This window comes from Aquarana catesbeiana, linkage group LG03 (genome assembly GCF_042186555.1).
Source record: "Aquarana catesbeiana isolate 2022-GZ linkage group LG03, ASM4218655v1, whole genome shotgun sequence".
In the NCBI taxonomy this organism is placed as follows: domain Eukaryota; kingdom Metazoa; phylum Chordata; class Amphibia; order Anura; family Ranidae; genus Aquarana; species Aquarana catesbeiana.
Window position 1 is genome coordinate 521,966,727 of NC_133326.1, and position 260,267 is coordinate 522,226,993.

At 44.4% G+C, this 260,267-nt stretch overlaps 1 protein-coding gene across 1 annotated transcript; it reads right to left on the minus strand.

The window, feature by feature from the left end:
• Window positions 1-55,801: 55,801 nt before the first annotated feature.
• On the minus strand, window positions 55,802-188,130 carry LOC141132620 (dihydrofolate reductase-like). The gene is made up of 8 exons (XM_073621219.1): window positions 188,112-188,130; window positions 150,525-150,651; window positions 102,078-102,192; window positions 100,620-100,669; window positions 100,383-100,488; window positions 92,470-92,596; window positions 88,849-88,964; window positions 55,802-58,560 (listed from the first exon to the last, which is right to left on the minus strand). Exons 3-8 carry the CDS (start codon window positions 102,182-102,184, stop codon window positions 58,467-58,469), a joined length of 600 nt encoding a protein of 199 aa, XP_073477320.1. The 5' UTR covers window positions 102,185-102,192; window positions 150,525-150,651; window positions 188,112-188,130; the 3' UTR covers window positions 55,802-58,466.
• Window positions 188,131-260,267: the final 72,137 nt, after the last annotated feature.

Below are 260,267 nucleotides of genomic sequence, written 5' to 3' on the forward strand. Positions count from 1 at the left end.
CAGGGGTGATAATGGGCATCCCTGTCGGGTGCCGTTTGTTATCGAGAAAGCTGGAGAAATGGCAAAGGGAGTTCTGACCTGTGAAGAGGGATTTGTATAGAGATGTTTAATGGCTCTCAAGAATGGTCCCCGAAATCCCACGTGTTGTAGTGTGGCGAACAGGAAGGGCCACCCAAGTCGGTCAAAGGCCTTTTCGGCATCTAGGCTAAGTAGCAGAGCTGCCGTTTTCTCCCTATTCGCCACATCCACCAGATCAATCACCTTCCTGGTGTTGTCTCCTGCCTGCCTGAGGGGGACAAAGCCCACTTGGTCCTTGTGAATTAGGGATGGGAGGATCATGTTCAACCGGATTGATAGTAGTTTAGTGAAAATTTTTAGGTCTGAGTTCAGCAGGGCAATAGGTCTATAGTTGGCACATAGGGTAGGGTCTTTTTCTGGCTTAGGGATCAGAGTGATAAACGAGCGTTGCATGTCTGACGGGATGGGGGAGTCTCGGAAGAAGGCGTTGAAGAGTTTGCACATATGTGGTAAGAGGATGGGGAGGACTGCTTTGTAGTATTCGTAGGGTAGTCCGTCTGGTCCGGGGGCCTTGCGTGATGGGAGTGTCTTTATAGTCTGTTCTATTTCCTCTTCAGTGATTGGCATGTTTAAGGTTGTCAGGTCAGAATTTTGGAGCTGAGGGACTCCGCTCTCTGCCAAATAGCGCTGCATTCGGTGGAGAAGGTCTGGAGGAGCGGGGTTACTAGGGATATTAGGATTGTTGTAGAGGTCCCGATAGTATTTCGCAAAAGTATCAGCAATGTCCTTGGGGTGGGATAGTAGGGAACCTGATTTAGTCTTAATTTGGTGTGGAGTGGATATGTGGGAGGTATCGCGTAGTTTTTTCGCTAGTAAGGAGTGTGCTTTGTTGCCTTTATCATAGTATAACTGTCTTAGTCTGAGGATGGCTTTTTCTACCCGCCCCATTGCCAAATCGCTCAATGTTGTTCGCAGTTTTACGACTTTTTTAAGGAGGGTTAGAGTTGGTGACTGTTGTAGTTGGTTTTCTAAAGCCCTAAGTTCTTTTTCGGTTTGAAGTTTTGTGGCCAGGGCATCTTTTTTCATAGCAGAGGACAGTGCCATGCATCTGCCTCGGACCACGGCCTTATGGGCCTCCCATAGTGTAGATGTAGATATGTCAGGGGTATTGTTCTCTGCAAAATAGTGAGTGAGAGTGGATAATAATTCTGTTTTCGATGGTATGTGCTGGAGGAGGAATGTGTTTAGTTTCCAATTGTATGGTCTATAGGCGGTGGAACCTAGTTCTAATTTAAGTGATATAGGTGCGTGATCGGACCATGAGATCGGTAGTATTTTTGCTTCTTTTGTGTGTCTAAGCGCAGTATTATTTAGGAAGAAGTAGTCGATGCGTGAGTGTGTTTTGTGGGGAGCTGAATAGAACGTGTATTGCCGGTCACCAGGGTGGAGAGCCCTCCAGGCATCGAAGAGAGCATAGCGTCTGGAGAGTCTGCGGAAGAGCTTCGAGTCTCGTAAGGCACGAGCCGGTATTGCCCTGGGGCCCACCACCTGACGATCCGCAGTTGTTGAGTGAGTTAGATTAAAATCGCCCCCCACTACTAGTATCTCATGGTCAGATTTAAAGAGTCGGGTAAATACTTTAGTCAGAAAGTTATATTGTTTAATATTGGGGGTATAGAGGGTGCAGAGAGTAAGTGCCTGTTTTTGCCACTGTCCTTGAAGGATGACAAAGTGGCCATGTGGATCGGTATATTGCGCCGTACATTTAAAGGGGGATCCATTTTTAATGAGGATGGCGACCCCTGCCCGTTTATGTGGACCTGAAGAATGGTATATTTGGGAGAAATGCTTGGATGCGAATGAGAATGAGCCCCCTTTATCAAAGTGTGTTTCTTGGACAAAGACAATATCTGCTCCAGATTGTTTAAATTCCCTCATCGCCAGATGTCTCTTTTTATCAGAATTTAGGCCGTGAACATTTAAGGATAGGATCTTAGCCATAGTGTTGGTCGGGGAAGGGTGGTTGTCTTACCTGATGTGGAGAGGATGTTCGGAAGGCGGTGGGTTGGCTGTGCACATGCCCCGAGGGAGGAGCCAGGTGGATTCCACGGTTTGTCCGTTGAGTCACATAATGGTGGATAGGTGGGGGGGGGGGAGAAGGGTAGAGAGGGGGAGGGAAAGGGAGAGAGAAGAAGAAAGAAAAACATGTGATTAGTACAAATCATACGGGTATAAATTCGGTCAATTATCAAACGACCTCGAGAGGCAAAAAGGCCTAGGTCAATACGGGATTCCAAGGATCCCCCCAACTGCGGCCCAGAAGGACCCGTCGGGTGGATGCAAGGGAACCCCGACTTGGTCATAGAAAACACAAACTGTGAAATAACTATAACTGCTATCAGCTAACCAAGAGGGGGGTGGTCAGGAGTGATATCTCCTACTCTCTCGAATCTCCGTGGAGATGTGCCCGTAATGTAAACTAAAGTATAAACTGAGGGCGCAACAAGAGGGGGACTAAGTAAACTATAACGTCCAGGGCAAAATCACCAGTATTATCTGGTGGTCTATAAAGGCCATTGGAAGGCATCCTAAAGATGCTGTCGGTACATCTGGAGTCAGCCGTTTCCGTGCTTGGTATTCTTGCGTGATGCATCTTTGTTTCGGGATCTGTTGGATGAGGAAACTTTCTGCCAAGTTGCGGGTGGTGCAGGAGGATTGGTGATCAGGTCCCATTCTGGGAGACGGGGGACAGATATTCCCACTGTATTGCAGAAGGCTTGTATGTCTTCCGGATAACGTAGAACCGCAGATCTGCATTGGTTTTTGGCTGTAAGGCTGAAGGGGAAACCCCAGCGGTAGGGGATATTTTCTTCTTGTAAGATGCGTAGTAGTGGTTGAAGGAGTCTTCGCTTCTGTAACGTGATCCATGAGAGATCAGGGTATAGCTGCACCTGAGCATTTTTGTAAGTCACTCTGCGTGCTAAGCGAGCTTGTCGCATAATGTCCTCTTTCAAGGGGTAGGAGTTAATCCTGCAGATAATGTCTCTTGGTTGCGTAGTGGCATTCTTGGGTCGCAAGGCTCGATGGGCTCTGTCCATTTCTATGAACTTGGTGACTGGTTCTCCCAGGAGATTGTTGAACACGTCTTGTAGAATGTGTTGAATGTCTTCTGGGCCATCAACTTCTGGGATTCCTCTCACCCGTATGTTGTTCCTGCGTCCTCTGTTGTCCAAGTCTTCCACATGGCGCTGCATGTCTCTTAGCATGGTGTGGTGGTCTGCTCCCTGGAGTTGGGTTCTGTGGACTGCAAGCTTGGTCTCTTGGATTTCTTCTTCGGCCATTTCAACTCTGTCGGCTAGGTGTTTGAGGCCTGACTGGAGCACTTGTATTTCCGAGCGACACGTGGACTTTACGTCTTCTATTAACTGTCGGAAGTCCTCTTTAGTGGGGATTGCTTGCAGATAGGTTTGCCATTGTGGGGGTGCTGGTTGGGGGTGCTCTGGTAGCGCGGACCACTGCGCCGAGGGTGTGCGGGGTGGTAAAGGTGGTGGGTCTGACGCGGTGAGGCCCAAAGCCTGGTGTGCAGTTCCCAGTGGGGAGTCCCAGGGTTCACTCCAGGTTGGAGTCTGGGCAGAGGGGTTGGCCCTTGTGGCATCCATTCTCTGGAAGCGTGGGTCTGGTAGACTCACTTTTTGGGCATAGGTGGCCTGTGGTATTGTCCAGTCTCTGGGCAAGTCAAGTGCCTGTGGGAGCGCCATTTTTTGGGCCTTTGGTGGTGGTGAAGCAGGCTCTATGCGGTTATGGGATGCTGTGTTCGCTGCAGGTTCCGGAATGGTGCAGTTAGCTGGGTGCATGGGGGCTGGCAGGGCTGGAAAGTCCATGGAGAGGACTGAGGAGGATGGGGAGTCTGGTTCAGTGCCGTGCAGACATGGGTCTGATGCTGTTCTCAGCAAGCGGGGGAACGCTTCTGAGCACTGAGTGTATTGCTGGGGGAGGGAGGGCGGCATGGTGTCCTGAGGGCCTTGCTGCGATGCCTCATGAGGTGGTGATCTGGATGGGGGACTCACCGCTCCCGGATTACGGAGTCCGGTTGTGCTGTCCAGTGGAGCAGGTCCGGGATCTATAGGTGTCCGCTGTGGTGAGTGAGGCGTTGGGGAGTTCCGGGCGGATCTCTGAAGGTAGGCCGCAGAGGGATCCGGCGCCATCTTGGCTGTTCCGGTCTGTGGCATGTCCGTCGGCGGAAAGAAGGACCGGAGGTCTGAGGAGGATCCCGGAGGGGGTAAGGATGATCCCCTGGCTGCCGCGGATCTGGTGGTCCTGGATTTGCCCATATGAGTGCTGTGTGGAGTCCCCTATGCGCCGTTTTTTCCCGGGCTGAGAGAGAGCAGAGGAATCAGGCTGCCATTCAGTGCGGCTTCCGGTCACGCCCCCACTTTTTTTATTTTAATGCACTAAAACACACTATATTGCCCAAATGTTTGATGAAATAAAAAAGATGATCTTAGGCCGAGTAAATGGATACCAAACATGACATACTTTAAAATTGCGCACAAACGTGCAGTGGCGACAAACTACATACATTTTTAAAAGCCTTTAAAAGCCTTTACAGGTTACCACTTTAGATTTACAGAGGAGGTCTACTGCTAAAATTACTGCCCTTGATCTGACCTTTGCGGTGATACCTCACATGCATGATGCAATTGCTGTTTACATTTGACACCAGACCGACGCTTGCGTTCTCCTTTGCGCGAGAGCAGGGGGGGACAGGGGTGCTTTTTTTTTTCTTTTTCTTTATTTTTTTTTGCTTTTTTATCTTATTTTTAAACTGTTCCCTTAATTTTTTTTTTTTTTATCATTTTTATTGTTATGTCAGGGAATGTAAATATCCCCTATGATAGCAATAGGTAGTGACAGGTACTCTTTTTTGAAAAAAATGGGCACCAAGATCAGTGTGATAAAATGCTTTCCCAATTTCCCAATGGCGCTGTTTACATCCGGCAAAATCTAAGTCATGAAATGCTCGTAGCTTCCGGTTTCTTAGGCCATAGAGATGATTGAAGCCATTCTGGTCTCTGAGCAGCTCTATGGTCAGCTGGCGGAATCACCGGCTGCATTCTCAGGTTCCCTGTTGGGACAGGAGAGCCAGAGAAAAACATGGAAGACGGTGGGAGGGGGGACATTCCCTCCCACTGCTTGTAAAAGTAGTCTAGAGGCTAATTAGCCACTAGGATTGCTTTTACATGAAAGCCGACCGCTGGCTGAAAAGAATGATACCAAGATGATACCTAAACCTGCAGGCATCATTCTGGTATAACCACTCAAAGTCCAGCAACATACCAGTACGTTGCTGGTCCTTGTTGGGCATATATTGTAATCTTTTTTTTTTCATGCAGCCTGTGGGCTGAACGAAAAAAAGAGATTGATTGGTGGGTATGCCCACCATTATAATACCTCCCTTCATCCACCCACTTCTAATGATGGGCATACATGCACCATTTATATATGCCGAAGCATGGGGGCATCCGCCCCAAAAGTTATGAGCAAATCGCTCCTCCGCCCCTGCTGCCCCCATGCTTCGGCATATATCACCTCCGCTGGAGTCACAGCTTTATATATATCGTGGGAGCAAACGCTGTTGCTGTCAAGATAAATAAATCCGTGCTGCAGCTGAATAGCGTACCTGAAAAAAAAAAATGGTTAACAATAAAACACAGTAAACAGTAAAGTATAAAAAATTGCATACCTAAAAAGTAGGGTTGTCCCGATACCGATACTAGTATCGGTATCGGCACCGATACCGAGCATTTGCCCAAGTACTTGTACTCGGGCAAATGCTCCCGATGCTTCCCCTGATACCTGGACTGTCAGCGGTGATCGGCGCATGGGGGAGTTACAAGCTTCTCCCCAGCGGCTTTCACCAGCTTTAGTGACATACAGCGGTGATCGCTCACAGCTGACTGTCACTGCATCCTCCTCCGTGCCCCCTCCGTTCCTCTGTGCCTCTCCACTGTCCCCTGCATTCCTCTCTCCTTATCTGTCCCCCTCCGTACTCCCCCTTCGTTCCTCTCTCCTTATCTGTCCCCCTCCGTTCTCCCCCTCCGTTCCTCTCTCCTTATCTGTCCCCCTCCGTTCTCCCCCTCCGTTCCTCTCTCCTTATCTGTCCCCTCCGTTCTCCCCCTCAGTTCCTCCGTCCTCCTCCTCCTTCCTTTGTGTATGGATAGAGTCAGCTGACTCTGTCCATTCACATAACTGAAACATTGTAATCACCTGTGATTACGATGTGTCAGTTTATGAATGGAGAGGAGCCGCTATCTTCTCTCCATTCATTCTCAGTGCAGCTGACACTGCAGAGAAAGGGACTGGGGAATCTCTATCCTCTGTTTCTTTCTCTGTCTCAAGGGGGAGATATCAGAGGTCTGTTAAGACCCCTGATATCTCACCAAAGCCCCCCAAAAGGGCTGATTTAAAAAAAAAACAAAAAAAAAAAACAATAAAGAATAAAAAAATATTATTGTAAAAAATAAAAATTGTAAAAAAAAAAAAAACACACACACATACAACGTTCACCCCCCCCCCCCTCCCAAATAGCATAAAAAAAAAACTGTCACGTGACATTTAAAAAAAAGTATCGGTAATCGGTATCGGCGAGTACTTGAAAAAAAGTATCGGTACTTGTACTCGGTCCTAAAAAAGTGGTATCGGGACAACCCTACTAAAAAGCAAACATGATAAAACATAACTATAAAGCAAACACAGTAACAATCTCTCCTGCGCTCAGGTGTCCATGAACCAAACATGTGGTGCGACCGCCTAAAAAGGTAATGCCTACTGTCTTGCAGCCCTCCTTTGAACAATGGGTATTCAAGCTAGAAAAAAACAGAAAAGAAGGAGGGCGCACCAACCTAGTGCATTACCACTAATAAACTTTAATGCAGCATAAAAACAGCAAAAATAATACTCACAAACGAGCTTGTATAACCAGCTTTAAAAAGGGCGCAACAGCGCTGTTTCTGTAAATCGACACACCAGGACCTATTGCCAAGAGGGTCAAACCGGTGCAAACGGCTAACGCGTTTCGGGGGAGCACCCCTTTCTTCAGAGCCTAAGCGGGCAATGGTTCGAACCATTGCCCGCTTAGGCTCTGAAGAAAGGGGTGCTCCCCCGAAACGCGTTAGCCGTTTGCACCGGTTTGACCCTCTTGGCAATAGGTCCTGGTGTGTCGATTTACAGAAACAGCGCTGTTGCGCCCTTTTTAAAGCTGGTTATACAAGCTCGTTTGTGAGTATTATTTTTGCTGTTTTTATGCTGCATTAAAGTTTATTAGTGGTAATGCACTAGGTTGGTGCGCCCTCCTTCTTTTCTGTTCTTTTCTGTTTTTTTCTAGCTTGAAAACTTAACTATAAAACATTGCAGAATAGAATACAGTAAAAAAAGAGCAGAACAATAGAGAGAGAACAATAAAACGACAACTATTTTTGTTTTTTTTTATTTTATATATTTTTTTGTGTTTTGTTTTTTTTTTTTTTACACTTTTTTGTAACTGTAACTTTTATAACTGTAACCAGTTCCAGGTTCGGGTCTCTCAAAATGCGATGGCATCTTGGGAGACCCTGTGAAAGTGTGCCTAGTCTGTGCAATGCTGTACCCTACGCTAATACTCAACTAGTGTATGGTAGCATCCAAAACATTCACCAATGCAAAGACCAGGATTGTCAGGAAGGAGGGACAATAATAGCGGGTGTCACACCTATATCCTCGCTTGCTACAGACACCACATCTTTTTTGGGGGGGTTCGTTGGGTAGGGGTACTCGGGAGGACATAAAGAAAATGCCTCTCATGCAGCCGATAGCATTTGGTTGGGGATGTGAATGGGGGAAGTACGGGTGCTGCAGAAGTGGTGGGTTCCCAATTAGGATTGGCGAATGCAGCAGGAAGGGCATTATGGGCACGACGGGCCTGTTTTTGTCTTCTTGGTGGCAGCAGGACACTACTTGTGCTTGCCACCTCACCAGCTTGAACTGCACTTATGGGACTCGCCAAGTCACCAAGTGCTACTGCAGAGCTGGTTTGGCTACGACCGGGGTGTACTAGGCCGCTGGTGCTTGCCAGTTCACCAAAACGCTACCAAAAAAACTGTTAGCGATCGCAGGGACCAGGCCTGACTCTGCGAACGCTGCAGTTATGTGTTTAGTGTTTTGTGAGTGACAGTGATCGATCGATACTGCACTTGGGTGGGCTGGGCTGGGCGGAGGGGCAAAACGCAGGTGCTAGCAGGTATCTGGGCTGATCCCGCTAACACTGCATTTTTGGGAACCCTAAACTGCTAGGGACGCTAGTATAAATCTGATCGGATCAGATATTGATCCGTTCAGATACTATACCACTAAAGGAGGTGTATGGTGCGTGCGTGGGTGTTATCGCTACTGGCACTAACCTGACGCTGCCTGGGGCTGGTGCTTGCCAGTTCACCAAAACGCTACCAAAAAAACTGTTAGCGATCGCAGGAATCACGCCTGACTCTGCGAACGCTGCAGAGGTGTATGTTGCGTGCGTGGGTGTTAGCGGTACTGGCGCTAACCTGACGCTGCCTGGGGCGACGCAGACCCTATCTGACCCTAAAACCTAAGTTATATCACCGTCGGGCGATCAGGAGGCTAAACCTTTATTAGGTAATTAACGGCGGGTGCCCTGACACTATAAAAAATAAACTAACTAATCAGCGTCACCTGTAACAGTTATACGGTGATCACTGGTGAAAGGGTTAACTAGGGGGCAATCAAGGGGTTAAAACCTTTATTAGGTAGTATGTGGGTGTCCCTGACGCTATAAAAAGCTGATGGCGAACCTATATATTTACCAGTGACACTAGTACAGCAATCAGAAAAATGATCGCTTAGTGACACTGGCGACAGGGGGGGGTGATCAGGGGGTTAAAACTTTATTAGGGGGGGTTAGGGGGATACCCTAGACCTAAAGGGGGCTAACCCTAACTGCCCTACCACACTAACTGTCACAAACTGACACCAATGCAGTAATCAGAAAAAAAATAAAATAAAACTGCTTGGTGTCACTGTGATGGGGGGGGGGGTGATCGGGGGGTGATGGGGCATGTAAAGTATGACTGGTGTGTTTTACTGTGTGTGTTATGTTTGTGCACTTACTCAGTCTTCTCTCCTCTGCGCCGGAACGGAAAATACCGAGCCGGGTAGCGATGACATCACTTCCTCTGCCGCTGTTTACTATACAGCAGCAGAGGAAGAATCTCATTTGTTGGGAGCGATCGCGAGGGGGTGGCCACAAATGAGTGGTCTCCCCCTCGGCCTGGATCACTCCCCTAACGAAGCTGACCGCCTCAGGCACGTGGTTTTGCCTGCCCGTGTCATTCTGCCGCAGTATATCTGCGTTAGGCGGTTGGCAAGTGGTTAAATCCACCTCATTGAGACAGAGATAATGGGTATATAGTTCATAACTCTCATCTTCCTCTCTTTTATCCACAAGAGCGGCAGATTGCAAGGTTTCATTTGCTTGTAGCACCTCCTGCAGTCTATGGGTGCTCACAGTGATAGGTACATACGAAATAGCAAATGTCCTTTTAGGTGGCAGTCCCTCTTCCAGGGCCCACTGCCTCACAGAGAGAAAACAAACAGGAAGCAGGCGCCTCTTAGTTAAGACTGTATAGTTTTAATAGACAAAGTGCATTAAAAACACTCACATTTAGGTCTCATTACTCAGGCACAGGTTAGTCCAGTTACACCAATCTCCATCACAGCTTCCAGCAGTGGGGGTCACGTCCAGTTAATCCCCTTCTCATGACCGGCGTCCTGACCAGCAGGAATTTTCCAGCATGTGTGCAGAGTCCAAAGTGAGGCTTGGAGAGCAGCTGGTGGATTACAGGGAAGTCCAAAGCGAGGATTGGAGAGCAGCTGGTGGATTACAGAGAAGCACTGGAACACAGCATGTGGCGTGATGGCATCACAGACAAAGACAATGCGTTTCCGACCATGCCCACTAGGGGGATGTCTGTAGTGCATGCTCCTTTCTCAAGCTGAATTGTATAGGCTGTAAACAGCCTTTTTATGTGCCTTGGTGGTGCTGCCACCCAGTGAGGAAAATGGAAATAGCGCTCCATACATACACATAGAGGCTTACATATTCTTAAAGCGGGGTTCCACCCAAATTTTGAACAATATCTGTATGTATTCTCTTCCTTGCCTAGATGCTGACATGCCGTTTAAAAAAATTTAAATTGCCTTAATTACCTTTTATTTTTCTATTCTTCTTTGCACTTCCTGGTTCTCCTCCCGTGGGAGTAGGCGTGTTTCTAGCCTCTCCCAGACTCCTGGGAGCTAGTCTCAGGCTTCCCAGGATGCCACTGAGCATGTGCGGGAACGAGCGGTGAATGCTGGGAGCACAGCATTCACCACATCCAGGAAATAAATGCTTGTGGGCTTCAAATGCCCACAATGAAAATGGAAACCGCCTGCAGTGAATAATATAAGTTATTCTTTCCGACGAAATCTGACACAGGCGGACATATTACACACAATATGTGAGTATGTAATGCTGAGAAGAAAAGTTTGTGAATGAACTAAAAAAAAAAAAACGATAGATAGGTGGACCCCCGCTTTAAATAAAAAAGAAACACACTATGAGGGTATGTATATACATATCCCTCAGCATGTTCACAGTATAGCATGAAACAATAGACATGGATCTTCAATGCAAACATTAATGGGATATTATATAAAAAAATGTAAACACTTTAAAAACAGAAAACCATATTATATAATATTAAATTAATTAAATTAAATCAAATCAATGGTGTATGTTCTATGGATTAAAGAATAGAGGGGACAATTTTAGATTACCAAACCTATAAACTATAAACTATAACCATGCTTGTATTACTACAAGCGTGGTTATTCAGGCAAAAAACAAGATGCTAAAACATATTCGTGATCTATATTAAAATTAGGAAGGATTAATCTCATTGTGGGTATGATAATATTATTTTATAAAATTATATATATATTCTTAATCTACATAGGATATAAATGTATATGCGTATGCACAGAAGATTATTTTTAAAAATGTACATCCATATGGAGAAACAAGTAAAAATGAAAATAAAAATAAAAAGGTGAAAATGGAAATAGGACAAGTGAGGTAGTAAAAAATACAAGGCCCTCTGCTGGTCATAGGCAGTAAATGAGCTGGAGTGATGTGATGTTACATTGGATATAAAGTGAAGAGATAAAGATAGATGTTGTGGGACAAATTGCTAAGTGAAAATCAGTGGTATAATATTAAATATTAGAAAGTGACATATTCTATAGTGTTAGATGGATAAGTTAAGTGAATAAGGTGACCCATATGAACATTTAATTAAATATTAAACATTGGGTATTACCAGAATATTTAAAAATTGAATTAAATAGTTTGCTGGGAGTGGACTAGAAATAGAATAACTGACTAGTCATATATTAAAAACTATACATTCGAATAATGATGGTTTGAGGTAAAAAAATTGCTAAAACAGATTAAAAATTACACTGAGGGAAATTAATACTAATAAAATAAATGGAAGTGACCTCCACCATTAATAATCTGTAATGAAACAATTTAAGTCTAATTCTATATTGAACCCTAATGGTGTCAAAGTTTGTAATTCGAAAATCAATTTAGTTTCATTCTGGGATATCTTCTGGGTCATATTGGCACCCCTCCAGGGTCTATTGATGGTGTCAATTGCATAAAATGATAGACCAGCTGGGTCTTTATTATGTACCATCCTGAAGTGGTTGGACACACTATGTTTAGGAAATCCACTACGGATATTCGTTATATGTTCATAAACTCTTTTAGTTAATGTCCTGGTGGTCCTGCCTACGTACTGGTAGCCGCATGTAGATTCCAGGACATAGGTAACATGTCTAGTACCACATGTTATGAATAGTTTAATGGGGTACTATGAGTTTGATGAGAGGTGAAAGATGTCCTTTTCCTAGGAGCCCTCTGTGTGCTTCTACAGCGTCCACATCTTCCAGACCTATAAAAGCTCCAAGTGTTGCAAACATTTTCATTTTCTCATTAAATTGGAAGAATAGGTAATTTAAGGCAATCTTTGGCCAGAGATGCAGATGTGCCGCAGGTATATAGACAATATTTTGCTGGTGTGGAAAGCAACAGAGTCCACCCTAGGAGCATTCATTGACCACATCAACAAAAACGTCTATGGTATGAAATTCACGGTAAAAGTCCACCAACAAAGCATTGACTTTTTGGACTTTTTGATTAAACGGTTTACAGACAAAGGTTATCCTCGCGATATATTATTAAAAATAAGAGAACAGGTAGGAGATATGGACAGACAGGCACTGCTAACAACAAAACAAAGAATAGAAAAAGAATATGATATCACCTTCATCGCAGGTTTTAATAAACAATTTACATTTTTGGAACAAAGTATTAAAAAATACTGGCCCATTTTACAGAAGGATCCTATTTTAAACAAACTACTACCAAGTAAACCTAGATTTATTTATCAAAGAGCACCAGGGCTAAGAACAAGAATAGTAAAAAACATACCTGATCCCCCCCAAGAAAATAGCTACCACTATGTTCAATCTAGAAGGGTGTGGAAGATGTGGACCCTGTAGAAGCACACAGAGGGCTCCTAGGAAAAGGACATATTTCACCTCTCATCAAACTCATAAAGAAGAGTACCCCATTAAACCATTCATAACATGTGGTACTAGACATGTTACCTACATCCTGGAATGTACATGCGGCTACCAGTACGTAGGCAGGACCACCAGGACATTAACTAAAAGAGTTAGGCTTCATGTACACAGGACGTTGTTCAACCTCTCCTGAAAGATTTAACTTCACAGCTAGAAACCAGCATCTAAAAACGGCCGTTTAACTGCGTTTACATGTCGCGTTTAGTCACGTTTAGCCACGGTTGCGTCTAGAAGCATTTGAAAAAAAAAATTTTTTTTTTTCAAAATAGTCAAAAATGAAAAACGCCTGTAAATGAAACGCGGCTAAGCGAGAGTTGCCGCGTTTACCCGCATTTGCCATTTGAAATGCCTCTAAACACAGCTTCTGAACGCATTTTTTTGGGTTCCAAAAAAAGCCTCTAAACACAACTGCCTAGAAACGTCTATAAATGAACCAGTGTACATGTACTGATAAGATAACATAGAGGAGGGTTCAGGAGTAGTTGAAAAAAATGCCCAACTGCTCCTAAACGTCTGTTTACCAGCAGCAGTGTACATGAGGCCTTAGCCCCTGTTCACACAGGGGCGGCACAACTTGCAGGTCGCCTCACTGAGGCGACCTGCACACGACTGCCACGGCGACTTGCAAAACGACTTCTGTATAGAAGTCTATGCAAGTCGCCCCAAGTCGCCCCCAAAGTATTACAGGAACCTTTTTCTAAGTCGGAGCGACTTGCGTCGCTCCTATTAGAACGGTTCCATTGTACAGAATGGGAGGCGACTTGTCAGGCGGCTAGGTCGCCTGACAAGTCGCCCCTGTGTGAACTGGCACTTAGTGAACATATAACGAATATCCGTAGTGGATTTCCTAAGGTCCTTTCACACTGGGGCAGTTTGCAGGCGCTATTGCGCTAATAATAGCGCCTGCAAACCGCCCCGAAAGTGCCGCTGCTTTGATTCCAGTGTGAAAGCCCCGAGGGCTTTCACACTGGAGCGGTGTGCTAGCAGGACGGTAAAAAAAGTCCTTTTAGCAGCATCTTCGGAGCGGTGAAGGAGAGGAGTGTATACTGCTCCTTTACCGCTCCTGCCCATTGAAATCAATGGGACGGCGCGGCTATACCGCCGGCAAAGCGCCTCTGGTGGTATTTGGTGGTTTTTGACCCGTTCTCGGCCGCTAGCGGGGGGTAAAACCGCCCCGCTAGCGGCTGAATACCGACGGTAAAGCACCGCTTACAATAGCGGCGCTTTACCGCCGACGCCGCCCCCGCCTCAGTGTGAAAGGGCCCTAAACATGGTACATAATAAAGACCCAGCTGGTCTATCATTTTATGCAATTGACACCATCAATAGACCTTGGAGGGGTGCCAATATGACCCAGAAGATATCTCAGAATGAAACTAAATGGATTTTCGAATTAAAAACTTTGACACCATTAGGGTTAAATGTAGAATTAGAATTAAATTGTTTCATTACAGATTATTAATGGTGGAGGTCACTTCCATATATTTTATCAGTATTAATTTGCCTCAGCGTAATTTTTTATCTGTTTTAGTAATTTTCTACCTCCAAACCATCATTATTCGAATGTATAGTTTTTAATATATGACTAGTCAGTTATTTTATTTCTAGTCCACTCCCAGCAAACTATTTAATTCAATTTTTAAATATTCTGGTAATACCCAATTTTTAATATTTAATTGTGCGAGTGTTCATATGGGTCACCTTATTCACTTAACTTATCCATCTAACACTATATAATATGCCACTTTCTAATATTTAATATTATACAAATTGATTTTCACTTAGCAATTTGTCCCACAACATCTACCTTTATCTCTTCACTTTATGTCCAATGTAATATCACATCACTCCACTAGATGGCCTCTTTAATGTGGTTGAGCGAGAGCTCATTTACTGCCTATGACCAGCAGAGGGCCTTGTATTTTTACCACCTCACTTGTCCTATTTCCATTTTCACCTTTTTATTTTTATTTTCATTTTTACTTGTTTCTCCATATGGATGTACATTTTTAAAAATAATCTTCACTCGGTAGATATCAACGTCAGCCCAGTCCTTATAGACATTGTTTAAACCAAGATTGCACGTTCCCCGAGTATGCAGCAGGTGTTTATATTGATTCAACCAATCAGACCTGTAGTAAGGGTATAAATGCCCACAATAAATATGGAGGGTTGACCACTTCCTGATGATGGCTTTGTGACTGGCTGAAACGTTGATGGTTTCATAGCGTTACTTCCGCCCGTACAAAGCTACCCAGGAATCGAGCTGAACGCGGCAAATGGCGGCTTCTCCTATCAGGGCCGATTACCCTTAATACTCACCTGCTGCACATGCCGGGTGCCAGGACTATAAGGCACTTTTAAATGTGAGTGAATTATTTTAATTTGTGTATTTAACCGCTTCAGCCCTACCCCCTTCCTGACCAGAGCACTTTTTGCGATTTGGCGCTGCATCACTTTAACTGGCAATTCTGCGGTTGTGTGACGTTGCACCCAAACAAAATTGACATCCTTTTTTTCCCACAAATAGAGCTTTCTTTTGGTGGTATTTGATCACCTCTGCGGTCTTTATTTTTTACGCTATAAGCAAAAAAATAGTGCCAATTTTGAAAAAAACGCATTATTTTTTACTTTTTGCTCTAATAAATATCCCCCAAAAATATAATAAAAAAAATTTTTTTCCTCAGTTTAGGCCGATATGTATTCTTCTTTTTTGGTAAAAAAAAATCTCAATAAGCGTATATTGATTGGTTTGTGCAAAAGTTATAGCCTCTACAAAATAGGGGATAGATTTATAGCATTTTTATTGTTATGTTTTTCTTTTTTTACTAGTAAAAACTTTTTTTTTCTTTTTTTTATCGTGACTGCGACATTATGGCAGACACGTCGGCCAATTTTGACACATTTCTGGGACCATTGGCATTAATACAGCGATCAGTGCGAATAAAAATGCATTGATTACTGTAAAAATGTCACTGGCAGTGAAGGGGTTAACACTAGGGGGCAGTGAAGGGGTTAAGAGTGTCCTAGTTTGTGTTCTAACTGAAGGGGGATGGGGACTGTGCAGGGAAGCTGACAGATCGCTGTTTATACTCTGTATGAACAGGCGATCTGTCAGTTCCCCCCTCAGAGAACCGGAAACTGTGTTTACACACACAGTTCCGGGTTCTCCGTGTCTCAGCGGCGATCGCAGGAGCCCGACGGTAAACGAGACCGCCGGGCAGTCGCATCGGCTTGGGGGACGAGGGGGGGGGCGCGCACGTGCCCCCTAGTGGCCACAGGGTGAAGCGACCTTACATAACGTTGTTTCGCCCAGCCGTGCCATTCTGCCGCAGTACTGCGGCTGGTCGGCATGTGGTTAATAAACCTGGTTTTACGGCATTGAGCAATAAAGGTTCTCCTTTGTCATTTCCATCCATACTTATGAGGTGCATTCATGCATGAGACGTCATTTCAACAGGCTCCCTAGGGGTATCCCCACATGCCTAAACGACCATACTAGTGATAGTCAACATCCAGGGTGAGTGTACATCTATGTGGGGCACCCAGTCTGAACACCATTGCACAGGAGATGTCAATTTAAGCACAAGCACTCTATTTCATCACCTAATGGGACTTTATTAATTTTTTGTGTGTTCTGCATGTTTACATGAATGTGATCAACTCTAAGCGCAGCAATCTGTTTTTATATTCTCACTTTGCTTCTTTGCCATTTGCTTATTAGCGAGTTTTTTTTACTGCAGCTGGAGTTTGATGATCAGTTCTTTTATCCAAAGGCGCTAAGGTTTATATTTCTCTGTTCCACCACATTAATGATGGGGCGTCCTGGGGGTTTGTGAATGTCCTTATGTATTTTAGGGACCTGAAATATGATAGGGGTCTTCGGTGCTATTGGAACAAGGTATTTGGCTTCCTTTTTGTCCAATATGCCTTTCTCTTGTGCTTTTTTTACTTTTTTGGTGAGTATGGCTTTTAATCTGTTAACTGGATCTCCTTTTAATTCATTATATGTTTCTTTATCCTCTATCCGGTGGTTTAATTCTTTTTTGTAATCTTTTTTTATCCAATATCACTATCCCTCCCCCCTTATCCACCGGTCTTATAATGATGTCTTTTTTTTTTCTAATTCCTTAAGGCCCTGTTTTATTTGTTTATTGTCTCTAATGGGATGTACTGTATATACTCGAGTATAAGTCGAATTTTTCAGCCCTTTTTTTGGGGCTGAAAGTGCCCTCCTCGACTTATACTCGAGTCACCGCCGTCTGCCTACATGATCAGCGTGTCATGCAGGCAGACGGCGGCCAGCGTGTGCTATTACTATTCGGCGGCCAATTACTGTTCAAAAGCTGCGCCTCCTCCTCGTCTGTGATAGGCAGTCAGTGTACAGCCTATCACGGACATTCTCTCATCCTCGTCTGTAGTATGAGGATGAGAGAATGTCTGTGATAGGCTGACCGCTGACTGCTGGGAAATGGAGTTTTCTGCCTATCGTGGACAAGGAGGAGGCGCGGCTTTTGAACAGTGAATGGCCACCGAATAGTAATAGCACACGCTGATCGGTGCAGAGCGGCACAGGGAGGCATGCACAGGACACAGGTAGGATGCACACAGACACATGCACACAGACACATGCACACAGACACATACACACAGACACAGCACACATACACATGCACACAGACACAGGACACATACACATGCACACAGACAAAGGACACATACACATGCACACAGACACAGGACACATACACATGCACACAGACAAAGGACACATACACATGCACACAGACACAGGACACATACACATATACACATGACATATGCACATATACACAGGACACATGACACATGCACATATACACAGGACACAGGTACATGACACATGCACATATGCACAGGACACATGACACATGCACATATGCACAGGACACATGCACATATGCACAGGACACATGCACATATACACAGGTACATGACACATGCACATATACACAGGACACATGACACATGCACATATGCACAGGACACATGCACATATACACAGGACACAGGTACATGACACATGCACATATACACAGGACACATGACACATGCACATATGCACAGGACACATGCACAGGACACAAGGAGGTATACAGCTGCACATGGGCATTGTTGACCCTCTTTTTCCACTTACAGTAGCTGCTGCATTTCTCACCTTCGTCTTATACTCGGGTCAATAAGTTTTTCCCATTTTTTTGTGGTAAATTAGGGACTCGACTTATACTCGGATCGACTTATACTCGAGTATATACGGCATATGGATATCTTCAACGTCTTGTTCAACCTTCATTTTAAACACGTCAAGGCAATGTCTAGGGTTAAAAGTGGACTTATTCCTTAAACCACTATGTTCCTATGGTGAATCTATGCTGGTGGCTTCTTGGGTTTTAATCGCAAAGTGTTTATTGATATTTAATCTTCTGATAAATTCATGTAGATCAATTAAAGTTCTAAATTTGTTGACATTCTTTGGTGGGGCATATTTGAGTCCTAGCTCTAAAACTTTAAGTTCCTCAGTACTAAATTTTATGTTACTTATATTAAAAATACCTCCATCTAGACTTCCCTTTTTCTTTTTCTGGCCTCCTCTGCTACCTCTACCCTTCCTTCTCCTGTGTGTTGTGGTGGAGGGTATCCTCCCCTCAGTCTCCAGTAATTTGTGGGGCCCCTGGGTGGTCCCCAATAGCCCTCCCTCCCCCTCTTACCTCTCCATGGGGGTCTGACATGTCACCTGTCCCGAAAATCCCCTCCATAGTATGGTGGGTACCCATTGTGTTCATACGGTCTCTGCTTAGGGGGGCTCCCCTATTTGGGGGGGGGTATGAGGTCTGATCTGTTCATACCTGTTATGTGTGGGAAGATTGTAGGGTGGTGTATCTGACTCACACTGCAATCTATTTTGTTGTTGGGTGTATCTCCTAATTCATACCTATTCCATCCCATGTTAGTCCTTCCTCCCCTTACTGGTAAACTGGGTGTGAGCGTTTGTGTGTAAGGGACTATTTCTCTTTTTGGGGAAGATTCTCTCGATTGGTGGTCCCCAATGGTCTCCCCTCCCCCTCTGACCTCTCCATGGGGGTCTGCCATGTCCTCTGTCCCAATCCTTCTAAACTAATTTTTTGTGGTATTGATAGAGTAGAAAGACACTGGAGGGGCACCAATTTAAAACAGGCTATCTCACAAAATGAAACCTAATGAATATACCAATTACAGACATTAACACCTAAAGGGTTAAACATGGACTTAGACGTGAACTGTTATAAGCAATTTTTACACTTTAATTTTAATTTCAGTTAATTTTTTATATTTTTTAATTTTATTTCATTTTAATTTTATTTTTTCGAATGCAAAATTTCAATGCAAAATGGTACCGCTTTCAGCACCTAAAATCTGAAATAATCATACTGCCGGGGAGGATAATGAAACACCAAATCTATACTGACTTAGCAAGCCAGGCACAATAAATGCCCTGAATTGCCTAGTTAGAGATAGAGTAAGTTTTACCTTTCACTGGAGATGGAACATATGCGGTGCAAACAGCCAAGCAGCAGTGCTCAAACTGAGAGAACACTAATTATAAGTGAGCACCTTAAATAGTAGGAAGCTGTGTGAAGGGCCAATCAAGGCAACCTGTTTGCATATTGCTGGTAGTTCCACTTGATCAGCTGCAATTGAAAACAGCTGAAATGGGAACTTGGGGCGTCTCCCTGAGGCGAGGGGCGTGATGACGTCACGCGTCACCGGCGGAAGAGGAAATCCCCATCTGCGCAATGCATTGCGGTCGTTTGGGACATACAAAGGCTCTCCCCTGCACAAGGTATAGGCGGGGATCCCAAGGTCCTTCACAGCTCATTAGCCATGTGCAAGAGGAGCCACCCAACCGCCAGGCATGCGCGATGCATGGCACGGCCCCCGGACACGCATCGTGCACCATCTAGTGGCCAAGTAGAGCAGTGTCAGCCAACATGTTTACAAGAACAAGAAAATTGAACACAAAAACACTCACAGATGGAAAAAGGGAAAAATGAATTAATAATAAACATAAATATATACATGGCAGCAGGTGATCGCATATACATAATTAGCCAATAGCTCGATCATTCATATTGCACTGAAATTTATAGTCATAACCACATATGTCAATAAAGGTACATTTTCTCATAAACAAGTAATACAGCTGTATATGATATATAATCACCACACAAGGGAAAGAGAGAGGGACTATATCAGCAAAGAAATTAATTATAAAGTGCCTTGTTGAAATGTAATCATGTTACCTGAAAAGTCTAATCAGTAGAATTTATAAAATGCCTTATTGAGATTTAATCATCTGGCATCACATAGGATTGGACCGACATGAAATAAATGATAAAGACATGGCTCAAGATGGTACATAGAAAAAAATGTTGGTCCAAGAAAGGTCACAGAAACAACAGGAGAAAAGCTAAGGGATTATAGGTTCAGCTCACAACCCCCTAAAACAAAGCCAGGAAGGAAGGACTTGAAATTAAATGCCTCATTAAGGCTAGGGGGTAGAGTGGCCTGTAGATTACATATAAATCTCAATTCACACTGGAGGAGGCATTTGTTAAAATCGCATCCCCTAGACTGAAAATGTACTCGATCAAGTGGCAAAAAATGTATTTGAATAGATTTTGGATGAACTAGTGCCATATGGCGACCAATAAATCAGGATCTCATTTGCGTATGGTGGATAAATGTTGGTATATTAGTTTCCAAAATTCATTTATAGTCTTCCCGACGTAGTAACACCCACATTTGCATGTGAGTAAATACACTATGCCCGGAGTTTTAAAGTTCACATAGTGTATAGGACGAAATATACGTCCATTGGGCAAGTCAATATGGATACATTTATCCATAGACTGGAACTATGAACACCCACCGCACGCAAAGGTTCCCAAAGTTTTAAATATATCACCCTTATGTGATTTGTATTCACTTGCTACCAATTTGTCACCCACCGAAGCAGCCCTCCTGTAGGCAAGAGCTGGTAGGTTAGGAACAAAGGGGGCAAGTAGTGAATCCATCGTCAATAAATGCCAGTACTTTTTGAGGATACGTCTGACCTGTTTATGTTGTGTCGAGTAGGTAGTGATAATCCTGGTTGTATCATCATTTGAGGACTGTTTTTCAACATTCAGTAAGTCACGACGGAATAAACCAATAGTCCTTCGATATGCTTTCTTAAGGAGTGTATTGGAATATCCCCTTTCCAAACTCTGAGTGTCAGCCTCACTTTCGAAGCTGGCATTATCTGAGCAATTGCGGCGTGCCCTCAAGTACTGGCTATACGGAATTGATGCAAGTAGGGGTTTGGGATGAAAACTTTATGCATGAAGTGGTGAGTTCCCTGCTGTAGGTTTCTGATACAATTCACTAGAGAGGCCACCATTTTGTTGTTTTTTAACAAGTACATCCAGATATGTAATTTCAGTTGTACTGTGTGACATGGTAAAGCTCAAATTGAAGTCATTTCTATTATTACAAGCCATGAATGTATGCAACAGATCATCAGGTCCGTCCCAGGTGACAAACATGTCATCAATTTAATGGTACCACGCAAGTACATGGCCCATATATACGGATAGCGAGTCATTAGTAAGCAGTAATTGTTCCCACTCCCCCAGGTACACGTTGGCATATGATGGGGCACAGCAAGTCCTCATCGCCACCCCCTGTACCTGGAGGTAGTGGGAACCATTAAAGCAAAAGGCATTATTATGAAGTATAAATTCCAAGGAAGTCAGAATAAAGTCAGTGTACCTGGATTCGCATTCACTGGAATGTGACAGCACATGGCGTATTGCTGCGAGGCTCTTCTCATGAGGGATGGTACAGTACAAGGATGCAATGTCTATGGCAACTAATTGAGTATCATCCTCAATATGCATGTCTTGAATAATCTGCAGAAAGTGGATGGTATCATGTATATAGGATGATGGGTTTTTTTTGAGTATTCATGCAGTTTGGGAAGGGCATAAAAGGTGGCTTCACGTGGGAATTATGGACATTATGGTAAAATGCCGCATCCACCATCAGGTAAAAATCTTGAGCAAATTTATCTAGTAACGATCTATGTATGGGTCGATACCATTCGAAATGACTAAGAATCTTCATACACATTGCGATGTAATGAATGTTATTCATAACCACAACATTGCCACCCTTGTCGGAGGGTTTTATGACAATGCTGTGGTTATTGGCCAATAGATCAAGTGCCTTCTTTTCACGTTTATTGAGATTGGCATGAGGTCCAGAGAAATGTTTTAATTTTCCGAATGTCAGCTGATACCAACTTAAGAAAAACTACTGCATTATGATTGGTGCTAGGTGGAAGATACATAGTGGACTTCTTTTTTAGTGAAGGGTCAATGGCATGTGTGTTTGCCTGTGCAGTGGATTTCTTGTCCACAGCTGCAAGGAGGGCTTTTATATCAATTGAGTTGATTAAATTTTCAGACCCGTTTTCTTCCAACAATGATATAAGATTATCCAAAGCTTGTGTATCCTGATTAGGTAACCCAGGTTCCAAGACCTGCTTTTTAGTAAAACGTTATGTATAAAGAGATAGATGTCCTTGATGGCCCCAAATTTGTCCAGACCAGAGTCAGGGCAAAAAGTGAGGCCACGTGCAAGGAAATTCCCTTTTTGGTGTGCTTTTAAAACACTGCACCCAAGATGCAGCATGCAGGACTTTTCAAAGCGCAGTGACCCTGCAGTGTGAACAGTTACTGTACAGAGGATTTAATGGGGAATAATTTTCATGTGCTTTTGTTGCCCACTAGAAAAGCGCAGCAAAAAGTACACCAGTGCTAGAGGTCTTAAAGCGGAGTTCCACCCAAAAGTGGAACTTCTGCTCATCTTACATAACCGGGTGACCCCGCTCCTTCTGACGTCACGGGGCAACCCATAGGGAAGTCCCCGTCAAGTCCCCGTGCGTCCGAGGGGGACCCCGCCTTCCGTTATTTAAGAAGAATTTAAGACGAAAAGCGTCACACAGAGGGAGCCTCCCATCATGGATGTGGAGCGGCCCGAGAACGAAGAAGTGAAGAAGACGCCGCGGAGGAAGATGCCGGACGAGAACACCGGAGCAAGAAGTAGAGGACCGGAGGAAGAACCAGAGGAAGAAGAAGATGGAGGAAGAAACTGAAGGAAGATAGAAGAAAGAAGATAGAAGATGGAAAGAAGAAGACTTTAAATAAAGGAATTGTCAAAAACGGTCTCTTGTCTTTTTTAACATTTTTGACACTTTTTTTTGTGAAATGGTAGGGGTACAAAATTCCCCCCTTACCATTTCACAAAGGTGGGGGCCGGGATCTGGGGGTCCCCTTGTTAAAGGGGGCTTCCAGATTCCGATAAGCCCCCCACCCACAGACCCCCACAACCACCGGGCAAGGGTTGTGGGGATGAGGCCCTTGTCCCCATCAACATGGGGACAAGGTGCTTTGGGGGGACCCCAAAGCACCCTCCCAATGTTGAGGGCATGTGGCCTGGTACAGTTCAGGAGGGGGGAGGCCGCTCTCTCATCCCCCCCTCTTTTCCTGCGGCCTGCCGGGTTGCATGCTCAGATAAGGGTCTGGTATGGATTTTTGGGGGGACCCAACGCCGATTTTTTTTTATTCTGGCGCGGGGTTCCCCTTAAAATCCAGACCTGAAGGGTCTGGTATGGATTTTGAGGGGGACCCCCACGCCATTTTTAAAAAAAATTTTGGTTCAGGGTTCCACTGTGGGGAAATCCCATGCTGTTTTTATCAATGAACTTTGATGTGTATTGTCAGCCCGACAATTCATTAATAGCCGCGAGTAGTTTTAAATGACTTTTTTTCCTTTGAAATGTCATTTTGCTGTCAGACTGTTCTAAACACGGGAAACATGCGGCCCTTTACAGGCATACTATAGAAACCCCCCAGGTACGAAATTTAAAGGAATATTACACTTTTATTGTTTCACTTTAAGCATTATTAAAATCACTGCTCCCGAAAAAACTTGTTTTTGCATTGATCCATGTCCCCTGTGGCACGACCCAGGTCCCCAAACACTTTTTATGACACTACCATGCATATAAGCCTTTAAAATTAGCACTTTTGATTTCTCCCATAGACTTTTAAAGGGTGTTCCGCGGCTTTCGAATTTGCCGCGAACACCCCAAATTGTTCGCTGTTCGGCGAACAGCCGATGTTCGAGTCGAACATGAGTTCGACTCAAACTCGAAGCTCATCCCTAATCTATTTTATATATGAATAAAACTGCATTTTCTTGATCCAAGCTTCAGATTGTGTGTCTTCCACCTCTCCTTTTCCAGTAGGGACCCAGCTGTGAAGCCGCATTGCTTCACTGCTGGGTTCTCTTACCGTAAATACTGGCGGGAGCATCCGACAGCTGATGCAAACATGCTGATGCACTCTGTGTCTTCACTAGATAGATTTAACAATTTTATTTGTGCTGCTGACCATTGTTGCCAGAACAAAAATAGACTCAAAATCCAAAATTTTACAGTTGTCATCAGTATTGATCACTTTGGCTAAATACAGTGATCACACGATTGGGAGCTGGTCCGCTTGCTCCTGAATGTCAGTATGAGACAGGAGCTGTCAGTGATAGTTCAGTCTCAGTGTTGAGCGCACGCAATCAAGTGCGCTTCCAGTACAAACTCAGTTACGCACTTCCTGGATTCCCTGCATGTTTTGCAGCTACTCCTCTGCTGTTTACTTTTGATCTCTAAGGACTACATATCCCATGGTACCTTGCTGCCAGCAAGCAGTGATTCCTGAACTGACTCCACCTCTTGGAACTCCTCCTCTCGACACCTCTGTAGTTTAAAAGGCAGCCTCTGCAAAATTTGTGACACAGCATTACCTACTTACAGGGCAATTTGTATATATGCATAGCTCCCAACTGTCCCTGATTTGGAGGGACTGTCCCTGATTTGGAGCAATGTTCCTCTGTCCCTCATTCTTCCTCATTTTGTCCCTCATTTTGGTCTGATCTGTATAGATGTATATAAAATGCACTTTTTATCTATCAAAAAGTGTTTTCCAGCACTAAACCCTTCATCTGATTTCTAAATGTCTGCATTTGTAAATTCCAAAAGCCAGTATAAAGGAATAGTAGTGGTAAAAAAGCACTTGTGGGTTTAACCAATCTTGTTTTATTTTTGTACAATTATCCTTTAAGGGGGCGTGGCCAAGGGTGTGTCCTATGCCTGTATACTTTTGCTGATAGGTGTCCCTCATTCCCATCTCAAAAAGTTGGGAGGTATGTACATGTCACGGAATTTCAAAACGTAAAGTGTGGGAGTCTTTACAAAGTTTACAAATTTGAAGTTTGTGCAGATTAATAGGAATAGACTGGAAATAATTGAAATACAATGTGGAAATGAATATAAGATTCTACATTTTGACCATAGGTATGCTTTAACCACTTGCCGACCGTATAACTTAAATATACAGTGGAGGCTGGCACTGCTACATCCGTGATCCGACACTTCCGGGTTGGGGGCCCGTCAGCAGCTCCCGCTGTGATTATACACAGAAGGAGCTGATCTGCGGGTACCACAGACTCGATGGCTGCCGACACCCACCGATCAGCCAGCACAGAAGCAGAATGGCAGTCTGACAGGAGGGAAGGTGTGGATCCATGTCTTCCCCTAGTAAAAGCAACCCCCACAGTACAGGCTAGGCACATAATTAACCTTTTGATCGCCCTGATGTTTAACCCCTTCCCAGCCAGTGTCATTAGTACAGTATTTTTAGCACTGATCACTGTATTAGTGTCGCTGGTCCCCAAAAAATGTCAAAAGTGTCAGTTAGTGTCTGACTGTCTGCCACAATATCACAGTCCCAATATAAGTCGCTGATCGCCACCATTACTAGTAAAAATAAATAAATAAAACCAACCCATAGTTTGTAAACGCTATAACTTTTGTGCAAACCAATTAATACACGCTTGTTCGGATTTTTTTTTAATGAAAAATATGTAGCAGAATACATATTGGCCAAAATTAATGAAGAAATTCTTTTTTTTTTTTTTTTTTTTTAAATGTCGGTCTTATTTTTATATGCAAAAAATAAAAACAGCAGAGGTGATCAAATACCACAAAAAGAAAGCTCTAATGGGAAAAGGGATACACATTTAATTTGGGTACAGCGTTGCATGACCGCGCAATTGTCAGTTAAAGTTATGCAGTGCTGTATCGCAAAAAATGGCCTGGCCAGGCAGGGGGGTGAATCTTCCAGAGGTCAAGTGGTTAAAGAAAACCCATTGTTAGACTTGGCACGGATTGTGCTTTAACTACCTCAATACAGGGCACTTTCACCCCCTTCCTGCCCAGGCCATTTTTCATCTTTCAGCGCTGTCACACTTTCAATGACAATTGCGCAGTCATGCAACACTGTACCCAAATTAAATTGTTATACATTTTTCCCAACAAATAGAGCTTTCTTTTGGTGGTATTTGATCACCTCTGCGGTTTTTATTTTTTGCGCTATAAACAAAAGAAGAGTGACAAGTTTGAAAAAAACGCATTATTTTTTACTTTTTGCTATAATAAATATCCAATTTTTTTTTTTTAAACAAATTTTTTCCTCAGTTTAGGCCGATATGTATTCTTCTACATATTTTTCGTTAAAAAATAGCAATAAGGGGGCGTGGTCTGGACATGGCCGGGTAAAGACGTGCTTCACTAGAGCTCCCGTCCTTCCCTAACCCTTCTTGGCTATCTCAGCTCTATTTTTACAGAATGCTCGCATCTAAGAAGCGGACTTGCAAAAAGAATAAAAAGAAGAACAGCCCAGGCATCTCCACCCCTGCTTTAGGAGACTTCCAGAGACTATTCGGGAGATCAAACTCTGGGTCCCCGGAACTTAAGATGGCGGAGCCACGCTTCTCTCGCTCGCAGTCCCCAGACCTCGCGTCAGGCCCTGACCCTTCTGAGGGATCCCGCAGCCCGATTCTCTACCCCAACTCATTGGTACCTGCAGAGTCCGAGGCATCCGGTACCCTTCACGGGCCACTTATGTTGGGTGCTGACGCTGAGCTTAAAGCCATCCTGCAGGCCCTGCCGACGAAAGCGGACATAGAGGCCTTAGTCGGGAGAGTGGAGGCAGCTCACAAAAAAGAGATACAGGCGGTGAAGCAGGAGGTACAAGCTCTCAACACACGCCTGACGGCGGGCGAATCCTCCCTAACGACGCTGGAACAGAGAGTGACAGCAATGGAATCCAGACAGCACAATCAGTCCACATCAGCGGTGGAACTACAGCTACGTGTGGAGGAGATGAAGGACCGGAGCCGGAGGAACAACGTTCGGCTCCGGGGCCTCCCAGAGGCCACGGGCTCAGAAGACCTGCTAGCCACAGTTACGGACATATTCCGCAGAGTGGCCGGAGACCACCTCCCAGAGCAGATAGAGGTAGATCGTGTCCACCGAGCTTTGGGACCCCGCTCGTCGGACCCCGCTAGACCCCGAGACGTGATCTGCTGCGTACACCACTATATACACAAGGAGGCAATAGCGAGAGGGGAATGGGAGTCGGGCGATATCGAGTTTGATGGTGCAATGGTTAAGCTTCTACCGGACATATCCAGGTCAACGCTACTTAGGAGGGCTACCTTAAAGCCCCTGCTAGATCTCGCCAGACGCTGCAACGCCACTTACCGCTTTCGGTCACCTTCCACAAAGATCAACGGTCTTTTCTGCTGCGCTCCCCAGAATCTTTGCCAGCCCTCTTTGCCTTTCTAGGAACAGACCCGATTGAGATCCCTAATTGGCTAGAATACCTCCCGAGAACAACAGGGAGGATGAACGCAGCAAGGAACCACACAGCAAGGAGCACAGCACCGAGGCCGCAGAGACCACAGAGAAGTGGACGGCGTCCCAGATCTGTGTCCAGTGATGAACACCGGGAAGCGTGAGTACTCACACCTGCCCCTGCATCCCACCTCGTGGCGAGACCTTCTAACCTGAGGAACCCGCTAACTCACATATACGACTGAAACTCGATGAGAATTACCCTTACAATGCCCACCACATGTGCCCTCACTGATTGCCATCTACTACCAGGGACTACCTTTCTACCCCTCTCTGTAGCTGTTGTAGTTTTTTTTTTTTTTTTTTTTTTTTTTAATTTTACTCTCTGGTCTCTGAAGCGGTACTCCCCTGCAATGGAGGGTATCTTACCAGTTTGAGATGTGATCCATCACAGGAGGCGCCCAGAGTACTTCCCTGCCCAAGCACCTTACTTATGCAGATTACAAAATACATCTGCTTACTATACATACACACAGGACCCAAATTTTTCTATACATGAGGGATCTTCCTGCTTACACCCAGAGTTCCCGGAAGGAAATTGTTACTATTTTTCATCTAGGTGGACTGTCCACATTTAATATACCTATTAATATGGTTTACATGGACATTTACCATAGATGATACACTAGAGCATAAGGGACTACATCTCCTCCGAATACATAGGTGACCCTGATAGTCGTGCATATTCACCAAGATTGTTCCTGTAGTGTCATGGAAGACAGAATACCTGTGTTTCAGGCACGTTCAATAGAGACCGGAGTACTCATTTCCTTGATGGACATCATGCCTAGGCCATGTGATATTTAGTTATTAAAGGGATATGCAGGGAGATGAATGTTAAAAAGATGGGAAATACCATACCTAGCTTTAATACTCATATCTGCCCTAACTACGTTTCAGAGGGAGGAAAGTTACACGGTTTATGGTTAGAGGCGATTTCCCATGAGCCTTCGCTGCTACCACCTTCACAGACAGCCCCTCAGCCCCGGTCTGGGTTGTGCTGAGATACAGAGAGTGAACGATTGGTAACGCTCTAAGGGGTTTTCCTCTTGTGTGATCTGGTGGAACCTTATGTGAGCCCGGAGGCTATGGGACGACGCACCTGTTATATGTTAACGGCATCCCTAGAGGACCGTGAGTTCAAAGAAATTCTTTTAAAGGTTACTATATGTTAAAATAGAAGTCCTTGCTTTTTACTATATACGAGAGGGGCGGGAGGGACGGGACCTCACCTAATGGTAAGGTCCGCCCACACCCCACATAGGCCCTTGTATACAACCGAGGTTTTAGGGTTGTATACACCTTAAGTCAATTAGACTTTATTCCTTTCTCTTTTTATTTGTCCTAACCCATAGTGTAATTTTAGAGGCCCTTACCTCTAGTGTTTTATTTCAATTTTTCCTTCTTCTTACTACCTTTCTTTTCCTCTCTTCCTCCCCCCATTTCTAGTGTGTCACCCCCTCCTTCGCCCCCCCTTTCTTTCTCCCCCCCCCTTCTCTTACTTTCTGGAGGACATGGCGGTAGACTCACTTAAGATATTTTCCCTCAATGTTAAGGGATTAAATGTACCAGAGAAAAGACGAATCTTACTTCATGACCTTAAGAAATCACACACTGACATAGCCTTCATTCAAGAAACACATTTTAAGACGAACAAATCACCGGTGCTGCAGAATAGATTCTACCCACGAGTGAATCATTCTACAAACTGTAACTCTAAAACTAGAGGAGTATCCATCCTGATTTCCAGCAAAATCCCATGGCAGTGTCAGGAAACATTAACGGATCCTGAAGGTCGTTTTTTATTTCTCAAAAGCCTGGTGGTTGGATTGCGGTTTACATTGGCGACACTATACGCCCCTAATGAAAATCAGGATGGTTTCCTTAAACGAACTCTCGCTAAGCTGAGGGCATTCCAAGAAGGCCAGTTAATTCTGGGAGGAGATTTTAATGTGCCTCTGGTCCCTATGGTAGATACCTCCTCAGGTAACTCCTCCTATCCACAATCACATCGCAATCGAATAATGCAAACCCTACACAAAGCTCACCTTGTTGATATCTGGAGACTCCAACATTCAGGAGAGAGGGACTATTCCTTTTACTCAGCCCCCCACAAGGTATACTCCAGGATTGATTTTTTCCTGATCCCTCACGACCAGTTACACCTAGTAAGCCACACAGAAATAGGGATGATCACATGGTCGGACCATGCCCCTATTCACCTCACATATACACTCACGGAGAGAACCTCACCCAGATCATTATTCTGGCGCTTGAATGAAAGTCTATTACAAATACCTGAGGTCCTAACGGACGTGACCAAAGAATTGGACTTTTATTTCAAAGAGAACGACATCCAGGGTTGTGACCCTGGAATCCTATGGGAGGCTCATAAATGTGTCCTCCGTGGGGTTCTCATTAAACATGGGACAAAGATAAAAATAGACAGAAATACACAACTCACCAAACTGCTTGCTGACTTGGCCGAGTTTGAAACGCAACATAAACAATCTCCTACTCAGGATATAGAAGTGAAATTGAGGACTATTCGCTCTCAAATAACAGACCTTCTACATTATAAGGCAAAGGCTGCTCTTCAGTTTTGCCGTAAGCTATCTTACGAGTTAGGGGATAAGTGCGGGAAGCTCTTGGCCAGGTCAGTTCAAGAAATCAAAACCTCCTCGTACATACCCCAGATTACCACTGCAGACGGTCAGAAGGTCACTCTTCCGACAGACATATCAAAAGGATTTGAGGCCTTCTACCTAGACTTATATAACCTTCCCAATTCTGTTTCCTCCCAGACAGATATCGACCAATACATCCTAGACTCCCAAATGCCATCGCTTCCGACAGAAACCCAACTATTGTTAGACGAACCAATCACATTAGAAGAGCTGCAAGTTGCAGTGAATTCCATGAAGTTAGGTAAAGCACCAGGCCCGGACGGCTATACGGTGCAATACTATAAGACCTTCTTACCGATCTTAGGACCGCGTTTAGTGACTTTCTTTAATGCACTCGGAACCACCACCAACTTCCCCAAAGAGATGCTCAAAGCCCATATATCTTTAATTCACAAGGAGGGGAAGGACCCGGGTTTGTGTGGTAGCTATAGACCCATTTCCCTTTTAAATGTAGACCTCAAATTGTTTTCGAAAATTATCGCATCCAGATTAGCTCAACACCTCCATTCCCTAATCCATCTTGACCAAGTCGGTTTTATTCCCGCCAGAGAAGCCAGGGATAATATTATCAAAGTCCTCAACCTTATACAAGTAGCTAAAGTTAATAAGATCCCTAGCGTATTTCTTAGTACAGACTCAGAAAAGGCCTTTGACAGGGTCAATTGGGCATATATGTTTTCAGTCCTACAACATATTGGCCTAGGAGACAGGATGATGCAATGGATTGGCAGCATATATTCACACCCATCTGCCCAGGTGAAAGTCAATGGAGTACTTTCCAACCCCTTCACCATCAGAAACGGTACCAGACAGGGCTGCCCTTTATCTCCCCTTCTTTTTGCCCTCTCCCAAGAACCCTTCCTATGTAAGGTCAGAGCAAATCCAGATATTACCGGCCTTCGTATAGGCAACACCCACTGTAAAATATCTGCCTATGCGGACGACCTTTTATTCTCATTGACAAACCCAAGAATCTCCCTCCCAAACCTTATGCGGGAATTTAAAATCTTTGGGGCGATTTCACACCTAAAGATCAATTTTACTAAATTCGAGGCGATGGGTATAGAGATCTCTCCCCATACCCTACTGGACTTCCAATCCAATTTCCACTTTAGGTGGACTGAGACTGCACTGAATTACTTGGGTACCAAAATTCCTCCTGATATCTCACGGACGTTTGAACTAAATTTCCCTCCATTATAGACAAAGGCTCGAGCCCTATTAGACAAATGGCATACTGGCTACCACTCCTGGTTTGGGAGATCTAACCTCGTAAAAATGAGTATACTACCGAAATTTATTTACCTGCTCCAAGCCCTACCTATACACATCCCACCCCTTTTCTTCAAACAGGTACACGCGTTGTTCACCAGATTTGTGTGGGCACATAAAAAGCCCCGACTACGTCGGACACAGATGACCCTCCCCAAACAATACGGAGGTCTAGCATTACCCGACATACGATCATACTATTTGGCATCACACCTAGGACGTGTTCTAGATTGGAGAAGAAATAAACAAAACAAACTCTGGGTACAACTTGAACAATCACAATCTCATATCCCATTAGGAGGAGCATTGTGGTGTTATAGTGACCTTCCACATGAGCTGAAATCTCACCCACTTATTGGGACCACTCTGAAAAATAGCTCCCAAGTTGCTTTCCACAAGTCCCTAACATCCAAAAACTCTCCTCTCTTCCCCATACTGGGTAACCCTAAATTTATCCCAGGCCTATGCCCGACAGAATTTATCTCTCTCAGAGAATCAGGCAGCGAACACGCAGCTCGGTTTGTTCTGGCAGGAAAGTGGCCATCTATCTCAGATCTATGCAATCCATCAGGGAATTACCGCCTTCCTTTCTGGAAGGCTGTTCAATTACATCATTTTCTACACTCTCTCCCTGACCCGCAGGACTTCGCCAAGGAACAAACTTCATTTGAGTCTCTATGTGCGGAGGATACTCCGCTGGCACACATACTGTCTCAAACGTATTCAATGCTTGTCTCACCTACGACATACCCACAATTGCACTGCTTGTCCAGATGGGAGAAGGACCTACACTGTACATTTTCTTCTACACAAAGACAACAAATCATTTCCCTCTCCCTTAAATCCTCGCTGTGCACTAAATTGCAAGAGACCAATTTCAAAATTCTCACCCGATGGTATCTGACTCCCTCTAGACTTAAGAAATGTTTCCCGTCTACCTCTGGGCGGTGCTGGCGTTGTATGGGGGGAGAGGGAACTCTGATTCATATCTTTTGGTCCTGTCCCAAGTTGAGGGAATTCTGGGATGAGGTTAGACGGATCACCCAAAAGTTTACTGACTATGCTCTCCAAGATGACCCAGCATTCTGGTTACTGCACCTCTCCCCGATTCCCATTAAGTCATACAAAAAATCCTTAATACCCCATCTAATTAATGCAGCAAAGGGATGTATCCCCATATTGTGGAAGAAAGGCGCCCCACCGACCATATCATTATGGCTAAAGAGAGTCGAAGAAATTAAGAGAATGGAGGATCTGATCTTTACAGCACAGCACAAACAAGAGGCATATAAGAAGACATGGGATATTTGGAACCTATATATTTATTCAGATGAGGGGCAGTGACTACTGGGAGCCTAATTTAATCTCAGATAATCATTAGAGTGGCACACTTGCTGTATTGCATCAGACTTGCAGGCTTAGCTACCGCCATGTCTTTCCTCCCTCCCCATATCTGTTTCTATAGCCTTCCCCCTCGCTGCTTCTCATCCCTTCTTCCACCCCCCCCTCTCTCTTTTTCTTATTCCTAACCCCCCCCTTCCTTTTCTAGGACTGTTTTTATAATATCTTGTTTTTTGTCTTGTGTCTTATGCTTTTATTTTTAAGAATAGTGGAAAATGTTAAGGGGAGGATCACCCCAACAACAGGATTCTGAATTGGAACCATTACTTACCTCTACAGTAGACCTCATCAGATATTAATGATAATTCTGTAATCTAAACATACCTATTCAGAAAATCAATGTAGAGTTAACTCATTGTATCTGTACATGTTAATGTAACTTGATTTGAATTCTTGCCAAATGTCTGTATCTTGGGGTCCTCACCCTTGTTTGGAGTGGAATAAACTTTATATTTGAAAAAATAGCAATAAGCGTATATTGATTGGTTTGCGCAAAAGTTATAGTGTCTACAAAATAGGGGCTAGATTTATAGCATTTTTAATATATATTTTTTTTTTTTACTAGTAATGGCGGTAATCTGCGATTTTTATTGTGACTGCGATATTGCGGCAGACATATCGGACATTTTTGACACATTTTTGGGACCATTCACATTTATACAGCGATCCGTGCTATAAAAATGCATTGATTACTGTATAAATGTGACTGGCAGGGAAGGGGTTAATATACCTGGAATGCATTTAGCTAATTTAACCTGAAAGTTAAATTTTTTTTTTTTTTTTTAGATAGATTTCCCCCTGAAAAGTAGATGTTTTGTAGAATTTTGGAATGCAGTCTGGCTAGGAGTAACTTCTCAATTGTAACTGCTATAGTATCCTGTGTAATAAAGTGAAGCAGAAAGGTGAATGAAACTTTCATAGCAACAACATTCCGAGTTAGTGTGGTTCCAGTGGCCCAAGAAGGGGCAGACTAACTGAGACCCTACTTAGTCGCTTTATACATCCAGGCATCAGTTCAGATCTCCAGCAGAATTAATAGGATAATTAGGGTTTGCTAAAAGGCTCAGAAGAAGAGATTGAGCCATTCTTCCATGTCATGGACTGCAGAAATTAAAAGCGCCGGCTAGCTAAATGAAGGCTAAATAAATTTTATGAAACGCGTTGGTTCATACACGGTATTTGATGGAGGATTTCACGTGAAATGTAAATGTAATTTGGTGTAATCTATTTCAATTAGACATCGCTGCTAAATATAACCATTACAGGGTGTGAGGGCAATTGAGAATGATGTTTCATTAGCAATTGAAATAGGATGATTAAAAGGAAAAAAACGGCAAGTTCAAGGTGAATTCTTTTTTTTTTTTTTGAGAATTAGCATAGGAACAGAAAACTCTGCATTGTTTTTTGATTGTATTTCAGTCATTAGGAGAAAGTGCAGAGAACTCTCACAAAGTGTATTGTATAAGGGCAATGGCAATGAAAAGTACAGGTGATATGCATAACAGCCAATCGGATTTTAGATATTATTCTAGCAAGTGTTTGAAAAATATAGAATGCATCTAATGGGGCGTACACACGGTCAGACTTTTCGACCGGACTGGTCTGATGGACGCCGACGGACCAAATCCGGCGGACAATCCGATCGTGTGTGGGCTTCACCGGACCTTCAGCGGATTTCCATTCGCAAATCTGACGGACTTTAGATTTGGAACAGGCTTCAAATCTTTATGTCGTGACTCCGCCGGACCCAGAAATCCGCTCGTCTGTATGGTAGTCCGACGGACAAAAACCGACGCTAGGGCAGCTATTGGCTACTGGCTATCAACTTCCTTATTTTAGTCCGGTGTACGTCATCACGTAAGAATCCATTGGACTTTGGTGTGATAGTGTGTAGTCAAGCCCGTTCGTTAGAAAGTCCGTTGAAAGTTCACTGGAAAGTTTGTCGGACCAGTCCGGTCGAAAAGTCTGCCCGTGTGTACGCGGCATTATGGTGAGAGTGACATTTCTTTAGTTTAAGCAATCCTTTAACCACTACGCGCCCGCGATATAGCCGAAAGACGGCTACAGCGCGGCGCTCAATTGCCGGGAGGGCATCCCTGGATGTCCTCCTGTTTACTTCCTCCCTGCATGCCGTTGCGCGTTCGGGGGAAATCTACGGCCAATCACAGATCGTGCTAAATGGCCAATCACGGCAATTTAGCACTCGATCGTAGTGTCCAATGAGAGATGATCTCATATGTAAACATATGAGATCATCTCTCATTGCCGGCTCTCCCTCCTCAGACAGAGACCGCGTGTGAGGAGGGACAGCTTCCGTGCTGCAGCGTGAGTGAAAAAATCATAAATTACAATGCCACACTAATACAACACAGTGCCCACAGTACCTATCAGTGCCATCTGTCCCCAGTGCCACCTGTCCCCGTCATGTGCCATATGTTATCAGTGTCACGTGTCATTAGTGCCATCTGTCATCAGTGCCACGTATTAGTGCCATCTGTCATCAGTGCCACAGTGTCACGTGCTATCTGTCATCAGTGCCACATTAGTGTCACGTGTCATTGTCCTGGTGCTCCAGGGCCTTCAAAAGTGTAATAGGTAGTCAACAAGTTAGATGTGTAATTTATGCTCCTAGAACACCTGATGGCTCTCCCTGCATGTTGGGCCTCTCTATGTGGCTAGGCTGTGAAAAAGTCCCACACATGTGGTATCGTAATACTCAGGAGGAGTAGCAGAATGTATCTTGGGGCGTCATTTGTGGTATACGCATGCCATGTGAGAGAAATAACCTATTACAATGACAATTTTGTGGAGAAAAAAAAAATCTTCATTTTGCAAAGAATTGTGGGAAAAAATGATGACATCAAAAACCTCACCATGCATCTTACTAAATACCTTTTGGAATGTCTACTTTCAAAAAAGGGGTCATTTGGGGGGTATTTGTACTTTCCTGGCTTGTAAGGCTCGGTTCACACAGGGGCAACACGACTTGCAGGCCGACTCTGTGAGGCGACCTGCACACGACTTCAGCTGCGACTTGCAAAATGACTTCTGTACAGAAGTCAATGCAGGTCGCCTGAAGTCGCCCCAAAAGTGGTACAGGAAACTTTTTCTAAGTCAGAGCGACTTGAGTCGCTCCTATTAGACTGGTTCCATAATACAGAACGGGGTGCGACTTGTCAGGTGGCTAAGTCGCCTGACAAGTCACCCCTGTGTGAACCGAGTGTTAGGGTCGCAAGAAATGAGATAGGCCACCAGTACATCAGGTGTGATCAATTTTTTAGGATTTGCACCACAGCTTGTAGACTCTCTAACTTTCACAAAGACCAAATAATATAAATAAATTGGGTTATTTTTACGAAAGATATGTAGCAGTATAAATTGTGGCCAAAATTTATGAAGAAAAATGTATAATTTGCTAAATTTTATCACAGAAACAAAGAAAAATGCGTTTTTTTTTTTCAAAATTTTCTGTCTTTTTTTCATTTATAGCGCAAAAAATAAAAAACCCAGAGGTGATCAAATGCCACCAAAAGAAAGCTCTATTTGTATGAAAAAAGGACAAAAAAATCATTTGGGTACAGTATTACATGACTGAGTAATTGTTATTCAAATTGTGAGAGCACTGAAAGCTGAAAATTGGTCTGGGCAGGAGGGGGGTTTAAGTGCCCAGTAGGCAAGTGGTTAAACTGTATTTCTACCCAATCTTTTTCTGCTTTAGTTTTGGATAGAATAGAGAATGCTCATAAAACCTGTTGTATTGCTGTCCCTGCACGGGCTATTATGTTCTGGTGATGATCGCCTCTGACAAAAAGGGTGGAGAAATCCAAAATAAAAACAAATATTAATGTCTTACCATTACCTATTTTTCAAAACTAAAATACACAGTAAAGATACACTTTAATCAGATGGGCAGATTTGCCATCTGCCCATTATAGGCCTCATGCACAGTGCACCTTTAGCCCCTGTGTATGAGATTCCAGCGTTTTCGTACAGGCTGAAGGCACAGGTGAACTGTCCAACCCTGCTACCGGCAGCATGTAAAACTCTTTGAGTGGCTTTAATAGACACAAAAAAACAGCGCACCTGAATCCGCTTTTCTCCCTTCTAGAAAAGATAACAGGTCTCACGTTTATCCCCTGATGAAGAAGGTATTTGGAGCTTTGAAATGTGTTCTGTTACAATGGGAGCCAAGTTTCTGTGGACGGAAGGGACCATAACCTGTTAGATTCCGTGTTCGATTGCTGGCCTTGGATATTGCCAGTAGGGATGAGCCGAACACCCCCCTGTTCGGTTCGCACCAGAACATGCGAACAGGAAAAAAGTTCGTTCGAACACGCGAACACCGTTAAAGTCTATGGGACACGAACATGAATAATCAAAAGTGCTAATTTTAAAGGCTAATATGCAAGTTATTGTCATAAAAAGTGTTTGGGGACCTGGGTCCTGCCCCAGGGGACATGGATCAATGCAAAAAAAAGTTTTAAAAACGGCCGTTTTTTCAGGAGCAGTGATTTTAATAATGCTTAAAGTCAAACAATAAAAGTGTAATATCCCTTTAAATTTCGTACCTGGGGGGTGTCTATAGTATGCCTGTAAAGGGGCGCATGTTTCCTGTGTTTAGAACAGTCTGACAGCAAAATGACATTTTGAAGGAAAAAACTCATTTAAAACTACCCGCGGCTATTGCATTGCCGACAATACACATAGAAGTTCATTGATAAAAACGGCATGGGAATTCCCCAAAGGGGAACCCCGAACCAAAATTAAAAAAAAAAAATGACGTGGGAGTCCCCCTAAATTCCATACCAGGCCCTTCAGGTCTGGTATGGATATTAAGGGGAACCCCGGCCAAAATTAAAAAAAAAAATGACGTGGGGTTCCCCCTAAATTCCATACCAGACCCTTCAGGTCTGGTATGGATTTTAAGGGGAACCCCGCGCCAAAAAAAAAAAAACGGCGTGGGGTCCCCCCAAAAATCCATACCAGACCCTTATCCGAGCACGCAACCTGGCAGGCCGCAGGAAAAGAGGGGGGGACGAGAGTGCGGCCCCCCCCCTCCTGAACCGTACCAGGCCACATGCCCTCAACATTGGGAGGGTGCTTTGGGGTAGCCCCCCAAAACACCTTGTCCCCATGTTGATGAGGACAAGGGCCTCATCCCCACAACCCTGGCCGGTGGTTGTGGGGGTCTGCGGGTGGGGGGCTTATCGGAATTTGGAAGCCCCCTTTAACAAGGGGACCCCCAGATCCCGGCCCCCCCCTGTGTGAAATGGTAAGGGGGTACAAAAGTACCCCTACCATTTCACTAAAAAAACTGTCAAAAATGTTAAAAATGACAAGAGACAGTTTTTGACAATTCCTTTATTTAAATACTTCTTTCTTCTATCTTCCTTCATCTTCTGGTTCTTCTGGCTCTTCTGGTTCTTCCTCCGGCGTTCTCGTCCAGCATCTCCTCCGCGGCGTCTTCTATCTTCTTCTCCTCGGGCCGCTCCGCACCCATGGCATGGGGGGAGGCTCCCGCTCTTCTCTTCTTCTTCATCTTCTTCTCTTCTTCTCTTCTTCATTTTCTTCTCCAGGCCGCTCCGCATCCATGCTGGCATGAAGGGAGGCTCCCGCTGTGTGACGGCGCTCCTCGTCTGACAGTTCTTAAATAACGGGGGGCGGGGCCACCCGGTGACCCCGCCCCCCTCTGACGCACGGGACATGACGGGACTTCCCTGTGGCATTCCCCGTGACGTCACAGGGAAGTCCCGTCAAGTCACCGTGCGTCAGAGGGGGGCGGGGTCACCAGGTGGCCCCGCCCCACGTTATTTAAGAACTGTCAGACGAGGAGCGCCTTCACACAGCGGGAGCCTCCCGCCATGCTAGCATGTGTGAGGAGCGGCCCGGAGAAGAAAATGAAGAAGAGAAGAAAAGAAGAAGAGAAGAAGATGAAGAGAAGAGCGGGAGCCTCCCCCCATGCCATGGGTGCGGAGCGGCCCGAGGAGAAGAAGATAGAAGACGCCGCGGAGGAGATGCTGGACGAGAACGCCGGAGGAAGAACCAGAAGAGCCAGAAGAACCAGAAGATGAAGGAAGATAGAAGAAAGAAGAAGTATTTAAATAAAGGAATTGTCAAAAACTGTCTCTTGTCATTTTTAACATTTTTGACAGTTTTTTAGTGAAATGGTAGGGGTACTTTTGTACCCCCTTACCATTTCACACAGGGGGGGGGCCGGGATCTGGGGGTCCCCTTGTTAAAGGGGGCTTCCAGATTCCGATAAGCCCCCCGCCCGCAGACCCCCACAACCACCGGCCAGGGTTGTGGGGATGAGGCCCTTGTCCTCATCAACATGGGGACAAGGTGTTTTGGGGGGCTACCCCAAAGCACCCTCCCAATGTTGAGGGCATGTGGCCTGGTACGGTTCAGGAGGGGGGGGCCGCACTCTCGTCCCCCCCTCTTTTCCTGCGGCCTGCCAGGTTGCGTGCTCGGATAAGGGTCTGGTATGGATTTTTGGGGGGACTCCACGCCGTTTTTTTTTTTTTTTTGGCGCGGGGTTCCCCTTAAAATCCATACCAGACCTGAAGGGTCTGGTATGGAATTTAGGGGGAACCCCACGTCATTTTTTTTTTTAAATTTTGGCCGGGGTTCCCCTTAATATCCATACCAGACCTGAAGGGCCTGGTATGGAATTTAGGGGGACTCCCACGTCATTTTTTTTTTTAATTTTGGTTCGGGGTTCCCCTTTGGGGAATTCCCATGCCGTTTTTATCAATGAACTTCTATGTGTATTGTCGGCAATGCAATAGCCGCGGGTAGTTTTAAATTAGTTTTTTCCTTCAAAATGTCATTTTGCTGTCAGACTGTTCTAAACACAGGAAACATGCGCCCCTTTACAGGCATACTATAGACACCCCCCAGGTACGAAATTTAAAGGGATATTACACTTTTATTGTTTGACTTTAAGCATTATTAAAATCACTGCTCCTGAAAAAACGGCCGTTTTTAAAACTTTTTTTTGCATTGATCCATGTCCCCTGGGGCAGGACCTGGGTCCCCAAACACTTTTTATGACAATAACTTGCATATTAGCCTTTAAAATTAGCACTTTTGATTTCTCCCATAGACTTTTAAAGGGTGTTCCGCGGCATTCGAATTTGCCGCGAACACCCCAAATTGTTCGCTGTTCGGCGAACTTGCGAACAGCCAATGTTCGAGTCGAACATGAGTTCGACTCGAACTCGAAGCTCATCCCTAATTGCCAGTGGGGAGTTGGCCCTCTTCTGAATGCATGGATAGACTGTGCATTTGTGAGAGAGTGTGTAAGATGGGCTTTGTGGTTGGCTAGTTTTGGCTCCCAGGCAGAAGGCCCAACCTCTGCTCCAGCCCTGCTAAAACACAATCCCAACTGCTGAGGCTGACCCCTCCACCATCTTGTGCCCTGCTCCTCGCCATAGGCCTCCTCATGACATTTACGGCCATAGACCCTTATATTGGAAGAAGGAATGTCCGCACAGTAGTTAGCTTCACTACACTTTAATGGTGTTGCATAGTTGCCAAGAGTCCCGATTTTCCTGGGACAATCCCGATTTTGGGACCCTCGTCCCAGATGGAGGGTGTCCCGAATCGGGATTTTCCATAAGGAAAATCGGGAATGTTTTTTTTTTTGTTTTGGAGCAGCTGGCTCCAGCAAAATGGCGGCCGGCGCCGCCGCTCTATCTTCCCCCTAGTAACTGTCTTGTGTAGTGGAGAGAGGAAGGGGGCTCGATCCGTGCAGCCAATGAAGCGGCTGCACGGCCCCTCCCCTCTCCACTGAAGGAGAAGACAATGCGACGGCGCGGCGTGTCTTGCCGAAACTAAGTTCCCCTGCCCCGTACTGCGCAAGCGCTGCGCCTGCGCAGTACAGGGGGGTCCATATTTGCCGAGGGGAACTTTCTCGGCAGGCAGAACATCGGCCGGCCGCACCTGCACTGAAGGGGGGTGAGCGGGGGGTGAGGGGGTCTGCACTTATTGAGGGGGGGGCTGCATTGAGGGGGGGTGGCTGCACTAATTGAGGGGGGCTGCATTGATTGGGGGGGGTCTGCACTTATAGAGGGGGGCTGCATTGAGGGGCGGGTGGCTACACTAATTGAGGGGGGGCTGCATTGAGGGGGGGGTCTGCACTTATAGAGGGGGGGTCTGCACTTATAGAGGGGGGCTGCATTGAGGGGGGGTCTGCACTTATAGAGGGGGGCTGCACTAATAGAGGGGGGGCTGCATTGAGGGGGGGTCTGCACTAATAGAGGGGGGCTGCACTAATAGAGGGGGGCTGCACTAATAGAGGGGGGGGGTCTGCACTAATAGAGGTGGGGTCTGCACTGATGGAGGGGGTCTGCACTGATGGAGGGGGTCTGCACTGATGGAGGGGGTCTGTACTGATGGAGGGGGTCTGTACTGATGGAGGGGGTCTGTACTGATGGAGGGGGTCTGCACTGATAGAGGGGGTCTGCACTGATGGAGGGGGTCTGCACTGAGGGGGTCTATACAGACTCTGCCGGGGGCACCTGATGCAAGGACAGACTCTGCTGATCGCAGGCGACGTGGCTAGTGACACGCTCAGGGATCCCACTGATTCGGCATTATGGTGAGTTGAATGATTTAATTTTATATTACAATGTAATAATAGAAATAATGCGCTTCAATCATCCTGACACCATAACAACCATGGTGCCGGGATGATTGAAGCGTTAACACCTGGCGTTTGGAGTATCTTTGTCTGCTGATTGTTAAACTTTCTAGAATACACATATTTCTATTGTGTAGGATCTGGGGTTGCTGTCCCGTCATTCCCCCTCTCCCCCTCTCCTTCTCCCCCTTTCCCTCTCCATCCCTCATTCATCTCAGACTCTAACCACACCCTCTTGAGCCATGCCCATTTACGCCACGCCCACTTTTACGCGTAAGCCACGCCCATTTTTTGACGTGACGTGCTTCGCGCGACGCACTTACCATTTTTGCTAAGTCACGCCTACAAACAAATGCCCCCCCCTAATTATTGCACGGCTCCGCCTACAGCCAAAAAAGTGTCCCACATATTTTTTTTGCAATGTTGGCAACTATGGTGTTGTTCAGGGAATGGCATCACTTGGATATTTAATTCGGAATCACTTGACATACACAGTCAATCACATAAATCAGATGATCAACAGTATTCACAAGTAAAAGCTCGTACAGCACATCACAGTCATCTCCCTCTAGTCTCTCCTCCACCCAGGGTCATCAGTACTCACAGGACTGTGTTCTCGTAGACACCTCCTAGTGTACCCACACCTCTTCTGAGAACCCTCCAGGGAAGCAGCTATATACAAGGATATCCAGCCTGGCCTGAATGCCTTCTGTAATCCACCCCAGCCCCCACCTCCTTAAGGGGCAGAATGTCTATAGCTAGCTCCTACTGCATACAGGTCCACTCTTGGCCTGTCCAGGGCTTACATGTGTTGGCTACATCCTCACAGATGTGTGGTATTTAGGCTCCCATGCCCCAAGAGACTCGTTCCCCCCCTCCCCCTTCTAGCTTCTATATGGGTGCTGACTCACTCCTGACATCACTTGTGGAAGGGCTCTACCTAAAAGGGCCTAGCAGCTAATGTCATTACCTGCTGTACCAGACACTATTCTGACACTATTACAGAGCCACCTAGTGGCAAAGCAGCTAGCTGCACCTGACTACAAGCGTAAGCTCTGAAGTGCTAATGAAAAATGGGAGATGGGGCAAAAAACTGTCCCCCCCCCCCCGACCAACTATGGGACCGTGGCAGGCAAAAAAGAACATTTTTAATAGGTTAAAGTAAATGAAATATATGAAATATACAATACCTTTTGATTGGTTAATTTTAAAGTTAATATTTAAATATTAATGATACTTAGCTTGTGCTGAAGGGTATACATACAAGAAGACTGCGTCATAGAATTGACAGACGGCGCTGGCTGAAGAAAGAAGGTCGTCACACCCTCCCTCCCTGTCGCAGTTCAGTTTATGAGGCATTGGGGGTTATTTACTAAAGGCAAATCCACTTTGCACTTGTAGTGAAAAGTGGATTTACCTTTCGTAAATAACCCCCACTGTGTCTCTCTTTTAGAGGAGATGAAATTATATCATTTTTGTTATTTAACCTGAGCTTTGATAGCTGGATTATTATTATTATTATTATTAGTATTAATTTTATATTTTTTGGTATGTAAAGTTTTTAGTTGAATTTTAAAGTGATATTGTTTATATATGAAATAACTTAAAGTTTTACATTTTTTTTTTATTTTTTTATTATTAATAAGCCTATAATAAAGAACTGCGGCCTTTTTGATCCAAGTCTGGCGTTACTAGTGATTTATTTATATAAGCATAAGTTATAGATAGTCCTGACTATGGTACCATCTAAACAAACACTTGGCCAGCAGCTCTAAAAAGGATCTAGCGCATTACACGTTGTATACTATTGGTTTCTATAAGAGGCTGTAAGCTGGTGCAGCTGGAGAAGTCTGGATGGTGCACCGAGCGGTACTAATGTTCAGGGCAGTCTGCTTTCTTAGGATTCTTCTCTGGGTGCATACTACCCTATACACCAGTACCCCTCAGTTCACTGCCCATCCCCATCTAGCCACAGCAGCCTTCTGCCTCTCATAGTGATTGCGCAGTGAGTGGAAACAGAGAAGAGATTGGTTACTTACGTTTGTTAGCGTTGATCATACCTTATTGATTGAAATCCACTTTCACTTCCAGTAGTATAGCAACCAAATTGACTGTCAAACTATAGATTCATAATTCCTATCAGGAATTAATAATTTGTTGAAGCGTGCATGGCAATTATAGCAGCTTCAGTCATCTAATATGTATTACTGATGATAGTTTGTGTCAGAAAAAAACAAAAAAATCACTGCGCTATCGCAAAAAAAAAACTCTCCTAAAAAGCAGCAGTTCAACTGTGAGATATACACAACAATACAGAAAACAAGGAAAAAACTGCGCTATACCATAAATTATGTAAGTGCATAAATTCAATTAATGCAGAGTAAAAAATAAAAAACTGAAATATAAGGAAAGTGGTCAAAATACATAAAATCGTGAGTGCACAAAATAATTAAATCATGTATAGCAAAGTCCATGAACTCAGAAATCCAGAGAATCTTCTATGGAGATGGGAGGAATCCCCTAATAGTTCTCATAGAAGCCAGTGTGAAAAGGTAGGAAATGAAACATCCCTCACAGTGATCCCCCACCACTTAAAATTCGAGATTACCAGATAGCAAGAAAAGCAGGCACGTATGCAGACCCAAATCCGGGTGTCCAGCTAGCAATGAAGCATCCCTCTATGACGTGCAGCAGATAGCAAGCAAAGCAGGCACGTATGTAGACCCAAATCCAGGTGTCCAGCTAGCAATGAAGCATCCCTCTGTGCAGCATAGGGGTAAAGGCTGACATCTGTGTGCCTGGTTTGCTTTCTATCTGCTGCGCTTCATAGAGGGATGCTTCATTGCTAGCTGGACACCCGGATTTGGGTCTGCATACGTGCCTGCTTTGCTTGCTATCTGGTAAGCGTGAATTTTAAGTGGTGGAGGATCACTGTGAGGGGTGTTTCATTTCCTACCTTTTCACACTGGCTTCTATGAGAACTATTAGGGGATTCCTCCCATCTCCATAGAAGATTCTCTGGATTTCTGAGTTCATGGACTTTGCTATACATGATTTAATTATTTTGTGCATTCACAATTTTATGTATTTTGATAGTTTGTGTCAGCCCTATTCCAATAAAGTAGTAAAATTCACTGCAGCTTCTTAGTATTTTAAAGCAGAACTCCCTATGAAATTTTTTTTATGATGTCTTCTTGCTGGTCAGGCGCCAGTCCTGAAGTTCTCGGTGCCTAGGCTGCCTAATGATGTGCTCTCTTTGGGGAAGGAGTGCATGTAAATGACAGGCTGGGCTCACAGGAAATGGGAACAATTGTTCAGGAAATGGACCGAATGTTTTACAGTTTTATCCTGAAGAGGACCATTGGGGCTGGACCAAGGGAGAAGTCTGGCACAGAGCTGGAACATGGAGAGAGTTAGTGAGGACTTGCAATGCTTTTTTTTCACAAGGGAGAGGGTCTTAAAATGAAGAAAAAAATCCTTGAGTTCTATTTTAATTAATACAAAGCTTCCTCTGATGGGCTGGGGTGGCAATCGTGATGATATCCACCCACCTCTCCACCTCAGTCAATCAAAGGAAGCCTTTTATTCATTCAGAAAATACAAAGCTTTCTGTGAATGGCTGAGCAGTTCTCAGCTTGACCTGATTTTATTCTGGGAGCAAGTACAAAGTCCCCAGGGTTGCACTGGCGAAACACAGCACTGTATACTGTATGTAGTTGATTATACAGTTGTAGGATATCAGGGTGATTCAGCTCAAGTGGTGTATGTGATATGAAGACACACATGTCACTCAAAACTGCATTTTCAAGGGCATGGCAGCCCACTTTTATTTAAAGGAACCAAAAAGTTCAAAGCAAACAAATTTCCCCCGTAGGGGGTTCCACCATTATTGCATCATGGTTATTCAGCCTCCTGGCTTACCTACTGAAGACACAGCTGCTTTAGGCCTCATGCCTAGGCCATAGGTCTGTTCCTCAGACCTGTATGCTTGCCTCAAGCTCTCTCTTAGCTTACTCAGGGTTCAAACTGCCACCTGCAGAACATCTAAACATCTAAACATTCTAAAGAACATGGGTGTCTTCCCAAAACTCACACACAGACTTGTGTCCATAGGTGTGCCTGGGCACACTCTAATCACTAAGTGCACATTAACATTATCGCTTTAATTGCCAGCAGGGAAATGGGAAAGATCTCCCCCTGACCGGCTCTGCCACAAGAGAAATGCTTCTGCACTTCTTTTTTACTGTGCCAGCAGGGAGATGGGAAAGATCTCCCTATATGCGCACACCTATGCTTGTGTCTGTAGGGTGGAGTTCTCCTGACTCCTTGGGTGGAACTGTCTCCAAGTGGGAGCCCTGAACTCTATCCCTGGGATGCATATGAACCCAGCCCACAGGTGTGTAACTAGCATGCCTGCTTCTGCCACAATCAGGCGTATAGTGCTAATCCACAGCTTGAAACGGAGTCGCCTCGCCACAAGTTCATAAAGCACTGACAGTTGCTGCATGTGTTAGTGAAGGAAATAGTTTGTTTGGACCAGCATGGTCCCAACAAATGAACCATTTAAAGTTCACTGAAACCTGGAGTCTTAATCACTAAAATCTATGCGTTAACATGGTAATGGAATTTTAAATTTAGCAAAATTTTTAAATGTGCATTAAAATGATACCTGATGATGCTGAAATAAAGGTCTTTCCGCAAGCACTTCCTGTTATGGGGTGAGAACTGTCTATCACTTGTGACTTTACATACACCGTAGGTAGAGACTACAAGCAGATGAGTGGACACACATTGCACAGACATGGTCTGCCATTGTCACTATCTGGAAACTGCTTCACAGCATAAATATACAGCTGACACTGAAGCACATACATGTAGCTAGGAATTATTTCAAATAAGCTGAAGAATAATGAGAAAGGTGAAAGCAATGAGTTATGGGTAAAACATGGGATAAAGCACAGTGGAGTAATTTTGGGGAAGTGTAAATACAAAAAAATCTGGACATACTATTTCTAAGACTGGGAATGTCTATTATATAAAGGACCGCTGGGCTTCTTACCTTTGCTGTTTCAGATATCAGCTCTCCACTCCTAGGAGACATACAAGTGTCAAGTGACATACAAAAAAAGTCCTTTATCCCCTTCCCTGTTCCCTTTTCTCCTCCCCTCACCTTTCCTAGGTGAGGGGGTGAATGTTGATTGTTGCCTGTCGATTGCAGTACCAGCCATGTGCTTGACATGTTTTATGGAAAATACCTCTTGGTTCCCGAAGAAGCTTAACTCTGAAACGCGTTGAACTGAACTACTTCTCAACCCAAGTGCCCTATGTTAATGGGGGAAACATGTCAATTGCTTATGATACAGAGTGCTTTAGCAAACCAAATGTCATGCAATTACGGTTTAGTTCTAATTTTAAATGGGCTAAACCAGAGTGCTAGCACAAGGAGCCAACCAGAATCTATTCCATTTGTCCTAACATGTTTAAGAACTGGGTGCTAAATTGGGAGGTGTTTAGGCAAATTAGGAGAGCATAGAGAGAGTCTCATTTATAGACCAACGAACAAAATTGAGTGAGGAAGCTGCAGAAAAGTCTGAATTATGGTGTCACCCTCTGCTGGTTAATGTGGCAATAATGTGTGGTGTCACCCTCAGGTTGCAAAGACATAAAAGTTTATATTTTCTCAAAAATGATGTTTTTATAGTACTGGATTCAGATTTACAGCAGAGGTGATATAAACATAACATTAAAAATGATACACATTGTACATTGATCCAAATGTTTGTGTCGAAAACTGTTTGTGTGACCCATAGTAGTTAATCAGATTCCCATTTTGATGTTTTTAGGGGTTAAATGATAGTAAACACACATAATCTTTTAGTTGTTGCTAAAATGAGCAAAGCAGCACAGTCACATAACTAAAACATCAAATAAAGTCCTTTCCTGCCAAGAAGAAAATATATGCTTACCTCTCCCACTGCCTAAGCCATCAAACGCTGCTTTGATGAAGAGAAATTGCTGCACAAAGTTTGTTCAGAACCCCCTATATCGCTAAAGGACACAATAGTGTAACAGTCTGGTTAGCACTTCTGCCTTGAAGCACTGGGATCCTCGGTTTGAATCCCAGTCAGGATGCTATCTGCATGGAATATGTATTTTCTTCCTGGGCATGCGTGGGTTTCCTCTGGGCACTCTGGTTAATTGGCTACTGTCTAAAATTGCCTGTGTATGCATGTGAGATAGAGACCTTAGATTGTAAGCTCCTTAGGGACAAGAACTGATGTGAATATACAAATATTTAAAGTACTGTGTAAAATGTCTGGTGCTGTATTTTAAATATTGATGGTATAATTGCTTGAAAGCTTTTTTATATTAAATTCACATATTCCTGGGGCGTGGCCAGCGCAGCATGTAAGCAGACATCTTGTCACAGAGCTCCCGCAGTTATCCTGTACTGATCCGGTTCCCGGCATTGCATACGGCCCGATTATCGCTGGCCTGCCCTGGGAGAATCTCCTCTACACTCTGCTCCTATCCCGGTTTCTACAGAGGGTATGATGACCCGAGGACAGAGAGAAGAAGGCTCACGGATGGATCCTCAAAATGGCGCCGTTCCACCGTCCACACAGAAGCGCGGTGCGGATAAGGCAAAGGAGGGGCCGAATAAACAGCCGAAATGCCCTAGGGATGGCTCCGCTGATCACCCTAAGGATATGAGGTACTATGCCCATAAACTGACCGAGAAGTCGGGCCTGACCGTAGCCCAGCCTCTGGGTGATTCCACTGTACATAATGATACTGAGGAGGAGGAGGGAGAAAGGGAACAGGGAGCAGGTGCCATGATGGCTCAGGAGGATGAAAGCGGTGCTTTCGCTGAGGAGCCTGAGGAACCTGAGGAGGAGGGGGGTGAACAGCCCACACTGGCTGCTATCTTAAAAGCAGTAAATAAATGTACAGCCTCTGTAATCTGCAAGCACGTTTTGGTGGCTTAAAGGAAGAGTTCAGTCTGCTCATGCAAGATATTCAAAAAATCCGAGAACGGACTGCTGCAGCAGAAAGTAGAATAAGCGAAATTGAAGATAAACTCCCTATGATGATCAGAGAATCCCAATCCACCTCACGTCTAGCGAGAGCCACTGATACACGCACTGAGGAATTCGAAAATCGTCTCAGGCGTAACAATGTGCGCATAGTGGGGTTGTCTGAGAAGGTGGAGGGTCGTGACCCCACGCAGTTCAAAGAACAATGGATGGCTGACGTTTTTGGCAAGGAGGCTTTTACCCATTTATGTGCTGTAGAACGGGCCCACAGAATACCCACAAGGCCTCTCCCACCAGGAAGCCCCCCTCGCCCGATGCTGGCCCGCCTCCTAAATTATCGGGACAGAGAGAGTGTCTTGAGGTTGGCTAGAGAGAAAAGGAACATCCAGTACAATGGCACGCGGATCTCATTTTACCCCGATTTCTCGGCTGCAGTCCAGAAGAATCGTTCGCGATTCTCTGAGATTAAAAAACGCTTACAGAAGTTAAGAGTTACCCTGAGGGGTCAAGTGCATTTTTTTGAACACCCTGCGGAGGCCTCAGACTGGCTAGATGCCAACGAGAATGAGTTCCGCCAAGCTCGGAGACCTGAAGCGGAGATAGACTGACACCTTTAACACTAGTCCAGGGATCTTCCTTATTTTTCCCTCGGCTGAGGGCAGTGCCTGAAACTTACACCAATTTTTTTTTCATACAATGCGAGTTCGGAAATGTGTTGGATCCTGGTAATGTACTTATTAATATTTACCAAGAAATATGCTATTGCTGTTCAGGACCCTATCGGGGGTCGGAGGGACCTGTTGTCCCACAAAGTTTTGTTGTTCCTTCTGACACATCAGTGTCCTGGATTACAAAGAATGTTTGCCCTTCTGTGTACTGAGTTCATACAGGCAGATAGCCTACATCAGAAGAGGCATCTATGTTTGGTTAACGCACCGTTGTGCGTCCTAAGGTACTCCTTTATGCAAGCTTGTTCCAGGGCGGTCAGAGTATGTCACCATGCAAGTAGAGCTGCAGTTTCTTTTCTCTCTTTTCGGTTGATTCACCAATTGACAATACCATTCAGATATGACATGGAAGTCCTCTCCTCCCCCCCTTTGTGGGAGTAAGAGGGGCAAGAAATGTTTTTCCCCTGTAAGTCATTTACTGGACACTCAAAGATGACGACAGTGACTGTGCTGTCATGGAACATTAGAGGGTTGCAAGATCCTCTAAAACGGACTATGGTATCGTCTCTGCTAAGGAAACGCCTTCCAGCTATCTGTGCCTTGCAAAAGACTCACCTCACAGCGGACTCTGTGTCTTGTCTCAATTTTAGATGAGTGAGCAAGGTGTATCACTCCACTCATACCTCGTATTCCAGGGGCGTGAGTGTGCTGATACATAGCTCCATAGATTACGAGGAACTAAGTTCCGAAATTGATGAGGATGGGAGATATGTCTTTCTTCTATGCAAATTGTTTACTTTTAAATGTATACTAGCCTTTGTCTATGTACCTCCCCCCGTATAAAAATCAGATATTGAGAGCTCTGGTAGCATACCAAATGAAGCATCCGGAGATACCGTTGTATGCCTTCGGAGACTTCAATAACTATACGGATCAGCTATTGGACAAACATCCACCTGTAGTGGGCGGGAGGGGGGTGAACCGTACAGCCCTTCGGAAATTTATTGAGGAAGTGGGGTGGAAAGACCCGTGGAGGGCAAAAAATCCGGGAGTGAGACAGTTCTCTTGTTTTTCCAAGAGCTACTCATCACTGTTAAGGATAGATCTGTGTTTATGTTCATGTGTGGCTGAACGATACATCTCGGAGGTGGCTTATGCTCTCAGGAGTGTGTTGGATCATTCCCCATTGATTGTAGTCCTGGAGGTGCGCCCTCCTTCCACAGTAGCAAAGGCTCCATCCTTTTGGCGCATTCATGCCACCGATGAATCGATGGCCATGAACTGGGAGGCCTTTAAGGCAGTCCTGCGGAGCCTCTTCATTACTGAAATTCAAGCTATTAAAAGAAAGACACATGCTCAGAGGGAGGGAATAGAATGCATGGCAGAGGACCTGGAGAGTAAATTCATTGCAGATCCAACTCAAACTAACAAGGAGGCGTCCGCAGCAGAGAGAAAGAGATTCTTTCATAAAGCAGTGTTCTATGAGGAGGGTGAGCACACTGGACGCCTGTTAGCAACTATTGCCCACTCCCATCAAACTTCCCCCTCTATTGGGGCATTACATACACACCTAGGTGGGCTAACCAACTCCCCAGACCAAATTTTGTCAGAGCTGGTGGGATTTTACTCTTCCCTATACGAATCCAAGCAAACATACTCGTCAGATTCTTTATCTGAATATTTAGACACTGTCCAATTGCCCAGCTTAACGGCGGAATCTAAGGCAGCGCTTGATGCCCCCTTAACTATTGAAGAATTGCAGATGGTGACCAGTTTGTTCCCCAGTTCTAAAGCCCGGGAGACGATGGACTTCCCATTGAGGTATATAAACAATATGCTGAGTATATACTTCCACGGCTGCTGAAGGTGTTTAATACAGCGAGACAGACTGGTAACCTCCCTCAATGACCAATGACCAGAGCAAACATAGTTTTGATATTAAAGCCAAATAAAGATCCACTTGACCCGGGATCGTACCGACCTATCTCTCTTTTACAAAATGATGTAAAGATCCTAGCCAAGGTACTGGCGATTCGAATGAATAAAGTAATCTCTACCATAATACACTCGGATCAATCCAGGTTTATGCCCCAAAAGTCGACTGCGATAAACAGACATTTTCTCAATATCCAATCCCAAGCAGACAATAGGGGAGATAGAGCACTGCTGTCACTGGATGCCCACAAGGCGTTTGATAGCGTAGAGTGGGAATATCTATGGGCGGTAATGAGGAAATTTGGAATCGGTGATGGATTCATTGCATGGGTACAACTACTTTATTCGTCCCCGGTAGCGGCTATTAGGGAAGGGCGGAGGATCTCGCAACCCTTTAAATTACACAGAGGCACGAGGCAGGGCTGCCCCTTGTCTCCCCTCCTATTCGCTATGGCTATTAAGCCCCTGGCGGCCATGATACGTGCTACTCCCTCAATACAGGGATTTCGATACGGGGATCTTCAGGAGAAGGTTATTATGTACGCCGACGACACCATGTTGCTACTTGGCGATACATCCACTTCACTGTCAGAAGCAATGAAGGTCATTAGTCAGTTCGGGAAGCACTCTGGTCTAGTTATTAACTGGACCAAGTCCTCCCTCCTATTATTAGACCGCGAACCGCCCCCATCCCAACAGACTTTGCAGGATATCCCGATCTCAACATCCCTTAGATATCTAGGCATACAGGTTACAGCCCGTCCGTTGGATTACGTTAATCTAAACCTAACCCCTTTGATCAATCGCTGTTGCAATCGAGTCAAAGTGTGGAGTAAGCTGAAACTATCCCAAGTGGGGAGGATAAATCTAATAAAGATGATCCTTATGCCACAGATACTTTACGTGCTTCACAACTCCCCAATAGTCATTACTTTGAAAAGGTTCATAACCATTAATTCCCTTTTCCGGTCATTCATATGGCTCTCTAAACCTCCTAGAATTAAACTTGAGCAGTTACAGCGCTCCAAAGACGATGGTGGTTTGGCGCTACCTAATCCCTGGGTGTACTACTTAGCCTCCCAATTGCAACACATTGCAAGGGTCATACGGCCTAGACAGGAATTGGAGCTGAACCTGTTGGACTCTTCAGCCCAACTACTCCGGTTCACGACCAAGAGAGAGATCACGGATGGTTTAGAGGCCCTACAGTATAATAAATCCAATAAACTTTTTCCAACTTATGCCCTTATGCAGAAGATTTGGAATAAGGTCAGGATGCTCCAGGGGATGAATGGGTTTACTAAATATAGCCCCATTTGGGAGAATAATCATTATCTGGAGATAGCGAAAATACCATATGGACTGAAATGGAAACAATACGGGGTGTCACACATGATACATATATTTAGAGATGGCAAATTGAGATCCTTTTCGGAGCTCAAAGAGGCCTTTCAATTACCGGTTTTGATGTATTTTTATTACAGGCAACTCAAACATGCGGTAGATGCCCAGAGGGGTGCAGACATTTGGACCCTGGAGTCTACATCCATTTTTAATTACCTGGTTGAAGTAACTACTTATAAAGGGTTTATATCAGATTGCTATACCATGCTGTTGAATCTCTTCCTAGGAGACACACCTTTGAAGGTTATGTCCAAATGGGAACAAGATGTTGGCACATTTGAAGAAGAGCAATGGGAGGAAGCCTTGCAGGCGGTCTCCCTGTGCTTGTTAAACGTTGTCCAAAGACTATCCCAGCTCTATATACTCTCTAGAGTACACTACACGCCTGCTAGATTAGCCCGTATGGGAGTATGCACAGACTCTACCTGCACCAGATATTGCAGAGATCATGGAGATCTTATCCATCTCCTATGGAGATGTCCCAAACTGCACTTATATTGGAACAATGTCATTGACACTATTAATAGGGTTTTCTAGGTACTGTTACCTCTAGACCCTAAACCTTGCTTGCTGGGGATAATAGATGGCCTCTTGATTGGGGATATCCTTAAGCAAGCTATTGGGAGAGCTTTGTTTCAGGCTCGTATGTTAATCCTCAGGCATTGGAAATCCAAGGACCCGCCCACAGTACAGGAATGGATTACACAAATGGGGATCATTCTCTGCATGGAAAAAATTATATATAAGCATAGGGGGATCTCCAAAAAACATGAGAAACTCTGGGCCCAATGGCTGGATGTACCTGGTCTAGGGCCAGTAGATTTGGTGTATGACCGCTTATTTTAAAGCTCATAGACGTCAACTTGATTTAAATGGATATAAAGGGAGAGTTACCTGAATGTTTGTAGATGAATAGTGGAACTGGAGGAAGGTAATTGTGGCTAATCAAGTCTTCCAATATACTTGGAATCGGATAAGAGTGAGAGATGTAATGTACTAATCGTTTCTTATATAGTACTTTATGTGTACTGTTTATGCTCTGGAACTGTATGATATATTTTCTTTTCAGTAAAACCCTTTTTGTTTGAGAAAAAAAAAAAATCACATATTCCTCTGCACACCAGGGTGAAAGTAAGAGTCAGCATGATAATACACTATTCCACTGCACAGAGCTGTCATCCAAACACATTTCAAGCACTGGGAGCTGAAGAGGGAGGTTATCCAAGTGCTGAAACTGATTCATAGTCCAATGAGCAGGATGGATGTGGGGAGGTGAGGCGGGAAACTGCAGAGAAGACTTTGAACGCTGGTGTTACCCTCTGGCTATATAAGGCACCAGTGTTTGGTCTCACCCTACAGGGTGGAAGTGGCTAAAATGACTTGTCTTTAGCTGATTGAGTGGACATTTATTTGCCAGGACAGAAATATTGAAAGCTGCAATTGCAAGCTTGGTTTGCAGTTTCCAGGGCTGTCATCCTCATCCTTGATTCAAAAAAGTGAGTTAGTGACTTCTTAACAGGTATGCAGGTCTGAATTCTAGACAGAATTCTGGACAAGGCCATCCAGGACAAAGATGCCAAACTGCGCCATCCCCCCCCCCCCCATTCCCTTAGGGTTAGGGCACCCACATCCCTGCAATAAGCCATTGCGTCCAGGGCAGCCGTCCCTCCTGCCCACCCCTTCTCCTGGACCTGATTCTGGACTTAACTGATTGCATACTTTTCTTGTGAAAAAAAAAAACTGATTGCATACTTGTTCCAGGTCAGTGACTGCTGAAGTAGTCAAACCCAGGAACGTCCAAGTCTACAGTGGTATCCCTTATAATTCTGTCCTGATTCTTAAATGCTAAATGTGATGAGTTCCACAGAACAACAAAGTTGATTTAAAAAAAAAAAAAAATAGAAGGAAGCAAAGTGGATGTTTTCCATAGAAACTGAACACATTTTGTCTTTATTTTTGTACTAGATAAGAGGTAGAATCTGGCTGCTAAATCAACATATATACGTGTTCTAAACACAGAGACACAACTGTAATCAATTTCAGCTAACCAATTCTTAGGTATGGTGGCTGCAATAGTTTCCTTTTTCCAAAATGTTGTCCTATATTTCCACCCAGAAAATGTACTAATGCAGTTATCACCTTAAGGGGGAACACTGAAGCTGCTAACTGTTAATAAAATGACATTGATTGTCCAGGGATCCAGCGCTGTCCTCACCTGATCCTGTTTTTTGCCAGTCTTCGGATCCCCAGCACCACCATGTTTACTGTGGGAAGCCGGCTGTGACTCCTTGTGGTTTCACAGCCGCCTCCCCAATGTGCATGCATGAGCCGTTCTGTGCTTTGTGAATTCTCCTGCAGCTTTCTAGGACCTGGGATGTGTCCCAGAAAGCAAAGAGAGGAGGGGCAGAGTGGAAGTGGGTACCTATCAAAACTATGTATCTTCCAGAAAAAATTTGATTGTGCCAAATATGCTAAAGAAGGGAGAGGAGGACATAAAGTGGAAATTCCTCTTTAGGGTGAACTTCTGCTTTAAGGACGGATAAGATGCAATATATTACATTTTTGTTCTCTAGGTTAGATATTTAAGGCACTTTTGGATTACAGATACATTTCGGTATAACATATCACATATCTATTTCAGTCTATTCTATACAGGATTATTGGTCTTGCTTTGGTTGATCTTTTTCATAAACTTGAAAGATGTATTTGACTCCTTTTTCTTCCTGAATTTCAGATGGAACTCCCGGGTAACTGAAGATTAAAAAGAGAGAGGTTTACACAATAATAACATGTATTATGAGTGAGGAGAATATGAACTATCAATCAGATTTTTTTGTAAAGGTTATGTCCTCCTAAAAGCGTAGGTGGACCATGTCCGTGGAAGTCACCTGATATCTTACAGCTCATGACAAGCTACAAGATCTTCCCACTATTATTCTAGTTCTGTTCTCACCCATCTTTTAATCTTGACTTTTCTCAGCCAGTTGTGTATCTAGCATATTTGACAGTCAAGGCAGTTCATTTTTTAACATCCCCTCGTCTATGCGTCAAAATTATTTTCAATAATCAATAACAATCATGACATTTATACCAATAATTGTCAGAAAAGAAACCAAGACAGTAAGGATTTCCTTTATTTATATTATTATATTTATAAGTGTTGTGTGTGTGTGTGTATATATATAATATACAGTATCTCACAAAAGTGAGCACACACCTCACATTTTTTGTGAATATTTTATTATATCTTTTCATGTGACAACAGTGAAGAAATGACACTTTGCAACAATGTAAAGTAGTGAGTGTACATCTTGTATAACAGTGTCAATTTGCTGTCCCCTCAAAATAACTCAACACACAGCCATTAATGTCTTAACTGCTGGCAACAAAAGTGAAAATGTCCAAATTGGGCCCAATTAACCATTTTCCCTCCCCGATGTCAAGTGATTAGTTAGTGTTACAAGGTCTCAGGTGTGAATGGGAAATAGGTGTGTTAAATTTGGTGTTATTGCTCTCACTCTTTTATACTGGTCACTGGAAGTTCAACATGGCACCTCATGGCAAAGAACTCTCTGAGGATCTGAAAAAAAGAATTGTTGCTCTACATATGGCCGAGACTATAAGAAGATTGCCAAGACCCTGAAGCTAAGCTGCAGCACGGAGGCCAAGACCACACAGAGGTTTAACAGGACAGGTTCCACTCAGAACAGGCCTCACCATGGTCGACCAAATAAGTTGCAGGTGCTCAGCGTCATATCCAGAGGCTGTCTTTGGGAAATAGATGAGTGCTGCCAGCATTGCTGCAGAGGTTGAAGGGGTGGGGGGGTCAGCTTATCAGTGCTCAGCCCATACGCCGCACACTGCATCAAATTGGTCTGCATTGCTGTCATCCCAGAAGGAAGCCTCTTCTAAAGATGATGCACAAGAAAGCCCGGAACCATGTCCTGTGGTCTGATGAGACCAAAATAAACTTAATTGGTTCAGATGGTGTCAAGTGTGTGTGGCGGCAACCAGGTGGGGGGTACAAAGACAAGTGTGTCTTGCCTACAGTCAAGCATGGTGGTGGGAGTGGCATGGTCTGGGGCTGCATGAGTGCTGCCGACAACTGGGGAGCTACAGTTCATTGAGGGAACCATGAAAGCCAACATGTACTGTGACATACTGAAGCAGAGCATGATCCCCTTTCTTTGGAGACTGGGCCACAGAGCAGTATTTCAACATGATAACGACCCCAAACACACGTTGAAGATGACCATTACCTTGCTAAAGAAGCTGAGGGTAAGAGCCTTTCACACTGAGGCGCTTTACAGGCACTACAGCGCTAAAAATAGCGCCTACATAGCGCCTGCAAAGAGCCTCTCCTGTCTCCTGCCCCGCTACCGGCCGAATAGCGCCGCTAAAACAACGGTAAAGCGGCGCTAAAAATAGCACTGCTTTACCGCCGACACCCGCCCCAGTGTGAAGGTTCCATTCGTCCCTACAGGGTGGAAGTGGCTAAAATGACTTGTCTTTAGCTGATTGAGTGGACATTTATTTGCCAGGACAGAAATATTGAAAGCTGCAATTGCAAGCTTGGTTTGCAGTTTCCAGGGCTGTCATCCTCATCCTTGATTCAAAAAAGTGAGTTAGTGACTTCTTAACAGGTATGCAGGTCTGAATTCTAGACAGAATTCTGGACAAGGCCATCCAGGACAAAGATGCCAAACTGCGCCATCCCCCCCCCCCCCATTCCCTTAGGGTTAGGGCACCCACATCCCTGCAATAAGCCATTGCGTCCAGGGCAGCCGTCCCTCCTGCCCACCCCTTCTCCTGGACCTGATTCTGGACTTAACTGATTGCATACTTTTCTTGTGAAAAAAAAAAACTGATTGCATACTTGTTCCAGGTCAGTGACTGCTGAAGTAGTCAAACCCAGGAACGTCCAAGTCTACAGTGGTATCCCTTATAATTCTGTCCTGATTCTTAAATGCTAAATGTGATGAGTTCCACAGAACAACAAAGTTGATTTAAAAAAAAAAAAAAATAGAAGGAAGCAAAGTGGATGTTTTCCATAGAAACTGAACACATTTTGTCTTTATTTTTGTACTAGATAAGAGGTAGAATCTGGCTGCTAAATCAACATATATACGTGTTCTAAACACAGAGACACAACTGTAATCAATTTCAGCTAACCAATTCTTAGGTATGGTGGCTGCAATAGTTTCCTTTTTCCAAAATGTTGTCCTATATTTCCACCCAGAAAATGTACTAATGCAGTTATCACCTTAAGGGGGAACACTGAAGCTGCTAACTGTTAATAAAATGACATTGATTGTCCAGGGATCCAGCGCTGTCCTCACCTGATCCTGTTTTTTGCCAGTCTTCGGATCCCCAGCACCACCATGTTTACTGTGGGAAGCCGGCTGTGACTCCTTGTGGTTTCACAGCCGCCTCCCCAATGTGCATGCATGAGCCGTTCTGTGCTTTGTGAATTCTCCTGCAGCTTTCTAGGACCTGGGATGTGTCCCAGAAAGCAAAGAGAGGAGGGGCAGAGTGGAAGTGGGTACCTATCAAAACTATGTATCTTCCAGAAAAAATTTGATTGTGCCAAATATGCTAAAGAAGGGAGAGGAGGACATAAAGTGGAAATTCCTCTTTAGGGTGAACTTCTGCTTTAAGGACGGATAAGATGCAATATATTACATTTTTGTTCTCTAGGTTAGATATTTAAGGCACTTTTGGATTACAGATACATTTCGGTATAACATATCACATATCTATTTCAGTCTATTCTATACAGGATTATTGGTCTTGCTTTGGTTGATCTTTTTCATAAACTTGAAAGATGTATTTGACTCCTTTTTCTTCCTGAATTTCAGATGGAACTCCCGGGTAACTGAAGATTAAAAAGAGAGAGGTTTACACAATAATAACATGTATTATGAGTGAGGAGAATATGAACTATCAATCAGATTTTTTTGTAAAGGTTATGTCCTCCTAAAAGCGTAGGTGGACCATGTCCGTGGAAGTCACCTGATATCTTACAGCTCATGACAAGCTACAAGATCTTCCCACTATTATTCTAGTTCTGTTCTCACCCATCTTTTAATCTTGACTTTTCTCAGCCAGTTGTGTATCTAGCATATTTGACAGTCAAGGCAGTTCATTTTTTAACATCCCCTCGTCTATGCGTCAAAATTATTTTCAATAATCAATAACAATCATGACATTTATACCAATAATTGTCAGAAAAGAAACCAAGACAGTAAGGATTTCCTTTATTTATATTATTATATTTATAAGTGTTGTGTGTGTGTGTGTATATATATAATATACAGTATCTCACAAAAGTGAGCACACACCTCACATTTTTTGTGAATATTTTATTATATCTTTTCATGTGACAACAGTGAAGAAATGACACTTTGCAACAATGTAAAGTAGTGAGTGTACATCTTGTATAACAGTGTCAATTTGCTGTCCCCTCAAAATAACTCAACACACAGCCATTAATGTCTTAACTGCTGGCAACAAAAGTGAAAATGTCCAAATTGGGCCCAATTAACCATTTTCCCTCCCCGATGTCAAGTGATTAGTTAGTGTTACAAGGTCTCAGGTGTGAATGGGAAATAGGTGTGTTAAATTTGGTGTTATTGCTCTCACTCTTTTATACTGGTCACTGGAAGTTCAACATGGCACCTCATGGCAAAGAACTCTCTGAGGATCTGAAAAAAAGAATTGTTGCTCTACATATGGCCGAGACTATAAGAAGATTGCCAAGACCCTGAAGCTAAGCTGCAGCACGGAGGCCAAGACCACACAGAGGTTTAACAGGACAGGTTCCACTCAGAACAGGCCTCACCATGGTCGACCAAATAAGTTGCAGGTGCTCAGCGTCATATCCAGAGGCTGTCTTTGGGAAATAGATGAGTGCTGCCAGCATTGCTGCAGAGGTTGAAGGGGTGGGGGGGTCAGCTTATCAGTGCTCAGCCCATACGCCGCACACTGCATCAAATTGGTCTGCATTGCTGTCATCCCAGAAGGAAGCCTCTTCTAAAGATGATGCACAAGAAAGCCCGGAACCATGTCCTGTGGTCTGATGAGACCAAAATAAACTTAATTGGTTCAGATGGTGTCAAGTGTGTGTGGCGGCAACCAGGTGGGGGGTACAAAGACAAGTGTGTCTTGCCTACAGTCAAGCATGGTGGTGGGAGTGGCATGGTCTGGGGCTGCATGAGTGCTGCCGACAACTGGGGAGCTACAGTTCATTGAGGGAACCATGAAAGCCAACATGTACTGTGACATACTGAAGCAGAGCATGATCCCCTTTCTTTGGAGACTGGGCCACAGAGCAGTATTTCAACATGATAACGACCCCAAACACACGTTGAAGATGACCATTACCTTGCTAAAGAAGCTGAGGGTAAGAGCCTTTCACACTGAGGCGCTTTACAGGCACTACAGCGCTAAAAATAGCGCCTACATAGCGCCTGCAAAGAGCCTCTCCTGTCTCCTGCCCCGCTACCGGCCGAATAGCGCCGCTAAAACAACGGTAAAGCGGCGCTAAAAATAGCACTGCTTTACCGCCGACACCCGCCCCAGTGTGAAAGTAGTCTAAAGGTAATGGACTGGCTAAGCATGTCTCCAGACCTAAACCCTATTGAGGATCTGTGGGGCATCCTGAAACGGAAGGTGGATGTCAGGGCACTGACAGCAGGAGAAGGTCTTTAGGACCCAGCATCTGTCAGGGCACCAATAACAGGAGAAGGGCTCTAGGACCCAGCGTCTCCAGCAGCACATCACACGGGCCTTTATAAGGAAGTGCATCAGTGCTTGAAGTTGCTGACTGATCTCAGCTTGTTACCTGTGTTCCTGTGATTCCTTACTCCTGTGATCCCTAGTTTCTGACCCGGCTTGTTCCTGACCTGTTTGCCTATCTCCAGTCCCTGACCCCGGCTCGTCTCATGGATAACCTCTGCCTGCTTCTCTTGTTTGACCCAGCTTCCACCTGACTTTGTCTGCTCTGCTTTAAACCTGGTTCTAATCTCGGCTTGTGTTGACTACTCTATTATCTCAGTGACTTTACAGACCTTTCACACCTCACAGGTGCCACTTGCCTGCAGACTCTGTTCATCACAAAAGCAGTATTCCTGAGCTTTCTGCAAGCAACTCCACAGGCGACCTGCGCTACTTTGTGCCCAACTCCTCCTGTCTCACCTTCAGGGGAGTCTGGAACTTGGCTGCAAAGGAAGCCCACTCTCCATTGGCCTCCAGCACCTGGTACATGATCAGTCAGCCATTATGTCTGAGGCCGAGAGAGGTGCTTCTGCGCTGGAAGCGCTGTGTCAACAAATCACAGCCCTGACACAAGCCGTCAAAAACCTGCAAGATGGATACTTCCAGCTTGAGGGACGTCTCCATACCCTCACTACTTCAATGGCTCCTGCTGAACCCGACCCAGCCACAAGCTCCGCCTCTGCAAAGGAACCCTCCAGTTTAGCTGCTGCTGCTCCACCTGCTGTGTTACTGCCTCTCCCAGAACCCAGAGTCCCCACTTCAGAATGCTTCACCGGGGACCGACGAAAGTTCAGGGCCTTCAAAAATGCCTGCGAACTTTACTTCGCCCTGCAACCCAGGACTTTCGCACTTGAAACCGTCCGAGTGGGGTTCATCATTTCCCTATCTGATGAACCACAATCCTGGACTCATAGCTTGCTTGAAAAGAGGGATGAGGTTGTAAACTCAGTCACCACATTCTTTGAAGCCATGGCGGTGCTATATGACGACCCGCAGAAAACCGCCACTGCCGAATCAGCTCTTCCCTTGTGCAAGGCAGACGACCAGTGGAAGACTACGTTGGAGAGTTCCGTAGGTGGGCAGCTGATACAGGTTGTAACGATGCGGCCCTAAGACTCCAATTCTGCATAGGCCTGTCTGAAACCCTCAAGGATGAGCTAGCCTGGTCTTAGGCTCCCGCTACACTTGAGGCTTTTATTCAAGTTTCCATGTAATTGGACAGGAGCCTGTGGGAGTGGTGCTCTGAGCGATCCTAGAACTTTAGGCCAACTTGGGTACTACCCAAAGTCCCGGCCCCAGCAGTCTCCGCCTCTGTTCCTCCAACCTCCAATACATTCAATGTAGAGCCTATGCAGATAGGTCTACTCTGACCCGCTTTGACCCCGGAAGAAAGGGAACGTAGGCACCTAAACAATCTATGCATCTACTGTGGAGCAGCAGGCCACTTCCTACGTAACTGTTCCATTCGTCCAAGTAGGTCCAGGCACCTATATCCCTCTTACCTCCAGCTATCTGGGACTGTGTCTACTTACATCATTTTTCCTATCTCTGTGCAGTTGGCTGGAAAAGAGTTCAAATTACTGCCAATCGTTGACTCGGAGCGTGCAGTTGCTTCTTAGATATTAACCTTGCAAAAGACTTACATATTCCCCTCCTTTTTCAAGAAGCAAAGACTGGACATACAGTATCTCACAAAAGTGAGTATTCCCCTCACATTTTTGTAAATATTTTATTATATCTTTTCATGTTACAACACTGAAGAAATGACACTTTGCTACAATGTAAAGTAGTGAGTGTACAGCTTGTATAACAGTGTAAATTTTCTGTCCCCTCAAAATAACTCAACACACAGCCAGGGGTGGACTGACAACTCATGGGGCCCCTGGGCAATAGGAGAAGATTATAGGGCCCCCAGGCAATAGGAGATTATGGGGCCCCCAGGCAATAGGAGATTATGTGGCCCCCAGGGAATAGGAGATTATGGGGCCTCCAGGCAATAGATTATGGGGCCACACAGTATACACGCACAGACACACAATATACACACACACACAATATACACACACATACACACACTGAAAAGGTACTGGAGAGGCGGGGCAGCTATAATCTCGGGTTTATTTAAAAAAAACTGATTTTTACATACTGTCCCTGGTTTTATTGAGGCTGGGAACCCTGATGGGGCCCCTTAGTGGCATGGGGCCCTTGGGCAGTGCCCGAGTGCCCGAATGGTCAGTCCGCCCCTTCACACAGCCATTAATGTCTAAACAGCTGGCAAAAAAAGTGAGTACACCCCTAAGTGAAAATGTCCAAATTGGGCCCAAAGTGTCAATATTTTGTGTGGCCACCCTTATTTTCCAGCACTGCCTTAACCCTCTTGGGCATGGAGATCACCATTGCTTCACATATTGCCACTGGAGTTCTCTTCCACTCCTCCATGAAGACATCACGGAGCTGATGGATGTTAGAGACCTTGCGCTCCTCCACCTTCCATTTGAGTATGCCCCACACCTTCCATTTGAGTATGCTCAATAGGGTTTAGGTCTGGAGACATGCTTGGCCAGTCCATTACCTTTGCCCTCAGCTTCTTTAGCAAGGCAGTGGTCGTCTTAGAGGTGTGTTTGGGGTCGTTATCATGGTGAAATACTGCCCTTCGGCCCAGTCTCTGAAGGGAACGGATCATGCTCTGCTTCAGTATGTCACAGTTCATGATGGCATTCATGGTTCCCTCAGTGAACTGTAGCTCCCCAGTGCCAGCAGCACCCATGCAGCCCCAGACCATGAAACTCTCACGACCATGCTTGACTGTAGGCAAGACACACTTGTCTTTGTACTCCTCACCTGGTTGCTGCCCCACACGCTTGACACCATCTGATCCAAATAAGTTTATCTTGGTCTCATCAGACCACAGGACATGGTTCCAGTAATCCATGTCCTTAGTCTGTCCAAGTCCAAACTGTGGGCTTTCTTGTGCATTATCTTTAGAAGAGGCTTCCTTCTGGGTTGACAGCCATGCAGACCAATTTGATGCAGTGTGCGGCGTATGGTCTGAGCACTGACAGGCTGACCCCCCACCCTTTCAACCTCTGCAGCAATGCTGGCAGCACTCATACGTCTATTTCCCAAAGACAACCTCTGGATATGACGCTGAGCACGTGCACTCAACTTCTTTGGTTGACCATGGCGAGGCCTGTTCCCAGTGGAACCTGTCCTTTTAAATCGCTGTATGGTCTTGGCCACTGTGCAGCAGCTCAGTTTCAGGGTCTTGGCAATCTTCTTTTAGCCTATGCCATCTTTATGTAGAGCAACAATTCTTTTTTTCAGATTCTTAGAGAATTTTTTGCCATGAGGGGGCATGTTGAACTTCCAGTGACCAGTATGAGAGAGTGAGAGTGATAACATTAAATTTAACACACCTTCTCCCCATTCACACCTGAGACCTTGTAACACTAACGAGTCACATGACACTGGGGAGGGAAAATGGCTAATTGGGCCCAATTTGGACATTTTCACTTAGAGGTGTACTCACTTTTGTTGCCAGGAGTTTAGACATTAATGGCTGTGTGTTGTTATTTTGAGGGGACAGCAAATTTACACAGTTATACAAGCTGTACACTGACTACTTTACATTGTAGCAAAGTGTCATTTCTTCAGTTTTGTCACATGAAAAGATATAACAAAATATTTACAAAAATGTGAGGGGTGTACTCACTTTTGTGAGATACTGTACACCTTCATGATTTCACTTCACCTAGCTCAGGGCCTGTTACGCAAGAGATGGTCCCCATTCTTGCAACTTCAGACACTGGTCATCAGGAACTCCTCCGCTTTGATATTATCAGATCAACCATTTTCCTGGTCATCCTGGGGATACCTTAACTGCAGGCCCACAACCCATCAATCAACTGGTCCAAAGGCGAGGTCACCTTTTCCTCCAGCTACTGTCACCAACACTGTGGTATTCCCACACAAGTCGACCCCCCCTCCCCTCGTGTCTAACCATCCAACCTTCAACAGATACCAGTCAGCTCGTTCCCTCAGCCTACCACAACGACTTCCTTGATATCTTTGATAAGAAGAAAGCAGATACCCTGGCTCCACATCGGCCCTACGACTGCCCCATCAAGTTGCATCCTGGAGCAGAGATTCCTTTTGGGCGCATCTTCTATCCGAGGTTGAGTTGGAAGCTCTCAGGCAATATATTGATGAGAACCTGGCCAAGGGTTTCATTCGTCCCTCCTCCTCACCTGCAGGAGCAGGCATTTTCTTTGTTGAGAAGAAGGACCGCTCCCACCGGCCGTGTATTGACTACAGGGAGCTCAACAGTGTTCACTAAGATGGACTTGAGAGGGGCCTACAACCTGGTCTGCATTAGAGAGGGGGACGAATAAAAGACAGCTTTCTAAATGCACTTCGGTCATTTTGAGTACTTCGTGATGCCCTTTTGGCTATGTAACGACCCTGCAACGTTCCAACATCTCGTGAATGATATCTTCAGAGAGTTCCGTGACCTGTTTCTGATCGTTTACCTCGATGACTCTCAGCCTCACTTGAACTCCACCGGGACCATGTTAAGTGTAGAAGTTCGAGCTATTACTGTATTAATAACTAGATTTCAATAATTCATATTGAGGAGGAAAGTTCCAAGAAAATCCATTCAGTTCTCATGTAAAAACTCAAAAATTGATTTAATAATAAAAATACCAAAATATTACAAAAACAATGTCAAAATGTAGAATATAAAAATAACATCATACTCTTAAGATGAAGATTAAATCAGATATGTGTGTGTAGATGTAGCAGCAGTTCTCATGCTGTATGTGTGTCTCGTGTCTGCTGGAGTGAATGTCTCCCTTCCAGAAACAGCCTGTCTGTACTTTTTACTAGCTTTCTACTCCTAAAATTAGCCCCCACCTTTTCCCATAAAGGCTGGCTTAAAAATTTGTTTTTGTCTTATAGTTCCACAGACACCGTGGGCTTTTAATGAACCTCCCGCCTCACTCGCAAGGGTGGGGGTTGCTCAGTCTAACACATTCCCGAGGTGTGGGCTAAGAGGAGTTTATATGTAAAACCATTTTAACTTATACAATATACAAGTTTCCTTTTTAACATCTAAATTAAATACTACATATATCTCAGTATATAGATTATTCATTTAAAACGCAACATTCTTAATAATATCCTAATAAAGAAATATTGTAATATAAAGAAATTATGATCTTTAACTAAAACTTTGAAACCCCTAGCATCTAAAGAAATACGAGACCTTTCTTTTTCATGTGATGGGGGAGCTGTAAGGTTAGTTCACTCTTAATTACTGCCATATGTGGGCTCTTCCCAGAAATGCATTTGAAGCTTCAAACAAAATATATACTTTCATAAATATATGTCTATATATTTCACTTTTCCAAATCCAAACACAAATATAAATATTTAAATGTATCCAAGTCCATTATTCTCAGAGACCCAGTCCATTCATAAATTCTGATATTTTAAAACAAGAAAGTACAAAACCCCCTGCAAAGTCATAACTTGTATGCTAAAGCAGAAAAGTGTGATTTCAAGAAGCAGTCCATCCAGTTTTTAGGGCCAATAATCTCCACTGAGGGGATTTCAATGGACCCCCAAAATGTCTCAGCAATCCTTGAATGGCCTGCACCCTTTGATAGAGAGGGAGTCCAAAGATTTGTTGGTTTCGCCAACTTCTACTGGAGGTTTATCAAAAGCTTCTCGACCATTATCTCCCCAATAACTGAGCTTACTCTCCTGCATACCCGTTTCCTCTGGAATCGGGAAGCTCAGGCATCCTTTGAACGTCTAAGGATCTTGCTTATCTACGCTCCAGTATTGCAACACCCGGACCCAGCACTTCCTTTCGTTCTTGAAGTTGATGCTTCTGAAATAGCTACAGGAGCTGTCCTCTCCCAGCGTCTGGGCCCAAAGGCCTTGTTTCACCCAGTAGCCTTCTACTCCAAAAAACTAAGCCAAGCCAAAAAGAATTATGACGTAGGCGACAGAGAACTCCTGGGAATTAAAGTAGCATTTGAAGAGTGGAGGTATCTGTTGGAGGGCACTACTCACCCAGTCATGATCTTTACTGACCATAAGAACTTAGAATATTTGAGGTCCACTAAGCGCCTAAGACCCCGGAAGGCCAGATGGGCCTTATTTTTTTCAAGATTTAACTTCCACTTGACATATAGACCCAGATCTAAGAATGGAAAGGCAGACGCCCTATCCTTGATGTTCCCTGAATCTGCTGAACCTGCTCCCCCAAGCACCATTCTCCCTGCCCAGAATTTTTTGTTTATTCTGCCTAGCTTGAGATCGACTATTGAACAGGTCTCTGCATCTTGCTCTGAAACAGAGCATGCTTCTCTAAGAAGATAGGACGGATTATTCTGGCATCAAGATAAGGTTTTCATACCCCAGGAGGCAAGGCTTCCAGTTCTCAAAATGTTCCATGGCACCAATTAGCTGGCCAGTTTGGAGCCCGTAAAATGAGTGAGCTCATCTAACGGTCCTTCTGGTGGCCCAACCTTGGTCAAGACTGCAGAGCCAGCATGTTAAAACCTGCACGGTGTGCCTGCACAGCAAAGGCAACAAGACTAAGCTCTGGTGATTATTGAGATCCTTAAATGTCCCTAACCGTCCATGGACTTTATCGTGGATCTTCCGCCCTCTGAAGGATTCACTACCATCTTGGTGGTGGTGGATCTCCGGTCAAAGATGGCCCATTTCTTGCCCATGGTAGATTCACCTTCCGCTACAGAGACAGCTCACATGTTCATCAAAGAGATTGTGAGACTCCATGGTCTTCCCAACAGCATTGTCTCGGATAGAGGGGTACAGTTTACCTCCAGATTCTGGAGAGCTCTTTGTAAAGCCCTGAGTGTGGAACTCTGCCTTTCTTCGGCCTACCACCCCCAGAGTAACGGGCAAACCGAGTGAACAAATCAAACCTTGGAGCAGTACCTACGTTGCTTCTCAGCCTTTTCCCAAGACAATTGGGCTTCCCTGCTTCCACTGGCGGAGTTCGCCAATAACAACTCGCTACACTCTGCTACCAACCAGTCCCCATTCTGGGCCAACTATAGATTCCACCCTTCCACTATACCAGAGACTATACTCGAATCAGCAGTGCCTGCTGTACAGGACAGACTTGCCTTCATACAACGGAATTACCAATCCCTCCAAGAATGCATACAAAAGGCTCAGTCCAACTAGAAGAGGTTCTTTGACAGGAAGCGAAGAGGGAATCTCTCCCTTAAAATCGGGGATGAAGTATGGCTATCGACCGCCAACCTGAAGTTATTGTGCCCTTCAAAGAAGTTGGGGCCAGGATATATTGACCCTTTTCCAATTAGAGAGTGAAATAAACCCAGTGGACTTCGAATTATCTCTGCGCCATTCATACAAAATTCCCTCAGTCATTCATGTCTCTCCACAAGCCGGCCATTCCGGATCCTTTTCCAGGTAGAGTGGAACCACCTCCACCACCGGTAACTGTTGAAGTAGAAACAGAATACGAGGTGGAATCTGTTCTAGATTGCAGAAAAGGAGGTAGGCAGATCCAATACTTAATCAAGTGGAAAGGATATCCACCCGAAGAAAGCTCCTGGGAATCCGAGGCCAAGGTCCATGGCCCCAGATTCCACTGAGAGTTTCAGGCCAAATACCCAGAGAAAATTGCCCAAATGGGCATCCCGAGGCTGCCTGTCGGGGTGGGGGGCACCGTCAGGGTGCTGACAGCAGGAGAAGGTCTTTAGAACCAAGAATCTGTCAGGGCACCAACAACAGGAGAAGGGCTTTAGGACCCAGCTTTTCCAGCAGCACATCACATGGGCCTTTATAAGGAAGTGCATAAGTGCTTGAAGTTGCTGACTGATCTTAGCTTACTTGTGTTCCTGTGATTCCTTGCTCCTGTGATCCCTAGATTCTGAACTGGCTTGTTCCCAACCTGTCTGCCTATCTCCAGTCCCTGACCCCAGCTCGTCTCCCGGATACCCTCTGCCTGCTTCTCGTGTTTGACCCGGCTTCCACCTGACTTTGTCTGCTCTGCTTTAAACCTGGTTCTGATCTCGGCTTGTGTTGACTATTCTGTTATCTCAGTGACTTTACAGACCTGTCACACCTCACAAGTGCTACCTGCTTGCAGACTGTTCATTACAACAGCAGTATTCCTGAGCTTTCTGCAAGCAATTCCACAGGCGACCTATGCTACTTTGTGCCCAACTCCTCCTGCCTCACCTTCAGGAGAGTCTGGAACTTAGCTGCAAAGGAAGCCCTCTCTCCATTGGCCTCTAGCACCTGGTACATGATAGCAGAGGAGTGCAAGGTCTCTAACATCCACCAGCTTTGTGATGTCGTCATGGAGGAATAGAAGAGGACTCCAGTGGCAACCTGTGAAGCTCTGGTGAACTCCATGCCCAAGAGGGTTAAGGCAGTGCTGGAAAATAATGGTGGCCACACAAAATAGTGACACTTTGGGCCCAGTTGGGACATTTTCACTTAGGGGTGTACTCACTTTTGTTGCCAGCGGTTCAGACATTAATGGCTGTGTGTTGAGTTATTTTGACGGGACAGCAAATTTACACTGTTATACAAGCTGTACACTCAATACTTTACATTGTAGCAAAGTGTCATTTCTTCAGTGTTGTCACATGAAAAGATATAATAAAATATTTACAAAAATGTGAGGGGTGTACTCCACTTTTGTGAGATACTGTATATCTATATATTGTAGCAGAGCGTCCCAAAGAGAGCCGGGAAAAGTCCTGTTCAGGGTTTATACTTCTCCCAGGCTCCTCTCATACACGTGCAGGGATCTCTGATCCATGGTCCAGTTCAGATCTTGGTCCTCTTCCCTCAGGCTAATTTAAGCTCACCCGAGTCAGACAGCCTTTGCTCTCGGCCTGGGAAACACAGACAACACTGGTCTGTGAGAGCAAAAGGTTGGTAAAAAGCTGTGGAAGCTGACAAGCTGTAGGCTTGCTCAGACTGGTAGTTAGGACCTGTATATATTGTATAGTTAGAGCCGAGACACGGCTAGGTTTTTGTTTTGATATTTTTGTTCCTATTTTGTTTTCTAGAACACTTTACAGCACCTGTATATAGACTTGTATATAACACAAATAAACACCGCACTGTTTGTCACTACCTCACTGGATTTAGTATCTGGGCCTGAAAGACTGCTCATCCCAGGGAGCTTTGTACCTGCTACCTGTCCCCCAGGTTACATATAGTGGAGGCTGCGACCAGTTGTAGTAAGTTACTACTTAAAAGGCCAGTACCTAGAGTGACTAAACATGGAGGAAATCCTCAAACAATTGGTGTTATCCAGCGCTGCACAGCAGCAAGCCAACGCTGTACAACAGCAAACCAATGCTATCGCACAGGAGCAAACCTAGGCGCTGTGCCAACAGATTGGTGCTGTACAGGAGAAATCACAGAGGTTGTTTGAACAGCTAGCCACTGACGCAAAAGCGGATAGAAAAACCCTGACTGAGGTTGTGGAGACGCTAGCACAGTGGTCACCTGCTAAAATTGATGATGTTGGATACAAGCCCTCAGCCATCCATGTGGGTCGCATTTCTTTCTAAGATGACTGCAGATGATGATCCAGAGGCCTTTGTGCTAATGTTTGAACGGACCGCTGAGAGGGAAGGTTGGCCTAAAACCCAATGGGCAGGACTGGTCGCCCCCTTGCTTTCTGGAGAATCACAAAAGGCCTACTATGATCTGGAGTCTGCAGAAGTGGGAGACTATGAAAAGGTCAAGCGGTAAATCCTGGCGCGATTCTGTGTCACCTTGGCAGTTCGAGCACAGCGGGTCCACAGCAGGTTCTTCCACAATGAGAGGCCCCCAAGATCGCAGTTGTTCGACCAAATTCACCTGGTGCGGAAATGTCTACAGCCGGAGTCCCTGTCTGGGCCACAAATAGTGCAGCGTGTGGTCATACCAATTCCCCTGCAGAAGTGGGTGAGTCACGGAGACCCCAAGTCAGCAAACAACCTGGTGGAACTCGTTGAAAGGTACTTTGCTGCAGAGAGCCTGGTCACCACCTCTACAGCCGCACAGACTTTCCATCCAAAGCCATGGTCTCCCCAGGCAACCCGTAAGACTGTTCCAGGGGAAGTGGGTGGTAAGCATGGCAAGGAGATAGGGGGGAGGATTTTTGGTGCCAGGACTGAAGTTTGGTGTCCCAAACAAGGGAAGCCACTGCCTGTCAGCAAACAAAACTGGGACAACATCACGTGTTTTCATTGCCAGGAACTGGGACATGTTGCAGCAAACTGTCCATTGACAGATGAACCCATGCAGTGTAACATATCTATTAGAAGGCAGTCTGTTTGCTGCTGTTTCATGCGCTGCAGCATCAAATGTAGCAAAAACACATGTGCCAAATGACTGTTAATAATAAGCCTTTTAGGGCCTTGCTGGACTCTCGAAGTCTAGTGACTTTGGTTAAAGCTGAGATGGTTGAAACTGAATTTTCATGCTAAAAAATTTGCTGTTATCTGTGTACATGGGGATACCCAGGAGTATCCTATAGCCACTGTTAACTTTAAAACTCACTTAGGTACAGTGACCTATCCGGTCGGACTTGTGCCCCACTTGCTGCACAAGGCCATCATTGGTAGGGACTTCCCTAAGTTTTGGGAACTGTGGGATCGTCCGAACTCGGTCACAGTAACTGACTCAGTGGCAGAGCCAGAATTCTTGGCCAGCACCAACAATGTGGGTTCAGGAGACTCCTCTCTGGGTTCCCCAGGTTTTCTTTTCTCAGTTATGGCAAGAGAAGTGGAGGAGCCTGAGTAAGTCCCCACAACCAGTGAAGGTGGACGGCCGTCTGCTGACTCTGAGCCTAAGTTAGAGTTTGCTGACCTTAATGTGAACAAGGAAAACTTTGGTACAGAGCAGAAAAAAGACCCTACCCTTGCCAGGGCCTGGGAAAATGTAGTAGTGATTAATGATGTACCTGTTGAATCAGGGGACAGGCCATTTTCCTTATTTCAGCAGCAACGAGGATTTACTGTATTATGTATATAAAAAGAATGAAGTTGTTGAACAGTTGGTGGTCCCTAAGCCATACAGATAGGTGGTGTTGGAACTTGCCCATGGGCACTTGCTAGGAGGTCATTTAGGGGTTGAGAAAACCACTGAAAGGGTGTTGTGCAGGTTTTACTGGCCTGGGATACAGAAAAATATTGAGAATTATTGTCAATCCTGTCCTATGTGTCAAATGTCAGCCCCACTTCCGAAGTCCTTTAGTGCCCTTATCCATTATTGAGATGCCCTTTGAGAGGATCGCCATGGACCTTGTGGGTCCACTCCCTAAGTCTGCCCAGGGTCATTAGCATATTCTTGTAATCATGGGTTATGCTACCAGTTACCCCAAAGCAGTTCCCTTACGCACTGCATCTCCTAAGAACATTGCCAAAGAGCTGTTCATGGTGTTCAGTCGTGTTGGGATCCCTAAGGAAGTCCTTACAGACCAGGGCATCCCATTTATGTCATGAATAACTAGGGAATTGTGCAAGTTATTTAAGGTGACGCAGTTGCGTACCTCTGTGTACCACCCTCAAACTGATGGCTTGGTGGAACGCTTCAATAAAACATTAAAGAGTATGTTAACCGCTTGCCGACCAGCCGCCTTCATTATACTGCGTCAGGTCGGCACATTCCCGTGAGCCGTCGTAGCTGTACATCGGCCCTTTAAGCAGGGACAGCAGGCGCACCTGCCTGCTGCACTGCGGGGGGACCAATGTGCGTGGCCAGCGGTCGCGATGACCGCTGGCCACACGAGATCGTGTGCACGAGAGCCAGAACAGGGACGTATGTGTAAACACACAAATCCCTGTTCTGTGAGGAGAGACAAATTGTGTGTTCCTATTAGCTAGGAACAACGATCTATCTTCTCCTCTAGTCAGTTCCTTCCCCTACAGTTAGAACACACACTGAGGGAACACAGTTAACTCCTTAATCGCCCCCTAGTGTTAACCCCTTCCCTGCCAGTGACATTTACACAGTAATCAGTGCATTTTTATAGAACTGATTGCTGTATAGATGTCAGTGGTCCCAAACATGTTTCAAAAGTGTCCAATCTGTCTGCCGCAAGGTCGCAATCCCGCTAAAAAATGGCAGATCACCGCCATTACTAGTAAAAAAAAAAAAAAATAATAATAGTAATAAAAATGCCATAAATCTTTCCCATAGTTTGTAGACGCTATAACTTTTGCGCAACCTATGAATATACGCTTATTGCGATTTTTATTACCAAAAATACGTAGAAGAATATACATTGACCAAAACTGATGAAGAAATTTTATTTTTAAAAAAAATTTTGGGGATATTTATTATAGCAAAAAGTAAAAGATAATGTTTTTTTTTCAAAATTGTTGCTCTTTTTTTGTTTATAGCGCAAAAAATAAAAACCGCAGAGGTGATCAAATACTACCAAAAGAAAGCTCTATTTGTGGGAAAAAAGGACGTCAATTTTGTTTGGGTGCAACGTCGCATGACCGCGCAATTGTCAGTTAAAGCGACGCAGCGCCGTATCGCAAAAAATGGCCCGGTCAGGTGAATTCTTACGGGGCTGAAGTGGTTAAAGAAGGTTGTTTACCAGGATGTGAAAGTCCTGATTCTGTACTTGATGTTTGTCATCAGGAAGGTACCCCAGTCCTCTACGGGGTACTCTCCATTTGAGTTGCTTTATGGGAGACACCCTACGGGGCTCTTAGACATGGCCAAGGAAACCTGGGAGGGGGAGCCCACAAAAGTGTCATTGAGCATATCGCCCGAATGCAGGACAGGATTGCAGCAATCATGCCTATGGTAAAAGAACACCTACTGCAGGCCCAAGTAGCTCAACAGAGACTATACAACAGGGGGGCCCATCTCTGTGTTTTATCACCTGGTGACAGGGTCCTGGTGTTAGTTCCCACTGTGGAAAGCAAGTTCCTGACTAAGTGGCAGGTTTCCTTCGAAGTAATTGAAAGAGTTGGGAAGTTCAATTACAAAGCGTATCAACCAAGTAAAAGGAAGCCCAAGCAAATATACCATATAAACCTGTTAAAGCCCTGGAAACATAGACTGGCATTGACTGCGAGGTCAACCCCGTAACGCCTGAGTCCCCTCTGGTCCCAAAGTTTGACATGTACCCAATGCCCAGGGTATGTGAACTTATAGACCGACTTGGCAAGGCCCGCTATCTGACCACTTTGGACTTGACCAAAGGATATTGGCAATACCCCTGACTGGTAGCGCTAAAGAAAAGACTGGAGGGGTCATTTCAGTATAAGAAAATGCCTTTTGGGTTGCAAAATTCCCCTGCAACATTTCAGAGGGCCATGGACAGGACCCTAAGACCTCACCGATAGTATGCAGCAGCCTATGTGGACGACATAGTGGTGCATAGCACTTACTGGGAGTCTTACTTTCCCCTGTCAGAAACCATGAAATCAGACCGAGACAGAAGTACAGTTAAATCACACTTGTTGACTAATAAAAGTATAAAGAACAAACATAGTCAAAACATAGCCAGAGTTCCAGAATGCATAGTCAGCCAAGCCAGAAGTCAGGGATCAATGTAGTGGAACAGCAAACATTATCTGGAGCCAGAAGGGATGTCAGCGAAGCAAGTCTTAAACAGTATCGCAGGAGAACGTTTCTGTGATGTTGACCAAGGCGAAGGCAGAGCTCCTCTGGATTGGACAGATTAAGTAGGAAGGACTGACGAGCAGGATAACACCAACAGTTGAGTAACTGTGGTAAGAGATTGGAGCTGGCAATTAGCCGACAGCTGAGCGGCCAGCTCAGAGAAGGAAGGGCTGAGCCCAGCCCTGGGCGAATCCAAAAAAAATGTGCCATTGGTTTAGAGGAAGCCAGGTCTTTGAGCTACACTATTGGCTGTGGAGTCATTAACTCACATTATCTCCTGGTGAAGGAGTTCAACGTACCCACATTTTATATTATCCCAAAGGTCCACAAAAATCCAAAAAATCCCCCCAGGCAGACCAATTGTATCGGCCTGCCAGGGTCCCTTGGAAAGAGTGGGACGATATTTGGACTCCCTTTTACAGGATATGGTGAAAAACTTGAAATCTTTTGTTCAGGATACAAGACACGTACTTGTACACGCCAAAATCACGGAAATCAATAAGACTATGCACCTAGAAGGGATAGTTCTGGTTAGTGTAGACGTTGAGTCACTCTATACCTCAATACCTCACAACAAGGGACTTCAAGCAGTTGAGTGGTTCCTGAGGGAAACTTACCCAGAGTCCGAACCACAAAATGAGTTTTTGGTCGAGCTCTTGGACTTTACTTTGTCAAATAACTTTTTTCAGTTCCTTTTTTCAGTACCAAATACGAGGTACTTCCATGGGTGCTGCATGGGCACCAGCCTATGCGTGCCTACATTTGGGCCTTTGGGAGGAAGTGGACGTTTACCCTTCGCCGCTGTACCACAGCCACATAAAAACGTGGTTGCAGTACATTGACGATGTTCTGATGATCTGGAGGGGCAGTCTCGATGATCTACATCTGTTCATGAATGAACTAAACAACAATGATCGAAACATACGATTAACATACAACTTCGATCGGAAGAGACTGTCCTTCCTTGATCTACAGATCACACTAGATGAGGGCCAACTTGGCACCAGCACGTTCCGTAAGGAAACGGCCGCTAATACACTATTGGAAGCAACAAGTCACCACCCCCATTGGCTTAAAAATGGAATACCAGTAGGAGAGTTCCTTCGAATAAAAAGGAACTGTAGTAATGCAGCTGACTACAGACGGGAGAGTAGTGAACTTTACACGCGATTTCGTGAACATGGGTACTCTCATGGGCAACTCAGGAGGGCTAGAAAGAAGGCAGCCATTAGGGATAGGGAAAGCTTGCTGCATGGGACAAAAACCACAAAGGAGTCACTGATACAAACAAATGAACCAGTACGGGTTATAACAGCGTTCGGCTCCCAGTGGAATAATGTATTTTCCATTCTGAAAAAACACTGGGGAATTTTGACCAACACTCCGGAACTGGCTAAGATAGTCAGCACCTCGCCCAAGATGGTCGCTCGCCGAGCCCCAAGCTTGGGTGATATGCTGATCCAGTCCGAATTTGTAAAAGAACCAGACCCCACCTGACTATCGGAGTACCCACGAACAAAGGGTATGTTCTCTTGTAATAAATGCCAAATGTGCCCCTATGTTCATCGAACCTCTACTTTCACCGATGCCCTTAATGAGAGGACATACGAGATAGGTGATCTTATCAACTGTTCAACATCAAGAGTGATCTACCTAATCACGTGCCCGTGTCCCAAGATATACATAGGCAAAACTAAAAGACCCCTGAGAATACGCTTTGGTGAGCATTTACAAGAAATTAACACCAAAAGGAAAGATACCAGAGAAACCCCTGGCCAAACACTTTGCTCTGTGTCATGGGGGATCCTCTGAGGGTTTAACAGTCAAGGGTATATATGCCTTAAAGTTACCCACCAGACGAGGAGACTTTGACTGTGTACTCCTCCAAAAAGAGAAGTGGTGGGTATACAGGCTGAAGTCCCTTGTGCTGGTGGGGTTAAACACCGAACTGAACCTACAAGTGTTTCTGGAACCCTGAAACCAATCTAAGTCCCACCACCAGTGAGTGCCTCCCCAAATACACCCCAGGGTGGGGAGTATGGTTCTTATATTGTGTTGTTGCTCATCCTTAATTACTCACTACTTTTAACCAGTCTGACTAAACATGGAGGTGACAGTAATGGTGACATATTTAAGTTAGATTAAAATGATTAATGGCCAATGTATAAGCCACCCTATATTTTATGATAGTCAGGTGTCACCCATCTGCCCTCATACTGCTATCTGAACTTAATTCTCTTCATGAATAATTATAATCCTCCTTTTGAAATGTTGCCATTTAGCTTGCCTAAATCGGCGTGTATATGTATACATGTAACCATTCAGCATGCCACTTTGGTGTTGTCTCCTCTCCCTGTCTCCTCTAAGGTGTCAAGCACTAACTACGGCGTATGCTCTAACCCCCTCTTAATGTCTATCCTCTAATCACCTACATTAGACCATATTTTCCCCATCACCTCCACTAAATGTAAGGAGGTTTTTAATATGCGATAGGATACTTTTCCAAAAGGAATGACCAAATTGTTTTTGCATTTAAAACAACCACAATGTTTATATAAGCCGATAGGCCGCTCCGAACAATCAGCCACCTATGATTGGCTATTATCCCTTCGAATCCTTTCAAAATTTCCCATTGGCGGTGACCCCCAGCGAAAGACACTATAAGAAGGGTGTGCGGTAACCGACCAATGAATGTCCGAAGATGAAGCTACGTCATTGAATCACGGCGAAACGCGTTGACGTCACTGCGCTACCCAGTCCATGCGCTCAGGACACTGAGGGAGATTTACAGCAACCAGCTGACATGGTGAACACATGGCCGCAGCTCCAAAAGGGGAAACAAAAGGCCTGCCAGACGTCTCATAGCTACGGAAATCCCCCTCTCTGAGGTTGGTAATACAGTGCCAAGCCAATTAGGAGTGACTCAACAAGCGGGACACCGTAACCCACTGTAGGACTCTGAGGATACCCCGTGTTTGATACGGAACGCTACGGACGCCATGGCTTTAAGGACCAGCGGACTACAGCACCCCTGAGCGGAGCAGCGCGGAAGATGTCGGTAATGTACAGCTAAAACAATACAGCCAAGTATAACTGCAACTGCATCTAAAATTACATTACTAGATCACTCGCCTTGCTTGCATTGCCACCTGAACACCTTATTGATTGCTGACTGATTATTTATGGTTTCACCACATACCAGATACCAGCCTGAATCAGGATTTCTAACATCTCTGCGGGATGATTAAGGACTTCCAGCTAAATGTATAGGGGTTAACACTGTTACAGGACGACTTGTCCATACTGCCCCCTACTCAACTTTGAGGAACATTTAAACCTCCACTATATAGATGCTAATAGGAATCCTAATCCTGCTCTACCACAGCATAGGTGTCTTTCTTCCACTGCACTTACCACTCTCCCATTGCATACTACCACAGGGGCCCATACTACAGTTTAAATTCTAAATTGATATTTAATACTTCTGGTTGATAATAATCTACCACCATTTGATCAATTGACCTAACCATCAGGCCAATGTGGCATAATGCAATATGCCCTGACTGGGTAGCAACATATGTTTTTTAATGTACTGTTTGTCAAGTCTGTCTTGTCTGGTTTGTTCGAGGCCTAATTGTACTATATTTTTGATATTCATAGTTTCAATTAAAGTTTTGCTTTTTATGTATAAGACGAATAAATAAAATTGATTTTATCACTATACCAACTTAAGACTATATTGTTGCCCAAAGTAACCCCTTTCTCCGAACCCATCCCTTTGGGTTCTCCCCTCCCCCAACCTTCCTTTTAATACTGTATAAGCTATGGTTACAGCAACAATACCCTAACGGGAAAAGCACCAAGTACTGGCATACGCAATTTCATGATCCAGTACAGCCCCCCTTCCCTTATCCCTCAACCTCCCCCAAACCCCCCCCCCCCCCCTATATTTTTTTGATGCGGAGTCATTAAACCTCAAGTGAATAAAATAGAAGCCATCCAGGAGTGGCCACATCCTGCAAACAAGAAGCAGGTCAGGGCCTTTGTTGGGCTTGGGGGGTATTATAGAAGGTTTATCCAGAATTTTGCAACTATAGCTGCCCCACTGACAGACCTTACGAAAGGGAATACTGTACTCCCCCGGTTTTTCCAAAGACTTTTTGGTTCAGACGGATGTGTCTGATGTAGGTATCGGGGCAGTATTTTCACAGGTACATAATGGGGAAGAACACCCTGTGGTGTACCTAAAGCAGAAAGCTCAATGACCATGAGAAAAAAGTATGCAGTCGTTGAAAAGGAATGTTTAGCCATAAAGTGGGCCGTGGACGCGCTAAAGTACTATTTGTTAGGGTGCCAGTTTGAGTTAATAACTGACCATGCTCCCCTGAAATGGATGGCCCAAAAGAAGGAGACCAATAGACGGGTGAGCTGGTGGTTTTTGGCTCTACGGCAGTGGTCACCAACCTTTTTGGCACCGGGGACCGGCGTTGTGGAAGAAAATTGTGCCAAGACACAGAGGGGTGTATGCGGCTTTTCGTGGGCAATAGCTGGTGTTAGCGCTTCACCATTCTGGCACCATGATTGATATGGTGTCAGGAGAATTAAAGCGCATTATTTCTAATATTACATTGTAACTCATCACAATGCAGAATGTGCCACCAGATGCAGAGAGTTACTTGCCTGCCACCAGATGCGTTTTGTTCCATGCCACGTCACCTGCCACCATATGCAGATTGTCACTTGCCACATCGCCTGCCACCAGATGCGGATTGTCACTTGCCACGTTGCCTGCCACCAGATGCAGCTTGTCATTTGCCACGTCGTCTGCCACCACATGAAAATTGTCACTGCAGGGATGGCAGCACAGACGTGCGCATTAGTTCAGAGGCAAGCCTAGAGTAGTGGATAGTGAGGGAGAACAGCAGTGATGGGTGGGGTGGGCGGTAAGAGGTGATCTCATCTCTCTGCTCCCCTGCCTCACCTCCAGCAGTGTAGCGGTGTTCTGCCACGCTGTGTGGGCGGAAGAGCAGTGATGTGGACAGGCAATGAGAGATGATCTCATCTCTCTGTTTCCCTGCCTCACCTCCAGCATTGTAGCAGCCCTGCTGTGAGCGTGGAAGGGCGGCGATGCGGGCGATGAGAGATGATATCATCTGCTCGCTCGCCTCAGTGTGGCGGCCCCACTGTGAGCACGAAACAGCAGTGCGGGCGTTAAGAGATGATGTCATCGCTCTGCTTCATTCGCCGCCGCACTTCAGACAGTGCAGCCTTTGTGGCCTGGCTGCAAACATTCCGCGGCTCGGGGGTTGATGACCCCTGCTTTACAAGATTACTCCTTCACTGTAAAACACAGGCCAGGTGTTGAGATGGGGAATGTAGATGCCCTGTCCCATGTTCACGCCTGTTGGGCCACAAGTGTTCCAACCCTGGGGTTGAAACAAGGAGGGAGGATATGTAGCAGAGAGTTCCAAGAAAGCTGGGAAAAATCCTGTTCGGGGTTTATACGTCTCCTAGGCTCCTCTCATACATGTTCAGGGATCTCTGATCCATGGTCCAGTTAGGATCTTGGTCCTCTTCCCCCAGGCTAATTTAAGCTCACCTGAGACAGACAGCCTTTGCGCTTGGCCTGGGAAACACAGACAACACTGGTCTGTGAGAGCAAAAGGTTGGTAAAAAGCTGTTAACCACTTGGCGACCAGCCGCCACAGTTTTACTGCGGTTGAATGGCACGGCTGGGCGAAACGACGTTATGTACCGTCGCTCCGCCCTGTGGCCACTAGGGGCGCGCGCGCCCCCTGCTCGCCCACGGAGCCGATGTGGGCTCCCCCGATCGCTCGTGGCACATCGAGAATCGGGATCTGTGAGTGTAAACACACAGTTTCCGGTTCTCTGAGGGGAGAAGAGACTAATCGTTTGGTCATACAGAGTATGAATAGCGATCTGTCATCTTCCCTACACAGTCCAATCCCCCCTTCAGCTAGAACACACACTAGGGAACACATTTAACCCCTTGATCGCCCCCTAGTGTTAACCCCTTCCCTGTCAGTAACATTTTTACAGTAATCAGTGCATTTTTATAGCACTGATCACCTTATAAATGCCAATGGTCCCAAAAGTGTGTCCGATGTGTCCGCCATAATGTCGCAGTCCCGATAAAAATCGCAGATCACCACCATTACTAGTAAAAAAAAAATTTACAATAAAAATGCCATAAAACTATCCCCTATTTTGTAGACGCTATAACTTTTGCGCAAACCAATCAATATGCGCTTATTGCGATTTTTTTTTTTTTTTTTTTACCAAAAATATGTAGAAGAATACATATCGGCTCAAACTGAGGGGGGATATTTATTATAGCAAAAATTTAAAAATATTGCGTGTTTTTTTCAAAATATATATATATGTAGGAAGGCCAGTATGGTGGCCTGAATTTATGGGAGGAGCCCGGGGGGTATTTAAGCAGCCCGCTCACCTGTGGTGCTTGTCGGTTTCCTGTGCGCGATATACGTCACTAGGCCGACTATTCCGATCTCAGCGTTCGCAAATACTTGGCTCACAAGTTCCCGCATTCGTGCCCAAGAGTTTTTGAAGTCCGCGTTTACCGATTCATTCGCACCACGCGTCTGGCTGGGCTGTCGCAGGTAGGGTCCCCTCGGATTTTTGTTTTTACGCACGTTATGTCATGTCACTAAACCGTGATATCAGAATTACGAATCACTCGCAAATTTCACGAACGTAACCGCATGTGTATTACTCGCACTGTCGTCATGTTAGCATTTCGCGTTATCTGAGGAAACCACAGCGACGCAAGCGTCGCTTCATTTCAGACAGGTCTTAATTGTTAAACATGTGTCAGTAGACAGCCATAGCGATTCGTAAATGCATAAATCTTTTCGAACCACGTCAGTTCGATACCAATCATTTCTCATTTCTGAAACATTTCTAAATACATTTCTAACATTTCAAACCATTTCAAATCATTTCTCATTTCAGTCACGTACCGCGGCTGCGATCCGAATCCAGTCGCACCTAAAAGATGCACCGATTCGCTCCGGTGTGCCCCAGTAGTTACGGCCTCATTTCAGTACATGCTCCAGAGTCACGTCATTATCAGTCGTTATGACTCATCGATTCGTACCTCTGTCATGGTTATCATTTCATTTCCATGTATCACGCTCCGATGCGAATTCAGTCGCATGAAAATGCACCGATTCGTCTCGGCGTGCCCCAGGTATTAGCCACATTTCAGTACATGCTCCAGAGTCCGATTCGTAGTCAGTTGCTACAGCAGCACGACCGATTCGCGCCTCTGTCATGGCAAACAATATGTTACACCTGCACTTACCGCGCTCCGATTCGAATCCAGTCGCATCCTCCATGCACCGATTCGTTACGGCGTGCCCCAGGGCTCGGCCTTATTTCTGAAACATGCTCCAGAGTCTGGATCATAGCTAGTCGCAGATATCGGGCGACCGATCCGCATCTCTGTCATGGAATTGCTACCATTTCACTCCCACAGCGCATCACCGTTTCGAAACCAGTCGCATCCGAGATGCACCGATTCGTCACGGAATGCCTCAGCTGTTTCGGCCGTATCCATACCTATACCAGAGCTCGGTGCGTTGCCAGTCGCAAAATGCGGCACAACCAATTCGAGCCTCGGTCAAGGTAAACATTTCTCTCATTTTGTTTCTTACTGCGCTCCGATTCGAATCCAGATGCATCAAACATGCACCGATTCGTCCCGGTGTGCACCAATGTTTTTCAGTTGCCTCATTTCAGTACATGCTCCAGAGCCCGGTTCACGGTCGGATCAGTCACGACACGACCGAGCCGGACCTCTGTCATGGAGTTCACTCATTTCATAATCAAGGCAAACATTTCAAATCATTTCATTGTCACAAGATTGTAAGCACCATACAAGTCATTGCTTCAAGTTAGTCAGCAAACCCTTCACGAACTGTCACCTTTCATTTTCCTCCAGGTCAGTCAAAGTTCAGTAGGTCCACCCTGCACCAGGTTGGCCAATATCCCCCCAGGTAAAAAAAAAAAAAAGTGGGAGAAAATAAGTCGGGTAAGTATGACTCAGGGAATCAAAGAAAAAACTTGAAATTTATGTCACCCCCAATAGGTTACAGTCAACCAAAAATAAGAGCTCAAAGACAGGATATTCTCACCAGATCAACCATGTCGCAGGCCGGCAGCGAAGACTTCACGGCCCCTCTGTCACCTTCCCCGGTCTCAGAGAGCGGCAGCGTGCAGTCCCTCAGGGGATGGACTATCCCCAAACTGACGGCAGAGCTAAGACGCAGAGGTGTGCCCTTCCCCGCCACAGCGAGGAAAGGCGAGCTGTTCAAACTCCTCTTTCCCCCACCAGCAGCAGGACCCAGTACCCAGCAGGCATCCCTACAGTCAATATCTTCAGCCATCTCACAACTTCACATGATGGTGTCGTCCCTGTCTACCTCGGTCACAGACGTACAAACCAGGGTGGCACTCCTGGAGGCACGACCGGCTGCGGCTATCCCCGACCCAACCGCAACCCAAACCTTAACACCCCTTCCTGCAGGTACCTCAGGCTGGAGCCCCATTGTCTACCCCTCCCATTTGGTTCCAACCAGCATCAGGAAGGACATTTTGGATGGCAGGGACGTCAACCTGGCCTCTCTCCTTATTTCTGTGCACGATCTGGCAGAAAATAAGGCCTACTCCTGGGGTGACATATCGGTGGTCCTTAAAGCCAAAGACCCCAGACTGAACCGCAAGTTATCCGTCCCAGAATTCACCCTGGCCTTTGGCATGCTGAGAGACGTCCTATGCTCAGCCGCCCCCAGCAGAAGGGAAGAGCTGGACTTATACCTCCATACGGTAGTAGACTTGGGCTACAAGTATGGAGGATTTTCCTTTTACGACTACCACCGTTCCTTTTCCGCAAAGGCTGCTGCCAGACTCACACAGTTCCAAACAACAACAAATTGGAGTCTCATGGACACAGAGCTGTTCTGCCGCAATTTTGCCGGCTTACGCTCACCCCTGTGTGCGATTTGCCAGTCCTCCACCCACACTGCCACCTGGTGCGCCAATGCGACAACCAGACGTCCCTTCGAATTTCCCTCTACCTCCGGTGCACTTCAGGGTCAGTCGGCCCCTGAACAAACGCCTCAGGTGGACAAATTCGGACGCCCAGTCCGAACCGTGGGAGGGGCAGCCATCTGCAATAATTACAATTACGGGTCCTGCAACTTCAGTCAGTGCCGCCTACTCCACATCTGCACCTTATGCCAAAGAGCGCACCCAAGAAACCTGTGCGAAGTCAAACAACAGAAGAGGGCATGACTAAGCCGGATCAACGTCTTATGGCTAGGACTCTACCTCACCTCACATCCCACCCCCTCCCTGGCCACCTACCTTATCCAGGGCTTCACAGTAGGCTTTCACACCGGCCTCATTTCACTACCCCACAGTACTTACGAATGTGGGAATCTTCGTTCAGCAGCCATTGACGAACAAGCCATAGATCGGCTCTTACAAGCAGAAGTAGACCGAGAGTACGTTATAGGCCCTTTCACTCAGCCCCCTTTCAGCACTTGGAGAGTCAGCCCTATTGGGCTTGTCAAGGGCAAATACACAAATAAATTACGTTTGGTGTACGACCTGTCTGCGCCTCATTCTTCCCACATCCCCAGTCTCAATTCCCTGATCCCCTCCGAAGAATTCTCCCTAAAATATTCCTCCGTGGACATGGCGATACAAGCAATCATAAAAGCAGGTACAGGTGCCTGGCTTTCCAAAGCCGACATCTCGGATGCCTTCAAGCTCCTGCCTATCCACCCATCCCTTTGGTGCTGGCATGGCATCAAGTGGAAGGAGGCATATTATTTTGCCACAAAACTGACGTTCGGTTCGAAGAGTAGTCCTTGGCTCTTCGACACATTCGCTCAGGCCCTTGCTTGGATACTGTTACACAAGGCTCAGTGCCAAGAAGTCATCCATTACCTGGACGACTTCCTACTAATAGAACCTCCCAGCAAGCCCCCAGAAGACCTCGACAAACTCAGAGTGATATTCGGAAATCTCAATGTTCCCATCGCCGAGCACAAAGTCGACGGCCCAGCACACAACATCACCTTTCTCGGGGTCAACTTAGACACCTGCGCTATGCAAGCCAGTCTCCTCCTCGACAAACTAACCCGCATCAGGGCGGTCCTTCACAAATTCACCCACACCAAGGGGTGCACCAAAAAGCAGTTGCAATCTCTCCTGGGAATGCTTAATTTCGCCATGCGAATTATTCCACAAGGCCGAACCTCAGTCTTTGCATCAGGAGGATAACAGCAGCACAGTCACCCAGGCTCTGCTCCCAGGTCTGTACTGACAAGTCCTTAAGTAGCTGGATGCCTTCCTCTTGCCTTAGGAAGACATTTGCAGAGTGGATTTGCAGACATTTGCAGAGTGGACTTTCCAGACTGATCCCTGGGTGAGATTCCCTCCTCTTCTTTAGCCTCAGAGATGTCTTTGAATAGATAGGGCCCCAGCTTTATGTCTGCTGGGACTTTGTTGAGTTTCTTGGCAGGGGTCAGTTAAGTAACCTGGCAGGGTAATAATCCTCCAGGCTGGGTGTCTCTACTCCTGGAAAAGAGCACCGACTGATCCAGCCACAGACTATTTATGTTCTTTTCAACAACCTTCAGAGCAAGCCTCCTCAGGGATTGGCTTGGACCTCAGAAATATTCAGACTGCTTGTCTAGCCTGTTCCACTCCTATGTTCTGGAGCTTTCCAGAAAGCAAGGAGAAACAAGTGTGCAGTCAGTGGGACCCTGATCAGCCCAAAACAATCAGCAGCTGCTCTGCTGACTACTGAGGAGAACAAAAAGAGCTAAATTTACCTCTCAGCCCAGCATCTAACTAGGAGGGTGCTACATCGGAATACCCTTACTGACCCTTCCTAATGACTGCTAAACTGATTATAACGGAGCCAGATTTGGAGTTTACTGGTAAAGGGAATCTGTGGATGTTTTCCAAGCCTTTTCTTCCTCAACCTAAAGTGAACCTGAGTTTTGCTTTTACAGGCCAAGGCAACAGTTGTACTTTAAGAAGAGATGCTTGAGAGGAGATATGATAGCGATATAGAAATACCTCAATGATGATCCCAGCGTAGGAAGAAAACTTTTCAGTCTCAGGGTGTGTAAGAGGACACGGGCCACACATTGAGACTGGAGGAGAAGCGGTTTAACCTTAAGCTGCATATGGGGTTTTTCAATGTCAGGGCAATAAGGATGTGGAACACTCTTCCACAATCAGTGGTGTCAGCAGGAAGTATTGATAGTTTTAAAAGACTCTTGGAAGTGCATCTTAGTTAACACAACATACAGGGATATGGGAAATGATTATCGACATTGACACATGTATATCTACACGGGTTAAACTGGATGGACTTGTGTCAACCTTACCAACTATGAAACTATTCAAATAACAAACATGGTAAACTTACCTGCTCTGTGCAATGGTTTTTCACAGAGCAGCCCCGAACCTCTTCTTCTGGGGTCCCCCACCGGGGCTCCAGGCTGCTCCTCTTTGGCAAGTGCCCCTGTGGAAAGCTGCTTTCCATGGTGTCATCCATGCGTACTCACTCCCGAGCCATCCTGTCTGCGTCTATTGACACAGAGCAGGTGGCTTGGCCCCCTGCTCGCTCGATACAGCATTTGATTGACAGCAGTCAGAGCCAATGGCTCCTGCTCTTCTCAATCTGCCCAAGGAGGAGGGACAATAGCGAGAGCCACTGCTCTTTTGCACATCGCTGGATTGGATGTGGCTCAGGTAAGTGTAAGGGGGGCTGAGCAGGATTTTGCAGCACAGAAGATTTTTCACCTTAATGCATAGAACGCATTACGATGGAAAACGTTAAGGCTTTAGAACTACTTTAGTTTTATTTTCACTTCCCCACCAGGCCACTTAGCTGCCAAGAGCAAAGGAAAGTTGCCGGAGTTTTGACTGTCAGGAATTTAAAAAAAAGAGTGATGCAAGCATGCCGCTTGTGTCACTCTTCTTCTATACTCAGGAAATGAAGCAGATGCTCCTAAATAACAAATGGGCACAAGAGGGATGTGAGCTGTACACCAGGTCTGACCTGGCAAGGATATGCAGCAGTTTTCCACACTAAAAACTGACACATTCCCTTTGTTAAATTGGAGTAAACCTTGCACCAGTTTCTATTTTACTCTGAAACACTAAGTGACATTGGTGGCTCAGATAGACCTACAACAGGTCTAGTTAGTTAACTTAGTTAATATGGCACATGCCACACAATGCAAGTTTATTGTGCTATATAATGGCACAGGAACATTTCTTAATTCCTGTTCTTGTTTTAAAGCATTGACTGGCCCAGCGATGTCCCATTAATTAGGTACATGGACCTCCATACTTGGAAATTAAACAAAGCAATTGAAAAGGGGGGTATATGCTAGGGGTAAATGGAGGCTTAAAGCAAACCTGTTGCTTTGCTCTTAATAGACAGTAAATACTGGAGAAGTAGAGTGTGTAGAGTAATGAGTTTATCTTTCTGCTCTCTCCTCTCATCATGTTCCCTGTAAGACCCAGAGTACTATGCACAACTGCTTGGCCCCTCAGATTTGGCCCCTCCAAATCTGAGGACTGCTGTAGAGGCTATTGCAAGAGTCTGATTCCAAGCCAGATTTAGACACTTAAACCACTTGCATTTTATGCATTAATGCATAAAGAGCTTGTGGACGGGGCCTCCTTGCCCCTGAACATGCTGGTTACCTCTCCTCCTGCGCACACGCTCATCAATGCCTGGGGGGCCGCTGTCATGTGAAAGTCAAAATTATGTCGGTACCACGGATTCGAGATGAGCCATACACTGTATGGAGCTGTGTAACATACTGAGTTCCTCTGTGAGCTTACCGTCCCATGTCATTACACAACCTACTTGTTGCATGTTGCTTTTAGGAGGGACACTGGCTGAGCCCATGGCTTCTCCACCAGTCCTACGTATATCTCACCTCACTCCCAATGACAGAATTGGGGCACCTAGCGCCTCATGCACAATAATTTAGCTCCTTCCACTTTCTTGTACTATGTGGCCAGGTACATGAGGTCTCCATATAGCCTGTTCAGTTCCAGATACTTTGGAGGAAACAACTGCTGGGGAGGGAGGCAGAACACAGATTCCCTCGGTGCCAGATGACTTGTCACCAATGACAGGTACCACGCCCTATTGACCAAGCTGCCATACACTCCCACCAGTCTATGGTTACCCGTGGCAACTTCTCTCCTGCTCCAACTCTACTGCCAAATTAAATCTTCACAGTGGCTTTCCTCCTATGCCCCGTCAGTGTTTTACAGGCCCTGTTCTTCTGATACACCATGTTACACCATGCACCTTTTTCAAAGACTTCAGACCAGGCGTTTGACCACTTTAAGAAACTTTACTGTAGGCTTCTGAAATATTACAGGTCATAATGCAGACTCAGTCCTACTCACTAATTAAACTGTGTCTGCCCAGGCGTATCCGTTCAGGTGTAAGTCCATGACTGGCAGAGTCTATTGTTGGAGAATCCCCTTAGGGTGGAAGACGGACATGGCTCCGGGCTACATCTAATAACAACAATCACATGCCTGACAAAGGGGTCCAGCAGGGCTTCCAAAGAATTGGTGTGTAGTCTGTTTGTGATGTGATCTCTCTTCAATGAAATAACTTTTGGAGTTAATGGAAGATCCATGGTGTGCTGGCGAATATTTACATTGGGTCCGGGCTACATCTTTCCCTGTGATCCAGACTTTCTTGCTTTCTATGTAGACCAGGGTGGAGGGCAGAACCCAAAAAGCCCAGTAAACCGGCAGACCCAAAGTTCAACCCTTCCCTAGCCTGGGCAGCTTAGTCTTGCTCACTAGTAGTGTAGTGGGATGCCCTTCTGTCCAGATTCTGGTGCAGATCCCTTTAACTCAACTCCCCACAATCCTCTGAGCTCCTGGACATGCCCGGGGGATATAAAAGTCAGCTCCACCCAGCTTCCTGTGCTCAGAGTGATCCTGCCTGATGGGCCAGCAGTGACTGGGCAAGTGAGCTGTTCCCAGGTGCTGGGTCCTCCCCTGTTAAGTCTGGTGTGCGGGCCACCAGCAGTGAGCACAAGAGCATGCAGTATCTTTCCAAGCCCCAGTCACTGGAGAGGACTCTGTTACAGTCCATTGGTGGAAGCTGTCCATGAAGTGAGTTGGTCCTATCTCCAGCCACCAGAACCCCCTGACCAAAGCAAGTAGAAATCAGTGCCAGCGTGAAGTTTGTGTCAGCAGGAGGTCCACTCAGCTCACAGTCTGTGGAACGAACGATTACTATTTTGGAACACGTGAGAGATTCTTAAGTTTTCATTTCTATCTGTAGATTGGACTCAGAACACGCTGCTGCCACCTTGTGGACATTAATTGAACGGCAGTGAAATTGTTATATCCTCTTCCTTTACGGTTCATATTAATGTTCTGTACTGTATACCCAGTTTTGCACAATTTCCGGTACAACTTATGTTGAAGTTGACTGTTGCTGTAAGTAAAGTAGAGATTGCACATCACCACTGGTCTGATTATTTGGCTGTGACCATTACACTACAGTAGCATACTTCCTTAGTAGGCATCTGCCCACAAGCTGCTTCCATTTGTGTCTTTTAAATATACCCTTTAACAAAATGTATGCCATTTTTAAAATATAACTTACTTTTCCTTTAACTTAAAGATGTCTTTGTCAAACTCTGGGAAGAAGGTGTCACATTCAAAGTCTGCCATAATGTCGGTAAAGTAGATGTGGCTACACCCAGGGTGCTTCATCATATTCTGCAAAGAGAAAAAACTGATAGGTGGGGGGCCACAGCATGAGTCTTTATCTAATTCTGCCTGTTTCACATTTTTAGAATAGAATTTTAGAATATTTAGAATACACTACAGTCATATTCCTAAATTGATCAATGAGATTAGTACACGCATACAATTTCATAGTAATTAACAAAGCTTCCCCTGCTGGTCTTTTATTGGGTAGTTTAACCATTTCAATACTGGGCACTTTTACCCCATTCCTGCCCAGGCCAATTTTCAGCTTTCAGAGCTGTCGCACTTTTGATGACAATTGCGCGGTCATACAAAGCTATAACCAAACAAAATGTTTATCATTTTTTTGAGACAGATACAGCTTCCATTTTGTGGCATTCAAAAAATAATGAAAAAAGACTGAAAATTAAAAAAAAAAAAAAGAGAGAGGTTTTGAAAATAAAATGTTTTTCTCCTTCACTGATGTGTGCTGATGAGGAGGCACTAATGGGCACTGATGAGACAGCACCGAGGGGCACAGATGAGTAGATGAGTTGGCAATGATGAGGTAAAGCACTAATATGCAGCACAAATGGACACTGATGGGCGGCACTGATGGGTGGGACTGATGGGTACTGATGATATGGAACTGATGAGCAGGCACTGAAATGCAGCACTGATTGGCATCACTACTGGGCACTGACTGGCATCACTGATGGGCACTGTTGGGGCTGCCCTGATTATCTGTGCAGGTCTTACCTGTGAGGAAATGCCGCTGATCGGCTTTTCTTAACTCACACAGTGTGAGGAGAGGAAAGCCGAAACACGGCATTTCCTTGTTTACATGTGATTCGGTGTGATTGGACATAGCTGATCAAATGGGTAAAGAGCTGCATCAATGGCTCTTTACCGAGATCGGGAATGCGCCGTGTCACGGGGACACCCAAGCGCGGCGAGAGTGGGACGACGTCACATGATGTCGTCCCAGAACAACAGAATCACCACACAGCCGTCATTTTCCTATACGACGGCGGGAGGTGGTTAATTACAGTTGCAAATGTAAGATGAACCTGTCACTTTGCCTATTCAATACAAACTGACAAATTATCTTCATAGCTACCAGCCCACTTATACTCACCTTTCTTGTGTGTTTGCCTGTAGGAGCTAATCAGGAGTGTAATTTTTCACCGTGTTGGAGCTTACATAGGGTTAAACTCTATGAAAACCATAAGAACCCATTCTCAATATACATGTGTTCTGTTGTGCTGGGCAGAAATGGCCACGCAGTCCCGACACACTGTAGTCAAGGCAATTTGCTTATGTCCTAAAAATTTAGTTCAGTTCACACCACTGCACTCTGGTGGGATTCGCTGAAAAGTAGGACATGCTGCATTTTTACACAATGCAGGGTGTTACAATGTGACATTGTAATAAAGTTATAAAATTAAATTGAAAAAAGTAAACACACTGTATAATGTTTTGCTTGAATGAGCTCTAAAAGTGAAATTTTATCAGTGCATTTCTCTGTTCACATGAATAATCAGTAATAAATACCTGGTGATTTTGGCAGTTCCCTTGTCTTCCTGCAGCAATCTGACCTTGCCAGACATGAAAGCAGATCCTTCGTGGCATGGTCAGCATGTGTCCGTCAGCTTTCTGATTGGAGTTACAAGATGCTTTTCCAACAAATGATGAACCTATAGGCCCATAGTCAGATTTGCTGTCATTCCCTTTGCCTAACCCTGCTCTGCTTTGGTAAAATAGATGGGGAACATAGAAAGCCGCTTCCCATGGGGGCACCTATGGGCGCTCGCTCACATGCCACCCTGTCTGCATCTATTAACACAGAGCGGGCGGCTGGCCCACCCCCCCCCCCGCTCGCTCGGCACAGCATTTGATTGACAGAAGTGGGAGCCAAGGGCTCTCACTTGCTATCAATCTGCCCAATCAGATCTGCACATCACTGGATAAAATCTGGCTCAGGTAAGTAGGTAAAAGAAGGTTTTTTCAGCTTAATGCGCATTTTTGTTGGCAGGTTCTCTTTAATGAGCAATTAAGGGTCTAAAATACCCCTGAGGTCGCACCTGTCAAAACAGTGAAGCTAATAGAATGCAGATTGCATTCATTATATTCTAGCTGGGGAAAGTGACACCAGGAACTGGAAGTGATTCTTTACATGTCACCTCTGGGTCATTAACAAGAAGGGGAGATCTGTGAGCAGATGTTCTCTGATCTCCATTCCCTCTGCCCGGCTGCACCCACCATGCCAATCCCAGGTTTGATGAGGGGCATGCAGAGTCCAGGGAATATGTTGGGGGAGCATGGGAGGGGATCAACACAGGTGTTGGATTATTCAGTTGGCTTGTCAGATTTACAAACAGGTCTACTTTTAGGTCTACACTTTTACGTTTACACTTGTGCTTGGGGGGGCAGTAAAAAAGCAAATTTTTTACCAACCCCCAACCACTCCCCCTTGTGCTGCAAAGGCTCTACCACTGTAGTACCTAGTATGGAGGTGGCGAAGGGGGGGTTATACACACCCAGCGACTGCAGACCTAAAAAGGAAGCTTTTCACTGTGCTTATGGTCATTATCATCATCATGATGATCACAGTACAGCAGGTGCTGTATGGCTGTCTGTATATGCCTGTATCTCTGTCTGTACCTTCCCGAATGCTGTGCAAGCTTTGCTTCCTTTTAGTGCACCAGGATCCCTGCGCTGTGCCCTCAGCCACATCTCTGAGGGAGGAAGGCAGTATCACTCCACTAGGAAAAGGCTGTGAGTGACTGTGGCTGGCTGGAACTTTAATATCAACATCGGGAAGTGTGGCGCTTGCATGCCAAAATTAAAAAAACAGGACCCAGGGAAAATGTACTTAATTTCCTGGCAAGCCTAGGAACCTGGTCATCTGTTTAAAACGTTAAACCGGTGGGGCTCGGCCCAGTACAGGAGAGCTGACTCTACTGGCTCATCGGCAATCCTGCACGTGGGAATCACTTCACCGTGCCAACTGGGCACTATGTCCTGAAAAAAAGGATAAATGTCACATGATCCCCTATACCTGAAAGTGCCCTATAGTTCCAAGGGCTCCAGCATGCAGAGTGGGCAGCAATGAGACTATGCCATGCAGGTCTACCAGCACTACTCTTCACACAAGAAGAAAAGGGATGCTTGGAAGTCAAGTAGGAAAAAGCCAGTTACATCTTTTTTTAAAACAGTTTTACATTTTTAGGCCTCATTCACACAGGTGTACTTAAGCGCACACCCATGTAAGGGCTGTGTTTTGCCTGCATGGAATGTACAGGTGTTCCATGCATCCACATGCTGACAGTCTAATTGATATCAACTGGGATTGTTATGCACTGAAGTATGTCGTAGCCCTGACAACGCGCTACAGTGAACGAAAATCTTCTTATTTTTAGAGATGGCCTGAACTATTGCAGAGGTAGAGTAACCTAATCTAGAGTGTTGTTTTATGTTTTTGTATCAGAATACAGCTCCTCCTTGTGTTCATCATCCTGTGTACAGCACTTACCTTGTAACACTCTACACCTCCTAACACCCATACTGTCTCAATCTCTTCAGACAGAGGAGGCTTTAATAAGAGCTCCACCACTTCTTCTTCATTATGGCAGATATAATGAACATACTTTGGTAAGTCACTAGATGTAAAAAATAATAGATGTTATTGCAAGAAGATAAACACATTAGTATCACATCCATTCTGTTAAAAGATCAGTAATACGATGTAAAGTACTGGGCAAAAGTTTTAGGCAGGTGTGATAAATGCTGTAACATAAGAATTCTTTCAAAAATATATGTGTTAGTTGTTTATTTTTATCAATTTCCAAAATGCAAAGAGGGCAAACAAAAGAAAAATTTAAATCAAATCAATATTTGGTGTGACTACCTTTTGGCTTCAAACCAGCATAAGTTCTTACACTTGCACACTTTGCACACTTGAACAAAGTGAGGGATATTATAGGATTAGTTTCAGGTGAAACCAATTATACCAAGCAGGTGACAGAGAAAATTGAGTACTGTCCGTGATACTTTTTTTATTTGCACTAACATACAATTTTTCAGGACAAGCTTTCGGGGTATGTCCCCTTCTTCAAGGTCCAAGCAGTACTGATTCACACATTTTTAAGCAGAATGTTAAAGAAAAAAAGGAAAAAAAAAAAAAAAAAAAAAGAAAACAAAACACATACAAATCAATGGTAATAAAGATAGCAGCAGAGTTAGTGAGATAAGACAGAGGGAGAGCTAGGAGGGAATGCAAGGGGGGGGAATACTAATCACAGAGCGGTCGTAAAACTTTAGCATAATGTGTAAGGAAACCAATGTCTAAATTCAGGCCATTATTCTTTGTGTCAAAAAGAAGTATCATTCTTAGTTCAAACGTTTTCCTTTCCTGGATAGTTCTGAAATTCCCTTTAAGAACTAAGACATTGAGGTCTTCTATAGTGTGGTCCGATTGTGAGAAATGATGTCCCACAGGTGTGCATAAACTGTCTTCTTTATGTTCTTTGATGGTATGTCTGTGCAAATTCATCCTCACTTGCAACTTCTGTCCTGTTTCACCAACATAAGATCCTTTGCTGCACCTTTTGCATTGGATGAGGTACACAACATTACTTGAGGTACAGCTGTAAGATCCCATGATATAGAAGGTCCCATTTGTGTGTGTAACACTTTTGGATAGATTTATCTGGTTGCATAGTTTGCAGCGTTTTTTATTGCAGGGTTTGCAACCATTATTTTTGACTTCATAATCAGAGTGAAGTTTCCTGCTGATTAGTTTGTGTTTGAGGTTGGGTGGTTGTCTGAAAGCCAATAATGGGGGTTGTTGGAATATTCCTTTCAGAGTTTCATCCTCTGTTATAATGGGTTGTAAATCTTTAATTATCTTTTTGATCCCTTCAAGTGCTGGGTTGTATGTGGTCACTAGAGGTACTCGGTTATTTGTTTTTTCTCTGTGTATTGGAGGAGATTTTCTCTACGGGTTTTCAAGGCTGTGTTTATGCTGTTGTTTATGGTTTTGTCTTTGTAACCTTTCTTATGGAAGGAGTCTGCCAGTGTTCTGAGATGTTTATCTCTGTCTTCTGGGTCTGAACAAATTCGGTGGTATCTGATGGCCTGGCTGTGTATGATGGCCCGTTTGGTGTGTTGGGGGTGAAAACTGGAACTATGAAGATAGCTACATCGGTCAGTCGGTTTTCTGTATATTGACGTGTGTAGCTTGTCATCCCTGATGTATACTGTAGTGTCCAGGAAGTTGACATGTGTGTTCGAATAGTCCATTTTTAGTTTGATAGATGGGTGAAAAGTGTTGATCAATGAAAAGAATTGGTTTAGATTTTCTTCACCTTCAGTCCATATCATGAATATATCATCAATATAGCGATAATATCTGTATGGCTTTTGTTGTATGCTGTTCAGAAATTTGTCCTCCAGGTCAGCCATAAATAAATTTGCATATTGGGGTGCCATTTTGCTTCCCATGGCAGTACCCATACACTGGAGATAGATGTCATTATTGAAAGTGAAGTAGTTGTGTGTAAGAATGAATTCAATGAGCCGTGTCACATCCTCAGCAGTGTATTTGTGGTCTGGTGAGGATGATAAGAATCTGTGACATGCCGCCAACCCATCCTTGTGAGGGATGTTACTGTACAGAGATTCTACATCCATAGTGACTAGAAGAGTATTAGGTGGTAATTGTTGTATATTGTTAAGCTTGTTCAGAAAATCAGTGGTGTCTTGCAGGAAACTTGCAGTGTTCATGACTAAAGGTTTTAACATGTTTTCTACAAGGCCTGAGATATGTTCAGTAAGTGTATTCATACCTGTTATAATGGGTCTGCCTGGATTTCCTGGCTTGTGGATCTTGGGCAGCATGTAGAAGTCTCCCATTTCTGGATTATCCGGAATTGCATTGATGAGTTCTGAATGTAGGTGGCTTGGCATTGTCGCAATGAGACCTTTTAATTGCTTAGTAAAATCCTGGGTCGGATCATAATCCAGTTTTTTGTAGTAAGTAGTATTTGCCAGCTGCCTCTGGCCCTCTTGTATATATTTGTCTGTATCCATCACAACGACTGCTCCCCCTTTATCTGCTGGTTTGATGGTTATGGCCTGATTATTGCGCAGATCATGTACAGCTCTTCGCTCCAGTGGCGAAAGGTTGTATAATGTTTTCTTTTGCTGGGTGGATATCAGGGATGTAACTCGCAGCCTGAAGCTGTCAATATAGGTATCCAGTTTGGGGTTGCGTCCTTGTGGAGGTGTGAAGTTGCTGTTCTTTTTCCTTTTGTAACCATCTATTGTCCTAGGATTCCTTTCCTTACTGTCAAAATATTCTTTGAGCCTTAGTCTCCTAAAGAATTCCTCCATATCTGACCATACCTGTAATTTATCCAATTTGGTGGTTGGGCAGAATGTGAGGCCTTTGGAGAGGACTGTTGTTTCTGGTGTAGTAAGTTGATGATTTGACAAATTTATTATTCCGAGTTCCTCTGGTATATCCACATTTTCTGTAAAGTCAGCATTTACACAAGGGATACCTTGGGATTCTGGATTGGCTTCCAAGTTGCTGATAGCAGGAGTTATAGAAGTTGTGTTTGTTTTGTGTTGTTTAGGTTGTATCCAAAAGGTCTGCTCTTGATGTAGCTTTTGGAGTTTTTTTTGCTTCCTGTTCATGGCAAGTTTTTGCAGTTGTCTTTGTAAGGTTTCAATTTCATTCTTAATTTGGTTGATGCTTGTGGGATCCAATGGTGTTGAGGTTTCAAACACCAACTGCTTTTGTTTCCGGATTGTTTCCCTTTTACCATAGAGTTTATGAATGAGGTTGTTCCTTAACCTCTCGCTGGTACGTCTGCAGAGTCCTTCTGCATAAGGAGAGTTCAGTGTATTTGCACAAGGATTTTTAATCTGGAGACCCTGTGGTATGAGATTCCTCTTTTTGCATCTTGAGAGAAAGAAGATGTCGCTGTTGACCTGTGTTTCCTTTGTGATCAGGTTGGTTAACTGCTTCTTTATGCGGCTATATGCAGTATCTTCCATCATACAAATCAATCAAGTACCAAGCAGGTGCTAACGGCCATCAATTTCATTAGTAGGTTGAAACAGTCATTAACTGAAACAGAAATGGCTGTGTAGGAGGCTAAAACTGGGTGAGGAACAGCCAAACTCTGCTACTAAGGTGAGGTTGTGGAAGATGGTTTTATGTCACAGGTCATACACCATGGCATTGGCAAGACTGAGCACAGCAACAAGACACGAGGTCTGATTTCTATCATATATACTGCATCAGCAAGGTCTATCCCAGGCAAAGATTTCAAAGCAGACTGAGGTTTCAAGATGTGCTGTTCAGGCATAAATGCATGTTCAAACTCTTTTAAAGAAGCCCAAAGAAATTGGAAAAGTTGAGGATCATAAAAGAAGAACAAAGAAATGGGCAATGTTGAGGACCGTAGATGCAGTGGTGGGCCCAGGAAATGAATGCAACAGATGAAAGACACATCATGCTTACTTCCCTTCAACCTGGGAAGATGTCCAGCAGAGCCATCAGCACAGAACTAGCAAAATCCAGTGGGACCCAGGTACACCCATCTACTGTCCGGAGATGTCTGGGCAGAAGTGGTGTTCCTGGAAGAATTGCAGTCAAAAAGCCATAACTCTGATATGGAAACAAGGTTAAATGACTCAATTATGCACAAAAACATAGGAACTAGGGTGCAGAAAAATGGCTGCAGCAGCTCTGGGCTAAGCAGTCAAAATTAGACATATTTGGCTGTAGCCGGAGGCAGTTTTTTACTGCAGGGCTGGAGAGCGGTACAATAATGAGTGTCTGCAGGCAACAGTGAAGCATGGTTGAGGTTCCTTGCAAGTTTGGGGCTGCGTTTCTGCAAATAGAGTTGGAGATTTGATCAGGATCAATGGTGTCCTCAATGCTGAGAAATAGAGGCAGATACTTATCCATTATGCCATACAGAGGTCTAACTAGAACCTTCAGGGCCCCAGTGTAAAAAAAACATGAAAGGCCCCCCTGACCCACTGGTCCTGAGGCGATTCCCTCCAAGCCCGAGCCCCTTTACTCCCACCATGGGACCCTTTATTACGACCCACAGTGGGACCCTTTCACATGTTCTGCAGCAGGCCACCCTCCCGCCATCTTGGAGCCCCCCCTGGTTGCGAAACGCCAGGGCCTGGTCACAATTGCAACCTTTTTCTCCCTGGTAGTTCTGCCACTGGGTGAAATATTCTGCAGTTGTAATGCTCTGCAGTGCATTATGGGATGGGTGGAATGCTCTGCAGTGTCAGAGGATAAGTGGAATGCTCTGTAGTAAATCATGGGATAGTTGTAATGCTCTGCAGTATAACATGAGATGGGTGGAAGTCATAGAGGTTCAGCATCTCATGCGGACGTGACTTAGAACAATGTGCATGCAAATGCAGTCTGTCTTAAGAATGTCCACTCCTCAAGACTGACTCCAGTCCTTAAAGCGGAGTTCCGCTGAAAAAAAAAAAAATTAAAAGTTAGCAGCTACAAAAAGTGTAGCTGCTGACTTTTAATAATCAGACACTCACCTGTCCCACGGTCCAGCAATGCGGGCATACGAAGCACCGCTCCTGTCCCCTTCTCTCCACGGTGCCGGCATTCTTACTGTGGGCGCCTAGCTGTGGCTTCACAGCCGGGCACGCACTGCGCATGCGCTAGCCGTGCTGTGAATGGCCGGGCAATCTTCTGGGACCTGTGACGTGTCCCAGAAGATTGCAGGGAGGGAGGGGGGAGAGGTGATCTTCCTTCCAGTGCCGCAGAGCCTCGGGAGGAAGTGGGAGCTGGATGCATCTAAAAAGAGGGTATTCGCTCCCCCCCCCCCCAAAAAAAATGACATGCCAAATTTGGCATGTCAGGGGTCACCAGTACTTAAAGCGGAAGTTCCATTTTTGGGTGGAACTCCACTTTAAAGGCATTTTGATCTTTGCATAGCTACTCTCAGTAGTCAGCCCACTGCTTGCACCAGGGATCCTGAGAGGAATACTGAAGTAGGGTGCTGTGATCTTTTCAGGAAGCTAAGTACATGAGTCTGCTAACTCCTCCCATCAGCCATGATCTGTCTGCATTGCTTAGTGAAGCACAGAGACCAGTAATGACATCACCAGATCTAAAACAAGGTACACTATATTACCAAAAGTATTGGGACACCTGCCTTTACTGGCAGGTGAACTTTAATGACATCTCAGTCTTACTCTGTAGGGTTCAATATTGAGTTGGCCCACCTTTTTCAGCTATAACAGCTTCAACTCTTCTGGGAAGGCTGTCCACAAGGTTTAGGAGTGTGTCTATGGGAATGTTTGACCATTCTTCCAGAAGCGCATTTGTGAGGTCAGGCACTAATGTTGGACGAGAAGGCAATCTCCGCTCTAATTCATCCCAAAGGTGTTCTATCGGGTTGAGGTCAGGACTCTGTGCAGGCCAGTCAAGTTCCTCCACCCCAAACTCACTCATCCATGTCTTTATAGACCTTGCTTTGTGCACTGTCATGTTGGAACAGGAAGAGGCAATCCCCAAACTGTTCCCACAAAGTTGGGAGCATGAAATGGGCAAAAATAAACAGATTAAACTTCACCTTTAGTTAAAATGTATCTAAAGAAAACAGTTTGTTAGTTCTGGATAGAGTCGTGAGAGGTTAGAATTCCTGTCAGATTTTCATTGCTATCTGTGTCCTCGTTGAGATTTAGTTTGGCGATATTTCTGCTCACTTCCTTGCCCTGTGAACAGGAAATGATCGGAAATCCGTAATTTTACATTTATCCTTGCAACAGGAACAGCGTGGAACCTACATTATGGGAACACCTGTTCTGGTAGTGACTATCTAAGAACAGTTTGTGCCTCATTGTGGCTGATTTCATACCACTTCCTGTTTTATCTCGACAGCAGGAAGTGAAGAGTAATCTCTCCAAGGGGACGCATACAGCAAGAAAATTGTGACAGGGGGGTTGAACCCTTCTCCACTGTATCCGAAAACAAACTGTTACTTTATTTGGCTTCTAATGAAATGTTGTAGGGACAACTGCAGGACAATAAACAACAGCAAATAGTAGACTCACAGGTTTTATCCCTGCCCGATCCTTTTATAAACAAAAAGAGTTTCCTAGACTTAAAAAAGAGTATAGTAAAAAAAATAAAAGAGACATTACCATCAATGCAAAGTGTCCTTTGTGCTGCTGGCTCTTGCTATAATTGATGCTCTGATGCCCCTGTGCTCCTACTGCCATAATCTTCTGGCATGGTAGAGGTTAATAGAGCCGAGGACCTGTCATATGCACTCATCAAGAGCGGCGATTACGCCCTTTTCACCCACATCCTCTATTCATAGAAACTGTACTATGAGTAGAGATGCGCATGACGGAAAAATGTGTTTCATTTCAAACTCGTTCGTTAAGCTAATAATTTAGTTGCGTCATAATTATTATGTTAGAATGATTCATTTTCAGAATGTACTTTATAGTTTCAATTTCCTTTTACTACATTTTCTAGTCCTAGAATAGAATAAAATATAGAATAGAAAATAAAGGAATAGAATAGAAAAGAATAGAATGGAACAGAAATGAAAGAATAGAATAGAAAAATAAAATAGAATTGAATAAAATTTTGAAATGCAAATTTTGGAAGATGACTATTGTCATTTTATTCTATTCTAGTCTATTCTATTTTTATTTTGTTTTATTCAGTTTTTTATATTCTATTCAATTCTGTTTTATTCTATTCTTTTCTACTCTATAAAGCAGCCCAAGTAGGAATCAGCATCGTATTTTACTTTTATTTCGTATTCAAATTCATTTTCGACTTCAAATAATTTGTTTTATTATAATTTATTTTGGATTTGTTGAAGTTTGTTACTACTGTGGTTCAGAAATTCGGAGAAATTTTTGTCTGAATTTCCATTCGTAACTAAACGAAATGCACATGCCTAACTACGAATGAGAAATGATCAATGAATACTAGGACAGGTAGATGAATGAAAGTTCTGCCTCCTCCATTCATAGCTCATTTTTCATTCATACACGCTATAGTACAGCTTCAGTGTGCTGCTTCTCATTTCACTGCCCAGTCACAGTGAAATGGTACAAGACCTGTAAAGGTTACTGAATCAGGGCAGAAGAAAATCAGGCATGCTAGACAGAACTGTGCTGCTTGGCAGAGCTGTATAAATCTTAGGACTGGTTGAACAAAAATACAAATCTTTTGGTGGGTAAAGCAGCTTCTGTAGTAGTTTATTGGAAAATGTAGCCGTTTGTCTGGAGTTTAGCTTTACAGATAAAAGTTTTGTGACCTCGCTCATCCTTTTCTGTATTTTTCTCTCTTTTTCATTTATTGTAATATTTCCTTTATTCTTTGTACTACAATGTCTCTTCCTGTGGTCCCAGAAGTCCCATTACCTCAGTTTCCTAGTCAAGAGGGCTATAACAGTGTTTGCCAGAGGTAATAAGTTCTCATCAAAGGACTCAAAAGACGTTCGGCCCCAGACAAGCAGATTTTTCGTTCCTATAGACAAGTACACAGTCAGAGGATTATTAACCAACACCAGTTCTACACTACCAGCATGATACGTTGACAGGGGGGTATGTACACTAATATACATAATTCACAGATAAGTGGAACTATTTAATACTTACCTGGCTGTTCTACTGTCGTTAATTTGTTTAACAGATACTGAAATTCATTCCTGGGAAAAAAAACACATCTTCGATTAGGAAATGTTCAGCATTTTAAAGGGTCAATACAGTTTAAGACAACAAACACTAAAGCTGGCCACACACGAACAAAATTTGGCTGGTTTAGCAGGGACCAGCTGAATTTTGATCAGTGTGTGGCTGTCTCTGCTCAACAGAAGTCGATCCTTTGATTAAATAAAGTGCAACTTTAAGTTAACCACTTAAGGACCGAGCCTCTTTCTAAGATTTGTTGTTTACAAGTTAAAAACCGTTTTTTTTTGCTAGAAAATTACTTTGGTCGTTGCAATACTTTGTCACACCATATTTGCGCAGCGGTCTTACATGCGCACTCATTTTGAAATAATAAACTTTTTTGAATAAAAAAATAAGACGACAGTAATGTTAGCCCAATTTTTTTTTATATTGTGAAAGATAATGTTATGCCGAGTAAATTGATACCAAACATGTCACGCCTCAAAATTGCACCCGCTCGTGGAATGGCGACAAACTTTAACCCTTAAAAATCTCCATAGGCGACGTTTAAAAAATTCTACAGGTTGCATGTTTTGAGTTACAGAGGAGGTCTAGGGCTAGAATTATTTCTCTCGCTCTACCGATCGTGGCGATACTTCACATGTGTGGTTTGAACATTGTTTTCATATGGGGGCACTACTCGCGTATACGTTCGCTTCTGCACGCGAGCTCGTCGGGACGGGGCGCGTTTAAAAATGTTATTTATTATTTATCTTATTTATTTTACCTTTTATTTATTTTTACACTGTTCTTTTAAAAAAAAAATGGTGTCACTTTTATTCCTATTACAAGGAAAGTAAACATCCCTTGTAATAGAAAAAAAGCATGATAGGACCTCTTAAATATGAGATCTGGGGTCAAAAAGACTTCAGATCTCATATTTACACTACAATGCAATAAAAAAAAAAAATGTCATAAAAAAAATATATAAATGGCCCTTTAAGAGCTATGGGCGGAAGTGACGTTTTGACGTCGCTTCCGCCCTGCAATGATATGGAGACGGGTGGGGGTCATCGTCCCCTCACTCGTCTCCATGTCACACAGGGGAGAACATCCGATCGCCTCCACTGCTGCCGATGGCTCCTCTCCCGCCGCCGATAAAAGTGATCTCGCTGCGAATTCGCAGCAGAGACCACTTTTATCTTGAAGCAGACTGCCCGCTGAAGAAGAGGATACCGGGGTTATGGCAGCTAGCTGCTGCCATACCAACGATACACCTCTTCAAAGTACCGACGTATAACGAAGGTGGGCGGACCGGAAGTGGTTAAAATGTGGTTTTACCTTTACTTCTGCATGACTTGATGATACCAGGAATTCTTAAATCTTTAGCGCTGCTTTTTGTTATTGGGACTTGCATGGGTAAAATATTGTCGAAAAAATACTTACGGTAAATTCCATGGTAACCTCCCATTGAGACCAATTCCCATATTATTGCAAGCAGCGGCAATCAATTTTATTGGTTTGTATGTGATGGGCGCATCAGATTTGGACATGGTAGATCCTGAAAAGAAGAAGAATTTATTAAATATCTGCTCCATGCAGATGTGAAAACACTAATGAATGAAATTGTGGATTCATAAAAAATCTAAATTTTTAAATACAACTAGTGTGAGTACCTGAATTTGGCTTGATATCAGCCTCTTATAATCTGTTGCCCAGTAGAAGGCCAGGGGAGGGGGATAGCGCTCTAAGCCAACTGCGTGCTTCATTTACATGTGTCTGACAGGACAGTTCTGGGACGAGGTCATCTAGAGCCCAGGGTGAACCTACCGAACTGCACCCCCACAAGATGTATGCGCAATATGTGTCAGCAAAAATCCCCCCACAAAAACACAGAGCACTAATCTGCATGCTTACCCCCTAAGCATAAATTCTGCCTTCTCCCAGTACTAAACTCTGCTGAAATACCCCTTCTCAGCAGAAATCATTGCCTCCCCCATACCCCAATTCCCCCCAGCTCAAATGCCCCCCCACCCAAAAAAATCACCCCCCCCCATTACAAATCTTCTACCCCTAAAGTTTCCCTTCCTAGTACACATCCGCCCACCTCACAGCACAAATCCCCCAAAAATCCCCCCTCCTAGCACAAATCTTTTCCCCCCTCCTCCAACACAAATCCCCTCTAAATCACAACCCCCCCCCCCCCAATATCCCCTCCTAGAACAATACTTACCCCCTGCTACCCCCCAAATTTGCCCTTCCAACACAAATCCCCCCCTCCTCAATCTCCTTATGGTGCCCCCCCCCCGGCAGCCGCCCCTCCTGCCCACCCCTTGTCCCAGCCCTGGACAAGGAACATTCTGACAGGAGGAGAGAGCAGAGGGATGAGCTCATCAGCCCGTTCCAGCTCCTTCACTGTCCAGTGAAAAGTTGGGGGCAGAAAGGTGACCTAGCCATATTGCTTAAAGAAAAGTGAGTTCACCAACCTGGCTCTGCTTTCCCTCTGGCAGGGAAAACTACTCACACACTTAGATTTCAACAGTGCATTTAGCTGTCTTCTTCTTTAAGATGTATGTAAACCCTAAAAACAAAGTTCTTTTTTTTTTTTTTGCTTCATTTTGTTCTGTTAACTAAACCATTGAAAATATTGTATTATATCTGTTCTATAAGTGCAAAAATGATTTATCATGTCAGAATTTCAGAGCTGTCCTGTGCACACTTCCTGTGTTATCTTGAGGAGTGAAATTAGCCTGCATAGTTCTTCTCTTGGACTACAGAAAAATGTGTCACTATATTGTGGTGAATAGGATAGGGGAGAATTTGAGCAAAAGAAAACTGGGACGGGCAGACATCACATAGTCCACAATAGTTGCTGTGTTGTCAGACTACAGCAGGATTTAGGTGCTGAGTGCATGTCCTGCAGAACAGGTATTCTTCTGTACTTGCAGGGTCTTTAAAGGGATAGAACATTGTGAAACATACATGTATTGCAGAGATATATTGAACAGTGGCGGCCGGTCCATAAGGGGCGCAGGGGCACCTGCCCCCCACAGTTAGTTTGCATAATCATAGAACAATTTATTTTTAAATAACTGATAATATGACTAACATTTTTAACATCTAAAGTTAAAAAATGTTAGTTATATTATCATTTATTTAAAAATCAATTGTTCTATGTGTGTGCACTTACTGCACTGTGCGGGGCGCCGAACTAGTGGGTTTCTATTAGGTCCGTCATTTTTACAAGCATGTGATTAGAGCCTGAGGCTCTAATTGGCTTGTTTTAGGTTGTCCTGGTCTGCGCCCCAAATCCTCCCATTTGTGATTTTAGCAAATCAATATTCGCCATTGCGTCACTTCCAGTTTCTGGCTTCTGGCCAATCAGGACAGGAGGCTGAAGATTTGGAACCCGGAAAAAAAAACGGGTTAACACGGAAGCCGCCGGGTATCAGGGGAGCCGTGACCACTGCAGGGCTCCATTTGTAGGCAGGTCTCACGGCATCCTCTGGTGTGTGTGGACCTGGAGGGGTTTGTGTTCACCCCCCCAAAACTTTTAGCACCAGCCGCTACTGTTATTGAATATGTTTGTTTTTTTTTCATTTTGCCATGACATACATTATAATACTTATTATTATATTCTAAAGGGATATCAGTCTTAATATGCAAGTCTATTTTTTTATAGAGAGGTATACAATTACTTCTGAAATGTAAAATTGGAAGGCTGCCCCGTGTTACTACTACAAACTATGGCACTTTGCTTTTTTTTCTGTGTTGTACCCAAATGGTGTATGTTTGCCCCCAATGGAGACGCACATTACCTTTTTTTTTTTTTCTTTTTTTCTCTCTTTCTTTATTCTCCATCACTGTTTTCCACAAGTTCTATTGCATGTCCCTTCCAAAATGTTGTTGGCCTACTTTAAGGAACGAGCATAATAAACAACAGGCGTGTCTCAAATCTATATTTTCAGTAAAAAAAATACACTAAATTGAAAGTAGAACTATAGGCAAAGCTTTTTTTTTTCATTTTGGATAGAGTAACCCCTGTTTGAATAGAATAACCCGTCAGCTTTTTTTGTCATGTATAATTGGGGAGCTTTACCTTCACTTCCTGTCCCATAGGCAAAACAGGAAGTTAGAGGAAATCTCTCCAAATTAACCACCCCTTACCCCCTTTCTGCCCAGGCCAATTTTCAGCTGTCAGTGGACTCACACCTTCAATGACAATTACTGTCATGCAACACTGTATTAGAGTTGCCACATCATCCACCTTTGAATTACACAGGTTCTGAGGCTAATTAAATGCACCAAGGCACCAAGTGAGTTTAATTACCACCTTAATCAGCCACAGAACCTGTGTAATTAATATGTGTTCGAGTTTAAAGGGATGAGGTGGCAACCATAGGCTGTATCCAAATAAATTTTTTATCATTTTTTAGCAACAGATAGAGCTTTCTATGTATCTGTGTACATACACCCCGCACATTTTGTAAATATTTTATTATATTTTTCATGTGATAACACTACGTCCCATGAATATACTTGCATCATTACCACTTACTCTAATGAACACTGTAAAGTTAAACAAATTTTCCAGAAATACTGGCACGTTTTGGCCTCTGATCCTAAGATAGGACCCTATGTTCCTCCAACCCCACTGGTCACATATAGGCTGGTGTGTTCTGTTGGGGACCTATTAGTTAAAAGTTAATTTAAGGGTTCTATGCGCGGCGATCCGTGCAAGCTTCTGGGAACCTTCCCTTGTGGTGCTTGTAATCATTGCTGCTTCATGGACACTTGAAAAAACATACGTCTGCCTAATGGTTGGACGTTCACCCCGAGACATTTCGATAACTGACCACATTAGTAGTATACATGCTATATTGTGATTGTGGTTGCTATTCTATAGGAAAGACCATCCAAAACGTATGGAAAAGAATTTACCGTCATGTCCTAGCTATGAAAAACAGCAATCGAGACCTCCCTCTAGGCAGGCATGTGGCCCTAGTACATCACGGCCGCTTCCCTGACATTAAAGTCCTGGTGCTGGACCGAATACATCCAAGCCCCCGTGGTGGTGATCTTAACAAGATTCTCCTCCAACGGAGCTCAGATGGATCTCAGATTTAAACGCCACCGTACTTCCTGGCTTGAATGAAGCCTTTAAGTTTAAGCCCTTTCTAGAGGGCTTCCGCTCTGCAGGTTTTGAAAAAGATCTGTGACTCCACACATGCTTATAGAAATTGCAACAACCATGGATTTTTTTCAACTTGGGATTGCCACTGTGGATTTTCTCCCCCTCTTTCTGCCCTTCTTTGCCTCCTATGTACTGTAATTTGCTTGTTTCAATTTTTATGTCTATAATATATGCATACTTATAGAAATGGGTATATATATAGGTATATAATATTCGTGCTTTGATATCCTTTCTTCTCTCCGATACATCTTGTGATTTACTCTGTACCAATATCTTTGATCACCTGACCAACATTGTTTATTTGTTGTACATATTCCACAATGTCTTAATATGTTACAATGTATCCATATCACTCATGGTCTCACATTTACAATGATCACTAATCAAAGTCAGCTATTTTTTGATTGTAACATTTATTGTTATCTTTTGCAGGTTCTGCGTCTCATACTTTTGGTTCCATCCCATGCATGTGTTTCAGTATACACACTGATTAAATGCCTAATTACATTATGCAATGTCTCTGCCACTCTGAATCTGATGTTCTGTGTGCTTGCAGCTTTGTCCCCCGGCACAGGTACGCCCCGTGGTGATTTTAGACCACATTTATTTTTCATGTTTAGGTGCTCTTGCTGTGGCTATCCTCGTGGGCCTATCTGCTATATAGGCACATGCTTGTGGCAGAGAGGCGTTTCTTTGATTAGAACCCCACCTATTACCACCCCTTGAAATTGAGAGTTTTTTCTTACACTCTTCAATTTACAATATGGTGCCATGTTCCGTGTGTCCATACCCATGCGAGGGCTGAAACCCTAGATGCAGACCTCATCACCTGTGGAACCGGATGTATAATGTACACTGCTTTTGATGGTATTGGTTGTAAGTATTTTTTGGATTCATAATTGTTTGTCTGTTAGTTCCAACTTGTCCCCCATGCCATGTATTGAATTGCTGCCCTCTACAATTTCTTATTGTTTAACAATTCAACTTTTAAACATTTTTACCACTATGATGTACCATACATATGTAATTATATATTCATACATAAATTCGTAGCTCTAACACATTCTTACTATCTTTTGCTGCTAGGAAGTACAGTCTGCACTAAATGAGCCCTTGAAGAAGGAATTATTTTCCGAAACATGTCGGGATTTCTGAATTTTTATGTGAATGTTGGGTCTATCACCCCAAGACCAATCTTTTGATTCAGTATTTAGATATATACTGTAAACCAGGGTCGGTAACCTTTTTGGCTGAGAGAGCCATGAACGCCACATATTTTAAAATGTAATTCAGTGAGAGCCATACAATATGTTTAAAACTAAATACAAGTAAATGTGTGCATTTTATGTAAGACCAACACTTTTAAAGTACAATAAGTCTCTGAATTCTTTTTTTTAACAATCAGGTGTTCTTTATTAAGGGATAAATCACAGAACAAAGCAATACGGCAAAGTTGCCGAACATGACATGACCTCTGAATTCTTCTTAATAACGTTGTTATGCTGTTGCTAACGGTAGTATGCCTGTAAAGGGGCGCATGTTTCCCGTTTTTGGAATAGTCTGACAGCAAAATGACATTTCTAAAGGAAAAAAAGTCATGTAAAACTACTATCGCTAGCGCCGGCTATAGGCTATAATGAATTGTCGGTCCGGCAATACACATAAAAGTTAATTGATAAAAACGGCATGGAATTTCCCCACAGGGGAACCCCGGACCAAAAAAAAAAAATGCGTGGGGCTCCCCCTAAATTCCATACCAGGCCCTTCAGGTCTCGTATGGATATTAAGGGGAACCCCGCGCCAAAATTTAAAATAAAATGGCGTGGGGTCCCCCCAAAAATCCATACCAGACCCTTATCCGAGCACGCAACCTAGAAGGCCGCAGGAAAAGAGGGGGGGACGAGAGAGCACCCCCCTCCTGAACCGTACCAGGCCACATGCCCTCAACATTGGGAGGGTGCTTTGGGGTAGCCCCCCAAAGCACCTTGTCCCCATGTTGATGGGGAGAAGGACCTCATCCCCACAACCCTTTCCCGGTGGTTGTGGGGGTCTGCGGGCGAGCGACTTATCGGAATCTGGAAGCCCCCTTTAACAGGGGGACCCCGCCCCCCCTGTGTGAATTGGTAATGGGGTAAAAATGTAACCCTACCATTTCACAAAAAAAGTGTCAAAAAGTTAAAAAACACAAGAGACGGTTTTTGACAAGTCCTTTATTAATTCCTTCTTCTTCCACCTTCTTTCTTCTGGTCTTCCTTCGGTGTTCTTCTTCTTCCTTCATCTTCTTCTTCATTTTCTTCTTCTCCATCTTCTTCCTCTGCTCTTCTCGTCCCGCATCTTCCTCCGGCTTCTTCTCCAGTCCATCCGCGCTATCCGCCTCAGTGGGGTCTTCCGTCGTGTGACGCTTCGGTTCTTCTGACACTTCTTATATAATGGAGGGCGGGGCCACTCAGTGACCCCGTCCTCCTCTGACGCACGGGGACTTCACGGGGACTTCCCTGTGGCTTTCCCCGTGTTGTCAGAGGGGGCGGGGTCACCCGGTTACGTCGCACACTGTATCAAATCGGTCTGCATGGCTGTCGTCCCAGTAGATGGCCTCTTCTAAAGATGATGCACAAAAAAGCCCGCTGAAGACAAGCAGACTAAGGACATGGATTACTGGAACCATGTCCTGTGGTCTGATGAGACCAAGATAAACTTATTTGGTTTAGATGTGTCAAGCTTGTGTGGTGGCAACCAGGTGAGGAGTACAAAGACAAGTGTGTCTTGCCTACAGTCAAGCATGGTGGTGGGAGTGTCATGTTCTGGGGCTGCATGAGTGCTGCCGGCACTGGGGAGCTACAGTTCATTGAGGGAACCATGAATGCCAACATGTACTGTGACATACTGAAGCAGAGCATGATCCCCTCCCTTTGGGGACTGGGCCACAGGGCAGTATTCCAACATGACAACGACTCCAAACAAACACACCTCCAAGATGACCACTGCCTTGCTAAAAAAGCTGAGGGTAGGGGTAATGAACTGGTCAAGCACGTCTCCAGATCTAAACCCTACTGAGCGTCTGTGGAGCATCCTCAAACGGAAGGGGGAGGAGTGCAAGGTCTCTAACGTCCACCAGCTCTGTGATGTCATTATGGGGGAGTGGAAGAGGACTCCAGTGGCAACCTGTGAAGCTCTGGTGAACTCCATGCCCAAGAGGGTTAAGGCAGTGCTGGAAAATAAAGGTGGCCACACAAAATATTGACACTTTTGGCCCAATTTGGACATTCTCACTTAGGGATGTACTCACTTTTGTTGCCAGCCGTTTAGACATCTGGATATGATGCTGAGCATGTGCACTCAACTTCTTTGGTCGACCATGGTGAGTTCTGTTCTGAATGGAACCTGTCCTGTTAAACCGCTTTATGGTCTTGGCCACCGTGCTGCAGCTCAGTTTCAAGGTCTTGGCAACCTTCTCATAGCCTAGGCCATCTATATGTAGAGCAACAATTCTTTTTTTCAGATCCTCAGAGAGTTCTTTGCCATGAGGTGCCACGTTGAACTTGCAGTGACCAGTATGAGAGAGTGAGAGCGATAACACCAAATTTAACACACCTGCTCCCCATTCTCACCTGAGACCTTGTAACACTAACGAGTCATATGACACCGGGGAGGGAAAATGGCTAATTGGGCCCAATTTGGACATTTTCACTTACTCACTTTTGTTGCCAACGGTTTAGACATTAATGGCTGATGGCTGGAGTTATTTTGAGAGGACAGCAAATTTACACTGTTATACAAGCTGTACACTCACTACTTTACATTGTAGCAAAGTGTAATTTCTTCAGTGTTGTCACATGAAAAGATATAATAAAATATTTACGAAAACGTGAGGGTTGTACTCACTTTTGTGAGATACTGTATATAATCACCTTTTTTGCAAAATAAACTAAAACAACTGATTTTTTTTTAAAAAAAAAACAAGTTTTTCTTAGTTTGTTATAAAATAAAAAATGTGCAAATACGAAGTGTGTCCAGAAAGTTATGAGAGTGATATTTTAAAATCTATTTTATTGAAAAAAATTTACAATTGGACATGGTCTCCTTCAAAGTATGCACCTTGTGAGTGTAAACAACGCTCCCAGCAATTTTTCCATTCTTCATAGCATCCTGGAAGTCTTCAAGTGGGATGGCGATCAGAGCCTGCAATCTTTCTGATAGTGAGCCATCGGTCATGGTTCAGAACAGACCTCACTGCATCCACATTCTGTTCCATTTTTGACCGACGCCTCACTATCAGGAGGAGCATAAATTGCACATAAATGATGCATGTCATTTCCTGACTACCTATTACACCCCAAAATACAATCTGTACGGAGTATGGCGATACCAATTTTTTTTCTTAGCCTAGCCGCATAGAGGCCCAACATGAAGAAGCACCGTTCTAGGGGCATAAATTACACATCTAATTTCTTGACTACCCATCACATTAATTGAAGCCCCGGAGCACCACAACAATGGAAACACCCACAAAATTACCACATTGTGGAAAGCAAACCTGTGGTTTTAGTAGTGCAGTTGTCGAAGGGAGGATAAGTAAGACTGGTGTCTCACAGGAATGTAGCTACTGGGATGTGTAGATGGGTCAGTACTGGTGGCAGGCAGAGAAGTGGTCTAAAAACAGGTAAAACATTGGTCCAGGCAGCAGGCAGAGATGTGTTCAGCAACAGCGAAAAGAATCATCCAGGCAGCAGGCAGAGGCATGGTCATTACAGCCAAACTATTGGTCTAGGCAGCAGGCAGGAACATGGTCCATAAACAGGACATGGTCAGTACAGGAAGCAGGCTGACATCTAGGCAGCAGGCAGCAACATGGTCCATAAACAGGCCAGGGTCAGTACAGGCAGCAGGCTGACATCCAGGCAGCAGGCAGCAACATGGTCCATAAACAGTCCAGGGTCAGTACAGGCAGCAGGCAGAGACATGGTCAGCACAGCCAAGGTACTGGTGCAGGAAGCAGGCAAGAACATGGCTCATAAACAGGCCAGGGTCAATTCAGGTGGCAGGCAGAGGCATGATCAGTTCAGACAGCAAGCAGAGGCAAGGTCAATTAACAGACCAGGGTAAGTTCAGGTAGCTGGCAGGGTCATGATCAGTTCAGACGGCAGGCAGAGTCATGGTCGACTAACAGACCAGGGTCAGCTCAGGCAGCAGGCAGGGTCATGATCAGTTCAGACAGCAGACAGGCAGAGTCATGGTCGACTAACAGGCCAGGGTCAGTACAGGTGGCAGGCAGAGGCATGGTTGATTAGCAGGCCGGGGTAAGTTCAGATGGCAGGCAGAGGCATGGCTGATTAGCAGGCCAGAGTCAGTTCAGATGACAGGCAGAGGCGTGGTCAATTAATAGGCCAGAGTCAGATGTCAGCAGACAGAAACATCAGGCTTAGGGCCTCAGTCAGGTAAGACCTGGGGTAGAAGCTTCTTCACACCCATAGCTTTTCGAAGCCTCCGGACTTCAGACCCTGAAACCCGGGAATTACAAAACATGGAAAACAAAAACGTAGATTTTTCCATTCAGAAGAACGTCTCTAGAACCTCTCACATACGTAAGACCCCCGTGTTATCTTGAATCCCACTACTACAGTGGCAGGGTAAAAGATCAGTTTGGGCGGCAGGTAAAAAACATGGTCAGTTCAGGTGGAAGGCAGACATGTGGTCGATAAACAAGCTAGGGTCAGTTCAGGCGGCAAGCAGAGGCATCATCAATAAACACGCCAGGGTCAGTTAGGGCAGCAGGCAGAGGCATGGTCAATTAACAGGCCAGAGTCAGTTAAGACAGTAGGCAGAGGCACAGTCATACAAGGGAAATGGCAGGTAGCGGACACTGGAGAAATATCTTCACTATATTTAACCAATAATGATGTATGGTAGATACAGAAGTACTCTCCTATACAGATACCAGGCTAAGAGGGACATTGGGGACAATAGTATCGAGTGTCACATCAAATTCTGTTATTGGTGTGAACACAACATTTTTTGGGGGGGTTGCAGCCTGTTTTGGGTAGGAGGGATGATATTGGGGAAGTGTCTTTCATTTAGCCTGCTCACTGAATCAGAGCAAATTTGTTCAGGGGTATGGACTTCCAGATAGATAAAGGCTGTAACAATGTCCCCTTGGTACTTCAGGTAGGATAGGGGTCTTTGTGTGCACTTACAAAAGATGACATAAGGATTGTACAGGGCTAACTGAAAAAAGTATATAGATACTTTTTTTGAACCAATGAATTGATCTCCTGGTGGTTAAGTAGGGCTGTAACATTTGGTCGCTAAAATCCACACCCCCCTATAAACTGGCTATAGTTAAATATTAACTTGGGTTTTTGGACGGGACCATGTCTTTTTTTGAAATTCCACCACAGTGTCATCATGGATGGAGGAAAGGACATACACATCTCTTATCTCTCTACTTAAAATCTAGCTGACTCTTCCCTTTTGAGTTTTGGGGCGACCAATCTTTGTGAGAAGCCCTTGCGGTATGGACGATTTGTGATTGCCAGTGCTGGTCTCTGACAAAAGGGAGCACTCTGGAGACCCGTGCTGTTATGCACAAAATTTCATAGCCTACAGGCTGTGCGTTTATCTGGAGATGCTCGTAAATACACAGCCTTGGCCAATGGATCACACAGAGCCACAGCGCTGAGAGATCTTTGATTTGATGAAAAACAACGGGGTCAGGCTGCTACCATGTATAACACAGTCCTGCAGTGTCAAGTGGTCTTTCATTCCATGTCACACACACAACACCAACCTGACCCTGCTGATTTTTCATTTATAATAGTTACACGACTGCTGAGAAGCATGGGCTCATTTATGACCAACTAATAAACTAATACCTTGCCCCCACCCAAAAAGGTACAGAAGCTGATTAAGTTGGAAATAGGGCAGCTTTATTGAACGTTTTAAAAGTACAACTTTCCAAATCTACCAAACAATGCCAGTTACAGTATACCATGCGCACCCATAAATATAAACTCACATAGTCTAAGAGGCCTGTCCTTACCATCAGTGCCAGATAGGCATTAGACTGAACCCAGAATTTAACTTGAGGGCATAGCCCATAAAGCAACATCAATTGCTGGCAAGGTCAAAACCGCCACACGCAAGTCAGTGGTACACTGACGAGCACCCCACCGCAGCCAGCACCTGCTCAACACCAAATTGTAGGCCAAGGTGAACATATTTAGGCCACTCATTTAAATTAACCCCATCAGGTCTTAAAAAAAACTGTTATTTCCCTCAAGACCCCAGCGGCAGACAACAATGCCACCAATCCTGTGGACAAATTTGAAAACCTAGGCATTCACCTTGCGGCGAAACAGCTCCAAACAAGAACTAGAAACAAGAACAAAATATGTGACTGGCCAAAACCAGAAAAGGGGAACAATGTTGGACCAAACAATAGGTAAAACTGGCACAACACGGAGCAATACAACGCCTAATAGAGGTGGTTGAATCTACAGGTCGGTAATGCCCTACATTGTTACCCCATACATGAATGATAAGAATGAAGAGGCCTAAAACAAGTTGTCTCAGATAATACCAGCAGCCAGTGTAGGCCACGGAAACTGTGACAACGAATTCTGCCAACTGCAAAGGAAAATTCTCCCCATAATATCAAAATTCGGCATGGCAAGAGGCCTAATAAACAAAGGAGTCAACAAGATCCAAAGTAATTCTGGGGAGAGACATGAAATCAGAACAAAAGGTGAGGACGAACATATAGCAAAAATTCTAATGATTCCCATCTACTTAAAAGCAATCTCCGTCATCTGAAAAAAAACATCCCATGGTTAGCAATGGCTGCGCCAATGGGAAAAGAGTACGTGGGAAAAATCATATCCAAGCGCCAGAAAAAACACAACAGGGAGAACAAAGGTGGAGAGCGTGCAGAAAGGCAGTTAACCACTTGACCATATTAGGTAAAGGCTCTAACAGCATAATGTTACACAACAAATAGTTGGGCCAATGAGGCCGGCCAAGGTTCAGCAGACCAGTCATCCTGGAATAAAATGACAAAGCTACAGAAGCTGAATGCAGACCTGTAAAAAACTCCAGCTGTGTGTTCGACAATTCCTCCATTCATCAAAGAAGGACCATTAGGGGAGTGCAAGAAGGACAACCGTGCTTCCAAGTCATCGCGCTGATAATTGGTACATAATGATGTGTATCTGATATACATTTTCATAGATGCCCACAGAAGGCACTGCCCATCAGAAGTATGTGGAATGTGAAAACAAGATGGCCCAAAAAGGTTGAAGCTGCTACAGCCATAGCTTCCTAGAGTCCCTTGGGAATTTAACCAAGGAAAGAAGCTAACCCCAGGAAGTCAGCAGACCATCCCCACAATGTCAATCTCAATGCCCAAAAGAACAGAAGATGGGCAGGACCTTCCATGTTGTTGGGATGGAACAGTCACAGTGTACAGGTAGGAAGCGAAAGGCAGATTCGTTGTCAGCCTTCACCAGAAGGGTAGAAGCACCAGAGAACTCAGCAAAGAAGGTGCTGTATCAAAAGTGGAGTATTGGTCCCAGGTATTCTCCTGATCAAAATCACCATTAACTGACAAGCCTGCAGGGAAAGAAAGTGTTGTACAAGTGTGTGAAATTGTAATATATATATATATATATATATATATATATATATATATATATACACACACACCTATTTTTTATTTATTTTTTTATTTTTTTTGGTTACCACACCAAGAGAGGAAACCCAAAGGAGCGTTAGGGGTGGATGAAAGGGATCCAAAACCCCCGTTTAAATCCCGACTGTAAGATCCAAGCCTCCCTACTGAAAGGGTACTGGTCTAGCCAGTGCAACATCCTTGAGACTTTGACTGGCATCCTTCGTCTTAGGAGGGTTGAACTTGGAACCTGGTTTGATAAGTGGTGTATTCCCCATTCAGAAAGTCGACAGCTGGGCAGGCACCACCGCCAAGGGAGAAGTTGTGCGCACAAAGTGGCTCTCATTAAACAGTCAGCAGTTGCCTATGTGTATACCACTGACGATCTGTGCATGTGACTGAAAAGAAGTTGGCCTGTGCTGGCACATAAGTAATAACCATATGCAGAGTAAAAGTCAGCGCTAGATTGAATAAAGTCAAAACGTAGTTATTTCCAGGCAGCCATTTTTAGGCAAAACTGGGTATCAGAATTAAACAGCACAGCCCTCCATATATTTTGTAGACCTCCCAACTGAGATCCACAGAACTAAATAGGGAAGAAGGGACTAATTCTGTAATTTTTTTTTTTTTTTTTTTAGAGCAATGCATAGGCACAGAAACCCTGCAGCCAGTTCCCAACAATACAAGAAAGCTGATTTTCACCCACAGTATGAACATTAATATCTTTCTATATGTCAAATATCTGTGTATGAAAAAGCACCAGCGTCAGCACATCAGTGAACTCACAGTGCCATTTTTAAAATGTATTTATTTAACCCCCTGTACTAAGTGCAAATTGAAGGGGGGGAGAACCAGACTCTGGGGATGCGGTAGGAGCCACAGCTGGCATGACAGCCAATAAAGTAGACATAAGATTTGATTGGACTGCTGCACAAATGCATCAGTGGCCCTAAAAAAGCTACACTTGACTTATCTCAGACCACCCCATAATTATACTTACCCAAAGGAGTAAGAGTAGGAGGACTCATGATGGCTTGCAGAAAGAACTGAAAGAAGAGTCTGGAGTCCAGGAGTTGACCCTGTGTGTCAGAGGTTGTGCCGGGACATGCAGAGTTAATAAGAAGGAGCCTCCTGCCTCAAGTGACACAGAAGCCCTGTCAGAGAATCTGAGGCATGTCACTTGGGGAGGCTGTAACACTGAAATCATATGTCAATGAAGAGGAGAGTTGGCTGGCATGCAGGCTGAGGCAGGGATGCAAAGAGTTACTAGGTGCCTCCTGCAGTATGAAACCTGATCTTTCACACAGGCAGTGAGAGGAGCTGAGTGAAATGCTGGAGGGGATGAGAGCTGACAGGATACATCAGTTCCTGCCCTGTAGGGCACAGGGAACTCAGCCTCTCTGACAGAATCCAGGGAGTGAGATGCTGCACGTGTCCAAGGTCTGAGGTCCATTCACATGTGATGGCAGTGCTCTGGGAATCCTAGGATAGGGAAGGCGGTGTCCAATAATAGAGGCAGATGCTCTATTCAAAGTCTTCACAGGTTGTGGGCAGAGGAGTGAGTGGTGAAAGTAGGAGAGGAGCCAGTAGCTGTGGTGAAGGGCCCCATCCCATGCAGGAATGAGCATAGGGGAAGGCCGCTGGGTGCAGAGGAGAGAAACTTTCTGGTCAGAGCAGCAGTTTTCAGGGGATGTGATGGCTTAGAGACACACTCTGGTGTGGGTAGCAACAGGGGTTCATGAATTATAGGAGAGGTCAGGGCCATGTAAATGAACCTGTAGCGCTGAGGGCAGAGTGGGGATTGTAAGAGTGGAGCCAGCAAATTCATTGCCAGTGGCTCCAGTACTAATCCAATGTCTGACTGAAGTACTGAGGACCCTGCAGGGGCTGGGGATCAGTCAGTATGGTGCATTAGAGCATCTGTCAGATTTTTGTAGTGAGGGGCCTGGGAACAGAGGAGAGATACTCACCTAGCAACTCTTGTGATAGCTGAATCTCCTCAGAGCAGTTGGATGTTCCTCAGCATAGCCTTTTCCTAGAGTTCAGGCTCCACCCGGTCACCTCAGGTCTTGTAGCCAATCCTAAGGGAGCTACTTAACTTCCCTTTTAGGTTTACACCCACAGTGATGCCATGCTTCCAGCAGTCAAGGCTCCCTAAAGGTGGTTCAAGGAGCCTTAAATATCACTTAGTGCTACAGCATTGTGTGATCCATCTACTGGGGCAATGTATTTACAAACCGCCACAGATAGATCACACAACCCTGCACTGCTGGGGGAAATTTTACTTAGTATTATTAATGAACAAGCAGTGCTGTCAGGGCTATGTAAAAAAAACTTTTACTCAAATATATTCCTAAGAATTCTATTCCATAGAATAGAAAAAAAAACAATAGAATAGAATGCAATAGAAAATATCCTTCTTCCAAAAATCGAATTTGGAATAGAATAAATTTGAATAGAATAGAAAATAGAATAGAATAGAAAATAAAATAATAAATTAGAAAAGAACAGAAAAAAACAATAGAATAGTATGAATATATCCATGTCCCAAAATTCAAATAGAATAGAAAAAATGAGAATAGAATAGAAAATAAAAGAATAGAATAGAATGAAACAATAGAATAAAATAAATATGACCATCCTCTGAAATTTGAACTTTGAATAGAATAGAATAGAATAGAAAAATAATAGAATAGAAAAAACAATAGAATAGAATGGAATAGAAAGAATATAACCATCTTCCAAAATTCAAATTTCAAATGGAAAAAAAATCCAAATTCGAATAGAAAAAAACAATAGAACAGAATGGAATAGAAAGAATATAACCGTCTTCCAAAATTTGAATTTCAAATAGAATAAATTTGAATTCGAATTTGTTGATTTGAATTTTCCGAATTTGGTCGAATTGAGATCAATTCGTCCATATTCGGAAAATTCTAATCGATTTGAATTTGAATAAATGAAATGAATTCCGAAAACAAATGTAGCGGTGTGTTGCCACTAGTTACTAACATCCACCATATCACCCTGCTGCCCGACCTTTATATAACACTTCTGAGACAATGAACAGTCATTTACTTTGTTTTGGTTTTTTTTTGTTTATTGGGGGGCCATAGATCAAATTACCTTGCCATCATATTTATAAATTAGAACTTTGATTCAGCCTTGAAGAAATGATGCACGTATCTAACATCTACAGTCTCTTCCCTGCATCACCATGCAGATTATTGCTCCCTGGAATCCTTCCCTCCTGCACAAACTTATACTGTAGCACATTATGTTTCTTGTTACATCCTCTTCTATATACAAAAGATCCCACTCTGAATAGTCTCTAATGCTGACTCTGATTGGTTGCTGCTACTAGGCCAGAGGCCTGCAGTACCCCTCCCCGGAGGCCTAGTAGTTTAATAGCATGTGCTGAACGGTGGACTACTGTTCCCAGCTAGCCCAGCTTGCAAATCCTGCGGCCTTGGGCCTCATCGATTTGTCACTATTCCCTACAGTCTCTCATCTGCTCCAGGACTCCTCATCAATGACCGTGTAAAGATGAGGACTTCATCCATGACCGTGTAAGGATGAAGTTCCCTCACAGACTCCCTGGCATGTCTCCACATCCAGCACTCCACTGTGGTGCAATCACCGACCTTCTTCTGAGTCCATGGTGAAGAACTTAACCGGACTGTACATTCCGAGAGCTTCTCCTGCCCCTCTGCTCCAGGAACTCCTCATCAATAACTGTGTAATGATGAGGACTTCACCCATGACCGTGTAAGGGTGAAGTTCCCTCACAGCTCTCCTGGGCCTCCTCCCGCGATCAGCGCACCCCCCCCCCCCAGATGGAGGTGCCCTACTGCTGCTGTCTAGTACTCCATTCTCCACTTCTCCCAGCCGACAACTCCTCCCAGTGGCCTGTTACCTCAGCTTATATGGGAGGCCTGCTCCCTGCCATTTCCAGTTGGGGATTGGTCAGGGCCCCTCACGTGAGCTGCCTGCCACTCCAGTTCTAGGCCCTGCCCCTTTTCCAGAACATTCTCACTGGAAGCAGGGGAGGTGCCTCAAAACTAAAGTACAGGTGGTCACACCCACTGCTACACTAACCACTCCCTGCCCCCAGGTCAAAAACAAACAGGCCTACCTGGCAGCATAGGCCTGCCTAACTTTACCTGTACTGACAGAACCTACCAAAAATCCTCACTCTAGCACCTACCTATGGTAGAGGGTGCTACATTCACCCCCCACCAGTTTACAGCTGGTCCCCAGCTGTGGAAAAAAATACATTTCCAAAAATTACCTCTTGGGCCCAGGGGTAAAGGCATCCCATACTAATTGGCTGGATGGGGGAAAGGGTGAAATTTGGAGGGTGCTATGCACAAATAAATTAAGTACAAAAATATAATACGTACAATCTGTTCACATATTCACACTGTACAATTTGAGCATAGACATCCTAACTACAGGTCCCTGTAGCTAGGTACATACAAGTGAAGCCAGAGCACTGCTCACTTGGGAAGAATACTCTGCGTATCACAGGTCTTCATCTGTTTCCGTGGTGGAGATGGATAGCCGTCGCATCCCTGGCGTTCCTAAAAGAAGACACAAACAAACATACAACCTTTCTATACAAGCTAACTTTACAAGTAATTCACCACTGAGAGGGGATTATAATTGACCCCGTTGGTGAAACATCAATTTACATTTCCTACATGTATTTACCCGCCTGCTGTCACTCCACCAGGAGGGATCTAGGGGAAACTTCTGCAGAGCAACAGACTGACATACATGTGAAACCACATAACCCCTTCTTGCTCCTGAGTGAAATAGCAGGTAGCAAAAAGGTTAGCAGGGACAGTACACCCAATACTCTCCTCTGACGGAGACCGAGTGTCTCCTGGTAGGCCAACCGGTCTTTACAACCAGGACTCGTTCTCGGTATATAGCACGGTCCAACTTCCATTCCTGTTGAATGTCTTGAAACCGGGCCCAAACCTCACTTTCTGGCACCTGAAGTGGCTTGGGCACATGCAAATAATCCCAAACCAGGTCATCCTCCCACTGTCCCCGTGAGTCTTTAATGACGTCCAAGGTTTGGGCTGGGACATATAGGTAATCTAAGCCCCACTCCAAGGCAACCTTCCACTGTACCTCCCACTGGAAACGGGAGAGCCGGGGCAACTCTTTAGGTTTTCCCTTTCCAGGCAGGACACAGGCATCTGGGGCCTTGATGACCCACTGTCTGTATGTGGGTGTCCTGGTCTGGGGAGTAGTAGGCTGATTAACAAAATGTCTGCTGGTCTGTACTGGGGTTCATGCTGGGGCTTGTGGTTCCTCCGTTATTTCAGATGGGGTACCTGTAGATGGGGAATCTCCTGTCTCCCACTCCTCCTCACTGGAGTCCTCTTCTGGGGAAGACCAAGAGAATAGTTTCTCCACTGATCCAAACCGTTCCAGCACTCTGGGCGAACCCCAGTCAATGACCCGGCCCTTGCTCACCTCATCCAGCTCACCTGAGGGTTCTCCCTCCTCCCACAGCATGGGCTCCTTCTGGATGGGCACAGCAAGGGTCTTACTTGGAGCCGGCTCTTCAGGGAGATCAACCGGAGGCTGCACACTGACTCCTGCAACCTCCGGGCCCCTGGCCAGGCCTCGGGTCTCCGCAGCAGTCTTCTTTCTCAATATGTCCCGGACCTCTGAGGTGGACATACCTGACGGCAGCTCTCCTCCATTACTGGCAGGTGATCCTCAGCCCTCTCCGGCCCTCCAAACTTCCTGCGGTTGCGGCATGCACAGTCCTGTGAGCAGGTGTATGGAGTAATATCTCGATTACCACTACACCGGCCTTAAGCGGGTTAATGGCTCCCCACAATGACCGCACCGGGCCCAGGCGTTGACCCCAATTGTGGGTATATGGCACCTGGGGCATAGCACACACAGCCGCTCCACTCCTCCGATCACCCCCAAGAAAGTCCACCACAGAGTTCCAGTCGGATGCCGGTGTCGACCAGCACCCGATCCTGCATTTCAGGTGACCGCCGCACAGCGGGTATCATCCGACCACCCTCCACCATCTTCATCTGCCTTGTGTCTGGCGCTCAGCACGCTGATCTCTCCCACTGTCCTTCGCTGGGGCGTAACTCCGCCCACATGCTCGTTGGTTCAGTGTGTGAGGAACTGTAAGCAGGCTTCAGGCAGCATGCGTTGTGGTGACACCTGGTGGCAGGCGCTCATGAACTGCAAGCACTGTCCAGGCTGAAGTTTTGTAAACTGCGTCACTGAGGCTGGAAACTGAAGGCAGACAAACTATACAGCGATCACCAGTAACATAGTAAAGTCTATCCTGTAACATCCTACTGTGTGGGACTGACTGTGCAGCATCCTGTCATAGACACCCCCTCGTTGCATTCCGTTACTAGGGGCAACAGCAGACATTCACAAACTCCTTTTACTGTGTTAAGCAGGATTAATAAACTTACTTGAATTTTCTGCAATGCAGTGGGTAATGCTCACACCGTACAGAGCGCTGGACAAATTTGTAATCCAGAGCGCGATCGCTCACCGTAGCTGCCACGGGTGAAGTGTAGTGAGTGTCCATTGAGGCAACTGGGTGCAGGGGCGTGACGGCAGCACTGATCCTGGATGGTTGCTATGGGCAACAACACTTGGCAACAAGCTTAGATTTGATTGCTATTGGCAACAGCTTGTGGCAAAAGTCAATTTTGAAGGCAAACATAGTCCTTTCCTTGTTATACCCCAAACTTGGCAAAACAGGCAAAGTCTCCCTGGGCTTTTGACGGTTGCTAGGGGCGATGGCCAGCAGGTTAACCGTGAAGGCGGATCTTGGTGAGACCTCCAAATGTAGCGGTGTGTTGCCACTAGTTACTAACATCCACCATATCACCCTGCTGCCCGACCTTCATATATTACTTCTGAGACAATGAACAGTCATTTGTTTTGTTTATTGGGGAATATAACTTGGTTGGGGAAAGGATATGGGATGCCCATACATCAAATTACCTTGTGTTGGAGGGCAACATGGTCTAATGTTATATTTCTAAAGTTTCTACACATCTGTTATTACAACCAAGATCAGCCATGCTGACACTTGCAGTCTCACAGTTTTAAAAGGTACAAAGGAATGTGGCCCAAAACAGAATCTACATAGCAAAAGGGCTTGTCTCCAGCCCACCTGGTGTGCTAGAAGCTTCAAATAGATTGATGACAAAGAAGGCCCAGGGTGCATGGACTGTAATACTGCCCCCAGAGGCTAAGTATGGCAGGACAATCAGTAATATAAGGAGGATTGTCATGTGAACACTGATTGGTCCAAAGCAAATGAGACTGGCACTGGGGGGAGTTTGAATGAGTGATGAGTGAGTTTTGTAAAAAGGATTGTTACAGAGAGCTCTTTCTCTTTTCGCTGCAAAGCCTTGCCATGAGGCTGTCTCTCTGCCATCTTGGGACTTTGCTCTGACCGATGGCTTGGGCCTAAACTCCATGCGGCCCAAACCCCTTTTATCATCCAGAACCAGCCGATGAAACCATGTGTGATAAGTATCTTTGATGTTCTTTTCTATATATACTCTGCTGTTTAATATGTGAAGTATTCCTGTTTTCAAGGGAAATAAATGTAACATTGTTTACTAAGCAGATGTGTTTGTTATATCATTGTGCTTATAAGACTCTTATAGACTAGCTAATTTATTGGGATAGGCAATTTAATACATGTATGCAATAAATGCAATAGTTATATAGGATATATATTAGATTGTATAATATTGCATAAAATACTTCATTGGCACCCCAGAAAGCATGTGAATTTTATTTTTACACAGAAACCACAAAACCTAATATATTTTTGTCCTAAGTCCCGATAACTAGAACTGAAGGCAGTCTTTAACATGGATAAAGATTTGAGCTGGTCGCAAACCCTGCTTGAATGGTCCTGGAAGTTCTATGAAATATTTTTTTAAGTGAGCGGACGTGCAAACCTGGTGAGATTTTTGGCTGCTATGTATATATGTTAAATGTTTATTGTATTGTTAGTGCAAATAGTTAGGGCTGTGTAGCCGATCAATAGTACTGAGAGTGAGGGTTTGATCAACCCTGGTTAATTGATATAGCCTGCAGATTGACAAGATAAACCACACATCTTTGAGGAAAAAGTGGGAGAAATATAGATTTTAATTTGTATTTTTTTTTTTATTAATTTTTTACATTTTTTGTTATTTTTATTTTATTATTAGTTTATTTTTTATTTTTCCCCATGTGAGTGTGAAATAGCTCTCTGTTCCAATAGAAGTTCAATGTGGCCTGCGATTTAAGGGGTCTAAAAATCAGTGGTAACATAGTAAGGCATTGATTAAGAGTGTGTTTGTGTTGTGGGACTACAGGTTAAAAGTTAGCTTTTAAACAGCTTTATCTGTGTCTGTGTGTTTTGTATCTGTCTGTCTGTCTCTGTGTGTATTGTGTAAGCTGTTGGTTATACTGGTTGAGCAGCTTCAGTGTAGATAGGCTAGTTAGCAAATCTATGTAAGTCATTGAAGATTTTGTTAACAAATATGGCTGTGTTAGATTTGAGTCTATACAAGAGAATGATTTAACACACCAATTCAGTGACCTTTTGAGACAATGTAATACTCATAACGGTCTGATAAATAAAAAGTCTTCGAATAAAGGCAGGAAATCCAAGATGGCCAATGTTGTAAGCATGTTGTTGAGAATATATTAGCAATGGTTTCAAAGGCAGATGCAAATGTTGCTGATCACATTCAACAATTAGTGACTGAGAAAGGTGTATTGGAACAGAGATTAGATGAGTTAGAGAAAACATGTATGTTGAAGGAACAATGTATCACATCTTTAGGACAGAGAGAGGCTGGGAATCAAAATGCGATAGAAATACTTAAGAGAGAGTTACAGGAATGTAAAACTCAACTAGCCCAAAAAGATCATGCTATTCTATATTTGAAAGCACAAGCAATGGAGAAAGTACACAGCCATTGTTGTGCTAACAAGGATGCACATCCCTTTGTGACACAGGAGCAGAGAGATAGGATGCTGATTGAACAAAAGCCAATATATTCGGCTGACAATCCTGAAGAACCCCTAAATCAAAGTTCTTCTCTCTTTACTCCTACGTCAGACAGGACTGGGCAAGGATTAGGAATTATAAAAAGGGAGGAATTACAGGGTGCACAGGTGGCCATAATGGAGACATCCTCCAAACATACAAAAGCTGAACAGTCGCAGTGCTCAGCAAAGATAGAGGCTCTAGAACAACAATTTGGTAAACCAGACGCTCTTATTGCTGCAAATGATGTTACTATGATAGAAATCAATGTTGGAGATTTAAACAAAAGTGCGATAACTGCACTTGAAATTGATTCAGGAGTTGAAACAATGGAAACTCCTTGATGACTCCTCAAACGATGAAAGTGTAAAGTCTGTTCATAGTAATGTTATCCAACAATATGAGTTTCCAGCGCCATATGCTCAGAGAAGGTCCTATGCAAGGAGACCAGAGCTAAAATGTTTGTTGTGTAAAACGGGGGTCACATAGCTAAGTATTGTTTGACGAATAAGAATGATATGCAAAGGAAATACCCTATAACGACCCCAAGGCCTTATGAAGTTTATTCTGCCAGATGGGGTAGCAATCCAAAGCATGGAGGCCATAGTAATCAAACCCATTTCCCTTTTAAGACCCAAATGCGGAGACTACATACTGAAAATCATCAATATGTAGAACAGTTGCGTAAAGTCAAAATGGAGGTAGTTGCATGGTTATTCAAATGTAGCACTGGGAGAAACAATGTTAGCAGCACTTAGAGCCGGTTCACATTGAGACGACTTGTCAGGCGACTTGACAAGTCACGTTCCGTTCTGTACAATGGAACCGTTCTAATAGGAGCGACTCAAGTCGCTCCGACTTAGAAAAAGGTTCCTGTACTACTTTGGGGGCGACTTGCATTGACTTCTATATAGAAGTCGTTTTGCAAGTCACCGCTGCTGTCGTGTGCAGGTCGCCTGAGGCAGTCGCGCTGCAAGTTGTGCTGCCTCAGTGTGAACCGGCTCTTAGTGAGCTGCATGGATGCTAAGAATTTTCTGGTCGATGTTTCCTTGCTATGAATAAGGTTTAGATGTGAGCTTCATGTTTAAATATGATAGAGGACCTTGATAGATTTTTAGTATTTTCAAGGATAAGCCTCTGAATTATTATTATTTTTTTGAATTTTTTTTTTTTTAATTTAAAAAAAAAAATTTTTGTTTTTTGTGTATTCATTTATTTTATTTTTGTTTTGTTCAGGTGGAAAAATTATTATGTTTAATCCACCTGAAAGGGGGGTAATTGGATATACCCTCAATTAGCAGCTGAATAGATGGTCATGGGATATGTCCTCCAGCTGGATACATTTTGTTTGTTTAAGACAACAGCTGGTAGGAAGCTAGCTGCGGGAGTTCGTTTTTGCCTAAACACAGCCAGCAACAAGACTGGATGAACATTCCAATATTTGCCCCCTGGGCTAATCTACCATTCTGGCTTGTATGTAGTTGGACTCAAATTGCATTGCCATTTTTCCTGAGTAATATGGCAGAGTTTACCAATACTGCTTGCTTAGTATAGGAAAAATATGGCAATTGTTCCCCTAGCATTACAATTAATGGAAAAAGGCTTGGGGGCCTTAAAAAGTCAATTGTCGTGATAATTTCGTGTAATCACTGTCTTTGTGTTCCTTTTCCAGGGAAGAAGTTAAACTGGTTTGGATACTAATGTTTGTGTTTTGTTTGCAGGTCCTTCAAAGTGAGAACAACAGTGGGCAAATTTAGCAGAACAGGGGTTAGGTTATTGTAAATGCATAATCGATTATCACATGGTACCATGAGCTCATTAATTAGTAATTGTTTGCAAACAATGGAAAAAAAAAACAATAGTCAGGCATTAAAGGATTAAAGAGCTACAAATGTTGCGATGAGGTACAGATGTTTTGTTTTTTGTTTTTCCCATTAACTAATTGTCTTTCAGATCGAAAGGAGCACTTACTCTTCTCATGAGAAAAGTCCATGGATGTCTTGAATTAAAAGTTAAGTGTTTGTCATTGTTTTATGGTGGTTGTCTTGACATGTTGTTTTTGTGTGATAATGGCCAGATTTTTAATTTGTTTGTTATTCTTTTTTTTTTTTTGTAATTCTTTTTTTTTCTTTTTTTTATTATTCTTTTTTTTTTAATATATTTTTGGTATTTGTTTAGTCATCTATTTTATTTTTGTTTTGTTCAGGTGGAAAAATTATTAGGTTTAGTCCACCTGAAGGCCATTGGCTATGCCCCCAATTAGCAGCTGAATACATTTTGTTTAAGACAATAGTTGGTAGGAAGCCATTTTAGCTGCTGGAGTTGTTGTTTCTTTTGGGGTTTTTTTCCCTTTATATTCAGGTGGAAAAAGTTCCAAAAGGTGTAGGCGTTGTCCACCTGAAAGGGGAGTTAGTGCATAGGGTCTTAAGATACAGATAGAGTGGGTTCATCCTAGAAGTCATGGTTGTTTTAATAGTTTGGTCAGAGTTGCAGAAGCCAGTTGCAGAAGCCAGGAATACTAAGTTCCTGGGTTCCAAGGAAGGAACTATAAGTAAACTTAGCAAGCGAGCAGATATTATGGATAAGAGAAAAGAGAATTAAGGTCTGGACTGACCACTCTGCCACCTCCATCCCTAATAAAGCACAAGAAAAGAAAAATAGCTCTGGGACTTTGAATGAGGTGGGATAGATTAGGCACACGTTCACAAAAAGATGCAATAAAAATCAATTTATTAATTACAAAATGCTGTATAACCAAATGGGAACAGCAATAATTGTGTGTTACCTGGCATAGTGGCCATGTTTACAGCATAGGTAAAAACAGATGTCAATTCATTACAATATTTTATAAATCCATAAAAAAAAAACAAAATACATTGTAGGTTACTGAACCAGTGGATACTCATACAACATGGGGAGTAAAAACGAATACATACATAAATGGGAACGGTATGTGAACATGATACAAAACACCAATGAGCCCAACAATATGAGCATACAGAGAGCATCTATAGTGCCCTACACATTTCGCGAGGCTTTGCTCGCTCTTCAGGGGCGGATGCATAGTTGTTGTATCTGTAACAGAAATAATGGAAATAATGGCTGTATGTTGATAAATAAATGAATGGGGGCAGAAGGAATGGATGGTAAGAGAGGTCAGGGAAAAAAAGAGAGAGACCTCATACTCACCAATCCACTGGGCTGGGTCACCAAACGCTGGGTATCAGGACGGCGGCCTTCGGTATATCCAGCTCAGGGGCTGAGGGGACGGAGCAACCAAAAAAACCACAAGAGGAAAGAATCAGGGTGAACAGCACAGACTGCAGGGAGGCATTTGGTCAATGGTCTCGGATGTATCCATGAACAAGTCTAAAAAATGTATAGAGATGCACAAGTCTCAAGAGGCATAAAGAAACCAAACTAAGCGCCAGATGGTGAATTCTAAAATTTAAAATTACCATAAAAGTGTATAAATTGATTGCACTTGTTGTGTTTCACATATATAGTTAACTGATGATATAAAATATATAATATGTGATTATATATGGACCATCATGGCAGCAAGTTGGTATACGCAGGGAAGCTGGGGGGGGATGCAATAACCCAAATAAAAATAAAAACGAATATAAAAAATATATGGGTAGGTAATATGGACAATTGATAAACTCCATTGTGTATGGTGGGAAAATCCCACCAGCACAGCGAGTGTAAAATGGATGAGGCAAAGAAAAAAGGTAATGTGTTACCTAAATACTTGAGACCAGCCCAGATATGGATAATGCACTCCCGGACCTGTAACCACTGTGCCAGACCAACAGACCGCAAATGCGGATTGCAGCCGTACCGAGCAACCGGATATACCCCCGTCGGGTCTGGAAGCTCCGCCCCCAGCTTCATCGTCGGTATAGCACCAGCCGTCACAGGGGGTGTGCGGTTGCAACCACCGACCATCCCATCCGGGATGTTCCACACAGCCCACACCATTGTGAAGTCAAGGGATGTCACAGTGTGGGCGTGGTGAACATGACACCGAAATGCAGGTAGCCACGCCCATCCAAAGGAAGGGGAGTTAGTGCATAGGTCTTAGGATACAGATAAATGCATAGTTTTTTTAGTGTTTAAATTGAACATTTTTGAGTAACAACATTGACGTTCGTTTTGTTTTTAAATTTTTGATTATACCATGGGGATCTATTTTAGAGTGGGTTCATCCTAGAAGTCATGGTTGTTTTGATAGTTTGGTCAGAGTTGCAGAAGCCAGGAATACTAAGTTCCTGGGTTCCAAGGAAGGAACTATAAGTAAACTTAGCAAGCGAGCAGATATTATGGATAAGAATTCACTTCCAGAGTCCTGGTGGAGCGAGATTGGAGAGGTCTCTGGAACATGGATGACAGGTGATCATCTGGTTGGCAGTTTGTCTATGCCATACCACACCGCAAATTTGTTCGGATAAACATCAGGAGAGAAGGGACAAATGAAAAGATTCAGATTAATACTTGTTTTTTTCTTATGGACAATATAGTGCTAATACTGAATCTGAAAGACCGTGCCTATCAACAAGACTTGTGAAACATTTTTGCCGGAGTCTCTCCTGATGAATGCAAACTAGGGATGAGCCGAACACCCCCCTGTTCGGTTCACACCAGAACTTGCGAACAGGCAAAAAATTTGTTCGAACATGCGAACACCGTTAAAGTCGATGGGACACGAACATGAAAGTGCTAATTTTAAAGGCTTATATGCAAGTTATTGTCATAAAAAGTGTTTGGGGACCCGGGTCCTGCCCCAGGGGACATGGATCAATACAAAAAAAAGTTTTAAAAACGGCCGTTTTTTCGGGAGCAGTGATTTTAATAATGTTTAAAGTGAAACAATAAAAGTGTAATATCCCTTTAAATTTCGTACCTGGGGGGTGTCTATAGTATGCCTGTAAAGGGGCGCATGTTTCCCGTGTTTATAACAGTCTGACAGCAAAATGACATTTCAAAGGAAAAAAAGTCATTTAAAACTATTCGTGGCTATTAATGAATTGCCGGTCCGACAATACACATAAAAGTTCATTGATAAAAACGGCATGGGAATTCCCCACAGGGGAACCCCGAACCAAAATTTAAAAAAAAAATGATGTGGGGGGTCCCCCTAAATTCCATACCAGACCCTTCAGGTCTGGTATGGCTATTACGGGGAACCCCGGCCAAAATTTTCAAAAAAAAATGGCGTGGGGTCCCCCTCAAAATCTATACCAGGCCCTTCAGGTCTGGTATGGATATTAAGGGGAACCCCGGCAAAATTTTTTTAAAAAAATGGCGTGGGGTCCCCCTCAAAATCTATACCAGACCCTTATCCGAGCACGCAACCTGGCAGGCCGCAGGAAAAGAGGTTGGACGAGAGAGCGCCCCCCCTCCTGAACCGTACCAGGCCACATGCCCTCAACATTGGGAGGGTGCTTTGGGGTAGCCCCCCAAAACATCTTGTCCCCATGTTGATGGGGACAAGGGCCTCATCCCCACAACCCTTGCCCGGTGGTTGTGGGGGTCTGCGGGCGGGGGGCTTATCGGAATCTGGAAGCCCCCTTTAACAAGGGGACCCCCAGATCCCGGCCCTCCGCCCTGTGTGAAATGGTAAGGGGGTACCCCTACCATTTCACAAAAAAGTGTCAAAAATGTTAAAAATGACAAAAGACAGTTTTTGACACTTCCTTTATTTAAATGCTTCTTCTTTCTTCTATCTTTCTTCTATCTTCTATCTTCCTTCGGTTTCTTCTTCCATCTTCTTCTTCTTCTGGTTCTTCCTCCGGTGTTCTCGTCCGGCATCTTCCTCCGCGGCGTCTTCTTATCTTCTTCTCCTCGGGCCGCTCCGCATCCATGATGGCATGGAGGGAGGCTCCCGCTGTGTGACGCTTCTCCTCTTCTGACGGTTCTTAAATAACGGGGGGGCCACCCAGTGACCCTGGCCCTCTCTGACGCACGTGAACTTGACGGGACTTCCCTGTGGCATTCTCCGTGATGTCAGAAGGGGGCGGGGTTACGTAACGGGTGACCCCGCCCCCTCTGACGTCACAGGGAATGCCACAGGGAAGTCCCGATGCGTCAGAGGGGGGCAGGGTCACCGGGTGTTATTTAAGAACCGTCAGAAAAGGAGAAGCATCACACAGCGGGAGCCTCCCTCCATGCCATCATGGATGCGGAGCGGCCCGAGGAGAAGGGAAGGAGACGCCAACGCCGCGGAGGAAGATGCTGGACGAGAACACCGGAGAAAGAACCAGAAGAAGAAGATGGAGTAAGAAACCGAAGGAAGATAGAAGATAGAAGAAAGAAGATAGAAGAAAGAAGACAAGGTGTTTTGGGGGGCTACCCCAAAGCACCCTCCCAATGTTGAGGGCATGTGGCCTGGTATGGTTCAGGAGGGGGGGCGCTTTCTCCTCCCCCCTCTTTTCCTGCGGCCTGCCAGGTTGTGTGCTCGGATAAGGGTCTGGTATGGATTTTTGGGGGGACCCCACGCCATTTTTTTTATTTTGGCACGGGGTTCCCCTTAAAATCCATACCAGACCTGAAGGGTCTGGTATGGATTTTGAGGGGGACCCCACACCATTTTTTTTTTTTGGCCGGGGTTCCCCTTAATATCCATACCAGACCTGAACGGCCTGGTATGGAATTTAGGGGGACCCCCCACGTCATTTTTTTTTAAATTTTGGTTCGGGGCTCCCCTGTGTGGAATTCCCATGCCGTTTTTATCAATTAACTTTTATGTGTATTGTCGGACCGGCAATTCATTAATAGCCGCGAGTAGTTTTAAATGACTTTTTTTCCTTTGAAATGTCATTTTGCTGTCAGACTGTTCTAAACACGGGAAACATGCGCCCCCTTACAGGCATACTATAGACACCCCCCAGGTACGAAATTTAAAGGAATATTACACTTTTATTGCTTCACTTTAAGCATTATTAAAATCACTGCTCCCGAAAAAACGGCCGTTTTTAAAACTTTTTTTTGCATTGATCCTTGTCCCCTGGGGCAGGACCCAGGTCCCCAGACACTTTTTATGACAATACCATGCATATAAGCCTTTAAAATTACCACTTTTGATTTCTCCCATAGACTTTTAAAGGGTGTTCCGTGGCTTTCGAATTTGCCGCGAACACCCCAAATTGTTCGCTGTTCGGCGAACTGGCGAACAGCCGATTTTCGAGTCGAACATGAGTTCGACTCGAACTCGAAGCTCATCCCTAATGCAAACCTGCTATTAATACATGTGAGATGGGTTGGAGGTTGGGGAAGGAATATAACATATCCAATCCGTCAGAACATAAAATGTAAAAATGTGTTTTTTTATGGCGGGAGGAATTGAAAGAAGAAAAGGTTTTTAGTATATGACATGTATTGACGTAACAGAATTAATATGGTGCAGGTACCCAGGAGGCTGGCACTTATACATAATAAGGTGTCTGTTGGCCAAACTAGAGGGTGCCAGGTGACACATCAATGGGGTGAAAACTTCCGTGTAAGGGTGCTGTCTCAATCTTAGCAGTCCTGTAGAGAAGCTCTCGGTTACTGGACATGTGGGACACCAGAATTGGATATGGGGGAGATACGCCTGGTTGATGTCTCAACTGAGAGGTTGAAACCATGCACAGGTAATGCCAATAAATACACACAGGAGCATTCTCCGTTAGATAAAGGAAACACACGCTGGCTACCAGCGTACAATATGCCTTCACCACATGGCACTTCAGCATCTCACAGTGGTTGATAAAAACCTATTACCCTATATGTGCTGAGTATATGCTGAATCAAGTACGGTCATTATACTGGTGGCTTACTCCCAGAGATGTGCTGACACAGAATGAGGTTCACGCAGGACGCTTATTTCTGAGCAGTAACCTGAAAGAGGAGGAATGTATTCACCACTATATTGGGGGAATGGGAGTTGGGATGGGTATTGTTAATGGAGTAGACATCGGTATCCTGAGGAACAAACTCGCAGCCATAGCTTCAGACAATAAGCGGGGCTTTGCTATTAAGAGAGATTGGTGGCATCCTTAACAGCATTCAACAAAGTCACGTAAATACCCAGGTTAAAGTGGCTAAAGATTTTGTCAACCATGTTGAGAGGTTGGTAGAGAGTGTGGTGATACAGGGCAAAATATATGTCATTGGCTCTGGCATGCACGCAGGGGAAGACGGAGTTATCAACCCATATCCAGCTGATTATACAGTCTCTGTATGAGGGGCAGTGGCCTGATGAGTTAGCATCACCGCTCAGTGAGACTTTGCCAAAACACATCGCTTACATGAATCCAAAGTGGTGGTCGATTGCCAGGATGGGCTGTACTAGTTTCGATGGTGAAAGGTGTTAGGCTGTATGATCCCATATACAGAAGTGCAGACTCGGTCTGTATATTTGGCGGCATCATTGTGAACATGTGATCAGAAAGGATAGAAGCTGGGGGCAGGTTGATATCTTCCTCTGTCAGAAGCATGACCACGATGTCCTTTGTATGCCAGGTCAATGCACGGTGGTGAACAAGAAATGTTGGGAAGATATTCCACTCTGTGTTCTGGATGGAGAGATCATTGCTGGAAAGGAAGCACCTGGGTATTATTTGAGACATAGATGAGTTTTTCTTTGTCCTAAAGGATACCGATGTGACATTAGTCATGAAACTAGGGTGGTTTTTTTTAACCTAACCGTAGGTAGAGGTGCATGATATACCCTGGGCATGGACACTGAAATCCAGGCACAGAGATGGAATTTTGTGGATTTTGTCATTGTTTCAGATTTATATGTGTTGTTAGACTCAAAATTTATATAGAAGCTCTCCCGCTTACCTAAGCAAGTGGAGGGACAAATTAACGGTAGGGTCTCATCGTACAAATTAGAGATTTTGCTACCAATTCAGAGCCCTGAGGTACCGCAGATGGGCCAAGTTGTGGTAGGAAAGACCACTGTGAGCAAGCCTGCCCAATCCCGACCCGTATCTACAATAAAGAGTTATAGGAGGTTGGGAGCGGGAGACGTAATTGGATGGATCATATATATGAATATATTATGATAATGGGTTGATTTATGTCATAGTATAGTGTGATAAAGGTATATTTTAGGCTAGTAATATGGGCAAGAAAGGCCCTCCTCGAGACTCTATATCTGAAAGCTGGTTAATATGCTGCTCTGAGTGTGTGCTGGTGAATGAATGGACACCCCTTGCCTGTACTATACCCCTTCATGAAGATGGCAGAAAGAAGAAGATACAGAAGATACAGAATGGTGACATGGAAGCTGTCACGGAAGAATGATGTTGGTGTGTCACCCAGTAGTAAAGCGGCACGTGTTGGGAAACACAGCACGTTAGGACCGTTATGGACTATTCCACAGAAGCTGGTTCTGAGGCCTATGTTGAGAGGTGCAACACGTGTTAAGACAGTTAAGGACTGTTCCAGAGGTACTGGTTTGGAAACACATGTTGGGCGTTAAGACCATATGGACTGTTCAATGGGAGCCATGTCTGAAGAAGGGAGATATCCGCCCTTTAAGCGCAAAGCGGCATATGTTGGAGGGCAACGTGGTCTAATGTTATATTTCTAAAGTTTCTACACATCTGTTTTTACAACCAAGATCAGCCATCTGCATTTGTAAAGCACTGCGTAAACTGTCGGCGCTATATAAATCCTGTATAATAATAATAATAATAGCAAAAGGGCTTGTCTCCAGCCCACCTGGTGTGCTAGAAGCTTCAAATAGATTGATGACAAAGACGGCCCAGGGCGCATGGACTGCAATACTGCCCCCAGAGGCCAAGTATGGCAGGACAGTCAGTAATAGAAGGAGGATTGTCATGTGAACACTGATTGGTCCAAAGCAAATGGGACTGGCAATGGGGGGAGTTTAAATGAGTGATGAGTGAGTTTTGTAAAAAGGATTGTTACAGAGAGCTCTTTCTGTTTTTGCTACAAAGCCTTGCCATGAGGCTGTCTCTCTGCCATCTTGGGACTTTGCTCTGACTGATGGGGTGGTATTGACTATCTGACTTAGGGGGGTGGTATTGACACAGCCCCCAATGATCCACAATGGCTCAAAAGGGATATGGTCCAGAAATATTTAGACAGAATAAAGGTGGATAAAGCACCTGGACCTGATGGCATCCACCCACGGATCCTAAAAGAATTGAGCTCTGTAATTTCAAAGCCATTGTATCTAATTTTTAGGGACTCATTAATGACGGGAATAGTACCGCTGGATTGGCGCAGGGCAAACGTGGTGCCTATATTTAAAAAGGGATCAAAGTCTTTACCAAGTAACTATAGACCTGTTAGTTTAACTTCTATAGTTGGGAAGATACTGGAGCGTTTAATAAAAGACCACATAGACGAGTTCTTGCTGGAAAAAAACATTTTAAGCAACAGACAGCATGGGTTCATGAAAGACAGAAGTTGTCAGACAAACCTGATTTCTTTTTATGAAGAGGTAAGTAAAACCTTGGACAGAGGGGTGGCTGTGGACGTGGTTTATTTGGATTTTGCAAAAGCGTTTGATACAGTTCCGCACACACGGCTCATGTGTAAGTTAAAGTCTACAGGCTTGGAAATATCAGTTTGTAAATGGATAGAAAACTGGCTAAAAGACAGAATTCAGAGAGTAGTGGTTAATGATTCTTACTCTGAATGGTCTAAGGTTATCAGTGGCGTACCCCAAGGTTCAGTGCTGGGACCCTTACTCTTTAATATCTTTATAAATGATATTGGATCTGGGATCAAAAGTAACATTTCTGTCTTTGCAGATGACACCAAGCTATGCAGTGGAATAACGTCCTTACAGGATGTCTCCAATTTACAAGCTGACCTCAATGCTCTGTCTAATTGGGCGACTATGTGGCAGATGAGGTTTAATGTTGAGAAATGTAAAGTTATGCACTTGGGGGCTAAGAATATGCATGCATCATACATGCTAGGGGGAGTACAACTGGGGGAATCTGTAGTGGAGAAGGATCTGGGGGTTTTGGTAGATCATAAGCTCAATAATAGCATGCAATGCCAAGCTGCGGTTTCCAAAGCGAGCAAAGTTCTTTCTTGTATTAAGAGAGGTATGGACTCCAGAGAGAGAGATATCATTTTGCCCCTGTTCAAATCATTAGTAAGACCTCATCTGGAATATGCAGTTCAGTTTTGGACACCAGTTCTCAAAAAGGATATCGGGGAACTGGAGAAAGTGCAGAGAAGGGCAACCAAACTGATAAGAGGCATGGGGGAGCTCAGCTATGAGGAAAGATTAGAGGAACTGAATTTGTTCACTCTTGAGAAGAGGAGAATAAGGGGGGATATGATCAACATGTTTAAATATATAAGGGGTCCATATAGTGAACTTGGTGTTGAGTTATTCACTTTACGGTCAACACAGAGGACAAGGGGGCACTCTTTACGACTGGAGGAAAAGAGATTTCATCTCCAAATACGGAAAGGTTTCTTCACAGTAAGAGCTGTGAAAATGTGGAATAGACTCCCTCCAGAGGTGGTTCTGGCCAGCTCAGTAGATTGCTTTAAGAAAGGCCTGGATACTTTCCTAAATGTACATAATATAACTGGGTACTGACATTTATAGGTAAAGTTGATCCAGGGAAAATCCGATTGCCTCTCTGGGATCAGGAAGGAATTTTTTCCCTTGCTGTAGCAAATTGGAGCATGCTCTGCTGGGGTTTTTTGCCTTCCTCTGGATCAACTGTGGGTATAGTATTGGGTATATTGGATTGTACGTTTTTTTTTTTTTTTGTTTTTTTTGTTTTTTTATGGTTGGACTGGATGGACTTGTGTCTTTTTTCAACCTGACTAACTATGTAACTAACTATGATGGCTTGGGCCTAAACTCCATGCGGCCCAAACCCCTTTTATCATCCAGAACCAGCCGATAAATCCATGTGTGATAAGTATCTTTGATGTTCTTTTGTATATATACTCTGTTTAATATGTGAAGTATTCCTGTTTTCAAGGGAAATAAATGTAACATTGTTTACTAAGCAGATGTGTTTGTTATATCATTGTGCTTATCAGACTCTTATAGACTAGCTAATTTATAGGCATAGGCAATTGAATATATGTATGCAATAGTTATATAGGATATATATTAGATTGTATAATATTGCATAGAATACTTCACCTTGCCATCATATTTATAAATTAGAACTTTGATTGAGCCTTGAAGACATGATGCACATATATAACATCTACAGTCTCTTCCCTGCAACACCATGGCGCCTCAGATGACATCTGTGTGACGAAACGTGTAAGGCGGGACATACTTGGTACGCAATACATCACATCCTGTTTTCCGACACTTCCGGTTTTTGCGAGTACGCTGTGTGGAACGCACACCGGAACTATGGAACTGCTTTGTTTTTCATGCCAGTTGGAGCAGTGGAGCTCCCTCTTGGTTTTTTTAACTACCTAGTAACTTTTTAATAAAAATATTCATTTGTTCTATGCATTTACGCTATGAAGTTTCATCTTTTCTTAAACATATGTGGATGCCTGTTGATTTCATAAACCATATTATGGAGGTGGAAAGAAGCTGAAAACCCCATCCCAGCATCCACAGAGGAGCAACACCTTGCCTGGGTTACCGGATCTACTCCGTTTGGATAAACACTGTGGACCAGGAGAATATCCTGGCAAGGGGGACACCGAGATTTGGATATAACAACTACACCTTTGAGTGCAGATACAAGAGGGGAACATAGAAGAAGGAGGGGAGCACCGAATAGTCACTTTATTTTGTGCTTCACGGATTAATTTTACAAACTGTCACTTTTTGGATTGAGCACATGCCATCAATTATTTCTCTTTTCTGGATATATATTAATTGTGGCACTGCGAACTAATTTATGCACTTTTGGATTTAGCACATGTCACTTTATTTTAGGTACTTTGCTCATGGACAATGACTGATATTTTGGAATTTGATGAATTCTTGCATATTTTTTTACATCTACGTTTTTATATTCACTGATGCGCATTCAAAAATAAGGAATGTGTATGTCACTCTAAAAAAGGAGCAATTGCATTATATAGAGCTCTTATAATAGCTCAGTTAATTAACTATTTATTTATTATTTATCTTTCACATTGGTCATTAGTGGATATTTATATTTTATACATATTTTTTATAGGGTCACGTTTTATGTGCACTACCTTTGAACAGCGTCACTTTCCCTTTTCTTGAGTTTTTACAGCTAGCCCAGCTTGCAAATCCTGCGCCCTGAGGCCACATCGATTTGAAACTATTCCCCACAGTCTCTCTTCTGCTCCAGGACTCCACATCAATGACCGTGTAAAGATGAGGACTTCATCCATGACCGTGTAAGGATGAAGTTCCCTCACAGACTCCCTGGCATGTCTCCACATCCAGCACTCCACTGTGGTACACTCAATGACCTTCTTCTGCCCCAAGTCCATGGTGAAGAACTTAACCGGACCGTACGTTCCAACAGCTTCTCCTGCCCCTCTGCTCCAGGAACTCCTCATCAATGACCATGTAATGATGAGGACTTCACCCATGACTGTGTAAGGGTGAAGTTCCCTCACAGCTCTCCTGGGCCTCCTCCCGCAATCGGCACCCCCCCCCCAATGGGGGTGCCCTCCTGCTGCTGTCTAGTACTCCATTCTCCACTTCTCCTGGCCGACAACTCTTCCCAGTGGCCTGTTACCTCAGCTTATATGGGAGGCCTGCCCCCTGCCAATTCCAGTTAGGGATTGGTCAGGGCTCCTTATATGAGCTGCCTTCCACTCCAGTTCTAGGCTCTGCCCCTCTTCCAGAGCATTCTCACTGGAAGCAGGGGAGGCGCCTCAGAACTAAAGTACAGGTGGTCACACCCACTGCTACACTAACCACTCCCTGCCCCCAGATCAAAAACAAACAGGCCTAGCTTGCAGTATAGGCCTGCCTAAATTTACCTGTACTGACAGAACCTACCAAAAATCCTCACTCTAGCACCTACCTATGGTAGAGGGTGCTACACAAATTAAACGATTAAAACAAATCAAACTAAACAAATTTATGTAACTAACAAATTGAAACATAACACATTTTTTTCATTCTGCACATGTCTATTGGCTCCTGCTGCTGTCAATCAAAGCCAGTGACGAGGGGGCAGGGCCAAGTCCCACTGTCTGTGTCTATAGACGCAGACAGTGATGCTCGAGAGTGAGCCTGCACGAGTGCCCCCATAGAAACTGGCTTTCTATGGGGGCACTCGCCAGAGAGAAGCCAGGAGCGCCAGCGGGGAATTCGATAAGAGGAGGTTCGGGGTCACTCTGTTCAATTCCATTGCACATAGCTGGTACGTATAAACCTATTTGTTATTTAGAAAATAAGAAAAAAGGATTTACAATAGTTTTATGTTTAACATCATGAATGCTGTCTGTACTTTGCTGGCAGATCTCATTATCATTTGTAAATTAGATGTACACACTGTCTGTTCTAACAGAGGGTTAAATATTTCAAGGTGTGAGTATAATTTTTGAAAGGTAAGAGGGGATTAAAAAAATAGCAGGGAGTGAAGTTTCTCTTTAATTGCACATAAGATATTCTAAACAAAAGAGGCTGCTTACTAAATTCTGCATATAATCCTGCTGCAAAGTAATAACTAGAAAGGTAAAAAATATTTGAGAGAAAGTCTAGAGGTCCACAAGACAATTGATTATAAAGAACCGATCGGACCAGACAGTTGGCAATCCTGCCTGGGAGTCAGAACGGCAGCTTTCTCTTTACCCCACATTTGCAGCATGACAGGTCCTTTATTTAGGGATTTAGAAAAATAATAATGATCATTTGCAAAATGCTGTTTCACTTTTTGTAATGCTGAATTCTCCTGGGAATAATGCTCAACAATTATCTTTATTTTTTTTTAAAGATGCAGAATCTGAACCTGTGATAAATGCAGGTGAAGTTTTCCTGGGATTACAACTCTTGCCTCTATTGTTCTTAAGCAGTAAGATTACAGGGTCCAGAATTGTGACAATTGGGTAAACTCACCAAGAATCTCTGGTAAACATCTGCTGAATTGAGATATATTTACTATAGGTGTTTATATTGCGCTGACAATTTACAGAGCGCATGACATATATACAGTACATTGTACATTCACATTATCTCCCCACCCCCCCCCAAGGAGCTTGCAATCTAAGGTTCTGAACTCACATACTAAGGCCAATTTAAACAGGGACCAATTAACTTAAAAACATGTCCTTGGATCTTGGGAGGAAACCCACACAGACACAGGGAGAACATGTACTTTAATAGTCTAACTTCGTCTCCAAACTGTGCACAGTGCTCCACAATACTAAGATCGCTCTCATTGATATTCCATCTTACACTGCATGGTACTGTTAAATCATGCTGTGGATAATCCACCCAATTAGACAAGCACTCACCAGACCATAAGATCCCTAATTTAATAAGTGGGTCCACTGTGCTTATTGTTACTCCAGGAGCCACAATCGTCATTCATATGATTTCCTTTATAAGAAACAGGAAAAGGCAAAAAAACCCATAGTGTAAAAACAATTTATTAAAATCAATACATAAAATAAGATCACTCACATTAGTTGGTGTGCGATCCCGGCACTAAGATTACAAAAGCGTACCCTGTATTAGATACTGGCTCCACTTGCATTTCTTGCCTGGTGCAGGTTGACGTCAGTAGGTCTAGAACCGTTCAACGCATTTCATCATTAGGTCGTCATCAGGTGCGGTGACTATTGTGATTCCTATTACTTATTTTATGTATTGATTTAAAAAAATGGTTTTGTGCTATGGGATTTTTTGTCTTCTCCTATTTATTATAATGGAAACCATATGAATGGTGATTGTGGCCTCTGGAGTAACAATAAACACAACTGACCCACCTATTAAATTAAGGAGTCTTATGGTCTGGTGAGTGCTTGTCTAATTGAGTGAATTATCCATAGCAAGGTTTGCCGGCAGCATGCAATGGCAGAACAAATAACAATGAGTGTGATCTGAAAATTGTGGAGCACTGTGCACAGTCTGGACAGTGAAGTTGGACTATTACATTGGCCCAGCAATAAATAAAGCATTATCTAAAGCAATATATAGCAAAATATATATTTATTTCTTCACCAAGCTGGAATGGGCTGATATGTTATATTGTTTTAAGTTGCACTGCTCACTTTACGTTTTATTGATTGCCCAGAAAAAGTGTTACATTCACTTGAGAATTATTGTTTGCACGTTTCCAGTTTATTTATTAATTACATCACTATGTTTATGGATTTATAACGCTGTATACTGTAATATCTACAGTGGCAAGTAAAAGTATGTGAACCCCTTGGAATTAACTTGTTTTCTGCAGCAATTTGCCATAAAATGTGATCTGAACCTCATCGAAGTCACAACAGTAGAAAAATACGATGTGCTTAAACTGATAGCACACAAAAAAAATTCAATTTTTTTGTATCTTTATTGAACACACCAATTAAACATTCACATTTACAGTGCTGGAACAAAAGTAACTGAAACCATAGACTAATTACTTCATGAAAGCTAATTGGAGTCATCATTTAGACACTTGGAGTCCAATTAATGAAATGAGTTTGGAGGTGTAGTTTAGAGCTACTTTGTTTGATAAAAGACACTCAAACATTTTAAGACTGCTGTTCATAAGAAGCATCAGCTAATGTGATCCATGCTTTGCAAAAAGGAGTTCTCTGAAGACATACGGTCAAGTTAAGTTGATCTGCATAAGGCTGGAAAGGCATAGAAAGCAATCTCAAAAGTGTTAACGCATCCATCAGGCAACAATTAGGGGGGTTAGTAGAACTGTTAAAGAGAAATAAACTCCCCTACCGCTGCTCAGGAGTTTTGCCATCATGTATGTAAGTAGGCACATTATGCCATAGTGCCCCCCCTCTTCTCATTGCTCTGTCACCATTCCTAATACCATTCCTCAGTGCTCTCCCACTGCCTGAATCCTCCCTCGGTGTAAGCCCTCCCCCTGGAGTGTACCCGGAAGCCAGTGTCATTAAAAGGTACCTACTAATACTGCACTCAGGTGGCGCTTTCTTTCTTCACCCTGCCTAATATGTGCACTTACTCTTCATCCAGGTTGGCCATCTTTGGCCATCTTTGATTGGCCAAGTCAGAATCAGAGGCATGCTAACAATATACAGCAGTGTTTCCTGCTTGAGGTCTTTAGTTGGACTTTATCTCCAAGAGTTACATCACTGTGTATTTAAGAAAAGAGTACTGAAGAAATCTAGATTGGAATTTGTGAACCTCTTTCAGAATTCCTCTTCATCATTAAGACACTAGTATACCTACATGCTACACTACATTATCACATGACAGCTGGCTGTGGTTGCACCCCAGCTTTTATCCAGTAAAGGTGAGCTCCAATCTGACAGCTAACACACACACACACTGTAACAGCAAATCTATAGGCTTTGCCTTACTAGTTAGAAGCTAAATAAGGTTATGCACTTAGGTTGGCCATGCACATTACAATTTTATTGTATATTGTATGTACCTTGGCCTTCAAAGCGTTAGTAAACCGTGGTTGGCAAAAAAAAAAAAAAATCCCCAGCAATTGCATAATGTACTAGTATGCATTACTGCTGACAGGGCTTCCATCTTCTCTCGGTCTTCCTTCTGGGTTCGGAAGCTCTGGCTGTGTGAGTGGCCGGAGCCATGATGACATCACTCCTGTGCATGCGCTCAGGAGCCGTCCGTTGCGGCACAGCTCTCAAGTTCTGGCATTGTATGTCGGACCTTCAGAGTGCATGCACAGGTGATGTCACCAGCTGCATCCCTTGGGAATATCTTCTAAACACCGTAAGCTTAGGAGATATTCAATGTACCTACAGGTAAGCCTTATTATAGGGTTACCTGTAGGGTCAAGTCCAAAAAAAGCCTTTACTACCACCAACCAACTGCCCCCTTTTCCCTATGGAGTCCCACCAGTTGTATGTTATGCTGTTTTTTTGTTTTTTTTTAAATACTTACCTTTTTTCAGAAGTCTTCATACCAGTTTAATGGATCTCTTCCTCTTCAGTCTTCTAGCAGGGAGCAATCCTCTATGATGCAGTGCTCCTTGCATCAATGCACTCACACTGTAAGTGCAGGATCCTATGGTAACTCCCTAAATACACAGTCTTTACTCAATCCTCCAGGTTCATTGATCTTGGGCATCATCAACCCACAATATGTGTAAGTATAAGGGTAATTGGCGCTCCCTATCAAATGAAAAGCGACAGACCCTGATTGCTTGTTAGGTGCCTCTAATGTGACTAATAAAAGTGCATAAACCAATGATGCAATAACCAATGTGCATATAACAGTAGTGCAAAACCTAACTAAATGCCAAGTTAATATAATCTATGATGATAAAGCAAATTATTAAGGCAAAAAATATAACTTGTGATGTTTCCAATATCATAAATGCAGGCATAGAAAATAAAAATAAAAATGAAAATAAAAATAGAAAAGGCCAGTACCAAATGTGTATGAAAAATATTAAATGAAAGCGTACCCAACAAAATTATTAGCGTGCTAAGTCCAAAAAACTATACATCAAGAAATCAATCCAAACAAAGTCTGTTTGTGATATTAAAGTGTTTGGTGACGATAAACACAGGAACAAATCCAGGTGACTTTTAGGTGCTCCCCCTCTTGAGTCCCCACTCACCAGTTCCAATAACCCCTACAGGGGTGTCTCGCATAACAGGTAGGCTTGATGAACCCTTCCATTCAGTATCCAGCTCCTATGGGCCCCCTAAGGATATCCCTGCAGTTGGATCAATTTGTGTATGCAAAAAATCTCTCCAAGCCCACACATAGCACCTAACAAGCGATCAGGGTCTGTCGCTTTTCATTTAATAGGGAGCGCCAATTACCCTTATACTTACACATATTATCAATCTAGTACCTAGCAGAGTAGGCTAAACACCTAAAATCCCCTTTGCCCTAAGCGCGGGTCCATTACTTTATTTATCATCAACCCAGAAGACTGAGGACATCTTGTGATGGAAAAGTTGTAATGTGAAGGTCACCCTAAGATTGAAGCAAAGTTTTGTAGCTAGAGCTTCTTTTGCTATAAAAAGATGCACTACATATAGAATACATAAACAGTCTGTTCAACTTATATTCAGTTAGGTAAGCTGTTGTATTACCTACTCGGTGGTCACTCTAAAGAAGATGCAATAAGATAGTTAGGCGTAGGGCCAGGTTTACTCCTGTGATCTATCACTCCTAATGTGGTATGTGGCTTTATAGCTGTAGTGGCCTCTTAGATAGTTACTAGGTTAGGTAAATTTAGTTGCTGGCTCACTATAATCAGTTGAGCTGAATGTGATTGTTTTGGTCTGTTCTTTGTTTCACGGGCTGCAGGGTAGACTGCTTCCCCTTGTCTGTCCACAAAGGTTCTGAAAGATAGTGGGCTGGGAGAGTCAGATCAGCAGCTGAACATTTATGCATCCGTGGCCAATCTATGAGGAGAGGTGCCCAGATGGTGGCTGGGAGGGAGTGCAAATACTCTAAGACCTGGAGCAGAGGGGTCCTTATCCTAGGAGGAGGAGATTCTGGCCCTTAGGACTGCTGCCCCCCTGGAAGGCTTGCCATGTGTCTGCTGCTCATCGGGGTCGTAGCTAGGCTAGCTGGGGGTGGCCTATTCTGCTGAAAGTTGCTGGAGCTTACTGAGAGACTTTCATCTAGGGATCTGGCCTGCTATCACTGGAAAAGGTTTCTAGACGATATTGGAAGGAGGCGTCTAACTATCCAAGGACATTAGTGAGCACAGACTGTAGTGAGAGATCTTTCAGACTGTGTGCTGCTGCTATCCCTCGGGTGCTAGATTCAGCATTGCTCAAAAGGGGACATTGTTTCTGGAGTCTTGGTATAGCTCAGTTCAATAACTGCTTGTGCAAGGACTTTGCTTGGTATATTTAAAGGAAGAGTGGTGTCCTTAAGTTGCTGTGAAAGTAACTGGAGTAACCCACAGTTACCCTACTCCTATCCAAGTTCAAGTTCTGCAATAAAGCATCAGAAAATAGACTGTTTATTGAGCCAAAGGAGTGACTGTGACTGTGTGCCCAGATGCAGGTGCAACTATGGGAAAAGACCCTAGGGACTGTAAACTGCGGGTTCCTGTGGGAGTGAGCGCTACATAGCATAAGGAGGTGATATCACTTTTCACAGCACAGTGCCTCTGACCTTCCTCCTATCTACCCTCTCTAATTTTAATGAATAGGGTAAGCAAAATTGAGAGTTGAATTTTTCCCCAAATTTTCCCTAAAATGGAAAAAATGTTATCAAAATTTCACCATCTTGGCAAAATGCATTGGAGTCAGTGGGGAAGGTGATAGATGATTTTTAAGGGTGCAATGGTCTTGAAATAGCTCCCAAGGGTTACAGAAGCTCCATTCAATTGACCTGGTCCTGTTCTTGTGCCCCTTTTAAGCCTATTATTTACATTTTTTCACAGACAGAAAGAAACAGACAGTGGAAATAAGAAAAAGTAAATACATAAATCATATAAGAATGAAAAGTCACAGTACATAAACAATGGTCAAATACACAATAAAGTAAAAAAAAAAAAAACACAAGTACAAGAACACTTAGGACCGAGTTATTTACAGTACCTATAGGTAAGCCTTATTCTAGGCTTATCTATAGGTACAAAGTATACAGTAAGGTTTACTTCCTCTTTAATATTATCAGCCCTGTCCAGTTCAATCATCAGAATAGTGAACCTCCTCCTTATGTTATGGTCATGAGAAGAGGGGGAGGTGTTCTGTAGTCCTGTCCTAGAGTGACAACACTGCTCCTCTATATCTACGGTGTAGTAAAGCCTGGTACACACGATAAGAATATCAGATGAATGATCGTCCGTTTCTTTTTGCATGCTAGTCTCATATCGAAAACCAATAGGTTACTAAAGTTGCCAAAATTATTGTATGACAGAATACAACTTCGGAAGTGGTGTAATGTGTTGCATTGTATTGTATTCTTTCGTTTCGTCAGAACATGCAATTTTTTTCATACAAATTTTTTTCTAATTAGGCATAAACCATTCGTTCTGTTATCGTACGAGAAATTTTTAGTGCTTGTCCCTTCGGATAATTTTGCATGAACTGTGGTGATTGGCTCTCAAAAGCTGTGTGCTAATGATCAGATCATTGGACAATCGCTCAGAAAGCATATTTTTTACCTGATTTTCTCATCGTGTGTATTAGGCATGAGTGAGCTTTGTTGTAAAGAGCTGCACAGACTGTTGGCGCTGTATAAATACTAAATAATAATTAGGCATAAATCATTTGTTCTGTTATCCTACGAGAAAAATTTTAGTGCTTGCCCCTTGGATAATTTTGCATGAACGGTCGTGATTGGCTCTCAAAAGCTGTGTACTAATGATCAGATCGTTGGACAATCGCTCAGAAAGCATATTTTTTATCTGATCTTCTCATCGTGTGTATTAGGCATGAGTGAGCTTTGTTGTAAAGAGCTGCACAGACTGTTGGCGCTATATAAATACTAAATAATAATAATTGTTTCCCTAGAACAAGAAGTGTGTTACTGGCAGGATTGCCAAGTGAATATGAGGGGTAAAATCCTAAATAAAAATGAATGCAGCCACCACATGGGCTGGTAAGCAGCAGTGCATTATATTTTGTACTTGGATTTAGAGATATCCTCTCAGTCAGTAGGTTTTGAGCATGAGACTTAAAGTCAGGCTCTGGCTTCTTATATACCTTGGATTATCCAACAGCAAGAGCTCTCTGCCATAATTCCTGTCTCTGTTCTTCTGGAAGTTTTAAGGCTGCATTCACACCTGATTGACGAGCGGCTTAGCGCATTTTTGGTGCGTTTGTCGCATGACAGCCCATTGCCTTGAATGGGCTGCCTGTGGCGTGACAAATGTGCCAAAGAAGCTCAAGTACCATTTTTGGCACTGAGCCAAGTGCATTTGGCAATATGTGTTTTTGTGCATTTTTCATGCGTTTTGTTGCACAGAAAACACATGACAAATGTGCAACTGTTATTATGGGGTAGAACCCCATAAATGCCACAACAGGTGTGTAGACCTGGGAACCCTTTACAAAAATTAAAAAAATTATTGTATATGTAACTGTCTATTGGTTTAAAACTTCAATGATTTTCAAAACCTGAAATATCAGTTTTGCATGAACTAATCCTATAACGGATTAGTCACAAAAGCATGCAAGGAGTGCCTGTCTGTTGTTCTGTAACGGGCATTTTTCCTGGAATCATCGTGTATGACCTACTTAAAGTGGATATGCAGTAAACAACATTCATGAAATTTGAGCTGGGCACATATATCTGTTGTGTTTTATTATCTCTCTTCAAAGCCCTAATGCCGCGTACACACGATCTGAATTTTGGTCGGAAAAAGCTATAATGGTTTTTCCGACGGAATTCCGCTCAAGCTTGCCTTGCATACACACAGTCACACAAAAGTTCTCTGAACTTTCGACAGTCAAGAACGCGGTGACGTACAACACTACAACGAGCCGAGAAAATGAAGTTCAATGCTTCCGCGCATGCGTCGAATTGTTTCCGAGCATGCATGATTTTTTGCGCGTTTGAATTGCATACAGACGAACGCATTTTCGGATAGGAACTTTTTCCGACCGAAAAATAGAGAACCTGCTCTCAATCTTTTGCTGCCTGGTATTCTGCCAGCAAAAGTCAGATGGAGCATACACACGGTCGGAATTTCTGACCAAAAGCTAACATCCAACTTTTGCTGGCGGAATATCTGATCGTGTGAACGAGGCATAAGGCCACTTTCACGAGATCGGCCTGCTTAGATCCGCCTGTCCGTTTTTCAGGCAGATCCGAGCGGGCCACCCATTGACTTCTATGGGCAGGCAGATGTCAGCAGAGATGTGTCCACTGACACCCACCTGCCATCCGATCCGACAAGATCCACTCAAAACAGACGGATGGCGATACGTTCGCCATCCATCCATCAGATCAGATGGGATCGCATAAAAACGGACAGGCTGTCCGTTTTCATCCGATCTTCCAATAGAGAACAGCAGGGATCTGACAGGTTCATCCCTGCATAGTGAGCGGGAGACAGCCCTGTCATCTGCCTGCTCAGCAGGGACCAATGGAGTGATCCCCGCTGAACTAGCAGAGTCCGCTGAGCGGATCCGCCCTATGTGAAAGGGGCCTAAGTCTCATGGATTTCTCCTGCTCCGTTCTTCTTTTATCAGTATGATAACCTCTGACAAGTTTTCTGTCAACGGACATAAAATCAGCCTGAAATTTGTGGTGGTGGGTGCTATAAATAGATTAGCAGAGAGCTGGTCTATTCACAGCACAGCTTTGCTAGTCCTCCACATTTTCCTATGTGGAGAGGGGGTGTGTGCCTTTCCTCCAATCAGCTGTCTCACAGTGTGTGGCAAGAATCCACAAGCACAGGTGAATCAGGAAGAGAAAATTCTAACAGGATATGCTCTTTCTAAACAGTATATAAAGCTGAAGACAGCAGATATACATATAAAACTTATGTAGGGAGATTTGTTTCATCTCTGTGTATCATCTGAGGCTGTACACTTCACTGGGTATAGGAGAGGGTTTACATCCACTTTAAGTGTTCTATGCTAGCCTCTTCATCATACAGCATATCCAAACTTAAAAACAAAATGTATATATATATATATATATATATATATATATATGACTTTTTTCAGTGGGAACGCAGTTCCTGCACCTCCAGCATTGAATGTATGCAATGCCAAGGGGTGCTGGATGTGATGGAGGGTCTACTGATGCTGGCTGCATGGTATCTATTGTTGCTGGAGGGGATCTATTTTTGCATGCCAGTCTATTGTTGCTGGTGGAGTATCTTTTGTTACTGGGTGGTCAATTTTTGCTGGAAGAAATCTACTGTTTAGGGCGGGGTCTACTGTTGCTGCTGGGAGATCTGTTGTTGCTGCTGGGGGGGGGGGTCTATTGTTGCTGTGGGGGGGTTTCTTGTTTTCATTACCAAATTCCATACAAATTACTTAGCACTACAAAATGATACTTGGCTCTATATTCTCTAAAAGGGCAGTACTGGGAGCTGGGCGGTGGTGGAACCAAGGGTCGGTGCTCAGAGGTGGGTAGGGGCAGAACCAAGGGTGAATGCTCAAAAGTGGGTAGGGGGCAGGGACACAAAGTGACTTTGAAAGGGGGAGTTCCTGCACCTATTCTATGAGAAAAAAAAGCACTGCGTGTACATATATATATATATATATATATATATATATATATATAGTATATATTGTTGCCTACTAGTCCCTAGATGTAGTTCTTGCACTTGTTTTTTGTTTTGTTTTCCAAGCGTTTGTTCCTTTATTTTAAACTGGTGATCCTGCCAGCAACACAAATGGGGTTATGCACACTGCAGCTCAAAAAAAAGGCTGCTTTTACAGGCATTTGAGCTTTTATTTCTCTGCCTAAAAGCTTCTGCTTTATTGTGCTCTTTTGCACGTTTTTTTTCACAAACCCTTCCCTCAGCTCATTTTATCCTTTTTTTTGCATTGTTAAGCTTTTTTTGCTCTTTTTTGTGGATTTTTGGGCCCTTAGTGTCTTTTCTGCTCGAAAGCTCCTCTCAAAATCACGAGTTTGGTGGTGGTGGTGATGGTGGTGGTGGTGGTGGTGGTGGTGGGGGGGGTTCTGCCTGTAAGAGCATATGCCTGTAAACTCCTGAAAAAAGAAAGAAAAAAAATAGAGCTAAAAAAAGCTCAAAAGCCTGTAGGAGCAGCTTCTTTGAGATGCAGTGTACATGAGCCCTTTCAGTTCTAGGAAGCAAAAACTCACTCACCCTTCTGTATTAAGATTACAAAAACAATATAGGACCATGGTACCCTGTCCCTTTCCCATTTTTCACTACACAGAGGGTCATGGTGCTATAGTCCTCAGGGATAGATGAGAACAATGTAATTAATAGCAGTCAACAGAAGCAAAGAGCACAGGATGTTATCAGCTCAAAAGATTTTTGGAAAGATCAGCAGGTATTTTTTGCATTTATCAAACAGAACAAAATTTTTTCGGAGGTATATTTAAAAGACCAATAGGGCCCAAATAAGAGAAATTTGTTGTTAGGATTTATATACACTTTAAAGTGGTATTAGACCCAAACGCAAGCATTTATTATATTGCAGCTTACTAATTCTTAGATGTGGTGGCTGCATTCATTTTTGTTTTTTAGGCTTTCTTTCTTTTGATTCACCCGGTGACCCGGCCCCTGACTGAAAGAACTGTTCTTGTCTGGGGTTAGCCATACACGTGTGGATTTATTTTGTTCCGCCCAACAGGCTAAATGGGAGAAATTAATACATTTTTCATCCACACTGAACAACCATGGAGGAATCTCCCCTGCCGAGTATTGTATTTAGACAGTCATAGCACCTGCAGGAATACCCAAACAGGGACTGCATCTGATAGGACGCAGTAACTGTTCGCTCAATACTTTTCCATGCGGCTCAGTTGTTTTTTTGAATCGTCTTTTGCAGAGCCAGGTGGTCCAGGCAGTTGACAGAGCTAATCCATGAAGTCAGTGGGTCAAGCCGGAGACAAAAAGTGAAACTAAACCAGAGAGGAGCACAGGGGAGCCATTTTCTGTCTTATACAGCTAATAGCACATCTTGAGATCACAGTTCTTAAGAAGGACTTTCACATTTAAAGACAATGTCAGACAAGCAATTCACCCAGGCAAGGAAACTACTTCTATTAATGGGATCACTTCCTCGCTGACTCAAAACACTTCAGAATTTCACTCACTAGCAAGAGAGCAACAGTAGAGTGGCATCTCACTTTTCCCGTTAGCAAGGGAGCAAATCTATAAGAAAAAGTTTGCATTCTATTAGTGATCCTGTTGCTGGCAAGTTCACGCTAGCAGCAGGATCACTCTCTTAAAATAGCCCTAAAAAATGAAAATGGAGCACAAGTTCACATTGATCACATTGATCGAAATTCATGTAAAACTGTAGTCAACGAGAGTGTTGTTTACAGGGGCGGACTGATAACTCATGGGACCCCGGGCAATAGGAGATGATGGGGCCCCCAGGCAATCAGAGATTATGGAGCCACACAGTATACACACACACAGTATACAATCACACAGTATACACATACTGTACATGTACACACAGTATACACAGACAGATGTAAAAAAAACACAGATTTATACATACTGTCCCTGGTTTTACTGAGGCTGGCAACCCTGATGGGGCCCCCTAGTGGCCCAGGGCACTCGGGCAGTGCCCGAGTGGCTCAATGGTCAGTCTGCCCTGGTTGTTTATTCAATAAGGCAAAGAAAAAATATAACTAATGCGGTACCACTTTATCACTGTTAGTACAATAATGCTGCGTACACACGAGCGGAATGCCCGTCAGAAAAAGTCAGATGGGAGCTTTTCATCGTATATTCTTCACGTGTGTATGCCCCATCTGACTTTTTCCGTCGAAAATTCTGATGGACTTAGATAGAGAACATGTTCTATATTTTTCCGACGGAACCAATTTCTTTTGGGAAACCTGCTCATCTGTATGCTGTTCCGACGTACCAAAAACGACGCTTGCTCTGAAACAAGTACGAGACGGAAGCTATAGGCTACTGGCTATTGAACTTCCTTTTTCTTACGTGTTGTACGTCACCGCATTCTGGATGTTCTGACTTTGGTGTGACTGTGTGTATGCAAGACAGCTTGAGCAGAATTCCGTCGGAACTCCGTCAGAAAAACCTTCAGAGTCTATTCGGTCGTGTGTACAGGGCATAAAACATAAATATAAATTCTGGTTGGTTGCGTCACATTGCTGTGCCTGCGTGCATCGCCCTTTGCTTCAGTAAATGGCGTAACAACCACCTAATTAGGCAATACTGATTGCAAAAACATCTGCATCCTGGAAATCAAATGAAAACAAGAATACATTTCTTTACAGAGGAAACTGCGTACCTGCAGGAGAGGCTGTAACTGCTTTCCAGGAAGACAATACAGAACAGATGATATGATGATGCTGCTTGTTTAAAGGCTTGTGTGCTGCAGGCTGCTGACAGAGAGCAGATGCCGGGATCTATACACACTGAATGAATAAAAAGGGAGTGGGCGGAGTTTAGTCACATACAAAAGAGCATTTTTTTTTTTTTTTTAGGCTGCACGTTTTCATGCTTGTTGCCAGTGTTATGTTTCAAAGCTGTGATGAAATGCTAATCCCTATATTAAATTTTTTTTCATGCTTCTGAGCTGATAAACTGGCTCAGCTGCTGCTATAAAAAAAAAAAAGCAAAACTAAAATATCACAAACAATAAATAAAATATGACTAACTGAAACCATAAATCTAAAGATGAGTTCTGGGATTAAATGTGAATACACATGTAGCCAGGTACTGGCACAAAGACTTTAGAGTAATAACTAGACCAAACCGACCTGCTGTGGGACAGCAAGTCTCAGCAAGTTAATTTATTAGTTCCCCATTGACTTTCATTACTCCTTCCTGATAGGCACAGATAGGGTGCCAGAGTGAAGGATGCAGGGCTAAAACTAGGGGGCACTGACAGGAGAAATTACAACTTCTGTGACCACCTCTGGAGGGATGCTGGGAATGCCAGTGCAGTGACAGCTCAGCCAAGTAAACAAAGAGTCACAGCAAAGGAAGATTTCCACCACTGGCTTTATCTGCTGAGCTCTACTTTAGATGAGTCACCAGTCAGAGCTGGCAGAGAAGTGGGTAGAGGAAGTCTCTTGCTTTCCTCTCTTTGTTCAGGAGTGGCAGCAGTGATAGTCTATCACTGCACTGGTATCCCTCCAGAGGAGCCATGACCTATCACTGCATCTGTCTAGAGAATAATCAGCAGAAAAGAACAGTGAGAGAGGGGATAATTCTTCAAGATTCCAGAACGATCAAGCAGCCAGGTATTAAGCACCAGTATCCCCCTCCCCCACTGCCTGGCAGTGCCCCCAATATGTCCCCACTAATCACTAGGACCCCCATCTCTCTCCACCAAGCACCAGGACCCCCCCCCCCACCAAGCACCCCGACTCCCCATCTCCCCCCACTGAGCATCGGGACCCCCATCTTCCCCCAATAAGCACCAGCATAACCTATCTCCCCCGACTGAGCACCAGTGCCTCCTTGTACCCTCACTGAGCACCATTGCCCTCTTGTCTCCCTTGACTGAGCACCATTGCCCCCTTTTGTCCACCCAGTGAGCACCAGTGCCCCCCTTGTTCCTCCAGCGAGCACCAATGCCCCCCATGTTCCCCTACTGAGCACCAGTGCTCTCTTTGTCCCCCCCCCCACTGAGCACAGCACCCCCCTGTCTCCCCACTGAGCACCAGTACCCCCTGCCCCCCCCCCCCCACTGAGCACCAGTACCCCCCAGTCCCTTCACTGAGCACCAGTGACCCCCTCGTTAGAGACCACTCATTTGGTTTACTATGCATCAGTTTATGAATGAACAGGAAGCCGCTCAGCACAGAGCACTTCCCATTCATTCACTGTCCAGTGCAGTTGAGGCTGCAAAGTAAGGGACTGGGGAATCTGTCCTCAGTCTTTCACTGTCTCAATTAGTGAGACATCAGGGGTTTGTTTAGACCACTAAAGCCCCCCAACAGGGCTCGTAAAAAGATGGAGGAAAACTACAGTTGTCTCAGCAGCTAGAAGGGATGAGGGAGAGAACTTTTTAGCAAAGACTGGGGTCACTTGGTGTCAGACCAGAGTAAGAGACATGTGAGCTCTTGAGTACCCACACAGCTTATCTCCAGCTATCTGGAGACCTTGTGTAAGATTGCCATCCTGCTTTCGGCTATCCCGAGACCCTGTGCAAGATCATCATCCTGCTCCCAGCTACCATAAGGCATTCAGCAGGTTTGCTGATTCAGCACCTGTCAGCTAAAGACACAGAATTGTATTGCCAGCCTGTCTTCCTGCCTTTCTGAGACACAAGATAGGGCACAATCTTGTTCCTGCTGGGATGAAGAGTCAACCAGGTTAATGGTAGAGCATCACATTCTCAAGGAACACATATACCGCAATAACTTGCCACGGATGTGACAGAGTTGATGGGAGGGTTATATACCCACTCTTAATTTGCTCAGTAAACACAACTACAATAGTCTACCACATCTCTACCATACCAGTAAGACTGTATTTAGACTAACAGTTCCCCTGATGCCACCCGCAGTGATATAGTGTCAGCCCATAATCCAGCTTATCACCCTGGAGCATAGATATTCTCCTGCTTTACTTCCTTCCACCTGTTTTAGTGCCCTTCTCATTTGCCATCTTACTGAAGCTGTCTTCAAGCAGTTAAAGAAGCATTTCATAGTTTAAGCTGTTTATCAGACCATTGCCTCTATCTTGGAGAAACCCAGTGGAATACATTTAGGTGCACCACTGTATGGGCCCCAACTAAGCTGGTATATAATAGTTACTGTCATCCATATATAGAGTTTGTTTGAGTCTCTGATATTCTGTATAGCAGAATGCTATTCCTAGTTGTGTTTGGTGACCAGCTGGCAGACTTAAACTTACTGGGGTCACGCAACGGGGTCAGGTGACAGCTCAGTTAAAAAGAAGTTTTGTTTTATGTACCGGTTGTCACCACTGTGCCCCTTGGTGTCCTTGTTACAGTTTAAGCTGATATACTGATTGGAGTCCAGGCCCGGGTATCCTTAGCATTGTAGGTCCCTGTCTAGAGTTAGGGGGTTGCTAATGTTCATTTCTTTATGGTATTGTTACTCAGAGGGTATACTCAATATGCAGATCCTATGCAGGTAAGCTACATGCAGGTAAAGCACACATATGTAAACTGTCCTGCCTGCTGAATGATTTGTAATTCTGTTCAGTCACTGTTCCATCTAGTGTTTCAAGCACTACTGACAGATATCACAGCTAGGTTGGTAACCTCAGTTTTCTCCACTATACAGCCTGGTCAGCAATCTACTGATTGAACAATGAGGATTCAGCAGCACATTAACTACTTGCCATTCAGGCCAATTTTGAAAATTTTCACATACATAATAAAGTCAGCATTTTTTTGCTAGAAAATTGCTTAGAATCCCAAACATATATCAGAGCCCCTGGAGAACAAAATGGTGGTTGTTGCATTTTTTTTATGTTGCAGGATATTTGTGCAGGTGTTTACAAAACGCTAATTTTCAAGAAAAAATACACTTAAATGCATTTTTGTACACAAAAACATAATACCCAACTTTTTGGTGCAATATAAATAATTTGCTCACTCGTGAAATGGCAACAAACTATGGTACGGTCTCTATAGGCGACACTTTCCAAGCCTCTGAAAGTTACCAGTTAAACGTAAGTTCTGGTGCTGGAATTATTTCTCTCTCTTTGACGTTCACAGTGATACCTCACATATGTGGTGCAATCACCATTTACATATATGCGTGCAGGATCTACATGCACTTTCACATCTGCCAGGCCAGTTGCGAGCACAGGGAGATGGGGTTTACTATAAATTTGCTTTTTTTTATTTTAAACTTTTTTACACTTTTTTTTACATTCATCTTTATTGCTATCATAAGGGATGAACAACATTTTTTCTGAGCAGTGACAGGTTCTCTTCAAACAGTAAAGAAAAAAAGGGCAAAAAAAGGGATTCTCAACTACTCCTCGATACCTGTCCGGTGTTCCCTCTAAGGAACATAATGACCATACCTTGGCCTTAACCTTTAACAGGGATTTACGCGGTTACACCGTCTATTATGAAAATCTAAACATAAACAGTTATCACAGTACAGCCCTATTCCCAATACACATTAAAAGGACCTAAAGTCTAGAGAAGGCATAGGTGGCCACCATATTCTAAATTCACCTCACACAACTCTCATTCTCACATGCACATACACCAATAGATTTTAATCGATCAAAAGATCTGTATAGATTGTGGGTATAAATATCAGATGATCAAGGAAAATTTGTCAATAGAAATGACTGGGGTAGTCTTGTGATGATGGACACACTCGATCATAGGTAGTTTAGCCACAGATTAAACAATTTTGTAGATGATTTTAAAGTGCAGGTGTGGTGAGAAAGTTCCATATAGTTTCCGTAAAACTAGCTTGTGACAATTGCAGTGTCAGGCAGCTGATCAAACCGATATCGGTTTGATTGGCTGCTTCACTGGCCAGTATCGGCCAGGTAAACACAGAACCGAAACCAGAAGTCACAAAATCCTTGCTGCCTCTGGATTCATGTGTCACAGAGGAGAGGGAGGAACAGATGATCTTCCCTCTCCTCTGTGCGCAACTGGCCTGACAGTTTGTAGCAGTCCTGGGCCTCTAGGTGCAACATGAGAGCCTGGGAATGGCGGAGGGAGGGCTGTTACGAGCCGTGTAAAAGTGATCGGGCTGCTATAGAGCCACTCAGATCGCTTTTACTGAAAAGCCCATCAGCAGCTAAAAAAATTGATAACAGGCTGTAGCCATGATCCTGGTATAACTACTTGTTCTCAAGGTTGTATGAGTATATACAGCCTAAGGATGGCAAGAGGTTAAAAGATAACTTCACCTTCCTGACAATGTTTCATGTTACACGTGTATTTAGGGTGTAACAAGAATCATGATCAGTATGCACAGTCCCCACCCCCAAACTGGTTCCCCTCCTTCCTTCTTTTACAATATTTTTACAGTACAACTTCATTCACAAGAAGTTGTGAATTTAAATACTACAGCTACTTCCTGAATGCAAGAACTGGTAGTGGATCCTGATATTTCTGAGGATTCAATCAAATTAAATGCTGTAAATTAAGAATGCTTTTAAAAATAGAAGTGTTAATAGTATATTTTTTATCAATTAACAAAATGGAAAGTACGGTAAATGAACAGAAGAAAAATCCAAATCAAAACAATGTTTGGCGTGACCACCCTTTGCCTTCAAAACAGCATCAATTATTCTAGATACACTTGCACACAGTTTTTGAAGGAACTCAGTGTCAGAAACCATGAAATCAGGCCGAGACAGAAGTACAGTTAAATCACACTTGTTTAATTATAAGTAAAAAGAACAAACGTAGTCAAAACATAGCCAAAGTTCAGTAACCGGAACGGATAGTCAGCCAAGCCAGAAGTCAGGGATCAATGTAGTGGAACAGCAAACAGGATCTGGCGTCAGAAGGGACGTCAGCAAAGCAAGCCTTGAACAGGATCGCAGGAGATAGTTTCTGTGATGTTGACCAAGGCGAAGGTAGAAAACCTCTGGACTGGACGGCTTAAATAGGCAGGAATGACGAGCAGGATATCATCAACAGCTGAGTAACTGTGGAGAGATAGGAGCTGGCAATTAGCCGACAGCTGAGTGGCCAGCTCAGAGAAGGAAGGGCTGAGCCCAGCCCTGACAGTACTCCCTCCTTAACGAAGGACCCCCTCGAAGGACCACCGGGCTTGAGGGGAAAACATCTATGGAAATCACGGAGGAGGACAGGGGCATGTACGCCCGAGGATGAGACCAAAGAGCGTTCCTCCTGACCGTACCCTTTCCAATGCACCAGGTACTGTATGCGCCCACGGAACCTACGGGAGTCAACAATGAACTGTACTTCATACTCCTCATGGTTCTCAACCTGTACAGGGTGAGGACATGGCACCGAGGTGGTAAAGCGGATGCAGACCAAAGGTTTTAATAAAGAGACATGAAATACATTTGAAATATGCATATTAGAAGGAAGGTCTAATGCATACGCCACTGGGTTAATCCTGCGAAGAATACGGAAAGAAGAATACGGCCCAATAAACCACGGTACGAACTTCAGTGAGGGAACATGAGGTCTGCGGTCAGCATGGAGTCTGTACCTATCATTAGCATGTCGCAAAGCCTCCTGGACTTGTGCCCAAGTGGAACGAAGACCACGGAGATGCTCCTCTAATGCAGGAATACTCTGTGGAACAAACGAGTCAGGCAACATGGAAGGTTGGAAACCATAATTCGCCATGAACAGGGACAATCGGGAAGCAGAATTCAAGGCACTGTTGTGAGCAAACTCTGCCCATGGTAATAGGTCTGACCAGTTGTTAAGATGGTCAGAAATATAGCAACATAGGAATTGCTCCAAGGACTGATTGGCTCGTTCTGCGGTCCCATTAGACTGTGGATGATACGCAGAGGAGAAAGCAAGCTGAATTCCCAACTGTGCACAAAAGGCTTGCCAGAACCACACACAAACTGACTACCCCTATCCGAGACAATCACCTTGGATAGCCCATGTAAATGAAAGATCTACCGCGCAAAAATGCCAGATATGGGCAACTTCTTAAGTGGAATACAATGACACATCTTAGAGAACCCATCAACCACCATAAGTATAACTGTGTTGCCCTGGGAGTTGGGTAACTCCACAATGAAATCCATAGACAGGTGGGTCCAGGGCCTCTCTCTATTGGGTATGGGTTGTAGGAGGCCCACTGGAAGGTGTCGTGGAGTCTTACTCTGAGCACACACGGAACAGGCAGCTACGAAGGCAGTTACATCAGCACGTAGACTAGGCCACTAGAAATGTTGGGAAATGGCCCAAAAGAGTTGATTCTTCCCAGGTTGGCCAGCAGCCTTGGGAGAATGGTAAATCTGGAGCACGGCAGTACAGAGACTCTCTGGGACAAAGCAGAGGTCACAAGGTTTCTCAGGAGGAGCATCGACCTGAGCAGCAAGAATTTTGTCATCCAAAGGAAAAGTGAGACTGGTGCATACCGTAGCCAGAATACGATCAGGAGGAATCACAGGAACCGGAACCGACTCCAACTTGGAAGTGGAGGAAAAAGGTGGTGACAAGGCGTCAGCCCTTACATTCTTAGTACCGGGTAAGACAATGTAATTGAAACTTAACAAGAAAAGAGCCCATTGTGCCCTTCTGGGAGAGAGGCGTTTAGCCTCAGACAAGAATGTGAGATTCTTATGGTCAGTAAGAATGAGAACCAACACAGTGGTACCTTCGAGGAGATGTCTCCATTCTTTCAGGGCTAAAATGATCACCAACAGCTCTCTGTCACCAATCTCGTAATTGCACTCCGCAGGTGACAATTTCTTGGAAAAGTAGCCACAAGGATGCATAGCAACCTCAGAGGTAGGACGTTGAGACAGAAGGGTGCCAACACCAGTCTCAGAAGCATCAACCTCAAGGATAAAAGGTAACGTAGGATCAGGATGTGCTAATACAGGAGCAGAAACAAAGGCAGCCTTGAGACTCAAAGGCCTTAATGGACTCCGGAGACCAACTCTGTGGGTTACCGTCCTTTCTAGTCATATCAGTCAGGAGCTTGACCAGAAACGAGAAGTTACAAATAAACTTCCGATAATAGTTGGCAAAGCCCAGGAAATGCTGCAGAGGATGCAAACCCACTGGTCGGGGCCACTGTAGAACTGCCAAAAGTTTCTCTGGGTCCATCTAAAAACCACCAGTGGAAATGACATAACCCAGGAATTTAACCTGTTCACGATGGAACTCCCACTTCTCCAGTTTACAATAGAGATTGTTCTCTCTTAGTTTCTTGGCAGCAGAAGCGTAGCGTGCGGGAACGTCAAATACCCTTTTAAATGAAGCCACAAACTCAGGGTAGCTGTCATGTATCAGATAAGACCAGAACTGTGTGGACTGCAACAGAGGAAACCCGGACGTGTATAAGTGAAAATATAAATGATTTATTAAAGATAAATGAATAAATATAACACAACCACCTCCAATATCACTCAGTGCACCACAACCAATACAAAACAGAACCCCACAAATAATAATAATAACAGAACAAATATATACAAGTAAGGGAAATACCGAGATTATAAACAGAGCCAGGCCAGGGTCGTCAACGGGAGGTCAGCAGCTGGGGAAGGGAAACAAACAGGACAAGAGAGGATGGATGGATCACAGGAGGGATGGGTCAGATACAAGGCTCAGGGTCCAGAGCAAGGAAACAGACAGGGAACAGGAACAATAGGAATCAGGTCTCAGGAACAGGGATCAGGTTTCAGGAATCAGGTAAACAGGATGCAGGCTGCAGGTCAGGGCTCAAGGAAAATACCAGGGCAAGATGAGTGTGTACTTGCCGGGTATTTATACTGCAGCTGCTAATTAAGGTCAGGTGAATACCTGCTCCATACTGCCAGGATTCCTCCGCTGGTGGACGTCAGTACTCCGGCCCAAAGGTGACAATACCAGCAGGAAAAAGTTTTTCTGACAGCTCCAAACTGCCAGGAGACACCTGCTGGTGGACCTCAGTACTGCACGCCAAATGATCGACCAGCGGAGGGGACCTTTCCTGACAGCTCCAACTAGCCGTTGCTGGGGATAGTCCATGATGTCCAGCCGGGCAGCGGGCACCTCAAGCTTGGCAGCGGGCAGTGGCACATCAGGCTGGGTAGCAGACAGGAACACATCAGGCTGGGCAACGGACAGGAACACATCAGGCTGGGCAGCGGACAGGAACACACCAAGCTGGGCAGCGGACAGGAACACACCAAGCTGGGCAGCGGACAGGAACACATCAGGCTGGGCAACGGACAGGAACACATCAAGCTGGGCAGCGGACAGGAACACACCAAGCTGGGCAGCGGACAGGAACACATCAGGCTGGGCAGCGGACAAGAACACATCAAGCTGAGCAGCGGAAAGGAACACATCAAGCTGAGCAGCGGACAAGAACACATCAGGCTGGGCAGTGAATAGGAACACATCAGGCTGGGCAGCAAGCACGGACACTTCAAGCTGGGCAGCAGGCACGAGCACTTCAAGCTGAGCAGCAGGCACATCAAGTGGGGCAGCAGGCACATCAGGCTGTGCAGCAGGCACGGGCACTTCAAGCTGGGCAGCAGGCACGGGCACTTCAAGCTGGGCAGCAGGCACATCAGGCTGGGCAGCAGGCATGGGAGCTTCAAGCTGGGCAGCAGGCACGGGCACTTCAAGCTGGGCAGCAGGCACGGGCACTTCAAGCTGGGCAGCAAGCACATCAGGCTGGGCAGCAGGCACATCAGGCTGGGCAGCAGGCACGGGCACTTTAGACTGGAAAGCGGACTCATCAGACTGGAAAGCGGGCACAACAGGCTGGAGAGCAGGCACAACAGGCTGGAGAGTGGGCACAACAGGCTGGAGAGTGGGCACAACAGGCTGGAAGGTGGGCACATCAGGCTGGAAAGCAGGCACATCAGGCTGGAAGGTGGGTTCATCAGACTGGAAAGCGGGCTCATCAGACTGGAGAGCGGGCTCATCAGGCTGGAGAGTGGGCACGGGCACCTCCGGCTGGAACACTGGCCCCTCAGGCTGGAACACTGGCCCCTCAGACTGGAACACTGACCCCTCAGGCTGGAACACTGGCACCTCCGGCTGGAACACTGGCACCTCCGGCTGGAACACTGGCACCTCCGGCTGGAACACTGGCCCCTCAGGCTGGAACACTGACCCCTCAGGCTGGAACACTGACCCCTCAGGCTGGAACACTGGCACCTCAGGCTGGAACACTGGCCCCTCAGGCTGGAACACTGGCCCCTCCAGGTGGAACACTGGCCCCTCAGGCTGGAACACTGACCCTTCAGGCTGGAACACTGGCACCTCCGGCTGGAACACTGGCACCTCCGGCTGGAACACTGGCACCTCCAGCTGGAACACGTCCGGCTGGAACACTGGCCCCTCAGGCTGGAACACTGACCCCTCCGGCTGGAACACTGGCACTTCCGGCTGGAACACTGGCACCTCCGGCTGGAACACTGGCACCTCTGGCTGGAACACTGGCCCCTCAGGCTGGAAGACCTCCGGCTGGAACACTGGCACCTCAGGCTGGAACACTGGCCCCTGAGGCTGGAACACTGGCACCTCAGGCTGGAAGACCTCCGGCTGGAACACTGGCACCTCAGGCTGGAACACTGGCCCCTCAGGCTGGAACACTGGCCCCCCAGGCTGGAACACCTCCGGCTGCAACACTGGCACCTCCGGCTGGAACACTGGCCCCTCAGGCTGGAACACTGACCCCTCAGGCTGGAACACTGGCCCCTCAGGCTGGAACACTGACCCCTCAGGCTGGAACACTGGCCCCTCAGGCTGGAACACCTCCGGCTGGAACACTGGCCCCTCAGGCTGGAACACTGACCCCTCAGGCTGGAACACTGACCCCTCAGGCTAGAACACTGGCACCTCTGGCTGGAACACCTCCGGCTGGAACACTGGCACCTCCGGCTGGAACATTGGCCCCTCAGGCTGGAACACTGGCCCCTCAGGCTGGAACACCTCCGGCTGGAACACTGGCCCCTCAGGCTGGAACACTGGCCCCTCAGGCTGGAACACCTCCGGCTGGAACACTGGCCCCTCCGGCTGGAACACTGGCCCCTCAGGCTGGAACACCTCCGGCTGGAACACTGACCCTTCAGGCTGGAACACTGACCCTTCAGGCTGGAACACCTCCGGCTAGAACACTGGCCCCTCAGGCTGGAACACTGACCCTTCAGGCTGGAACACTGGCCCCTCAGGCTGGAACACTGACCCCTCAGGCTGGAACACTGACCCCTCAGGCTGGAACACTGACCCCTCAGGCTGGAACACTGACCCCTCAGGCTGGAACACCGACCCCTCAGGCTGGAACACCGACCCCTCAGTCTGGAAAACTGGCACCTCAGGCTGGAAGGCGGGTACCAGGACATCAGGTTGGAAAGCAGACATCAGGACATCGGACTGCATAACAGGCACTGGGACGTCAGACTGGATAGCAAGCACTGGGATGTCGGACTGGGTTGCATTAGCTGGTGCGGAGGCAGGTTGGGTTACTGGCAGGATCGTCTTGGTTGGAAAAAACTTTCGTTTTTTCTTGGGTTTAGTCACTGAGGCTCTGTAGGTGGGTGGTGCAGCAGACTGGAAAGGAGGGTTGGGATATGGCAGATAAGAGGTAACAGTAGCTGGGGGAACTTTTTGTGGATTAGTAGGCAGCTGAGAAGAGGCAGGTGGGTTGAATGCAGGATAGGTACAGGGAACAGAGACCAGATATATGTATCTGGTTGGGAGCAATGTATACTGAGCTGCAACTGAGTTTGGTGTGCGTGATGGGGAGACAGACTTGAGGGCAGGTAGGTGTCTGATTGCAGAGGTGGTTTGTTGTGGATTGGTTGTGGCTGGTTGTAACATATCAGACCATGCTGAGAGTATGGGTTGGACAAAGGACGGATCACATGCTGCCTGTCTAACAAGGGTCTGTACTGAGTGAATACACTCCAAAAGCTTCTGCTGAGAACAGATGGAATAGTGCTCAAAAAAGCATGCGGAATCATCCTCTAACAGCCACGCCAGAGACTCCACCTGATCAGCACTGAAAGGGGGAGAAAAATCACTGGTCTTAGGAACACAGGACAGGGCTAGCTCAGCACTAATTTGGATCAAAGGCTGCACATCCCCAAACAAAATACAGCCCCGGTCAACCAGGGAGTGAGCCAAACGGATGAGCTCAAGTAGCTGGTCATTGGTCCACTCTTTTAGTGACTGGCGGAGATACTCGCCACTTTCTGATGCCAGCAGAGCATAATATGGGCTCACATTGGGATTCATTACAGCAAAGCCAGCAGAACCAAGATGGTTCCTCTGTGCAGCCACTTCTGGTCAAGTATGACCCTGGTATTCTGTCATGTACCAGATAAGACAAGAAGTGTATAAGTGAAAATATAAATGATTTATTAAAGATAAATGAATAAATATAACACACCCACCTCCACTATCACTCAGTGCACCACAACCAAAACAAAACAGAACCCCACAAATAATAATAATAACAGAACAAATATATACAAGTAAGGGAAATACCGAGATCATAAACAGAGCCAGGCCAGGGTCCTCAACGGGAGGTCAGCAGCTGGGGAAGGGAAACAAACAGGACAAGAGAGGATGGATGGATCACAGGAGGGACGGGTCAGATACAAGGCTCAGGGTCCAGAGCAAGGAAACAGACAGGGAACAGGAACAATAGGAATCAGGTCTCAGGAACAGGGATCAGGTTTCAGGAATCAGGTAAACAGGATGCAGGCTGCAGGTCAGGGCTCAAGGAAAATACCAGGGCAAGATGAGTGTGTACTTGCCGGGTATTTATACTACAGTTGCTAATTAAGGTCAGGTGACACCTGTCTGCAGAGGGGAATACCTGCTCTATACTGCCAGGATTCCTCCGCTGGTGGACGCCAATACTCTGGCCCAAAGGTGACAGAATACCAGCAGGAAAAAGCTCTTCTGACAGCTCCAAACTGCCAGGAGACACCTGCTGGTGGACCTCAGTACTGCATGCCAAATGATCGATATTACCAGCGGAGGGGACCTTTCCTGACAGTAGCTCAAGACAACAGGTTTTTGCGTTTCCCATAGAGGGTTTGCCCTGGCCAAGGCTCTTTCAGAAAGCAAAGATATCACAAAACCTACTTTGCTTCTGTCCGTGGGAAACCCCTGGGGCAGCATCTCAAAGTATATCTCAACCTGGTTGAGAAACCCTCTGCATTGGACAGGATCGCCCCTAAACCGCTGGGGAAGTGGAGCGGAACCAGACATACCTCTTTTATAGAGGTAATACTCGAGGCGGGTGCCTGCACAGAGACTGGAGTAGCAGCAGGGTCGGCCTGCACCATAGGTTGTACCAGGGCGGTCACAGTGGGAGATTCCAGGTGAGCCGTGCGACTCAGGAGCATTTGTAAAGCCATAGCAAACTGATCCATGCGGTCATCCAGTTCATCTAGTCTGGAAAAAATATTACCAACAAGTGGATTGACTGCATCTTCTGAATTCATGCCTTCGCTTACTGTCAGAAACCATGAAATCAGGCCGAGACAGAAGTACAGTTAAATCACACTCGTTTAATGATAAAAGTAAAAAGAACATGCGTAGTCAAAACATAGCCAAAGTTCAGTAACCGGAACGGATAGTCAGCGAAGCCAGAAGTCAGGGATCAATGTAGTGGAACAGCAAGCAGTATCTGGAGCCAGAAGGGATGTTAGCAAAGCAAGTCTTGAACATGACTATTGTATAACAGATGATCCATACACCCACCTGCTTTACCCGGCCAACCCCAGCTCTGTTATCCTTACCATTTTCCCATTAATGGAGACCACACTATTCTGGAGTAAAGTATTGGCCGTAGCAGCCCCTTTATTAACAATTCACATCAAATTAAACATAACTGTATAAAAACACATCTGTTACACCACCGCCCGCCAGTCAAATAGTCGCGTTGGTCTTTGCAGGAACTCCCCCAGAATTGCCATACGATCATAACAATGCACTGCGGTACCTTTAACTGAAATAAGCCTCCAGCTCACATACTAGCTCAGAGACAACCAAACCACTGACCGCAGTGCACCTTTGAACCAATTTCCAGCTAAACCAACGTTAGCTGGAATACCACCAGCAGGCCCATACCACCGATGGGTCCCGCACTCTTCCTTATCTGAGGTTTCTTCCTTCACCCGCAAAGACCAACACCCGCCACAGCACACAAGGGGAAAACCTTACCCTTAGGTGCTCCTCCAAACCCTCAACACCCGCTGGATACCATCTTGTAATCCCAATGCCCACATGTCAATCCCCACTGCATTGAGGTGCACCCCATCCCCCCCAAGGTAACGCCAGGTATCAACCTCCAGCTCCAAATGTCTGATAGTCAGCCCCCCATTTCTGACCACAAACCTGCTGACATCCCTGTTAACCTTTTTCCTGGCCTTATTGAGCCGAACCACCGATCTAGCCAATCTCCACATGGTCCGAGCACAATCAGCATCCCTGGAAAGGCCATGTGGAGCCGCAGGAAATCAAACTTAATATTCCACATAATATCCAACATGGACCTCGGGCCTAAATCATTGCCACCCACATGTAACACTAAAATGTTCAGCGGCCTATCCAACCGTGCAAAACTATGCACTTCCGGAACAGTCCTGTTCCATAACATCCCTGGTACCCCCAACCACCAAATATAGGCTTATTGTCTACCCTCCGGCCTCACATCTTCCCTCCTTGCACCCCAAAAGACATACGAGTGGCCCAATATCCAGACCAGGCCCTGTGTTCCATCTGAAAGAAAAGAAAAACAACCCACATAATAGCAAATAAGCACACCAAAACATACATTCCCCTTGTCAACATCCCCCTTTAGCTCCTGCTACACCGTCAACAGGTGGGGACAAATATATGACCTGAAGCGCCTCAACTCCCACATACCATTACGATTTACCGCCTCCTCATCCATCTGACTGCTTCCATTGCCGCCCCGATACGAAAGGAATGAGAGGAAAATTTTAGGTCCCCTAAACCCAAAGCTGACAAACTTTTCTGGAAAACCGAAATAAGTTGAAATCTTGACAATGATACACCATCCTCATGCACTAAAAAGGATCGCGAGGAAACCCTTAACTGCCGCCACCGGGTATAAGGGCGAACCCGGCATTGCAAAAACCTGTACTTTTTTACCCCAGCCCTCCTGATCAGTTTTAGACCTGCACACCGGCATGTATAACCTATCTTCCCCACAGCTGACCACCATAGCCCCTATCCCCATTTTACCTTCTTAGAAGGGCTGACCAACTCGCCAATCCGAAATGCCCCAAAAAACACCAAGGAAAATGCCGTTCTGAACAACACCACCTCATATCCCGATGAACAGATATCAACCAACTGAACAAAGAGCCTGCCCAGTAGCTCAAACGACACCGGGCGCCTGGCGTCCCCTGCTGGGCTGAGAGTGCCGGTACCCCTTCATCGCTCAAATGCTTGCCCCGCCAATTTTTTCACCAATCCCAACACCAACACCCCATCCTCCAGATTGCAGGATACAAAGTACAAAACCAGCAACCTCAGATCCTGCCCCCCATCTACACACCCCACCTGTTGCAACAGCAAACCCAATTCGCACCATATCCTGCTATAGGCAGACCACGTCGCAGCGCTCACTGACCGTCTGATCCAGCCAGAGACACTCCGAAGGCAATCCTCCACAGCTCCGCGTGACAAGGGATCCTGTGCATGTCCGCCACCGGTGCCAAATCCCGGAACTTGTCCCACTGAAAGTGAGACAAAGCGTCAGCAATGACGTTCTCCACTCCCGGAAGGTGAACAGCATATACAAAAATATTTAACTGCATACAGAGCAACACCGAGTGTCTTAGCAACCGCACCACCAGCGGGGATGACACCGACACCTTGTTGATGACCTGTACCACCCCCATATTATCCCCATGAAAGCGCACTTTCAGGTTCCTGAAGGATTCCCCCCGTAATTCTACTGTCAGCACCACCAGAAACAATTCCAGCAATACCATGTTCTTCAAAAGACCCGGCGCTTTCCACGAATGCGGCCACGGCCCTGCACTCCACTTACCCTGAAAGAAGGCCCCAAAGCCGTTTGTGCCGGCCGCATCCGTGTAAAGCTCCAAGTCAAAGTTACTAATGGGCCCAGACATCCACAACGCCCTCCCATTAAAACCTGCCAGGAACGAGTGCCATACTCGCAGATCCTCCCTGTGTTCCTCTACCAGACGCACAAAATGATTAGGGGACTTGACCCCCGCCATACTTGCAGTAAGCCGCCTGCAGAATACCCTCCCCTTTGGTATAATGCGACATGCAAAGTTCAACTTCCCTAACAACGACTGGAGATTCTGAAGCTGCACCTTGCGCAATTCAATTAGTCCTGAATCTTCGCCTGAAACGATCCCAGTTTTTCCTCGGGCAGGCGATACTGAATGCCGACTCAATATCGGATTTGGCCATCCTAGTCCCTTGCCCATATCACCGTACCCAGAAAACTGCCGCATCAAAAGGAAGTGTACGAAACCGCGCACATCCCTGGGTCAATCGCATCATTGACCGACCCCCCCCCTTTGGGAGGAAACGTGGTGAATCAGCCTAAATTTATTGGGCTCTTTTTTGGGCATGACCCCCAAGGGGGAGACCACCAAATCTGCTATAGGCAAAGAAGGGAAGGGGCCCCCAATGCGTCCCAACACCACTTCCGTAGTTTCTCCAAAACCACTGGATGTCGCAAAGCCGATCGCAAGTTTCGGGACACACAGGGGCAGTAACTAGGTTGGACGGGATCTGAAACCCCTCCGAAAAACCCTGTCCTAACAACTGCACCAAATCTCTTTCCACCTTCACCGGCGTCGTCACTCTTGTTAGCAGGCTCGCCGGCACAACCTTTTCCTTGTTTAAAACAACGGGACAAGAGATGAGCCCCCCACAACCAGAGCATTCGTACTTGTATCGGCAAGACCCCCTAAATTTGCAGGAACCTTCATTGTACTGCCAACAAACCCCCTTTTTCCTTGTGGCTGATTGTCCAGGGGTGGATGAGCCACTGGCTCCCCCTGGAAAAAACTGACCCGGTGCCCTCGCCGATGTCTTTAGGCGCATCCACAGGCTGATATCCTTGTGATCCCACCTTAAGGACGGGCGTATCGCCCTCCTCTGCTGGAACTGCTCATCATACCTTAACGACGCACTTGCCCTGTAGACTCTATGCACCTCACCTACCGCATCTGGGTAGCAAAAAGGCACCGAACAGTGTTCGGGGTTCTTTTCGCCTATCACACTAGCCAGAATGGCAAAAGCCTGGAGCTAATTCTGGAACGCTTTTCCTCATCCTCCTTCTTGTGGTCCTCAGGTTTGACCCTATCTAAGTTGAATTTTTCCAGCGGCAGCAGTGAGAATATCTTCACATACTCACCTTTCCAGATCTTTTCCCTAACCTCTGGCTTGAGGTGCGCCCCCAGGGGCCCTTCAAAACACACATACACCTCACACCTCGCTGAATCCGCTAACCTGATCAGGTCCTGTTTTTTACCCACGTCCCCCGCTGACCCCGCTTTTTCCCCTGCTGCTTCCTTGTTCACCGCGTCCATAACTACCACCGTGGTGTCCACCCCTGTGGGTACTGCGGATGCCGCAGTGGGCCCGGGAGTTACCCCGGACCCGGCCTTCCCCGGCCTCCCCCGGCCTCCCCCGGCCCGGAAGCCCCCCGGGTGCAAACCAGGCCGCCGCAGGCGCAGCCGGCCTGCTCGCCCCAGGCTCAAACTTGCTCACTAGGTCCCCTAAAACCGCCAGGAATCCCTGCAATCCTGCTTCCACCATGGTATGGTCGCGGACTAACGCAGCCAGTGGGGAAACCGCGGGAGACACCCGCTGTTCGCCTGGCCTAGACCCCCCCTCCCCATCCGCCCCCCCTACGTACCCGGAGATAAAATTGGACTTACCGGGCTGCCTAGGAAGGGTCCCACCAGCCGAAGGTCCAGCCTCCATCGCTGCAGGGCTTTCGTGAGGCTTTTCTCCCTCCGATAGGGAGAGCTCCCCCTCTGATCATGTCTTCCTCCCGCACCAACAGCCCTCCACGGGATCCATCCCTGGATGCCGAGGATCCGCACTGCCGATGGCCCCTCCTCTGTGTGCTGGATCCACCCACTGATTTCTCGGACGCTTTCCCCATACCACTTCCGGCTCCAACACTTTGCTGTCCTTCGGAACTCCGGCCATCCGCCGTCTTGCTCCATCCACCAGGCACTTGGGAGCCGCCGCATGGGAAGGCCCGGCGGCCGCAGCCCCGTTGACTCGCCAGGGGTGGGATCCGCCTGATCCGTCTCTCGGGTCTGGTATGGGCCCCGGGCTTCCCAGAGGGCCCACCCTCTGAGCCCCGTCTCTGTTGGGGATTCCTCCCAGGACTCTTGTTGCCGGCACTGACATGCGCTTTGCGGGGGGCCCTAAAGGAGCCCGTAAGGGACCCCCTGGTTGATGCTGGGCCCTGGGGGGGAGTCTGGTGAGAAGCGCTCCAGCGGCCTCACCCGCCGAGCTCGCGTAGACTCCCGCCCCGCGGTGCTGGTGCTCGGATCTCCCTCACCCAGGACCAAGGACAATTGATCCCGCAGCCACTGCTCACTTCTAGATGCCGCCGCTGCTCGTAGCTGCGCCATCAGGTTCTCCACTGCCGACCTGCTGTGTGTGAAGCTCTCTCCTCCAGCTAACACTAACGCTGGGGAGGGACCTTCATTCTCCTAACTCCTTGCTGACTCCTCCTCTTCCTCCTTTTCCCACCAATCAGGGGCTTTCTAACAACCCCTGCTCCTGTCCCCTGTTTACCCAGTCACGTAAGCCCTTTGTTCTATTCTGTTCTTTTATTTACTCTGGGCTTCTCTGGATCGCAGGAGATAGTTTCTGTGATGTTGACCAAGGCGAAGGCAGAGAACCTCTGGACTGGACGGCTTAAGTAGGCAGGACTGATGAGCAGGATATCATCAACAGCTGAGTAACTGTGGAGAGATAGGAGCTGGCAATTAGCCGACAGCTGAGCGGCCAGCTCAGAGAAGGAAGGGCTGAGACCAGCACTGACACTCGGCAGGTAGGTGGTTCCAAACATCTTGAAGAACTAACCACAGGTCTTCTGTGGATGTAGGCTGCCTCAAATCCTTTTGCCTCTTTAAGTAATATCGATGACAGACTTGATAATTTTGAGATCAGGGCTCTGTCTGTGGGGGCCAACCATCACTTCCAGGACTCCTTGTTCTTCTTTACACTGAAGATAGTTCTTAATAATATTGGCTGTATGTTTGGGGTCGTTGTCCTGCTGCAGAAAAAATTTGGGGCCAATCACACATCTCCCTGTTGGTATGGCATGATGGATAAGTATCCGCCTGTATTTCTCAGCATTGAGGACACCATTGATCCTGAATCCTGCCCAAATCTCCAAATCAGAAATGCAGTCCCAAACTGGCAAGGACCCTCCACCATCCTTTGCGGTTTCCTGCAGATTCTCATCTTAAAAACAAGCCTGCTTTGAAATCTTTGCCTGGGAGAGACCTTGCTGATGCAGTATGACTACCTTGTGTCTCGTTGCTGTGCTCAGTCTTGTCATGGCGTATGACCTGTGATATGAAACGGTCTTCCACAAATTCCCCCTGCTAGCATTACCCTGTTTCAGGTAATGACTGTGTTTCAACCTACATGAAATTGATGATCATTAGAACCTGCTTGGTATAATTGATTAATCATATACTTGACTCTAATCCTACAAAGTCCCTGACTTTGTGCAAGTGTACAAAGTGTGCAAGTGTAAGAACTGATGCTGGTTTGAAGCCAAAGAGTAGTCACACCAAATATTGATTTGATTTAGGTTTTTCGTCTGTTCGCTCACTTTGCATTTTGTAAATTGATAAAAATAAACAAATAAAGTATATATTTTTGAAAGCATTCTTTCTTTACAGCATTTCTTCACACCTGCCTAAAATTTTGCAGAGTACAGTATATTCTTCTTTAACAGGTATGGTTTGATTTGCCAGGTTTATGGTATGCCACGTTTATAGTGTAAGTTATATAAAAAAAATACTTAGTACATCTGTGCACTATATGTACATTGCCCAATGATTTGTCTGTGTAACGTTACATACAGGAAAAAAGTAACTGTCGATCTGTAGGGATCTCCTAATGACCTGTGGTGAGCTGACAACACTGCCCCTGCCGCACTGAAATCCCCATGGTGTTGTCAGCCCCATCTGAGTTCTCCCCTGCTGGATTACAGAACACTTCCCCCTCTCCTCATCCCCATAGCATCAGGGGGAAAGTTAACACTGCACTTGCAGAACTAATGTCCTGTCTTCAATTCTGACCAGATTCACTATCTGCATCAACAGATATTTGTATAAACAAAAATGTAATACACTGCAGCTTTCCACATAGTTGCCAACATTGTATAAAAAAATTTTAGGCACACTTTTTTGGCTGTAGGCGGAGTCTTATTATAATTAGGAGGCGGGGCATGTGTTTGTAGGTGTGGCACGGGGTTAAGTAAAAATGCGGCGCACGTAGCGCGCCTCGGTGAACAACGGGCGTGGTTTACGCAAAATAGTGGGCGTGTCTTAAATGGGCGTGTGGTTAGAGTCTGAGATGAATAAGGGATGGAGAGGGAAAGGGGGGGAGAGGGATGGAGGGACAGCAGCCCCAGATCCTACACAACAATAGAAATATGTGTATTCCAGAAAGTTTAACAATCAGCAGATAAAAATACCCCGAACACCTGGTGTTAGCACTTCAATCATCTCGGCACCATGGTTGTTATGGTGTCAGGATGATTGAAGTGCATCAGGTGCCCCCAGCAGAACCCCCCTTACATCAGGATGTCCCCAGCGGAGCCCCCCTTACATCAGATGTCCCCAGCAGAACCCCCCCTTACATCAGATGTCCCCAGCGGAGCCCCCTTACATCAGGTGTCCCCAGCGGAGTCCCCCCTTACATCAGGTGTCCCCAGCGGAGCCCCCCTTACATCAGGTGTCCCCAGCAGAGCCCCCCCTTACATCAGGTGTCCCCAGCAGAGCCCCCCCTTACATCAGGTTTCCCAGTAGGTCTCTGCCGGCTGCGTGGTTACAATAGAACCCCTGCCCATTTCCATAACAGACCGGCAGCGGGGCGAAGTGGGACAGGGGGTGGTCGGAGCGAAGCAGGGAGGTAGGTGGGGTGGAGCAGGGCGGGCGGAGGGTGGGCGGCGACACAGGAGCTCCGTCTAGCCGCCCAGCCGTGTTCCTGGTGTTCTTAAAAATGTCGGCCGGCGGAGACAACGTCTCCGCTGGCCACGGACCTCTAACGGCGGCAGCGGAAAATCGTGAAAAACCGGATTTCTCAGGACATTTCCCGGGACACAATAAAATCGGGAAAATAGTCTAAATCCCGGAAATGTCCCGGGAAATTCGGGACAGTTGGTAAGTATGGCTTTCCAGTCCTTAGATGTGGTGGTTGTATTAGTTTTATATTTCAAGCTTTTCTAGTGTATTTCCATCTGGAGATCCTGCCAGTAGGGACAACTGTCCCTGATTTCGAGGGACTGTTCCTGATTTTAAAGGAACTGTCCCTGATTTGGAACAAAGTCCCTCTGTCGCTCTTTCCTCCTCATTTTGGTCTGATTTATCTAGTTGTATATAAAATGCACTATTTATCTTTTAAAAAGCGTTTCCCAGTGCTAAACCTTTCATTCAATTTCAAAATTGCTGCATTTGTAAGTTTTAACCACATGCCGGCCAGCCGCCGCAGTTGTACTGTGGCAGAATGGCGCGGCTGGGCGAAACGACGTTATGTAACGTCACTTCGCCCTGTGGCCACTAGGGGGCGCGATGCGAGTGCCCAGTGGTCTCGATCACCGCCGGGCTCCCGCGATTGCTCGGGGCACACGGAGAACCGGGATCTGTGTGTGTAAACACACAGTTTTCGGTTCTCTGAGGGGAGAACTGACAGATCCTCTGTTCATACAGAGGATCTGTCATCTCCCCTGAACAGTCCACATCCCCCTTCAGTTAGAACACTCCCTAGGACACACATTAACCCCTTCACTGCCCCCTAGTGTTAACCCCTTCACTGCCAGTGACATTTTTACAGTAATCAATGAGTTTTTAATCACACTGATCGCTGTATTAATGCCAATGGTCCCAAAAATGTCAAAATTGTTCGATGTGTCCGCCATAATGTTGCAGTCAAAAATCGCTGATCGCCTCCATTACTAGTAAAAAAAAAAAAATATTAATAAAAAGGCCATAAAACTATCCCCTATTTTGTAGACGCTATAACTTTTGCGCAAACAAATCAATGTAGCGCTGGTAGATTTTCCAATCTACCGCTTATATGTAAATTTAGTGGGTCTTCTGTGCAGATTTAATTTACTGTTAGATTAGCCTCTGTTCCAGTTTGGCTGTGTTGCGTGCAGTTCCGCATTCTGCCTGTGGGTGTTGTTGTCACCATGGGTCGGTGAAGTATATGAGTACTCTTCTGTCCCGTAGACAACTCGGTGGAGGTGGTCCTCCGGGTTGCATTCTGGGAGAGAGTATTTATGGGGCAGACGCCATGTTTCTAAAAGCTTTACCTCGTGGCCCTCCTGGCCTAGCGGCATGTGTTAGTGAGTTCTACCTCGCGGCCCTCCGGCCTGGAGGGCTGCGTTGCGGCAGCAGTGCGGGTAGGCCCAAAAGCCTGTCTGGGGCCTGCTATCGCTGGGATGGTCCTGTGCTGTCTGTCCTGCGGGAAGAAGCCGGACAATCAGGAAGATCCAGGGGAGGACCCATCTTGGAAGGGACCATGCAAGGCTGGTCTTAAGAAGGGCCTGGTGACTCGATTGGAGGATGCATCTTAAACTAATCTACCGCACAAGTACTGCCATGTCGGCTTAAAGGTTCTGGTACTGTGTTTGCTGTTCATCGAAAAACTACTACGTCCTGTGGCAGAGGATCGTACAGTTTTGTTTCACTCAAGTCTGTGGCAGAGATTTTTTTTTTGTTCGTGCTATGTTTCGGCTGCTAGGTTAGTGAGAGAGACCTATCCGGCCGAGCAAAGATTTAATCCTGAACGGAGAATATATTCACCCCTGAGACTTCGATTCATTAGTGCCACATCAAGAAAAGGTATTTGAACTTCCCTGCAACTCTTCTTCTACCTCTTTCCTGCTACTTCTTCCAGTTATCTCCCATGAAGGCATTGGAAAAATACTAAAGTGACTGTTGCCTATATTATCTGATAACGAGCTCAACGAGGACCCTAGACCCAATGTTGGTGAAATCACAGGTAAAAAGGTGATGGTAACAGCCCGCTTTAAATTAGCAGCTCCTCCGTGAGTTAGTGCTACATCAATATACGCTTATTGCGTTTTTTTTACCAAAAATATGTAGAAGAATACTTATCGGCCTAAAATGAGGAAACATTTTTTTTTTAAATATATTTTTTGGGGATATTTATTATAGCAAAAAGTAAAAAATTTCAAAATTGTTGCTCTTTTTCTGTTTATAGCGCAAAAAATAAAAACTGCAGAGGTGATCAAATACCACCAAAAGAAAGCTCAATTTGTGGGGAAAAAAGGATGTTGATTTTGTTTGGGAGCCATGTCGCACGGCCGCGCAATTGTCAGTTAAAGCGACGCAGTGCCGAATCACAAAAAGTGCTCTGGTCTTTAGCCAGCCAAATGGTCCAGGGCTGAAGCGGTTAAAAGCCAGTATAAAGGAATGGTAGTGGTAAAAAAAAAGCACTTGTGAGCCTAACCAATCTTTTTTTTTTTTTTGAATAATTCTCCTTTAGGGAGCGTGGCAGAGGGTGTGTCCTATGCTTACATACTTTTGCTAATAGGTGTCCTTAGTCCCATCTGAAAAAGTTGAGAGGTGTACAGCAAAACACATCCTGGCCTAGAGCAGGTCTACAGAACACATCCCCTGTCCTTTTACACATCATAGGGAAGGGGGTGTTCTGTAGTCCACACAAAATACACAGTACTGGAAACAATGCAATGGGCAGCACAGTGGCTAAGTGGTTAGCACTTCTGACTGGCAGCAGTATGGTTGTTGGTTCAAATCCCAATCATGGCACTACTTGCACAGAGTTTGCATGGTCTCCCTGTGCCTGCATAGGTTTCCTCCCACACTCCAAAGGCATGTTGGTAGGCAGGGTGAATTTGATTTAAATCACTACTAAAAAGGCTTGATTAATAATTTTTAAAGAGCAACTGTCATCTCTATCCCACAGCAGCTCCTCCTCTGACCCGCTACTGACTCACCAACACATTCTCATTCACTTTAAGGGGACGGCTGGTGATGCAGCAGTGACACAACAAGGTGAGGGACATGGCGGCAGCAGGTGAGTGGATGCCCACTAACAGGTGCTGCCATGATGGTTCTTTAATATTTGCAAACAAAATGAAGGTTTCTTATTTAGAATAATAAGCTCTCAGGTTAGTAAAACAATGATATCAGAACCGATTCAATCATACAGTTTGTAGTGTACATAGATTTGCAAAACAATGAGATAAAGGAATATTCCTGAATTTGTTTTATCTCATGGTTACTGTGAAATAGTGTGAATGCATCAATGCAGTGCATGTTATCTCAGTTTGCAGAGCTTGGATTCATTGAATGAGTTTACCAAAAATGTAAATATTGCAGAATACTGTATACAGCCTCATTCTCCATAACTAAGGTCCATTTCATGCTGAATAAACTAAATTATTAATATATCTTAAATAGAAAAAACTATCTTTAGATATATTTTTACTCCAAAAGCATTTTATTAAAATAAATTTGATAAAAATCACAAAAATCCAATTCAAAATAAAAAAATCTGATATTTTTTTTTTATTTGTTTTAAAAAATCATTCATTTTTATCTACCCTGCTGGTAGGTTATTTGGCTCATGTCTAAATTGGCCCTAATATATGTATGAATGTGAGCTAGGGAACTTAGACTCTGCCCCTTGAGGCCAGAGACTGATCTGAATTTATATATATATATATATATATATATATATATATATATATACAGGGCTGGCGCATGGATATTTGACACCCTACGCGAAACCTAATTTTGCTGCTCCCCCCTAAATTCAGATTTCTGATTGCGCAGTACAGTCTCCTGTCATCGCTGACACTTCCAGATACATGACAACCATCACTACACAGATGTGACAGGTACACTTAGCCTTGATTCACACTATAAATTTCATGTAATTCACATGAGATTCTGTGTGGTGTGAGAATGGGCTCAAATTGTACCACATTGCACAAAAGTTGTGCAGCACCTATTTTGGAATTGCACTGCAACCGTGTTGCATGGTCCATTTGTACCATGTGATTAGGTGTAGGCAAATGCACTGTGTTTGTGACCTGCATGTGGGGTCTCATTAACATTGCACTGACACCCACTGCAGATTGCAAGGGCAATGCAATTTGAATGCAGTGTGGGAAATGCACATGGATGGTGGTTTTCCTGCACCGTGTTCTAGTGTGAACTGGGGCTGAGGCCCCATTCACACTAGCGCGTTTTTTGATGCATTTTGCATTTTGCAGAAATGCACGGGAATTTTTTAACATGGGTTCCTATGGAACATGTTCACATCAATGCTTTTTTGTATCTCTGCGTTTTTGGAAAGGGTCGGGGACTTTTTTTCATGCAAAAAGCAGCGTTTTGCATGTAATGGTTTTCAATGGACAAGCATCAAAAACACAAGTGCACCGTTTTTGCAGCGTTTTTGCAGCGTTTTTGGTGCGTTTTTGGTGCGTTTTTGCCGTTTTTTTTTTTTTTTTTTTTTTTTGTAATTTTTTTTTAAGACTGTAAAAAAAAATGAAAAAAAAAAAAAAAACGCAAAACGCAAATCGTGGCAAAAACGCCGCAAAAACGCGGCTCAAAAACGCGGCAAGCATGAAAAAAAAACCTCCAAAAACGCTCAAAAGCAACATGCATAGGTGTGAATGGAGCCTAAGGCTCCATTCACACTAGCGCGTTTTTTGATGCATTTTGCATTTTGCAGAAATGCATGGGAATTTTTTAACATGGGTTCCTATGGAACATGTTCACATCAATGCTTTTTTGTATCTCTGCGTTTTTGGAAAGGGTCGGGGACTTTTTTTCATGCAAAAAGCAGCGTTTTGCATGTAATGGATTTCAATGGACAAGCATCAAAAACGCAAGTGCACCGTTTTTGCAGCGTTTTTGCAGCGTTTTTGATGCGTTTTTGGTGCGTTTTTGCCGTTTTTTTTTTTTTTGTAATTTTTTTTTAAGACTGTAAAAAAAAATGAAAAAAAAAAAAAAACGCGATTTGCGTTTTGCGTTTTTTTTTTTTTTTTTTTTTTCATTTTTTTTTTACAGTCTTAAAAAAAAAATTGCAAAAAAAAAAAAAAAAAAAACGCACCAAAAATGCACCAAAAACGCATCAAAAACGCTGCAAAAACGGTGCACTTGCGTTTTTGATGCTTGTCCATTGAAAACCATTACATGCAAAACGCTGCTTTTTGCATGAAAAAAAGTCCCCGACCCTTTCCAAAAATGCAGAGATACAAAAAAGCATTGATGTGAACATGTTCCATAGGAACCCATGTTAAAAAATTCCCGTGCATTTCTGCAAAATGCAAAATGCATCAAAAAACGCGCTAGTGTGAATGGGGCCTAAGAGTCTGGTGTGTGAGGGCCTGATTTGTCATTGCCAGCAATCACCAGGCAGGATGGACAGGAATGATCCCTGGACCCCTCTTCTCTGTATACTCCAGGCCTGGCCAGTGATCGGGGATGGTAGATCAGATCAGAGATGGCTGAACAGTGATTTGTAGAATCATGGAGGATTTCTCCCTCCAAAATACAAAAAATGTAGAAGCAACAAAGAATTGCTGGTGCTAATAAAATAAGTTACCTTGTAAGATGTAGCATGAATGGACCACAATATAAAAATATAAAACATTTATTAAAAATCCATCTAAAAAACAATGGGGGTTATTTACGAAAGGCAAATCCACTTTGCACTGCAATTGCACCTGAAAGTGCAGTTGGAAGTGCAGTCGCTCTAAATCTAAGGGGTAGATTTGAAGTGAGTGGAAGCTCTGATGATTTTATCATCCAATCATGTGCAAGCTAAAATGCTGTTTTTTATTTTCCTTGCATGTCCCCCTCGGATCTACAGCGACTTTACTTCCAAGTGCACTTTCAGTGCAAAGTGGATTTTCCTGTAGTAAATAACCCCCAATGTGTCACAATGACTAACAAGAATAAATATCAAATATTCTACACAGCCACTCAAGACAATGTTGTTTTAACACACAATGATCCACTAAAAAACACACTTATTGTATGTAGGCTGGGGGAGTCACATCTGTATAAACTACCCACCTAACCCTACAATCACTGAGATGTCCAATTTTATTTATACCTTCTGGAAGGATTTTTTAGTGGATGCAGTGGATCCATGATCTGTCTGTGTTTGGCAGCAAAACAGACAATGCAAGGTTGCAAGCAGTGTAAAGCACACCTAAATCCTCCGATATTAGAACAGGAGGCAGCAAGCAGCATAGGTCTGTCAACCAGTGCAGGACATAATATTATATTTGACACATGTGTAGAGTGCAGTTCAGTCAGTATAACATGATGCTATGAGCAATGCTACCATCACTCTGGTTGTGTCTCACCCAACCGGAGTGCATCTGCATGCCTGCCGGGGCTTTGAAGCAATGTCAGAACATCCTTCACAAAGCTATAGTCTGCTGCTCAATCCCACTACCCAGACTGTCAGGATTCTGTATGTGTAGATCCCCGGCCACGCCTGGTGTCATGTTTCCCGGCTCAGACCCTGTACACATGGTTTGCCTGGTGACATGTTTTTCAGCTATCTTCTTCTGACTGGGCTAAAGCATCATGCGGGACATATGCCTGTTCTCCAGGCTCCACTACAGGTGCCAACAGCCTCACTGGGAGGAGAACAGAGCTGAGGAGAAACAGCAGCAGAGATCTCAGATTGCCCCGGGGGGAAAGAGGAGGGGTTTTGTGCCGCAGAGGCTGCACAATACTCACTACCGCAGGGGCTGCACAATTGTCTGAAGACACATACTACAGGCAGGCTGGGCTGGAGATGAAGTCGCTTACCAGCAGAGGGGATGTTGGCAGTGTTGTCCCAGACGGGTGAGCGCTCTGATCCTGCAGAGTGCCCGCACAGCGGAGGCTAAAAGCACCGAGCCCTGGACATCGCTGGTGTATCATTACCCCCCGGAGAAGCCGCTTAATGTATGTTTGGTTCTGTACTCTGCCTCTCAACCCCAAGAACGGGCCCAACCCCCCCGGCACACCTACTTGATATTAGTGTGGAACCCAGCAATAGAGAGGAAACACAATAAAGATAAACCATGAAGTATATTTACCGAGGCCCTGGGTTCTGTCACGTCACCAGCTGTGGTAGTAAATAGAGACTCACACAATATCAATGTAAATATGTAAAACGTCCTGTGAACCTCCACTAACTAAAACGTCTAAATGGCACTGTAGATAAGCTGCAAGCGTTAAACACATCTCATAAAGCCAGGCAGATATAAACAAAATAAATACATACATGCGCTTTCAAAATAAACTCTACACATTCAGTGTATGTGATAACCAAAGTGCATAAAAAAAAATCATACAGTGAAAAACAGTCTCTGCCGACTGTAAATAGTGACAATAGTGCAACAAATAAAAAATATATATAAAAATATGTAAAAACTTTAGCATGAATAAATGATAAACAAATATGCTAGTATAAAGTGCTAACGTGCATCCATGTGGTAAATAATTATACCAAAATAAATAGTGTCTATAACACAGGTGGCAAACACAAGGCCCGCGGGCCGAATCCGGCCCGCCAGGCCTTGTCATGTGGCCCTCTGCCAGGTATCCCAGGCAACGAGAAAACATCCCCCCCCCCCCTCGCGAGCGGCGCGGCCGGTGTTCTGACATATAGTGTCCTCCTATCAGATAGTGTCCGCCCCGTACTGCGCAGCAGCAGGAGATGCCGAAAATGTCCGAAGTTGATCAGCTGACCATCAGCTGTACACGGCGCTCGGGCACCTGTTAGCGATGGCTGTGTAAGAGGGCCCCTCGCGGGCTCGCTTCGCTTGCCACGCTTCGGGCACGGCCTCGCTGCGCTCGGCAACTATTTATTCTAACTCTATGTCCACTTGGATAGTAGGGAATGATCCTGGACATAGGGTAAGAATAAATGCGCAGGCGCCGTGTACAGCTGACGATCAGCTGTTGAACTTCGGAGACTTTCGGCGTCTCGTTTGTCCTCCGTACTGCGCCTGCGCAGTACAGGGCGGACACTTCTGGATAGGGGACTGTATTCGACAAGACACCGGTCAGTCTCCATGAGAGCAAGTAAACATCTCCCCCTCCGTGCTGTCTCCGCCTCCACCCCCGCCTCCCTGAGCTTTGTCTCAGCCAAAGGTGCCGCTCTGTCTCCGCCTCCGCCCTATCTCCGCCTCCGCCTCCACCTCCACCCTGTCTCCGCCTCCACCCCCGTCTCCCTCAGCTTTGTCTCAGCCAACGATGCCGCTCTGTCTCCGCCTCCGCCACTGCCCTGTACTCGTCTCCACCCCGCCTCTGCTCTCTCGCCTCCCCAGTCCCTCCAGCGACGCCGGCTTTTTGCATAGTGGCATTTTTCGTGCATACTGGCATTCTTTGCATAGTGGCATTTTTCGTGCATGCTGGCATTCTTTGCATAGTGGCATTTTTCGTGCATAGTGGCGTTTTTCGTGCATAGTGACATTTTTCATGCATAGTGACATTTTTCGTGCATAGTGACATTTTTTGCATAGTGGCAGAGATTGCTGACAGCTCTGTTTTTTTTTTTCCCCCCATCCAGCGGGCTGCGTCCTGAGGGCTTTTTAAGCACTTGTGTTGATGAACTGTGTGCTGCTTATTTTGAAGTGATGGTGAAACAAAACATAGCAAAACTGAGTACTGATACTAAACACAGAGATCTGCCCACAGAGGGAGGTACCATATATAGCCCAATAAACAGGAAACTACTAACTATAGCCCAATACAAAGGGAGGGAGCCGCCTATACAGGGAGGTACAAGAGCTGGGCCAGGTAGGAGAGAGAACAGATGTGAGGAAACTTGGGGTGCATTCCTGACCCCTGCACTGTGTACATAGCGCATTCCTGACCCCTGCACTCTGTACGTGGCGCAATCCTGACCCCTGCACTCTGTACGTAGCGCAATCCTGACCCCTGCACTCTGTACGTAGCGCAATCCTGACCCCTGCACTCTGTACATAGCGCAATCCTGACCCCTCCACTCTGTACGTAGTGCAATCCTGACCCCTCCACTCTGTACGTAGCGCAATCCTGACCCCTCCACTGTTTACGTAGCCCACTCTTGACTCCTTCACTCTGTACATAGCACACTCCTGACCCCTGCACTCTGTACGTAGTGCACTCCTAACCCCTGCACTCTGTACGTAGCACACTCCTGACCCCTGCACTCTGTACGTAGCGCACTCCTAACCCCTGCACTCTGTACGTAGCGCACTCCTGACCCCTGCACTCTGTACGTAGCGCACTCCTAACCCCTTCACTCTGTACGTAGCGCACTCCTGAACCCTGCATTCTGAGTATATACATAGTCCTACAGATACAACCGGCCCTTCGTGGGCAACCATACTGCTGATGCGGCCCCTGATGAATTTGAGTTTGACACCCCTGGTCTATAGGATCATATATGATATATAATTTGATCCACTTGAGAAAGATATAAACAAAAGTGCTTCTGTGTGCATATGTGACATCCAATAATATCAATTCAGAGGTGCTTTAAAGTCTATGCGATTCGGAAACTGCTGTGTGGATAATCCAAGCTGCAGTGATCACACTTAGGTGCTCCCCCCTAGGTATTAAACGCTCACCTCAGAGCGTGTGACTTTGCACTTAAGCTCAGTCATAACACGCCTGTGAACCACCTCTGGGCTCTGCAGTTTTGACCAGACTCCTGGATCCGTCAACGCAATACCTCGGTATAGTAAAAAAAAGGAATAGATCAGGCGCGTCAGTGCGCCACTCTACATCAAACAAAAGCGTCTAAAAATACCGGGCCAGTATAGGAATGGTATGGGATTCCTTCCTGACAGATCACCTGCTGAACGTCCATCCTGTCCCCTCCCCAACGCATGTCAATACAGGGATTTTCCGTATCTTCTTCAGGGGGAATTATGATTGGACAGCTGACCTGTCAGTTAATATAGAGCATCCGCGGCCATTTTGTGGTAGCCTGGGGACACTCTAGTGCTAGAACCTATGTGTTCAATGAAAATGCTACATGGAGTTCAGCTGCCTAGATACATCCAATGATGATAACAGCATTATACATTCTCCATTATGCCAGCGCACTACGATGCCCTCAATGTTCCACCCGGGCTGGCTAAAAGCTAGAAATTGAACTAATGATCAGGACGGACGCGGAGGAATTGGCATACCATCCCATGTGGCGATCACCATCATATGATAGCTCACCACACAACAAATATAACAATGCAATGTTTGTAAAAAACTAAAACCATAACAGAATTTCATATACTAAGATAGATGGAAACCAGAAATACCTTAATGTAAAAGTGTCGTTTAAACAGGGTCCCCTTACTGACACTAATAATCACTTTAGAATCGCATTAAAGATGCATCGAAAAAAAGGGAGGGGGGGTTTCAGTAAAACCCCATGAATATATAAATATGGAAAATGGTAAATATGCAAAAAGAATATAATGAAACTAGAGAATATTATAGATAAAGAAATAATTAAAACTTAATTGTTAATAAATATATTAAAATATATTAAAACTCATTAATACAAAATGCATATATATACTGTATAAATGAATATTAATATGGTCAGAATCACTATAGCCTGCATGGGAATTTTGATTTATTTATATTTAATATTTTATGGAGCTGTGTCTGTGACTCATCTGTTATAGAGCATTAGGGGTGGCAATTAATTATATACAGTCAGGTCCATAAATATTGGGACATCGACACAATTTTAATCTTTTTGGCTCTACACACCATCACAATGGATTTGAAATGAAACAAACAATATGTGCTTTAACTGCAGACTTTCATTTAATTTGAGGGTATTTGCATCCAAATCAGGTGAACGGTGTAGGAATTACAACAGTTTGTATATGTGCCTCCCACTTCTTAAGGGACCAAAAGTAATGGGACAGATTAACAATCATCCATCAAACTTTCACGTTTTAATACTTGGTTGCAAACCCTTTGCAGTCAATTAAATCCTGAAGTCATCACCAGAACGCTGGGTTTCATCCCTGGTGATGCTCTGCCAGGCCTCTATAGCAACTGTCTTGAGTTCCTGCTTGTTTTTGGGGAATTTTCCCTTCAGTTTTGTCTTCAGCAAGTGAAATGCATGCTCAATTGGATTCAGGTCAGGTGATTGACTTGGCCATTGCATAACATTCCACTTCTTTCCCTTAAAAAACTCTTTGGTTGCTTTCGCAGTATGCTTCGGGTCATTGTCGGGTCATTGTCCATCTGAACTGTGAAGCGCCGTCCAATGAGTTCTGAAGCATTTTGCTGAATATGAGCAGATAATATTGCCCAAAACACTTCAGAATTCATCCTGCTGCTTTTGTCAGCAGTCACATCTTAATAAATACAAGAGAACCAGTTCCATTGGCAGCCATACATGCCCACGCTATGACATTACCACCACCATGCTTCACTATGCTTCACTGATGAGGTGGTATGCTTTGGATCATGAGCAGTCCCTTTCCTTCTCCACACTCTTCTCTTCCCATCGCTCTGTTACAAGTTGATCTTGGTCTCATCTGTCCATAGGATGTTGTTCCAGAACTGTGAAGGCTTTTTTAGATGTTGTTTGGCAAACTCTAATGCCCCGTACACATGGTCGGACTTTGTTCGGACATTCCAACAACAAAATCCTAGGATTTTTTCCGACGGATGTTGGCTCAAACTTGTCTTGCATACACACGGTCACACAAAGTTGTCGGAAAATCCGATCGTTCTGAACGCGGTGACGTAAAACACGTACGTCGGGACTATAAACGGGGCAGTGGCCAATAGCTTTCATCTCTTTATTTATTCTGAGCATGCGTGGCACTTTGTCCGTCGGATTTGTGTACACACGATCGGAATTTCCGACAACGGATTTTGTTGTCGGAAAATTTTATCTCCTGCTCTCCAACTTTGTGTGTCGGAAAATCCGATGGAAAATATCCGATGGAGCCCACACACGGTCGGAATTTCCGACAACACGCTCCGATCGGACATTTTCCATCGGAAAATCCGACCGTGTGTACGGGGCATAAATCTGGGCTTCCTGTTTTTGAGGCTCACCAATGGTTTACATCTTGTGGTGAACCCTCTGTATTCACTCTGGTGAAGTCTTCTTTTCATTGTTGACTTTGACACACATACACCTACCTCCTGGAGAGTATTCTTGATCTGGCCAACTGTTGTGAAGGGTGTTTTCTTCACCAGGGAAAGAATTATTTGGTCATCCACCACAGTTGTTTTCCGTGGTCTTCTGGGTCTTTTGGTGTTGATGAGCTCACCGGTGCGTTCTTTCTTTTTAAGGATGTTCCAAACAGTTGATTTGGCCACATCTAATGTTTTTGCTATCTCTCTGATGGGTTTGTTTTGTTTTTTCAGCCTAATGATGGCTTGCTTCACTGATAGTGACAGCTCTTTGGATCTCATATTGACTGTTGACAGCAACAGATTCCAAATGCAAATAGCACACTTCAAATGAACTCTGGACCTTTTATCCGCTCCTTGTAAATGGGATAATGAGGGAATAACACACACCTGGCCATGGAACAGCTGAGCAGCCAATTGTCCCGTTACTTTTGGTCCCTTAAAAAGTGGGAGGCACATATACAAACTGTTGTAATTCCTACACCGTTCACCTGATTTGGATGTAAATACCCTCAAATTAAAGCTGAAAGTCTGCAGTTAAAGCACATCTTGCTTGTTTCATTTCAAATCCATTGTGGTGGTGTATAGAGCCAAAAAGATTAGAATTGTGTCGATGTCCCAATATTTATGGACCTGACTGTACATGATGGACTGAATGCCTAATAGTTGCTTAAAAAGCATTTTAAATCAAATTCTTTATTTAACTCACCAGGTACCAAAGACCCTAACTGGTGTATCCACCATGATTCCCGTTTACTAATATCCCTCACATAGTTGGAACCTCTCCAGTGACGTTTGGGTGCCTCAATGCCCCAAAACTGTATACCATCTATGCTTTGATTGTGGACATCCTTAAAATGTATAGAGAGATAATGTTTATCGAACCCCTTCCTAATGTTCCTAATGCTCCTCCATGCGATCCTGTAGTGCTCTTATGGTTCTGCCCACATCAATTAAATTTCACGGGCATTTTACTGCATAAACCACGCCCACTGTATCGCATGAAATAAAATCCCTGATGGTGTATGTTTGCTTAGACTGAGGGTTAGAGAAATCCTTTACTTTTCTGATACTGGCAGGTACTTACACAGCTATAACACCATCCACAACTGTGGAAGCCTTTAATACCCCAGAACATCTTTGGTTTAAGAGGGGGTGGTTCCACCACATTATGTACCAATCTGTTCCGCAGATTAGGTGCCCTCTTATATACAATTCTAGGTGTATCCGATAAACCTCCTTTGAGATGAACATCCTGCTTTAAAATGTTCCAATACTTGTGGATAATTCCTTCTACCTCCTTATTTTGTAGATTAAAATCTAAAACAATACACATGCCGATGTCATCGTTGGTTCCATCACTTCTGGTGCTATCTTTAAGTAGATCTCCCCTGTCCATATTTCTAACCTTATTCTTCTCTTTTGTCAGGAAATTGTCACTGTATCCTTTTTGTCTAAACATTTTGCTCAGCATCTCCGATTGCAGTTTAAAATCAACATCTTGGGTGCAGTTTTTTCTTATCCTCATATACTGCCCCCGTGGGATATTATCTAACCAGGGCCTAAAATGACAGCTCATAGTGGGAATATAAGAATTGCAATCTGTCGCTTTAAAAGACGTTCTTGTTTCTATACCTTGTGATGTGTTCCGGATCTCCAAGTCCAAAAAGTGTATCATATCCTTACTAATGACCCATGTTAAGTTGATATTTTGATCATTATTTGGAGTAGTATTTCCAAAGAGTCCTCGCTTCCCTTCCATATGATTAGCAGGTTATCAATGAATCGCCTGTATAACATGATGTTAGGGTCCCTGTTGCATAGGACACCTTCGGCCTCCCATTTAGCTAACACGGTCCGCTGGCAGTGTGAAAGGGGTCTTAATGTTTGAAGTAAAAAAAAAAAAATGTAATTAAAGAAACAGGTAGGCTGCCATTGCTATACTCTCTTTTTAAAAATGTCAGTTGTCTGGTTGTAATCTATATTGCATTGCTTCACTACTTTGCAAGCCAAGACCCTGAATAAATACACAATTTTTTATTCAATCTTAGTTTTATTGGAAAATTATTGTACAAATAGACAAATATACATACATTAATGGCATAACAATACCATCAAACATCTTACAAATACATTATACAGACCAACATAACCAAAACAAAAAAAAAAAAAAAAAAAAGACAAAAAGGGGAGAATGATGGCAACACATAGACATCATATATTGAAAACTTATTAGGTCACATTTAGGTTCTACTCTAATTCCCATAAAACATTCTAGTTTTATGGGAATGGATGGTTTGCGCTTGTGAACAGCAATCTTTAAGTCGGACCACAGATTTTCTATTGGATTGAGGTCTGGGCTTTGACTAGGCCATTCCAACACATTTACATGTTTCCCCTTAAACCACTCAAGTGTTGCTTTAGCAGTGTGTTTGGGGTCATTGTCCTACTGGAAGATGAACCTCCATCCTAGCCTCAAATCACACACAGAGGTTCTGCTCAAGAATATCCCTTTATTTAGCACCATCCATCTTTCCCTCAACTCTGACCAGTTTCCCAGTCCTGACAGCTGAAAAACTTCCCCACAGCATGATGCTGCCACCACCATGTTTCACAGTGAGGATGCTGTTCTTTGGGTGATGTGATGTGTTGGGTTTGCACCAGACATAGCGTTTTCTTTGATGGCCAACAAGTTCAATTTTAGTCTCATCAGACCAGAGCACCTTCCTCCATACATTTTGGGAGTCTCCCACATGCCTTTTCACAAACTCAAAACGTGCCATTTTGTTTTTTGCTGAAAGTAATGGCTTCATTCTGGCCACTCTGCCATAAAGCTCAACTGTATGGAGGGTACGGCTTATTGTCAGATACTCCAGTCTCTGCTGTGGAACTCTGCAGCTCCTCCAGGGTTACCTTAGGTCTCTGTGCTGCCTCTCTGATTATTGCCCTCCTTGCCCGCTCCGTGAGTTTTGGTGTGCGGCCGTCTCTTGGCAGGTTGGCTGTTGTGCTATGTTCTTTCTATTTGGTTATGATATATTTGATGGTGCTCCTAGGGATCATCAAAGATTTGGATATTTTTTTATAACCTAGCCCTGACTTGTACTTCTCAACAACATTGTCCCTTATTTGTTTGGAGAGTTGTTTGGTCTTCATGGCAGTGTTTGGTTAGTAGTGCCTCTTGCTTAGGTGTTGCAGCCTCTGGGGCCTTTCAAAAAGGTGTGTATATGTAATGACAGATCATGTGACACTTGCACACAGGTGGACATCATTTCACAAATTATGTGACTTCTGAAGGTAATTGGTTGCATCAGAGCTTTTTATGGGCTTCATAACAAAGGGGGTGAATACATATGCACATGCCAATCATCATTTTTTTTATTTCTGAAAAATAGTTTTATGTATATATTTTTCTAATTTTACTTCACCAACTTAGACTATTGTGTTCTGATTCATCACATAAAATTCAGATTAAAAAAAACATTGAACTAAAGGCTGTATTGTAACAAAATAGGTAAAAAGCTAAGGGGGTGAATACTTTTGCAAAGCACTGTATATACGCTGCAGGGATGTTGGGCATCGATACCAACGAGAAACAAGCTTAAAGTTTGTCTCTTGGGCTTTAGTTGCCAATGACAAGCAATGTAAGAGGGTAAATGACTTCTCCCACTCTTCTGTTCCAATTTGAACATTAAGATCACGTGCCCTTTTATTTGTAAATTCTGGGAGCTCAGGGTGTTTTTTTGCAATAAGAATCTTATATATTGCTGATAGGACATGTTTTGGTTTAGTACTTTGCAACAAAATAGACTCAAAAAGATTTAGATCTCTATTAAAAAATTTGTTTAAGGGAGTAAAGGACAAGAATGACAATACTTGCTGATATTCCAACCATTGCATAATTGAGGGCTGTTGTGTAGGAATTAAGTTTAATATGGGTGGAAGTTTACCCTGACAAAGAATCTGGCTCACTCTTCGGTGAGACTCCTTATTCCACATAAGAAAATGTATCCGGTCTACTACAGGTAGGAATTGAGGATTGCCAAATAGAGGTGTCATTGGTCCTACTTGTGAAGAGAGCCCGAGCCGCGAAATCATTTTGTACCAGATGCTCAATAAATGATACGTAAGAAAAGGTAGAGAAGAGGGCGTGTCTCGATGAATACCACGGAAAGATAAGTCTAACCAAGAAAGTGCCTGGAAATCAAACTGATTCAACCCCTGTTCTATTGATACCCATTGTTTGGTATCCGAATGGTGGAACCAGTTCACTAATCTAGTCAGGACTGCCGCAACATTGTAATAATAAAGATCCGGTACACCCACTCCTCCTTTCGTTTTGGGTAATGTTAACGTTTTCCTATGTAATCTAGATCTCTTGTGTCCCCAGATAAACTTTGTAAAAGCAGATTGTAGAATAGAGAAGAGAAAAAATACATAATTTTTTTAACAAATTACCTACGGAAATGTTCCTATGGACGAATGTGTCTCTGGATACAATATTCTGATTTGTAAATAATTTTTGTACTGCTTTCAATCACATTGTACACTTGACAGACAAGTAGGGCAAGGTTTACAATCACTATGCAATTACAGAAGATCAAGGTTCACGATCACTATGCAATCACAGAGAACTAATCAGTGAGGTGTTTGAAGCTCAGGTACACTCAGATCACAAATCACTGGCCCGGATGATATTATCTGACTTTATTCTGGGTTTTTTCTAAATGCTTATCATGTTGTACCTGCATGTTTATGGATCCCATTTTACATTCTGATATTTAAAAACATATAGAATTATCCATAAATTCTACAAAGTGTTTTAGTACGAGAATATGAACATACCTACCTTTCAGTTTGTCAGTCTCGTGCAATATGTTAAGTCATGTACAAGCTGAGATAATGATTAACAGAAGGGCTTTGTAAAAACCTATTCTTGTCAATTAATACAAATCAGTAAGCACTGGAATCCCAAGCTCACTGGGTTATATTGATTTGTCTCCTGTCATTTTTCTTCAGTACAAAAATACTATTTAGACTTGTACAATTGAAGCCATTTTAAAGCCCACACACCACTTCCAACAGTATATTGAAAAAACTTTAATCAAGTTTAACTTTAACCACCAGTTCCTCTCCATGGATGCCTATTGCCCTGTACCAGTCCTTAAAGCGTTTGTTACCACAACACTTCATATTCCTGATATGTGCCTGCTGTATCATGTACTTGTATGAGAAAGTATCCTGTTCTCTTTGTATTGCTTCCTTAATGGGAAATCCCTGATGTTCCTGCCAGTCCCCTTGCTTTCCCAATAAAAACTAACCACACTAAGCAGGAGAACACACTGTGTGCAGTTCTCTAGTTGTTCTGGCAACTCAGTGTTCTCTCCTCCAGTGATTAAACTTGTCCTGACACCCACCCCGCACAGCCATTCACTGGGAAGCTCAGTGTAATGCTGCTTCTCCTCCCCCAGCTGCAGCTGAGAACAGAGGGAATATGATTACTTATAAAATAAGGGAAAAAAAGGTATTTATAATGTTTTTTTATATCTATACACAAATGTTTTGCCTTTCGTTTCTATTTCAGGTAGAACCCCCCCTCCATTAGTACAGACCCCCCCAGGACAACCCCCCCTCTATTAGTAGAGACCCTCCCAGGACAAAAAATTGGTGTACATAAAAACACCCAGGTGGCAGCTAGTGAGGAGAGGACAGTGTGCAGCCGCGCCACCCAGGTGGAGAACAGATAGAGACAGGCTTGGGCGGGAGTGAGAGACAGAGGAGGAGAACACATCAGGGACCACACAGAGACCACACATAGACCAGCCGCTCCGATCTCCGGCGGCTGCTCTCCTTCTCTGACAGGAGGGAGGGGGGCGGGCTTCAGCATCGAAAAATACAGCAGGGGCGGCGGTGACCTTGGAGGGAGCCACCTCTGGACACAGAGAGGAGGAGGAGGGAGGGGCGCTTTAGTGCCCCCACCTCTCTGGCGCCCGGGTGCACTGCACCCCACCTGGGATGGATCGGCCCTGCATGCTGCTATGTTAGTGGGGGGGTATCCGAGAAGTCGCCGCAGGAGCGGCGCCGCCACTGCACCACTGCCGCCCCAAGGCCTGGCCTCGTTGGCCTTGTGAGAAATCCGGCCCTGCTTGCACCCTGGCTGTACATAGCGACCCTTGCACCCTGGCTGTACATAGCGATCCTTGCACCCTCTACATAGCGAACTTCTGCACCCTGTTTGTATCACATTCCTGAATGCTGCACTCTGTATGTAGTATACTTCTGAACTCTGTGCATAATGTACTCATGGTATTTAACAATGCCTTGTAAGGCCCTCCAATTGTCAGTGCAATTCGGCCACAGCTACCCTTTAATGCGGTGTACTCGCCCCCTGTGGGGGGTTTGAGGTGGAGGCGTGGTTGAGCTTTGGGTGACACCATCAAGTCAGTACACTGTGGCAGGCTAGACAGGAGAGAGCCTGATGTGCTAGCCTACCAAGTGTCTAACACTCTGTCCTGCTTCTGCTGTCACTCCACAGCGGCAGGATAGAGCACTGTGGCAGGCTAGGAAGGGAGAGCCATGGCAGTGCGGTAAAACATGGGACATGTCGGGGGGGGGGGGTGACACCATGTTTTACCGCACTAGGTGACACCAACCCTAGTGACGCCACGGGCCCACGGAACCTTCAAGATTTGAAGACTGTATGGAAGAATGGGCTAAAATCACACCTGAGCAATGCATGTGACTAGTTTCTCCATACAGAAGGCGTCTTGAAGCTCTCATTACCAACAAAGGATTTTGTACAAAGTAATAAATACATTTCAGTTAGCGCGTTCAATACTTTTTCCCTGTGTAATTCCATTTTATTACACATAATTTGATTTCTGAACTTATTTGTTTTGGTTTCTTTGTATGTATGGATTGCATGAGTTGTTGCCAACGTTGGGAATGGGTAAAGTGGAAGATCACAGACACACAATGCAAATCATGCTGGCAAAACAAAGAACTTAAGCATACACAGCTGATAGAGACAGGGAAAGGCTGCTCTTGCTGGTGGCTGGTCTTCCAGTCCTAAGTAACACTGTCCCACCAGTGACCACATCACCCTCAGAATAAAAATGGAGCTTACAGAGACCACAACAGATTGGTTGACTCCAATTAACCTTCCATCATGTATTGACTAACCATTAACCCCCAGACACTTTCTTACCTCTTTAGACCTCAGCAATTTTATAGATCCCCGTGGATAGTCCTATTCACTCGTGGGGATTAATACTGACTACTTTGAGAACCCTGCTTTAAGCAAGATTACTGCTTCCTGTGCAGTACTTTATGATAGAGCTGGCTAACAACCAAACCCTCTGCACACGTTTCCTCACAAAGACTTGTATTGCATAGAAGGGAAGGTGTTTGTCAGACTAATTCTCGGTACACACGGGACAAAAATCAGTCCGAAAACCGTTGGTTCGGTAGGAAGCGGCCGACTTTTGGCCCTTTGACTCATGACCGGCTTGTGTCAAAGGGGCATGATGAAAAACCATCATTCGATTGGCATCTAATCAATGCTAGCAGTCAATGGCTGTGAGCGCTGTGTTCTGGTGGGGGGGAATTGTCAAAACACAATAGCACTCATTTGCATTAGTACAATGATCTATAGTGCGTACCAGGCTTATAGCTGGTCATAGACGATAGACCATGTATGGACAGGCTGAATGTAGCCAAGTTGATCAATCGATCAACTTGGGTACAACCAGCCTGCTGAGTTTTACATATGAATATTGCTAGTGGGATTTCCCCATCAACACTGTGTTGATGGGGGAATCAAGCTAATTTCTTTCCTGCAACCAATAGATGCAGGAAAGAAATTCGCTGTGTCTATGGCTGGCTTGAAGTGATTGTAAACAATCACCTTGTAAAAGAACCCATTCATTTTAATATAAAAATGAAAGGCAAAACATTTTTGTATAGATGTAAAAAAAAGTAGCCAAGTTCATCGATTGATCAACTTGGGTACAACCAGCCTGCCGGATTTTACATACGATTATTGCTAGTGGGATTTCCCCATCAACACTGACTGTGTTGATGGGGGAATTGAGCAAATTTGTTTCCTGCAATCCATAGTTGCAGGAAAATTTGCTCTGTCTATGGCCAGCTTAAAGTGATTGTAAACAATCACCTTGTAAAGAAACCCATTCATTTCACTATAAAAATGAAATGCAAAACATTTTTGTATAGATATACAAAAAAAGAATACCTTTTTTTCCCTTTTAATAAGCTATCACATTCCCTCTGTTCTCAGCTGCATAAGAGCTGGAGGAGGGGAAGCAGCAGCACACTGTGATTTCCAGTGAATGGCTGTGCAGCGGGGGGTGTCAGGACAAGTCTGATCATTGGAGGAGACACTCTGAGTTCCCAGCATAGCTACAGAACTGACCATGGTGTGCTCTCCTGCTTAGTGTGTCAGTTTTTAATAGGAAAGCAGAGGGACGAACAAGAACACCAGGGATTTCACATAAAGGAAGCAATACAAAGAGAACAGAATACTTTCTCATACAAGTACATGGTACAGCAGGCAAACGATTTAAGTCTGTTACTGAATGCTGATTACTGATAGCACTGATAGTAACTCTGGTGCCTGCTGGGTTTATATTTAAACTCCCTTTACAACTGCTGTAACAGTAAAATTGAAGTGTGTAAAAATGGAGGCTATTAAAACCGTGACTGACTGTATATTAATTTACAGTAGATATAAAAAAAGTCTACACACCCCTGTTAAAATGTCAGGTTTCTGCGGTGTAACAAAATGAGACAAAGAAATTATTTCAGAACTTTTTCCACTTTTAATGTGACCTATAAACTGTACAACTCAGTTGAACAACAAACTGAGATCTTTTAGGTGGAGGGAAGTAGAAACAAAAAACTAAAATAATATGGTTGCATAAGTGTGCACACCCTTAAACTAATACTTTGTTGAAGCACCTTTTGATTTTATTACAGCACTCAGTCTTTTTGAGTATAAGTCTATCAGCATGGCACATCTTGACTTGACAATATTTGCCCACTCTTCTTTGCAAAAACACTCCAAATCTGCCAGATTGCGAGGGCATCTCCTGTGCACAGCCCCCACAGATTTTCGTTTGGATTCAGGTCTGGGCTCTGGCTGGGCCATTCCAAAACATTAATCTTTTTTCTGGTGAAGCCATTCCTTTGTTGATTTGGATACATGCTTTGGGTTGTTGTCATGCTGAAAGATGAAGTTCCCCTTTATGTTCAGCTTTCTAGCAAAAGCCTGAAGGTTTTGTGCCAATATTGACTGGTATTTGGAACTGTTCATAATTCCCTCTACCTTGACTAAGGCCCCTGTTTCAGCTGAAAAAAACAGCTGAAAAGCATGATGCTACCACCACCATGCTTCACTGTGGGTATGGTGTTCTTTTGGCGATGTGCAGTCTTGTTTTTGCGCCAAACATATCTTTTGGAATTATGGCCAAAAAGTTCAACCTTGGTTTCATCAGACCATGACACATTTTCCCACGTGCTTTTGGGAGACTTCAAATTTGTTTTTTCAAAATTTAGCCAGGCTTGGATGTTTTTTTCATAAGAAAGAACTTCCGTCTTGCCACTCTACCCCATAGCCCAGACATGTGAAGAATACGGGAGATTGTTGTCACATGTACCACACAGCCATTACTTGCCCATTATCCTGCAGCTCCTTTAATGTTTAAATCTCAATGTGAATGCATCGTGAACACAGAGTGGTACTGTGGATGCATATATAGTACAAAAGTGCCACGTCCTAAACTAATTGCGAAGAAGAGAAGGGAGGGACTTTGGACTTTTTAGGCACAGTAACATCACTAGAATGTAATATTTATAAAAGATATAAATGTATTGAAAAACATTAATATTTAAAACACCACAATTCATTTAAATGTAGAAGAAGGTATATGAAATACTTATTGACATTAATGCTGTCCAAACTTAATTAAAGTAAACAGACAACTCGGACAGGAGGACATCCATCCAAAATGTACAATAGTCCGGGGACTGTGGCTGGACAGCAGATCAATGGTGATTAGTTCATATTTCAGAATTGCTCAACATGTTGCGCGTTCCTAAACGCTTCTTCAGGAGCAAATGGAAATGTGGCTATCAGAGATAAATAACAACATACAATTAGTATATCGTAAGCTAACAGTAAACAAAAAACAATAATATCAAATATTGATTCAAATCAGCTCAAAAAACATGCATCGGCCAGACCACAGAAGCACAAGCTGGGCATACAAGGGGGGCGACGAAGAGTCACCACGGGGGCGTACCAAACATTATAATAAAGTGTATATAAGGGTATTCACCAATCATTAGTTTATTGATTGCTGGTCCAAACTCAGGTTAGGTTTAAGGGTAATGTTTACCGGAAATATTAACCATAAAACATATATATGTTTATATAGTACTTACTAGAATATATGCGAAAAGGCTGGATAGTACAGGCAGTAGTTGGACGAAAAAAGGGGATAAAATAGTTCTACCATCTATCGAATTCGAATTGGGCACAAGGAACTGCCTATGAAAAAAATGCATATGAAAGATATATATTGATATGGAGCGATGGAATGATAAGGACCACGATAATGGCGTGAATATCTAAAAGGAATCTGTGCTTACCTATGATGAAAATAGAGCGAGGGCTATGTATGTAAATGTCAAATGTCCCACGCCAGGATTAATGGATACTCTGGACTATAAATCCGGTATAGTACATACATGCATGGAATTAGTCAGCGCCAAACACTCCTCAAAGAAAAAAGTCTGATAGATATAGAAATCGTTCACCTATAGAATGAGTAGAAATATGTAGGTAAGAAGTATGTAAACAGAAGAGATTGCACTAGATAAGGTAGCTTGTATAGGGACAATTGCTGCCCTACTAGGCAAATTAAAACACACCCGAGTAGCGTGACATATGCGGTCCAGCATCTGTACAGCAGCCGTCTGTATATCCAGCTGATATCAGGTGACAGGACGGAGTCCTATTTACGTTGTAGGTCCCATCCGTAGTCACCAATCGGCGCTGCCGATGTGACGTCATCCGGATCAGCCAGGGGATTCCACTGCACATGCGCCCAAACAATGGGAGCGTCATCTGGAACGTGATGACGCTCCCTCCCACAAAGGGGAGAGAGGGCGCATAGGTGTGGAACAGAATTGGTAAGCATAGGGGAGATGGCAGACAGCTCCCACTCTGGCCAATGCAAGCGTCACAACACAAGATGGAAATGTGATGTGACGCTGGGCGGCCGCGTGATGACAAAGAACTCGCCCCCAAAAAACGCCCGCCAGAGCCATGTAATAGGACCAGAGCAGGGGAGCCGACTCGAATGATAGTATACAATATAAGGGATGTATCCAATTTACAAATTATATAACAACGCTATAGATAATTAAAGCGTCAATAGTTTTAATTGAACATAGTAATTGACTCCTGGATAATGGGGCCAAACATTGACAGATCAGTATGAATGGTAAATCATGACTTAAAGAATGCATACATATTTAGAACAAAAAATATTATCACACATTTGGACCGGGAGATATAACGAAATTGATAATAGAGGCAAAAATTCTCATATCATAGATTCCCTGTGCCAGAACAGAGTCATGTTATATACCAGTGATATAAATGAAAGGTTTGTATAGCTGGGACTCATTATTATCGGGAACATGGAGGGAACTTAATAAGATAGATTACTTGTACCAAAGCCGGACCATACATGTATCAACAAATCAGAGAAAGGATTTGTATGGCTGGGCCTCGTTGATACCAGGAGCGTGGATGGCATCCAAACGCTCTATCCAAAGTGTCTCTTTTTGGAGTATTTGTTTATCCCAATCGCCACCTCGTGGGTCCTTAGGGATGACTGCAAGAGCAATAAAGGAAACCACTGAGGTGTCGAATTTGTGATAAAGGTCTAAGTGTCTACTCACTGAGGTGACCATCTTGCCTCCTCCTGAGTAGTAAATGTGATCTTTGATACGGGAGCTTTTCATTTGCCTAGTGGGGCAGCAATTGTCCCTATACAAGCTACCTTATCTAGTGCAATCTCTTCTATTTACTTACTTCTTACCTACATATTTCTACTCATTCTATAGGTGAACGATTTCTATATCTATCAGACTTTTTTCTTTGAGGAGTGTTTGGCGCTGACTAATTCCATGCGTGTATGTACTATACCGGATTTATAGTCCAGAGTATCCATTAATCCTGGCGTGGGACATTTTACATTTACATACATAGCCCTCACTCTATTTTCATCATAGGTAAGCACAGATTCCTTTTAGATATTCACGCCATTATCGTGGTACTTATCATTCCATCGCTCCATATCAATATATATCTTTCATATGCATTTTTTTTAAATTTTTTTTATTTTTTATTTATAACAGGCAAAGGGGGCCCACATTGACCAATGCAATACAATATACAGTATATCTTCACCACAAGTCAGTACATAACATACCTATATGGTACAACAAGCATTGTTATTGACAGATAAATGTGTAAAGGAAAAAATGTAATGTGCGATTACATTTTGGACTAGGATCATTCTCAGTTACTGTGCAGCGTCACTGAACTCTTAACCTGGGAGTGTGTATGTTAATATCAGGAGGCCTTTTACTATGGTAAAGAGACATATGTGTTTCCTGAGCCTTGGTGAATTAATTAAATACGGTCCCATGAGCTCCCTCTATTCTTTTTCCTTTTTTCCAAAGAGTTATAGAAGAGTCCTGTAAGCAGGAGGAGAGAGAGAGTGAGAGGAGTGAAAGTGAGGGTGGGGATGGTCCCTGAGATCATGGAGCGAATTGAGTAGTTGTCGAGATGCAACTGTTATGCTATATATCCTGTGTCCAGATTGTAGAAATTGAATTTGGCTTGTGAGTGTTCAATAAGCCTATGTAGTTTCTCGTAGAGCCTAGCCCTCAGAGTATATGAACATGTTCCACAACTGCCACGTTTTGGAGAATTTTTCCTGTCTGTTTTGTGCAGTATGGATGAGGTCTTCCATATGTTAAATTTCTTCTACTTTTTTGATCCATAAGTCTATGGTTGGTGGAGTTGTGGACTTCCAATGTAATGGAATGCAGGCTTTAGCTGCGTCCAGAAGATGTCGGAGCACGTCATATGCATTTTTTAATAGGCAGTTCCTTGTGCCCAATTTGGATTCGATAGATTGTAGAACTATTTTATCCCCTTTATTCATCCAACTACTGCCTGTACTATCCAGCCTTTTCACATATATTCTAGTAAGTACTAGAATAGGGCGGCACAGTGGTGTAGTGGGTAGCACTCTCAACTAGCAGTAAGAAGGGTCGCTGGTTTGAATCCCAACCACGACACCACCTGCCTGGAGTTTGCATGTTCTCCCTGTGCCTGCGTGGGTTTCCTCCGGGTGCTCCGGTTTCCTCCCACACTCCAAAGACAAGCTGGCAGGTTAATTGGATCCTGTCTAAATTGTCCCTAGTATGTATGAATGTGAGTTAGGGACCTTAGATTGTAAGCTCCTTGAGGGTAGGGACTGATGTACAATGTATATGTAAAGCGCTGCGTAAATTGACGGCGCTATATAAGTACCTGAAATAAATAAATAAAAAAAATATAAACATATATATGTTTTATGGTTAATATTTCCGGTAAACATTACCCTTAAACCTAACCTAAGTTTGGACCAGCAATCAAACTAATGATTGGTGAATACCCTTATATACACTTTATTATAATGTTTGGTACGCCCCTGTGGTGACTCTTCATCGCCCCCCTTGTGTGCCCAGCTTGTGCTTCTGTGGTCTGGCCGGTGCATGTTTTTTGAGCTGATTTGAATCAATATTTGATATTATTGTTTTTTGTTTACTGTTAGCTTACGATATATTAATTGTATGTTGCTATTTATCTCTGATAGCCACATTTCCATTTGCTCCTGAAGAAGCGTTTAGGAACGCGCAACATGTTGAGCAATTCTGAAATATGAACTAATCACCATTGATCTGCTGTCCAGCCACAGTCCCCAGACTATTGTACATTTTGGATGGATGTCCTCCTGTCCGAGTTGTCTGTTTACTTTAATTAAGTTTGGACAGCATTAATGTCAATAAGTATTTCCTATACCTTCATCTACATTTAAATGAATTGTGGTGTTTTAAATATTAATGTTTTTTAATATTTTTTCAATAAATTTATATCTTTTATAAATATTACTTTCTAGTGATTTTACTGTGCCTAAAAAGTCCAAAGTCCCTCCCTTCTCTTCTTCGCTCCTTTAATGTTGCTGTAGACCTCTTGGCAGCCTCCCTGACCAGTTTTCTTCCAGTGGTCCATACTGGATTGCAAACAGAGTGGCAAAGGGGTGGTTAACGGGCCTTCAAGAGGTGATTCTGTCAGCTGAATTCACTATTTGAATGGGCTCATGGTTTGGCTTTTGGTTGCTGTGCATCCTTATTCACTTGAATAGGTAGCGTTCAGTGGCTGTACTGCCTGCCTGCTGAACGTGACAAAAGAGATATACACTATATTACCAAAAGTATTGGGACGCCTGCCTTTACACACACATGAACTTTACTACCATCTCGGTCTTAGTCCGTAGGGTTCAATATTGGGTTGGCCCACCCTTTGCAGCAATAACAGCTTCAACTCTTCTGGGAAGGCTGTCCACAAGGTTTAGGAGTGTGTCTATAGGAATGTTTGACCATTCTTCCAGAAGCGCATTTGTGAGGTCAGACACTGATGTGGACGAGAAGGCCTGGCTCATAGTCTCCGCTCTGCACTCTGTGTGTAATGCAATCCTGATATTTAATGCCCCTTTAAGACCCTTCTACTGTTTGTGAAATATGACCACACCAACTATTTAATGTGATTTGGAGGGTGTGTGTGGGGGGAGGGGTTTTGGGGGGTCGTGGTTGAGTTCCAGACCTATTGTTTGAGAAAAAAAGCCCTGGTAATGGATATTCCTCTTAAACCGTGGTATGGTGGCTTAGGATGTGTTCATTTCCAGCAGGTATATGCAAAGGATAAATAAGAATCTCCCATAGTGTAATACTGAATAAGCTAATAAATGTATTTAAAGCCAAGTGGGTACTTACAACAGTGTAAAATAAAAACAACAAGTCTGTAAATTGTGCAGCTTTACAGGTGCCTCTGTGCGTCACTTCTGGTTCTCATGCGGTCCAGTTACTCCCTATGCTTTGCGTCACCTCACGTAACTTCTTCAGGGGTTCCGCATTGGTTGCACAGTTGCAACATAGTCATTCTATGTTTATGTACACTGAACATAGGGCTATTGGCACTTTAATATATCCTATGGGTTTACATTAGTATATTAATACCCAGAAACACTATTGCATTCGCACAACACTACGTGCACATACTCAGATTGGTTTGTTCAGCACTGTTTATTGTTGTTTTTTAGCGATTTTTACACAGCATCATTATGCGGTTTTGCACAGTTACAACATAGGCACTTTAGTATTCATCTGCATTGAACATAGGGCTACTGTTGCTTCAGTTATTTTGCACAGCATCATTAGCTATTTGCATAATCGCAATTAGCGATTTTGCACATCATTTATCGCTTATTGTTAAAATTTTATAAAAATCGCAACTCAATTGCCTATTTTTACTGGCCCTCCAGATGCAAGTGTAAACTAGGTCTTTTGGCTTTGTGCACAGGGACTATACTGAATCCATTTATACACAACTGAGGGTTTGTAAAACAAGTAATGTAGTAGTTCTGAAGGGAAGGGGTACTAATTGTTGCTTATTTTACATAATAATGCCCTTTCTCTGTAAACCACTTAATGCATCAATTAAATGAATTAAAAACTGAGTCATATGGTATAAATGATTAATCAGCATTAGGTTTTAATAAAGCTGTGCGCAAGGTTAAAATATTATAGAATGGTATTTTGTGCATCAGTCTGTGACCTGATTAGAAATGCTTATAGACATTACACATCGGTCTCTTGTGTGCGGGATCGTGTGATACAACACCAGAAGTCTTCAATTGTGATGGTTTAGGAGGAAAGGCTCCAGTTCAATTTGCCTGACCTGTGCCGTGTGAAATCTGCATTTTATTTTTTAGATAGTGTGACAGGATGGCTGACAGAACCGTGAAAAAAAGTGAGGAAATGTATTTACTAGCTTGGGGCCTTACGTATATACGACCGTCTTCACCAATGTGAGAAAAACCTACTGAATAATTATATTAGGTTTTTCTCTTCATTATGGAACAGAAAATGCATACCAAATAAAATTGCAAATGCAAGGACAGTACAAACGATCCCAAAATGACCCCTTCTTGGAAAGTAGACACCCCAAGGTGACGTCAGTTGTTGCCAAATCTTTTTGGAAACAAAGAAACAGGCTGGTATTGGGTTTGGTAATTGTGCACTAGATTTATTAATGTACCGGCCATATGTAAAGGGGCTAATGTACAGTGTCTCGTAATCGTGGATGTGTAATGAGGAGGAGAGCTGCCCCATTGCAAACTGATCGTTTGAAGCATTTTTACTATTATGTAAATGTGAGTGCATATGATTTTTATTAATTAAAAGCAAGTTATTTAATCAATCTTGCACAATGATAATATTTTATTTGCTTTGAGAAATTGAACCTGGAGAAATCAAATTTTATGTGGAGAAGTCCTGGTAATCCCGGAGCCATTAGCTGAAGCCCGTTTCTGATCTGGCTGATGCTTTTTTTTTGGAGTATTTTTGAATGTGCCAATAGACCCAAGGGGGTCTTCCTTTGTGGTGAACAGGCATTGCACACTGAGGTGGTGGTGGTGATTAACTGTCAGCACATATTCCCTGCAGAGACTGTCACTGAGCATGGAGTGATTTTTATTCACATTTTTCGTCAGCATTCAAGAGTTTTATATGTTTGTGCATGTGGACTTTTTTGCATTTTTATATGATCACTATTTTTCACGTATTCACTGGAGTTTATTATTAATTATTCATTTGAAGTTTAGCGCACAATTATTTGGCTTACTAATTATATATGTGGTACCAGAACACATTTTGAATAGCTGCAGCTGCTTCTCATTTATATATAATATTTTCACAAATTTTTCTGAGTCTTATGCATATCAGCGCTTTAGTAATTTTAATTTAAATAACTCCTACTGATGCCCAGACTGCAATCCTTGACTCAATAAAGCTGCCTCCAGGGGCAGCAGCCCCAAGAAAACTGGTACCCTCCTGGCTGAGGAAGAACACTTGAAAGGCCTCCCAACATTTATCACCTCCCAGCTACCTTTTGGACACTTGCTTCCAGGTATTGGCTGGGGCATCAGTGGTGTATCGTCCTAGTACAAGTGTGTGTGGGGCACACGGGGAGCAAGGGAAGGGGGCCCACTGTGTCCTATTACATACCTCAATGGATGATACATGATTCCATCATCAGTCCCCCCCCTCCCTGCCTTTGGCTGTAGCTGCTGCTGGGTTGGGAAATCGGTGATCGGTGCAGTTTTCAAGAGGAGGAGGGGCTGGTAAACATGTCAGGTTTACCAGCCCCTTCTTGAATGGACACAGTACCTATTTATCACTGAAGCATAGTAAATTATGTTTAAAATGCTCCAGTTTGTGAATGATTTGGAGTTTCTGTACAGAGCTTATATTTGTTAATCTGCAGTGCAGCTGAAGCTGTGGAGAAAGAGAATGGGGATTCTATGACCTCAGACCCTTGTCTCTTTAAACCCCTGATGTTTCACCAAAGCCCCCCCCCGCCCAAAAAAAATAAATAAAAGAAATAAAAATAATGTTGCAGAAATAAAAAAATAATAATATTCACACATAGCATACTACAGCATAAGCCTGTGCAAGGGTCGTATTTACCTGAATGGGGATGCACAGGTGTTCCGTGCATCCCCATGCAAGCACTTCCATTCACGTCAGTTGCGAAGCAGTCGCTGAATGGCCACAGCCACTACTCTCAATTTGACATCCGTTTGGGTGCATGTCCTTGAGCTCACACTGTTTACATTCAGGGCTGTGCAATGCCACCCATGTGGATGTCAGATTGAGAGCAGTAGCTGTGTCTTTGCAGCCGCAGCATCCACATTGACATGAATGGGACTGCCTACACAGGAATGTATGAACACCTGTGCATCCCCATGCTCGTAAATATGGCCTTCACACAGGCGAACACTTTAGTACGCCCCATGTGAACGAGACCTTAGTAGGAATTTCACAGGAATTTTGTAAGTTATGTTGTGTTTATATGTGCTAATAAAGATTTTCGTGTAATAGTGATTTGATAAGCATTTGCTCTACTATTGCTGGGCCTAAAAATCAACTATTCCTGGCATTGCACTGGCTGGGGGCCAGTGTGTCCCCCAGTACAATCTTCTTTGGTCAGTCTGACTTGGGGAGATTGTATTAGGGACAGGCTGGCCTGGGGGGGGGGGGGGGGGTTATACTGGGGGGCAGATTGACCTGGGGGAGATTATACTGGGGAGCAGCCTGATCTGAGGGGGGATTATCCTGGGCAAAAACTGAGCTGGAGGGATTATATTGGGCGACAGATTGAACTGGGGAAGGGTTATAATGGGCGACAGACTGACCTGGGGGGATTATACTGAGGGACAGATTGACCTGGGGGAGGGGGAGGATTATACCACGAGACAGACTGACCTGGGAGGGGGGGTTTTACAGGGAGACAGACTGACCTTGTTTTATTTGACCATGTCCCATAAGCCCCCCCTACTGGTTACGCAATATGGCCACACCCACCGTTCGCTACTGTTACTCTTCTACTTCATGTGCTTGTCAGAAACCATGAAATCAGACCGAGACAGAAGTACAGTTAAATCACACTTGTTTAATAATAAAAGTAAAAAGAACAGACGTAGTTAAAACATAGTCAAAGTTCAATAGCTGGAACGGATAGTCAGCCAAGCCAGAAGTCAGGGATCAATGTAGTGGAACAGCAAGCAGGATCTGGAGCCAGAAGGGATGTCAGCAAAACCAGTCTTTAAACAGGAACGCAGGAGATAGTTTCTTGTGATGTGACCAAGGCGAAGGCAGAGCTCTTCATATATCATCAACAGCTGAGTAACTGTGGAGAGATAGGAGTTGGCAATTAGCCAACAGCTGAGCGGCCAGCTCAGAGAAGGAAGGGCTGAGCCCAGCCATGACTGTGCTCAAAGGTGCTCCACTAGGCACACTGCAATTTTTTTGGGGGGGGGGTTCAGATTAAGCATGGGGACCAAATTATGATCTTGCACACAGGCCCATTCACTTAAAAAAATGCCACTGTGTGGCATGATAAATATTCCTCTTGGCCATTTGACTCTCCCCGCAAGTGAGAGACATCAAACACTCAGCTAGGAAATCCTGACCAAACAAAAACAATCAAATGCCGCATCACTGATTACAATGAAGTAAAAAAACTAGTATAACACACTGTATTGTTACTGGTTGCAGGTTGTTGAATGGCCACAAGATGGCAGTGTTTTGCAGTTTAGCTATTACAGGATCTAGTATAACAATGCTAAGAATGTTGGGAATTGTATGCTGCAAGCAGGATTTCTTCACTCCGATAAGCTGGAACTCAACTACAGATCTCAGACGAGTAGGCAAAGGGGTGGGAGAGAAAGGAGGTGACTGGGATAGTGTCAGTCAAACCATAGATAGCTACTCCAGATGAGTTCACCTCCAATAGATCCCCATACACACTTATCACTCGCTAGCAGTAGCATGAAATGTGTCTACCTGTTTGTCCCCTGCTCGATCTGTAAATGAAAACATTTGGTCTTTTAGCCCTGTTTCACACTTGTGCGGTGCGAATTGAAGCTCAGGTTTCACTGGGGAGATAACAATCTCCTGTTCAACGGATTCATTGCGTTTTTGCTCAGGATTAGAGAGCAGGGAGAGGGGGAGGGGGGGGGGGGGGGAGAGGAGGAGGTGTAGTGAGGAGAAAGAGAAAATCCTTGTTCAGAACGCAATGCATCTGCGAATCAGATGCGTTCCCATAGGAGATAATAGGCTTGTTGTTCGCACCGCAATGCCCAAAAAACGCACACGTTTTTTGTGCAATGCGCAGTGCGAATGCAACGCACATATGTGAACAAGATGCATTCATATGAATGTATTTTAAAATGTCCTGCGAATTCGCATAGGTGTGAACCCGGGCTTACTGTTAATAAAGCGGATGTTTGGAGTGAAGCCGTCCAGACTTTTTTACTCTATACTGGTGTAGCGCTATTCTTTTCTCTCTCTGCGGCAGAGTCTTCATAATCAGTGTGATCAGAAGAGGATCTCTAACAAGCACAGTGCCTCCACTCAATTGAGGCTTGTGAATAGCAATTGAAATCCCAATTTAAAAATATATTTCCACATAGACAGTAATCCACACAGCATTGTATTTGAAAGTCCATGTATTGAAGAAATAACATTCAGTGAACCATCCAACATAAGGTATTTTCCAAACAGGAACATGAAATCATTAACAGTCTCTATGTATGTCTCAGTGAGGTGAAGCTGCAGCACTTACACAGTCTGTTCTCTCTTAGCAGGAATTCACTCTTCTCCTTCTGCCACATGTCCCTCTCTCCACCCACTTACCCACAAAACCTCTGCTCTTATTGATGACCTCATCCTTGGTGAGAGAGAGAGCGCACAGCAGCCATATTGGAAAAGGGCAAACAAACACTGCATAACAAGAGTATACACTTGGTAAATGGGCAAAGAAATGATCATATCACTACATTCTCCCCCTGTTGAAAATCCTTCCGACTCGGCAAGGATATACACTCAAAACAACAAAACATAGCAAAAGTTAACATCGTTGTCGCATTCTGCAGACCACTTCTCCAGAAGCAATTTATTACAGAGATTAACTGCAAAGGAAATATGGTTAGTAGCATCATGCTAACCAGTCTAGAATGAGCTACAATTATGTCCATCAGAACATGAGGTTGTACATAGTTCTGTACAGCATAGCAGGATCTTCCCAAGGTGTCATAAGTAAACACTGGTGGAGGTCGTCGAACACAATCTCCTCTCCTCAAGCCCTCAGGCATTAGTCCAGATAACTCTGGGACAGCATTAGTGGGAAAACTTGGTGCTCCAACCATGCCTGGAACTGTAGGCACAAAGTTTTGGGCTGTTGGTTCAAAAAAAGGAGTAGCTGGGTTCAGACCTCCCCTCTGAGGAAGGCCCCCATTAGTAATAGGATAAGGAACCTGTACAGGAGACTCTGGTGGAGGTGTAAACCAGTCAGTGTTATCACTCTGGTCTCCACGGTCTGCACAAGGCACATCATTAGAATCTGTAACAATATCAGATTGTGGCTCCTCATCAACAGTAGCAACTTGTGGTACTGGAAGCAAGTGATTCCTATGACAGGCTTTGATCCGACCCTCAGGTCCTCGAATCCTGTAGACTGGAATTCTAGGCAGTTTTTCTATAACTTCTAAACAACTCATTTCGCCAGCGATCAGCTAATTTATGTTTGCCTGAAGGTCCCAAATTGCAGAGAAGCACTTTATCACCAGGTTGTAAGTCTTTGTAACGAACTTTGGCATCAAAACGCCTTTTATTGGCAGCATTTATTTTTGCAGTATTTTCATCAGACATTTGATAGGCCTCTTTTAAACTCTGTTTAAGTCGTGCCACGTGCTGGTAGTGATTTCTATTTTCTACTCCATCAGTAGACACACCCAACTGAATGTCAATAGGGAGACGGGCTTCTCTCACAAACATGAAAAAATAAGGAGAGAAACCAGTTGATTCATGTCTGGTACAATTTTAGGCATGTACTATAGCTCCAACATGTCGGCTCCAGGTTTACTTAGCACTATTAGGGAGGGTACCAACATGTTCAACAAGGTGCAATTAAAACGTTCAGGGGAGCATCACCCTCTGGATGATAAGGTGTGGTGCGGCTCCTGTCAATGTTAAGTAATGTTAACAGCTCTTTAATTAGGCGATGTTCAAAGTCCTGCCCCTGGTCAGAGTGAAGTCGATTTGGCAATCCATAATGAACAAAAAACTTTTCCCACAACACTTTAGCTACAGTTACTGCTTTCTGATCTTCGGTGGGATAATATCGAGTATAGTGATCAGTCACAATCAAAACATTTCCCACACCACTACTGTCTTTGTCAATACACAAAAAGTCCATGCACACGAGGGGCGGATCTGGGGGGGGGGGGGGGGGCAACGGGGCAATTGCCCCCCCCCCCCCCCAGAAAATAGTACTGACTCCAAGGCTTTCTCCCTCCGCCACCTCACCAGATTTGCATTACGAGGCTTCTAAATGCAGCTGCAGGGACTTTATTTCTGCTTCCCCTGGCTCTCCCAAAGTCCCAGGTGGCCTAAAATATATCCCCTGGGGGCCAGTGGCATCACTATGGGGGTCTGGAAGTGATGTGACACCGGGGCCGCTGCTACACACTGGCAGATTTGCAGCACAGCGGTGCGAGTGCCACTTCTCTTCCCTGTCAGGCGGAGTGATCTCCACCCGACAGGAGCTTCCTAGTCCCAGCTGGTGTGACGTCACGATTCAGAGGCGGCAGGATTGAAGACAAGATGGACCTGTAGCCAGAGCTCAGTGCACTGCAAGTAAGTGAGCACTTAGCTAAGGAATTGTCATGTTAATTAGCTACGGCGGGCATTGTTATGTTACTTAGCTACTGCAGGCATTGTTATGTTAATTAGCTACGACGGGCATTGTTATGTTAATTAGCTACGGCGGGCATTCTTATGTTAATGAGTTAACACCTTGTGAAGAGTTTAACGCTTTGGGGAAGGGGAGGCGGGTTAAATAATTTACAATAGTAATTGTAATATGGCACATGAAGGGGGTTAATGTACTCACTGATGTATTAGTGACCAGTGGCAATTAACCCCTCTGTGCAGCATTAATGACAGTGGCACTATCAATGTTAATTAACCCCTTTTATGCTACAGCATGAAAGGGTTTATAAACACTGCCACTAGTGCCACTAATGCAGCACAAAGGGGTTAATTAATTGCCACTGGTCAGTAATACATCAGTGAGTACATTAATCCCCTCCATGTGTCATATTATAATTACCAATCATCATCATTATCATCATGATAATCACACAGTACAGGTGTGTTGAGCCACAGCCCCTGTATTGTGTGACTATCATGATAATAATGATGATATAGAATGACAGAAAAATTCATCTTTAGGCTTCATTTACACAGGGTGTGCAGCAGACATGCGTCTAACATGCAGGGCTGTCTTTTACTGGCTTGGGGATGCATAAAGTGTTACATGCATCCCAATGCCAGCATCCCATTTATTTCTACTGTGACACACAGCCGCTATATCCCAATATGTCATGCATGTGTATCCCAGAATGCAGGCAGGGTTTATTCAAGGACCCGCACCAGCATGTCATAATGGGATATAGCGGGTGTGTGTCTCAGTAGAAATAAATGGGATAAAACCACCCCGCTAGCAGCCAAATAGCAGCGCTAAAACGGCGCTAAAAATAGCGCCGCTTTACCGCCGACGCCCGCCCCAGTGTGAAAGTAGCCTTATTTTCTGGCAGTGCCCCTCCCGAGACTAGACTCTGGATCCGCCCCTGATGCACACTAAATCCATTGGACCAGAACTTTTCAAGTGTTCCATAGGAGCAGCTCGAGTAGGCAAAGTTTTCCGTTGCAGACATCTCACACAACAGAGGCAATAGTCCACAACAGATTCTCTCATTTGTGGCCAAAAGAAATGGTCTTGGATTAGTCCGTGAGTTTTTTCAACACCTAGATGTCCATGTTGGTCATGCAAACTTCTCAAAACAGATTTTCTGTAGACTTGAGGGAGCACTAGCTGTCTCCTTCCAGGATGATCATGGAACAAATGTACCCTGTATAAAAGTCCATCAATTATTTTGAGTTTATCCCATTCTTTAAGATAGTAAGTACTCTGCTCGGGTAGGGTTTTTCTAATTAGGATCTTTGTGGAAAACAGATTCTCTAACATGTTTGATTACTGGATCTCTCTTTTGTAGAAGGATCATATCTTTTTCTTGCAGCTGAATGTCTTTTGGTACCCCTAAAGCGGTGGGGCAGCAATACATGTTTGGTATACACTCTTCACCAGCTCCCAAGGAGTCAATAACTCATAAGTCAGAGAAAACAATATAGTCTCCTTGTACAGCAGCTGTAGCACAGTAGGCAGCCACAACAGGCCCAGGTACTTCCTCCCATTCACTTTCTTCTAAGTTCACTGGCAATCCAGGATGCCTAGAGAGAGCATCAGCCCCAATATTTTTGGGCCCTGGCTTGTACTTGAGAGTGAATTGGTAATTAGACAAGGCAGCAAGCCACCTATGACCAGTGGCATCCAGCTTAGCTGTAGTCAAAACATAAGTGAGGGTGTTGTTGTTAGTTCTCACCTCAAACTGAGCCCCATACAAGTAATCATGCAGCTTTTCAACAATAGCCCACTTCAGGGCAAGAAATTCCAGTTTGTGAAAAGGATAATTATTTTCTGCTGGGCTTAGACTGCGACTAATATAAGCAACAGGCCTTAGTCCCCCTGGGTACTCCTAATCCATCATAGCTGGCATCTACATGCAGAATGTATGGCTTTTGTTGGTCTGCATAAGCCAACACTGGTGCTTCTGTAATGCCCCATACACACGATCGGAATTTCCCATGGGAAATGTTCGATGTGTGCATGTTGTTGGAAAGTCCGACAGTGTGTATGCTCCATCGAACATTTGCTGTTGGAATTTCCGGACACAAATGTTTGAGAGCTGGTTCTCAAATTTTCCGACAAAAAACGTTGTTGTCTGAAATTCTGAGCGTGTGTACACAAGTCCGACACACCAAATTCCACGCATGCTCAGATTCAAGTACGAGACAGAAGCACTCGGTCTTGTAAAACTAGCGATCGTAATGGAGATAGCACATTCATCACGCTGCAAATTTTTTAATCTTTCAATGCAGCGCATTCTCTTCTTCTTTATAATGCTAGAATAATGAAGTTGCTTTGCTGCTGATATTCACACAGAGTTCTGACAAACGGATTTCTTATTATTTCTCGTGATCTCCTGAATAATCTTTGTTTTTGTTTGTTTTTTTTTCGCAAGATCTCCAGAATAATCTTTTTTTTTATAGTGATCTACTTTTTTTTTATAGTGATCTCCATAATATTTTTGTCGTTTTGTGTGTTAAGTTACCACAACACCATTATTATCTTGTATTTATTAACCTCAAAGAGGTTGGTTGGTGTTGACGTCCCTTGTTAATTTGACGTTGTATTTTTAAAATGTAGCTGCCTGCTCACAAACAAACTGTCCTTTTTGAAGTAAAACACATAGCCAAGTATTTGTCCAATCAAAAATTAAAAATGTATTAGGGGTCCTAAGAAAATAAAGAGGAAGGCAACGCTGAACAAACAGTTGGAATTGGTGAAGCCTTTGTACCCCAGGGCAGACATCAATTATTTGACAGGCAAAATTGGTAGCCTGAGGAGTCCATTTATTAGGGAGCACAATTCGGTCCAGGACTCCGAGAGATTGGGAGCAGCAGCAGATGACATGTATGTGCCTAGGCTGTGGTCTTACAACAGCCTGCGTCTTTTGCCAGACCACACCAAACCGAGGCCATCACTCTCAACACTTCCTTGCATGCTTTCTTCCAGGCTGTGGCTGTGGTGTTGGAGGTGTTGCTGGAGGTGGTGGAGGGGTCATATGGTCCAACTCACAGACGTGGCTTTTATTGGTGAGTTGGCCCCTCGACCCCTTTTTAGGGCCTGAAATATGACCTCCTCACAGATGAGGCATTGGCCCTTCTCCATTACTTGCATTTTACTGGCCGTCATACACGCAAAGGACTCCTGAACCCTAGGGGTGGTTGTGAGTACCGCAGTAGCCTGCCGAATCAAATTAGTCGCTGACTCCTCCAGGTTCTTCACCTTCCTGGTCCTTTTTGTTGGAAGGTGGAGGGGAGGAACCTGGGATTCAGTCAGGCTGCTGTGCACGGCCACCTCCCGGCTGCCACTTTCCACGGCCTCCTCCTGGCTGCCACTTTCCACGGGCCTCCTCCTGGCTGAAATTTTCATGTGTATGAAAATGGTACATAGTTTTAGTTTTTTGGTCATCAATCACACACAGTTTTGAGCTCATGATTGTTGCAAATTGAATGTTAACAAATAGAAAAGACTATCATTCTGACCCCAGCATTTTTCATTCTTGTCCCAATCATTTTTGGCTACTATTGTCTATTGATATGTAAACCACTTTGTTAAATCAGAAATTAGTGATCAATAATAACATCTAGTTAACATCATTAATTTTTGGACAAGGAATATGTAGAACAATGCTATACCTGGCTCAAGCTGGGCTCCTCCATATCTTCTTCCTGGGTGGAAGGCCCAGGTTGTATGTCGGAAGCCTCATCTGAGGTGGAAGGAAGAGTGGTAGGAAGTGTTTATAGTGATGGCCTGGGTTCACTCTGGTCTGACAAAAACTGCAGTCTGTCCAAAGCCTGGGGACATATATGTCATCTGCTGCTACTCCTGATCTCATGGAATCCTGGACCTTTTTGTACTCCCTATTATTTGTGCTCCTCAGGCCACCAATGTTGCACTTCAAATAGGTGCTGTTTGCCGTGGGAATCACCGGCTTCACCAATTCCAACAGTTGATCCAGCGCTGCCTTCCTCTTTAGTTTGTTGTTATAAAATTGGTATTTCACTTGCCACAGACAGGGCATCTCCCTGTACTTATCAAAAAAGTTGGGGAGGAAGTTATGGTCATTAAATGTATCCATTTTCTCTGCAAGACACAACACAAGACAAACCCTAATGTCAGGCTAAACTCTCCTAATCTTGTCCCAATATAGGCCTCAATCTATAAAAGCAGTATAGGCCACTAACCACTGATGCCCCAAGTTAAAATTGTACCTTCGTTTGCATGATCGGCGCTTAAGCTACTCCATTCTCCGCTCACAGATCGTACGTACGACGCACGCGTGTTATGCTTTATATACACTGCGCATGCGTGAAACTCCACCCCTGACCTTCTTTCTAGTGTATTCCCCGCCCCTTCTCTTTCGGCGCAGTGGGAGAGCACATGGTGGAGAGACAACAGGTGTGTGAAAATAGCAGCAACGAGGATGACGAGGAAAGCCCAGAACCAGAAACGTCCCAATCCAGGAGGGGATTTAAGGCCTCAAATATGTCCTTTGTAAAGATGATGGAGATGGTGGACATCTTGAAGAGGGCTCACTATGATGGGAAGTATGGACCGTACAGAAACCCAAATGTGAGAAAGGCCAAGATCATGACTAAAGTTGTGAGAAGTCTGCAGAAGTATTTTGGGGTACGACAATCCAAGGACCAATTGAGAAAACGCTGGTCAGACCTCAAATTGAGGGAGCAGGATCAGTACAGAAGGATCATGAGAGTGCTGCAAAAAAGTAAGTATTTTGTCGTGTGTTCCTATTATTATTATTACTTACGTGCTGGTACATGTGCTTTTCTTTACTGTTGTCCAGTTTAAAATGGCAAGTTTCAGGTTTGTGGGGACAGTAATCGTTCGTATTAAACATCGTTCGTTTGATATTAATCTGCTTATATGACTGACTATTTTGTACTTTGTTATTTTTTTCAATAAAAACATTGAAATATAAACATCGTTTGTTCGACCACTAATACAATGTTTTTGGCAGATGCAGGTTAACTACATTTGTTCATGCCTATTTCTATTAAAAGAAGTGTAGTACATTGTTGTCTAGATGGGTTTGTAACTAGAATGAAATGCAAACTTGATTCAGTGTAAGGAGAGGACACTCAGCAGCTGTTTATACATCTGGACGCAGGAGCACTAGTGTGGGACACCAGAACATCCTTTTTAGGGTGTCCCCCACAGGTGCTCCTGTGGATACTAGGAGTCTCTCCATGTGTGATACTTTACCAAAAAAGGAAAGTATTCCAGCATTAAGAAAGGTAAAAAATCATGTCTTCAGCTTGGAACTCTGCCAAAACAGACAATTGTACGTCACTTCTAAGCAATGTTTCATATTACTATTTCTTGCCTCAAATATCTGTGTGCTAAGCATACCTTTTTTTTATTCACATAGGGGAGAAAAGAATCGGGACATCTGAGGACACCAGAAACCCCACTAGTCCAGAAGAAAGGGAAATCCCCACACACCCTGAAGAAGATGTGGAGAGAGGAGAGGTTCAGGAATTGGGCGAAATAGTGACCACAACAGGTCAGTGTCTGAGACCACAGCTTCAGGTAATAGTTGTATGCATGCATTTTTATAATACATGGTGTGTTTTTTTATTTTTAGGTGATGTGGTTGTTGTAGAAGAAGAAACTCATTTTAACAGTGCAAGTGCACAGATCCTCATCGGGGAGATCATGGTGTGCAATCGTGAATTAGAGAAGGTCAAGGAAAACATCAATGATGTTGAAAAAAGACTCAACAACATCATAGATGTTTTAGGCAGAATCTAAAACACACAAAAAATGTACCAGATTGTCGTTATATTTTTTATTTTTGGTAAATTTTTAAAGTAATTTGAAAGCCAAATTTTGAAGATGCACACAGTGTGTCAACATGTGCTATCTGCCATCACAGGATATCAATGTAAGCGTTTTGTGGGTACAACCCCTTCCTTGCATCTAAAGTAGATGAGAGGAAGGGGTTGCACCCCCGAAATACGTCCATTGATCCCCCATGATGGGAGATAGCACATGTTGACATTAGGCATGGGACCAGGAGGGAAATCCACATTTTGACTCCCAATTTGTGTGCATCTTCAAAATTTGGATTTTACAGGGGTGACATCACCCCATCTGATGAAGGCAAGATCAACACAGTTTTGACATACTAATGTCACATATTGCCTTCAATTTATCAAAGTTGAACTTTGTAAGTTCCTGAGTTCTGTATGTTTTATGGTTTTAAACATGCCTGTTTAACCCAAAAAAGACTATATACTGTCACACAAAAATGTTATACATCAAAGATGTTGGTTTGTTAAAAAACCTTTTTCTAACACACATGTGAATGTGCACTGAGTAAAATGTTTTATTCTCAACAATGTGTGGCTTCTTCTTTCAATGCTCAATACCAGTTTTTGGCGTAAGTTGTTGTAGTTACAGTGACAATGGGGGGTATTTACTAAAGGCAAATCCACTACAAGTGCACTTTCAACCCCCAACAGTGCTCTAAAATTTGCCTCAATCGGGCCATTTTAGGGACTCAAAGCAATTAATTCATGGAGCTGAAAAGGATGATTCTTTTTTTCATTAATGCATACATTAACAAAAACAATGTGTGTGTAGCAGACCCACAACATAATAGGTAGCTGAAGAAGAGATTGTCACCTCGTGTATCAAATAAATTACGTTTGCACTATTGAAGAAAATGGCCAAAAATTAAAGGCCATTGGAGAACCTAGGAGACAGATAAGAAACACAAGCAGTAAATCAAATGAAATATGAGTTCAGTTTAGAAAAAATACATTTATTTAAAAAATGTTTTACACATTGTCTGGCATATCAGTGGCCCCCCTACCCGCAAAGTACTCTACATACTTTTGTCTTACTTCGCGGGCGCTTTGGGGGGGGCAGCCAGGATGGCCAGCTTCAAGAGCCGTCAAGGTTGTTTGATTTTGAAAGCCGGCTTCAGTCCCAACTGAGGCCACATAGTTTGTTGCATTTTTCCTTAGGAAATTATGAAGTATGCAGCATGCAAGGACAATATGATTCAGTTTATATTCCGCCATGTTGATCGCAGCGAGAAATAGGCGGAACTGGCTGGCCATTATTTGAAATGCATTCTCCACCACTCTTCTGGCTCTGGCCAGCCGGTAATTAAAAACCCTCTAGTCCGGGGTAAGTTTCCTCATCAGGAACGGCTGCATCAGATGGTCACCCAGCCCAAATGCTTCATCAGCCACAAAGACAAATGGGAGTCCTGCCACTTTGTCTTTCAGAGGTGGCAAGCCCAATCCGCCATTCTAGAGACGTCTGAAGAACTCCGTCTGGGCGATGACTCCACCATCTGACATCCGGCCATTTTTTCCCACGTCCACATACAGGAATTCGTATGTCGCCGACACCACCACTAACAGCACAATTCTATTAAACCCCTTATAATTGTAATAGTATGACACCCGAGTTGGGGAGTGGGACTATGTGGACAAGCTTCCCATCTATTGCTCCTCCACAGTTGGAAAAGTCCCACTGCTGGGCAAACTGGGAAGCCACAGTCTGCCATTCCTGTGGGTTTGAAGGAAACTGTGGCGTCAAACAAGAAAAAGAAAAATTACTACTTTTGCACATAATATTGCAAGCAGATTACACACAAACATTCTTGGCCAACGTAAGTATAACATTTATTTTATGGAGTATTTAAAGATAAAAGTATAAGGTCCACTTATCAGATTCCTCACCCCCTCTGATGGCCCATTGTAAAAATTTTAGGGGGGGAGATGTTTTGGACAGGTAACCCTCTCCACTTCATTGAGAGCTTAATGCCTAAATAATGCGTGATACTTTGGCCAGCCCCTCCTTACTTACACTATTGACAGCCCACTGGACAGGTAAGAAGTGTCATAATACAAAAATATGAATACACACTGTACAAATAAATTGAAGCACATTTTTACATTCTGCAATTACCTATCAAGATAATAGGAGAACAAAACTTGAAACAGTACCATTTGAAAGTATACAGGCAGGCCCTTGCACTACATGCTTTGGTGAATTCATCCATAAATCTGACCACAAAAGAGGTAGGTATAGTGTGTATGGGTTTGGCAAAGTCAGAAGATAGAGGATTGGTATCGGCTGACTTAGCAGTTGGGGGGGAGGGTTCCAAATGAGTTTGGGCCCCCCAAAAAAATACAAATCTTGCACTTAGCCTGAATTTAAGGACAGCAATACCATTTGTACACATTTTAGGGGGTGTTTAGGGTAAGCACTACAATAGAGCTGACAAAATACATTGCTAAGTGACTAGGCTAGGTGTGTATGGGCCCAGGATAGCATGCTGGGGTGGTTAGTGAAGGCAAATATGCATGAAGAAAAAAAAGGAGCAGTAAAAGCTTCCAGCAAGCATGAGGACAAAGAGGACATTCACAGCATATTACAATCATGGTAATTATGGAATGATGAAATAAATACAATACATTAGCAAACATTAAATACATAGAATGTGATGTTAAAGGATAAAACTTACCTTAATATAGTCCTTCTGCAGGACCTGAATAATGGCAGAACAGGTCTCTGGAATAATGATTCCCAGAGCCTGGGGGGAGATCCCAGTCGAGAACTTGATGTCCTGCAGACTTCTCCCCGTCGCCAAGTACCGCAAGGTGGCTTGTTCACTTGTTGTGCAAAAGCTTTCCACACCTCAAAGCTTTCTTCACCAGCAGGTACAGGGAGCACCCCTGAAAAAGTCTTTAATTTACAATAAGAATTAGCATGTAAATTCTGAACAATGACTTTAGTGACATTTAGCAGCAATATTTGTTTCCTGCTTAGCGGCTGTAGCAGTCAACATTACAGTTTCTCCTGATGAAGCAGTTGTATTCAATGGTTCACACTTTACAGGCAGGGCTGGTAATTTCCGCCTTACTGGAGGTGAGATTACTGGAAATCAGGGCTTTTTTACCTCAGAGAATAGGTGCAGGAACTCCCCCCTTTCTAAGTCCCCCCTTGTCTACACCCCCTACCCACCTCCATACACCGTCCCTTGATTCCACCCCCTACCCACCTCCCTGTACTGCCCCAAGTATCATTTGCTAAATAATTTGTATGGAATTTGTTCTTGTCTAATAACAAGAAAAGCAGTAAAAATAGATGCACTGGAGCCAGCAACAATAGACACCGCCCCTGTAATAATAGATCCTCCCAAGCAACAATAGATTCCCCTCCCACCAATAATAGACCCCACCCCAACAACAATAGGTCCTCCCAAGCAACAAAAATTTCCCTCCCAGCAATAATGGAACCCGCCCCAGCAACAATAGATCCCGCACACAACAATATACTCCCCCTGCAAAAATGGACCCCACCCCAACAATAGGTTCCCCTCCCAGCAACAATAGATCCCTCACACAACAATAGACTCCCCCAGTAACAATGGTCCCCACCCCAGTAACAATAGTTCCCCCCAGAAACAATAGGCCCCACCCCAGCAGCAAAAGTTCTCCACACAATAGACCCCCCACACAAAAACAATGGACCATCCACAACAAAATACCACCCACAGCAACAAAAGATGCACCCCAGCAACATTAGACCCTGCCCCGCCCCCCCAGCAGCATCAACAGATCTCCCAGCAGTCAGCATTAATAGACCCTCCAGCAGCCATCAACAATAGACCTCTCCCTCAACAGTAAATCCCTACAAGCACTGTGATGGAGATATTGAATTTCATATTTATATCAATGAGGTTCAAGTGGACCATTGCAAGGACTCCAATTAAACTGCCTTGCCCCATAGGATGTATGTATGTGTATATATGTGTATATATATATATATATATATATATATATATATATATATATATATCTATGTGTGGGTATATATATTTATATATGGGTATATGTTTCTTAATATCATGATAGAACATAGCTCACCTTAGGAATGTAGTTACACGAGATGTAATTGTTTATCTTTTTCCCTGTTATCGCTCGTTTTTATTCTTATAAAGACAAAGGTTTAATCACTTATATTTGTATCGTTAATCGTTTAAGTGAGGTATAAATATTTCCGAAACATATGGTGCCCCGTGTGAGGAAGCTTCACGTTTGAGTGATTTGTGGTTTTGCGGGTGGAGGACAAGTCTAACTCCAAAAACGGTAAGCATTTTTATGTCCTTGTTTGCATGTCTGTCTCCCCTGTATGAACACCCAAACTAGCAAGCTTCTTTGAACATTGTTTATATATATATATATATATATATATATATATATATATATATATATATATATAATCTTTTGTCTGTACTAATACTTTGATGAGACTGATATAAACAGTATAAGTGAAATAAAATTGTACTGAGAGTGTATGAGAAGGCATCCTGCTCGGTTGGGCCAAAACTGCAGGAGGATGTCTGCGTGAATGATAAGGGGCTCTTAATGGACGCTTAAAGGCAGTGGAAAGAAGTAGGATCTGGGCCTTTCTGCCAACAAGCGCTTCTGGTTTGACCCTTGCATGAGTCTGGGTCAAGACGCTTCCCAATCTTTGAGATCGAATTGCACCTGTGGTCCTAGCACACACTGAATGATCTTCGATGTATGTATCTATGTTTCTGTGTAAACTACTAACTGGGGATCGTAAGCTTTGTGATTAGATCTGTAATGTTGTAACTCTTACAAATCATATTACAGTTAGGTATGCATCAGTTAACTACCTCCTGTACTACAAGCACGCATAGGGTCCTGATTATCTAAGTTTGTGCTAATCATTAGTAAAAGCCTTTCGTTAAGCATTTCTTTTAGAGTACTTCAGAAAAGTCCACGGGGGGATTAAACTATTATTTCGTTTGGGAAATCTCCAGGCTAATTTTTTGAAGGACTATAGCCAGGACAGGGAATTGGTCTGGCAAGTAGTGAAAAAAAAGCGGCAACGGTGACAGGGGTGGGTACCTGTCAACCCAATTCTTGGCCAGAGAGTAGCTACCTCTGGAGTAAAGGCAACCTATAGAAAGGTTGGGGGAATCAGTTCAAGGTCCGGAGTCCGAGGGGGTCTGAATGGGGTAAACCCTATCAAATGACCCCAATGGAAGGGATGATAGATAAATATGGACCTTGGGTTGTGAAATATATTCAAGATTGGGCTCGCTGGACTGGGAAGAAGTATTTTAAAAGAGGTACTTTTAAGCCAAAAGCTTGGGAAGATCTGTACCGTGCTCACCACAGAAAGATGACACGACCATATGAAAAAGATACATTATTTATATGGATGCTGGAGTCAGCAAATAAAACAGAGGAAGTGAATGTTATTACTATGGGATTTAAGGAGAAATCATTCCAAACAATGCTTGAACGTAGGGACAAGCAGAAACCATCACAACTCCCAACAAGGGGTGACAGTGATTGTCAGGGAGACAAGGAGCAGTTGTCACGACTTGGGCCTTATGCAGTTGCCCAGTCCTTGTCAGCTGAATGCTCATGGGTTGACATGAATTGTCACCTTTCAGTGGTGGACAAAAATGTAGAGCCACAACACAAGTCTGATACCTCAGTAAAATGTGGATTACAGGGGGATTGGGAGGTACAGGAAGAAGAAGGCAGAGTAGCAGGACAAGGAGACGAAATGGCAATGCTGGATTTAAGGGAGGAAGGTCTCCAGGCAGAAGGGACACTTTCTGTCCCACTGACAGGAGAGGATGTGAAAATAAATCTCACTGAAAGAAGCTGTAGTAAGCGCACGGGAAAACCGCCGCTAATCTTTGCGGCCAGGTGGTTAGCGAAACAGTATGAACATTTGAAAGTGCAAAACACATCCCTAAAAGAAGAGCTAGAAATAACCAAAGGTAACATCAGGACTTTAGAAGCTTCTAGGTCAAATTCTGAGGCTATCCACCAGCAATTAGTACTAGAAAAAAAAAGATTACAGGAGGACGTTCATCAGTTGGGAAAAAGACTGAAGGATGCAGAAGGTGGAGTGAAACCATTATCTGTCAGCTGCCAGGAGCCGTTGGATCAGTTTTCAGATAGAGAAGATAACCAGGTAACTGATTTGGGTAGGTCTGAATTCAGGGGGACGTCCTCCACACCTAAGGTATGTATCAACAAGAATAAATCCCAGGAAGGTAAGAGCTGTTTAAAAATTGCCCCTATATTTTGTAAGCCGCAGGTAAAAACTACTAATCCAGAAGAGGCCATCCCATATTCTCAGTCGTCTAAAACAAAGCCTTTTATTAAGAGATGTTGTACCACTTTAACCAAGATAAAATGTCACTTATGTGGACTATTTGGCCATATCGCGTGATTCTGTCTATCCAGTTCCAGTCAAAAAGTCGGTAAGCATAATCCATATAGGACCACAAGACGTGATTTTGAAGTGTACTCTGCACGCTTCGCCACATGGCCTAGGTGTAGGAAATATGGACCACCTGGGTCAGGGGTCCCATTCCAAACTCCTGAGAATGCGTCCATACAGGCTGAGAAGGGGCCGATGAAATGGGATGGATCTCTGAAAGAATTTCAACCTTACCAAACAGATGTTATGGGTTTAAGAAGAAGTACAGGGTATTATAGAAAACATGCTGATATGTGTGATGTCTAGAGGTCATCTTTAACCTAGCCAATTGTGTGAGTGTGTGTGGAGTATGTAATATATGTTGTGTTGTGTGACGCTTGTTCTCAGTTGCTGACAGCCCACCCAAATGACCCCCCTTCTTTCTCACCAGGTCTGTGAAAAGGTACAGCGAACTGTATTGACATGCAAATGACCTGAGCCAAGATAATTATCTGTACTAGTGAATTGAAAGATACATATACTAAAATGGGTTTGTTTTTCAGGAAAACAGTACTGGAGAGGTTCTTTGTGGTGAGGTATTATGATCTGTTGACAAATGGTACTGCTAAAAGGTTTTTTACGGATTGCTAATTTTTTTCAACCCTGGTGAATAAATTTTTTTGGGGGGAATTATTGGTATACCATAAAACAAAAAATCCACATGGTATTAATATGTATTAAGTAATACATATTAATGATAAGTTGAGCTCAACAATTTTTTGGTATCTTAAAAAAAAAAAAAAAGTGCACTGTTTATGTAATGTAATATAATGTATATTTGTGTTTCATATGCTAATGTCTTGTTACAGGTATAACCATTGATTCATTGTTTCTAGGCGAAAAGTGGAATGTTTATTACTAAATTTTATTGGTGTTTTATCCCTCAGATTCGATAGTTGGGTTTCATGGCTTTCAGAACAAAGAAGATCACAGCCTCCATAGACAATTTTTTATTTTTTATTTCTTTTTCTGGTTTCAGCACCATTATCTAGTTGATGCTTCTATTTGTCAGCCCATTCGGCTGTGTTTTTGACTACCTAAATGTTGTATGTTCTGATCCAATTCTAGGAACTCAGTGGCTATGCTGACTTTTGTGTAGATCTGTCTAAGACTGCTTGAGGGGCAGTGGCCTGATGAGTTAGCATCACCGCTCAGTAAGACTTTGCCAAAACACGTTGCTTACACTAATCCAAAGTGGTGGTCAAATGCCTGGATGGGCTGTACTAGTTTGGACTGTGAAAGGTGTTATGCTGTATGATCCCATATACGGAAGTGCAGACTCGGTCTGTATATTTGGTGGCATCAATGGGCTTACTGACTGAGGATTCTATCTTGTTACATTTGGGGGCTAAATTACCCACATGGGATCAGAGAAGATGAAAGCTGGAGGCAGGTTGATACTTCCCTCTGTCGGAAGCATGACCATGATGTCCTTTATAGGCCAGGTCAATACATGGTGGTGAGCGAAAAATGTTGGGAAGATATTGCACTCTGTGTTCTGGATGGAGAGGTCATTGCTGGGAAGGAAGCACCTGGGTATTATTTGGGACATAGACGAGTTTGTTTCTGTGCCCTAAAGAATACCGATGTAACATTAGTCATGGAACTAGAGGGTTCCTTGAACCTAACCATAGGTAGAGGTGCATTGTATACCCTGGGTATGATCTCTTAAATCCAGGCACAGGGATGGAGTTGTGTGGGCAAGCTGTAGTCTCCTCAGTGGATACCCATAGGTGTCCTTTCTATCCTAGACTCCTTGCGTACCTTAACTAGTGGTCTGTGTCCTGCATGACAGGAAGACCAGTGCCCCATAAGGTGTGCAGCCTCTATAAAGAAACTTGTGTACCTGGTGGCAGGGGGTTTTCAATCCGGGTATTCTGATTATTTCCCATCTTTAGGAAAGAGCGGATTAATGGAGACTGTCTTTGGAGCTGGAGGTGGGGCACTGGGTACCTTAAAGCACTATGGAGCTGGAGATATTCAGGATCACATTGGGGGGGTCTCGTGCTACAAATCAGGGAAGGGGTTAGGAAAGCCAACTTGCTCTGTCCAGCATCACTTTGCAGGGACAGGCAGGTGGGGGTAGTATCCAGGTTGCCTATGAGTCGTAATAGATTGGTGGATGACTCAGTTCCAGGATCGTCAAAAATCTTACTTGCACTGTTCTCATCCCTAATGGCAGGGATGGAACATTGTGCAGATATCACGGTCAATCTGGGTACTATCCTATCAGACTCTACTGGGTTACACCCTGGAGTCCATCTTGTTCTGATGGTTTGAGTATGGACAGCCTCAGATGACTGGTACTGATGAGTGCTAGAGGAAGGTAGGGGTTGTGCTATTGGAAAAGGCAACAATGCTGGCACAGGAGGGGGTCACGTCTAATAGATGCCGGGGTAGTGTCCCAACTGGTCCTAAACAAAGTTAAAAAATACTTGAGACTGGAGACCAGGGTACTGGTGCTAGTATCACATGTCTAATGATGCACTGTTTTCAGCATCAGGTTAAATGGTACTCAGCAGGGTATACTACCTCGGGGAGTCTATGATACACCTCCTCTGGCTCGTGGCATGGATATAGCAGGAACACCGGGTTGTACCCCGATCACCCCTGAAGAAAGGTTTTATAGCAAACCTGACATCCCCTTACACCTACAGAAACTTCCTCTGGGATTTGGGGCTGAGTTAAAAGCTTGGCTGATGGATTTCGGACAACGGGATGAAATATTAAATGTACTAAGAGATGCTAAGAAACAAGCCACCATACGACTCACCCATGATCAAAATAGAGTGATCCAAGTATCCCACGCTTTAGACGCAGATGCTAAGATTTCCTGGTGGGAAAGTTTATTTGGGTACAGTCCTAACGCTACAGCTTTCCTAAACATTTTGCTCCACCCTGTTGTTGTCCTAATCTGTGCAGCCTTATTGCTTTTCCGGATGCAGGTAATAATGTGCATTACTATCAGGAGAAAGAACGCCAAAGCTATGAGAATGTGCACCTCAACGAGGTATCTTCTCTCAAGGAACAGAAAGGCCACTAACTCAGAAACAAATCTCTGAGGAAGCCAGATCCAATCCAGATCAGTACAAAGAAGTTGCGCATTTAAGAGAGGACCCTAGAACTATATTGTTCTAGGGATAAGCCTCTTCAATTTTTAGTAATAAAGTGCAGTCAGGTTTACCTAAAATCTAAAAGTTTTAATCATTTTTTATTATTTTTTTAATTTTTTTAATTTTTAATTTTTTATTTTTTTTCTCTCCCTTTTGTTGTTAATATCTGTGTACCTGACCTGCAAAAATACTGTTAATGGGAGAGGAGTTTTTATTTTAAAGAAAAACATTTGTTTTTGTTTTTTATTTTTTTTTATTATGTTTTTTAACCAATGTATTCGGTTTTTTTTATATACAGATTCAAGGCTCTTTAACAGTCTTGGTTGGAGCAGCGTTCAGTCTGTAGTTCTTTTCGTTTTTTTTCATTATTATTCCCACTATTTTTCCTGTTCATTTTCATTACTCACCTCTCTTCCATTCCTTTTTCTTCTTTAATATTATGCTCTCTGAGTTTTTCCTTTGGTTTCTATCATCTATCTTCTCAAGATAATGTAACTAAGACATCAGTCATATCATTTTTGTTTAAAAAAGACTTTGCCTGCCCGCAAGTACCATATTTTAACTAAAGTATCCCTGGACATCCAGTTTTTATGTCTTAATGTAATTCCACCTCCCCTAGTCTACCTACTGCTTTAACCTGAGCCCCATGAGCAGGTGTGGTGAACCCAGGGACCTGGCAATAACAGACAGTATTGACTATCCCTACCATCAAGGGCCATGGATGATACTGGCTGTTGCTCAGAATCTGTACCCTGTGGGGAACCCACTCTACTCGTCCACATTACACCCTTTATTAATAAAGTAAATTTGGTCTTAATAGCCAACACTCTGCTCCTGTCTGGCATTTCTCCAATATCTGTACAACGTTCTCCACTCTCTTTTTGTATCCATGCACGACTGTCTGGAGGCCCGCCCGACCCCCACCTGAAGAAGCAGTGACCACCAAGTTATTTCTTGAGATAAATGTGTCACGAATAAGACTTTCCTGAACTTTCCTTCACCATGCTGAAAAGTGCTGTCTTGCGGTCTGATCCAGTCAATGCAACCATTACATGGTCTTACAAAGTTACAGGACTAGATATGCCAGGATCCCGCCATCAATGTTGGAGTTCCGCTCTTCCAAGGCAGAGGGGCGATGAAACATTGCAGTACAGACACTCATGGTTTGGATGTGAAGTCTCAAAGGCACCAGGATTTCTTTGCTGTCTTAAGCCTACTTTGAGGAGTTCCGGCGTGTTCAAGAAAGGAAGAGGAGGCCGCATATTTATATATATATATATACATATATATATATATATATATATATATATATATCTACGTGTATATGTGTGTATCTATGTGTGGGTATATATATTTATATATGAGTATATGTTTCTTAATATCATGACCGAACATAGTTCACCTTAGGAATGTAGTTACATGAGAAGGCCCCCCAGGTGTTAATTGGCTCAAAGGGTATTGGCAGACCTTAAGGCATCCATTCTTCAGGGGGCCATTAACATGCTTCCAATACACTGGTGGGAACCAGGAAAGGTCCTCAGGTGTTAATTGAATCAACTCACCAGGGGGCCATTAACATACTACTGTCGGGACTGTTTGGGCTGGGAGATCAAAGGAGATTGTTCATTAATTCATAGACTGTTAGGCACCGAGGGGTCGCAATGTTCCAGCAATGTCCGAGCATGAACTTTCAGACAGCTTCAGATGTGACTAATCAGAATTAAAGGCAGCTGTAAGCCAATTAGCAAAGAGGCTTCAAATGTAGCCAACCAGACTTTGAGACATCTCTGACCCAATCAATATGTTGCATCTGTTGATTGGTGGAGAATGCATATAAAAGAGAGAGAGGGCTAAATGGTTTTACACTGTCCAGCCCGAGACCATCTAGGGGATATGCTGTCTGAGTAATGTATACTGGAATCTCTGTTTTTTTTTCTTTCTAACCTTTTTGTATCCTAGGATTTGTCTTATGCTATTGTATATCTTGTATATGTCCATTGTAAACATTTATGAGTTCGGCCTAAATTAACTTTGCAGCCTAGAGCAACACTGTACTTATGACATCACTGGAGATATATGATAAATTCTAATTATTCTAACTTTCTTTTCTGTGTAAATAAATGTAATTGTTTATCTTTTTCCCTGTTATCGCTCGTTTGTATTCTTATATAGACAAAGGTTTAATCACTTATATTTGTATCGTTAATCGTTTAAGTGAGGTATAAATATTTCCGAAACAGCACCATAAGACACCCCCCCCCAACAACAGATCCCCCGCAAGCAATAATAGACCCTCACACAAAAACAGATCCCCACCAGTGACCATAAATCTCCCAGCAGACAGCATCAATAGACCCTTCAGCACATCCCTTGCTATTGCATACAATTGGTGCTGGAGGTGCCAGAACTGCGTTCCCCCACGTTCCCACTTACAAAAAGCCCTGCTGGATATACTACAGCACATCCAATTACTTTAGCCCCTTTTGGATATATGCAAAAGGGCCTTTTAACTGGATTTAAATCCACCTCACTGAGACAGAGATAATGGATATATAGTTCATAACTCTCATCTTTCTCTCTTTTATCCACAAGAGCGGCAGACTGCAAGGTTTCATTTGCTTGTAGCGCCTCCTGCAGTCTATGGGTGCTCACAGTGATAGGTACATATGAAATAGCAAATGAAATAGCCTCACAGCGTCTGTTGATAACAGTGACATGGTCGTTCCTTAATGTCCTGATCCAAGATATTTATCTCAGCAGTACCTCCAAAAGTAGCACTATTCTTTTCTCTCACTGAGCCTACTGAGGTATGATGGCGTCACCTGTATAGTATTTAGGAGCAGAGTCTTCATAATCAGTGTGATCAGGACAGGATCTCTAACAAGCGCAGTGCCTCCACTCAATTGGGGCTTGTGAATAGCAAGTGAAATCCCAATTGAGAAATATATCTCCACATAGACAGTAATCCACAAAGCATTGTATTTGAAAGTCCATGTATTGAAGAAATAACATTCAGTGAACCCTCCAACATAAGGTATTTTCCAAACAGGAAATCATTAACAGTCTCTATGTATGTCTCAGTGAGGTGAAGCTGCAGCACTTACACAGTCCGTTCTCTCTTAGCAGGAATTCACTCTTCACCTTCTGCCACATGTCCCTCTCTCCACCCACTTACCCACAAAACCTCTGCTCTTCTTGATGACCTCATCCTTGGTGAGAGAGAGAGAGCACAGCAGCCATATTGGACAAAGGCAAACAAACACTGCATAACAAGAGTATACACTTGGTAAATGGGCAAATAAATGATCACATTTCTACACTGGGATAGAGCCAGGCTGTGTAAGAGAAGGTAGTGCGGATCCAGGAGGACACCGGTCAGATCGGATTGGGTCAGAGAGCTGAGAGGAAGATTCCAGCTGGCAGGATAGCCAATTCTGCAGGCAGACAGATCGGGTCATCACCATCGATGACCCGATTTGCAGTGTCGTTGGTACAGAGCCTAACTGACGTCACTGGGTTGACGATTGCTAAAACGAGGCTTGAGCCGCTGTTTACCTTTAGCGGTCCACAAGAAGGGAAGCGACGTGCGTTCGTCTCACTGGATGAGGTGACGCATGTCCGGTCACTCGCTTTCCCTATCATTAAGAGAAATATAGCAACCCTATTGTTTTTAGTTTATCGGTAATTTCTTTTTTGAGGAAGTGGTCTATATTTTTACACTTTTGATCCCATTACATTCTACAATAATATTCGGTATGACGTTGGAACGCATATATACACACATATTGAGGCTTGGAACGCACGCGGGTCCGCCATCTTGGCCAAACCCGGAAGTGCTTGTTAATTTTAGATACGAGCTGGATCCTCATTAAGGGGGCTAAGATATCTATATTAAGGGGCATGGCAGCAGTGGGTGAGTACCCCAGATGAAATCTTATAAGACGAAACGTGTCGGGAGACTCCACTGCCTGCCATAATTTTACTTGAAGCGCTTTTTTTACTACTGAAATGTAAGTTGTTTACTTATTTTTAATAAATTTGCTTTACAAAACGGTATTATGCTATGTGGCCCCCCTTCTTTATTTTCATATGGGCTATTCCTCTGAGATGATTCATGGGAAGGTTTGACATCCATTTCAAAGAAAGTTCCTTTACGATTCTGGATACATTTGGAGTTTTGTCGCCATCCAGTTGGGAGGTCCTTTCTTTTAATTGCCTGCTGGTGATACAAGCTATATTGACTCATTGAACGTATGTTCCTATGAGTTCAATCCCTCTGGTAAGCCTTCACTTTTTCTATGTGGAGGGTCCATCACACCTAATTCTTTGCATGTGTTATCCACGTGGTGATTAAGGAATTATATACCCTTTGGACTAACAACAGTCCTTTGTATTTGAAGAGACACCTGAAGAGTACCAGAGACTTCATTTTTAAATTTTTTGTATATTGTGGATTGACATAGACTTTTCTTTTTCATATTTTTATACAAGTTATATTATAAGTTTCTAAAAATCTATAGCGCTACACTTGTCTGTGCACTTATTTTTGACAAAATCCTTATTTGTTGTGTGAGCTGCTGTTTTGTTGGGTAAGCGCAGGGTTAAACTTTTTTCTCCTTCATCACCATCGACACCACTTTTTCCACGGGAGAACGAGAGAGAATGGGGCCCCCCAGCAGCAAGGTCATCGCTTTGCTCTGCTACATTGGAGGACTGGGTGAGACGTTTCCTTACCCATACCACGCCATCACATGTTACAAACTTATTTATTGTTGGCAGTTACCTAAAGTGGAGCTCTAGGCGCTTCAGAAAAAATTAAAAGTCAGCAGCTACAAATACTGTAGCTGCTGACTTTTAATACTAGGACACTTACCTGTTCACGAATCCAGCAGTGTCCTCAGCCGAGGCGATTTTTCTATTGGCTCTTGGGTGCTGCCGTTGCTATCTCAGCTAAGGGAAACTGGCATTAAAGCCTTGAGGCTTCCCAGCTGGTTCCCTACTGTGCATGCGCAAAGTGTGCTGCTCCTTGTTAATGTCCCGGCAGCAGGGAAGTAGGAGGGGGTCCGAGCTTCTGGCTGAGTTCGCCGCAGCAAACTCACCCGGACGTGGGAGTGGGTACCTGTTAAAATCAGGTACCCGCTCTCCCCCGAAAGGTGCCAAATGTGGCAGCGGAGGGGTGAGGAGGTAGACAAGCAGAGCTTCCACTTTTGGGCGGAGCTCTGCTTTAAGCTCAGGATTTCCTCAGTACAGACTGCCACATAGAGACATAGCCCATTCAGTGTTGCAGCCTATCTCTATTAACTGCTCATTGATGCACTGCATGCAGGATATCAGCATTAATGTTTTCGGCTTCCCTGATATGCAGGAATTCAGTGTTCCACTTCAGGCCTATTCTACCCAAGAAACAATCAAGTTTCACAAGTGTAAGGCTGACCGCAGGTCAGCCTGTTATTGTAGGAGGAGTCAGGCTGCATAAAGCCTGCCCTCCTTCTTCTCCTTGCTTGTGGTCGTAGGATCTCGTGTGCGCCTGACGTCACTTCCGGGTTTTGTCTCAGCGGGAGGATGTGCGGCGGCGAGGAGCGAGTCTCCCTGTGGTAGCGGCGGGGTTGCAGGTTTGAAGGAGGGGGGGGCACCGCTCGTGGTGACCGCTCTCCCTCACACAGTGCTGCGGGCTCGGAGCGACGCGGGCGGCCCTCTGGGTTCCCGTCCTCCGTCATGGGAGCCGTGCCGGTGTCCACTCGCTTCTGTCCTCCTCGCCCGGCACGGCGCCCCTGTTGTGCTAGAGGGGATGGTCAAGGTCCAGCTCGGGCTCCTCCCCGGGGGGGGCGCTCATGTCTCCCGGCTGGTGGGGGGCAGAGTGTGTGTGCGCTGCGGGGGGGCTCTCGGTCACTCTCTGGGCGCTCTCTCTCTCCCCTCCTCCTCGCCGGGGACCTGTTGCTTGGGCTGTCTCTGGCCCCGCCCCCTCCTCTGCTCTGTGTTGGTGATGGCTGGGGCTTCCTCACTTCGCTGCTCCTCGTGTGTGCTGTGTCCTGCTCATCGCTGTCATCCAGACACGTGGTCGCCCTCCCTCTCCTCCCCGTTCATCACCTCCAACTAACTGTTGTTGTTATTGGCCATCTGTGTCCCCAACCATGAGATTCCCTTCGCTTCCTGTCCCACAGCAGGTGGTCACTGGTCTCGTGCTGTCCGATTGCAGTTCTGGCCCTGGACCTCCTCTGTGACTCAGAACATGCGGCCTGTGGAATTTTTTTTTTTTGATTATCGCCTATGGAGATTTTTGAGGGTGGGACTTTGTCGCCGTTCCACGAGCGGGCGTGGTTTTTGAGCGTGGCATGTTGGGTGTCGGTTTGCTCGGCGTGGCATTATCTTTCCCAGTATGGAAATAGTTGGGCTAGCTTTACTGTTGTCTTGTTTTTTTTTTTAATTTAAAAAAGTGTATATTTTCCAAAAAAAAAAAAAAAAAAAACCTACCACGGGATTCCCTTCACTTCCTGTCTGCGGCAGGGGGTCTTTGGTGGTTGCATGGGCTGGCGCTCCCCATTCACCCCTGTTCTGGTGATGGTGCGGAGTGTGGAATTATGCCTCCTACTGATCGGTTGCAGTTTCGTATGCATTTCATGGTTTCTTGCTATTTGCGATTTCCCTTAAACATGCAGGACGGATTCATGAGAATTCATGGTAACGCATGTGCAAGCACAGGGTTCAGGGGATAATTCAGGCTGGGGGGTGGCAGGACACTTGCTCGTTGCCTGTCCTCTCGTTTTTTTTCTGTGAGGGTCCTTTGGGGGTATGTAATTTACAAATTCTCATATAATTTGGTTTCTCATGCGATTCACAGTTCTCATGGGTTCTCATGCATTTTACAATTTATATTTACGGTTTCTCATGTATTTTATGGTTTCATGCGATTTACGATTTCTCATTTATTCACGATTTCTCATGCATTTTACGATTTACATGCGATTTACTATTTCTTATTCATATTTACGGTTCCATGCTATTTACGGTTCGCATGCATGTTTAGTTTCATGCATTTTACGGTTATCGTGCATTTTACGGTTTCTCATGCGAGTTATGGTTTCTTATATAAATAATGGGTTATTATGCTTTTTACAGTTCATGTTTTTTACGGTTTCAGTAAAATTTACGGTTTCTTGTGCTTTTTACGGTTTCTCAGGTTTTTACGGTTCTCATGCATTTTACGGTTTCTCATGCATTTTACACGTTTTAAGGCATTTCACGGTTTTATTAATTGTGGTTTCTTATGCATATTTTCAATCTCTCATGCTTTGTTATGGTCAATTTACATTTTCTTATGCAATTTATGTTTCTCATGTTATTTACGATTCTCATCATGCATTTTCCGGTGTTCTCATGCAATGTTCGTTTTCTTATGCAATTTGTCATTTGCCTATTCATGTTTCTTACATTTCTCGTGTTTCCCATGTTACTCACGCCTTACATGGTTCTTACGTGTTCTCTTGGTTCGCAGTTTTCCATGTTTCTTACGCTTCCCACGTTTTCCATGCCTCGCACATTTTGTTCATGCTTACGTCTTCCCATGTTTCTCACGTCTTCCCATGTTTCTCACGGTTTTTCACGTTTTCCCATGTTTCTCACGTTTTCCCATGTTTCTCACGTTTTCCCATGTTTCTCTTGAGTGTTTTTCATGCAGTTTACAGTGTTTTCATGCAGTTTACAGTGTTTTCATGCAATTTTTACAATATTTTCATGCAATTTTTGACAGTGTTTTCATGCATTTAAGGTTTCTCGTGCTATGTGTCCCTTCTTATGCCTTTTCATGTTTCTTACATTTATCATGTTTTACTTTCGTATGTTTTCACGTTTTTTCCCTTGGTGCTCACGTTTGTTTCTCTCGTGTTTCCTTGTTTCTCACGTTTTTCTTTGATTCTCGTTTTTCCCTGGCTTCTCTCCTTTTCCCATGCTTCTCTCCTTTTCCCATGCTTCTCTTCTTTTTCCCATGCTTCTCTCATTTTCCATTGTTTTCTCTCGTTTTCCATTGTTTTCTCTCGTTTTCCATTGTTTCTCTCGTTTTCCATTGTTTCCCTCGTTTTCCATTGTTTTCTCTCGTTTTCCATTGCTTCTCTCGTTTTCCATTGCTTCTCTCGTTTTCCATTGCTTCTCTCGTTTTCCATTGCTTCTCTCGTTTTCCTTTGCTTCTCTCGCTTCTCTTGTTCCCAGGCTTCTCTCGTTTTCCATTGCTTCTCTCGTTTTCCATTGCTTCTCTCGTTTTCCATTGCTTCTCTCGTTTTCCATTGCTTCTCTCATTTGCTTCTCTCGCTTCTCTTGTTCCCAGGCTTCTCTCGTTTTCCCAGGCTTCTCTCACTTTCCATGCTTCCCTCGGTTTCCCATGTATTTTACGTTTATGTCATATGTTATGTCATATGTTTGTCAGTTTTTCGTTCGCTGCATTTCTGTTAGTTAGGGCTCACATTCAGGGTCTGTCACGTCTACAGATCTGTACAGGCTGAGGTTTCGTTTTTAATTGATTGTTGTCCCACAATCTTCTCGCCTGTTTCCATACGTCATACGTGCACGTTCACCATTACACTTTTACTTTTACCCACCTCTGTCTGTGGGTATCTTAGCCCTGAGTGTTCGTTTTTAATTTCCTGTCCAGGCGCTGCAGGTTGCTCGGGCTCACTCACTGCATGCAGTAGGGGGGTGTCATCATTAGGTTCACATTCTTGCGCTTTTGGTCTTGTCATTCCTGCACCCACATCATCATTGTCAGGTACCAGGGGTATTATGTCTTGGGGCTGCTTGTTATGTATGTTATTTGGTTGCTGTCAAACAGCCGGGTTGTTCAGGTTCTACCACTGTTGAATACCCATCACGTCTATGGGTTGACAGATTGAGGTGATCGTTTTTAATTGGCTTGTTCGGTGGCAAGTCTCCTCATCTGTTCTTACGCTGTTTATGTATTTCATACAAACTCACGTTTCTCATGCAATTTGCGTGTCTCATGCGATTTGCGTGTCTCATGCAATTTACGTATCTCATGCAGTTTGCGTGTCTCATGCAATTTACGTGTCTCATGCAGTTTACGTGTCTCATGCAATTTACGTGTCTCATGCAATTTACGTGTCTCATGCAGTCTACGTGTCTCATGCAATTTACGTGTTTTTTGCAATTTGTTGTTTCTATGATAATCTCACTTATGTTTCTCTCATTCTTCTAGGTTTTCTCATGTTTTCCCAAGGTTACTCTCGTTCTCATGTTTCTCACGCTGTTCATCATTCACGTTCTCGTGCTACCGGGGTTTTTTCATGTAATTTGCGGTTTCTTGCAGCTTCGGTGCTTAGGCGGCTTACGGTTTGTAGCTCGCATAATACATGTGTTTCGTTCTTTCTTGCAGCTACGTTCCTGACGCAGGTTCTCAGCATGCTCACGTTCTTTCGTAGTTCATGTTGCTGTCCCAGTGGCATGCCACTTACACGGAGTAGGTTCCCAGGGGACTGGTTTTTCCCTCTGGTATGCACACGACCTGTTATTTCCTAGTTACTTTTGGCTAGGATTGGCGGAAGCATGGAACTATGGTAAGTCAGCATGGCAGCTCCAGCAGCTTTTACAGGCTCAGGGGGTTAGTGGATTCCGAATTTTCTCAAGTCTCTAGGTCAGGATCAGTAGGCTTCCTACTTGGTTCGGTTTTTGGCCCTTTTATCACGTATCGGCATGGCATTGTCAGGCCGTTTATGGTTGGGCTCAGCTTTGTATGTTGTTGGAGACCCCGACAGACTTTCCTTATTTGCTGCGCATTTTATTAGCAATCCTCAGGGTTCTTGAGGAGTAGCCCTCCTGCTGTGATCAGCGGATTTCTCACCATGGGTCAAATTTTGCCGTGTGGTATCTATCACATTCTCATGGTCTCCTTCATGTTGGGTACCAGCCACGTGCTCAGGGCAGGCTTATACCCGGTTTGGGGCATAAGTGATAGGAGCAGGTTCGGTGTATTTGTGCCAGGGACCCCAGCCCGTTGGGTAGGGGAGGTCGTCTTGTTTCTCTGGGTTTGGCCCAGAGCCATTTTTGAGATACCATAAGCATTTGTTATTTGATAGTTATACGTAATTTCAGTAGGCTATAATTTGGCATCATATTCATCCTACTGGTCATTTTTGGCCCCTTTCAGGCATACTGACCATTTGACCAGGGCACAACTCAGGTCTATGTTCTTGTTGCTTTTTGTTCCTTGTTACACTATCCACAGATTGACTCCGAGTACAAGTGTAAGGCTGACCGCAGGTCAGCCTGTTATTGTAGGAGGAGTCAGGCTGCATAAAGCCTGCCCTCCTTCTTCTCCTTGCTTGTGGTCGTAGGATCTCGTGTCCCACCCACCCATTCCCTTTTTCTTTTCTATTTTATTTTATTTCAATTCATACTTGGGTATGCCCCCTTTCAGGCATACTGACCATTTGACCAGGGCACAACTCAGGTCTATGTTCTTGTTGCTTTTTGTTCCTTGTTACACTATCCACAGATTGACTCCGAGTACAAACCCAGTTTTGCACTTAAGGGGACAAACCTCTGCTAAATTCTGCCCCGACCCCTTCCCAGCTTAAGCAACCTCTCTAATCATCTGATGTCCTTAAAGTGACTTCCCAGGTTTGTCACCATCTATTAAAGGGGAACTCTGCTTGCTATTTCACCATCCCTGGGAGAATGCCATTTCTCACCCAAAGAGGCTACCCCTCTACTGTGCATCAACAGGGGCAGATCAAGCCAGAAAAAGGGTTTTTCCTGTGTTTTGTGATTGGTTCTTGTCAAAGAGGTAAACCCTGACTCTGGTCACTGGGAGCTTGCGAGCGAGCCAGCCTAACATTTCTTGTTCTTTTCTCTTTTGCCCACTTGGGGAAACCCTCTCGGTGGGAGAGCTAACATTTAAACTCTGAGTCCTGCACTTAAAGTGGCACTGTTCTGTTTTTTTTATGAGATCTTCTTTTGTGTACATCAGACATTGATTTTTCATGCTTATACTACTGCTAATCTGACCTTAATATAAACAGAATGATTTTTCATTAAAAGTGGTGTGTTTATCCTTTGTGTGATAACCAGGGGGATATCTGACCAAGGTATTACACAGTGTCAGCAGGGGTTGTGCTCCAACCAGGACTCAGAAGTGAACAGGGTACCCCAAATCTCAGCGACTCCTGAGGGGGTAACGCTACACTAAATTTAGCCTAGCAGCCCAACTAGAGGAGGTTGTAACACCAGTAACACTAGGCTATTCTTAGCAATTTCCTGGGAGTTTTCCAGTCAGTCTTCATGAGGTACAGTGCCTTAAAAAAATATTCATACCCCTTGAAATTTTCCACATTTTGCCATGTTACAACCAAAAACGTAAATATATTTTATTGGGATTTTTTGTGATAGACCAACACAAAGTGGCAATTGTGAAGTGGAAGGAAAATGATAAATGGTTTTCAAAATGTTTTACAAATAAACATCTGAAAAGTGTGGCATGCATTTTTATTCAGCCCCCTTTACTCTGATACCCCTAACTAAAATCTAGTTGCCTTCAGACGTCACCTAATTAGTAAATAGTGTCCACCTGTGTGTAATTTAATCTCAGTATAAATACAGCTGTTCTGTGAAGCCCTCAGAGGTTTGTTAGAGAACCTTAGTAAACAAACAGCATCACGAAGGCCAAGGAACATACCAAACAAGTTAGGGATAAAGTTGTGGAGAAGTTTAAAGCAGGGTTAGGTTATAAAAAATATACCAAGCTTTGAACATCTCACTCAGCACTGTTCAATCCATCATCTGAAAATGGAAAGAGTATGGCACAACTGCAAACCTATCAAGACATGGCCGTTCACCTTAACTGACAGGCCGGGCAAGGATTAGCATTAATCAGAGAAGCAATGGGGGGAAAAGCGAACTTAGGATTTTAATTGGGACGCAAGGGAAAGTTTGCGCCCCCATCCTTAATATCATGAAAAAGAGGGGGGAGGTTGGGACTTTAAATGAGGTGCGCATGATGGAGCCCAATCACACTCACAGAGGTGCAAACATGTGTATGTTTATTAAGGACCAATGATCAACATGGCATAAAAACGCATTGCAAACATTAGACATAAAATAATCGCATATAGACAATAAATCTATGTATATACAACCATGGGACATGAGTAGGTACAATTATGCATCTTAATCCCCCAAGCAAGATAAAAGTCATGTGAAGTAAAAAAACATCTGAAAATTGGTCAATGTGTATTTGATGCATCAAAGGTAGGCCCAACGCTGCGTTTCATGGACTTCAATCCACTCTTCAGGAGCCAGATGCATCTAAATTCTATAAAAAATGTATGAAAAGCAATATAGTTTCATGGGTCTAACAAAATCAGCAGAAAAGGGGGAAATTGGGCATAATGGGCCATGCCAAAAAGGTTACTCACATGATAGCCAAAACTGGGACCGTGTGACAAAACAAAGCCAGGGGTGAGCCATGGAGCCTGGCCCGGGAGCTGAGAGGGGGACCTCAACGAGGAACACCGGACCGCACACACCAACACCCCGCAGTGGAGGGGACTTCTATAATGTAGGAAATATATAAAATGTATCTATGATGATACAAGTAACAAAAACGAGATGGTATAAGCTGCAGATATCACCAAGGTGATTGAAAAAAGCACCCGGAAGATTACCTTGAAAAATGCATGTGAGGCCGGGCAAGGAGAGCATTAATCAGAGAAGCAGCCAAGAGTCCCATGGTAACTTTGGAGGAGCTGCATAGATCCACAGCTCAGGTGGGAGAATCTGTCCACAGGACAACTATTAGTCGTGCACTCCACAAATCTGGTCTTTATGGAATAGTGGCAAGAAGAAAACCATTGTTGAAAGAAAGCCATAAGAAGTCCAGTTTTCATTTTGTAAGAAGCCATGTGGAGGACACAGCAAATATGTGGAAGAAGGTGCTCTGGTCAGATGAGACCAAGATTGAACTTTTTGGCCTAAAAGCAAAATGCTATGTGTGGCGGATACTAACATTGCACATAACCCTGAACACACCATCCCCATCCTGAAACATGGTGATGGCAGCATCATGTTGTGGGGATGTTTTTTTTTTTCAGCAGGGACAGGGAAGTTGGTCAGAGTTGATTGGAAGATGGATGGAACCAAATACAGGGAAATATTAGAAGAAAACTTGTTTGAGTCTGCAAAAGACTTGAGACTGGGGCAGAGGTTCACCTTCCAGCAGAACAACGACCCTAAACATACAGCCAGAGAAACAATTAAATGGTTTAGATCAAAGCATATTCACGTGTTAGAATGACCCAGGCAAAGTCCAGACCTAAATCCAATTGAGATTCTGTGGCAAGACTTGAAAATTGCTGTTCACAGACGCATTCCATCCAATCTGACAGAGCTTGAGCTATTTTGCAAAGAAGAATGGGCAAAACTTTCACTCACTAGATGTGCAAAGCTGGTGGAGACATACCCAAAAGACTTGCAGCTGTAATTGCAGCGAAAGGTGGTTCTACAAAGTATTGACTCGGGGGGGCTGATTACAAATGCACACCAAACTTTTCAGATATTTATTTGTAAAAAATTTTGAAAACCATTTCTCATTTTCCTTCCACTTCACACCTATAGCAAGTGCATTATTCAACTTTGCTCAAAGCTGCACAGCATGTTTTTATCTACAAATGTCCCTTTTTTGCATAGGCTGTTTTTCTCTGGTGCTGCTTTGCTGTTTTTTTTTTTTTTGTGATGTGTGTCAGGTTACTAGGAAGTTGCTTTCTTGCTGTTACTAGGAAGATTTACCTCAGCTGCTGAGCAGATCTTCAGTCAGCTGAGCACTGGATTGGTGACAAATCCTTTGGTGGGAAAACAGCTGGCCAATGAGTGTAACCTTTCACCTGTATATACACCTGTCACTGGGTGGTGTCAGCATTTACTTTAGGTCTGTCATCTGGATTCACCTCTGGAATGGATTATCTTCAGCCTTCCCTTTGGATCTTCTGACCTGATTCCCCACCCACCCTCTCCTTTACTCTATCTTTGCTCACCACAATCAATCTTTATGGGGTAATGTCGCTCATTTTGTGGGTCCACAGTGGTTGGTAAACTGTCATTTGGTCGATGTAAGATATTGATGCTTGAGTCTTGGTCACTAAGCATGTTGGTCTGTTAACCGCTTCCTGACCACCGCACGCCGATGTCTGTCAGCAAAATGACACAGGTGCGCAAAAGGGCATACCCGTACATCCCTTCGTAATCGCTTGGCACGCACACACAGCCGAGAGAGCTGCGGGAGCATGCCCGCAGACTCAATGTCTGCCGGTGGACCGCGATCGCGACGAGGAGAGGCAGAACGGGGAAATGCAATGTAAACAAGGCATTTTCCTGTTCTGCCTAATGACATGACAGGGATCTACTGCTCCCTGCCATCAGGAGCAGTGATCTCTGTCATGTCCTAGGTAGCCCATCCTCCCCACAGTTAGAACACGTTTAACCCCTTGATCGCCCACTAGTGTTTAACCCCTTCCCTGCCAGTGACATTTACACAGTAAACAGAGGCTATTTTTAGCGAGGCTATTTTTAGCTCTGATCACTGTATAAATGTCAATGGCCCCAAAACAGTGTCAAAAGTATCCGATCTGTCCGCCACAATGTCGCAGTCCCAATAAAAATCGCAGATCACCACCATTACTAATAAAAAAAAAAAATAATGATAAAAATGCCATAAATCTATCCCCTATTTTTTAGGCGCTATAACTTTTGCGCAAACCAATCAATATACACTTATTGCGATTTTCTTTACCAAAAATATGTAGAAGAATACATATTGGCCTAAACTGAGAAGGAAATTTAGCTTTTTTATATATTATTTGGGGATATTTATTACAGCAAAAAGTAAAAAAATTTGCTTTTTTTTTTTCAAAATTGTCGCTCTTTTGTTTATGGTGCAAAAAAATGAAAAACGCAGGGGTGATCAAAAGAAAGCTCTACTGTATCTGTGGTAAAAAAAGGACGCCAATTTTGTTTGGGTATAACGTCACACGACCGCGCAATTGTCAGTTAAAGCGATGCAGTGTTGAATTGCACAAAATGCTCTGGTCATTAAGGGGGTAAAATCTTCAGGGGCTGAAGTGGTTAATGGCTAACAGTGGTTCTGCCTGGTATGAATGGTTAAAGCTTATTACATAATTAAAATTGATTTAAACTCTAAATCTATATAAAACCTGAGGTTATCGCATAACCCTTAGCCTTTAGGGTTCATTTAGATGGGTGCTGACACCCTTCCTGTGTGCTGATCTGCTGTTTTATGTGTCTGCATGTGCCTTGGAGCTGTGCGCAAGCAGCAGTGTGCGTTCACAACCGTGCAGCCTTTCATCCTGCATACATTTAAAATTTTGACATCCATCCTGTGGGTTGGGCCACTCACCCTATCCATGGGGGTACCTTTCGCCATGTACATGCTCATCAATGCCTGTGATGTACACTATATTACCAAAAGTATTGGGATGCTTGCCTTTACACGCACATGAACTTTAATGGCATCCCAGTCTTAGTCCGTAGGGTTCAATATTGAGCTTTCCCATCTTTTGCAGCTATAACAGCTTCAACTCTTCTGGGAAGGCTGTCCACAAGGTATAGGAGTGTGTCTATTGGAATGTTTCACCATTCTTCCAGAAGTGCATTTGTGAGGTCAGGCACTGATGTGGACGAGGCCAGTCTCCACTCTAATTCATTCCAAAGGTGTTCTATCGGGTTGAGGTCAGGACTGTGTGCAGGTCAGTCAAGTTCCTCCACCACAAATTCGCTCATCCATGTTTTTATATGGACCTTGTTTTGTGCACTGGTCCAGATCATTTGGTGCAGGGGAGATTATGGTTTGGGGTTGTTTTTCAGGGGTTGGGCTTGGCCCCTTAGTTCCAGTGAAGGAAACTCTTAAGGCATCAGCACACCAAGACATTTTGGACAATTTCATGCTCCCAACTTTGTGGGAACAGTTTGAGGATGGCCCCTTCCTGTTCCAACATGACTGTGCACCAGTGCACAAACAAGGTCCATAAAGACATGGATGAGCGACTTTGAGGTGGAGAAACTTGACTAGCCTGCACAGAGTCTTGACCTCAACCCTTTGGGATGAATATAAGCAGAGACTATGAGCCAGGCATTCTTGTCCACATCAGTGCCTGACCTCACAAATGCTCTTCTGGAAGAATGGTCAAACATTCCCACAGACACACTCGTAAACCTTGTGGACAGCCTTCCCAGAAGAGTTGAAGCTGTTATTGTTCTGCCCTTGGGCCTTTTTTCAGTTACTTGTGTTTATGTGCTTAAAATAACATGTTGGTTTTCTTGATTCATACCAAGATAGTTATATGCAGAGCGCAAGCGTCACCCACTATTCACTTTCTGGTATAGCTTTAGCTGTTTGTATTAGTTACATATTGTGATTTCTTAGAATCTGTTAATAAAGGTGTTAGGAACCAGTGAATTCTGGGAGATTTCTCTAGAGGAAGTAAGTCAGCCACCATTTTAAGAATCTCCAGCAAGGCTGTTTCTCTAATCTCTCACCATCACCTCTTAGCGAGCATAAAAAGTACGTTTTTGTTATCTCATCCTGTGTTATAGAGCATTGTTTCTTTATAATATGTAATATTGTACTGATTGATGTTTGTTTTATCAATTTGTAGTTTCACCTGGCTTGTTCTAATAAATCTAAGATAAAAGAAATATGGTATCTGAACTTTATGGAGCAAGATTGTTTAGCTGACTTTGGAAGACTGTACAGCCCGGGGCTACGCAGTGTCCATACAGTCAGATGCCTTCGATGAAACAGGCCTTCAGCAGGTGAAGCAAGCAGCCAGGCTACACAGAGACGCGCTCTGTCACACAGCATCCCCACACTTATCACTACAGCGGTCTCTATAAAGCAAGACAGCTTCTCCACCGCAGTCATATCTCACAGTCAAGCATCTTCTTACAAAAAACGATCGCGAGCAAGCTCATCCAAGTCTTCTGTCACAAATGCAGCAGCAATCGCCCGTTTGAAAGCCGAAGCAGCAAGGGCCAGGGATGCATTTGCAGACCAATACTTGCAGATGACAAGAGAACAAGTACAACAAGAGGCATCTCTGAAAATTCTAGAAGCTAACATGGAGAGGCTAGCAGTGGACCGAGACGCTGTTGCCGCCATTGCAGAAGCATTATGCTGTGTACACACGAGCGGACTTTCAACGGAGTGAACTCCAAAGGACTTTTCGGCGGACTTTCGACGGAGTTCCGACGAAACGGACTTGCCTACACACGATCACACCAAAGTCCAACGGATTTGAACGTGATGACGTACGACCAGACTACAATAAGGACGTTCATAGCCAGTAGCCAATAGCTGCCCTAGTGTCGGTTTTCGTCCGTCAGACTAGCATACAGATGAACGGATTTTTCGACCGGACTCGAATCCGTCGGAAAGATTTGAAACATGTTCTAAATCTAAAGTCCATCTGATTTTTCGAACAGCAAAGGTCCGATGAAGCCCACACACGATCGAATTGCCTGGCAGATTCGTCCCATCGGACCTTTGCTGTTGAAAAGTCTGGTTGTGTGTACACAGCATTAGAAGCAGCTGCAGAGGAGCACCAAGATTCCATGCAGCACACTTCAGATTATGTCTACCAGCTCTCTAACCCAAACAGTACAACAGCAAGAAATCAAATATGATGTTGGTGAGTCACATCAAGCAAAACAGCAGGAGGCTAACCTTGAACCCCAGTGCTACAAGCAAGAAAAATCTGACCGAGATCCAGGTTGTCCGGCTCCAACCAAACCTCCTACTCAGCAAGATACTTAGCCTTCATACAAGCAACGTACACCTGCTTTCACTTCAAGGGAGTATCAAAGAAGCTGGCAGAACTTGCCAAACCTTATACGGGTATGACTTCAGCCTGCCTAAAGAAGAGACTTCTACCAGGTATGCCTATACACCACACCACGGTACACCAGCAGCTTACCCCAATGCTAATCAGGCTACTCTGGACCTTGCCAAGTTTTTTGCAAAACGTAAGTTAGTTACCCAAGGTCTTGTCAAATTCAGTGATCACCTCCAGCATTACAGAGCACTGCGATCTTCTTTCCAGAGCACCATGAAAGGTCTAGATCTATCCTGCAGGGAACAGACAGACCTCCTTGTAAAGTGGCTTGGCAATGATTCTGCTGAGCATGCCAAGAGAATCAGAGACATTAAAATAAACCACCCTGAAATAGGCCTTACAAACATCTGGAACAGACTGGATAGATGTTGTGGCTCACCAGAGGCTATAGAGAGTACACTATTTAAAAGGATAGAGGACTTCCGAAAAATACCTAGCAGCGGTTACCAGAGACTCAGAGAATTCAGTGACCTATGTATGGAGTTACAAGTTGCTAAAGCAGAAGGAGACTTACCTGGCCTTTCCTATCTTGACTTAGCTAGAGGTATTAACTCCTTAGCACAAAAACTTCCTTATGAGTTGCACCAAAGGTGAATCACTCATGGCTGTAACTACAAACGAAAACACAATGTACCTTTTCCACTCTTTAGAGAGTTTGTGGACTTTGTAGACATACAAGCAGGAACGAAAGATGATCCCAGCTTCATTTTTCCAGTGTCTTATGTCAGTTCTTCTGGCCCTAAGCAACACAGGGCTCCAGTAGCAGTGCACAAAACTAACATCTCTTCCCACAGATCAAAATATTTGATCGATCAATTATCTACTTGTTGTGCCACATCCTAAATTCGAGTTTAGAGCAAAAGAAGTTCCCCTAGCGGACTTTAAAGGCACATTTTTTAAGAAAATATTTTAAAAAAAAGGTATGTAAAGTAGATAACAGTTTATTAGTTACAAAAAATAATCAAGTGAATCACATAGTTACAAAGTTAAAAACAAGGAATGCATTTCCATAAATATAGAAGTTGATACCAATACATGTGCACCCGACGCGTTTCGGAGTTACTTATGCCTCCTTCTTCAGGGGTGATTGTAGGGTTTGCAACAAGAATTTTATTGGTATCTACGGATATAGGTTGTGCATTCCAGGACGAATTAAAAGAAACATAGATATGTTGACGTACTGCCCATCGGACACGCTCCCTGGTCGTGGTGTGTAGAGCTTTAGTGAAGTATAGCAGGAGTATTCACATAGCCACTGTCAAGGTGGAAGTAGAGACGTATAAATATATAGGGTGGTTTTATTCTTCCTTCCAGTAGGAAGAAAGGCCCAAGGTTAGCGGGCATATGACAGTTTAGATCTGAGGTCACACTGGGGCCAAATGTGTATCCTGGTCCGCCTACAATAATGGGGGGCAGTAACTGGTGGTAAATATGGATCAGATGTGGTTCAGAAAGCAAGTGTCACAGCACCTCGCATCAAGAGCGTCCTGTCTTCCCACAGATCTGCAGAGTCTCAGCCAGAGGATCAAGACCGTGACCCTGCTAAGTTCTGCCCTCTGCATAAGATACCACATCCTCTTCTGAAATGCAAAACCTTCAGAGCAAAGACCATACGGGACCGCAAGGCCTTCCTAAAAGAGAACAACATCTGTTACAAGTGCTGCTCTTTATCAATGCACTTCGCCAAGGACTGTAAGGTCAGTGTGAAGTGTACAGAGTATAGCAGCACAGATCACAACACAGCTCTGCACCCAGGACAAGCTCCAATAACCTTCCCACCTGCCCATAGTGACAATGAGCATGGCGGGGAGCAGTGGCGGCCCGTCCATAGGGGGCGCTCGGGCGCCGCCCCCCCAAGCTGTAAAAAAAAAAATGTCACTTTAAGAGTGACCAGGCCCTGGACATGCGGCAGTCTATGGGAAGCTTCCCAGCCTGCAATCAGCTGATTGCAGGCTGGGAAGCTGATTTGCCCATGTTTAGGGCATGTGCAGGGCACAAGCTGTGCGCCTGCACACACTCCCACTCTACTTTGATTCGTCAGTATGCCTAGTAGTGGCATGGGATTGGCGAGACGGGGCCGGAGGAGAGGACAGTGGGCGTGGGTGGTGCTACTACATCATGTCCGGTTTCTCGGCCACAGTGGGGGTGAGTTGACTGGAGTGCGTGCGGCGCCGTTGAAGGTAAGTGCTGGCTGCCCTGCCTTGTCATCACTGGGGCCCAAAGCAGCTGCCATTTAAGCCCTGTGCTGCCCACAGATTTTCGCGGAGTAGCGAGTGCAGCCAATCCCCCCCTGCTCTCCCAAGCGGCAGCCACATTGTGACAGGAGAGCGGGACAGCTGTGAGCTTCATGTGCTTGAGCCCACTTGTCCCACTTCTCCCTCTGTCAGGAGCTGCGGACCGGAGTGACAGTGAATGAGTGGCGCTACGTGTTCCTCCCACCCCACCTCGCCTGACAGTGACAGACCTGTGTAGCACACAGCGAGTGAAGTGTTCTGGCTGTGTGCTACGGGTCTGATAGGCGGAGACTGCACTGTGTTGTACCACCATGTCAGGTGAAAAAGAACACCGTGGATAGAAGAGGATTCGCATGTGCAGAGAATTGGGCTTACAGAGGTGAATGTGGATGGAGGTACAGAGATGGATGGGGGGGTACAGAGGTGGATGGGGGTGGGGGGTACAGAGGTGGATGGGGGGTACAGAGGTAGATGGGGGAGGGGGGTACAGAGGTGGATGGGGGGATACAGAGGTGGACGGAGGAGGGGGGGTACAGAGGTGGCGGGGGGGTACAGAGATGCACATGGGGGGGGGTAACGAGATGGACAGAAGGATACAGAGGTGAACTGTGGATGGGGGAGTACAGAGGTGAGCTGTGGATGGAGGGAGGTACAGAGGTGAACTGTGGATGGAGGGGGGTACAGAGATGAACTGTGGATGGGGGTGGTACAGAGGTGGATGGGGGGGATACAGAGGTGGATGGAGGGGGGGTACAGAGGTGGATGGGGGATACAGAGGTGGACGGAGGAGGGGGGTACAGAGGTGGTGGGGGATACAGAGGTGGATGGAGGAGGGGGGTACAGAGGTGGATGGGGGGATACAGAGGTGGACGGAGGAGGGGGTACAGAGGTGGACGGAGGAGGGGGTACAGAGGTGCACATGGGGGGGTAACAAGATCGATAGAAGGATACAGAGTTGAACTATGAATGGAGGGGGGTACAGAGGTGAACTTTGTGAGAAATGCTATATACCAGTTTTTTTGAGAAATGCTATATACCAGGCTTTGTGAAAAATGCTATATACCAGGATTTGTGAGAAATGTTATATACCATTTTTTTGAGAAATGCTATATGCCAGGCTTTGTGAGACATGCTATATACCAGGCTTTGTGAGAAATGCTATATACCAGGATTTGTGAGAAATGCTATATACCAGGATTTTTGAGAAGTGCTATATACCAGGCTTTGTGAGAAATGCTATATACCAGGCTTTGTGAGAAATGCTATATACCAGGCTTTGTGAGAACTTCTATATACCAGGATTTGTGAGAAATGCTATATGCTATACTCTGATGTGATTCTAGGCTGTATACACTGCTGTGATTCTGGGCTGTATACTCTGCTGTGATTCTGGGCTGTATACTCTGCTGTGAGTCTGGGCTGTATACTCTGTCCTGTGATGAGCTGTCCTGAGCTGTATACTCCTGACACTATGGGTGGAAGCAAGTGGACGGAGTGGGTGGATGCAATAAGGGGTGGGGCTTATAAGTGGGAGGGGTCAAAAAGGAGGGGCGGGTCTGGCGCCCCCCCATCCTGAAACTTCACCAGCCGCCACTGGCGGGGAGGCCAAGGACTCTAGTACAGACGCTATAGCAATCACTTCACAGTGCGCTGGAGTCTGCAAAGGAATTACAAGTGGCAGATCCTTTTCCAAAATCTGTCTAGTAAAAGTTTACCCAAAAGGACAAAGAGACAAAACAGTCAAGCTCTATGCCATCGTAGATGATCAGAGTAAAAAGTCACTAACTAGATCTGTTTTTTTTGACATTCTAAATATTAAGGGCCCCAGCAGTTTTTACTCCCTTAGAACCTGTACAGGTACAGTGGAGTTGGAGAAGGGCTGACGGCATACAAATAGAATCCGTGGATGGTAAGACATGTCTACCCCTACCGACCATAATAGAGTGCAATCAGATCCCAGACAACAGATCTGAGATCCCCACACCGGATGCAGAAGTTTTCCGGACTCACCTCAGTCACATAGCACATCTCATACCAGAACTAGATGATCAGGCTCAGATAATCTTGCTCCTAGGGAGAGACATCTTGCAAGCCCACAAAGCAAGAAAGCAGATCAATGGCCCTCACAATGCCCCATATGCCCAAAAACTGGATCTTGGGTTGGTCATTATATGTGATTTTTGCCTGGGAGGAGCACACAAACCGACATCTGTCAATAACTTGCTCACTAGTACATTAGAGAATGGTCGTCCTTCTTTTTTCCAGACCAGTCAAAATCACATCCTCATAAAAGAGGCCACCACACAGCAACCCAGTACCTCTTCCTTTCTGTCAGGTCACCTTGAGGCTAGGTGACAGATGCACACCGTTGGGATCAGGAGTGCACTGCAAGGACCCTACGGCTGACTGCTGCGGATGGGAGTCCGGGTATAAGGAAGGCAGGGTCGCTGGAACACCAACACGGATCCCACCGGGGTTAGAGCGTAGGATTCCCTGGGGCGCGGAGTCTAAGAGCCAGCAGGTTTTCACCAGAGCCTCTGATGGTGAGGATGGACTGGGCTGCAACTGGCTCCAGGTCGCGACCCCCAGGGTCCCCCAGCTCACACCCACAGTAGGCAACAGAAGGATAAGGATAGTAAAGGAATAAGCCAAGGTCAGGGCCACAAGCAGACAAGGACAACAGAGTACACGCCAAGGTTCAGGGTCACAGGCAAACAGGGATAGTCGGGGACACGCCAAAAGGTCAGGGTCACGAGCAGACAGGAATAGTATAGAACACGCCAAGGTCGGTAACAGAAATAAATGTAGAGCACACGGCAGGCAGGAACAGGAAGCCAAACACACAAGGGTTGATCAGCAGGGCTGACCTGCAGTGCAGAGGTTAATATAGAGTTCTCTGATAGGAGCTGGGGTGGAGCCATGCTAGAGGAGAGTTAATAAAAGCAGTCAGGTGAGAGACAGCTGGTCTTAGGAGATGAACACATGGAAACAGGTGAGCTGACAAACGACCTCTATTGCATAACCATGACAGTACCCCCCCTCTTACGAGGCCTCCCCCTTCCCCGCCTGGGACCAGGTTTTGAGGGGGACTTCAAATGAAACTTCCTCAACAGACGAGGTGCAAAGACCTCAGAAGCCTTGATCCACGACCTCTCCTCAGGACCAAACCCCTTCCAATGCACGAGGTACTGGAGAATGCCTCTACAGAGTCGGGAATCCAAAATTTGGCTAACCTCATTCTCCTGATTATCCTCAGAGACCGGCGCTGTGGTAGAGAGAGGACGAGAGAACTTATTGAGGACTAAAGGCTTCAGAAGGGCAACATGGAAGGAGTTAGAGATTTTGAGGCTTTTGGGAATCTGGAGCTTGAAACAAACCGGATTCAGTTTAGAAGTTATGGTGTACGGACCAATGAATCTTGGGGCAAATTTGAGAGAAGGAACCCGGAGTTTGATGTTCCTGGTGGAGAGCCAGACTTTGTCTCCTGGTTGAAGAGAAGGCGGCTTACGTCTGCGACGGTCAGCAAAACTCTTGAATTTGTTGGCAGCTTTCTGGAGGGAATCATGAACGTCAGCCCACATGGAATTGAATGATTCCTGAACAGTAGCCAAGGCTGGAATGTCGGAAGAACAGGTCATAGGAAGAGGGAGTTGAGGATGTCTTCCATAAACAGTGATAAAGGGTGTTTTCTGAGAACTGACGTTGACATGATTGTTGTCGGAGAACTCTGCCCACGGAAGTAGTGATGCCCAATCATCGTGATGGGCGGAGACCAAGGTACGGAGAAAGACCTCCAACTCCTGATTAACCTTCTCAGTCTGGCCATTGGATTGGGGATGATAAGAAGAGGTAAAATCCAAAGTAATGTTGAGGGATTTGCAAAAGGCTCTCCAAAAACGGGACGTAAACTGAACACCCCTGTCCGAAACGACATGGGAAGGAACACCATGAAGGCAGAAAATCTTTCGTACGAAAATGGGAACCAAGGCAGAGGCAGAAGGGAGACCAGGAAGAGGAAAAAAATGAGCCATCTTGGAGAACCGATCGATTACCACCCAAATGGCTGTATTATTCTCCGACAGTGGAAGATCGGTGATAAAATCCATGGCGATGTGAGACCAGGGCTCCTTAGGAATGGGCAAGGGCATGAGAAGACCAGCAGGGGCTAGTGTGGAAGATTTAGACTGAGCACAAACATGACAAGCCTTAACGTACTCTTTAACATCCGAGCGGAGGTTAGGCCACCAGTAGAGACGACTGATGAGCAGGAAGGATCGGAGGAACCCAGCATGACCTGCCACCTTGGAATCATGTCCCCAACGAAGGATCTTAGCTCTTAGTTCCGTGGGAACAAAGGTCTTGCCAGGAGGAATTTTTGATTCCAGGGTGGTGGAATGGGCAACAATGCATGAGGTCGGAATGATCGGCTCAGGATCAGGGGTAGACTCCTCGTCCAAAGTGTCAAATGACCTAGAGAGCGCATCAGCCCGACCGTTGCAGGAACCAGGTTTGTACGTAATCGTGAATTTAAAACGGGAAAAGAAGAGACTCCACCTGGCCTGTCTGGGGTTCAGACGTTTAGCATTCTGTAGGTATTGTAGATTCTTGTGATCGGTAAAGATCGTAATGGAGTGAGGGGAACCCTCCAAGAGATGACGCCACTCTTCCAACGCCAATTTAATTGCGAGAAGTTCCCGATCACCAATGGCATAATTTCTCTCTGCCTGAGAAAATGTTTTGGAGAAGAACGCACATGGTTGACATCTCTTCTCAAAGAACTGAAGAAGCACAGCTTCCACCCCTATCGAAGAAGCGTCTACTTCAGTAAAAAATGGATCCTCAGGATTTGGTCTCCTCAAGAGAGATCCAGAAACAAAGGCCTGTTTCAGATCATCAAACGCAGAGACAGCCTCGGGAGGCCAGTCTTTGGCATTCGCACCCTTCTTGGTTAAAGCGATGATAGGCGCGGAAATGGAAGAGTAATTCCTTATGAACTGCCTATAATAATTTGTGAAGCCAAGAAAGCGCTGTGTGGCCTTGAGGCTAGCAGGAAGGGGCCAGTTGGTAATGGCCGAGACCTTTCCGGGATCCATGCGAAGACCCAAACTAGAAACAAAACATCCCAGAAACAGGACCTCAGGACATTCAAAGGAACATTTCTCCAGCTTGGCATAGAGATTATTCTCTCTAAGGCGCTGAAGAACGGTGCGGACATGGTTTCTGTGAGCAAGCAGATTTTCGGAAAAGATGAGAATGTCATCCAGATAGATGACAACAAACTGGTACAGTAGATCCCTGAAGATTTCATTGCCAAAGTTCTGGAACACAGCTGGAGCATTACACAAACCAAAAAGCATAACCAGGTATTCGTAATGCCCGTCCCTAGTGTTAAACGCAGTCTTCCATTCGTCACCTTCCCGTATTCTAATGAGGTTGTATGCACCTCTGAGATCCAACTTGGTGAAAATGGAAGCCCCCTTCAACCTGTCGAATAGCTCAGATATTAGAGGTAAGGGGTATCGTTTTTTGATGGTCACTGCGTTTAACCCTCGATAGTCGATGCAGGGTCTGAGGGTACCATCCTTTTTAGCAACGAAAAAGAACCCTGCTCCTGCAGGCGACGAGGATTTCTGGATGAAACCTCTCTCCAGATTCTCGGTGACATACTCAGACATGGCCTGGGTCTCTGGAATGGACAGAGGGTAGGTACGACCCCTGGGCAGAGCTGCTCCAGGGACAAGGTCAATGGCACAGTCGAAAGATCTGTGGGGAGGAAGCACCTCAGCAGACTTCTTACAGAACACATCCCGGTAATCGCTGTATGCCGCGGGAAGATCAGAAGATACGGATGTGGTAGCAATGGAAAGTCTCTCCTTGGGGACCACCTTGAGAAGACAGGACGAGAAACACGAAGGACCCCAAGCCAGGATCTGCCCAGAGACCCAGTCCACATGTGGAGAGTGGAGCTGTAGCCAAGGAAGGCCCAATACAATGGGGGTAGAGGCCTTGGGTAGAATGAGGAAGGAAATCCACCCCTGGAGGAGTATCCCTACCGACATCCTAATAGGTAGCGTCTGGAAACGTATAGGACCCCCTGGGAGCACAGTGCCATCAATTGCCGAAACTACCAGTGGTGTAGTGAGGGGAGAAAGGGTAAGCTTCATAGAAGAAGCAGTTCTCCAGTCCATAAAATTGCCGGCAGCCCCAGAGTCCAGATATGCTAGGACCGATTGGGGAGAAGAGCCTACATGGAGGAACACCGGAAGAAGAAGACGAGAAGGTGATGTTTCTGGGTCCAATACTCCACCTTCCAAACGTATTAGACCCTGAGCATTTCCCAGACGAATCGAGCAGGAGTCACGAAAATTACCCTTGCCCCCACAATAAAGACACAAGCCTAGAGTTCTGCGTCTAGCACGTTCTTCGGGTTAGTCTAGTCCGGCCCAGCTGCATAGGTTCCTCAGCAGGCAGAGGATGCTCCACAGAGCGACGGGGGAAGAGTTCTGGCTGACTAGGACCTAGAGGGTGCTGGCGTCTTTTTTCTAGGGACCTCTCCTGGAAACGAATGTCAATCTGATTGCACAAGGAGATTACATCGTCCAGACCGGCGGGGATGGCTCTTCCTGCTAATTCGTCCTTCACTCGGTCAGAGAGGCCATGTAAAAAGGTTGCGACCAGGGCCTCATTGTTCCAGCTCAATTCAGCTGTGAGAATACGGAACTGAAGCGCATATTGTCCCACTGAACAAGATTCTTGGCAAAGGCGTAAAAGGGCACTAACCGCTGAAGAAACCCGAGCTGGCTCCTCGAAGATACTGTATTACAAAACAGCTTCAAGAAGTTGGACAGGCTGGAAACCACCGGGTCATTCTTCTCCCAAAGGGGGGCAGCCCAAGCTAAAGCTTTCACCAGAGAGGAGGGAAATGATATAGGCTACCTTAGCCCGATCAAAAAAAAAGTTTTGAGGCTGGAGCTCAAAATGAATGGTGCATTGGCTGAGGAAGCCCCTGCATGCCCCAGAAAAACGGGACGGAGCTGGCAGTGAATATGAATATGTGGCTGCGACTGGTGCGATAGGTGCAGCTGCTGATTGTACTTGAGGCTGCAGGTTCGGGTTTCCCAAGGAGGCCTGGAGCTGCTCGAAGCGGGAGGCCAGATCCTTAAGGAATCGCATCACCTGAGTCTGATTAGATTCCTGGGCCTCGAGTCTGCGAACTATGCCCTGCAATGGATCGGCTGCAGGAAGCGACACGTCAGCCGGGTCCATGGCTGATCAAACTGTCAGGTCACCTTGAGGCTAGGTGACAGATGCACACCGTTGGGATCAGGAGAGAACCGCAAGGCAGTGGACCCTACGGCTGACTGCTGCGGATGGGAGTCCGGGTATAAGGAAGGCAGGGTCGCTGGAACACCAACACGGATCCCACCAGGGTTAGAGCGTAGGATTCCCTGGGGCGCGGAGTCTAAGAGCCAGCAGGTTTTCACCAGAGCCTCTGATGGTGAGGATGGACTGGGCTGCAACTGGCTCCAGGTCGCGACCCCCAGGGTCCCCCAGCTCACACCCACAGTAGGCAACAGAAGGATAAGGATAGCAAAGAAATAAGCCAAGGTCAGGGCCACAAGCAGACAAGGACAACAGAGTACACGCCAAGGTTCAGGGTCACAGGCAAACAGGGATAGTCGGGGACACGCCAAAAGGTCAGGGTCACGAGCAGACAGGAATAGTATAGAACACGCCAAGGTCGGTAACAGAAATAAATGTAGAGCACACGGCAGGCAGGAACAGGAAGCCAAACACACAAAGGTTGATCAGCAGGGCTGACCTGCAGTGCAGAGGTTAATATAGAGTTCTCTGATAGGAGCTGGGGTGGAGCCATGTTAGAGGAGAGTTAATAAAAGCAGTCAGGTGAGAGACAGCTGGTCTTAGGAGATGAACACATGGAAACAGGTGAGCTGACAAACAACCTCTATTGCATAACCATGACACTTTCACAAGTTCCCTCTGTGACAGCAATACCTATGACAGTGACCAAGACGACTTAGGATGCACAGTATTCATGAGAACAAAGAAGGACAATCAGGTAGCAATGTCCATTGAGGATAGGCTCTTCCTGGAAGTTATGGAAAAGAGCATAGTGAAAGATGAGTCTGATAGCTGGGTTACACCTCTCCCCTTCAGGCCACAAAGACGACATTTGCCTTACAACAAGGAGCAAGTATATAAACGCTTCACTTGACTAAGACACAATCTTCAAAGAAAGCCAGAGATGAGAAAACACTTCTTTTCCTTCATGGAGAAAATATTTAAGAATGTTCATGCAGAGATAGCCCCAAACCTCAAAGTTCCCCGCCTATATGCCCCCGTGCCATCTACAGAAGTTCAGATGCAAAGACTTTGTGTGTTTTCTGATGCTTCCATTAAGGCAACTGCTGCTGTAGACTACCTCAAGACAATAGACACTAAAGGGCAATGTCATATCGGGTTTGTAATTGGTAAAGCAAAACTTGCACCACTCCCTGAACACACCATACTTAGATTGGAACTTTGTGCTGTAGTATTGGCTGTAGAGCTAGCTGAACTGATTGCAATAGAGACAAACATACAGATTCAAGAAGCTGAGTTCTACACGGACAGTAAAGTAGTTCTAGGTTACATCTACAATGAAACTAGATGTTTCTATGTCTATGTCAATAACAGAGAGTTGAGGACAAGGAGGTCCACCCACCCAGAACAATGGCATTTTGTGCGTACAGCCTACAATCCTGAAGACCTAGCAACCAGATATGTTGCAGCCAGTCGCCTTGAAAGTACTTCATGGTTCACAGGTCCCACCTTTCTGCACAGTATAGACTGCAACACTTTTGCCACATTTGATTTAACGGATGTAGACAAGGATCAGGGAATCCCCCCTCAGATTTCTACCTCAGTTAAAACAACTTTTCTCAATCAGTTTAAAACACACCGTTTTAGCAGGTTCTCCACCTGGAAATCACTTGTTCAAGCTTTCTCTTGCCTAATCCACATAGCTCAGTCCTACAAAAGTGATCCACTAAATCATGACAACTGCAGAGGTTTGCACCACTGTAAAAAGGTCTACACAGTAGCTGACCTAGTACGGTCTAAAAACAGGATAATCTCAGCTGTACAGAGAGAAGTCTTCACCAAGGAAATTAACTGCATTGCCAACCAGAAATCTGTTCCTAAAGACAGTGTTTTAAAGAAGCTTGATCCAAGCCTTGATGTAAATGACCTGTTAAGAGTAGGTGCCCATTTAAAAGAAGGCAAGTTAGATTTTTTAGAGAAACATTCTTTAGTGATTCCAGGTCATCATCATCATCATGTTGCCCACTTACTCATTCAACACTCCATGACCAAAGAAAACACCAGGGCCGACTGTTTACTGAAGGAGCTTTCCGAGCTGCTGGGCTGTGGATAGTTGGAGCTAAGAGATGTGTGAGCGGGTTCCTTTTCAAGTGTGTTATCTGCTGTATACTTTGCGGAATGTTACAAACACAAAAGATGGGCAATTTATCATCTGACAGACTTAGCATGGATCCGCCTTTCACTAATGTAGGACTTGATGTTTTTGGTCCCTGGTCCGTCTCCACCCGGTACACCAAAAGGGGACATTCAAACAGTAAACGCTGGGCAGTCATATTCACTTGCATGTCTATTTTGAAGTGTTTAAATAATGGATATTTAAAGTTTCATTTATGCTCTTAGATGCTTCATTGCAACTCATTCGCTCTGACAGAGGGTCTAACTTTGTAGCAAAGGAACCGCAAATTCCTTCCAACTTGGACACTCTCAGTGTAGAAAGATACTTGAGTAAGCAAGGCTGCACATAGACTTTCAACCCACCTCACTCTTCTCATATGGCCACAACATGAGTTAGAACTCAAACTATCAATAAACATATATCCGGCAGGGATAAAAATAAAATAAAAATTATATGGTGGGGTTATCATTTAAAAGATGCTTCTGATCTGGTTCTTGATGCTTTGGACTGCCAGTTAAGTTTCATGAGCAATGGTATCCCAGCCACATGTATATTCTCTAATGTCATATACACTCACAAGCCACTTTATTAGGTACACCTGTTCCATTGCTTGGTAACACAAATTTCTAATCAGCCAATCACATGGCAGCAACTCAATGCATTTAGGCATCTAGACGTGGTGAAGATAACTTCCTGAAGTTCAAACTGAGCATCAGAATGGGGAAGAAAGGGGATTTAAGTGACTTTGAATGTGGCATGTTTGTTGGTGCCAGACAGGCTGGTCTGAGTATTTCAAAAACTGCTGATCTACTGGGATTTTCACGCACAACCATCTCTAGGGTTTACAGAGAATGGTCCGAAAGAGAGAAAATATCCAGTGAGCAGCAGTTGTGTGGACAAAAATGCCTTGTTGATGTCAGAGGAGAATGGGCAGACTGGTTTGAGATGATAGAAAGGCAACAGTAACTCAAATAACCACTTGTTACAACCAAGGTATGCAGAATACCATCTCTGAACGCACAACACATTGAACCTTGAAGCAGATGGGCTACACAGCAGAAGACCATACCGTGTGCAACTCCTGTCAGCTAAGAACAATCTACAATTCACACAGGCTCACCAAAATTGGACAATAGAAGATTGAAAAAACGTTGCCTGGTCTGATGAGTCTCGATTTCAGCTGCGACATTCAGATGGTAGGGTCAAATTTGGCATAAACAACATGAAAGCATGGATCCATCCTGCCTAGTATCAACAGTTTAGGCTGGTGGTGGTGGTGGTGTAATGGTGTGGGGGATATTTTCTTGGCACACTTTGGGCCTCTTAGCACCAATTGAGCATTGACCTGAGTATTGTTGCTGACCATGTCCATCCCTTTATGACTACAGTGTCCCCATCTTCTGATGGTGCATTATCCTGCTGGAAGTAGCCATGTCACAAAGCTCAAATCATCTCAAACTGGTTTCTTGAACATGACAATGAGTTCACTGTACTGCAATGGCCTCCACAGTCACCAGATCTCAATCAAATAGAGCACCTTTGGGATGTGGTGGAACGGAAGATTCGCATCATGGCTTTGCAGCCGACAAATCTGCAGCAACTGTTTGATGCCATCATGTCAATAAGGACCAAAATCTCTGAGGAAAGTTTTGTTGAGTCTATGCCACAAAGAATTAAGGCAGATCTGAAGGCAAAAGGGGGTCCAACCCGCTACTAGCAAGGTGTACCTAATAAAGTGGCCGGTGAGTTTACGTCAATAAAAAAATACCGGTATGTAAAAAAAAAAGAAAAAGTGAGTACTTGCCAGTAAATCTTGGAATTCTTTCTTTAGTTGAGGTTAAGCAAAGCATAATCCATTAAGGATTTTTTACATAACGAAAACATAATGTAGATCTGGGTACCGGTAAGTTATATAACAGAATTTTGCTATGCCTCCTACAAGGCACTTTAGCCTATTGTGGGATAACACAGAGCAAAGCTGAAAACCCATTACACATAACAGGCCATTAACTACTCCAGTAATAATTGTGTATAACAATAACAGCTCATATAAAGTGCTATTTTTCTAATCTCAGCTAGCTTTTACCATTTAAAAATAAAGAAAAAAAAAACACACAGGACGGCTACAAGAATTTTAATTATCTTAAATATATCTCAAAGCTTTGTAGGTTAGTCCACTCGAAACTGATAATTCATTAATAGAGAAACCATTTGTTGGTTTCTTACGGTAATTTGCATTTTGTAAATTGATGAAAAGAAACAATTAAAATATATATTTTTGAAAGCATTCTTACTTTACAGCATTTCTTCACACCTGCCTAAAACCTTTGCAAAGTGAGAGAACAGATGAAAAATATAAAACAAATCAATATGTGGTGTGAATACCATAACCAATTATGCCAAGCAGGTGCTAATGATAATCAATTTCATATGTAGGGTGAAACACAGTCATTAACTGAAACAGCTGCATAGGGGGCTTAAAATTGGGTGAGAAACAGCTAAAGTTTGCTACTAAGGTGAGGTTATGGAAACCAGTTTCATGCCACAGGTCATACACCATGGCAAGACTAAGCACAACAACAAGACACAGATAGTTATACTACATTAGCAAGGTCTATCTCAGGCAAAGACTGAAAACCAGACAGGGGTTTCAACATGTGCTATTCAAGCTCCTTTGAAGAAGCACAAAGAAATGGGCAACGTTGAGGACCGTAGTAGACACAGTGGTCGGCCAAGGCCTTAATGCAGCAGATGAAAGACACATCATGCTTACTTCCCTTCGACATCGGAAGAGGTCCAGTAGTTCCATCAGCACAGAACTGGCAGAAATCAGTGGGACCCAGGTACACCCATCCACTGTGCGGAGAAGGCTGGCCAGTAGTGGTCTTCTTGAAAGGAATTGTCCACACCTCACACAAAAACATATGAACTGGGGTGCCAAAAAATGGCAGCAGGTGCTCTGGACTAATGAGTCAAAATTTGAAATACTTTATTTGGCTGTAGCAGGAGGCAGTTTATTTGCCAAAGGACTGAAGAGTGCTACAATAATGAGTGTCTGCAGGCAACAAAGCATAATGGAAGTTCCTTGCAACTTTGGGGCTGCATTTCTGCAAATGGGGTTGGAGATTTGGTCAGGATCAATGGTGTCCTCAATGCTGGGAAATACAGGCAGATACTTATCCATCATGCCATACCCTCAGGGTGGCGTGCGATTGGCCCCAAATTTATTCTGCAGCAGGACAATGGCCCCAAACATATAGCCAATTTTATTAAGACATCAGTGTAAAAAAAACTAGTCCTGGAAGTGATGGTTAGGTCCATTAAGTCTGTCTGGGATTAGATGAAGGGACCGAAGGATTTGAGGCGGACTACATCCAGACAAGATCTGTAGTTTAGTTCTTAAAGATGTTTGGAACAACCTACCTGCTGAGTTCCTTCAAAAACTGTGTGCAAGTGTACCTAGAAGAATTTATGCCGTTTTAAAGACAATATTAATTTGATTTGGGTTTCTCTTCTGCTCGTTTACTTTCTACTTTGTTGATAAAAAAACACTATAAAACAATTCTATTTCTGAAAGCATTCTTAATTTACAGTATTCTTTCACACCTGCCTAAAACCTTTGCACGGTAGTGTATGTTACTCAAAGATTTACTGATGAGATCTCTGTTTTGAGTTCTGCACACTTGCTCTGGCCATTATGAGAGGTTCCCACCACCCCCACTGGATTTGTTTTATACTGGAGAATGCTTCAGACAATCTTTTTAATATTGTGTTTTTTCTTATAAATACACTGTATGGCAAAACATTTGTGGACCATACCATCTATAAAAGCTTGTAGAAAATCCCTTTCCTAAACACTGGGCATCAATATGGAGTTGTTCGTGGCTATAACAGCCTCCACTCTTCTGGAAAGGCTATCCACCAGATTTTGGAAGGGTCTCTCTGGGAATTAGAGCTCATTCAGCCAAAAGATCATTTGTGAGGTCAGGTAATGGTGTTAGATTCACAACTGGCATCCCAAAGGTGTTCAGTAGGGTTGAGGTCAGGGCTCTGTGCAGGACACTCCATTTCTAACACACCAAACTCATCAAACCATGAGGTTGATTTACTAAAGCTGGACAGTGCACAATCTGGTGCAGCTCTTCTAGGTTTTATTGTCAAAGTTGAATTGAACAAGCTGAAGTTAGAAGCCGATTGACTTCCATGCACAGCTGCAACAGATTCTAAGTAGGTCAGTTTTTTTTTACTTCATAGAGACGTATTTGTGTACCAGGGCAGAAGTCCTGCTAGAACAGAAAAGGTGGTTTTCCCAAATTATTGTACAAGGTTGGATGCAGACAATTGTTTAGCCGCTTCAGCCCCGGAAGATTTTACTCCCTTCCTGACCAGAGCACTTTTTGCGATTCGGCACTGTGTCGCTTTAACTGACAATTGCGCGGTCGTGCGACGTTGCACCCAAACAAAATTTTCGTTCTTTTTTTCCCCACAAATAGAGCTTTCTTTTGGTGGTATTTGATCACCTCTGCAGTTTTTATTTTTTGCGCTATAAACAAAAAAGAGCGACAATTTTGAAAAAAAAGCAATATTTTTTCATTTTTGCTATAATAAATATCCCCCAAAAATATATAAAAAAAATTTTTTTTTTCCTCAGTTTAGGCCGATATGTATTATATATATTTTTGGTAAAAAAAAAATCGCAATAAGGGTATATTGATTGGTTTGCGCAAAAGTTATAGCATCTACAAAACGGGGGATAGTTTTATGGCATTTTATTATTTTTTTTTATTAGTAATGGTGGCGATCTGAGATTTTTATCGTGACTGTGACATTATGGCAGACACATTGGACACTTTTGACACTATTTTGGGACCATTGTCATTTATACAGCAATCAGTGCTATAAAAATGCACTGATTACTGTGTAAATGACACTGGCAGGAAAGGGGTTAAACGCTAGGGGGCGATCAAGGGGTTAAGTGTGTCCTAGGGAGTGATTCTAACTGTGGGGGGGGCTTCCACTCACATGACAGAGATCACTGCTCCCGATGACAGGGAGCAGTGATCTCTGTCATGTCACTAGGCAGAACGGGGAAATGCCTTGTTTACATAGGCATCTCCCCATTCTGCGGCTCTGTGACACGATCGCTGGGACACCAGCAGACATCGAGTCCGCGGGTCTCGTGGGCACGGTCACGCTGTATGCGCCGGACGCGCACGCCCGTTAGCCCCGCCAAGTAAAGGGGACGTACAGGCATGCCCATTTTCCTACGCTGCCATTGTGCCGACGTATATCGGCGTGCAGCAGTCAGCAAGTGGTTAAAATGTCCTTGTAAGCTGTAGTATTAAAAAGGTACCTGTCACTCGATACACCTGAACTCAATCATTTGGAGAGATTTCCACATACTTTTGGCCAAATAATGTATTTCTAGATGTTGTCTCTAGTAACTACCTATAATTTTGCGGCTGATTTATGTTATAACTGCTTGTTTTAACACAAAGCCAAACAGTGAATCATGTGGCTACAATCCAATACATAAAGCATGTGAACATGGTCAAGAGGATTAGTTGTCCTTTTACCAAGTATTAATATGGGAAAGATGTGTAAATAAAAGGAACTTTGACTGTGGAACAATTGTTGGCAGAAGATATAGTCACTTAGGCTTCATGTACACTGGCCTACATTTACTGCGGCCGTGGGAAAACACAAAACGCAGCAAAATCACGCCCGCAGCTGGCGGTCAAAATGTTCCTATCCTGAATCACTTTCTTCTGTGTTCAGGAGAGGGACATTGAAGCTCACCTAAACGTGGCAGCTCCTAAACTCTGATAAAAGCCTATATATACATTGACACATTGGCTTTTATTGAGTTGAGTTTAGGAGCTTTGGCGAAAAAACACCAAAAGCTCCTAAATTCAAGTTTAGGAGCTGCTAGTGTACATGAAGTCTAATAATATAACATCTGAGAGGCTGCTGAACCTCTGGGAGAGCACTTTAAAGAACAAAAAGCCTTCAGTAAGTGGAAGTTCTGTGGATACAACACCTTGTGAGAGAATCTATAATGAGATGTAGGGTGTATCTATGAACCTGCAAAGCTCATTGACATCCATGGCTAACTGCAAAGATGGTTGTTTGGTATCCTGCTGATTAACATCAAAACACAAGCCAGACACCATCACTGCTGCTTCTCTCACTGCGAGTTACTTTAGCCACATACCACCTCCAAAATGATAAAAATCAAACTTTACAGACACTTCACCCAGGATCCTCTCTCATGTTTCAAACCCTACTGGGGCTTACTAAAACGTTACAGAATTGTGTGTAGGAGGAACAGACCCTAGAGCAGGGATATACAATTAGCGGACCTCCAGCTCTTGCAGAACTACAAGTCCCATGAGGCATAGCAAGACTCTGACAACCACAAGCATGACACCTAGAGGCAGAGGCACGATGGGACTTGTAGTTTTGCAACTAGCTGGAGGTCCGCTAATTGCATATCCCTGCCCTAGAGGAATGAGTACAGTGAATGAGTGAGCTGGAGTTAAGGATTGCAGGAGGTCTAAAAGTGATTGTAAACTTTTTTTGTTTTTTTGTTTAATAACAGACACAGCAGGATCACTAGGTGAAAAAAAAAAGAAAAATAAGAAAAACAACTAACGCAGTCACCACCAAAAACAACAGATAGATTACCGCACAGTGATGTCTCTAAGATCTGTAGTCTATTCACAAAAAACAAAACAAATAAATTAGCATAACACACAATAAAGAGCAAGTGTTGACGCAGTGTTTAATGCCAACAGGTTATGATTAAGCATCTGTTAGACTTAAAGAGGTTGTATACCCTTTTTTTTTATTTTTACCTACAGGAAAGCCTATAATAAGGCTTGTAGTCAGAATCTGGATACCGAGAAGATATCTTACCCCAACTATGACGACCTGAGGTGTGCCATGGTCGCGTGGATCAGTATGCTTAAAAAAGGGCATACCCTGAGTATGAAATATGCAGTATAAAGGGTTTTGGGTGGGAGGGAACCAAAAAAACACTAGCCGATGAGAGTGTAGGGAAGGAGGGGGGATTATAAGCCCCAGACTCCTCCTACAAACTCAGGCTAGCCAATGGCCAGCCTTCTAACTTGTAGTCAGAGTCTGGATACTGAGAAGACGTCTTACCCCAACTATGGCGACCTGAGGTGTGCCATGGTCGCGTGGAACAGTATGCTTAAAAGAGGGCAAAATACAAGAACTAGGTATAGCAAAGTGAAGTTTTTTTTTAACAGTTACGTTTTTATTTATCTCCAACGGAGAAAAGTTTCAGTACAAACATAAAAAAGAAGTACATTCACAAATATATATATAAATATACATATATCCATACATATACATAAAAATATAAAAAAGGGGAAAAAAAAAAAAAGGGACAAATAGTCTCCAGTATTACATCAAGAAGCAAGGCACATCAGTTCACATCTTAGTTACAAGTATTCATATCACTGCAAGGTTATATTTTAGGAGTAATACCTCCTCCTCAAAGAAAAAAGGTATATTTTAGTGGTAATTTTAAGTGTATTCTAAATATTTCTTATCCGAACTGGTGGTGCATAAGTTCAGCGAGTTCTCCCGGGGGGGATCCGCATCAGTGGCCATCATCTAGAAACCCATGCACCCCAAATTTTTTCAAACTTTTTGGGACATTTCCGGCTCATAAATGTGAGCTTATATAGAGGGAGGGTATTATCAATAAGTGTTTTCCACTGTCCCACTGTTGGGGGGTCTGTCTGTTTCCATTTAAATAAAATGGTTTTCCTTGCATAGAATAGAGCGTAGAAAACGAATAGCCTCTTATGGGTGTTTGCGATAAGGGTATCACAGATCCCCAAGAGAAGGACTCGGGGATCCAGTGTAAGTGTCAGGTTCCCAATTAAATTGATGTACTGCACCACCTCCCTCCAGAACTGTTGAAGAAGGGGGCACGACCACACCACATGTAAGAAAGTACCTATATCCGTATTGCATTTTGGGCACCTATCAGAGTGAGAGGGATAAATTTTAGCAAGTCGTTGGGGTGTGTAGTATGCCTGGTGAAGGAATTTTAATTGGATGTACCTGTCCCTGGCGGATATCAATAAAGGAATATATTGTTGGACTCCCTCTTCCCAGTCGTCATCCGTCAGGGAGGGCACAGCCAGCTTCCATTTGTTAAATAGCCTAGTCCCCTGGTTATCAGTTCCCAGGGACACCCGGAGATACAAAGAGGAAAGGATACGGTCCACATGTTTGGAAATAAGGAAGCGCTCCACCATATGTGACTGTAGTTGAATTTCTGAAGGGAATTGAGCCTGAATTGCGTGTCTCAGCTGCAAATAGCGGAAAAACATTTTGGTAGGGAGTTGGAAGGTATTACGCAATTCGTCAAATGTAAGGAGTTTACCCTCTGGCATAATATGCTGTAAGATTTTAATTTCATATTTAGCCCAGACTGCTGGGTCTGGGATCGTTAACAGATGTGGTAGTTTAGGGTTACCCCAGAGTGGTGTATAGGGTGAATAAGTTTGTGATGGGTTGAGCTTAGCTGTCAGCTGTTCCCATATCTTGGCGGTCGTGCGCATGGGGATGGTCATATTATCTTGTGCTTTTGTACCCCTGAATACCAGGTTGCTCAATGCTGAATACGACCCCAATATGGCTGCTTCTAAATTAACCGCTGGGTTATGTCGAGACTGAGCAAACCACCAACGTACCGTCACCAGCACCGCCGCCCAATAATATTTCCTGAAGCACGGCAATGCCAGCCCACCCGCAGATAGGGGAAGTTGCAGGCTTGCTTTGGCAACCCTGGGGGTCTGTCCCGCCCAAATGAAATTGTTAATCACCCGATCTAATTGCTTAAAAAATGTTTCAGGGATAGGTACTGGAGTGTTTCTAAATACATACAGGAATTTGGGGAGGAATATCATTTTGAGGAGGTTTATCCTACCCACCGGTGTCAGGGGAAGGGACTTCCATGTTAAGCAGCGTCTTATTAGTTGCTGTAGAATGGGGTATACATTATCTGTCAGATAACAAGAGAGATCTTTTTGTATTTCAATGCCCAGATACCGAAACTTAGTGACCGTTTGCAGAGGTATATGGTGGGGAGGGAGTAGGGGCGGCTGGGAGATCGGGAAAAGCATGGATTTGTTCCAGTTTATGCGTATTCCTGAGAAGGAGCCAAATAAGTCTATGATCCT

Coding starts and splice junctions, on each gene's coding strand:
- LOC141132620 (XM_073621219.1), bottom strand. CDS start 102,184: ATGTCCAAATCTGATGCGCCCATCACATACAAACCAATAAAATTGATT. Junction 100,670..102,077: donor AGGTTACCATGGAATTTACC/GTAAGTATTTTT, acceptor TTTTTTTCCCAG/GAATGAATTTCAGTATCTGT. Junction 88,965..92,469: donor GAGGTGTAGAGTGTTACAAG/GTAAGTGCTGTA, acceptor TTCTCTTTGCAG/AATATGATGAAGCACCCTGG.